We start from the raw sequence: 243,793 nt of genomic DNA, 5'->3' as shown, positions 1-243,793 counted from the left end.
ACACATCCATTATCTATACAAATGCACACATTAACACCATTTCTCCTACCTTTTCACACTCCTGGTGTGAGCAATGAATCAGATTTATTCTGGAGATCTTTGTTAATATCTTTATTTATGGGTATAGATGTTTCATCTGCATGAATGACTATGTACCATGTATATGTCACGGAAGTGAGAAAATGGCCAGTGTTCTTAACCACTAAGCTGTCTTTCCAGCCCCATTTGTCAATATCTCCAAGTATGATTTACTGCTAAATTTTCTTTTTTCACTTTTCTGGTTATGGTAAAGACACAAATATATCTTCTTCAAGACAATTAGACAGTTGTTAAATTAAATAAATATAGATGCATGTTAAAGATTTAATAATCCAGTTTTTATTGCAAATAAGAGTCATCCATGATAAGCTAACTGATTTAATAGATATTCATATGTGTAAGCCATGTCTAAGATCAAACACACACACACACACACACATGCACACACATATTGCATTATTGTTCTTTGAAAGTGATACTCCCAGGAGGAAATAATTAAAATTGTTCCTTCCATTTTTTTCCCATTCAACTTGTTTAAATACTCTTTGGTGTCAACGAAGAATCATTTTCTATCAGGAATGAAAAGAATGTAAAGAAATAATTATCAAAAAACCACATTATACAAATCATGCAGAATGGTTAAGACCATTGGCAAGAATTTTCCCCATCTACCATCTTATTATGAAAGCAAACCATCATGAATGAATTTACTTATTATTTAACAACTCTTAAGGTCATGATATCTGGAATAATGCACCATAAAAGAAATCACTATAATCTTTTACAGGCAACTCTCTTGCTTTTATATTGCTATTTTTTATCTCACTAGACACAATGCAAATGGTTGGTACTCAGTTAATGTATATGGATGGTTTCAGTCTGTATTTTATTTTGAATAATTTTTAAATTTGGTTGCTCAAACAACCTAACTAGGCATCCCTTAAATCAGTGGTTCTCAACCTGTGGGTCGCGACCCTTCAAAGGGGTCACCTGAGACCATCAAAAAACATGGATATTTGCATTATGGTTCGGAACAGTAGCAAAATTACAATTGTAAAATAGTAACAAAATAATTTTATGCTTGGGGGTCACCACAACACGAGGAACTGTCTTAAAGTGTCACAGCATTGGGAAGGTTGAGAACCACTGCCTTAAATGTTACAATTTTTTAAATAAGAAAAACTCAATCCTGTAGAAGGTCACAAATGTAAGTAACACATCCTAATGGTAAACCTATCTTTTCTTTCCTTATTAAAGAAGGAGGAGGAGGGAGGGCGAGAGGGAGAGAGATCATCATAGACAGACAGACAGACAGACACACACACACACACACACAGAGAGAGAGAGAGAGAGAGAGAGAGAGAGAGAGAGAGAGAATGAATGCTTCCCTGCTTTATAAATTTTACAGAACCACAGGAAAATAAATGTTACATAAGTATTGCTAACAAGGTCTATGTTTTATGTTTATGAGAGTTGAAATCATATTAGCCACATTTGCCTCCATTTCTGTGTATGTAATTTTTTATATAAGAGTTGTGAATTTTTTGATGAAATACTAAGATGCAGATATATACCAAAAGATATTGAGCTTCTGTATTAATTCAAGTGTTGCTTTATAATTTGAGTTGCTAGTGATCTATATCTTAATATGTTTTTTAAAAAAATGCAATTAAGTATATTGGCAGTTTGAAGCAAACACTGTGCTAGAATGTCTATACTTAAATCAGCACTTTATACATATCAAGAATCTAGATTATTAATATTTTTTGGTTTCAGACTGTCATTTAATAAAGCTTTGTAATGGCAGTCATAATGTGCTGTGTTTTGGAGTCAAAATTTTATATAAAGAGAAGTGAATACGATCCCTATAAAGTTAAAACATGTGATTTTTCTATTTTAATTCTAACTAACCATATGACGTTTCCGAAGGTCATTTAATTTCTCAATGTCTTACATTGGGGAAGGTATAACAATAACCTATATTTTCCCTTGCCCAGCTTCTAAAATTGTAGTGAGATTCAAACTGACAACATAGGTAAAAAACGCTTTGTGGTTTGCCCTTTAGCATGACATTGGCTATGACATGTGTTTAAGGCAATTATTATTTATTGACTGCACACAGTATCCTCTAATAAAAGAAATATTTGGACATCATTACAATTAATGAGGGCACCATGTCTACTCCCAAAAGAGGTGCATTCTGATTTATAGAGCAATAATTAAAAAAATTCAGCGAACTACCAAATGCAAATAAAGGAATTATCCAGCGGTGTTTGCCTTTCAGCTCCCATAGAAGGTTTAGAGTAATACCCGCATGTTTCTGTTACATAACGCTGGGTCTTCACCTACAGAACAGTTCTAAAATTTCTGTCCTACCAGACCCCAGATAACCCTGTATGCTCACAAGCTTTAGGTTCATGTGCAACGCTCTTAACAGAGTGATCACAACTTAATGAGTGAGGCTAGCTCAGGCCACATGCACTCAAAGGGCAGGACTCATGGCCCACTCGGTCCACAAGGATCTGCTGCATTATTTGGTTCTGCTTTTGGAGGAGGTGTCGTTTTAAACTTAGAAGCTCCTGAGCAGATAGAGAAGATGTTTCTGAAAGCCAGAAACTGTTGCCATAGCATTTTCCTTCTCTGTTCCTGCCTACCCCCTTTCTCCAAAGCAGGAACAGTCTGAGCTCTGTCGCTTTCTTTCAGGAGCAGACGTCTCTCCAGGATCCAGGGTTCCAGTGGTGTTATATCTACACTAAGTACTGACTGTACCTGGTGGGAGGGCTTAGTAAGTCCGAGGGTGGCATTAAGTTTCCTAGGACAGACTCATCTTTGCGGATACCACTGCAGAATAGAAAACAGACCTAGGGAGACATTTCCTCCCACACACCATCCCAATCCCATTGGCCCTCTAGACAGCCAAATTACAAGTCCTGGAACACAACCTCGTCATTTTCAGCACTCTAGGCGTGGACAGCTCCTGCATCTTGGGCGCTTCCTCTGCAGTGTTCCGCGCGAGAGCCACAGAGCCCGGTGCAGCACGCGACTGGACCTCTAGCGCTCCCTCCTCCCAGTCCGTACCCCTTCCCCCCTCCCTTAGCTCACTCTACCGGCCACTTTGAGGGATTTCCTCCTGGGGCGGCCTTTGCAGCAGCAACACGTCTGCCTGGTTGGCGGCAACTGCGAGCATGGATCTCCTAGGAAAAGCCCTTCTCAGCGGAGACAGACTTCGGATTCTCCTGATGTTCTTCCGTGAGTAGCGTCTGGGGACCAGGAGTGCGGGATGTACTCTGCGGAGAATCCAATCCACTGAGTAAAGCCAGTCGCTTTAGATTTAAAATTGGTCCTTATGTGTTGTGATTATTTGGGGGCTGACGGTGGGGATGGCCCCCATCGGTTTCAGAGAACTCCCCGCGAGCCACACACCTGTGTGGCATCACCCAGACAGAGCGCGCTAGACAGTCCATACTCATGATAGGAAGGGGGAGGGCACGGCACTGGCAAGAAAGGTTTAGCTTTTATCCCCCAAGTGTGTTTTTTAAAGCCCAGTCGTACTGTAAGTAAGGATTTAATTTTGTCTTAGATTCTGTTTTCATTATAAATCAGAGGCAGTGAATCTGGATTTGGTAGCGCTGAGTTGGAGAAATGGCTTGCGGGAGCACACAGCTTCGAGCTGGGAACTTTGCCACTCCAAAGCCTGCAGAGAACAGTCTCCAGTGTCCTAAAGCCGCGGGGCTACCTGAGCCTGAAATCGATGAGATTGCTTTGCTTGCTCCGCAGATGCAATGACCCAAACCGTGGCAGAACAAGAAGTGGAAAATCTTTCGGGCCTTTCCACGAGCCCTGGGAAAGACATATTTGTGGTGCGGGAAAATGGGACAACGTGTCTCATGGCAGAGTTTGCAGCCAAATTTATTGTACCTTATGATGTGTGGGCCAACAATTACGTGGATGTAAGGAACCTTTTTCCTCCCCGGCTTGTCCCTAGGGCTGCAGGGCCGAAGGGCACCCTCCCTTCGGGCCCTGCCAAGACCTCAGTTGCCCGCCTCTTCCCCCAAACCCCTGCAGGCTGTTCCCGAATGCTGCATGGGGGTTCCAGCTTGCAACGCCTTCTGCTCGCTCTGCCTGCTTTAAAAGTAACCCCCCTTTCTGCTCCCCTCCTGGAGGGGTGTGCACGTAAGAATCTACCTGCATGTTCCTGGACCCCCGGAGCGCGCGTGCACAGGAGCGCCCAAACCTGCAAGCTAGAGTTTGGAAGCGCAACCCTTCCCGATCTGCGCCAGGGCCCCACGCGCTGAGGGGGCGCGGGGCGTGTGTGTTCCCAGCTGATCACAGAGCAGGCTGAGATCGCCTTGACCCGGGGAGCTGAGGTGAATGGCCGCTGTGGCCACAACGAATCGGAGCTGCAGGTGTTCTGGGTAGATCGCGCCTACACACTCAAAATGCTATTTGTAAAGGTAATACGGTGCGTGGGAGGGGGAACTCAGAGGGATGGTGAAGTCCGCGTGGGTGAGCGCGGTAGTGGCCTCTGAGGTTGTCCATTATAAAGCAGTTGGAGCTGTCCACAGGAACCTTCCTATCTTGGCAGGAAAGTCACAACACTTCCAAAGGATCAGAGGCGACTTGGAGGCTGAGCAAGGTGCAGTTTGTCTATGACACCTTAGAGAAAACTCACTTTAAAGACCCAGTGAGCGGTAAGTAGTCCAATGTGGATGGAAGAGCTTGCGCTCGGGAGCAAGAGCAAGCCAGAATGGTCTCTGGGTCTTGGGAACAGCTCTGGGATTTGTGCTCTGAGATCAAACCTAACTGGGGCCTGCTTGCTCTCCGGGGTCAAAGAGGTGGGAGTGTCTAGGTGTCCTCAGGAAAGCCTGGGCCATAAAGCCTTCGGACACAGCTGAAAGGTGGCATTGTCATGGAAGGACCACCCATGAGTTTTGCGATTTCATTTCTACATCACAGACTGTTTTGCTCTAATGTATTTTTAAAAATGCAAGAAGACACGGTGACAGAGTTGAGTGGGCTGCAGGGTCTTCCTGTGCACAACGGCATAGCTCTCTGGGGCTTTAACCACAGCCACGTCAGGGCAGGTTTTGTATCCTATATCTTAATTCATTAGTTTTCTTCACCCAGTCTTACCCTGGTCTTCCAAAATCATCTGAAGGAGAAGAGCACCCACACCTTAAATAACAACGTGCCTATCTGCAAGCACTGTTAAAGACCAGAAATACATTTAAAGGTATTTTAAAACAAAAGCAAAATTCACTGTCTTGCTTGTCAGGCTCTATGTTGGAAAGAGGTTTTTTGTTTTTGTTTTTGTTTTTTCCTGAGGATGCAAAATAATGCTGGCAATGTCTCTTCCTTTTTATATTTTGATAATTGTGGCAAAACAATTATTTTTTTTTCCTTTTGCCAAAATGATCAAGTATTTTCCGTAGGATAAGAAGAGAAAGAGAAGGAAAGAGAAAGAACAGCAAGTGTGAGCCAGAGCCAGGGAAAAAATGGGATGCGAGCTGTGGAGAGCTGTGTGCACTCTTCTGTCTTTGGAATTGCCCATTGAGGCTTTAGTCAAAAGGGTTGTATTTTCAGGCAGCACACTCCTTCAAAATGAAATCCCAAATTACTACCTAATGAGGAAATTCTCAGAAGGAATGGGGGACTTGGTCCTTCCTCCCCACTTGGTGTCTTTGCTGGAGCTCCAGCCTGGGACTGCAGCACCAATAGAAAGCATAGGTTCTGGGCTTAGCAGAGATCTCCCTGGCCTAGAAGCAGCAAGGGCACATCCAGCCCAGTTGATGCTTTGGTTCTCCCGCAGCTGGAAAGCACACGGCCAACTCTCATCACCTCGCTGCCTTGGTAACCCCAGCTGGGATGTCCTATGAATGTCAGGCTCAGCAGTCCATTTCTCTGGCCTCCAGTGATCCTCAGAAAACGGTCACTATGATTCTGTCCGCAGTACACATCCAACCCTTTGACATCATCTCCGATTTCGTCTTCAGCGAAGGTAGGTTAGGTTGGTGCTAGGAAAGGGAGAGGGGGCTGGCTTTTAAGATGGGTGAGAAGAGGGACTTACGGGGCTCCCAGGATGTATTTGCTTGCATTCCTTCTAGGCTGTAAAGGCAATTTCCACAAGATTTAGAGGTTATAAAGTAAGTGGGGCAGCTTTCTACAACACACACCCCTGCCTACTCTCTCACTTCTTTATTCTTTCACTCCTAAGGGAGGAATTATTTCAAGGCAATTTGATACTCTTCTTATTACCCATAGGCAGATTCTAATTACTTTGTTTGTAATTTCCACTGGGTTGGGGGTTACCAAGTGAATACAATGAATTATTTAAATGTTCATAATATTGGAAGATCTCCATCTGAGTCACCCACTACCATTTCCCAAGTTGTTTCTCATTCACCCAATTGAGGCTTTCTCTCAACCTATATCCGACACTGCTGAATAATTCTTTCTTTAGCCTTCTGTCTTTCTGTGGTGCTCTTGGATAGAATTCAGGCCCTCATCTTAATGCTTTTCTATTGCGTTGCATTCTAGGTTCCAGACCAGTTATTCATTTTGGCATTGGCTATTATTCATTTTGGCTTTATTAACATCTAACACAGTACTAGATAATTAGATGTCCAGGTAATTGACTAAATAGATGTGCTGATATTCAGTTGACATAGACTTGCAGATGTGTGCATTTTAGAAGTGGAAATGAAGATTGGGAGGTCAGAATCCCAACATTTACTTATTATAGGAATATTTATAAAATGTAGCACTGTCTTTCTTAAGATGAAATAGTACATGTAATATGACATATTATGGTTGTTGATGACTCATGAACTCTTTATGAGAATACTAGGCCTTGTAGGGTTGTCACCACAAACACATTTGAGTTCAAGCGGTAACTTTTAGTGGCTTTTGCTATCTGCTGGTCAGCTGTTATTAGCTCTTTGTTTCTTGGCACTTCTGTGCTATAATTGTTGATTTGACTCGTCTCTCACCACTATCCCAGTTGCATCCATCCTGAGTTATTTTTAGATTGTTGATAGTCATCTATGGATGAGAAGTCACACCTGATGTATATTTAAATTTATTTGTATACAAAGAACAAAAAAATGACTGAATAAAGAATAGAACTATTCACTCTAAATAAGTAAAATTCATCACATAGAATTAGTTACATATTTTGTTTGAAAACAATTATTATCCATTTCAAGGTTGCAGATGGGAAAGATTATTAGAGACTTTAAGGACATATAACTTCCTAAATACAGACAGAATAGGCATAGGCAATTTGCAGTATTACCCAGGCATTTCAGGCTAGTAATTGGGATGTTTTTTCGCCTGTATAGTGCCCCAGGCTTTAGTGCTCCTGGGAGGAGGCAGGCATCAGAATCACTTACTGGATCATGCATCTTTGTGCAGACGACATTCTTTTGTTCCTGGCTCCCCCTGCCTATGCTTCTTTGCATCTGACCACCTTGGAAGAGATTGTTGTATTCCATTTAAGGGAATTGAAAAGATTCCTTTTGGATTGCCCTTTCAGGTTCAAGCACTGGACGTTTGTATATTGTATGTGTCTATGTATGTGTAATTGAATTGTATCTGCCAGAGGATATTTGGGCATATATCTACACAACCACCATGATGGTTGTTGTATGTATGCACTTTCAGGTGTGTGTGTGTGTGTGTGTGTGTGTGTGTGTGTGTGTGTGGCCAGAGGTTTGTTGTGAAAAGTCCATTCTTGTGTCAGGAGGTTTTTAGTTGATGGTCTTCACAGCTTCCTGTTTACCCTAGTATATGCGATAAGTAAAGAAGGATCAGGAAAATGGGTAAGTGGACAGTCACTGGGGCTGAGAGTAATCAGATGAGGGTTGACATCTTCATCACTCATGTCCCTTTAAGTGCACTGGACTTAGCTACAGAAACAATCTTAATTACCAACAGAGTCTAATTTTAATGCACAGTGGAATGAACATATTTGTATGCAGAATCTGCTTCCATAGGCCCTGGGGTAGGCTCCCACATGCCCAGCTCCTGATGATGTTGCTGATATATAGAATCCTGTAGAAAGTGGGGAAGAGAGGAGAGGGGAGGGGAGGAGAGGACAGAGGAGAAAAGGGGAGGGTGAGACTTCCTGGAGGAAGAAAACATACATGGTCGTGTGTCTAGTGACAGCAGTGTAGGAACAGGACCGTGCACCGCAGTGACTGGCCATATGAGGGGATATAGGCAAAAAAAAAAAAAAGCTTTAATTAAACCAGAAAAATTTGATGCATTGAAGTTCACAAGTACCTAAACCAGAGCCAACTTTTACTGCTATTTAAAGCAGTGGGATCAATTTTTATCCATTCCGGGTGGTAGATGTCACACTGTGAGACGCACTGGTAACATGGACTACAAAATGTTATCAGTAATATTGGTAATACATTAGAAATGATGTACAAAGCAAATTTTGATGGATAATTTTTTTGTAATTTAAAAAGTTTGGAATGTGAAGTTAGTTTCTGAACTTACTTTAATGATAGTGAAGTTGTAATGTTTAAACAGTTCCCAGGATATTTTCTGATTATATTGGAGCACATTGTAGTTTAGTAACATATTTTATTGCTGCTTATATATTTAATTACAATTTATTATGGTCCACTCATTTCAATGTACTATAGTTTTGCTACTCAAATTACTCAACTATTAACCAATAATATGTGATTAAATGCATATTTGCCTTCTAAAAAGGGATTGATCAGGCATTCATTGAAACAGCATTTCTGTGGGACTGAAGGAATAGTAACTTATGTGTCTTAATGAAAAAAATAGCAGTACACAACAAAAAGCAGGAGTGAGAAGAGTTTGGGGTGCCTCTGTGTGACATCCTGTAGAGGCTGCTGTGGCTTGGGGCTATATACGTACATGGCCCTCCCTTATCAATGGGTAGCAGCTGTGGGGTGAGGTTTCAATGACTATACAAAGCAAGCGGGCTCTAAATGGCTAAAAATTTGCCTACATGGGTTGTTTTAGAAAATAATTGGGTTTGTAAAAATTTGAGTTTGGTGCCAGCAGGCTTCTGAGCTAAAGAAGTAAACAGCCAATGGAGAGGGTACCTTTGGCTCATTTGTATACCAAACACACTTTGTATGGCACTGTTGCCTGCTGTTTAAAGCACCCCATGTTTTTCAGTTGGGGTTAATTAACTTGTCCTTCTGCAGTTAATTCATAGTAAATCCCTTGAGGGTGTGGGGTATTTCTGACTAATGGGATAGGAGATTCTTCACTGGGATGGAAGGAATAATCCTGAGTATTTTAATGGTTTGGATGAAAGGGAAATTGGACATGTAATGTAAGGAAAACATAGTAGAACATGAAATTTGTCTCTGGTCTCCTATAATAGAGACTCAAATTTGTAGATATTTAAAACAGACCACAAGTAATCTGGGTCCTATTTAATTTTCAGGGGTAAACAGTCAAACAAAAGACACTAATGTCTCTGTGTACACAGAGTATCAGAGGTCCAGAGAACCCTGAATCCACAAGCATTTACACTTTGGTTTTTGCTTGTTTCTTTATTTTCAAATTTGTGTGCTGACAATTGAGCCCAGAGACATGTTAGACAAATGCTCTGTCCTGGAACTCTGCGCCACTGATTCTCTGAGCTTTTTATCATTTCCCTAACTGCTAGATCAGGGTGCGCTGCCTGTGGGGGCTGTGGCTGTATTGGAAATGACACCTTTCTCTTTTCTCTGTATCACCCTCCTTAAAGAAAGCCTTGACAAGATGCCTTCGCACAAGCCCTCTGACAGTCTGCAGATTGCAGATGTTTTAGACTTGTGTTAGATGTATTATTTCCCAATGTGGCCTTGCTTTCATAGATTTGTCAGTACCTCCAGAGTAAGCAGTCAAAGACAGGTGATTCCAGAGTACACCAATGAGAACTGTGTTGAAGGCTTCTGTGTGGAGCCCGTGCATGGGGCCATACAATCTGTCATAGAGTTCTATGTTATAGGCATTGTCCTCTGGAGCTAAGATGGGGCATGCCATAGAGTCCTAAGGGGGTGGGGGAAATCTGTCATTTACCCACCAATGCCATCTATTACTGACAGCTACGTTAAGAACATCTATTCTCTGGGGTTTATGGCCTGCCTTGTAGTTAAAGCCCATTAGACGTGGTGAAGGCCAAGGGGAGAATGGATGGACCATGTGCATGCTTGCTCTTCTTAGGGATGGAATTTATGCACCTTCCCAGCCATGGGAGAGCACACAGTCTAGTGAGAGACAGAAATGTGCAGCACATGCCGTGTTCCCAGCACACAGATTCAGCTAATGATCAATTATACCTTTCACTATTCTTCATCTATAACACATACACCTTGATGAGCCTATGATTCAAGCTAGTAGTTCCTTAGTGAACAAAACTGGAGTGCAAAGGAAGCCCACACACAATGTGCAAAAGGATCAAGCCTTGTCTCTAACAACACCGTCAGACAACAAAGGGATACTCAGCTACCCAAAGTCAACCCTGCTACCTGTTCAGGAACAGTCTGGAAGTTAGGAGAACCCCAGGCAGACAGTTTGGCATTTTTACCTATCCTACTACTGCTCAACTGGGGAACGGTGAAGAATACCATGTTCTCAGGGAGTGGATATAGATTTAAAATGCAATGCAACAAGAGGCCATTGTTTTGTTGGGGGAAGTCTAGTAGACTGTTGCAGCTGGCATCTGATGGGCCCTGTGTTGTCTGATCTGTTTCCCAAGTTACTGAGCTGCTGTTCACCTTCCCCTGCCCTGTGCCACACACCCAGGCCTGCATTTTGTATGCTCTAAAAGCAAGTTCAGTCTGAGTATAAGGGATTCCAAATCCTGTGAGGTGGACAGAGATGCAGGGTACATGTGGAGTCAGATGTGATTTGGGCTAAGCCAAGGATGTTATCTTCCTTCGTGTGGGAGCTGGGGCCTATCTTGCTTTGTAATATTCTAGTTAATAATTAGATCATGGCACAGACTTTTAACTCAGCAGCTTACAGGGTTTGTGGATAGTGAGTATCTGCTTGTCTGTGTGTAAAATTCAATGGGAAAATTATATCTCTTTTATTAACCTATGATCAGTATCTAGAGGAATACACATTTCTTTTGGTTATAAATGAGGGTCATAAAAACAGTGCTATTTGCAGTAGTTGTGACTTGGTACAATGGAAACTATTGTTTTTCTGCTCATAGAAGTCTGTGTAGGTCTTGTAGAATAACACTGATAATTTTCACACCTTTATCATCACAGCCAGCATGCCCGTGCCCATCACAGCCAGCATGCATGTATCCATCACAGCCAATATGCATGCGTCAGTGAAGAAACACATTTGCTCCTGAATCTCAAATTAATAAAAAACTTTAACAGATGAATTTTGATTGTCTTCACAGCTTTCTATGATTTTTTTTGTTCTTAAGCACTGTTCTGAATAGGTTACCACAGTTTTATCAGACAGCCTTTAATGGGTCATAAGCACCATTGTTTTGAGTGATGAGAACAGCAGAGATTGTTATGTGTTAGCATTTCATTACTGAAACAAAATAGCTGAGATAATCTACCATTTCAAGACATGGTCTCACTATGTAGCACAGGCTGGCCCCAGACTTGCAGACATTCTTTTGCCTTTGCCTCCCAAGGGCTGGGATTGCTTATTTAAGCCACCATGCTGGCCCTTCCTTGATGTCTCTCTATAGTTTGATGTCTCACATTCCCCTTTCTTGTGGCTTTAGTTTAGGTTTTTCCTAAAGTATGAACCAAAAACCCCCAAGTTTTTAAGAATCTTTTTTTTCATGGTTTATTTTTTTATATTTAAAAATTTCCATCTCCTCCCCTCCTCCTCCCCATCCCCTCCCCTCCTCCTTCCCCTTCCCTCCCCTCCTTCTCCCCTTTCCCTCCCCTCCCCTCCACCCATACCTCCCCTCCCTCCCTCTCAAGGCCAAGGAGCCATCAGGGTTCCCTACTCTATGCTAAGACCAAGTAGCATTCCAGTCTCTCTCCTCTCCCTCTCCTCTAGATATGCTGCAGTTACACCGTGAGTCAGTCTATTTCTTCCAATGGGGCTTTCTTTATCCCTGGCCACTGTACTTGTCCCTTGGTGCCTCCATTGCTTCATGTATAGGAAGTACAATAATGTTATTTTCCTTGAGGAGTTGTGTCACTAATGAGAGAAAACCTTTTATAACCTGTTTAAAACAGAATGGTTATTTAAGGGTCATCATCTAGGCATGCCAATGCACACTTTTAATCCCAGGAGGCTGAGACAAGAGGATTATTGAGTTCAAGGACAGCCTGAGGCATCAAGGTATCAAATGAGACTGTCTAAAAAAAAAAAACAAAACAAAACAAAAAAAAAAACCTAGGAGTCAGGGCTAGTTGTTTTTTTTTTGTTGTTTTGTTTTTTTTTTTTTTTTTTTTGTGAGACAGGGTTTCTCTGTGGCTTTGTAGCCTGTCCTGGAACTAGCTCTTGTAGACCAGGCTGGCCTCAAACTCACAGAGATCCGTCTGCCTCTGCCTCCCGAGTGCTGGGATTAAAGGTGTGTGCCACCACTGCCCGGCAAGGCTAGTTTTTAAAAGCTGTATACTGGACTGTAAGTTCCCATTTATTCTTGTTAGAGAGAAATGATTTCTGGGGCTCAGGAGCCTTCTCTGCTCTTCTTGCTTATCCTGTGCACAGTGAAAAAAATTCCAGAAGAGCCTAGCACAGAGAAGAGACTCAGTAAATTCTTGCTGGCACATCTTGACTTGAAACCGCAGTTCTTTGAAAGAGTTATTAAAAGCAGAGTTTCTCCGCATGTGACTCATAAATATGGCGAAAGGATCCCTAGTTATCTACAAGGTGTGACCACCAGAGGGTCAAAACTTCCCATTCCCCTCCTTTCCTTTCCCTCCCTCTCTCCCTGCACCCCTCCCCTCCCCTGCTTCCTTCCCTTTGCTCTAGGTAGCATTGCCTACACAAGGCAATTGCCCTAGTTTGGATTTTAAAGACAGTGAAACATGACTAGCTGTGAAATATTCCTGACATCTCTCTCAGTCTAAATGCCAGCTACATGGTTTGTTCATGTGTAAATATTTATCAGATGTACTTCATTTACAATTATAGTCCAATATGAATATATTAAATATTCAACTTTTAAAATGTGTGTGCAGTTTCAAGTGTCATGTTTAAAGCGAAGAACAGTTGAAAGTACATAATTCAACACATTTATTTTTACATATACTTGAAACCCAGACACTGATTAAAGATACAAACTAATTCTCGTGAGAACTGGAAGTTCTCTTGCCTTCCTCTTCCTGTGTGTGAACATTTTTCTGGTTTCTAGGACCACGGACTTCATTTTCCCTGTTCAAGAACTTCATAGAAACAAGGATAATACAATCTGTACTTTTTTGTGTGTCCAATTTTATTCAAAATAAGAATTCTGGAATTCACTCATTTTGTAATTTTCAGCCATCTTTTATTCCTCTTTATTGTTGACTAGTATTCTACTTTATGACTTGCGGTTTATTCCATCTCGATGCACATTTTGGTTATAACCAGATTTAACCATTCTCCGTAGTTTCTACAGATACTTTCAGTTCCGTCTCAGCGTGTTCACCTCGTTTCATTTTCTGTGTTGGTCGAGGGAAGGTAACGCTGACTTCTAAGCCTTCATTTCCGTCTCGTCATGCCCATATGTTTTCACTTTTCGGGGCCGGTATAGGGAAGGGAGTGCTGGGGTCATTTGTCTTTGCTACAAATCACCAGACTGTCTAACATGTTAGCAGTTTCTCAGTTTAACCAGGTAGTTTAAGGCTTTGCCAGCTTACCAGTTTGTTTGCAGCAAGTGCTGAGCTCCAAATGTTCTAGTCATTGCCAGTGCTTGTTATTTGCAGTCTTCTCAAGCATTTTGTGTTTCTAAGTAACCCTGGGTGTGCTAGATTTTTAATTAGAAGTTAAACGTGGAAATTAAAATCATAGTCACTATATCTAATCTCCAAGCATTAGAAATTTTTTAAAAAAATTTCAAGTAAATTTTTAAATTAAATAAATTACCTGGATGTTTTGATGGCTGCCAGGAATCCAATAACTGAATATTGTCATGCTAAATTGATACATACTTAGCTTATATTATGTAGAAATTTTAAGACTAACTGAAGGAAAAAAATAAAAGACTTTCCTGAGAGACTGTTTCATCTCTGCTTCTATCCTCTGCAAGGAGGAACTAGGATTTGGACTATTTTCACTCCAGCTCATTGCTTTTCTTCTTTCTCATTTCAGAGCACAAATGTCCAGTGGATGAGCGAGAGCAGCTGGAAGAGACCTTGCCCCTGATTCTGGGTCTCATCTTGGGCCTTGTCATTGTGATAACCCTTGTGATTTACCACATCCACCATAAAATGACTGCCAACCAAGTGCAGATCCCCAGAGACCGATCCCAGTATAAGCACATGGGCTAAGGACCATTAGGCAGACAGCCTCTAGGTCCCGCCTCCAAACTGGATCAATTAGAACGACAATGGCACTTTTCACCTGTATACAGGACACACCAACATAGCTACACTCTAACAGGCCCGGGCACCTGAGTCTTGCCTGGCCTGTGTCCATGCTTAAACCCAGGGATTGCAGGCAGGTCTTGGGATTTGTGAATTGAATGGTGGCTGTTGTTTCCATATTGGGGAATAAGGGTGGGTGGGTAGGGTAATAGACAGCATCCATGCTCATGATGGCTTAGCTTTGACTCTCTGACTTTGTAAGTCTACAGCACTCAGAAAGGAAGATGTGGCTCTTACATTTAGAAACTGGAAAAAATTCCTTTGGGAGACTTCTCTTTGCTTCTTTGGCCTCAGCTTTCTTACTTACATGGTTTTCTTTTCTATCTTTTAAGCTATCTTTTTTATTTAATATGCTGAATATATTATATCGTTACTGCAGTTTTCCCTCCCTCCTCTCCTCTTATCCACTCCTCTACTGCTTCAGCTTTGCTTCATAAAAGGGCAGGCCTCCAGGAATATCAAAGAACATGGCGTATCCAGTTGCAATAAGACCAGGCACCCCTGCTCATATTAAAGCTAGACTAAGCAACCCAGTGGGAGGAAAGGGGTCGCAAAAGCAGGCAGAAATGTCAGAGCCAGCTCCCAACTCCCACTGTTAGGGGTTCCACAAGAAAACCAAGCTACACAACTATAACATATATACAGAGGACTTAGGTCAGACCCATACAGGCTCCCTGATTGTTGGTTCAAACTCTGTGAGCCCCTATGAGCCCAGGTTAGTCGTTTCTGTGGTTTTTCTTGTGGTGTCCTTGATCCCTCTGGCTCCTTCCTCCTCCTGTTCTGCAGGATTCCACAAGCCCCACCTAACGTTTGGCTCTGGTTCTCTGTACCTGTTCCTATCAGCTGCTGGACGAAGCCTCTCTAATAATGATTATGCTAGTCTCCTACCTATAAGTATAGCAGAATATTCTTTCATTAACTTTTTTTTGGCCTGTCATGTCTGGTTCTATCCTCGGTGTCTAGGCTACCCAGGCTCTTGTTCCTGGTCCTCCAGGCAATGTCAGGGGTGGGCTCCCTCTTCTGGCATGGGTCTAAAGCTGGAATGGACATTGCTGGCCTTTATCACAGCACTTTTTGTAGGCAGGACAAGTTGTAGGCCGAAGGTTTGTAGGCTGGTTTGGACTTACACGGTTTTCAATGCACACAAAATACAACCTCATGCTCCCTGCAGCAAGACCCCTGAAAGTGATTCATGCTTCTGGCTGGCATTTGCATGTCTAGTGATTGTTCTGGGAATGTTTCACTGCTACCTGTGCCCAGTGACTTTGCAGCACAAGAACCCGTTTAATGTCACTATGCACAGTTGTTTGGAATTCATAATATGTCAGGTCCAAGTGTGGGGACCTAAAGAATCAGTACATGTGAGTTTGCTTTTGAAAATGAATTAAAAAAACACTATATTCTGGCCTTTGGCTGTCTTCCTTTTTGAAACAAAACAATCCTACAGTTGTTTCTTTAGTAATCACAGAAGAAGATTGAATATATATTGGCTTTTCAAGGCAGGGTGTCTTTGGATAGCCCTTGCTGTCCTGGAACTCACTCTGTAGACCAGGCTGGCCTTGAACTCACAGAGATCCACCTGCCTCTGCCCCCAAGTGCTGGGATTAAAGGTGTTCACCACCAAGCCTGGCTCAAAATTCATATCATTTTTTTTTTGCAAGAGGAAAAATAAAGATGGATCAGGGAATCAGGGATGAAATGAGGAGAATGTTGGTTTTCTTTCTTTCTTTTTTTTTTTTTTTTTTGGTTTTTTGAGACAGGGTTTCTCTGTGGCTTTGTAGCCTGTCCTGGAACTAGCTCTTGTAGACCAGGCTGGTCTCGAACTCACAGAGATCCGCCTGCCTCTGCCTCCCGAGTGCTGGGATTAAAGGTGTGTGCCACCACCGCCCGGCAGAATGTTGGTTTTCTATAGCAGTCTTAGGGTTTCTATTCCTGTGAAGAGACACCATGATCATGGCAACTCTTATAAGAAAACATTTAATTGTGGCTGGCTTACAGTTAAGAGGTTTAGTCTATTGTATAGTTGGATTTTTTTCTTTGAGCCACCATCCAGCTCCCAAATAGAGACATGGAGACTTCTTATTAATTATGAATGCTCAACCTTAGCTTAGGCTTGTCCCACTAGCTATTTTAACTTAATTTAATCTGCTTCTATTCATCTACATTTTGCCTTGGGGCTTTTTACCTTTATTTTATTCTCTACTTGTCCATCTGACCAGCCCCTGGTGTCTCCCTGACATCTCTTTTTCTTTCTTCCCCAAGTCTAAATCTTCCTTCTACTTACTCTCATTGCCCAGAAGTCCCACCTATACCTATCCCTTTGCTATTGGCTTTTCAGCTTTCTATTATACCAGTCAAGTGTCTTAGGCAAGCAAAACAGAACAGCAACACATCTTTATATAATTAAACAAATGTAACGTATCTTTACATCATTAAACAACTGTAACAAATCTTTGCATAGTTAAAAAATATTCCATAATGTTCCCACCTTTTTGTCTAAATAAAAATAAAAGTTTTAGATTTAACATAGTAAGACTATATATAATAAGAACAATTATCAAGTAAGAAATACATTTATAATATCCAGTTCATTTGTATTTGGCAAATTCAGAAAAATATTCTGTTATCTATCCTGTCTTGGCGAGTACTACGTTGTATATCTAATTTACTTTCTATCCTAACTTGTATTACCAACCCCAAATTATCTTTTTAGACACAAAATCATTTTCTTAGATAAGCAATTTAAACTTTTATGTTCTTCAACCTTATAAACTTTATATCTCTTATATAAGTTTGTTTTCTGAATTTGGTAACGAGAAAAACTATAACTACAACGATCTCACCTTCAACTCAGATCCGAAGAAAACTAGCTCTAATATTTATTGTCTAGTCTCTGTGTAATGGGAAAGTACAAGACTTATCTGAAGTCCTGGCTGGAAGAGTCTGTAAGACTGAATCATCTCAGCTAGCATCCTTGAAGCTGTTCTGAATACATATCTCTGAGGAAACTGCAGCAGAGGCAGTCTGAAAGGCTGCATCACCTGTGGTGTCTGGTCTCTTTGCTCTGAAAACACACACACTTTCAAAAGTAATATACATATCTGCATTAACATGAATATGAACTATACATTGTACACAAGTCAGACAAAAATATATTTTTTTAATTTTTGGGCAGATCAAAGTCATCTGTCAACTTTATAAGTATATTTGGACTGTATAATCAAATCTCTATCCACGCCACATAAAAAGACAGCATGTAATAATAAGTCATGAAGACTCTGTAACCAGCAAGATTTCCCATGTCTTATTCAGTCTCACAGCTCTTCTCACGTCAAGAAATCAAGCATGTATGTCACCTGTCTTGCAGTTTTCCTAGGTTTTTTTTCTCTATGTATGTAGCCAAAATTTACAGAGGGTCTTCCCCAATCAAATCTGATCTCTATTAATTTTGAAGGAATCCACAGTCTTTCATTTCCTGTGGAAATAAAAGTACAACCTCTACTCCAATACAATAAATTTTCTGACTTCCATTTTAAAGTTAAGACATTCCTAAAGTATCTAGGCTTAATTCAGCAATTCTTTTTATAAGCCCATGCCTCTCAGCAGCTGTCATTCACTCATCAGCATTCAAAAACTCAAAGTCAACAAAGCGCCATACAAGATTCAGACTCCCTGTGCATTTCCCATATTTATGTGGCTTATTCTTTTTACATTACTTTACTCTATTTTTTTTAAAGACTCTACTTAATTATTTTAAAACCTTTTTTTTCCTATGACTCCCTATACCCATCTTTTTTCTTCCTTAAGGACCTATGTACACTGCAGTCTTTTTAATAGTTTTGTTAGCCTGGACTTATTTTACTGTGTACCTGTAGCATTCTCTGATCATGAGCCAAACCTTAAACAGCTAAGCAGCAGCTAGGCCCTCCACCATGGGGCTCTAGAACTTGGCTCTGCTCCCTCCTTGGGTCCATGAGAGCTGAGCCTTAAACTCAGAGGCCTGACCAAGAGCTGAGTTAACTGAGAATGCATTTGACCAAGAACTGTATTTAACTGGCCCAGCTCTACAAAGTTTATGTCTGCACCGTGGCAGGCATTTTTATTTAGCTTGCTGTTTTCTACTTAGTGTGCCAGCTGCTCAAATTGGCACATCAGCTGCACAGCAGCTCCTCTTAAAGGAACCATATCCATTTGTGTGTATTTTTGCTTTTGTTTTTCAGCTTTTTCAGGCCCTATGTGGAAATTTGGAGCCCAAGTTGGGTACCGTTTATAGTTGTAATTTTTTCTTTGGGCCACAAACTACCTCCCAAATAAAAACACATAGACTTACTGTTAATTATGAATGCTTGATCTTAAATTAGGCTTGTTCAAATAGCCTTTTTAATTTATTTTAGTGTGATTCCATTTACCTACATTTTACCTTGGGACTTTTTACCTTTCTTTCATTGTATATGTCTTACTTTTACTGCTTCCTCTGTGGCTGGCTGGATGGATCCCAGTGTCCCTTTTTCTTTCTTCCCAAAGTCTACATTCCTCTTCCTACTTATTCTTCCTGCCCCCAGCTATACCCCTCCCTCACTATTAGCCATTCAGCGTTTTGTTAGGTCAATCAGGTTTCGTAAAACATCAAGGTAAAACAACAACACAATTTTACATAATTAAAAAAATACAACACAACTTTAAATCGTTAAACAATTATAGTACATCATTGCATAGTTAAACAAATATTCTGCAACACCATTGTCATCAGGGTAGGAAGTCAACATGGTGCTGGAGAAGGAGCTGAGAGTTCTGGATCCATAGGTAGAAAGAAAAAAAAATGACACCAGGTCTGGCTTGACCATTCAAAACCTTAACACCTAGCCCCAGTGGCATACTTTCTCTAACAAGGCCACACCTACTCCAACAGGCTATACGTCCTAATCCTGCTCCCTAATCATTCATATATATGAGCCTATGTGGGCCAGTCTTGTTCAAATCTCCACAATAGCCTTGATAAATACTTAAGTACAAGCATGATTTAGGAAAGGTTTGTTTTGGCTCGGATGTGAAGGATTTCAGTTCTTGGTTACTATGGAACCATGATGGACCTAGAGCAGTATGAACCTAGAGCAGAGGATGTCTGTTCATCTCATATGGTTGGATAGCAAATAGAGGGGTACAGGCAGGGGTGTAGTTAGATGTAAGTTTCTTTGTTTTTTTTGTTCAAAAGCCTTTCCTAATTAAAGTAGTTTGAATGCTGAATATCCCCTGATTACCATTGATTTCCCTTAACAACCAGATCTGCATGGTGACTTCTATTGCTTTTCACCTTGCTCTCTCCTCCTTCATTGCTTCCTAAATTTTGGGGACATCAATACTCTTTATCTATTATACCCTGCCAGTGGAAGGAAATGGAAGCTTCCACCTTCATTTCATGCTTCTATTGTTCTTATTTTTTTCTGCCAAATCAGAACTTAAAGCAGACAGCAGCATCCACATGTATTTTTTTCTGTTGTAATTTTTTTCCTTGTATGTACAAGTTTTTCTTCCCCCTGGGGAGAGCCTTGGATGTATGACTTATTGCCCACAGCAAAGACATATAATGCATAATAATACATACATATGTATTTTCAAATGTTATTCTTTGACTAGACTCTACCTTTCTCTGGTTCTACCATCTCTCCATAGCACCATAGTCTAGGGCCATATCTTCAACTCATGGATCTTTGGGAAACTTTTAAGATACAGACCTATAATATCCAGAAAAAAGTAGCTTCTTTAGGTGAAAAAGTGAGGGTTTATCTTGGCAGACATAGACAGCTTTCACAATGACTCCTCTGCTGCTGCTGATCTTGCTCTTAGATTTCTCACTTGCTTTTGATGGAAATCTGGAGGGGGTAGAGTAGTCCATATTGAATTTTATTTGCCAAAAATTTAGTAAAATTTCTTAGAGAAATGTATGTATTTTGAATTATATGTATTTTACAAGTCATCATTTTTAAAACACAGCAGAGGCAGAAGAAACCCTTTTCTCTGGCTTTGCAGCAAGAATGCTTCCCCTCCATCATGAAAGCAGTTTATTAGTTTATGTCCTGTTTGACCTCTTATAGTCAAGCACCTCTCCCTACCTCAGAAACTCTTGCTAAATTAATAAGGCTTGCAGTTTTATTTGGGGAGGGAGGAAGACACTTAAACTATTCTTTTTGGTAGCCTCCTCAGAAATAACAAACACAAACAAACAAAATATTTGTACTTCTAAATATGCCATTTCAGTTTTTCCAACTGGTATTGGTCAAACATAATGATCACTATTAGTTTAGAATTGGCATATTTTCATGCATCAAAAAACAACGAATTTGAATACCTATAATCATTTTGAGCACCCACTGGGTCAAACAGTAATGCTGGGTAGAATGTATAATCTTGACAATTTAGACTTTGTAGGGAAAGGACTGTCAGGAACAAATGCATGCAAATGTGTTACTTGAAAGCCAAAGTTGAATCCCTGTGTCTGAACTGACTAAGTGCTTCTGGAATCTAAATTTTGAGTTCTCAAGATTAAGAGGTATCTTTCTTAAAAACTGGAACGCGTGAAATAAATACAAAGTCATTACTGCTATTCACTATTAGTGTTGCTATCACAGTCATGTTTTACCATGCCATTGTTACTAAACCATCCTATGATCATATCTTAAACTCAATGTAAGTTATTTTGAACATAGCCTTAGTCCCTATAGCTGTGTCCCCATCTTTATTATGAATTGAACAAAACAAAGAGGAGCCACAGGGTGCAGATCTGAGCATTTCTATCCTAAAGTCTCAGTGAGTTTATTGCTTGGACCAACTCTGAGCCACTTCCATTCTTGCTGTCATCATACATCCTGTAGATGCTATTGGAGCAGAAATAGAAGCAGTGGCTCATCTGTTCACATTTCTTAGAGAAAGGAAAGAAAAGAAAACAAACCGATAAACCACAGATGCTCAATTACCCATTTAACTGTCGACTTTCTTTTTTGCTGGGTATTGAAACTTAAATGCCTCTGGGCACAAAAGGATAATGGGTCTGCCTTTTTGAAAATGCCAGACAAGATAATATATACATAGATATAGGGTGATTTTTCTTTAAAAAGTTGTACACGTGTATGGAAATATACTTTACAATAGGCACTCACACAGAGGCCAGAGAAAGACATTAGATACCTTCGTATGTTGTTATCTACCCTATTTCCTTGAGGAAGGTTGTAGATTCTCACTAAAGTTGAAGTTTGCTATTTTTGCTAGACTGGCTAGCAAGGGAGTTCCTGAAATCTTCTGGTATCTGACTGCCCACCTCAACACTGGGGTTATACATGATTGTGGCCATATAGAATGTTTTAGAAAGCAGGCCCTGGGCATTAGAACTTGGTTCTTCATGTGTATACAACAAGTGCTCTTAACAAGTTATCTATCTTCACAGCCCTGAGAGTGACTTTGTTTTAAATTATGAACTTTTCTTTTGCAGAATTATCTTTCTTGCAACAAACAGTTTCCAGTGAAACTGTGCCAAAGGGTAGGAGACAGCTATTTTCCATCAATAGTCTGAGAAAGTTCTCCAAACCACGTATACTTATTGTCAAAGCTTAGAATAGCTTCATGGAGGTGGAACACCCCAGAGAAATATGTATGGAGAAATAAGAGGAAAGCTTCTAAGATGCCTATCTGTACTGGACACCTCTGGCAAGCAGCAGTGTACTTTTTGCATGGGGATGTTTATTACAGAGAGAGTACACATTATCATTAGACACAAACATTATACTGGAATTATCAACTGGAAAAGACAGTTTTTCTCCTCAAAAGCTCCTTTCTGATCATTGCAACTACTAAACAACCTCATCCAGACAAACAATTTTAATTCATCTCATAATGTAGATTGAAACCAAGAACACTGAAAAAAAATCAGCTCTAAGGAATCACCAAGGGAACCTCAACAAAACCCTCTTTGTGGCTTTGTGGCTTCCCAGGTAATTTTGATGCAGAAATGTGAAAATATTGAGTTAAAAAGATGTTACTGTTAATAAATATGCAAAATTATTCAAGCTATTGTGCCTGCATGTGTACATTTTCTCATTTGAAAATGGAGTTCACTCTTCTGTCCTAGCAAAGTTACTTTAGGATGCAGGAAGGTCCTCTAGTTCAGTACTGACACAATGGAGTTGTTCCATAAAGGGAGTGATTAATGACATTTATTTCTAGCACATTCCTTAACATCTTAACTGCAATACTATTTACCAAACAAGAATTCATGATCAAAAGGGACTAATGTGTATCAAGTCTTTCTCTTTCCCACCAGTTCCCAAATAATGACACAGAATGCAGAGAGTCAATGGGGGTATACAGCAGGTGACAACTAGTGTTCATCAGATGAACACACAAGACATCTGATTCTCTGGTGGGCAGCCCCACCTTGTAAGCCTGTGGAGTTACTATGGAAACCAGTTGTGCTTGTCTGTAATTTCTCTCATGAGTCACTTCATTTCTTCCCCAAGAACATCTTTGGGTGTGTTTCCACTGCTTGCATGCTTATCTCATTTAAATATCCCATCTATTGGGCACAGTGGATGCCATTGTGGATGGTCAGGAAGATGATTTCTGCTTAGGCTGTATAGCTTTCATGAATAGAAATAATACTAGAATATTTTGCATTACTCAGACTAAACTGGGGTTCTCAGTAACAAAGATTTTTATGTTGTAGGAACTCCTTCGGCTAGTAGCCTTTAAGATATGAGTCCACTTGGGTGTGGCCTCTTATACTATAAAAGTTGACATAAAGTGTGTGCTTGCTCTTTCTTCCTGCTGCTGGATTCAGTTCCTGTTCCCCATTTGTGCAGAGGACTGTGATCTGTGAGTGTACCCCTAAATACATAACCCTTTATCATACTCAATTCTGAGCTAGTATGGCATTATTTTGTAACTTCCATCATCACTTTTACACAGACGGCTGACTTTAGACTTCAGAACAAATTCAGAGCAGGCTGCTTGCCCTGAAAATGTATATCTGGTTGCCCCTAGATACAAATACATGAGGTTATTTTCCAAGGTGTTGTTTATTGCTTATTCAAGCCTTGAAGTTGCTTAAAGAAACTTTAGTCTGCATATATTCCCTACCACTCAAGGTACAGATAATTAATTGTTATTGTTAAATCTTGAATTCCAATGTACATTTTCCATCTGGGAACCCTAACCATCTGAGCTGTATGCATGGTCAGGCAATGCTCACTGGCTGGTCAGGATGACATCCCTAGTTTAAGAGAAACTTTGTATCTTACTTTGTGTTATGAGATTGGATAGGGTCCTGAAAATGTAACTTATAATTATCTGGAGTTTGGCTGTGACAGGAAAGGTGGTACAGAGAGAGAATATGTGAAGGATTAGCCATGAAGGGAGGAGCGGCAGTCATGAGAGATGTGGCAATGCAGAAGAGTGAGGTATAGTTAATGAGAAGCTGTTGGGTAGAGAAATAAGAGGAGAGATGTAGAGCTAATTAGGAAGCTGTATAGAGAATTAGGAGAGACTTTTCAGAGAGAAATTTTCAAGATAAATTAAAGAGAAAGTTGCCATCAGAAAGTGTCTATGTTTTTTTTATTTTTCCCCTCAGATGGAAAAGTCTAGCCCAAAGAAAGAGAAAAAATATTTCCTAAGAAGTCTAGCCCTCACCACCTTCATGTGTTTTTCTACATACCTTGGTTCTGACTGGGGAATGACCCCCAAGTCAGTTATAATGGAGACTTCTAAAAATTATGAAAGCATGGTTTTAGCTTAGACTTGTTTATAACTAGCTCTTATATCTTAAATTAACCCATTTTTTGTTGAGGACTGTGGAGGTATACAGCAGGTGAACTAGTGTTCAGATGTGAAGTGATTCTCGGATGGGGAGAATCTCATTTGGGCAATGCCTTTGGGACCACCAACTCTGGGAAACTGTTGCTCCTCTCTGTGGCTTCACATGTGAAAAAGCAGCTCTGGTGTCTCCCCAATACCTGCACTGTGGTGTGTAATCTTATTTGATATATATATATATATATATATATATTTATATATATATATATATTCTCATGATTATATCTCAATTTTTTAAAATTTTCATTCACTTTAATAAACTAATAGACATAAACTAAAAACTAGTAATAATTAAATAAACCTAGACTGAGTTTTTAATTATAACTCCTGGAAAATATCTATTTAAGTTTTTATGATCCTATCATAAAACTATAACAGTTTCTAACATAATATTTTTACTAATTCTTGACGATTTCATTTATACATACAATTTGATCATCTTCAATTCCCATTCCTCTCCCAATTCCTCCTGAATACAGCTCATTTTCCAACTTCCTTCCAAGTTATATTATCCTTACATGTTTTAATAACCCAAGGAAAACAATTTTATAATATAGCTTCAGTCTTTTCAAGGATGTTCTTCAGTTTTTAATATACATGTTACATTACATGTGTGTGTTATATATGCTATATAACATACATACGTACATATAAACATTGTGTTTCAGTGGTATATAACCACTACAGGAGTGCAGTCTTGCTCTGAAATAAGAACTTTTCTTATTTTAAAACTATAATCAGAATATATTAAATGAAAAATATCTTTTTTAACATTAGCAAGAAATAGAAGAAATAAAAAATCACCTAAACCTCATTTATTCAAAGACAATACAGTGAATTTTTTAAAGTCACCTGAAAATCTCTACTGAAAGTTCTTATAATTATTTCTTATCCAAGAAAATTGCATTGTACTTTTTCTGCTTTATTTTATTTTTTGCTGTCCTATCCTTAAGCAAAGATGAACATACTTGTTGATACAAATCCTTAAACTTTAGTTTTATAAAATTACATCTCAATCTTATGGGCACATATATCCATGGATGGTCAGGAAGATGACTTCTCATTAATCTGCATGATTTTGATATATAGAAAATATACTAGGATATGCTTTATGACTAGATCTATTGTCTCACGAAGAATGTAAGACACTTAAAAGCCTATTTTTTCTTTTACTCAAAGTACACAGAATTAGCTCATTTCACCTCAAACTAGACTAAATGTTTCTATAATGGATCATAAGTTAAAACCTTTACAGATATGCACAAGGTCAGAGTTGCAGATGTTTAACTAAGGTTATTAACACAAAGCGACCTAAAACTCAGGCCAATTCTCTGCTTGCCAAGTCTGCATGACAAGACCTGACTCTGTACAGATCTTCCTGCAGCTCGTTTCACTCAGGGACTGTGCTCACAGCCTTTGGTCACAGTCTTAAACCTGGAACCATTGAAACCTTGCATTCCCGTGGTAAATGGCTTGGCTTATCATCACTTACCCAAGAAATGTGCTATGACCAACGCGATGTAACTCTTGTAACTTTTTTCTTTTTTTGCCTTCAGCCTCCTGTAAAAAAAAAACTGTATTTAAGCTAGGTGAACAGAGAAGCAGGGGAGAACTCGAACAGAGAATTGAAATGAAGGAGAACTAGAAGCCATAGAGGTGGAATTAAAGTTAACAAAACAATAAAGAGCATGACCCTCAATTCGTGTATGTGAATCGTTACCCCCTCAGATAAAAAAGCCTTAAGCTCAGCTTCACTTTGTTGTGGACTCCTTCCTTGAACCCAGAAGGGGGCCCTGAAGAGCTGGACAGTCAGGCTACCCTTACAGTTCTTTCCATCTATGTCGTCATGTGGCTGGTGGCTCTTTACAAAACCTTTTATTAATGAGAATACTTTATTTAAAAATTGTACTCTTATTAGCAGTCAGGATGGACAGGGTTTCATATATTTCTTCAACAACTAATTTTATTTTCCACTATCTGTTTCAGCTCCATGCTAGTTCTCCTTTCTTTTTTATTAATTATTTTTTCATTTGTTTTACATATGAACCACAATTTCCCCCGGCACCAAGTTTCTCCCTAAGCCCCAAATGACACCCCCTCAAGACATCTCTTTCACTACACTCCTCCCCCATCCTGTTCCCAACCTGCCCAACCCAACCCCTCATATTCCAATTTCCACCCCTGTTGGCTATTTCCTTTTATATCTCCTCCAAGTGTCCTGTTTCCTTTGAATTCAGTTAATGACTCCCCCTTTCTTCTTCCCAAAACTCCCTGTGTCCAGAAGTCCTTCTTATATGTCCTGCCTAGCTATTGGTCATTTAGCTTTGTATTAAACATATTGACATATCTTTACACAGGGTAATCAAATATTTTGTAAAACTAACATAACTTTTAAAACAGGCACTCATACTTTTCCTCTGCCAGCTTATTCTGAATTCATATTATGTTCCTATGTAAAGATTTTCCTTAGCCAAGAAAACTGATCAGAGGGTTGTATTTTTTTCAGTGAGGGGAAATGTCCAAGCCTATAAATTTGGATAGTCTATAAATTGGATATTCTCCAATATTTACTAATCCCAAAGAGAGATATAATTCAGTTATGAATACAGATTTCAAACAACTGTAGGATTTATAATCTGTCATAAACAGAAATCATTATAAGTTGATGATACCTTAAAATACTTCTATTATTAATTAACTTATTAAAAATACTTATATTATTAATATATTAACTTATATTAATTACTTTGAAATTATGGTAGCTGGGACTAAAGAGATGGCTCAGAAGTTAAGAGTTAATACTGTTCTTGCAGAAGACCCAAGTTTGGTTCCTTGCAACAACATCAGACATCATACAATTGCCTGTAACTCCAGCTCCACGTGATTAACATGGATATGTAAACATTGTTTGTCTGACCAGTTTATCTACCACCCAGGCCAACAGAAATTTCCTCACATTTATTTTTAGCAACACAAAGAAAACTCATCATAAATTCTCCCCCAAATTTTTTCTTCCCCCCTTGAATACTTTGGCAACTAATTAACCCAATTTACACCCAAGCCTCTCCACCCCCCAAAGATCACATTCTACCATGGCACTCAGCTAAATCCCCATAGCATCCTCAAGGTCCTTGCTAACATTTGTTATGTGTTGTGGGATATTTGTACACCATGTGAGGATGTGTTGCTGTGATTGATGTAATAAAGAGCTGAATGGTCAATAGTTGTGCAAGAGAGAACAGGAAAGACTTCCAGGTAGAGAGGACTCTGGGAAGAAGAAAGGCAGATTCTCCAGCAAGATGCAGGGGGAAGCAGGATATGCACCTGGCAAAACGTAGTATAAAAAATCATGGGTTAACTTAAATTATAACAGCTAGTTGGAAATAAGCCTAAGCTAAATGTCAGGCTTTTATAATTCATAGTAAGTCTCCACATCATTATTTGTGGGCTAGTGGTCCTGATGAGAAAGTACTTCTATGGTTAAGTTCCCTGGGAACATCACGATCTTGTCAAACATGGTGCAATAAGTATCAATTACCATTCCCTGTGTGCCTGTTTCAGTAATGCTTGTCCCTTTTCTATCATTTTCCAGTACCTGATGTTCACAGGCTTCAGGTGGTGATAGCCAAGTATCCCCAATGGTTTGTTAAAAGCCAGTCTATAAGACTGACTCCTTGCATACTGCCTCAGATTGATAGTATTTATCATTTCAAAGAGCTTTATCACTAAGCATTTTTCTTTGTAGCACAACCTCACGAGCCAGCCTGGGAGAGGCTCTTTTATTTCTCATTCAAAAATCTTGCCTAATTAAAGCAGTTTGGATGCTGAGTATCCCCAGTATTCTGGTTATCATAGATTTTCCTTAAAAATCAGATATTCAGGGTGTTACTTCTAGCTCGCTCTCTCTTCTTTCACTAATTACTCGTATGTAACCTACATTTTTGGGTCCCAGGAAGGGCTCATCATCATAGCATAGGTCTCTTTAGTACTCTTTATTTCTTATATTCCACCAGCTGTAGGAAATGGAGAGCTTCCAACTTCCTCCTATTTATCCTTACTTTTCCTACCAAATCAGAACCTAAGGCAGAGGGCAGCATCCACATGTATTTTTCCTGTTGTAATTATTTTCCTTACTTGTGTGAATATTTTCTAGGGATATAGCTGAATGTCAGTTGTGTGACTTGCTGCCCACAGCTAAGGCCATGAAACTATCCCCATAGCCTGCTTTCAGTTCCATCCCATATGTTCTTTCAGGTATTGCAGTATATTCTCTAGTCTATCCACCATATTTAGAGAATCCCTAAAATCACATGACAGACCAAATTTACAAAGTCATGTACCTCTTATTATGCAGAAGAAATTTGCTATCCTTTTATCTCAAGGATGCTCCACTTTCACATAGTTTGGCCTTGGTGACATGTCTTATCACTCAGCAGAAACCACAGAATTGCGCAAAGATGTGACAGCATCCCATATCACACAGCGAAAGAGAGTCATGATGGGGTTACCCCTATGGATGTTTCATCCTTACTTGGATCAGCAGGCCTCCGTTGCATGTCTTACCACCCATTACATAAGTCATATAATTGCTCTTCTAATCCTGTTGGTCTTTGGGTTGCCTGACTTTTCCTTTTGAAAGGTGAAAAAAGTTCTATTTACCCTAGATAGGGCACTGACTACAAACAGAGAAAATTCCACTTAGGTGTTTCTTCAAGAAATGGCAAGTGTATTAGGGTGACTACCAAGAGCACAGGGGAGTGGCTACTTACAGGATTGTGGCTGGCTTTCAGACAAGGGCTGTATCACAAAGTTCCCCACAGCGTGGTTACTGATTCATAAGAGGTATATTTAAAATGTTCCTTGGCTAACCTGTGGGCAACAATGATTTCCTCTACCCCAGCAATTGTTTGCTGCTTTAATAGTAGTAGGGAGGAATCACCTGAGTCTTGTAAATCTTATGAGCTTCCTGTGTCTTAAGAACTTCCCTTTCTACTCCAGGAGAGACTGTTTCACTTTAAAGGAAATGGTTACACAGTATTTGTTCTCTCTCTTTCTTCATTCTGGTAGGAAGAGTCTTCCTTTCCCACCCATTCCACTTATGCCATATCATGTTAGTTTCATGAGAGTTTTCTGTTTATATATTTTATATCTGTTATAGATACAGTCTGTCTCTCTTTGAAATCTCATTGTCTATTTATTTGATTAAATTGACCAAGGAGTCTGACTCTGAGATGTTAACTTCATGAAATTATTTTATTTTATTAGTGATTGCTGGTGAATGTTCTTCCAGGTGTGTAATAGGAAGACAACCATAACTCAACTCAATTCCATTTAACTACTATGCCTTTCAAAGAGTCAAACTCATGTCAATTCAAAACCAACACATCTCCCTTTGAACTGGGTGACTTTGTACCATAGAAAAAGACAGCATCATGGAGCAATGGCAGGGTATATAATATGATATTCTAGTTCCTCTTTTTCATCATGGGGTCTTACACTGTGACATGGCCAAGTCTATGGGGCCTTATACAGCGACAAGCTTCTGGTCATATGACATCAACTGAGTCGAGATGCTATTGGAAGGAAGGAAGAAAGATTCTCAAAACTCTTTTTGGTTCTGTCTGAAGGCGACAGCCTCTGCTGTCCACAGGAGTCTGTGTAGATGATAACTTTTTCAGAGTTTAGTTTCAGTTGGGCTCTGACCTCTTTTCCTGAAGAAAGAAGCCACATCTTCCTAAGTTTCCCCCCAATGCACATTATGGTTGTGCATCTCATTACTTACAAAATTTCCTTACATTTGTGTGTGTTTGTGTGTGTGTGTATGTGTGTGTGTGTGTGTGTGTGTGTGTGCATGCACGTATGTGCACTCGCATGCACATATGCACCATGGCATACATGTGGTGGTCAGAAGACAAATTAATAGAATTTCTCTCGGTACCATTTGGCTCCGGGGATTGCACTTAGGTTACCAGATTGGTGGCAAGCGTTCTAGCATGGAGTCAATTCTCTGGCCCTCATTTCTTCTTAAAAGTAGTTTGTTCCTTGATTCTTCATCACAATCCATCAGCTATAGCCAAGAAAATTTAATGCCTACTTTCTTTGCAGCAAAGACCGAGGTCTTGTCTGTGGAAGGTTGCCTCCATTTTTCTCTTCCTTGTTACATGATGTACTAAGTCCTCACTCGTCCTTCTCTCTCAGGTTATTTCACGAAGTTAACCTAAAATGTCTAGACAAGGAATAGGCTCTTTGTCACAAACATTTCTTGTCAACTTCACAGGGTCAGTGTTAGTACTTCTCCTTGTCAGTCAAAAAGAATAAAGAGACTGAACACTATTCTAGGCCAAGAGAGCTCTAGCTAAGTCTTTTTTACTAAAATTTGTTGGTAAAAGGCCTCGAATCAGCACAGTATCCATGGGGTAGAGAGCTAAAGTGGAGGTCCTGAGCTCTACATCTGGTTTTCCTTGAACCTGGTTTCTCAGAATTTCATGATTTTTTTTTTCTAAGTAGGGTGTCTGTGTCACATTCTTACAGAACTGGTAACTACTGGGGATAAGGGTGTTTAGCTTCCATTTGAGACATCATGATGTAACATAGAAACCAAGTCATGTGCAGCCCCAAGAGCATAAACACACCACTCTTATTTACTCAATAAGACAAATTCAAAAAAGAAGTCTTTCCACTAGCACGGCGGGGAAAAGGCAAATACTTGCTTTATTTGTGGTGCAGTTTCTGCCAGTGCTCAGTTCTCACAGACCCCGTTAGCTACAGGAACATTTTGTAAACTTACCAAATACCGTAAAAAATGACCAATGATAAGAAAATTACAGAAAAAAGTTTCCATTACACTGTCAAAAGTTGTTTGAATTCAAAATCTGCTATTTCCTGCAATTAATTTTTAAATGTTGATTCTGGTTAAAAATGATTCTGTTTTGTTCTTCTTTCCTCTCCTACATAGTCCTGGTTGAATTATGACACTCTGTTTTTGTGACATTTTAGGATTGCCACTTTGGGGGTTAAGATTGCTTTTATTCATCCACATTTTTATTAAAACCTTAATAGTTTACATAAAACATCAATCTTCTGTGTTTTGTGAAGCAAAGTTACAGGTTCTATTTAGGGTAAAGCATTTCCAGTTTGGGGAAAAATTGAACAGCTAATTAGCAGAAGGTCATTTTATGCCTTTTTTCCTTTTAAACTATAATAAATAATTAACCTATTAATTACAAAAATTATTAATTATGCTTAGAGCAACCAGAGTTTCTTCACAAATTTATTTTCATATTTGTTACAGTATGTGAAGTCGTTAAGTAAAGTCTCTGGTTTTCCAGTTTGGTAACAAATGGCTTTTGTCTGATGCATAATTAATAGAAACTAATGATGACTATGTAGCGCTTTCCAGAGTTTTAAAGGCAAATCTATATTGGCCTACAGTTAACATGCAAATTCATCCAACAAGCAACACAAAATGTATTGTAGTAGTCATTCATTTTTATCAACATTCAGAAGATCTAGACAGCAGCACAACTCGCCTTACGTTGGAAACACATTATAACATGGTCACCACGGAAGTTAGACCATACCTGGTAAAGTACCCCCTTACTAATTCACCCCTATCATCCGTTCAGACGTCCAGCACAATACATGAATAACAGCGATTAATACTGCGGCATGAAGATAAATACAGACAAGAGTTTGGTGTGCTAGCATACAGAGTCCTAGAAACAGTGACAAACAAAACCAAACAACTTGCCTTGTTCTCTCTCCTCTTGTGAGCCTGGGATTTCCATGGTCTCACCAAAACATTCTACCTGGGGAACTGAGTCCAGTGATCCCAGTACTAAAATTTGACCACAGGGGATGCCACGCTTATTTAAAGGTGGGCATCAAGGGAGATACCTCGCTCTTCAAAGACTAGTGTGTCACCAGAGTCCTTGAAGGAAAATGATTTTTCGGAATATTTAGCATTCTCTCATGGAACTGTTTGGTGATTCTGTGGCTCAGAGTTTGTTTTATTGTATTTGGTTGGGGAAATGAAGTGTCCATGCCATTCACCATCACACTTGACTCTCCTTCCGGTACATAAGACACTTGTTAGGATAAGAAAGACTTTCCGCTAAAGCTGACGGTGACTGAGGGTCATTTAGTATCCAAAGGTCCTAAAGAACCGCTGGTTCTCTGAAAGGGATAAAAAAGTAGGAAAGGTTTTGTTCAAATGCCTGCCAGTAAGCAAGGATTACTTCAACCAAGACAATGGCTACGGGACATCAAAGTACTATAAATTATCAAAACTATCGTACAGAAAAGTTACAAATTCATTGCAAAATACATTACACTGCTACCATTAAGAAAAAAAGTGCTTTTTCTTTTTCTTTTCTTTTCTTTCTTTCTTTTTTTTTGCCAGAAAAGTATTCTTTCCATATAGAAAATCCTATGTGGTACCCTGCATGTGGCTAGGATATATCATAACGGAGTTTGTACTGAGTCCTTCTGGTTCGCTGGAAGAAGGGCTGAAAATGTATAATACTGACTTATTAAAGCCATGCTCCAAATGACCATGCCAGCTGTCAGTGGAGAGATGCCCATTTAAGACACTAGAAGATGCCCTGGTCTGTCAAACCCTGCCGGTCAGGTCATCACACTGTCCCACCAATCAGCTGGTTTAGAATGCACAGGCCTTTGCGTGTTCCGTGGGGTTTTCCTCATGTTCTCCTGAATTATCCTCATGTCTTTGCCTCTGCGAATCTGCTCAGTGATGCCGGTATTGTCTCATGAGGGGAACGATACAAGATGGTGGACCTGCCAGTTTTAAGAATGGATGTCCAAGAAGCTCTTGGGCCGTGGCTCTTTGAGAGGGCTCCCTCACCAACATCAGATCTAGGAATCCTCGGAGCATGGAAGAAACCTGGGGAAAGAAAGACACCACACTGAGGACCAGCACAGAAACCCATCAAATTATACCAAATAAAGGAGAAAAGTACAAAAGAAACACATATGCTACCACTATCATTGCTTCCAAAGTGCAAAGCAGTGGAGGTGAAACACAGAGTAACTTCATTAAATAAAAATGACGGTAGGCAGTGAAAGCACCTCTTGTGTTTGGGTTCTATAGGCATGGTGGTATGCATGAGAAATTCAGCTGAGACTGTGAAATAGTGCTTGGTGGACACCCCTCACCCCTGCACAGAGAGAAACTCATTTCCATCAGGTTAGTCCCCTCACCCCTGCACAGAGAGAAACCCGTTTCCATCAGGTTAGTCAACACAGACGTTTCCGTTTAGTTTTTGTAAAGCTGACTTTTCTGACATCTATCAGATGGTACTTGGAGATGAACACCATTGGATGAATGTCCTGATTGACTTGTCATACGTTGACATCTGTTCGCTTTCTACCTCTACTGAGATATAGGACATTTCTGCCATTCTAAGAGGGTGCGTCAGGCTTCTTGGCATTACCTACAGCCTTACCAAAGGTAATCAGTGTCCTTACTTCTAATAAGACACATTAGTTTTACTTGCTTTTAAGCCTTGTAAAAATTATATACATATATACATATATAAATACATACATAGTGCATATGCATACAATATATATGTATAAGTTATACACATATAATTCTGTACACAAATATATATATGTATATAACATGCAAAAATATTATATCACAAAATGCACACATAAAGTGTATTATACATATAAATATATATACAAGCACACATATATTTGTATACTGTTAACTTTCACTGGCTTATTTTCATTCAACATTGCATTTATGTGAGATACTTTCCTCATTTGTTTCAGTTTTATGTGAAACAAATATTTTATGTGAAACAAAATATTCCATAGATTATTTATTCACTTGAGAAACAAGCCTGGGATTTTTCTAGCTTTTAAACATTAGAAGTAAATATACCCTTGTGTGTTCATTAGCACTCAATTCTGTTTCGTATGGAGTTATTTTCACATGACAGGTTATTAGTTGATGTTCAGTGGTTAATCTTTATCTAATCTAGCCAAAATTTCAAACTCTTGTTGAGTTCTTGTGGTTTCCCTTTTGCTGAATCTCTGCAAAAGCTATCTCAATAGTTCTCGAATTATTTTCAGTAATAGAGGAGAGGAAATGGGGAGCTTCTCCCATTCCAAACACCTCTCCCCTAAAAGACAACCTCATGTTCTTTCTGTTATAAAAACAGCTAGAGGGAGGCATGGCTAGGCCGAGGTTGAACTTGAGATGGCAGGTCTTACAGACTCTAGCTAGCAGGGTAACTCTCGGAATAACCATGAGCCTTAGCTTAGTCCCAGTTGCTAAGTCTTGGAACATGTGAAAACCACATTCACTGGTTCTTGATATGAACAGTCCTTCCTTTCCCTGTGTGATCTAGCTCCTGCCTATGTCTCTGGAATGTTCTATCCTTGTCTTCTTTCTGTGCTGTTACAGTATAAGCCTTCTTCCTTGGCTTCAGGTCCTTGTCTCTGATGCTCCTTCTGTATGGGATATTTTTCTTCCAGATCTTTGCATGACTAGTGCCTTCTTTCCATTTGTTTCAGATGAATCTTTCCAGGAAGTGTATCCTTGGCTTTTTATACTAAAGCAGCTCCCAGTCTTCTGTATTGTACATTTTATCTCTTCACAGCACTTTGTGTTCTTCATAGCACTCGCTGACTATTTTTAATTTATTTGTTTAAATTGTACTACTTTCTTCTCTTCTTAGAAGGCAGGCTCTACAAGAATCAAATAATTGGAATACCCCTAATTAGAAATCCCCAGCAGGTACCAGCTACTTAGTGCGGACATACTGGAAGGAGAATCCAACTCACATCTCACCAGCCCTTTGAGAGAAGAGCTGATAACACCCCATTTACAAATGAAAAACTTTGTGGTTGGAGGTGTGGAGACACTTGCCCCATAAATGCACAGAAAAACATAGATTTGAATCTCAATGACTTAGTACAAAACCTTTATCCTCAAATCGGATCTACCAGATTTGTTACGCTGGCCTTTAAATGAACAAGTAACTATTCTGGACATTGCAGTATACAGCAATCCTCACCTTGTGTAGGTCCTTCACTCTTGGAGGTAAACTGTCCCGGATCCTCCGCATTGCCTGGAGAGGAGGCTCATTGAAATAGGGGGGCTCACCATCAATCATCTCTATCACCATGATCCCGAGGGACCAGATGTCCACCTGTTAAGCACAATCCGCTAGTTATGTCAGGAATGGAGAACATTCTGGAGTTCTGGTTGTGTTGTGAAGCCCAGCAGATCCATGCTCATTCACAAATTAATTAATTTCACAAATTAATTTCAAACCTTATGATACAAATTTACATACTGCATTGTTGTATTATCACCATTTTTGCTAATGTCATCTTTCTTTTTAAAAGGAGATTTAGGTTTTTTTTTTTTTTGTGTGTGTGTGTGTGTGTGTAGGGGTGTGGGTGTTCTCAAAGGCCAAAGAGGATGTCAGAGCCTCTGGAACTGGAGTTACAGGCAGTTTGTGAGCAGCCTGATGTAGGCTTTGCGAGCTGAAGCCAGGACTTCTTCAAAAACAGTATGCTCTCTTAACCACTGGGCAATAAGGTTGTCCTCTCAACTAAGCTTTGGGAGGGAACACATGGAATGGTGAGGGAGGAAAGGGACACCCGTCTAGCCAGCCAGATCAACCAGATCAACTTTGGTGACCAACGGCGTAAAAGCTGTTACAGTTAGAGGAGAGAGTTATATTTAAACCACAAGAAATTGAGACAATGCTTTGGCATGTTTAGAACAAATTTCAAGGACCTACTTTGTATCACACATGGTGTAGTCTTCATATTTATGTAAATCTGAGTTTTATAGGGTTATTTCCTCATTTATTTTGGGGTTTTCCACTTCAATTTTTATTATTTTAAATAACCCCTCAGGAAATCCTGCTTTATAAACTATTTTCAGGGAGTGAAGAAAAGGAGGAAGTGGCTAGCAGCTCTGAGTAAAAATGGGAAGGCTGGAGAAGGGAGGCGGGATAGCGGCTCTGCAAACCCCTCCTGTCCAGCTCCTCCTATGGCCTCATTGTGCTTCATCTGTTCTTTGCATCATTTTACCTTTTGCCACTGTCACTTAGGATTTATCTCTGGGATCCACAGTGGGAAAACCAAGTTGGGTTCTCATCCAAGGCCACAGAAAAAAAGAGGAGAGCCAAGCTTGCCTTCATTATTGGGTCGTTCTTCGCTTGTCAGTACAAAGCACTTGCCATTGCCACCTACACCACAGTGCATGGAAGCACTGTACTAAGTCTCTGAGCCTCCAAGCCTCTGCTCACACTGTTCCCTGCCTAGAAACCTCTGCCTCACCTTCTCTCATTTAAATTAGGCTGTATTGTGAATGTTACAATATACACACATGATTTTCTATTATATTTCTACTATATGCAAAGATCACTTCCTCGTCATATTTTCTATACTTCTTTCCCTTTTCTGAAGCTTTTCTGCATAACTGCTGTCACCATTCCAGTTATTTTGCTTTACAGCCTGCCACTGGGGGGTGGGACCAGTATTTAGTGACTCCATGATTCCCTTTCTACTTTCCTGTAGGACTCCAGGAAAAGCCACTGTGTGAATACTGGGATGATGTCCCCAATGGAAACAATGTTCACTCTGTCATAGCCAACTCCGAGTCAACAGATTCCCAGAGTTGGAGATCAATATGGAGTCAGAAGACCCTTACCTCCTGTACCCACCAACCAGGACCACTGTGCCCCTGAGAAGATCTCAGGGCCCACTGCCCCTAAACAATCGTTGTCACCTACTTACCTCTGTCCCATAAGGTAGCCTGGAAATCACCTCAGGTGCCATCCAGTATGGGGTACCCACCAGTGATTTCCTCTTTGGCACCTCTTTGGAAACTTGAGCGCAGAATCCAAAGTCGGATAACTTTATCTAAAAGGGGAAGGAAAGCAGTAAAGGAATAATTAGCAAACACTGCCCAGGAGAAGTAGACATACATGCACAGAGCTGAAAATAAGAAATAAGAAATTTGTTGAAATTTGTCACTGGGACTCAGAGCTAGCAAAGAAGTTGCCAGAAACTTTTTCATCAGTCTTGATTTGCAAATATCTAAACTCCTGTAAAGTTTTATCTTTCAAGAAATTATAGGATAAGCATAAGTAACCATTAAAAGTTAAATATACCTCCAATATAAATTTTTATAGGGGTCATGAGTTCCCATGAGCTTGATTCAGCTGTCTCTGTATGGAGTCTTCAAGGGACTGAACTAGGCCCTCTGCATGTAGGGGACAATTGTGTTGCTTTGTCTATCTAAGGGGCTCCTGGCAGTATGACCAGGACCTATCCCTGGTGCATGAGCTAGCTGGTTAGAGCCCATTCCCTATGGTAGGATGCCATGATCAGCCTTAATGCAGGTGGGAGAGTCTTTTTCCTGCTTCAACTTAATGGCCCAGGCATTGTTGACTCCCCATGGGAGCCCTTGCCCTTTGGGAGGTGTGGATGAGGGTGTGCTGTGGGAGAGGCAAGGTGGGAAGGAAGAGGGATGGAGCGGGGAGAACTGTGTAAAATGAAATTAAAAAGAGCAAAACAATATATTCCTCAAATTTGCAATGACACCATAGATGATGCTTTCATGTAATTGAGTTGATGTTCTACGTAGAAATGTGATTCATATTACTACAGCTCAGATTCTTGGGGTTGAGTACATTTAAATTCTTTTTTTCTTTTTCTTTTTATTATTATTATTATTACAAATTTTCACCTCCTCCCCACCTCCCATTTCCCTTCCCTGCCCCTATTCCCCCTTCCCCTTTCTCTCCAGTCCAAAGAGCAGTCAGGGTTCCCTGCCCTGTGGGAAGTCCAAGGTCCTCCCACCTCCATCCAGGATTCTTGTGCACCATGAGATGACTCAAACAGCCATCATCTTTTCTATATTTTTGATAGGGCAAGATATCCAATTATCTAGGTTGCCAAGATACCACTGCAGTACCAGCTTCCCTTTTCTTTGCTCTTAGCTCCTTTGCCCATGGTGATCAAAGCTGCCAACATGAATGTCTATGCAGGTGTAAGTTTAGGCATATAAACTAGGAATCAATACTTGGCTGCCAGGCATTTAAAGTGATTAGCCCAAAAACTCAGTATGTGCTTTATCTTATTTGTTTTTTGCATCATGAAGGGCTCTGAAAATCCTTACAAAGAACTCTGATGATCTTGAGAACATACTTTAGAACAAACTGCACTGTGAGGCACCTACTAGTATAGGGACTCTAAATGCTCAAAATTCTTTTTATTGCTGGAAGGCACAGATCCTAGTCATGGTGACCTGCTCCTAGTTACAAATGGTCTTATAGATAAAACATTAATGGGCGCTTAACGCTGTTAGTGACAATAGAATCCAAGTAAGTGGGAAGTTTCAGCACTGCTTAGAGATGGTTAAGAATGACTATCAGACTTTAAAATTATTATAAAGTATACTCTGTCTTTTAGGTATAAATTATCTCTTGCTGTTCTTCATATATTCTTCTGAGTTTTTCTTCACCTTTATCTGGGATCTCCTTCTGCTGCTGTTGCTGCACTAGTCTTAAGTATTTGGTATCCTCAGATTCCCAGTTCCAGCTATCACTTCTTTCTACCTACTCTTTCTAGATATTTTTTCCTCCTTCTTTATCCAAACTTGTACTTTTGACTAGGAGCTCAGCCAAGTAGTACAGTACTTATCTAGGACAACAGGAACCCCCCTGCATTTTCAGCTATGACATAACTCTATAGAAAATTTTATGATTAAAAATTGTGGTGTGTGTGTGTGTGTGTGTGTGTGTGTGTGTGTGTGTGTACATCTGTGTGGCCACACTCATGGAGACCAGAGGTTAATGGATGGTATCTTTTTCTTTTTCTATCATGTTCTACCTTCTTTTGAGACAGGGGATATCACTGAATTTGGAGCTCCCTAATTGGATTAAGGAAGGCCAGGATCCTCTTGTTTCTGTCACCCAATGTAAGGATTGTAGTCATGTACAGCATTGCCTGTTTTTTTTTTTCCTTTGGTGCTGGGGATCTGAACCCAGGACCTCATGCTTTAAAAGGCATGTTACCTATTAAGCAATCGCCTCATCCTCTAATACTTTTAAAATCTATTTAAAATTTTAATTCATTCATTAGTGTGTCTGTGTATGTGTGTGACCATACATGCTAGGGTGTGTGTGTGTGTGTGTGTGTGTGTGTGTGTATGTGTGTGTGTGTGTAAGACCTCAGAGTGCAATCTTATTTGTAAGTATGGGTACACAGTCATATGCTTCATATTGTAGTTATCTTTGTCAATTTGACACAGCCTACAATCACCTGAGAGGGTGGCTGGCCTCCAAAGAGGAGGAGTTGTCTAGATCAGATTGACCTGTTGGCACATCTGTTGGGAACTGTCTTGACTATTAATTGATTCAGGAGACCCCAGCCCACTGTGGTGGCATCATTCCTAAGCAGGTTGTCCTGGGCAATAGAAGAAAGCTAGCTAAACATGAGCCTGTGAGAGAGAGCAAACCAGATAGTAAACGGTAAGCAGTATTCCCCCACAATTAGTAACCCCACATACTTGCCTTGAGTTTTTGCCCTGGCTTTTCCCAATGATTAGCTCTAAACTCCAACTATAAGACAAATAAATCATTTCTTCCTCTAAGTTGCTTTCTGTTATGGTATTTATCACAGCAACAGAATATCTGGCACAGAAACTGAACTGATGCCAGCCATCCAGTATAGACTTAATACCTTGATTTTGAGGGGACTTAATACCTTTGGTACCAGGTGAGGACTGTCAAGCTTCCTGATTTTCATGCATGTAGAAGGCCATTGCTGAGAGATCCTATCTCCAACACATAGGCCAATGATAAGTTCCCTTGTAAAATATATACATTTATATAACCTAAAACAGATGTGTTTCTTGAAAGTGTCACCAATTATGTGATTCATGACTGAAATTAGCAAAACTGAGGTCATACCATATTATGGAAGGCCAGAGAACCACTGACTTAGACACTCATACAGAATAAGACCTACAGATGTGGAAAGAAGATGGAAAACCAGGCAGCTATAAGAGCATTTGACCCGTAAATCATGGAACATCGAGGACTTCAAGCAAAAATTAGGAGAGAGGATTGCAATATATATATAATTCTAGAAGAAATCATACATCGAATACTTTGGTTTTGGACTTCTAGCCTCCTAAACAAAAAAAGAACACATTCATATTAGGTAGAATAAGAATCCAGTTGACTTGCTTGGTGGTCATTTGTTACTGTTGTTCTAGGAAATTAGTACATTCTAGCTCAGTCTTCCTGTGTGCTTATACATGCCAGGAAACACTTCATATGCACATCTCATTCAACTCTTCACAAAACACCCCAGCACTTTGGTTCTCGACCTTCCTAGTACTGTAACCCTTTACTACAGTTCCTCATGCTGTGGTGACCCCAACCACAAAGTTATTTTCATTGCTACTTCATAACTAATTTTTCTACTGTTATGAATTGTAATGTAAATATCTGTGTTTTTCAACGGTCTTGGGCAACCCATGAGAAAAGATCATTCAACACCCCCCACAGGGTTGATAACCACTGCTCTAGCAAGATAGAAAGTATTATTATCTCCATCGTACAGATAAGTAAGCAAAGCCTAAAACAGCCTACTTGGGAAGAGTACAGTGGTAGTAGATTAGAGATCCAGGCTTCTGGCTTTTAACCAGCATCCTGTATTGAAGCACAAAGTTTATAGAGTGGAAGAGGCCATTACTGGAGAAACAAGTATTGAAGATGAAACAGCAAGAGAGGGCAGTTGATGACGGGGCCTCTGAAAAGATGGAGGGTTGGGATCTTGGATCTTGCTAATTAAAGTAGCAGCATACAGATTCTTGTAAATTCCACAGACTCTCAGTATCACTTTTCCCAGAACCACTTAAGCAGAGTGTCTAGTTCAACAAGACCCTTAGCCAACTGATGTGCACTTCAATGCTTAGACCACAGCCCATATAAGAAAAAAAGAATCTTGTGAAAGGCTGAAGAGTAAGGGGTTTGTTCCTTTGAAATAGGATTCATCATTTTACTTTGGAATCATGATGAAATCTATTTTATTAGTTGGACAAGTCTCATCTTTCTATGCTTACTTTAGCAAACTGAGAGAATCCACCTGAATGGTTTTCAAGACCCCATTCTTCCAGTCCTTGTTCTCGTGCCTTCTGCAGTGTCAACCTCATTCCCAACCTCATTCCTCCATGCAGATTTTTCAATGCTAACACCCGGGAATCTCCATGCAAAGCAGAAAGAGCTGGCTTCTGTTCCTATTTCTTCTTGGGCTTTCTTCTAATCTTTCTTCTTTCTTCTAATCTTTCTTCTAATCTTCTAAGTTTTGTCTAATCTTGGTGTGAGAATAGGAACATTCATTGCCCAAGAACATAACTCTCATCCAAAAGAAGAGGTTTAAACACTTGGGGACAAGAGGCTAGAGCCTTCATATCCTGCAGATGTACCATCCTGAACAGCCTTGCCCTTATGGACCAGTTAATCCCCAGTGGAAACCAGGTTTACCAAGGCAAGGACTAGAGAAAAATAAGAAGGTGGGTTTCACCTCCCTTACCCTGAGGTCCCACATATCATATTCTTCTTGTTCCCATGGGCCACTACAAGAAAGAGGAGAGGTAGGAGGCAAGAGGAAGGAGCTAGTGTTTAAATCTGAAAGACTGAATTTTAAAGGTATCAGTTACACTTTGCAATAATGTAGTTCAATTTTGACTGGCAATGTTTAAATTATTCAGACATTAATTTAACAGACTAAATTAAGATAGAGAATTTATTTTTTATGAAAGTTTCTATTTTAATTGAATTTTTAAATTCATTTTATATACTAACCACAGTTCCCCTTTGCCCATCCCCCCAACCCACCCCCATCCGTGCCTCAGAAAGGGTAAGGCCTCCCATGGGGAATCACCAAATCCTGGCATATTCAGTTGAGGCAGGACCAAGCCGCCCCCACCCCTCAAGCAAGGTATTCCACAATATGGAATGGGTTTCAAAAAGCCAACTCATGCTGTAGGGGTAGATTCTGGTGCCACTGCCAGGCGGCCCACAAGCAGACTAGGCTACAAAACTGTTGCTCACATGCAGAAGGCCTGTTTTGATCCTGTGCAGGATTGATGGAGGAGTGTCTATGTGTTACTTTCATTATTAATAAAGATACTGCCTTGGCCCTTTAAGAGAACAGAAAATTAGGTAGGCGGAGTAGACAGAACAGAATTCTGGGAAAGAGGGGGAGACGATTCAGGCAGTCTCCATAGTGAGTCTCCATGCTTCTCCTCTCCGAGATGGACACAGGTTAAGAATCTTCCTGGTAAGCGACCACCTCGTGGTGCTACCCAGATTACTAAATATGGGTTAAAGGAAGATGTGAGAATTAGCCAATAAGAGGCTGAAACTATGGGCCAGGCAGTGTTTAAATGAATACAGTTTCCGTGTAATTATTTCAGGTGTAAAGCTAGCCTGCGGCCGGGTGGCGGGACGCAGCCCCGCCGCTTCCTTCTACACAGGATCTCCAACATTTAGTCTAGGTCCTTGAGCTACTGTAAGTTTGGGTCAACTGTTTCTGTAGGTTTCCCTTGGGCCAACTATCTCTGTGGGTTTCCCTGTCATGATCTTGATCCCGCTTGCTCATATAATCACTCCTCCCTCTCCTTGATTGAACTCTGTAGCTCAGCGTGGTGCTTGGATGCAGATTTCTGCATCTCTTTCTGTCATTTATCTGAATGAAAATTCCAGCTTCTCTGGAGCTGTGGATTGTAGTCTGGTTATCTTTTGCTTTACATTTATCCAATTATGAGTGAGCACATGTTGTGTTTGTCTTTCTGGGTCTGGGTTACCTCACTTCAGAATGAATTTTTTTCTAGTTATATCCATTTGCCTGCAAATTTCATGATGCTATTACTTTTTTTACAGCTGAGTAATACTCCATTGTGTAAATGTACCACACTTTCTTTATCCATTCTTTGGTTGAGGGGCATCTAGGTTTTTTCCAGATTCTGGCTATTATGAATAATGCTGCTCTGAACAGTGAGAGGGAGTCTTGAATGCACTGGCACAGGAGACCACTTCCTGAATATAACACCAGCAGCTCAGACACTGAGAGCTACAATAAATAAATGCGACCTCCTGAAGCTGAAAAGTTTCTGTAAGGCAAAGGACAAGGTAAATAAAACAAAATGACAGCCTACAGAATGGGAAAAGATCTTCACCAACCCCATGTCTGGCAGAGGCCTGATATCCAAAATATTCAAAGAAATAAAAAACTAGATATTAAAATATTAAACAATCCAATTAAAAAATGGCATATAGATCTAAACAGAGAATTCTCAACAGAAGAATCCCAAATGGTTGAAAGAGATTTAAGGAATTGCTCAACATCCTTAGTCATCAGGGAAACACAAACAAAATGACTCTGAGATACCATCTTACTCTTGTCAGAATGACTAAGATCAAAAACACCCATGATTGCCTATGCTGAAGAGGATGCAGAGTAAGGGGAACACTCCTCCATTGTGGGTGCAGTATACATTTATACAGCTACTTTGGAAATCAGTGTGGTGGCTTCTCAGAAAGTTGGGAATCCATCTACCTCAAGACCCAGTGATACTCTCTTGGACATATACGCAAAAGATGCTCAATCATACCACAAGGATAGTTGCTAAAATAGAGAATTTAGGGCATCGGTGCTTTTTTATCTCAGTATCTTACTATGGGTTTCTCTCCGTTGACATAAAAAAGCTCATACCTTCCAAAATCTGGGATCCTAATAATTATTTCCCTGCCAAAATGTGTAAGTTAAGGAATTGAAACTAGATGCTTGGCATCTAGGCCTACTCTTCTTGTTCAGGAGTATAAGTGCTTTTGTATGATATTTTTTTAACTCATCCAAGTACATAAAAGAGACAGCTTTCTAAAAAAGTATAATTGTATGTAACATTTGTCCAAATAAATCTTCAAGTAGATAATGAGAACTCAAATAACAAGTGTAATAAAGCACTGTGGGCAGATCCTTAGAAGCAAATCACATGGCTCTAAGCTGAGCCTTGTTTTAGATGGAATTGTATTGTGTGGGTGCTTAGTACACTATCCTGTCTCCTTAATGCATTTATGCGCAGAGGAGAAAGACACTGCCCCAGCCAGAAGAGATGTGGCTTGTCACAGAAGAACATACTAAGGATCTCAGAGTTTCGAGTTCAGATAGAGGTGCTGCCTTGCTGCTATCCCTGCCATCTCCAATATGTCCTATCTAAGAAATGGGCTCCACAAAAGGACACAGGGTAGAGGTACCTGGAAAAGAAAGTCCATCCCAGTACAGCTGTAGATGTAAAGATGAATTATAGAAACTCTTGCTCTATGATTGGGTATCTAGAGAACTCTGCCTATCCTGCATGCTTGAAGAGACTGCCTTTGTGAATACTTCTTGTGATGTTTCTTACAAGGCCATAGCACCAAACACATGTAACTTCAGCATCATTTGGCAGCTTGTTAGTAAAAAACTTCCTGGGTACCACTTAGCCTGGCTAAATTACCATCCCGAGAGTCAGGACCTAGGAAAGTGGTTTTATGTTCTCTACTGTTTTCTAATGCTCAGTAAAGTCTGAGAACTTCTGCCTTAAAGAGAGCAACAGCAAGGGACAACAAAACTGAGATAAGGAATAGAAAACTCCAGCTTCAGAGACTCGCAGTGGTGCACTGGGCTGTGTTCCCAAAGTCCAAACTGAAGAGTGGAAGGAGTGAGAATATTAGCAAAGAGATCAAGACCATGATGGGGACACCCACTGAAACAGCTGACCTGAGCTAATGGGAGCTCACCAACTCCAGTGGGACAGAGAAGGAACCAGCATAGGACCAAACTAGTCCCTCTGAATGTGGGTAACAGTTGTAGGTTTGGGGCAGACTGCAGGGCCACTGGCAATGACACCAGGATTTAGCCCTACTGCTTTTACTGGCCTTTTGGAACCCATTCTCTTTGGATGGATATCTTGCTCAGCCTCAATATAGTAGGGAGGGCCTTGGTCCTTCCTCAAAGCAATGTGCCTTACCCTCTCTGAGGAGTGGATGAGGAATGGGGTGAGGGAGGAGGTGGAGGAGGATGGGAGGAGGTGAGGGAGTGAGAATTGAGATTGGTGTGTATGAAAAAGGATAGTTTTTATTTTCTTAAAAAATAAAATTAAATTAAAAAAGAAAGAGCCAGCTTGATGATGGCAAAAGCAATGCTGCTTAAGGTCTCCTTCATTAAACACCGACCCCAAGAGGAGAGGGAGGGGTCATAGACATTTGCTCAGAAAGGCAGGGTTTCATGTCCTCTACCATTGGGCAGAGCACAGAGACCTGGATGTTATTTTTCCAAAGCTTTATGGCATTGTTAAAGGAGATCTGAAACCTGATCCTAAGCCTTCCTGTGAAAACATCCTACACTGGGACACGCTCCTTCTGAGGACTAGCAGGAAGGGGACATAGTTGGAGATCAGTATAAGTTTCAGAGACAGCTTGTTATATGCACAAATCTCTGCTTATTTAAAAACTGCCTTTGCATCACTATCTTTAAGGCATCTTTTAATTGTAAAATGCTACCTTTACAGAGATAAAACAAAAAATGACAAAGGGAACGTGAATAATAATACCAATCCATTTAAAGAACAGTTGGAAACACCAGATACCAGGGGCACATTCTTGGTAGGGAGACAATGGATTCCTGCTGAGTGTTGATAACGTATTAGTGAGGGGATGGAGTGGTCAGAAGGCACTAGTTGACAGTCCTCCTTCAAGTTACATGGGCGACGAGCTTATACTCATTACATTTTCTGTAAGTACTGTAAGTACCCTATTAGTTGGTGTTTCCGTCCAGAAGCACATCCCAAGGCAAGAATTCAGGCAGAATATTTATTTAAGGGATGTAAGAAACCCTGGCAGTGAGATTAGGAAGTATAATGAGTAAGGAAAAACAGCTGATCAGGAATTAGCAACCAAGCAAGATATCACTGTGGTTAACTAAGACTATCTGGTGGAGGATGTCTGAGAGTCTGCACAGAACAAGTCCTTCAGTTATTCTGCAAAGCGAGAGGGGTTGTATACACCTGTGAGTGCAGGTGAGGGAGCTGGAGGTTCATCGCAGGTGTCTATCTCAGGTGTCTTACTTTGTTGGTCTCCATGCTATTTTGTAAAACTGGATCTTTCAACGAACCTGGGACTCACCACTTAGCTAGCCTGGCTGGCCAGCAAGCCCTTGGATCTTCCTGTCTCCATCTCCTAGTTCTGGGATTATAAATATGCATCTCTATGCCTGGTTTTCTATGTGGGTTCTAGAAATCTGTATTTATAGCTTTTTATTTTTGCAGGAAACACTTTACCCACTGAGCTACCTTTCCCAGCAAGGCAATACAATAGTCATTTTATTTATTATTTTATTTACATGTTTATTATTACATTTCTACACCTTAAAGGATGTAACTTAATAAGTGCTTTATTTTGTTCATCCTTAGGATCTATATTATCCTAGCACATAATAAGAATTCAGAAAATAAATGTATGAGCAAGATTAGTAGCATCCACAGTGCTTCTGTTCCTGTAGGCTCTGGTGGGTACACAGAGGTTCAGGTATGCTTGAGACACAGGTTCTGCCCTTCATAAAAGCAATTCAGTAGTTTAATAATCTTGTGTATTGAACAGAGGTAATTTTTTTTCACTATGTCAATTTTTCGATGTCCTGTTATTTTAGTTCCCCAACTGACTTCAAATCAGATGCTTCCAGCAAGAGAGTTTGGCCTAAAACTGCCCGGCTTGTTTTGCTTCTTCAGGTCCCATTCTCAGAGGCCATTCGCGGACTGCTTCAGTGCTGGATGTGATTTGTGTGCATGGGATCGTACTATGTGCTTTCTGAGCCAGATGGGGCTAATTCTTGCCCTTCTCCTGTAGCTCCTCCTGTATAGACATGCATTCTTCCTTACATCCCCTTGCAGTATGAGACTCCCCTACCAAGAGGAGCTGATTAAGGCTGGGTTGGAGGACTGAGAGCACTTGTTTTGCTACTCTAAGGATGGTAATTAAGGTCCACAGAACCCATATAAATGGTGGGTGAGCCTGATGGCCCTCCTATAATTCCAACATTGAAAGGTGAAGACACAGAATTCCCTGGGGCAAACTGGTTAGCTAGACTAGTCATATCAGCAACCTCTGGGTTCAGTTGAATGACCTTGCTTCAATGAAAGAGGGAAAGCAGTTAAGGAAGATTCCCAGTCATCCAAATCAGGCTGCCACATGCAAGCATACACATAACCACATGCAGCGCGCGTGCGCACACACACACACACATATGGGAGTACCCACAGACACATTACACTTACATTCAGAAAAAGCAGTTCATTCTCCATCCCTTAAATTTGAGCTTGGTTGAACCTGTGGTTTCCTTTAGCTAATATGATATAAGGTGAGGGTACCTGCATTGCATCTGTATGAGGGTTTGCCCCTCTTGATACTTTTTGGATTATTGTCACAAGAAACGTGAATTATTTTGGGCTGCTCTCCTGGGAGATGGGCAACACGTGGCCCCATTAGCACTCTACCACTGATGAAAGTCAGTCAACTACAAAAAGAAAAGACGGAGAGCATTGGCTTGTGATTGGCCTTCAGCCGGTGGTCTCCATCACTTCCTTATTGGCTGCCTTCAGCATGGGGTAGAGATAACATTGGCCAGATGGAAAATGTTCACGGCACATAAAAGTTTGCTGAAGATTCTGAGAGTCGATCTGGGAGAAATTGCACTCCATCCTGGTTGAAAGCCAGCAGCTACAAGAAGGATGGAGACCACCAATTGTAGGCAAATCACAGGTGTGAGGAAGCAAATTGGTGGCATATATGGTGCAGAGACCAATTGTCCTAGCTGATGAAAACCCCAACTATTGATCCATGCATTTTTGGAGAACTACATGATGAATGTTTTAAGCCATTTAGTCTTGAGTGATGTGTTGCATAACAGCGCTGACTTACATGTGTTCTTGAGCTGGTCCTTTAAAAATGTTTTAACTGGAGTTTTGTTAAAAGCAGTAATTAAAGTTGCTTATGCATAATCCTCAATTCACACATCATATATACATGTACATAGAAATATGGAAACTAGGTAATAGGATTATGAGTGATTTCTCTGTCCTCTGTAGTTTATGAAATTTACTAATATATCTACAATAAAACTTAAATTTATTTTGAAAATAGAACTTTATAAGCCAAAGTGAGTGGGCAGTTTCTCCCAGCTCATCTCTGATTTCTCTTTAGCAAATTGTGATGTGACCCAGACATTTTTCATCTCTTCTGAGGTTACGGCATTATAAAAGTCAGATACCTTGAAGAGATGCCAGTTACTTTCACCCCAAACTCATTTTCTCCAGTGAGAATGTCAGAGGCATGAGAAGGGCCTACATAATGACAATCTATGTGTCAAGACTCGATTCCCTAAAACATCACTCAAATGTGAGTTTGCTATATCTCTGGATTTTGCATAGTCCATATCCTGTTGACTTCTGTACTTCAACAGAAAGTATTGTTTAGATTATTTTGCTGAGAAATGCAGAAGTCTAGGCATGGGAATATAGTGTGATAAATGTTTTCTATTTGCCCCTTTAAACTAAACTTCATCATGAGGAAATAACAATGGTGGTTTATTTCAGTAGACTAACTCATCTTTGTGGCTTGTTTCTTAAGATTTTTCTATGTCTGCTCAAACATTGGGAAACTTTTCAGTAAAGTCTTCTCAAACTAGTTAAGAAGACTTGGTCATCTGTTTTTTTGCAGGGACTTGGAGATCTTGAAGCTAGGTACATTAAAAGGAAGAGAGTAGATACAGGCAAAGAAAAGTCAGCTTCTCTTATTTTTCAACAACAAAAAATGCAGTAGAAAGATAAAGGAAATTCCCTTAGTCTCCATTCCTGCCTACTCTCACTGTAGATGATACAAATTCTCCATCAATTTCAGGTCACCAGTAGTTCTGAGTAACAGGATGATACAGAGTAAAGGCAATTTCCTCTCTGCAAGTTCTGAGAAGTGGAGCGGGCGACGTGTGACTAACAAAAATGAGAATTGTGAGAAAGTGTTCTTAGGAGACTAATGCCCATGACAGGCAATCTGACAAACTAAACGGGGAGAGGAACCCAACAGGAAAACCTTACCCGGCCATCACTTGTCAGGAGGATGGAGTCACTCTTTATGTCCCTGTGAATCACTCCTTGGTTATGAAGGTAGGAGAGGGCTTTCAGGACGGATAGGCAGACAGTAGCTATCTGTTCTTCATTCATTCTAGAAAGGAAATAACATGTAAGGATCAAGACAGGTTCAGGTTCAGGTACAGCTTTCTAATGCTCAAGAGATGCCACTCTCTTGGGTTTCAGAGAATTAGGTTATGTCTCTAGTCCTTGTCTAGAAAACTCCAAATAAAGGAAATGATGTCTCTGGGATGTGATGATTCCAGAATAAATCCAGGCACTGAGCATTTTAGGGGCCCAATAAAAGTCAAAGGGAAGTGACCACACTTGTTAGCCACTGTGCAATTAGTGCAAATTAATGTCCTTGACCTTTCATACTGTAGGCAATCAAGCTGTATTCAACTAGAATTGAGCAATTTTTATTTCCTAACAAGTTCATTACAGTGGCATAAAATTTTGCTCCTCTGCTTGTCTCTTCTGTCCTCTGGTTAGCCTGGTGGAGCCAGCATATAGATATGATATTGCAACTCAGGAGGATAAAACTAGACTCTGCGTTAGTGTTGAGAAGTTCTATAGACTTCTCAGTAGACTTCTGAGATTGAATCATTGTCTACTGGTGACCTCCAGAGTGTGTGTGTTGGGGAGGGCATGTCAATTTAATGAATGACCTATGTATGCATGATTTTATAATGAGAACTCTGGGCTTGTATTTCCTGAGTGTGCAGTGTCATTAGTTTATGAGGAAATTATAGAGGAAGTTATTGAGGTAGTACTTTGAGTCATCTGTCTTACCTGGTATGAGTGACAATGTCTGTCAAGGCACCACCTTCTAGAAACTCCATGACCACCCAGAGCTCATCTCCAACAAGGTAGCTGTTATACATATCAACTACATTATCATGGTGGTAATCACGCATTATCACAACCTGGATGAATGAGAAAGATACATATTTACTTCTGGGACTGAAGTCTGCTGTGTTTTCTCTTGTGTCCTACATCGATATTTTGGAATGAAAGGGATTTGGTGCTGGGGAATTTCTTCAGGGATCTACTTACTGTAGATGAGAGGCATCAGCAGTTATCAATGGCAGTAAAAAAAGAATCAAGTGAGTATACTGTGAAAAAATGACGGGCCAAACAGACATTGCTAAGTTAAGAATGGGACGTGTGGGAGAAAAGGTGGTGGGGGGGTAAAGAAGGGAAAGCTTTAAGATACACAGCAAAATCTGTCAAAGAGGAGGCTCACTGTGGCACTGGGGAGATGCAGTCAGACAGGACAAAGGGGTTTTCATTCATGTTCACTATGCTTACTTTTCTGTGGGCCAATCCACCAAGGAGGCACTGTAAGCTGAGGAAGTGGGTGGTAAGTACACAAGCGGGTAGTAACTGATGTCCATGAAGTAAGCAATTAGAGGGGCTCTAAGACACCAGCCTGACTTAGGCTAGATCTCAGGGAGAATCGGTGTGAATACAAAGAACAAATTTAGATGGTAAAATTAGATAGGCTGTAGGTGTTTTTAAAGGTTTAAAGATCAAACTGAGTCTACTTGTTGGAAAAGTACCTGGGAATTTTTGCCTTATGGCTGCTTCTGGTTCGTTTTCAGTTTGTGCTAAGGAGTAAGTCAACCCAATCTGTACTAATAGTGCAATTTAGGAAAAAAAAATTCCAAGAACCAGAAACAGGAAATTGGGGAGATGTTCAAGCCAACTTATCTGTAGCTCTCAGCAGCTTCAGGAATACATAAGAAATGAGTATCTTGTGGGAACTAGAGATGTGGGAGGCCACTGGGCATCATGGAGCCTCCACTGGTAAGGTTTTTAATGTAGATGAGAGCATTGGTACAGTGTCCATGGATCAGTTCACTTCTGGATACTTTATGAGAATTGAGAATACTGCCAGAACGCCAAAGGTCTCAAGCCTCAAGCAGCCATGGATAATTCTGGAGATGTGGACTGTACATTCTTTGTCAGAGCCTACATCTCTATCAAATCATCTCTCCCCCATTGCTAAAAAGTTATTAAAGGGAAAATACTCCAAAACACTGTTCTTTTGTTACAGGTACTTATTTTAAAGCTCCTAATTGATATATATATATATATATATATATATATATATATACATGTGTGTGTGTATGTATGTATGTATATATATGACAAATATAATAAAATTGATGTGTATACATATAACATAAAATTGTTGTCTCAATTATTCTTAGCAATAAAGCAATGCTATAACTCTAATAGAAAAGCAAACAAAGGACATATGATTCAAAGAAGAGTTTAAATGGCACGTAAATATATATGTACATATATAAAATATATTTAAAAACTTACTCAACTATCAACAAAATTCCAATTAAAACAATGTTTGTCCATGTCTATCAGATCAGAATAGATAATGTAATATGTAATAATGTCAGCAAGTGTGACAGAGAAATGTAAAGGCCCAAATTGGTACTTTCTAAAAAACATTATATGTTAATTCCCTAAAAGCTACATATATTTAAGTGTCATTTGGCTTATTTGTCCTACTTTATGACTCAAATAAGATTACAAAATGTGAAGCCAAAAAGCATTCACTGAAAACAATATAAATTGGAGATTGGTTTAATGAGTATGATTTATATATATGATGGAAGAATTTGAGGCTATAGAAATGATATGGTTGATATATTCAACTATAACAATGTACTTTCTAAAACTTTATTAACATGAAATTAAATCTTAAATTAAACAAGTTAAAATAAGAAGCTATCAGGCTACATATATGATAGAAGTAAGTAAGAAAATATAAGAAAAATAATAACATATTAATGTAGGCCACCATTGCTTAGTTTTGGAGTTATGGTTATACATATATGTATATGATTGGAGGCCTTGTGTATTCATGAGTCACTTATCCCTTTATCAATAAACATGTATGGAAGGTAGTTTTTAAAATGAGTACTACAATACAGACTTCTTGTGATTCTATAAATGATGTAATATAACAAATATTTGCATAACATTTGCATTTTGTTAGATATTAGAAGCAATCTGGAAATGATATATCATGCATAAGGAGACCATGTGTAGAATAAATGTAAGCACTAAATACCCTTTATACAAAGGTCATGAGTAGGTATGGAGTTGAGGGTTGGCAGAGATTGGAGGACAGATTCTCCAGAAATCCTGAGAAGTCAGTACGCCCATGGAGAGAGACAGCACTGTATGAGTTTTGGAATTTTTTGTAAAGCCCTCAAAACCCTGGCTCCATAGTCAATTAGCCATATTATCTTGCACTAGTTATCTAGTTATTTAACCAATCTGAACAGCTTTGTCTCTCAAATAATAACAGCACCTTTATTGGTTATTGCTCAACTAGGCTTGTGCTTAGTGGGTGGCTGATACAATGGAGTACTTTATAAAGGGAATAAATAATAAATAATAAATAAATGCATGCATGGAATGAGACTGGAGGAAGGACAACAGGGGGATGCTGCTTTTGCCTTTCTATTTTTAGTGTCATTCCCTCCCCCAACTCTCTCCTTCTCTCCCCCCTCTCTCTGTGTGTGTAGTGGTGTGTTCATGGCTATGAGCAAGTATGTGGAGGATAAAGGACAACTTTGAGTGTCTTGCTCAGGCCTGTCATTGTGGGGTTTTTTTTAAAGACAGGGTCTCTCATTAGCCAGGGATTCAGCAATAGGGTAGGTTGCTTGGCCAGAAAGCACGAGAGTGGACCAAGTACAAAATTGGAGCTCTCCCAGCACTGGGATTATATGCACACATTACCATGTCAAATTTTCATTTGTTTGTTTTGCTGTTGTTACTTACCTTGAGTTTTCTGAATAGAACTGAGGTGCTTATGCTTGCTTATCGAGTACTTTACTGACTGAATTTTCTTTCCAGCCCCTACATGCAGTGCTTTGGAGATAGGAAGCAAATGTTGCAGCAACATGTGAAAGAGGCAATCCAAACACAGCATTTACCTCATTAAAAAGGAGTTCCCGCCTTTGTTGTTTTCGGAGGTCCATTTTCTTCACTGCCACTTGCTTTCCTGTGTGCTTCTCAGTCGCAATGCACACAATGCCTGTTGATCCCTCTCCAATTTTGATAAAGTTATCCAAATATTCCCTGGGGTCGCCTGGACTGACCACAAGTTGCAGGGCAGCCCGGAACTGTTCATGGGATACCCTAGAGGGCTGCTGGTCTGAGGAGGAGCCCCAGCTAGGTGGAGGGTAGGTGCTGGAGGAGATGCTGAGGGAGCTCAAGTAAGAAGCAGTGGAGATGTACTGAGAACTGGTTTGCAGGGAAGGATGGTGGTACAAGGTGGCTTTGTGGTACCCCGAAGGGTACTGGTGGCTGCTTGAAGAGTAGCCTGCTTTGCTTTGACTTTGAGGTAGTTTGGAGGGGCCTCTTGGATAGGTGTCGGACCCTGACAGTGGAGGACTGAAGACCATCTGTGCTCGATCGTAATCCACCTGAGAAGAAAGACACAGATGATCAGCATTTCCTAGATCTTAATCTGAATCTGAAGCCTATGATTGGCAGAAGAATGAGAAGAGGCAGTGCTAACAGGATCTGGCTGCACAGCCCCAATGCCAGCTACCCCCAGAAAAGACCCTTCCCACACCCATGCTCCCTACTCCTATCTCCAACCAAGAGCTGATTTGATTCACCTGGTCCTGATCCCAGACAGCCTTTTTTGTTTATGCCTGAAGAATGAAGGAAAGACCCCATGATGAAGGACATTGGTTCTCAGGATCTGGAGAGAAATTTCAAGGGTAGGAAGGAGACATTCCCCATGCTTCCAGACTTATTTCCTTGAAGGTGGCATGTGGTATTCATACACGCAACACAGGACCTATACCTCTAAAAGGGAAAACATGGCTCCTGGCACTAAATAGCTTTTGCTTCTGTGTGGAGTATAAAGTAAGACTGTAACAATTTTACTAAAGTAAGTTCAACTGTAGTTGAGAGTGAAAAAACAAACGTTCAGGTATTCAAGAGAAAAGAGTATTTGGCCTTGGCCAGCCTTCCATGAGATTCCAGGAAAGACCATTCCACTTTGACTTTGAAGAGTAGGGTTGAAGGAATGTGGCAGTGGAGAAATGAATGAGCAAATAGAATAAGGAAGGACAAGGAAATCAGCAAAGGGATCAATGTTGTGTCCATTCTAATGCCCCCAGGCTTGTGGTGCAGTTTCCCTGACAGAAATCACTTGCTCTACCCTTCTTCAACTGCTCTGTCGTGTGAGTACTTAAGAATCCTGCAGAGAAGACCATGCATCAAGAAGTAAGGCTTTCCCGAGTTGCTCTCTGTCACCATGCTGCTGATGATGTGAGGATGGGGACTGTCCCTGACTCAATGTTTGGCCTACAGAGGGGGATTTCTAGCTGGGTGAAGAATAAATACTTGAGTGGATGGTGACACCAAAGCCATAGGAATAGAGACATCTGCCATCTTATCTTCGGCCTAGCAACTGAAGACAGTTGTCACGAAATTTGAAAATCTGTTTGCAAACATGTTTGAATTGATTTTTATGGCCTTTTTATGAACTCAATAAAATGGTAACAACACAGCAACTTTAATAAAAAAAAGAACATGATGATGAAGAAGGAGGAGAAGGAAAAGAAGGAGGAGGAGGCGGAGGAGGAGAAGAAGAAACGGTTCCTGGCAAGATTAAACTAGAAACTGAAGCCCATGAGCTATTCGGAAGTTATCTCCTCCAGCTCGTGTCCAGTTCTCAGATGACAGTAGCCATGCATGGTGATTTGGTTGCAACCTAATAAGAGATGCCAAGACAGAACTGATCACCTAAACTCTCCAAATTACTGGCATCCAGAAATGGTAAAATATTAAATGCTTGTATTTTAGATCTAGGAGATAATGTGTTGAGCAAGGATATATTTTGTTTTGTGAGATGGTTTGTTACAGATCAATTGATAACCAATACAGTGAGAGATCCGACCAAAGAATTTGTGCACGATAATAAGTGTTTACTGTTTTAAACCATAAGATTCTGGGATAATTTGTTAAGTAGCAATAGATAACTTACTCATGGAGAAATTTCATGAACTCTTCTATGAGTACATTAAATTTGAGAGAGTTATTAGGTACCCATGTTGAGATGACACTTAAATGACTTAGACATTCTTTACATTCAAGGATGGGATGAAGGTAAAGATACGAATGTGAGAGCCATCAATGCTAACTTAGAATTAAAGCCAGGATGCTGAATTTATAATAAAAGGCCCAAGGATTCCAATCTATAGATCAAAAAGCGAAGAGTGACTCTTTAAAAATGAAAAGAGAAGTAGTCGCCAGTGATGTAGGAAGGAAAAATGAAGGCATCACAGAAATTTGGAGTCAAGGCAGGAAAGTATCTCATGAAGAGATAAAGGAGTGGTGTCAAACATTTATTGAAAACAAAATGGAATGGACCCTTCACCCTATGAACCAGGCAGGTGGCACAGCTTCCACCCACTGCATGTAAGGAAGTCCACTCCATCATGAAAGGGAGCAAAGACTGTAGATAGTGCTGTCTTGAAAACCATATCCTTTGCACCATTCTTAGCTGTTCTGTACTGATGGCAGTGACATCAGGACACATGCAAAAGTCAGCTGTCCTAACTTCAGGGATAACACACTACATTCAGATGGATTCACCACCCTGATGGGCCTGGTATCCCCTAAGCAATGGTCCTGTCTCATGTGCAGAGGAATCTAGTTAGTATATCCTGACTCTGATATCTTCAGTTAAAACACTCAGCATCTCTGAGCCTCAGTTTCCTCATTTGTAAAATGAAATAATGGTAAAAATATTAACATCTCATTCCTTAGAGTGTAGGAAACTCCAGAAGATTGTGTAGATAGGAAATGAACTGAATCTTGATGGGCCAATAAATTTTAATAATACTACTAGAGTTCTATGAAGTACTTAGAATAACAATGGCAATATAAAAGAAAATAAACAATAACCTCAAAAACAGCAAAACTAGCTAACATTTACAGAAGATGTACAGCACACTAGTGTTACATATGCTCCTGTACATTAAGTTCTTAAAACAATAAAACAGCACTTTCAGTTGTAAACCATTGAATGATGTGTTATAGTTAACCGACTCTATTAAACAATAAGCTGCTTTCTAAGGCCCTATGTCTATACCTGTGTGTGTGTGTGTGTGTGTGTGTGTGTGTGTGTGTAATGGGAGCAGGCTAGAGGAACATCAGTGTAAAAACAATTAGAATCTTGCTTTACATTAAACTTCTATTCACCAAGGGCAGGCTTATCAATAAGACCATCAGGAAGAGCCAAGTAAGGTCGAAAACTTTTATTTTTGAAAGCAGATCTTAGAGCCTCAAATGTCCTCACTATCCAGAGTCCTCATGAGAAGAATATTTTTTTCTCTCATACTTAAGACAAAGTTGCATTCACCTCCCATGAGTTTGTAGAACTGATCGTTAAATGTATATTACAGACAGCAAAACCATGGCCAGTAGGAGTTGTAAACACACTTCACACTACATTAGGGTCATTTTCTCCTTTATCATCTGTCAGCAGCATTAATAGGATCTACTCTGTGCAAATATCTTGTGGAATAAAACAGGACAGTCACGTCTGGATGAAGGGGACAATTTCCTCTTACAGACAAGACGGAATTGTTTTCTGAGAGCTAAATGTCTTTGAAATTAGGTGTTTTAGATAAGAATATGCAATTGTCTTTCATGGCTGCTGGAAAGAGGTGCAGACTCTTAAAAAAGCTCGAGGAACAACCACAATGGAAAGAAACATTTTTAGAACCAAACTAAGTGGTTCAGAAAAATTAACTGTCTGCTTCAGGCAAGTGAACATGTGGCCTCTCCTTGGGGCCTTTCTCCATTCAAGGGGATGATAGCAGACAATCAAGTTCCCCAAAGGAGAAGTGCAGGGGTGACCCCCTTGGGACCATACGGTCACCAAACTGTAGCCTTCACTTTGATCTTAACCAACTGCTATGGTAGAGCAATGTTACTGGCCCATGTCTTTGGGAAAGACCTCATTCCCTTTAGCTTGGCTTTGTTTTCAATAAAACTAAGGCTTGGGAAGATAAAATGTCCCACAAGCAACTCAGGCCAATGACCCCACCATCCCAAGAAGATCATAGGAACCTACCACTTCTGCGGAGGTCTAATCTGTATTCACAGTAAAAGGCATCTGAGTGGCCTGAATACTTAGCACATTGGTACCCAGATCTGATGTCTGGCCTGCTTTGATATACACACCTTAATTGTCGCCAACCTGATCTGTGCAATGAAAGCTGAGGTTCTTCTTGTGGCTAAAATGCTCTGACATTTCCCTGGGGCCAAAGCCAGGCTCCCTTCTTATGAACTACTTCATTAAGAATCTGTTCTTGCAGGAAAAGTAACACTAATGACAGCATTTGCTGAGTGCTTCCCAGGTGTCGAGGACTATTCTAAGTACTCCAAGTACGTCATGGCATTTCAGCCCTCGCTTTAAACAGTAAGACCCGCAATTGTCCTATTTTCATACGAGGGCTGGGGCATAGTATGTTGACGTAAGTCTGACAAAGCCTTAAAGCTACAAAGACAGCAGAACGAGAGTGCCAGCCTGCCTTGAGTCATTTGTCACTCAGGTACTACGTAAGTTCACTGAGACAGGTTTCAGTGATGGCGGACGTGGAGTGGACAGAGAAGGACAACATGCAAACTGACAATGACAGAGAAAAGGGATGGCATAGTGTTCCTTTGGAATCCTATGTACCTGATTAGCTCCGAGAAAACGATAAGATTTGGATCAGAAAATAATGGATGGTAAGGTCTATGGGAATGGGATGAAAGAAAAAAAATTGTTCTTAACAGTCTTGACTTCGTTAAGTCTAACTGTACACAAATTGGTTGTCTCCGAAACATGAATTGATCATTTATGTACACAACTCATTTCTTTTCAGTTTTGCTTTGGTCAAAATCATCTTTTTATCAGTGACACTGATGATCCAGCTTCCACCTCTAAGCTAGTTGCCTTTCTGTGACGTGGACCCCTCCCCCTCCCCCTCTTACGCTCCCTTGACGTCTGTACTCATCCCTCTGCCCCGTCTTTCTTAGGGTGGTCTATGATAGGGAGTGGCGAGGCACAGATGAATCTGCCTGTGTATGTGTTTGTGTGTGCATGTGCTCATGCAGCGACGTCAAACAAGCTGTGAAATCTTTTCTTCATGTCATTTTCAGACGTGTTCTAGAAGAGAATGGAACGGCCATGGCATTTCATATAAGCCTGTCTCTAGTGGTTGTGAAGGGACCCAAAGGCGAGTCATTTTGAAAAACCACAGGGCAGTGGAGTTACAGCTTCAAAACAGATGGTCATTAACTAAATGAATCAATGCGCCTGGAGAAGCAGGGCCTAAACCATTTCCAAAGGGAGTGTGTATGCAGTTTGCCCCCAGAGACCTCAGTGTGAGGGTCCAAAAAGGAGCAGAGAGCTGTAACTAAAAGTGTAAACGATAGAGACACCACAAAGACTTACTCGACCAGGGAAGCAGGCCTGTGCTTTGGGAACAAGGAATTCTGTAGGAATGACTTCTCATCCACATACTCCAAAGGGGATTCCCATATGGCGCAATGTAAGAAAAGAAGGCAAGGTGGATTGTTCTGCAAATTATCACCCAGGGCTGCCAAACTGCTTAGCTGCACTGTGAGGAGGACCACTAATGACAGCAGCCCATCGGCTATCTTTGGAGAGGAAATTCTCTCCACAGGAATCTTTAAAAATACAGGCATCATGCTTTCCTTCCGTTTGGGGTGGTTAATAACAGATGCTTGGCGTTTTAGCTTTCTGCAACCTTTTTGTGTCTCCCATAAATTAGTTCTTACAGAAATGGGCCTCTGCACATCTCCATTCATACTGTTAAAAAAAAAAAAGGCTTATTGTGTGGGGATAAATAATCCCCAGTCAACAGTCAGGCCAGAACGCCCTTCTACAGCAAGTGCACTGTCTCCAAGGATAGGGTTAGGTATTGGCTTGTGATGTATCAAGATTATAAGTAATTATAGCAATGAATTCATTTAATCAATCAATTTCAGCAGTGGTGCACTGCGGTGGACAGGGCATAAAACTCCTCACCGCTATCAATTGCCCCGATTACAGCTGGCTGTCAGCCAGAATTCCCTTGATCCATGTTAGTTAAATGCACATTAATCTGAATTTGGCAGTGTAATCAAGGACCTAACTGAACTGTGAAATTGAATTCTGCAGTAGAACATCATTTGACCATTTATTGCCAAGGCTGGAAAAAAAAAAAAAGGTAGACGGTGAGAGAAAGAACAGAGGGGGTAGGGGAAATCCCATTGCAGATTCTCTTTGTCACCAGGACCTTGTACACGGACATCAGGGGGAGTGTGGCTGGCTGGTGCTGGATGGTAGTGTGGGAGACAGCCGTGCCGGGCATCTGTCCTACAGAGTCGTGACTGAGGAATGTTCCGTGAAGGATGGCGATTACAGGGAAGGGAGACAGCTGCTTCCAGGGCTTAGTTGTGACGCTCCAATACACCTTTTTCGGAACACAATGGAACAAAGAGATTGCTCATCTCAAAAAAGGAAAAAGGCAAACTGGGTGTTGCTGGCTCTACTGAAATCAGAGTGGGATAAAAGCAAACCACGGCCCTCTGTTGTCTGAGCACGGAAAGTACATCTTAAATTTTCCTGACATGACTGAAAGGCAAATGTTAGCAAGACCAGCCTTGGCTTTGGAGGGGAAAATGAGCATCTGCAAGAGAGCCAGCGAGAGTCACTAGTGTCCTTCCCAACAGAGACATTTTAGGGACTGGGTAATTAGGAAAAGGCAAGTCATTCATTCTGGTGGCCCTCCGGCTGTGCTCTGCAATTCCAATGTCTTCCCTTTACAGGCAGGAAACACCACTGATGGGTGAGCTGATTCCCCCTTGCTCACATGCTCACTTCTGAGGCTGATGGACTCCTGCACCCTCATCCTTGAGTTCCCAGCCCAATGCTGTCTCCTGAACTATAGTCTGTATCATTGCAGGGCGTTAAAGAATCTGCTGTCTGACTCTGATAACATAGTTACTATTGCTTTTGTCAAAGGGAAAACTGGTTTTATTGCTATGGTGAGTTTTTTTCCTGGTGCTTACTTTCATCTGCAAGCTGGAGGGGTCAGTTTCATAGTGGGCGGCTCACATGTACTCTGAATGAATGGCAGAGGTACATACACAGGCTGCAAGCTGATGTCCAATTCTACAAAAGAGGCAAGTGCTGCTGCTGAATAGTGGTGATGAGCAGCCCTTGTGACACCAAAAGCATAGAGGCATCTCCTTAAGTTGCTGTGGTAGGAAATTTGGAAAGTAGGTTAAGTCCTGGATGCTTAGATACCCTTGCTGCACTTCAAAACCATGTGTGTTAACAAACTGTTCAGTCCATTAAACAAGCTGCCAGGGAATCTCCCCAAACCGTTGGGTTGGAATCTCACTTGTAATACATCTCATAACAAGGATCCTGAAGAGGCAAGGCTTTCCTGACTTACTAAACGAATGGAAGATACACATTGAGGACATTCAGATGAGTGGCTACTGACCTCTGCAAACAGGCAGAGAGGAGGTCTATGAAGAAATGATGACGTCCGTGACGAACAGACTCTAGCACGCTGGCATTTCTGGCTTTTCTTCTACTCCTGAGTTGGCATATGTAATTATCTGCAGTAATTGCTTTTCCTAACTTAGAGGAAGTATCCTCCATCCAAGCACAGATGCTCTGACTTTTCATCCCTCAGTGCCTGAGACAATGTGCAGGGACTCTAAGTCCACGGGGATTGGCCCTTTCTTTGCTTCAGAATATTGTTCATTTGTGTCAGGGTCCTGAGAAAATTAGGGATGGGCAATACCAGGTTAAAACACATTTTGTCTTTCAACTTAGAAATGGAGAAAAACACTCATAATGACCAAAATATGACCTGACTTTAAACCACAAGAGCACTCTTGGGAAGATGTGTATGTTCATATGTGAGCGATATCACACCTGCAGGACAGATACTAAATATGACAATGACATCACCCTTTTACATGCTTTATATACCTCAGTGAGGACCCTACAGGGACATGTACAGAAAGGACACAAAGGTAAAGGCAATGGCGCCCATCATTACGTGAAGTGATTAAGTAATCCTCTTTTTTTGCCATTTCTTTCCCCTCTCAGTTTCTTGGTGCAGGTCCTAGGGCCTCAGTAGCATTGCCCTTACACATAGCACAGGCCACTAATGGGTTCCTTGAAGGCGGCCCACAGGAAAAATTAAAAGAGAAAAAGTAGAGCAGGCATTGATGCTTTGTTACTGACTGAACCTGAGTGTGACAGTGTCACAAATAACAGTGAGTCACTGAACAATTGCTTTCCAAAGACTGGACACACAGGTCACAGTAATTTTCCTCCCTGAGAACACAAAGTGCCAGCCAAGCAGTGATAAGCATCACTCCGGTGGCTCCAGAGAAAGCTACAAGTAAGCTTGCACACTTTTCTATGTACCTACTGCTCTAGAGAAACTGTGACCGTCTGTCTTAAAGTGCCACCTGTTCGGGGCACCAAGAGCTACAACACTGGTCTCTCTTGCTGCCCTGCATATAGGAGATGGGGTGGTAAACTGGTTGAGATGTATAGACAGTTCTCACTTAGCCTGTGGTTTTCAGGAAGCATCTGATAATTTCACTTTCATTCTAGAGCGTTGTGACATATTTGATCAAACTGTGCAGATCTATCACTTGGATTGGTTTATTTATGAATTGAATGTCCAATAGCTAGGCAGGATTTCCAGAGCACAGAGGATGCTGGGAAGAAAAAGTGGAGACAGCAGGAGAGGCAGAGGAAGCAGGTCATGTAGGCAATAAGGTAACAAGCCACAAGCCATGTGGTAGCATGTAAATTAGTAGAAATGGGTTAATTTGAGTTATAAGAGCTAGTTAGAAACAAGTCTAAACTATCAGCTGAGCTTTCATAATTAATAAGAAGTCTCTGTGTCAGGCCGGGCAGTGGTGGCGCATGCCTTTAACCCCAGCACTCAGGAGGCAGAGGCAGGCGGATCTCTGAGTTCGAGGCCAGCCTGGTCTACAAGAGCTAGTTCCAGGACAGGCTCTAAAAAAGCTGTAGAGAAACCCTGTCTCGAAAAACCAAAAAAAAAAAAAAGTCTCTGTGTCATTATTTGGGAGATGGCAGGACAGAGAAAGACTCGCTATACTAGAGAGTTATGTAAGCATTGTGGTGGGATCAGAGATCCCAAGATGCTCATTAAGACTTTATATGCTATTGAGGTATATACCCAACTATACTGACCTTTTATGACACACATTTTCAAAATGAAGACAGTTATAGCCATGGGAAGTATATAAAGAGGGACTATGTAGGATGGTATAATTTGTTGTTATGGTTTAAAATTATACAAAAGATCACACACAGAGAGAACATTTATGACTGACTTTACCAGAGAGGGTAACATACTTTCTAACCAGAAATATTCCCAGGAATAAGGATTACTCTTTGCCATGTGCTAACTCTTTGATGTTTATTAATCTTATTTAATTCTCCTCACAAGTCCAAAGAACTAAAACACTTCACAGATGAGGAAATTGAGACACAGACAAGCTCATATAGCGCATAAAACTCAAATTCAGAAAATAAATATCCAACTCTTAAATGCTTCTAAATTGGGTGACAAAAATCTGGCTATTTTTAAGAAACTAAAAAAAGACAATTACCCAAGGTAGAATAAATTCATCAAAGAGTATTACAGATCTACTCACCTAAGTCTTTCTTTGCAGCTTGTGGTTTTAATATTTACCCACAATTCATATTTCTGAGTGAATAGAAGGCACATCTGGAGCACAGCATGAACAGAAGGCACAGAGAACTTTCCTTGTGTGCACAAACTTGCCCCCCAAGGTGAGGGTACCCAGCAGTGTGTGTCCTGACTGGAAAGCCTCACATCTACTTTTCTGCTCGTCAGCATTCCTCTAGGAAGTTAAGAATGTTCTGGAAGCATATACTACTGAGTCAGAGGGATGTAGTTTTGAACCCTGGCTCAGCCACTGCATTCACATTCCTGGACAAGCCCATAAAGACAGCTTTCTAGAACCTCAGCTTCCTCAACTGCCAAAGGAGCCTGGATTCTTCTGGATTTATAAGGACTAAATTGGACAATGTCTGCAAAAGGCTTCTCATTGTGCTTAGATCACAGTGACCCTCATATTATCGCCACTCTCTGTATGTCAAATATAGAGAGTGACATGCCAACTACATGTATATTAGCTCTCAGTTGACATGTTGAAGCAGGGACTTTATCTCCATTCTATAGTTAAATAGGAGCCATGGTTAAGCAGTCGCCTGGCTAGTAAATGGCAGTGTAATGAATCAAAGTTGAACAGCTTCTCTCCCTAAACTCTGTCCCTAACTGCTTGAAAGTGCTCGATCAAGGGCAGCTGTAGAAGGCACCTCCAGAGCTCATTTTCTATGGACTTATCTATGGTGAAGGGTGATATGTTTTGCTATTGCAGATATTTTATTATTATGAGTGAAGACTAGGATCCCTTACCATCTAACAAGGAGGACTCCAGGGATGTGGTTATATACTCTGCAATGCCAGAACAACCCCTCAGAGCAAAACAATTACGAGTGTAAGATGGTTGCCATGTCAAGGTCGAGAAACCCCACCTCTGAATAAACGAGGATGATGTAAATCCAGATATTAAAATAATTTCTGACACAACATCATTACATTAGTGCTAGAAAGAGTTGGCATAGGCTGACTGCAGGCTTGGTACCCTCAGAAGCTGTGTGCTATGGGGAATACATCTCAGGGATTAAAACTAAAGAGCTGGACTCCAGTTGGTACAAGAACTAAATGAGCATGCTGTTAATGTGACTTCCAGACCTTATTCCTTAACTTACAATGGGGGCAAGAAATCTTGCTGTAAGCAACATGAGTACCTGGCATGCAGCAAATGCCCGGGGAACCCTGATTTTGTCACTACGTCAGGAATTTCTCAGTGGTTTAACCCCAAGGTATTCTGGTGGCACCAAGACATATGAGCCACTCACTATCTATCTGCCTGACCCCTGGAGGGCACTGAATGAGCAAAATTAAACCCAAGATGATGGTATCTCCCACCAGGTTGCTGTATGGTAGATGTTTTCTGGGGAGAGTGGGAAGCTTTCGTTCTCTCTTCTTGCTGGTTTCTGTAGTTCTGTGGTAAATGTGGTTCTATATCTTGTTTGGCTATTCTTTCCCACCTCAAGGTTTTATCTGCTCAGTTTCAGTAAAGATTTTAAGGTAGAGAATTAACATTAGTATAAGCAGATTTTATTATATTTTCTATTCTTGTCATGCTAACAAAAAAGTGGAGTGCTTTTTCCCCTGTGGTTGTTGTTATTAGTCTACATTTTTCTTCACTGTGAGCTAGAATAAAAATTAAAAAGTTAAAGGTCACAATATCAAGCTGGTGTCACATATACACATACATCACCCTCCTCATTTTTGCTACATGGGATTTGTGCTTTTTCTTCTGATATGAACATCACCCACCCGCCTCTAGAAACTGTCATGAGGTAAAGCCAAATTATCTGAGTCGTGATAACTATTTCTTACCCCAGCTGGAAATCCAAATGCAATTGGCTGATTTTGCAGAGTACAGCCCTAAAGACAGAGGCACCTAACTGTTTTTAGAGAGATGTTATATTTTTAATCAAGTAAGCGTTTTAATTACCAACATGCTTCCCGCCTCCTGCCCTCCCACAAAACCTGCTCGTCAATTCTCGTGGGCTTTAGGGGACACAGGAGCAGCAGTTTGGAACCCTGGATTAAAAGTGCTGAAAACCTCAACAGTCTCCTGTGTGAATATGTTCATATTTTTCCTGAGCCACAGTTGCTGATACACTGGTTTGGCTTTAGAAATGCTGGAATTCAGTGCAGAAGGTCTGTTTTGGAAGTCTGCAGGAATGAAGCAAATACCCATTTTTGGCTCTGCCTCTTCCTTCTTCTTCCTCTGGAAAGCCCTGAAATTTATCATGGATTTTATTTGAAAATTCAGTTGAACCCCTGAAATAATATAGGCCTGCATAATGGGGAAGGGTTAGAGTGGGAGAAATTACAGGCTTGAACCCAGACCTCATGTGTAAACAACTAATTGAAGTTTTATGTGTGGTATGTGACTTTCTACACCACAGGACTCTCTTCTGGGAAATGAGTGGACAAGGTTTCCGCCCAGTGATGCTAAATCCCAAAATCTCTAGGGATGAGTGAAGTAGATGAGACAGGACCTGAGCCAAACTGCAGAGCCCATCTCCCTTCTAGTGAGGGCAGGATTTATCTCTAGCCAATTCGTTTTGAATCCTATATGAAAAGGTGGGTCCAGGGATACCAAGCCAACATGTCAATTTTCAAGAGAAGCTTTCAGTCTCATAATTTGAGACTTATAAGTAAAAAAGGACTAACTATGTTAATGGGTCAACAATGACCCCAGGGCTGAAAGGTGCTATGTTTCAACAGCATTTTCTTAAAGACTATGACCCAAACCAGCTCTTTCCCATTTGTTCAGATATACCACAAATTGATTTGGTAGTGCTGGGGACTGAATCTAGGGCCCTGCCTGGGTATTCATGCACTCTACTACTCAGCCACATCTTAGCCCCTCATTTTGAGATGGTCACTAGGCCTTGAGACTTATTCTGTTGCCCAGGCTGGTCTTGAACTTGTGATCTTTCTGCTACAGCTTACTGAGTAATGAGACTATAGGAGTGTACTCCATGCCTAGAACATTCTTTAACTGAATTATGAGTATGTGACCTGACTCAGCATTATAACATACTGATTTTCTTATTTTATTCTACAACTATGAGGCATCTTCCTTTGCATGGTACTTACAGAAAGCAATCTGTGTTAGAACTGTGCTAACTATGTCAAGTATCAGGATACATATACAGGTGCTGGGTGGGTGTGGCTGTTGGCTCTTAACTAGTAAGACCTAGATCCAGCAATTGCTATGGGAAGAATGAAATAAAAGTATTTATTATACCCTAACCATGGCTGTTCAAATACATTTAACATAATGAGATTAAAAACGTGCTCATTTAAATTCTAACTGGAGATAACTATTCCATGCCTTTTTTTCTTAGGATTCACTTCTAATTTCTTATCTTGGGAACTCAAATAACTGGTCCTTTGTGTCTTCTAAAGTGGAGCTTAAGTCACTTTCTGTTTACCCAAAGAACTTCTCTTTAACATCTTAGATAATATAAAGGAAGCTGACTGCAATTGATAAAGCAGAGGCCTGCAGGCAGGCTGGCCCAGCAGGGATGCTCAAGTTAATAGACAAGCTGCTGAGGAGAAAGCATTGGTACAGATGTAGGTGATGTTCCTGCTAGTCCTCATGTCCCACTCAGTCTGAATAGGGGACTCAAGGGAACCCACAATCCATCCTCAAATCCTTTTCTGCTTCAGCTGTTCAGGCGAGGTGCCAAGTTATTTGTATGTTGTCATGGACAAATCAAGCACTTGTACACTTCCTGGGCTATTGCTAAATATCTCACATGCTCATGAAAATGGTGTGATTTTAACCAGGAATCAGTACTCCTACCAGAGTCTTCTACAAAGTGTGGGATATGGTGAACATGCCAATTTTCACCAAATTTATACCATCCTTATTTAAAAGAGTGTACTTTGGGGGCATAGGATGATGCATAGGCACTGATGGAGTGCCTGCCTACCATACATGGGAATCTATGATTGACTCCTAGCACTATGAAAAAATGCACAAAAGTCCAGGAATTAGATGCTACCAGTTACTAAAAATATTCATACAAAAAGTGTTATTAAGAACTTAAAAAAATGAGTAAAAGAGCACACTCATATGAAAGGCTACCCCTTGAACTGAGTGTCCCCCCCCCCTTTTTTTTTAATATATCCACATGAACTTTAAAGAATTGGGAATATTGTTCCATTCCCTGTAATGACCTACAACTTTTTACCCTCAACACAGAACTTAGTAAATGTGATCAGACTACATTTATTGTTAGTAAATCAGAAACTTGTTCAATTAAGCATAAATTTCCTTGTGTTTTAATCAGAAATCTTGTAGTAGATATCAAAAGATAAAATTTGATTATAATGACATATGGGCCTTGTTTTAAAGCCTTTAATTATGGGACTCATGGGAAAATAAGGTAGGATTTGGATAATGAATTCTCACTGCAAAAGCAGCAAGCTTCCAAGACTCTGGCCGTCTAGAACCTTCTCGGTAGGGCCAGTCACTCACGGAGAAGAGGCAGTAGACCTTACCTTTGGAATGCACATTGTGGGCTCGGACAGGCGAGGGTAGGTGTAGGAGTTGTACGAGTGTCCTTGAGAATGAGTTTTAAATGCACTTGCTCCAAACGGCATCATGGGTTCCTGAAGCCCTGAGCCTGACTTGGACCTCTGCCGCATGGCCGGCTGAGGGCTTGTCTGATGCAGGTATGACGACTTTGGCCTTCTGTCATACTCATCAAAGCTGGGTCCCCAGTCACTTTCACTATAAGCCAGACTCTCCTTGGAGCACCTGCTGGTCCCTGCAGTTCTAGAAGGCGTCAGTTGGAATGAGTAATCCAGAGGGGAGCTACTGGAAGCTCGCTGATAACCCCACTTAAGGTCACTGTATTCACTTGGTTTGCTCAGGGAGTCCAAGTGTGTGTGATAGTCGACAGGGAATCTGGCAAGGTCAGCTTTCAAAGGCTTCATCTCGGGGTAGTAGGCATCTCCGTGTTTCATCTTCATGACATGCCCATTTTGCTTGGCTGCATGGCTGCCTTTGTAGTACAGATCCAGGTCGTCTCCGTAGAGACTCCTCTCTCTGTACTTTTCCGTTGTATAGTCGGCAGTAGTATCGGACTCACTGGAATACTGTGAGAAGGTGATGAAGCCATTTTCTTCTGAGTGCCCTTGAACACGGCCAGCGGCTCCTTGATCAGGGGTGGGTGGGCTTTCTTTCCTTAGGGAATTGGAGCGAGTCACAGAGATGTTGTCGAAATCCTCTAGCAGGCCATTAATAGAGGTTTCCTTGCAGGATTTATTTCCTCTGACGATTGTCTAGGAATAACAGGAGTAATATTGTTAAGAAAATATCTCTGGTTTTATAAATGCTGGAGGATGGTTGCGTCTACTTCACCCACTTTAAACCACAGAAGAAAACATGAGAGGAACATTTTAGTTAAAAAAAAAAAAAAAGTAAAGAAGCAATTGTTGACTGACTTCACTGGAAAAAATATCAAATATTCAACAGTAAGCTGGGCTTGCAAATTTATACTTAGTTATTGCATTAGACCATATCGTTTTGCAGATAAAAAATAAACATGCACCTTCTTTTAAAATTACTTTTAATTTAAATTTTGATAATTTCATAGATATGTACTGTAAATATGCTCACCCTGCTTCCCTCTCTTGTTCCCTCCCTCTCTTACAGACCCTTCTTCCTCATCAGCAGCCCTTCACCTCTTCATTCCTTATTTTTGTGCATGTTACCACAGCTGCTATGTATTCACTGTTGGGTTGGTCATGTCATTTCCAGAAGGCAGCATTCCACAGCAACCCTCCTTATCCTCCAGTCCTTACAATCGCTCCACTTTCTTTTCTGTGAGGTTCCCTGGGTCTTAGAGTGGGCGATGTAGATAGCCTGTTTAGGGCTGAGCAATCAACAGTCATATGTTCCCAGCATTTTGATCAGCATGACTCTGTATTAACCATTGCCAACTGCAGAAGTCTCTCTGATATAAACACTTGTCTAAGGGTGTAAATACAAACAGTTAGAAAGCAGTTTGGAGACATGTATATCTATACTCACATATACATATATATGTATATATATGCATATAATATTTGTAGTAATTTCAGCCTGAGGGCCTGTGTAAACCTTTCCCTTCTAACAATGAATTGATGGATATAAATTTTAACAGTCTATAACATTTGGTTATAAAAAGCATGTTTGTTATTTTAAAATCCACTATCCCGATGATTTATAAAACCAATAAGCATCACCACTTGAATATGAACACAGGTATAAAATTATGACTGATGTTATATGACTTCTATGGAATATTCTGGAAGACTCTGAAACTGTGGTTATTGGTTATGGAACAGCATGGGGACTAATTATGTGGTTTAGTTTGCCATCCAATATGATACTGTTAAACACTGAACTACAGTCCTTGCAGTGACCACACCTGGGTGCTACCATCTTTTAATCTGTGGTTTTGCTTGGTAATGATGTGTGCGTGTCTGGCTGTTGGTGACAGACTGTTCCCTTTAATAAACCTAAATAACACCAGAATATGAGGAACAGAAAGAAACAGCAAGCCACTTACAAAGCCAGTCATCTGTGCCTTGGCTTGTCACTACACAGTCTGCAGTGCAATATATGGGGGTAGATAAGAAAACAAAGAATAAAGGGTGGTTATCAAGATTTTAAGAGGATAAAGAGGAAAAAGCACTTTTGAGCAAGTAGCGAGGAGTTCAAAATCATCATGGTTAGTACTGGGAGAGCTCATGATGTAGGAAGAAGACCAAACTGTCCCAGAGGTTGCGAGGCACAGACTAGTTCCTCAAACTTCATGCTGAAAGACAAGGGTTTGTTTTTGATTTTTCTCTACCAAACTGTCTTAGATGAAATTCTTTTTATTTATGCCCTTTTAAATAAACTTATTTTAGAATAGTTTAGCAGTGACATTTCAGAGATTGGGTAGAATATTCCTAACTACCCCACACACGGTGTTTCACGTATTAACAGCCTGCATTATAATTAGTGAATTGCCACCTTTATCAGCTTTCTCCTAGGGCTCTGGAGTCTTACCCATGAGAAATAAATATTTATTGATTATGTCTCCTGAGTCTCTTTGACAGTTTCTGAGACTTCCCTTATTGCTATTGACCTTGGCAGTTTTGAGGAGCATGAGCAGGTATTTTCAGAATGTCCTTAAGTTGGATTTGTCTGATATTTTCCTTATATTTAACTTGTGTAATAAATTTTGGAGAGGGAGGCTGTAAAGTACCAGTTTCATCATATGGTATTTGGGGCACACTGTCAACATGGTTTAGTATGGATAATGTTACCTTGGTCACTTAGGTGATGTTGTATTTGCCAGATGTCTAAGATCTACTTTACAATTCCCTCCTTCCCTCCGCTAGCAAGACACAAAGCCTACCATAGCAGAGAGGAGTGGCAGGACTGGTGAAGCTCCATGTCTTTGCATAAGGTATTTCTGTAGAATGCATTTGGCGTTCTGTGTAGGAGGCTTATGTATTGCCCACAATTCTTTCTCTCTACTCTCTCTCCCTCCCTCTCTCTCTCTCTCTCCCTCCCTTCCTCTCTCCCTCCTTCCCTCCCTCCCTCCCTCCCTCTCCTTTTTCTTCTTCCTTCACTCTCCCTCATCTATGTCTGTTTCTCTATCTATCTATCTATCTATCTATCTATCTATCTATCTATCTATCTATCTATCTATCATCTATCTATCATCTATCTATCTATCTATCTATCTGTCTGTCTGTCTGTCTATCATCTATCTATCTATCTATCATCTATCTATCTATCTATCTATCTATCTATCTATCTATCTATCTATCTGTTTAATTCTGTGCCATTTTTTTTGTCACTCAAACATTGCTCTCTAGGCACAGACATATGTACATTACCTCCTTGAAGCCCAAGCAGTTGTGGTTACCCACTTGAGACCCTAGCACTGGGCCTATTTATGGAAAACTTGAAGTGCTGTGCCCAAGACAGCACAGGAGGCCTGGCCCCATCCCTGAAGATAGGCAGTTAACTGTTGCTAGGGTGCGGAATGTCTTTGGCTGCCTACTTTTGCCCCTGTACTTGCGTGTACACCTACAAGTAACCCTGTTAGACTCATTGATTCGCCAACCTAGATGTGGATGGAATGGTCTCTTTGATTTATAGTTGGTGCACTACCTGGACAGATGTTTACATCTCCCTATGCAAAGTTATATAACACTAAAAATGTGTGATTTTTTTTCTTTTTATTTTAAAACTTGGACTTGCACTTCTAAACTATGTGATATCAGGAAAATTGCTTAGACTTTTGTGGGCCTGGCTTCTTAATCTATAAAATAGTAAGAATCAATACTTTTAGGATTAAGATAGCAATTTATTTATATTTAATAATATGTATAAGTTGGTTGACATGATTCTTGGCATAGAAAGTACTAGTTAAGTACTTGTAAATTCTTTTTTTTTTTTTTTTTTTTGGTTTTTCGAGGCAGGGTTTCTCTGTAGCTTTGGAGCCTGTCCTGGAACTAGCTCTTGTAGACCAGGCTGGTCTCGAACTCACAGAGATCCGCCTGCCTCTGCCTCCCGAGTGCTGGGATTAAAGGCGTGCACCACCACCGCCCGGCTTACTTGTAAATTCTTATTTAACTATTTCCTCAGTAAAGTTTTAAGTTAAGCTGAAAATTTGGGAAAGAAGTTACAGATAATAGAATTTTAGCTGCAGCTGCATATATGGAATATAAGTAGAAAATAAAACTATTAATAACTTAAGATACAAACCCTAAATTTCTTAAATCTAAAGGGAAGATTAATATCAAATTAACTATAATTCCTACATAAAACAATTGCTCTTTATTAGAACAAAAATTCATGATCAGCATTCTACTGATCTTCTAAAAACTGTATGTATAAATCAGAAAATTAGCACAATTAGACTTTAAAGATTTAGACAGAATGACGGCCATGAAAATGAAAGGCTAGGAGAAGTACAGCAAACACTGACAGAGGCCTTTCCTCAGTAGGAGGATTCAGGCTCGGGCTTTCTCAGACAGTAAGGTTTACACAAGTCAGCCCAAGGTGCTGGGAAAGAAGATTCAGATGCAATGGACTTGGAGAGACCCTGAAAGGCTGAAATGTTCAGGTCAGGCAGGTGGCATGGCTGTTACCCTGTAGCTCACACTGCGCACAAAACACAATAACATACATTCTAGATTCTAGAGTTCCTGGATTCAGGGAAAATGAAAATATAGATGTATGCTTTTCAGTGTAATAGAATCCAGCATTTTGTGAACACAGACACAGACACACACTGTTCTTTTTATACGTTGTGTGTGTGTGTGTGTGTGTGTGTGTGTGTGTGTGTGTGTGCTACAGTTGTCTTGGGGAGCTGTACCGTTTAACACTTTACCATCCATTATGAAGCTGAAACACATTTTGTGCTTTAGCAAATGATGATCTCAAGGACTTGGACTTTCCCAGTCAGGTCAGCTTGCTGTCCAGGCTCTGCTCGCTTTGTTAGCACCATAGTCTTGCTATGCAGCTGTAGCAATCCTTAGTGTTACAGATTAGTAAAACCTAGGTACAACCCAAGTAAACGTGTAGTTGTTGATACTTGAAAGGAAAAAAATGATTTAGTCATGGGAAAAACACAGATTATAGCAAGCGATTAAAAAGCAAGAAAAGTAAAGCATGCTCTAACTAAGGGATTTTCTTTTCCTGGATATATTTTTTTCAGAATTTAAAAACGATTTTGACTAAGTATGCAAATCATTTAAACAGAAACACATGGTGTTTTTGTTTCAGTTGAACTCCTAATTTATTGTTAATAAGCAGGAGGCTCACAAAGTGTAAATGTTGGTTCCAAATAACTTTCCAACACACACACACACACACACACACATGCACACACACACACACACACACACACACATAAATAGAACAAAAGCCTTTTTGATCAGTACATCCAGTTAAACGAGAATGCAAACCATATTACTTTTGCTGACTTGCATTTCCTAATAGAATCACAACCATCAAAGCAACAATAATGAAATCCAAACACAGAGAATTGTTCAATGTGGCTTAACCAGGCATCACAGAGAGGAACTGTTATTTATTATACTCAGCATCTGATGTTTATTTTAAGTGAGATTTGTGTAATTTCAGAGAGATCAATAATAGAATAACTACAAGAGTATCAGTATCTCTTATGCTGTGGAACCTCCAAGCATTAAAGAAATCAATGCAAGGCAATCTATTTGCATCTGAAGCTGGAGTTCTCATTGTCTTTCCGCTGTAACCTGGACTGGCTGGCATCTGTTCTGGCTGCTGGTGACAGCGGCCATATTTCATGGTGCTGCTTGTGCAGGCTGGTGGCTGGTGATAAGAGCTAATGGATCTGTCCGGGGGAACAGCTGTCTCCCCCTTTTTCCCGGGGAACTGATGAAAAAGGGCCTCTGTTCTCACTGTCTGTATTAACCTTGACAGTAATGAAGTGTGTAATTAACAGCCTTGCCCTAATAAGACCTTACATTTCCTTTTCAAAAACAGCATCTCCTCTGCACCTCGAGAATGTGCTTTATATTGTCACTAAATATTTCTCAAGAGGCCAGAGAGCAAAAATTCCTGTGACTCAAGAAAAAACTAAGGTACTTTTAGGAAGTATCTACCTTTAAACTCTCTACCTGAGCTTGGATCCTGGGTGTGGAGCATCAGTTCCCCTGCCAGTCAAGTGGCTGGAAACATGTGGGTCCACAGTCAGAACAAAACCAGACAGACTTAACAGCTGTACCCTCCCAGAAAGATGTGAATTCTCTGTTGGATATTGAAGTATCATGACTATTTTCTACATTTTCCCACCGGACTAATTGGGCTGGGTCAATTTGATGAGACTTGAACATTATATTATTCCTGGAAAATATGACAGTTTGGGTAGAACATCTCAGAGTGGAGGTAGTGTGACGATTTCAAAGCTAACAATCCCCCCAAACAAAATCCAAAAGAACAACCAATAAGAAAAAAGCCTCAACAAATTGTATAGTGCTGGTAATCAGATGGGATCCAAAATAAACTAAACATTTATTAAGTAAATATAAAGTTATATTCTGAACAAATTCCAAGAAAGTAGAATATTTTAAAGGAAGTTTTGCAGAGTTGGTAGAAACAGATTTCATCATAGATTGAATAATGTTCTACTGGGCCGTCTTTTTGGGAGTGATGTGCTCCCAACATCACTGTGATACCAACACAGTCACTGAACAGTTTTACTCAAGAAATTAATCTTGAAGCAGATTTCCTACTCACTGTCAGTAAGTTTATAGAATTATTCTTCCTGTTTACCACACAAGGCAGCTGGGCCGAGGTCACCCAGACCAGCTTGAGGTTAAAGGTAGTTTGAAATAAGAAGTTGTTCTTGGACCTTAACTCTTATTGGCTTCAAGACTGCTCCTTTGTTTCCCAGGCATCATGGAGGACTGTGGAAATAGCTCAGTTCATTACTTTATTCATTCAGTGAAAAACTGTTTTTTTAGGGAAAAGGAGCACCGCATGATTCACAAGACAGATTCAACCATCTGATTAGCGGGTAGTAGATAGGATTTAAACATTGTACTTCAAATCCTTCACTTGCTATCTTTACATCATAGCCTGGGGTCCCCCACAGTAGAGTATTTTCTTTTGGTAACTATGGTTGTTTGAATAGGAATGGCTTCCATAAGCTCATATATTTGAACGCTTGGTCACCAGGGAGTGGCACTACTTAAGGAGGGTTGGGAAGTGTGGCCTTGTTGGAGCAGGTGTGGCTTTGCTGGTGGAAGTATGTCACTGGGGCTGGGCTTTGGATTTCAAAATCTCAAGCCAGGCCCAGTGTCTCTTTCTTGCTTACTATGGATCTAGATGTAGAATTCTCAGCTTATTTTCCAGTACCATGTCACCATGTCATGTATGCCCGTGTGCCATCATGCTTCCCGTCTTTGTGACAATGGACTAAACAACTGAAACTGTAAGCCAGCCCCAAATAAAAGCTTTCCTTAAGAAGAGCTGCTGTGGCCATGGTATCTCTGCACAGCAATAGGACACTGACTAAGATAGCAACTGAGATCACAAACGCTGGGGAGCATAGTAGAGAATTGAGAACTCACTCGAGGGTGGAACGCTACGGCGGCTGACTGTGGCCAACCATGGTTTTACTCTATGGAGTTGTAAGGACTGTTTCAGAATGGACCCTGCTGAATGAAGAAGGGTGCACAGGTCTATCTGCGCCTCTATCCTGACTTAGAATGGAAGAAGCCATTGAGTCCCCACGTGGGAAAGCAGGGGCAGTAGATTAACCGAAGTGAGCCTCTTACTTCAGAATAACAGGAGTAAAAAGACATACGACCGGCTATAAATGATCTAACGGAGCTTCTAGTTATTAACATGGACTAAACAGTTACTATATGTGAGATGATTAGTGATGGTTTCCCCCATGTTCAATCTTCACAGTTGAACTTGGAGATATAGGGCATCATTTCTTCTTTGTATGAAGGAGAGACATATTCAAGAGAGACCAAGCTTGCCCAATGTCACTCAGATGTTAGGTAAAAAAATTTGAAATCAAGGCCCATTCTTACATATTATAAAATCTGTCTTTCAATATAATACAAAAAGCGCATTATAGCACCTTCCATGTAAACCCCAATGGTTGGACAGACAGTAACAGCGGACACAGGTGACCTCCCCGCCCACCGGGTGTGCGATACAAGGAATGTGAGTGTGCGCTGCAGAAACATAACACTCAATGTTTTGTAAGCAAAATGCTTTAGGGAAAATATACCTCCAATTCAGACTTCATAGGACATGGGAAGAGCTAAATCAGCTGCCTTGAAAATAATTTGCCTTTTTTTTTGTCCTATCTGAGACAAAAGAAATACCTTGTTCCACCACATTTGCTCAGTTGTAACATTTGAAAAGTTAATAGCAACATGGGCAATATTCACCTATGTTATCATCCTATATCCAAAATCGAGCAATATTTATCCAAAATAAACAATGTGTGAATGACTGTTAATATGTAATCTCGAAGGCCCAAACTCTTTGCTTTCCTCTTAAAGACTACAAGACAAAGCACATTCATCTTAAATTCGGTCAACAAAATGTTACCTTTGAGTGTGGGAAACTTTAATTCCTGTTATTTCTTTTCTACCAATCTGGATTTTCAATAAATCTTCACAAGTAGGAGAATTATCTCTTGTAGGCACACTAAATGGTAAGAAATAGCCCTGCTCATGCGCATTCCTGAAGTCAGGACCCCTTCTCAGACAACTACATCCCTGTTGGTAGTACTAGGTCACTCATTTCTAATGCTCTCTGCCTGATTCCAATGCAGCCAAACGTGCGGCCATACTTCCGGTGTTTCTCTTCCTACCACTTTAAGTGAAATGACGAAACAGCAGCATCAGCAACACCCGGAAGTGTGAGAAACAACAGCAGCATCAGCAACACCCGGAAGTGTGAGAAACGCAGAATCTTAGTCTCCCAGGGCCTTCAGGGCCTCTGTTTGCATTTAATAAACATGTTGCATAACGCCTACCTATGCTGAAGTCTGTGCTCTGCGACCTCGTGCCCTTGGTTTACTCCTCATTCCCTTTCCCACCCCAAGCTACTTCTGAAAATCAATGAATCCTTTCTGTGCAGAATATATATATATAATTGATCAAAAGACCCAAATTTAAAGACATACACACACCCATTCTTCTTTTCTCTCTTAAACAAAAGAAACAGTAATACGTAATAAAGTTCGGAAAATGACTGACTTGCAGCATAAAGCACACTTCTGTGATGCTTCTTATGTTTCTGGATATGTTGTAGGGCAATAATGGAGCATGTTTATCCTGTGATTTAGTTCATGCATCTCAGAAAGCAAGCTCAAGCCCAACATGCTGGAGTCTGGAGCATTTACCTGATCACCCTTGTCAGTCACCCCATTCTTCCACAGTAACAGAACAACAGGAACCCAAGTAGAAACACGGAGACAAACTCACTTCTTTTTTTTCAGTTACCTTGTCATGTTTAAGAAGAGGATTAACAAGTCCACTTCCTCAAGCAATATCGTAGACAAACCTGGAACCCACATAGCACACATACCACAGAAGAGACTCAGACAATATAACCTTTCCTTCCACAAATGCACCACAACATCTGTGCTTTCTATTATGACTACACAGCTAATAAAAAAGACACCGAGAAACATGAGATGAAGTGTTGCTTTTGTCCTAGGAATGTTTGTGAGGCTATGGTTCACAGGCTATGCAAGGGCCACAAAAATAAACACCGTGGAGAATGAGAAAGCTCCCCTTGCTTGAAGGTTCTCCATTCTAGTCCAAAAAATCTGAGCACCACTCACCCAGACTCTGAAGAGCCTTTCATCACACAGCTTAGCCACCGTGTTTAGGTAAAAGGCTACTGTATTCATTTATCTTTCTAAAACTTACACTCTTCTTGAGTCTCACATTTAGTTATAATTTGTCACGATTTTATGTTGTAGGATTTCATTGTGCCGTGATGTCAATGATTTAAGTAACAGAGTTATATTTCTCTCTCTCTCTTTTTATTTTTTTCCATAGTGGGCATTGAACCCAGGATCTTCTACATGTTAGGTAAGTGGTAGACAATTAAGCCACATCGACAGCTCCAGAAACCTAAAACTTTCCTTTCCATTACAAATTCTATCACTGACTCTTTATCTCTTTAAAAAAACATGTTTAGAGGCCGAGTGGTGGTGGCACACGCCTTTATTCCCAGTACTTGGGAGGCAGAGGTAGGCAGATCTCTGAGAGTTCGAGGCCAGCCTGGTCTACAAAGTGAGTTCCAGGATAGTCAGAGCTGTTACACAAGATACCCTGTTTAGAAAAACCAAAAACCAAACAAACATAAAAAGCTAAACCCAAATAAACAAAACTAAAACAAAACCCAAAAATCCACATTTAGAATATTGCCAGGACTTCATTTTTCCCCTCACCCTGCTTCTCACACTGGGCATTGGCACGAGCTCATCAGCAAGGGTCTTCTGAAAGTTGTTCAGTCATAAAGAGAACGCTAGTGCATACCCTAAAAGCAAAACCTAATAAAAGGGCATCACCATCTTTAGTACCTCAGAAACAGATTGCAAAGATATGGCATCTTTGGGCACTTACAAGTCTTTATGCTCAGACTTACCCCAAAAGCAGCTTAGGAAGGATCCCTCAGGGGACCCCAGGCAGTGGCAGTTTTAAACCTCTCTCAGATGATTTGAATTAGCAGCCAAAGCCAAGGTTGAAAACCAATATTCCTATGTAGTGCCCATTAAAGTCTGCTCTGCACACAAAGCCCCTGGCATCTTGTAGCACACAGACTTCGCTTGAGCACGTTTGGTGTGGGACATGGGACTCTGGACTTCTAACAAGCTCACAGGCCAAGCTGGAGATGCTGCTATGCCCAGCAAACTCAGAGTTTCAAGGTCCTTCAGAACAGAGAACGGTTTTGTGATGTCAAGGTTGAGGATGCATAACGCAAAGAAAATGAGGTCATACTGCAGAGTTCGGTCATCTGGGTTCCACGCCAACTCTTATCAGCAACAAAGCAGCCTTCAGGTAAATGACCTTGCTGAGTCATTTACCTATGGATGTTGTCTGTAATGAGAGGGCCTGTCTGGCTTTCTTCTATCTCTACCATTCTGTTGTTTTGAGAGCTCTTGTTATGTCTTGGCTTCCCTAAATAGGTACCATTCCAAAAAGGGCTGACTTGTTGTTATCTGTATTAATTGAAAAACAATCTTACAAGTGCTAAGCTACTAAAAATAGAACTATATGTACTAACTGGGGTTTGAGTATACTCACTCTCTAGCATGTTTAAGCTTGGATGTGCCTGCCCTCAGGGATGGAAGCTGCCTTCCTGTCAACTGTGAGTTTAGTCACATGACTTGTTCTTACCAGAAGAACCAGAAGAAGTGAGACCACACCCAATTGAGCCTATGTTTTTAGACATTGTGCCACTTAGAAGTCTGTCTGGTTGCCACTTAAATAAGCCAGGATTAGTTCAGCAACAAATGGAAAACGCTTGGACCAGAAACTTGTACAATTTGAGGCTACCCTAGAGCAGGTGGTCTCAAGGACCTGCCTCACTGGTTGAGAGAAGATGAACATAGACCAAATTGCTGACTTGCAATACTGTGAGGAGCAATAGATAATCATTGCCTTGTACCCCTGGTTTTTTTTCCAATGTGCACGATCTGAGTGTGGAATTTTTGCATATGTGTATGCATAATCCCATCTGAGTAATATGATGTCTGTAGGTTTGTGCATAGTGCCTATGCATATGTTGTCTGTGGAGGCCAAGGTTTGCAGCATCTTCTTTAATCATTTTGTATCTTAGCTATTGAGGCAGGCTCTGTCATTTGAACTCAGAACTTGCTGACGCAGCTAGTCTAGTACCCCGCTTTCTCTGGGAGCCCACTAACTGCCTCCTGGCTACTGAGATCACAAGTAGGCAGGCTGCCACATACTCTTGTGGGTGATGGAGTCATGAACTGGTCATCACACTTGCACACTTTGCCCACCAAGACACTTTTCCAATCCCTAAACTCATCTTTTAAATTGTGGCAAAAATACACATAACAAAAACTTACCATTTAAGCATATAATCTGTTATCATTAAGTAGCACAACATTTTTATTCCCTTTAAAAAGAAGTAGTCTATTTTATGAGCACCATATTTTGGTTATCCATTCATCTATGATGGACATTTCAGTCTAGTGTTTGGCTATTGTGAATGTCGTTGTGATGAACATGGCATCGGAGACTCTGTTCAGGTTGGTGGCTTCAATCTTTTGGTTACAAATGTAGGGGCAGAGTTGGTGGATCATATGATAACAATTCTATGTTTAAACTTTCAAGAAACCTCTGAACTGTTTTCCATAAATGCTGCCCATTTGATATTTGGTATTTCTATTAGTGATCTGTGAGAATTCTAATGTCTCCACATCTTTGACAGGAGTAGTTGACCACATATAAGTAGACTCCACTGTGGTTTTTTTTTTTTGTGTGTGTGTGCTTTTATTTGGTTACAATTTGGTGTTGTAGTTTTTTACGGGGGAGGAAGAATGGTTTTATTTTTTTTCAGTTTTGTTGCTGTACTAGGTTTTTTTTTGCTTTGTGAGAAAGAACTTAAAGTTGTGTGGTAAGAAGGCGGAATAAATCAGGAAGAACTGGGCGAGGAGAATATAATCAAAAATATATTTAAATTTGAAATTTCTTTAAATAAGAAAAATATAATAATAAAAAGTTTAAAAACCTGAAATACTTATTTTTCTATTTTTTAAAAGTCATTCTAATGGTAGCATGTGTGTGTGTGTGTGTGTGTGTGTGTGTGTGTGTGTGTGTGTGCGTGCGTGCGTGCTGAGGATCAAACTCTTCATAGTAGACACGTGATGCACCACTGTCCAGCATCCTCAGTTTCTTTCCAAGGCTTTGCTTTGCAGTTCCTCACTGACAAGTTATGCTCAGCATTCTCCCCGTATTTGTTGGCCATTTTTATGTCTTCTTTGGGAAAATGTCTGTCCAAGTACTTTGCCTTCCTTTAAATTGGGTCACTTGTTTTCCTGATTCTTAGTTTAAATTCTTTTGATATTTTATCACAAGCATGATTTTCAAATATTAAAAGGCTATCTTTTACAATTGAGGTAGTATCTTTCTCACCCTTTATTATTTTTTTCTGGTGCTCATACTTTAGATTTCACATCCAAGAAGTCTTTGACAAACCCAATGTCATAAGTGTTCCTGTGCTTTTCTTCTAAGAGCTTCACAGTTGAGGCTCCTATGTTCAGGACATTGATGGATTTGAGTTAATTTCTACTTATGGCATAAATTAAGGGTCTATCTCAATCCTTTTGTATGTGGATATCCAGCCTTCTCATCCTATTGACGAGGCTGTTATTTTCAGTGAATAGTCTTGGCCCCTTTGCCAGTTTATTTCTGGGATGATTCTATTCTGCAGGCTTCAGTGTCTGTCCTTACATGAGCATGAGACTATTTTGGTTTTTATTATGTGGTATAGCAAATTTTGAGATTGAGAACTATTAGTCCTTCAACTTCGTTCTTAATTTCGAGAGCATTTCGGGGGAGTTGGAGTGATGGATCATTACAGAGTTAAGAGCTCTGACTGTTTTAGCCAAGGGCCTGGGTTCGATTCCTAACATTGACATGGCCATTCACGATCATCTGTAGCTCCAGTTCCAGGGGAACTGATGCCCTCTTCTGGACTCTTCAGACACCAGACACATGTGTAGCTCACAGACACAAGTGTAGGAAAACACTCATATGCATAACAATAAAATATATATTAAAGAGTATTTGTTTCTTTAGGACCCTTTGAGATTGCATGTGACTCTCTCTTTTTCTCTCTCTCTGTCCTTCCTTCTCTACTTTTTTCTCTCTTCCTTTCTTTTGCTCTTTTCGTTCACCTTTCTCTTTCTTTCTTCATTAGCATAGATGAAATTCAGGACCTTATGGATACTAGTTAGGTCATCTATCTCTGGGCCATAACCCAGTCAGGATTGTGGTTTTTTTTTTTTAAATCATCACTAATATTTTCATAAGATTCCACTGAGTAAGTAGGTAGTTTTGAATAGTTATATCCTTTTAATAATATTACATCCTTAAAACCTATGGAAATTAGACACCACAAGTTTGGCAGTAATGCTGTGTACTCAGGGATTTTTTTTTTTAATCAGGACTGCAACCAATATAAATGCTCAGCAGCCCTGATAGAAGGATAGAGCCTCGGGGTATTTTGTCAGTCAGTTTCTGAGAATTGAAAGGTTCTGTTTTATAGCTCAGTCTATTTTTTATCATATCACACTGCAGGACTTTCCCATGCTAGGATGCTTGGCTTACATGCAACATTTGACAGAGCTGACATCCGAGACTGCTCCAAACCACTCAAACATGACCACAGCAGCTGAGCAAAGTGAAGAAAGTGTTCTCTCTATCAATTCAAATTTGGCTCCTTTGTAGTGGGATATTTGAACTTTATTGGAAAAATTATCCATCTTGCCTGAATACACATGGAAAAGAGCATCCGTTTGCAAAAGTATGCATTTATTCGATTTGTTGTCTAAACAGGTAACAACAAAACAAAACAAAAGACAATGAAACAAATAAAAACATATAATCAAAGAAACACATTGTCTTCACCACTCATGTATCTGAGTACCTGGTCCTCAATAACAGATAGTAGAGATAGGTGGCTTGATGCGAGAACCAATATGATTTAGTTTTGCCAGGGACTACCCTCCATCCACAGGCACTGCAAGCTAGTGAGAGGAGTGACTTGGAGATCAGAGATGCTTCTAAGGAGAAAATGGTCAGGCGTCCTGTACACCCCCCCCCCTTTCAGTGACCCTATCTGTGGGCTTCTCTGTAGGTGGGTCTGCCAGTGAGAAATGCAACTGCAGTTGGCATCTGCTTGTAAATGCTTCTATGGGGAGGGAGTACATGTCACCGAAGTAGGCTTTATGTGGCTGGACGAAAGCAGCCACTCATTTTCTCCCTCTCTCTTAACTCCTCTGCCTTTCCCCTCTGACATCTGTGAAACCCTACACTCAGTCCACTTCATTTCCTCCAGGATTCAAATTTTGCCCTACTCGAACTAGAGGATCAGGACCTCTTAGAGCATGAAATGAAGGTCCCTTTCTCTCCACAACTAATCTCCAACTCACTGACAGCTTCTGCCCCACGAGAAACAACCAGCACTATCTTCACATCATTGTGGACTAGCTAATGTGCTTGTGTGTATTGTTCAAATGAAAACATATGGATTGGTACTCTAACTTAGATCTTTCTGTAATTATGGCTTGTGTTTCCAAGCTATTTCCCTAGATTTCCAGATAACACTGTAGTGTTTACAATGTGAGATAGTTCGTGTAGAGTGTCTATAGCCTCAGAATAGAATAGTCTTCATAGCCATCCTATGACACACACTATTAGTCATACCCAGGTTACCCATCTAAACCAGTAAGCAGGACAGCTATGCATTTGAACCCTAAATTCCAGCTACATAATCATGTCTTCATTCACAATATTGAAAAAATGTTTTTTGTTCTGAAAGGTATTAGGGACTTTATATGCATTTTTACATTTTGAAATATTAAATAAGTTTATTTACTTGTTTCGATGAAATTGATAAGTTTCCGTACCCTGATATTAAGTCTCTTTGTTGAGGTAATAAATCAGATCAGGCTGAATTAATAAGACCAGATTAAATCTGAGCAAGGGAACTTTGGAGTGATCTCAGGGTGGGGGTGGGGAGAAATTACATGGTAGGTCTAAGGGCTGGGTCATAAATACCCTGTAGGTGTGGTCTTAAACATCTCAGGTCTTGAACATCTTAGCAGGCTTTCTGAGAAGAAGCGGGGTTTGGAATGGGGGAGAGTGAGGCTGGAGTGGAGCTTCCAACTAAGCAAAGATGACATTACCAAACATCACAGATTTGCATCTAGTACAATTATGTGTGAACTATTTATAACTTAAAGTAGTAATTTTTCTCCTAAAAAAAAAACCTCAATACAAATGTCAGTGAAGTACTACCATTCGGGACTTACCATGCATCCTAGTTTTAAAAAATTAGTATTTAGCAAACATTTTAATGATCATGCTGGCTGAGCCAATTAAATTATCTAATTTAACTGGAGAAATTCACTAAGTTTCACCTAAAAATTGAAGTTCACAAGTCTATACAAAAGAGAAAAAAGAAGACTGATGTGGGAGAGGCTTCTGTTTGAGTTGATTTCATTGGCTAATAAAGAAACTGCCTGGCCCATTTGATAGACCGCCCCTTAGGTGGGTGGAGTAGACAGAACAGGAAGAGGAAGTGAGGTAGAAGGATCAGTAAGATGCCACACCTCTCCTAAGTGAGACAGACCACTGTGCCTCTCCTCAGAGAGAAGCCAGACGAGATGAAGCTCCAGCCCAAGATGGACGTATGCTAGAAACTAAACGGTAAGGCACCACTTCATGGTGCTACACAGATTATTAGATATGGGTTAAAGCAAGAGATGTGAGAATTAGACAATAAGAGGCTAGAAATAATGGGCCAGGCAGTGTTTAAAAGAATACAATTTGTGTGTTATTATTTCGGGGCATAAGCTAGCCGGCGATCAGGAGCAGGGCGGCAGGAAGCTGGCCCGCAGCCCCTCACTACAGAATGGCGCCCAATGTGGATAACTGAATCCACACAAAGCCTGAGAAAGTTTGGGAAAGACTAGAGTAAAGCATGTTTTCCTTGATAACAGCAATTTTTCGGGTCTGGCAAGCAAGCACTCTCATCTAAGAGAGGCTTCCTGACTCAGCTTCAGCTGCAAAACATTGCAGCTCTTTTAAGAGGTTCAGCTACGAAACACTTAAATGCTGTTGATGAAAATTAACTGCATGCTTTTCGGCTTTCAGCTGTAGCAGGAAAAAAGCTGTGTCGTTTTAAAATGCCAGCTTTCTGGGCTGTCCTGCCAGGGCAAACTCTGACTCTTTCAAGCAGGCGGTCCTGACTATGGAGCTTTTGAGTGTTGTTTAACACTGTTGCAGCTTGCTTGCTGGCAAGGACCTTGAACCGCCAAAGAGTTGTGGTACCTCTGCCATGAGGCAGGATAGCTAAGGAATGGGCTGGATCTAGCTGTCAAAGTCACGGCTTTAGTCCTACTGATATTGTTTAGTAAATTAAAGACTCATGTAGTCAGAAAAAGAGATATACAGTAAAAGAAAGATTCAAAGTCGAAGAAAATGTCAAAATGGTTTACAATGTGTTGAAAATATATGCAGGTTAAAGGTTAAAGTTCTTAAAAGTGAAAAAGAAAAGAGGAAGTAGTTTGTTGTGGTGGTACACACCTTTAATCTGAATGCCTGGGAGGCAGAGACAGAAAGATCTCTGTGACTTCAAGGTGTGGCAGGACACACCTTTAATCCGAATGCCTGGGAGGCAGAGACAGAAAGATCTCTGTGAGTTCAAGGTGTTGTAGCACACACCTTTAATCCCAGCACTTTGAGTACAAGGACAGCCTGGTTTATAGAGTTATTCCAGGACAAAGATATACAGAGAACCTGTCTCAAAAAAGTAAAAGGAAAAAAAAAAAAAAGGAATAGAGGTTAAAGTAAAGCCGCATAAAAATGGAAAATACAGAGAGAATCTTGATACTGTATGCTATTATGCTCTGTTTGAATTGTTTGAATGCTGAGGAAGAAGCAACAGCTGCTAAAAGATATTTGTTTATAAATGCTGCTGAACTAATCCAACATAGATATTTTGAAAATACCTTGACTTCAGAATTTGGATCTAAGGATATGATACTTTGGAAAAGAGATTCTTCTTTTGTTTTTACAGAAAATGAGAACCTATGGATTGCATCTATCCCAATATGGTATGATAGACCACGGCCTCCTGAAAGGTTGCTGTGAACAACTTCAGAAAATTACTTCACCCAACTGATGACTGAGATGAACCTGGCACACAGGTTACACCATGAAAGATCTGATTAACAGCATCCCCATTCAGCAGGAAGCAGTTTGGAGAGAAATAACTGCGCCCATATTCCCAAATATTGTTCATAAATGTTCTTTTACATTTAAAGGGGGAGATGATATAGATATGAATAATTTGCATTGGTATGGACTTTAAGGTCAATTTTGTTATATGTATATGTATTTCTGATCTTGATTAAGCTATTGTGATTGTGTAGTTCATTTTAAAATGTAATGTATAATTAGGAAATATAGGTTGTTAATGGATAATCATTGATAATAGTCAAGCTTATAGTCATGTTAGTTAGATTTTTCTAGATATATAGAGATATATTTTAGTTAAATAGGCATTCTTCATATCTTTCAAAGGCTACAGAATATGGCATTTTAAGTGTTTTAATAACTTAGGGTTTTTCATGACAATGAGACACATCTGCTCCTGGCAGCACCAATCTACTTCAAGAGGAAGATGGGGATAGAAGAGGCTCCTTATGGAGTTTGATAGCCATTTGGGCAAGAAACTGCTCTTGCCTGGACTGTTGCATAAACTGAACACAAAGAACCCTCAGAGAGAGGACTGCTGAACTTGTCTAAAAGTGAGATGATTTTTCGGGATCCCTGATTCATGAAAGAGTCTGCAAGACATTCTGCAGGACACAGCAGAAAGTGACTGAACTGTCTTTGAAATTTCTTGCTTTATGTAAATGTCTGCTGGAAACTATGGGCCTGAAGGCCGAAGATGGATGCCCCAACGGTACAGAGGAACTTTGGGTGACTGTCCAGGCAGCGAGATGTCTCTGTCATTTCTAGAGTTTTGTAAGTTGCTTACTTCTTATTTACTTAGGTAATATTATATCCTTCTGGAGTCTTTGATGGAGTTGAAGAATGGATAGATAGTTAAAGTTTTCCTTTGTTATGATAAAGATAAAATGGATATAAGTATTGTAACTAATTCTTACTTGATAACTATTTTGTTATATGTAATTTTACTATGTTAAAGTTAAAGCCTTTCTTTTATTGTTTAAACAGAAAAAGGGGAAATGATGTGGGAGAGGCTTCTGTTTGAGTTGATTTCATTGGCTAATAAAGAAACTGCCTGGCCCATTTGATAGACCGCCCCTTAGGTGGGTGGAGTAGACAGAACAGGAAGAGGAAGTGAGGTAGAAGGATCAGTAAGATGCCACACCTCTCCTAAGTGAGACAGACCACTGTGCCTCTCCTCAGAGAGAAGCCAGACGAGATGAAGCTCCAGCCCAAGATGGACGTATGCTAGAAACTAAACGGTAAGGCACCACTTCATGGTGCTACACAGATTATTAGATATGGGTTAAAGCAAGAGATGTGAGAATTAGACAATAAGAGGCTAGAAATAATGGGCCAGGCAGTGTTTAAAAGAATACAATTTGTGTGTTATTATTTCGGGGCATAAGCTAGCCGGCGATCAGGAGCAGGGCGGCAGGAAGCTGGCCCGCAGCCCCTCACTACAGAAGACTCCACTAAAATAAATAAGATAAGCGGTCCTTTAAAAAGCAAGAGAGTAGGAGAAAGCAGCACTGAGGCCATAAACCTGGGTAAAGTCCTCAGAATAGCATTTGAACTATGGAAAATTCTTCCCGAGAGAAAATTCAATGAAAAACAAGAAACAGTTATCACCATTTTTCTGCTAAGAAAAATCTGTTTCAAAAGCAGTCTGCAGTACGTCTGTTAGCTAATACAAGATTCTTATAGCTTTCTAGATACACACCCTAACCCTAAGTGCTATGTGCAAAAGCAAAGCACACACTGACAATTTTCTGGACAGCAGTTCTACAGCATCATTTCCCCCATTGCTTATAAAGGTCAACATCAGGATGCATGGGATCAAAGCACACAGGATAGTTGACTTTGAACACTGCGTGGGGGTGAAGTAAACACTGGATAATCATCTTTTTCCAAGTCTGCCCATCAGGAATTCCATGACAGAGGTAAACCTTTTCATGTGATATTTGTCTTGTGAACTCATAAATCAGTTCAAAGGTGAAATTGTCAGCATGGTAAAAATTGCCTCAGGAGCAGGAGTGGCTCAACAGAAGCAGCAGCATCCAAACATCCAACCCTGGGATGGGAACAGTCTCATGACAGTGATAACCAATGAGACTGTTTTTAAATTTATTATACACAGGAGACCACTGAGGTTGGAGGAGTTGCTATTTTGCATGACAAGAAGCAGGACATTAAGACTAACCTTCTTACTCAGGGTCACAAAATCAGTTATGGTGGAGGGATCAGGTTTTGACGTTAGATCTCTCTAACCCCAAAGCATTTACTCCTAAGCAGATGTAAATCCCCATTTTAAATTGTGGCATCCACGTGTGTGAGTGCCGCTGGATCCACGGCCCATGTGATGCCTCTCACCTGTGTTATCCACCACCTTGCCACCTAAGCACCAAATATCACCATTGTCTTCCCTTCTCAGACATTTGCTTGTGAGATAAGAGAAATATGCCTGGTGTCCAGATTCTTCTTTTATCATTTAGAGGGGTCATGAAATGCCACAGGTGAGGGAAAGAAACCTTTGGCCTAAAGAACTTCTGGTTGAGGTGCTACTTGGAATCCAAGGTCATTACGAGGCACTAGGTGTCTCTGGAGTGGGGGCAGCTGTCTGGAAAACGAGTGTCTTTGTTTGAGTTCTTTTGGAGCAGGCCCTAAGGGAGAACTCTGGTGCTCTTCCTTTGGTTAGAAAGAAGTTTCAGGAAGCCACACGAGCAGCAGAGGAGATGAGATAATTCTGAGAGAGATGTACCAGTAAGCACCCACTGTGAGTAAATGGACAGCCTTACTATAGACCCTCCAAGGTGCTACTTATTAATAGAATGTTTGTCTATCAATTGTCTGAGTAAGGGTTAGAGAAGCAGCGATATTGTCCAACAGGTTCTCTCTATTTTGGTCAAGGATTATCTGGGAAGTATTAATTATCAGGCATCTCTGGCAGACCTGTCATACCATAAAAGGATTGGACAAAAAGCAAGCTGTCCCCATTCATTAGTCATTCAAAGAAGCAGGTAAAGTCCTGTGTGTTCAAAGAGATGGGAAGTAGTGTCTTCATGAGACCTCTCTAGTGAGTTTTATATGTTAATAGATGCAAACTTAAATATGCTCTGCCATAGATGAAGTATTCATAGTATTCATAGATGAAGCTTTATGCATGTTGAAGAAAGCCTCTCTATAAATATAGTTCTTGTTTGCAGAGTTGAGATAAATATATATTAGGCTGACCGGAGGGAGAAGAGCGAGAAGCAGGGTAGGCGTTTGCTACCACCTGGTACAGAGCCAGGTACACAGTGTCCAATTATTACCACTTTCCTATTGGGTTTAAACAAAAGAAAATTTGGACAGACCAGAAGATCAAAGACTCCCAGCATTAACCTCCATTCTTAGTAAGTACTTGCTAAATGAATGAGTAAAATAATAAAAATCTAGATAGTGGCCTAGGAAGGACAATAACTATAAAAATTGAATTTTTAGTTGAATAAAGATTAATCTCATCATCATAACACCAATATAATAGAGCAGCTACTTTATAATTCCAATAGACTAAAGTTCAAAGATTGAGAAAATCTATGTCAGATAATGGTTACTCTTGAGAAAACTGAAAATGGAAGTGAGTATGAGATGGGAATAAAAGAGAGGGCAGGGAGTTATAACATTGTGATTCCTGACACACGTATAATCTTTCCAAAAATGTGCTGGGCAGTACGTAGTTTAACTAAAAGCAACTTTCATAGGCTCATATGTTTGAATACTTGTGCCCCAATTGGTGGAACTGTTTGAGAACACTAGGATGTATGGCCTCGTAGGAGGAACTGGAGCAGGACTTTGAGGTTTCAGAGGCCCACATGATTTTCAGTTAGCTTTCTCTCTGTATAGTGTTTATGGATCAGAGGCAAACTTGGATACACCTACAGTGTCATGACTGCCAGGTGCCATTCTACCCTCTGTGATGGCTATAGACTCACCCTTCAGAATTATAAACCTCAAAAAACTCTTTTTTGTTTATTGTTTCGTTGGTCATGGTATCTCTCCACAGTGATGGAAAAGTCACTAAGACAGTTGTTATACTTGCGACTTGTGCACTTCTCTTTCATATATATGTATGTATGTATGTATGTATTGCACATCAATGTCAATACAGTTTTTAGACAGTGAAGGAGCTTAGGCGTTGACTTTTTAACTATTTCCAGATCCTCTGTCTGTACCAGATAAGAAAGTCATCAAATGTTTATTTTCCTATCTGTAGCTTAGCCAAACAAAGAAACAAACAAACAAAAAGGAAAAAAACTTGAGCAAAAAAATCATTAAAAACAAAGCCAAGGGGCTGGAGAGATGGCTCAGAGGTTAAGAGCACTGGCTGCTCTTTCCGGAGGTCCTGAGTTCAATTCCCAGCAACCACATGGTGGCTCACAACAATCTGTACTGAGATCTGGTGCCCTCCTCTGGCATGTGGGCATACATGGAGACAGAATGTTGTATACATAATAAATAAATAAATCTTAAAAAAAGCCCAAATCAACCAACCAAACAAATGAACAAAAACCCTAACATTAAAGGCAAACTCTTTTCTTCACAGATATTTTAAAAAGGAATTTAGTATCCAAGACCCACAAAGACTAATGCTATGTATTTTTCTCTCATTTATGAACATTAATTTTGAATATTCGGGTATGTGTGTTTCATTTGGAATATCCTTAAAAGTCAGCAAATTAGTAATGTTTCTTGGTGTGATTTCCGTGGAGGGGAGCTAGAACTCAATGGTATAATGGGTTAAATGGAACTGGTGGATTAAGAAGAATTAAATTAGACTTGGGGATGGAAGAGCAGAGTAGAGTAGGAGTTCTGGGGCGGAATAAGTAACACTAAGGAACATTTAAAACAACGGTATGGGAAAATATTGCTGGAGAAACATCTTTAAATACATACATTGTCTTAGGTGCAATGAAAAGACTTAGCTTTGTTTTTCAGACATTGTTGCTAATGGTCTTTCTGCATACCACAATTATAAGGGCCATCCCAAGAGACTGTTAGCCTACACTCTTCAGAAGTGACAGCGTTGGAACAGACAAAGAAGGCAAAGGACACTGCCAGACACATTAAACAGCAAAAGCAGGATAGGTAAATACAGGGGACTCCCCCTCAATCGTCACCTTTGGCTCCGTTCCAGTTTCACTCTGTTGCTGTGTGATAAGATTCCCCCAACCAGAGCAACTCGAGGAGGAGAGAGTTTATCTAGCTTATACGTCCAGACAACAATCCATCATTGAGGAAATTCATGGCACGAACTCAAGGCAAGAACCATGAATAACAAACTCTACTTGTTGGCTCACTCAGTCAACTTTCTTACACAACCCAGCACCACCTGCAGAGGGATGGTGCTGCCCATGGTGGGCTGGGCCCTCCCACTTCAATCAATAATCAAGACATTTCCTCAGACATGCTTGATTAAGCCAATATGATTAAGGCAATTCTTCACTTAAAGTTCCCTTTTGCAAGGTGACTCTAGCTTGGGTCCAGTTAATAAATATAACTAACCAAATGAGCCCTAAAACATAAATGACAGTAAGTTCCAGCATTACTGTCCTGATTTGGTGCTGGTATATGGCAAAAGCACAAGATGCTTTGTTTTGGTAGTATCTCTTAGTCCATATTGGCCTTTTTAACACAACACTATAGAATGGGTGACTTTTGAGCTACAGAAATGGGTTCCTCACAATTACCAAGGCTAAGCTGTATATTCACTGCCAGGGAAGGGACTGTGCTTTGCCTCAGTGACAGCTGTCCTGCAATCTCATGTGGTGGCAGAGTGGTGGAAGCTCTCTGGGGTCTCTGTAATGATGGCACAGCTCTCATGGCTTACCAAGGTCCCACCTCCAAATAACACCACACAGGGGACCAGATGCTAATATATCAATTTTGGGGGAAACAGAAACATTCAATACTAAGAATATACTCTAAGCTATTCAAACATAATGGATCATCAGGTTGGCAATTCATTTTCAATGGATTCAGAACAAGAGATTCTTATATGATGCTTACCATCCTTGGTTGATTTTGAGATTATGTTATTTAAGAAATGAAAAGTAGATCCCATGACTTTAGCCAAGATCTAGAACCAGATCATTCCAAGAACAGGACGGAGTTAGAGACACTTCCCGCAGTGGATTCAGACAGATGGGAAGTCAGGGCTGTGTTTAGCTGTTATGGCATGGCTCGAGCTTCCTGAATCTCAATGTCTTTTAGTTGATTTTTTTAATCTCATTTTTTTAAATTAAAGGGCAAATAGTTTAACTACCAAAAATCTTCGCACAATCTGGTTGAGAGTTTTAAAGGAGAACTGTGTGTTCAATGTGCACATATATTAGAAGCAAGGTCCAAATGGGGGATTCTAAGATGAACACAAGCATAGGAAGCTGTGAAAACATTGTTTGAGTTACTTATAGTAAATTTGCTTTCCTTGGCAGCTCCCTTCCACCATGTTCTATTATCAGCGGGAGATTGGGCTTGACAACCTCAATAAATCAAACTGTCCAGTAGCAGCTCCTTTTCCTGATGCCACTGGAAGTGGAAATGGGAATGAGAGATAGGAGAGGAAGGGTGCAAGCGGTGAGCAACATTCAGCGGAGAGGAATCAAGCCAATGAATGATGGCCCGTCACCAAGTCTTACCACGCCTGAGAAAGAACAGATTCCAGTCCTGCTGGAAGTGCCCAGATGGAAGGAGGATGTGCCTTGGCAGTGGACAGTGAGGTTTTATGCCACATGGTAGAAGTGACCAGATGACTCTAGAGCGAGCATAGGACTGTGGTCCTGGTGGTCTTTTAACAAGAAGGAAGGACCAGACTTTGCTTCCCTAAACCCAGACTGTGGCTCTGATTTGAAAGCCTTCGCTGGCCTTCCTATTCAGTCTGAGCCATGATGATAAATCAAAAGAATTAGTCTCCAGCATCTGGAGGGCCAGGCATTCTCTGGAACATCTGTTCTCCTGACTGCTGGGCATCAGTGGCATCACTGTTTGACTTGAATGGATGCTCAGATAGCCAAACAAAGAACAAAGTGGGTGCAGTACAAACCATTATTTTTTTTCCAGTGGGGTCTATGTTGGTGGTGAGAATCATATGGTACCGAACAGTACATAAGAAGCACAGGTTGGGGACTTGGATGCCAACCCTTAGCCACCCAAAGTCATCAGAGGCAAGGATGTACAGGTTTCCTGTGCTTGACCATTGGACATACTGTCCTAAAAGATTTGGTGCTAGGATAAACGATACAGTAAATAATGGATTTTTGAAAACTTTCTACTCTAGGAATTTTAAAACTGGCACATTTGTTAGCTGGTATATCTTTCAGGCAAGTAGTACATCTTTGTGTTTAAAATTCAAATGGATCTCAAAAGATGTCCCAAGTGCAGTAGAAAATACAGACAGGACAGATGGACAGGTAATACTGTTAAACCCATTGGACAGAAGGCTGGTAATCAGCAAGTGACAGCCGAAGAAGTGAAATGCCAACTGGTAATTTTCTCCAGAGGTAACCGCGTGGAATAGGGAGTCTGTGTGTTCAATTAAACACAGCCCTTGTTTGGGGAGAACTACAGATTTTAAAAAAGACTCAAGGCTGCCCCCTCGTGTGAGTATAGATAAAAGCAGCTGCAAATGTTTAGTAGAGCTTTCTTTTAAGTTGAACTCACACTGTTCTGTAAAAAACAAAACAAAACAAACAAACTATTGTACAATCCAAATGATTCACTATTAGACCACCCATTTTGGAGAAAATTAACATCAAAGAAACTTATGAATTTTCCTATATCTTCCAGGTAATCAGATTGCTATTAAACAACTCTGCTATATCCTATTTGGAGATGAGGGTGAATGGTCTTATGCCACAGTCATTTATGGTTTCTCAAGCAACATTGCTGGCATTGGGAATGCATAATGTTATGTTCCTGGGCTTAGGGTAATCTTGAACTACATAGTCTGCATGCAGCCTTCCTTATTATCCCCTCTCAATTAAAATATGGTTTCAGGTAGCCCAGGCTAGCATTGAGCCTTTTTCCTCAATCTTCTGAATCTAGGATTACAAGTATGGGCCAGAATTGCAGAATTTCTACTTTAAAATCATATATTCAAAATGTTTAATGAACATCAGATAAGTGCCTGCCTTTAAAAATAATAAATATAAGATGCTGATATACTGATACTATTTTACAGAATTTCCTCTTTGGTCTTTGGAGCAGAGCCCGTGGACTGTTTATCTGGATTTGTTTGGATCCATTAACTTGCTGGCCTTCCCTTTCCTCCCTGGATGCTTGTTTCTCGCAAACTGTGTCTGAAAGTCGTTATCACTCCAGTTTGAATGCCTTTGCCCCTTCAAAAGCTCAAGTGCAGGCGCATAAACCCCAAGACTGGGATGATATGAAAATCTAGATGCTTTCAGAGATGACCTTATTCAAAGGATCTTACAAAAGGATAGATGCAACTAATCAGGCCCCTTTCTCCTGCTCTTCGTGCACATGGGGCCAACACTTAAGGCACCACACTGGAAGAGATCATGTCCTTCTAGGCATTAAACTCTCTGTCATCTGATCATGCGCTTCCCTCTCTCCAGAACCGTGTGAAATGAATTTCTTTTGTTTATTAGTTACCCAATCTTAGGGATGATTTTTAAGAAGCAGCAGTGAACCAAGCCACCCATCTGCAGGGGACTCTCCTTAGGCACCTAAGGTCACATTGATTGCATTAACAAAGAGCAAATGCCACCTGAGAACTTATTCCATTTATCCAAGCCCCTCCTGGGTTTTGGATCTGCTTGACAACTGCTGGATGCAGGGGCTAAGAGTTTGTCAATGAGAAAAAAAAGCACCTTTGTCCTGCATAGCAGTAGAGGCATCGCCCCTCTCTCCAGAGCAGAGATTAACGTGAAGAATGGTTCTTTTCCAGAGTGCCCGCCATGTAGTTGGAGGCTTGGAGCCTTGCTGTTCTTCTCAGCTCCCCTTTCCTGCTTGCTCTCCTCATGCCCTTGCCTGGTCTTGCCAGAGCACTTCCTTCATAAATCCTTTGTACCCGACTTACTGCCTTCAGCTGCTTAGGGGAGCCTGTACTATGTGTATGTATTCTCTTCTCTGGGTTCTTTAAGCAGGTGCACAGAATGTGATTTTGTCCCCAGGATGACTGGTTCATAACAGAAAATACTCCAGTGGTCGAGTCAATTGAACATGGAGACAGAATGGACTGGGACCTTCCCACTGAGGCCTCTGGTTCATTTCTAGGCTTCTACACTTGGCCACTCTTGTCCTCTCTGTTCTTGTTTGTGCACTTAATGCCTCTTCTCTTCTCTATCCAGACAGCAAAAGCACCAGTTCACATCTCTGCTGCAATCCATTTTGCCTTCTTCACCACCATCTACCTTCTGTGTATCCCCTAGTCTCTATCTTTCATGTTCTCTTGACATTTATCATACCACAAATGTATCACCTTTTACTATTAGAATATATTATGTATAATATATGACTATAATATGAATACTATAGATAAGAAGCAAGTTTTTATCTGACGTAGTAATGCATATCTGTCACCTAGAACATGTGACATTTTATGTGAGAGTTCAAAGATATTTTAGTGTCTACGGGCCAGACAGACTCTGTGGTAACTACTCAAAGTTGCCATCACAGGGATCATTTCAAAAGCTGTCAGAAAATACATAATGATTGAGAGAGCCACTGGGCTCAGATCAAACTCTCAACAAAAAGAGGTGGGACCCTTCATTTTTGACTTTGCTTGAAAGTCAAGACTTCAGAAGTAAAATTCTGAGCTGAAAAATTTCATGGTGTTTTCAAAGAAGTAATGCCACAGGGCAAACTGCTTCCCCTAAACCGAACAGACAGAGGCCATGGAGAACACTGCTATCTGTGGCAGAGCTCCATATGCAGAATCCGCTGCACCGAGTGGCTCTGGGGCAGGAGTATGATAGCTGAACAGGGCAGTCTCAGGGCTCACCTCTCTAGGAGGGCCAGGCTTGAGCAGAGAGCAGTGTCTCCACTTAGTTCTAAGTCTTCCCTCCAGGAGCCAATCGGTTTTAGGTCTCCGCCATGAGTGACAGACTAATCCACTCTCGCTTCTGTCCGGGTGAGGTTAAGGGAGCCATTTAAAACACCCTGCAGGCTTCTTTTCTTTGGTAGGAGGCTTTCCTTTAGAGAAACTACAGATCAGAGTCTGAGTCTGGGCGCTTTATTCCCCTGCACCCTATGAAGCTCTCAGGAGAGAAATACTAACTCTGATTAGTCCTTCTATAAAGTAAAAATGAAAGGGTACGTGAGGTTTTCACACCTGAGACCAGCATGGCCTGACCTAGGACCTAATCATCTCCCCACATAATTCCCCCATATCACCAAAACTTTATTTGCACAATTCCTTGTGCCTACTACTCACTACAACAAAAGGCAAAAAAAAAAAAATACATTTTGATGTGACAAAAAGAACATCAAGACCAGATGTGACACAGATGTTGGAATAATCAGGCCAGGAATTTTCAATAGATATGCTTAATATATCAAGATCTGTGATGGAGAAAGTAGACAACATGTCTGAGCACATGGGCAAAGTAAACCAGAGGAGGAGATTACAAGAAGAAACAATGGTGATCAAAATCAACCTCACAGACATGAAGAATCCCTTTAATGTGCTCATTGGCAGAGAGCTGAAGAATCTCAGTGCTTAGAACTATCTCAACAGAAACGTGACAACCCCAAAAAACACAGGGAAAAATGCTGATGTAAATACGTGGAAGAAAATAATGAGGAACGATGATGTCATTACACATGGCGGCATGTGCATGTGATGAGAACACAAAAGGAAGGAAGAAAGGGAAGAAAAAAAAAGAAAATGCTTGAAGCGATAATGACGGAACCCCCCCCCCCCAAATTCGCAACCAAGTATTATAACACCAAACAGGATAAACGTGAAGCTGAAAACAACAGCACCAGCAACAAACCTGTAACTAGTCCTTTAATTTCCAAGTCATAGAGAAAGCAAAGATAATGAAAACTTCTGAATGAAGTTGGAGTGGGGATTCCTTACCTGTGGGAGAATGAAGAATTGCATCTAGTTTTCCAGAAGTCAAGCAAGAAAGAGTGAGGTCAGAGAGATGCCTCACTGAGTAAGGCTTGCCACCTGGCTTGATGACCAGAATTGGATTCCCAAGACTCAAACCGTAAAAGAAAAGAACTGATGAGTGCAAGTTACCTTCTGATAGTCAGAAGTCACGGCACATACGCATTCATGTTTGTACACACACACACACACACACACACACACACACACACATATATATACATATATATATACAAGATTATACATAAATAAATGAAATTAGCCCTTTTAAAAAGAAAAAAATGAAGAAATGAATATTTAAACATAAGAGGGGAAAACCCCTCTCTATTAAACTAGAATTTTATACCCGATGAAATTATCTCCCCTCAAAGCAAAGCTCAGCCAGCAAGATAGCTCAGTGGGCAGAGTACATGCTGCCAAAGCTGATGACCCGGGAACCCACATAGTAGAAGGATAGAAGTGAATCCCACAAGCTGTCCTCTGACTTCCACACTCATGTGTGCAAACCTTCTGCTCCTACACAAAATAAATAATGTTTTAAAAAGGACATTTTTCTTTTAGATGAAAATAATTTTATGAAGTATACGGCCAGCGGATCTACCTTCTAAGAAGTGTTAAATTAGTTATTCATTTCTCCTTTTCCTTGTATGTCAGATGAGTCCTGGGAGGTAAAGCACTAAGCAAGGACGGGGACAAGGTTAGAAGAGGATAGTGGGTAGAATGACTAAAACTAAGGATTATGAAAGAAGCCCTATGAAAACCCACGCGATTCTAAGCTAATTTCAATATATAACTTAAGAGAAGGAGTTTGAAAGGAATCACCTAGCATGAATAGGAAACATGGCTCTCGGGAGACACAGGCTAGTAAACAGAAAACATACCACAGGAAATGGGATGTCTCTCTATGAATGCTGAGAATAAGAGCCCAAGAGCACAGCTCCAGTAGGGACAACTTTAACAGCTTCAGTGCCCAAGGCACAGGGAATAAATACCAGGGCAAAGGAGACAGAAAGAACTGTTGGTAGCTGACAGTTACTGGGGGGAGAGAGAATCATTCTTTCTCAAGGGGGCAGTCATTAGTAGATTTTCCATGCTTCAGTGAAGGCACCATTCCCAACTATGGGCTCCAATAATTAGGCTTTGTGTGTTATCAAAAGTTAACAAAAATAAGTTATGAAGTTGGGAAGGGGACAGGAAGGTGATGGAGATTTTTAGGAGGAGTTAGAGGGAGAAATGGGGGTAGAACGTTCATGTTTCATCTTACATGTGTTAAAATTCTCAAGAATAAAGGTTATTTAAATTAAGAGTTTCTTTAGAGAGAATACGTAATAAATGTCAGGATCAGGAGTCCGTGTAATATATGGAAGAGGACCAGAGAAGGAAAGAATGAAGATAAAATAAAAATCTTTAACACCTTAATCTAATTGATTAATAAATGAATACTATGGTAGGAATGTCATGGTTTTTAGAAGGGAAATGAATGACAGCGATGACAGTAATGACGTGATCATCACAGTCAGAAACAAAAGAAGGAACATCAGTACAGATAGCATAGACATTAAAATCTTAAAAGGCCAGGAGACAGATCCATAGTGGGCACCTGAGTTCAGCTACCAGGACTCCCGTAAGAAGAGGGCAGAGTGGTACCCAGCTGTAATGGTAGCATTGGCAGACTTTGTTCAGCGAGAGATCCTATTTCAAAACATCAGGAGGCGAGTAACTGCGGAAAACATCTGCATTTGATGTCTCATGGCCACAGGCGCGTAACTAGAACAGAGGTTTCTATTTTTGATTTTATTCCTCCAACGAAAGGCCTGCTCTAGGTAGAGTCAACAAAGTGTGGTTCACTAGCTAAATGCCATCAGTCATCTTTGAAGAATATTCTTGGGTGTAGTTAATTTTTGTAGAGCAATTTAAAGTTCACAGCAAATTTGCAACGTAAAAAAAATCCCATATACCGCTTGTCTCCACATGTCTCTCCTGATATCAAAAAATCCTTGCCAGACTGGTGGAGTTTGGGAAGGGATGAACCCATCACTGATGCTTCATATTCAGGCACAACCCACAGGTTACCTTAGGGGGTCACTCATTTGCATATACTGCAGGTTTCAAAAAACTCATAGATCGTATCTACCTTTGTATCGCATGCACGTGAATACACACACATATGGCACACACACAATTAAAAGGAACAATCAAGAAGTACTTGATTCAGCATCAATTTATCAAAGGATTTTTCAGAAAACAAAAATAAAGAAAATGGTTTCAGACCAGCACCACTCCATAGCAAACTTAGAGAAAGACAGCCCAGGAAAATAAATCTATAGAGAAATGTGGCTTGTGAACACAGCTTTAATAAAAATCCCCACCTGAAAACAAAGCAAATGCAGGATTATCAAGCATAACTATACACCACGAAGGGGCAAGATTTACTCTAGCTGTGCAATGCCAATCCAACATGAAAATCACATGATCATATTAATAGCAACAAGATCATATTAACACATCCAAGAGAACTTCCTGGACTTGATGAGGAACATTTACAAGAATCCATCATTTATAACATCTACCGCAACGAGAATCAAGAAGCTTCTCAAGGTAAAAAGAAATCTTACGATTCCTTTCAAGGTTGTACTAGAAGTTACAGTTAATAAAACTAAAACAAAGGGAAATAGGCTGCAAGTTGGGAAGGAAGAAATGAAGCTGTTTCTTCTTATAGATGACATATACTTTGTTACATAAAAATTGGAAAGAATCGACCCAAACCATTCTACAATAATAAGTAGTCAAAATGAGATGGAAGAGTTTAAAATTAGTATATAATATCTCACAGAGACGGAGAGCAAGGAAAGAGGTATCTTGATTGAGGGAACCATTATGGGGCTAGCAAGAAACCTGCTACTAGAGAAATTTCCAGGAATCCACAAGGATGACCCTAGCTAAGACCCTAAGCAATAGTGGAGAGGGTGTCCTGTAGTCAGATATTGATGAATATCTTAAATGTCACCATAGAATCTTCATCCAGAAACTGAGGTGATGGAGGACTCGCTGTACCTCCTAAATTTTCTGTCAACTAGAAATTGCTCTGCCAAAAGAACTCCACTAAAGCATGCCCTTCCCTCTCGAGATAGCTGACTGCATTAGGCCAGTGTCTCGTAGTTTGTGGAATCATGTAGAAGAGACACCCTGCAGAAGGGGTAAATGGAAGAAGCTGAATCCAGGTTCTAGTCACTGCCATTGCATTACAAACCCCCAACAAGCAACAGGTGTTTCGTTCAGTACTGAGCAGGCCAGGAGTTTGGCAAGAACACCACCTGGGAGGTTGTCCGCCACTGTAATTAGATGTTGGCTGGGTCTATGGTCACCAGAAGACACAGGAGCTGACTACATGTTCTTAGTTACGTATTTAAGATGTGCACTTTCACAGTGGCAGGTACTAGAGACTTTGGGGGTTTGGCCAGGCTGTCACTCACAGCATCTACACGTGTTTTTTTCCCCTAGAAGAGATGTTCTTACAGGAAATTAAATTTGTGTGTGATTCAAACACAACAGGGCTGAGAGGCACAACAGAATGCGGAAAAGGTCAAATTATAACTCAAAAGGCAAAGCTAACTAATTACTCCGAATGGGTTGACAGAATAACATTTGTTTATCTCAGTATGGGATCAGCTTTACTAATTAAAATGCAAATTCCTTTTCATTTGTAAGCGGAAGCACTGACAAATTAAATCTACAATGTATCCAGACCCAAAATGGCAGGGTAGGTTTTAACAGTGTCACCTGCAGGTCCCTTCAAAGCTAAGTGCAAAGGGGCGATACTGTTCTGGGCCACTAGGTGGCACCTTTGCATATTTTTGAGAAATCTAAATTGCAAATAGGAAAACAGGGTAGGACATTTCCGAAGTCCTACATGGAGGGCGCCTCAGCTTCCTTAGATGCCTGTGAACACAAAGGTTCTCAGAGATACCAAGGAGCTGGGGATGAGACCACGGGAAGTTATGTCTTAAGTAATTTTCCCTCTTATAACTTCATTATTCTATGCCTGTTGGTCAGTGTGCATGAGAATCAGGAATCGTTGCCCCTATTTGAAAAACAGGAAAATTGACAGAGAATGTTTTACTTGGTTTCAGAGACAATATGGGGATCCAAGTATTCAAACCTGTGGTATGATCGCTGTTATTGTTAATACCAAATTATCAAACACAAAAAAACTAAAAAAAAAATAAACTATGTTGTCGAGCATTAGGATATGTAAAAATGTTTAAATTGTGACTCTTAAATTGTATAAATACAATGGTAGAAAAAATTGGATATACAAAAAGAGATCACTTAGAATTTAGCATTAAATTGAACTTGCAAACAGAATGAAAAAAATTGTTATGTAGGCGTCTAATGTGGCACTTGTACCAGTAGAGGGCGACATAGTCCAAGGAATTTATTACATTTACTAAATTAAGGAATTTATTACACCTAATTGTAAATTAGGTCTGCAGACCAGGTTAGAGAATGCTGATGGCTGATGATAATATCATACTCAGTCTGAAACATGCGGTGAAAAGCCAAAAAATTAAGGTATGAAGAGGCTTGATGTATAAACTTACTTTGTGTACATCATAAAACACCATCGACTTCTGTAACATTATTGGGCTAATAAACTGTAAATTCAATTGAAAAACATAGCTCTACTTCAAGTGGCTCCCGCATTCCCTGTGCTAAGCACCTCTGCCCAGTGTTAAGGCTGAGGAGACCTTCATATGACGAGGCTCCACGGTCCGAGACATAAATTAGTTTAGTCACTGCATATTTATGGATCACCCCCAAGTAAAACACACAGTCCTTTAAAGGGAAGTGAAGAGAATGAACACAGTTGTTCAGGACTGGGTAGGGGAAGGAGACTGCGAAGACAGAAAGCGTGTAGTCCCAGAGTCTGTTCCTGGGGGTTCGGACCAACTACAGCAAACAGAAGCAATGGAGTTTAGAAGAGAAACAACCAAACCCCATGAAAGCATGTGATTCTCAGTCTTAGGAAACTTAACTGCCATCTAGGGTTTGGAAACCTCAAAAGCCATCCTTGGAGACAAAAAGTTGACAGTCCCTGGCCACATCCCTTTCAGATTCTTCAAGCATGGCTGATCCTCTCAGACACCACATCCTGGAAAACTTCCTAGAGTTCCCATCCTTCCTGGCTTCCTCTCCCTCCCTGTTTGCTGTGTTGAGTCCATTGTGAGCAGCTGGACCAATACTCGGCTTTCCTAATAACTGGGTGCTTTCTGCTTTCCCGGGTAGAGACCGGAAAGCACACACCACATCCAGCTTCTGCTTTGGAGAGTATGACATTGAATCTCTGTGATTTCTCTACTTAACTCTTCCTGTTTGTCCTCACAGGGGCTTTCTAGATAGCACTGAATTTTGCCGCTAAGGGGAGGTCCTTCAGGGGTAGAAGACTGCTGTCTCACACTCTTTTCTCAAGTCTGACAGATCCCCCCAGTGCCATTCACCAATCATCAAATTGCCAGTGTTTTGGATTATTTGTCACTGTGGTCATCTTCCCTCTGAGGCACTCAGTAAACACTGTCCAGAGATAAAACTGATGCCTTCAGAGGACAGATAACATGGCAGGAGATGGGCAGGGATGATGAGAACAGAGTGTGATTCTTCCTTCATTCCATGCTTTATTTTTCTGTCTCCTTACTCTGCATGTGTAATTGTGACCATGCCTGTATGCCCTTCTCGGCGGTGACTGCTTCTTTAAGGAAGAACTCACATCTGATTCACTCACTGCCACGTTCCTAGCACATAGGACTGATCTCAGGACACAGCAGCCATGTGTTCAACCAAAGTGACCTGAAGTACAAAAATGGGAATTTAAATTCAGACTTCTCCAGTGTGGCCATTGAAGGTGGAAAGGATTCTGGGATTATTATAACTCTAGTGTGGTGCACTTCTCCATGTTCGGTCTGGTGACTCTACCTCTCTTGACATGATCGAATGGCTTCCTGGACCCTGGAGAATTAGACAATGGCAGGAAGAACTCTGAGCACAGATCTGGCTGGGAAGGTGTCTGTGCTCCAGCTGTGCACAGGTCAGCCTGGGCAAACATGGTGAGAGCAACATGAAGACATGCGAAATGGATTTGGGCATTATAGTATATAATAGAGCTAGGCCAAGACTGAAAAGAGCATCTTCATCTTTGATGCTCAGGGATAGTAGAGGAAAGGAAATTCCCTGTGTCTGAAGGAGCAGGAGGTTGTCTGCTTGTGTTAACCCACTACTTCCTAGGCATGGATTCCATTTTGTTATCCTCTCATAATGGGAAAACTACCTTTCAGAGAGAGTAAAGGAGTAGACCCAGGCACCAGTAGTAGACCCAGGCACCAGTAGTAGACCCAGGCACCGGTAGCAGTGTGAGAATCATTACCCTACCACGCTGCGCAAACAGCATGTTTACACAACCTTAGATTGCATTGCCAAAGCCACACCTAGCTACACAACCTACACAGAGTTCATTGCTGACAGAAATGAATCAATGAGGTGTACAATTGCACATATTTTATCCCAATGAAATGAATTCAGCAGTAAGACAGAGAATAAACAATTACCCTAAGACGAATTAATTCTATACTCCACTTCAGAAAGAATGGAAAACAGAGAGTTAGCCACAGACTTGTGTGAAAGGCAGCTAGCGCATCTCTGAAGATTGATGAGGGTCCCAAGGGTGCAGGGTCCTGGGAGATTTTGTGAATAGTATGAGACGAAGGATGGACAGAGGCAGGGGTGAGACCAGAACCTGAGAAATAGAACAGATAAAATCTGAACAAAAATACAATGGATGGAAAGGATGAGGGTTGGGACTGGAGTCCTGGCCTCCAGCTGCTCTCCCCTGCTAGTGACCTTTACTTGGCCTTCTGATTTGAGCTACTGAAGGCTGTGTCCAAGTCGTTTACCAACCCTGCTTCCTGAGCATGTGTTGCCGTGGGCTTGATTGAGGATCAGATGAAGTTCTCACCTGTTGGCTCACCTGACTGTGTTGGGTATAAAAGCCTCCATGTTGCTATTCAATAAGGGGTTCTTTTGCAGTGACTAGATATGTGTGCGTGTGTTAATCCTAACGTCCTTTGGTTTCAGTTCCAGGTCATGCAGGCATGGCAGATGAGGAAGAAAAGGACCTCACACAAAATGCAGGAGTGCCAAGAGGACGAAAACAAGTGGGTGGGGACATAATAAATTCTCTGAGCTGAAAACTTAAATGCGTACCTTACAAAAACCTTTATTGAATTTAGGACAGAAATGATTTGGGAAGAAAAAAAAGATGGAGTTAAATATATCCTCAATAATTCCTTAACTCTAAGAAAAAAATTCTTACATACTTTCAGGAAACAAAACGTCAGTAGGCTATTATCTAAACAACACATCTACATGTTGAGTCTAGATGGACTGAAACCAGGTCTTTGTCTCCACTCCAGCATCTTTCCACATTGTTCTGCATCCCTCTCTGAGAAGACCGAGACTATTAATGGTACTGTCGTGTAAAATCCTGAAGCTTAAAAGAAGTTGAGTTCTGCAAGGAACACTGTTGGTACCTTCCACTTCCCTTTCTCTACTAGTTGAATCTTGGTTAGTAATAGCTCACGGCTATTGTCTTGGGCAATTTTCTTTTGATAGAATAGAATACCGAGCGTGCACACACACACACATACATACACACACACACACACACACACACAAGCGTTCATGCATGCGTGCATGCACCCACACACAAACCCACATATCAGTGGGCAGGTTATGATCCTGTGACTGGAGGTGCAAGTTTGGGGAGATATGTCTTTTGGGGGGTCTTCTTGCTAGGAGAGTCTCTACAGCATTCCCAAGGTGGCTAGCACGAAACCTTGGGTATTCAATTCCAATGAACATTTTGCTGGCATCATCGAAACGATTGTAGTCATCTTTTTCCTGAGTACCGTCTTGGTTATGGCAAAAGGACTCTCATCCTCAGCTAGCCTAAGAAGCCATGCTTGTGTTAAGTGGCTTTATACAATAATTGATAAATAACTTGGAGTATAAGGATGAACCTGCTATGTCAAGGTGAAGACAACCCCCTGTCAGCACGGTTTACACACAGGAGCTTGCTGAGGATCCGTCTGAGGCTAGATTCTAATGGAAGCCACATCTTTGTCTAGTCGAGAGCTTTCTTCCAACATCTCTTGCCTCCTTCTCCCTGTCATGATGTCTCTTGAGCGTGCTCTATGGGTGAAGGACACACATAAAAGTTCTCATTTCAGCCTCTGCCGCTAAGGAAATAAATTTGAGAGAATCTCTCTGTGTCTCTGTCTCTGTCTCTCTCTTTCTCTCTGTACTAGGGATTAAACCCAGGGCCTCTCACATGCTAGGCAAGTCTTCTACCACTGAACCACACCTACATCTCTCTCTTTCCTGTTCTATTGGACTCTCTGGAGCCCTAAATAAGTGACCCTTCCTGTTTCCACTTCCCGATTAGCTGGGATTATAAGCATGTGCTGCTAGGCCCAATGTTCTGGAATATCTCATGTCAGAAATGCTTGATATTGAAGTATTTCTGATGTCAGAGATCTTTTGGATTTTGGAATATATACATAGCCTTTCTGGATGAGCATCCCTAACCTAAATACACAAAGTATGAAATGCTTTGAAATACAAAATTTGGGAACTATACTATTAAGACGATAAACAGCAAACCATCCTGTTCTGCCCTGTTTAATGTGGGAGCCGTGGCTATTTAATTTCCACTTGTTACAGTAATAGAATACCCAGCACCTCAGTGGTCATCACCAGACTCCCAGAGCTCCTTATGTGATGTGTCTAGGAGTCGCCTATTGGACATCGCAGACAGGTTCTGTTGGGGGGCAGTGCTGATCTGGAACACTGCCTTCAGGACAAGGAACATCAAAGCGAGAGGAACGACTTCTCAGCAGAGTTCCTGGTGTGTAGCCTATCTGTGTGTACTCCATTCTCTGTCTGTCTGTCTCTCTCAACCTCTTTGTCTGGATTATTCGTTCTTAAGGTGGAATGCAGGGCCTATAAAAGCTAGTTTAGTGATATTGCCATAAACTATTTTATAAAAACTAGGAGTTGGAGGTGTAAGAATGTTATAAATGTTTCAGAAGTCTTGGCTGCAGGGTGGTCAGGGGGAAGAGGATGGCTGAAGGGTTTAAAGATTGTCTCCTCTTATTGGATTGGGGAATAGGGGCTGAATACAGTGTTTAGTAGAGAACATAGGTTATATTATTTGGAGAATTGGGAGGTTGTTTATGAAATATAAACAAGGAAGGAGATATTGACAAAAAAGAGCAGGATAGGAGAGACCACACCCATCAGTCCAAGGGTGAGTGGAACAGGAAGGTGGGGCAGGAAGGTGTCGGGAGCTACTGAGTACCAGCCTCAGCACTCTGTCAGGGTTCAGAACAGGACTTCTACAGCAACCCAAACTGGCTTGCACACAAGATCTGAGGGATAAAACAAGCTGACTGACTTAGGCATGTTTCTTTTTTCCTGAGAGGCAGAGGAGCAGAAGGACATAGGGCATAAGGGCAAAGCACAAGGCCAAGGGCAAGAGTAAAGCATAAGGCTAAGGCTAATGGTAAGGGTGTGATCTCAACCAGGTTTTCAGTTTCTATTGGCATACAGACAAGTTAGCCATCTCATAGGCGGTAACAATAGTATCAGGTGTGCATTTTCACAGAGTCACAAGAAACTGTGGATCTGGCAAGGAGACACCTGATGTCTCAGAAGGGGTATGAGTGTGAAGCTCCCCAGTGATTGGGAACACAGCTTGGTGGTTATACTGAGCTGTGGGCTTGATTTGCATTAGCATCTAGCTGGTTGAGATAAAAGGAATCTCTTCTGGGGGGGGACCCTGCTTCTGACTCCAGCAGGGTGCCCTGGTGAGAATTTTTCTTAGCAACTCATGCCTTTTTCCTGTATAAACCATTAATTTCCTGGGCTATGATCCTATGTTAGTTGAAACCAAGGTAAAGGGTAAATACAGAATATTTGTAGCCTATTAAGTCAGGAGATTACACCTGAGTCTGCTGTTAGTGCAGACCTACTACCTCCAGTATGAGGCACCTTTCTTATCAGTGTCAGTAAAGAAACTTTGTGGGGAACTATTTTTATGGAGATTTTGGCTATGAGAACAAAGGCTTGACTGAATCCTTTTTACACCAAGGCTTCATGGTGTGTGTGTGTGTTTCGCGGGGGCAGGAAGCTATCCAGTTGCCTTACAGGAAAATCCAAGTTTATACACTGCTAGGATACTATAGGAGGGAGAAATGCCTTGATTTCACAATATTTCTAAGAACTGACTGTGGCTTATCCAAAGGACAGATGTACCTCTGCAAACACGGGTTCTCCATGTGCAAGGGTACGTATATACTTCCTGCGCATGGTCCAATAGATCTGTCAGCTGTACACTTACTGCATAATACTTGTGGGCTCACCACTGGAAGGGGGAAAAGTGTCAAACCACTGATCAAACAAACAAGAGAAGGAAGCAAAGCAGGAAATAACCACATGAGCCATTAAGTAGAACAGAAGATGTAAAGTCAAGTAGCTGAGTCATGATACCAACTATAAATGTACTGAAGTCTTACAATGATTGACAGGTTGAGTGAACACAAAATGACACAGCACACAACCATATGCTGCTTATAGGATGAGCTCATAGGCCTGTCCCAGAAGGAAGAATATGGTTTTAGGCAAAAATAAATAGACAGAAGGAAATCAGTATGGGAAAGGGGGAAGATCCTACAAAGGCAAGAATCCTTGCAACAGAGATAGGAACTTAGAGATTTGAATTGTTGATCTATAGAATGAAGGGTCCAACAGTTAATGATCACATGAAGTTTGAGAAAGCTGGCAGACGTTAGCGATAGTATGGATCAGGGCAAGTGTATGGGATAAGCAGCCCAAGGTGATTGGAATAGTCCATGTGCTTTGTGCCCCAGAATTCCTCTCCAGGTGATGGCACTCGGCTGGTCAGCACAATTCCCAGTGCTGCACACAAAGCTCCAGTTCAGAGAAATAAATGTTCCAAGGGAAATCTGATGCTAAACATCTGATGCTAGAGGAGAGAATTGAACATCCTTCTCTTGGAATTTGGCAGAAATAGAAGTGTTTTTTTTTTTGCTATAGAAATAAGTAAAATATAGGAAAAATATATCAGGAAATTAAACTTTTGTCTAATCTTATAAAAATACTATCTTCTGCCACTTATCAGCTTCTGTCCTTGGCATTCTCCAAGTCATAACTTATCAAAGATTAGAACTACTGGCTGCATCTGTTGAGCTTCAAGCAACATGAATGAAATGTTGATGTTGTCCTTCCCAGCCTCCCCCACATAATAACCTGCCCAGGTAGCTGTATCTACTCTACGTTTGGGAAAATCATGATTCACCGAGGAGCCCTTCACTGAGCTAACTGCCATCTGAACTGCTGATTATAATACCAGGCCTCCAACCAAGACCCAGGCAGCAGCAGCATCTCCCCTTGCTAATTTGAGCTGTCCAGTGGGCAGAAGACGGTGCTGAGCCCAGGACTATGGTGTGAATTTACTCAGTCACACTTTTTAAAAATCTGGAATTGTTTTTCCCTTGCCATCAGCTTCCTCCCTCTGTTCACTCATTTCTAAAATAATCTCTGTCCGGCTGGTAGCGAATATGTAAAGCCTTTTCAATTACTGGACTTTGTTTTTACTTCTTAACTTGAAAATGTGAGGTGTCACTGATGAAATAAAAAAAAGTAGTTTCTCGTTTGAGGTTCTTTGTTCATAAAACTAAGTCTCTGACAAAACTATGAAGATGACAGGATTTGGAAACCCATAGCCATCAAGGCTGCAGGTGTGACCAGCTAATTGGACTAATTAGTGTCTGAAGCTGCCAGGTGAGGCTAGAAATAGGCCTAATAACTAAGGCTAGAAACTGCCTAAAAACTTCCAATATTATACTCAAAAATAAAGTGACATCTGCCTCCTTCTCTTCTTCCCTCTCCCTCCCCCTCCCCTTCCTCCCTTCTTTCTCTTTTCCTTTGTTGCTGTTTTTTCCCCCTGTAAACCATTAGAGCCTCATATGGCTCACCCACATAGCGTGGAAGAGGCAGAGACCTCAGATTTGTGACTTTCTTGGTTGCATCAGACTCACAACAATCCTGCTGGAATCACAGTTGTAAATCACCATGTCCTACAGTTTCCTCTTCTGAAGAGGAACATAATCTAATTGACCAACGCGGTCAGGGTTTTGTAACCACACAGTGGATGAAACCTGGAGAAATTTCGAGAAACATGCTAGAGAAACCCCAAATTACTAGGGATAGACTCTTAGCTGAAACTGGATTTTGAGGATATTCTTGACGGGGGTTCAGAAGGACGTTGTTGGAAGGAGGACCTCTGTTACGCAATGTGTGATGATGCTGTTCCCAAAGTTCTGTGGAAGGCAGCGCTTGTATGGTGAGATAAATGCAGTAATATTCAAGAGATTTCAAAACAAAAACAAAAACATTGAAAGAGTCATCGATCTCTTCTTTCCACTAGGAGAGACATACACTAAAGGAATGATTGTCTTCTTAAAATAAAATTTAAAAAGGGAATCAGAATCCATTGACCTCAAGCATCGGGATGTTCTCTAGATGATAAAGCCCAGATGCTAAAGCTGAGAGAATCCCTTTTAGGACAGCACATCCCGGAGGAAAGAGTGAACACACAGGAGTTCCGCTCCTGAATTCAGACCAAGACATCAGACAAGAGGCCCTGTCAAGAGTGTGTCCCATAGACATTGGCCAACCAGAGACTCAACAGGCAGACACAGCAGCAGGTAAAAGAGCAGAAAAGCTGTCTTTGGAATATCTGTGGGTATGGTTTCTGCTTAATAGAGCGAGCCACAGTGAGGTCCATAAAGTTCCATAGCTCTTACAAGACAGTTTAAAAAAAAACAAAAAACAAAACAAAACAAAAAAAAAAAAAAACACTGCTAAATTGACATAAAATGAACAGGGAGTGTGAAGTAAAGCCAGCTCCCAGACCCCAAGTGTGACCTCGGAGTAAAGCAGGCACATAAGACGACATTGGCTACAATGATTTGCTAAGCTTCATGAGAAAGGAATAAGGAAAATTAAGAGGGTGGAGCTGGAGCCACAGAAGAACATGTCCAAGCCCTATATTTTAATCAAAGCAATTCTAATATTTCCTGGCTGGACTTCAGGATAGACATTGACAGACTGATTCTTTTTACTTCCTGCCCCCCTGATCTCCTTCATTCCCTCTACTGTCTCATTTTGAGTCAATTTTTTATGTGTACTTTGCTTGCTCTTACCGTTGTATTTTGGGAATGTTGGGGCAGATAACACTAGTTTCACATGTCCACAGACGGAGAATTGTATCCAGTAGCTGTACCCAATAGGTCACACCTATATATTCCATTAAAACTAAATTCCAATTGAATGGGGAATTTGGGCTTTGAGATGATGGACTGAGGCTTTGGGACTATTGGCTTGGAATAACTGCATTTTGCATATGGTAATGAAATTAGGGGATAGAGGACGCTTCTTCTTTGTTCTATCCTTCCTTGATGAGTCCCACTTTTGGGTGACTTTCTAGTTTTTGTGGGCAAGAATTTGGGCTTATTTCTAAAAAATTTACTGGAGGGATATCCTGCTCAGCTTAGATAGAGTGGGGAGGGCTTGGTCCTGCCTCAGACAATGAGCTAGACTTTGTTGCCTCCCCATGGGAAACCTCACCCTCTCTGAAGAGTGGATGGGGATGAAATAGGGGGTGGGAAGGGGAGGAAGGTGAAAAAAGCTGGAGGAGGGGAGGGAGTGAAAACTGGATTTGCATGTAAAATGAAAAAAAGATATTTTTAGAAAAAAATAAAAAAGGATTAAGCTATGGGTGGAGAGTTCAGCATCAAAGGAGAATAAAGGAAGAATACTATTTTTTTAAAAAAAAATTTACTATGACAAAGATGACAGGCTGCCACTTCCACAGTGTGCCTTTTGCCACTCTCCTGGTTGTCTAGCATTATATTTTAGTGGATGTGGGCTTGCTGTTCTATGATTTTGTTTGTGCGCGCTCACACACGCACACACACACACACACACACACACACACACAGCTGTCTAGTTCTTAGTTTCATGACGGCTTTAATAAGCAGACTGAAAATTAGAAAGTAATTTTACTAATGCCCCAATAGGGATGGATATAGGTTCTTCCATTAGGCCTCCAGATGGGAACAGAGCCCCGCTGTCCCACTGACTACAACATGTGAGACACTGAGCAGAGACGTCTCATAAGCCATGCTTAGACTCTGAACTTTTAAAAAAAAAAAAAAAACGGTGCTTATCAAAACACTCTTTGAGACGGGTAATTTCAGGAGTCAGTTTGGCTGAAGAAACACCCAGGACATTAGTGAGACACACCTTTGGGCGTAGCTGTAACGGTATGCCAAGAGAGGTTTAAGGGAGGAGAAAGGCTTGCCCTAAAGGTGGATAGGATCATCTCTTGGGCTAGGGTCTCATGCAGAGTCAAAAGGGAACAGGAGGAGAGCTGGCTAGGTTCCTGGTTAGCCCCTCCGACCAAGCCACTCCCACGGCTCTGCCTTCCTGCCATGTGCACCGCATTCTTCCGGGCTCTTCCCCTCTGAAGTTGCCCTTAGCTGGCATTCTGTCACCGTGATGAAGAAAGCAGTGGCAGACTTTTCAGCCTTCAAGTTTGTTAATTGTCATGAAGCAGTGCAAGACTAACACAGTCTTTATACGTGGTGACTGAGCGAGTAGCAAACACTTAGAGCGGCACTAGCCAGGCGCGCTTTTATTCTTAATTGAACTGTTAATAGGAGTAGCACTGGATCAGTTGAGCGGTGATGTGCCGCTGGGAAACCATTGAAATAGTGGTTTTATCAGTAGTATAGAGTCACCAGTGTAGGGAATTTAAGGATAAAAATGAGGATTTGACAGTTCTCCCCAAACAGCCTATAGCTGATATCTTAGTGTCCCAATTTTCGTAAGATGCTTAATTAAATTAAAATTTTCAGGTTCCAATTGTGAGTAGGAGTCACAGAGAGGCAAGGCAGCTTTTTCCTTTGGATTTGGAAGGATTCTTTACAGTTAAGTCACCACTGTCAGGCGGGCAGAGCTGAGGCCAGTAAGTTTATCCTGAGGACAGTTCAGCTTTTAGGGACTTTCCAGCTATCAAAGCATAGCTATGGAGCCTTATTGTGGACAAGTTCCTCTGTTAGAGCTCAAGATGGGGGAGAGTCTTGTGATCAGGTGATCTGATGTACTGTTTAACAACAGCTAGTTCAGGGAGCAGGGAGGACATCGTGGAGAGTCAACAGCGTGCATTGGAAGGTTTAAGGTTTATACATTTGCTTCTTAGCAAGTGCTTGGAACTTTCTGTTTGAATATTTTGCTTGACTCACTTGAGAAGACTGTGGATTGCTTGAGTGGGAGGACCTCACATAAGGCCTTGTGCACACTGCATGAAGAAAGCTAAATCTTAATTGCAGTCAGGACAGGAGATGATAGTATTTAAAATCCTTATCATAGTCTTGGGTAGGTAGACATTCACAGGTTAAATACCTACCATCTAAATAGGAGAATCAAAGGCATTTTTTTTTTACCAGCAATCCAGCAATACCTTTGCAATAATGTTTTAATTATCTTGTGAAAAATTATGATACCTTGTCTGAGAACACAACAGTTTTTTGTTTTTTTTTTGTTTTTGTTTTTGTTTTGTTTTGTTTTGTTTTTTAGACGTAATGCATTCTTACCATCAGGAGTTAGGAAGTATGATGATTATAGGAATGAGTGTTAGAGTCAGATAGTTTTTAGGGCTTGAATTTGTTTTGTTGTTTGTTTTTGTTTTTTTAAGTTGCCAGATATGGAACTTTCACTATTTTGTTTGAGACAGGTTCTTACTTTATACTTTAGGTTAACCTTGAACTCATGGTTCCTCCTGCATAAGCCTCCCAAGTGTTGGAATGACAAGCATGGGCCATAAGGACTGCAGCATGAGAACTGAAGACTTCAGTTCGGTAACTCAGTCAGCCATTATTCTGTGAAGCAACTCTGGGGTCTACAATCACAGGCTCTGATAGACAAGGTCATCTTGATCACTAACGTTTCTAAATCATGCTCACCCCAACCTATTTTTTGCCATCTTCTCCAGGGCAACCAATCTTTCTTGTGCTATATGGAACAAGCTAGGAAATTTCCCCATGCTAAAATAGAGCCATCAGTTTACACATTTGTTCGATGTTACAATATGAAGTTCTATGCTTAGGGTTATAATTTTCTTTTTGATCATCTTCCTATCAAAAGCGAACTCTCTGAGGGATGAGCACACAAAGTAATCACCAACCCTTAAGATCACAGAAGAAAAGTGCAGAGCAACCAAAGGCAGTTGGTTTAGAGAGCAGAGTGTAACTCAAGTTAGAAACTGAGTTGGTTGGGCTCAGCCAAGGTTTCTGCCCCCTCATTACTGGCTCAGTACATCATTAGTCATTCTATTGATGCCACGGATAAAAAAATATTGACCATTTTGTGTTCTAAAAACATTATCTAGTGTTTGGCAACGGTATTCTTCATTTTTGTCAGGCCCGTTTTCTAGTACGATTCAACAGAATTTCAGATTACTATAAGCTCTGGTCTGGTTTTCCTCCATATCAGCCTCTGACCTCGGAGCAGAGCTGTAGAAAACATTTGCTCAAAGTGTTGTAAGACCCTGTGCGTGCTCTGTGTTGGGAGGTTGTCACCCCTTTCATTTCTTCTCTGGGGTTGCAATCGGAGCCTTTCAGTGCAGAGAAGCCGACAAAGGCATTTGTAACAGGGGTGCTCAGAAGCAGACTCAACCATCCTTGTCATAAATGACTTCCCAGTGTAACCTATGGCATAACTTCACTGAATGCCATGTTATATGTTTTCCTTGGTCCTAAGTGTGACAGGAGATGTTAACCTCTTGTGGTGAGATCACTGGTAAGCCGTTCTTCATGGGGCCTCTTTCAGTGGTACAGTGAAATTGTGAACTGGCACGCTGCTTTCCAAGTGCAGTGGTGAAATAAGAAAGACTAACTACCTTTACCAAGCTCCCCAGGGAGCTCCAAGGTGGAATAATCCATTTATAATCACAGACCTGTTATACCAATGCCAGGATGAGACTGTCAAGAGGCATACTGGAGATGTCTGGTCAACTTGTTTTGTTTCTCAACATGAAAGCACGGCCGTCACCTACAGTGATGTTTTTCCTGAACCACCAACCCCAAAATGGCAGCTTTTATTTACACATAATGACAAAGCCATTTGAGTTTGGCTGTTCAAACATAAAAAGGAAATTTTAAGGTGGCTTAAGTAAGAGACTGTAAAGGCTGAGGCAAAGAAAGACAGTGTTTATGAGTTCTTATGAGAACTTATATGGGGTTGAAGTTAGATTTCACTTTCTAACTTTAGATTCAGTGAGGGAGAGGAAAACAGGGAAGGTGGAAGAAGGGATGAAGAGGGAGACAGGGAGAGGAGAAAAGAGGGAAGGAGTGGGAGACTGATTTGTGGAAGAGAGGATATGTCAACATGGTATACACTTTGTTTTTTCTTTTTTAAAAAATATTCATTTATTTATTATGTATAATATGTATAATATTCTGCCTGCATGTTTGCCTGTATGAGAGAAGAGGGTGCCAGATCTCATTACAGATGGTTGTGAGTCACCATGTGATTGCTGGGAACGGAACTCAGGACCTCTGGAAGAGCAGACAGTGCTTTTAACCTCTGAGCCATCTCTCCAACCCCCAGGGTGTGCACTTTGAAGCCTAGATTAACTTTAGAGTCAAAAACTTGTCAGCAGCTCCAGCAGTGGGGGAGTCATATGCATGGAAAGGTTTTGCTTGTTCTCTTTTCCTCCCAGGTAAAAAGCAGTCTCTTTTACCCCGTTTCCTAGATTTGGAAGGTGAGATATAGTTTCCCAGTCCCGTGCTGGTGGGCTGGTTGCAAAGACATTTTCCATTTGTAGTGAGTTTTTAAAATAAAAGGCATGGGGAAGTGTTGGAGAGCCTGTTGTCTTCACTGGCTTCTGGAAGTGTAGCAATATGAGAAGCTTTGACAGAGGATCTGCCATCTGTCCTCCTGGTGGGAGCCTTGGTTCTGATCAACCAGACACACATGGATGCAGCTCTTTTGAAGTGGAATTTTTACAAATAGTTTTAAAATAAGGTTGAGCTTCCAGACAGGTTCCATCTTATAATTACATTCTGTTTCCACTGAAATCATCTCTACGAAAAGCTCACTATTTATTCTAAAAAAGCTTTGTGTTTCTTCTCAGCCCTCTTCTGGCAATCATACAGCTGGAAGGACTTCCTGGATCTTTCAATGATGACTCCCACCCCTAACCTGCAAGATTATAGATCAGCATGGCAGGTAAACTTTCAATTTGATCTGACCTTTAAATGAATCAATTAATTTCCTAAGAGAATAATTTCTGGATGCAAAACTTGGCGCTTTCACCTGTAGAGGATTATCAGGCATCACACTCTTAAGTACAGTTTCCAAATACTCTGCACTCTTTGCTCAGTCTCTGCTTCCCACCTGACATCTCCCTCCTCCTCCCCTGGCACTCTCTGCCCCATCCCTGTAGGTGTTCTATTTTTCCTTTATACCGACTAAACTTATTTTTGCCACAGGGTCTCTGAACTGTTTCTTCTTCCTGCCTGTGAATATTTCCCATTTTAAAGTCTGCCTAGTTGTTAGGTAAACTTTGGTGTTCCTTCACCAAGGCAGACACTGGGAAAGGGAAAGGGGAAGTCCAGCTGGGTAAACATTATGGCATCACGTTTCAAGAGCTAAAATAGAAGCTTCTATGCCCAACATGTATCACAGTAGAGATAGTTATAAAACAAGAAAGAGCTAAAACTACATTAAAGCAGAGGATAGGAAAGCTGTAGCGGATTGAATCTATAGCCTTTGAGAGGAGTCACATGGAAACTATCAGGATGACAATAAAGAGGACAGAGGTCACTGAGTTAATCTGAAAGGTGATGTGAGGACCACAGTGTAGGGCAAAAAGCAGGCTTGAAAGTCAAAAGAGTCTCTCTGGGTTACTCCTCACTGTCATGGTTTCTGGGAATCTCATTCAGTCAAAAGTGTGGCAAGTATCTGCTGTAGTTTGATTCCTTGATGACTATTCTCAGTAATTTGAGGGGACACTAAAATAAATAGCCCCTCTAATGCTAGAAAACATATAGTTGCCCTATAGTTTAGGAACATGCATTTAAAAACATATTAAAGGAATGAGAGACTGTCACAGACATTAGACTATATTGACAGAGTTAAAGATATTTAGGTTCTCAGTATGAAGCATGAGCAAAGAGAAAGAGAATTACAAAGCCATGAAGGAGGACTCATTCACTGAGGCACTTCTGACAGAAACTATAACAAAGGAGAAAATAAGGAGTGATCTCTCAGAATCCAACAGCTGAACTTGGAGATTCTCTTCTCTTGATTTTACCTGTTTTGTCTAACAAGGTTATTTTTTAACGCAGTTACCAGATGTAGAAGATAAAAAAGGAAGACAGAAAACCCCAACTTTAGAATGTTATAAAATATTGACAATGGCAGAGATGAAGATGACCTAGGAGAGCCAGCTAGGCAACCTTCAGCCTCCACAGGATAAAGAGAAGGCTGTTGGGAGGCTTTGAAGGGCAATCAGTGACGAACCAACACACACATGGTCAACTCTCAGTGGAAAAGCTTCTTCTTGAAGTAAATAATTGATATAGAGACCCACAGCCAGTCAAAGTAGCGAACGTGGAGTGGTGTGCCCTGAATGGGTCACTTAAATCACCCTATTCCTCTCTAAAAGGTTCAGGGGACACACGCTCACAGGAAAAATGTTTTCTGGACACAACAGAGCAGTTGCACCTATGAACTCACAGTCATTGTGACTGCATGCACAAGATCTGACACATGAACTCACTATCATTGTGACTGCATGCACAAAATCAGACACATGACTCACTGTCATTGTGACTGCATGCACAAGATCTGAGCAAATTCAAGCTAGATGGGAAGGGAAGTCCCACCCTTAACTGCGGAAATATTGGCAACTGATAGCTTCTAGGAGAGGGAGAGTCAATTTTCTTTAAGAATATGACTCTTGAGCCAAGGACAATGGCGATGGGCTTGGTCTCTACGACATGGACGGGCTCTGTGTGAGCCTTGTCAGTTTGGTTGCTCACCTTCCTGGACCTGGGGGGAGTTGGGAGGACCTTGGACTCAACATAGTGTAGAGAACCCTGATGGCTGTTTGGCCTCAAGAGGGAGGGAGTGGGGGTGTGGGTGGAGGGGAGGGGAGGGAAGGGGAAGAAGGATGGGAGGGAAGGGGGAGGAGGAGGGGAGGAGATGGAAATTTTTAAATATAAAAAAATAAACCATGAAAAAAAATAAAAAAAATATGACTCTTGGTAGCTCAATCACATTTCAAAACAGGCCCTAAACCCAAGAGTGCTTGAAAAAGACTAATTAGATTCCATGTACTAAAAAAAAAGATGAAGCTGTGTGGGTATGGAGGTGGAATGGGTCTTGGAAGAGTTGTGGGAAGGCAAATGTGATCAAAATACATTGTGTAAGATTCTCAAAGAATTAACATGCACACACACCTGGGATCTTTGAATTTAGGGTATCTATCTATCTATCTATCTATCTATCTATCTATCTATCTATCTATCTAATCTCTTTCTCTCTCATATATATCATATATCATATATATGATAGCTTTGTAAGTTAGGGGCTAGAGAGATGACTCAGAGGTTAAGAGCAGTTTCTACTCTTTTGGAAGACCTGAATTTTGTTCATGGCACCCATGTTGGATGTTTTGCAACTGCTTGCAACTTCAGTTCCAGGAAAAATGACAGCCTCCTAGCCTCCAAGGGCACCTACATGCAAGTATGCACATATATAAATACTTTCTCACACAGGTCCACATAATTAAATAATAGTTAATCTCAAAAAGAAAATTCCTCGAAGTTCTTTGAAGAGGATAAAACAGATAAGGGATGGTCTAAAAGGATATAAGCATTTACATAACTCCAAACTGTCAGGTTAGAGAAATTGTATTCAATTATAATAGGATATTATATTTAGTAATCTTTCTGGACTTGATGCTGACTTGACTACTAACAGTCAACTAGAGAAGACAAAAATCTCTTTTCATGAATATATAGAACAATTAAAATAATGAGTACAGTGTAAAGATTGAAGGGCAGCAATCACAGACTATCCCATTTGATATGAACACCAGATGATTATTCTTAAACTTATTGGTTTTAAGAACTCCCCAAATTTGTTCAGGATCCAAAAGACTTCTGTTTATGTGAGAATTAAAAACTATCTACTGTATAGTATATTAAAAAACAATACACTCTTTTAAACTTTGATTTTCACTACATCATCATCACTCTTCTTCCTTCTTCTTCTTCTTCTTCTTCTTCTTCTTCTTCTTCTTCTTCTTCTTCTTCTTCTTCTTCTTCTTCTTCTTTTCTTCTTCCTCCTCCTCCTCCTCCTTCTCCTCCTTCCCCTTCCCCTTCTCCTTCTTATTACTTTTTTAAAGGCAAAGTTTCTCTGTGTAGCTCTGGCTGTCCTGGATCTGTAAGCCATGCTGGCCTCGAATTTGAAGATCTGCCTGCCTCTGTCACCCAAGTGCTGGAATTAAAGGTACGGGCGCCCACCATCCAAATAAGAAGCTTGTAAAGTTAAAGAGTATAAAGTTCAGGGTCCTTTAGGTGTCAACGAAGGCAGCATGACACATGTTACTTTCTGGAAAAGCCTCCTGTTCCTCAGTAATTAACAAAAATGACAAATGACTTTCCATTACTATGAAAATAGTTGGATAACCTAAGGTTCTCAGACTGCACTATGAAAATCAAGTACTCATATTTTCATGATAATTTTATTTATTATAGCAATATTTTGTAGCATGCTTCTCTAGAAAAGAGTAAGTTATAAAAGTTACAATTTAAACTAAATTCAAGTACTTTGTGTGGATCAGAATTTTTGTCTCAATCTTAAGTTAAAAAAAGAAAATTCAAAGATCGTTATATAGTATGACATCATGATAGTTATATAAAATTTAAATATATCAAAATATTTAGAATTTTTGCTATTGTACTAATTCACAATTAAAAAGAAACAGAAATGAAACATTAAGATGTGTTGATGGCTCCTGTGAGGTAGAAGTCTTGATGACCTTTATTTATGTTTCTGCATTTTGTTGTATCAGTTAGAATGATTTCTGGGCTGTAAGAAAGGGAAAGGATTGACATGATGTGCTTGCTTTTGTTCAGTGAAAACAACGACGTCTTTATTTTGAGGCAGAATATTGTTAGGTAGCCCAGGCTGGCCTGGAACTCACACTCTTGTTATTTCTGTCTCCCAAGTGCTGGGTTTTTGGTCACATGACACTGTGTTCATCAGGAATATTCACATTAAAGGATGTTGCATTTATCAGAGCATCTAGAGTTTGTTATAAATGCAAACTGGTGGGGGACTCCAGACACACTGGCTCAGAATGTTCAGGGTGATGCTGAGAAGGAAGAGGGTGGTACTAAGTCCCTTCGGACAGAGTTTGAGACTCAGTAAGAGCAAAGAGATGCAACTATTCAACCTTCCCTTTTAATATAACACACCTAATTCAGAAACAAGTTGGGTAATATTGCTTGCGATGTTCTTATAAACAAGCAATTACGTATGGAAGACAGATTTGGTGGGAGAAGAATAGATGCTAAAAACTGAATCCATTAAACATATGCTAAGCACCTTTCCAACAGATGACAATGGACTAAACCTCTGAACTGCAAGTGCATCCCAACTCAGTGTTTTTCTTCATAAGAGTTTCTGTGGCCATGGTGCCTCTTTACAACAATAGAAATCCTGTTTGTTTAATCAAGCCTATCAAGTGATTCTGATCTGTAATATATCTCGAGAAGCACAGGCATAAATGAGTCTGCAAAGGACAGATGTATCTTTGCAAGTTGTAGGTAAAATAGTTAAGCTAGAGTTTCTGAATAACAGCAATGCAAGTCATGACCGCTGACTGTTGTAGATTCCTCCTCAGGTAAACCTTCCTGAAGCCTGTTAGCCAGGGCTGAAGCCACCACTCAACCACAAATATGGGAAGATACACTTTTTTCATGGGATGACAATTTTAATTCAGCCAGGTTAAGAGAAAAAAGAGACTTCTCTCACTTACCAGCTATGTCCCTTGTTTACACCCTTCAGACTCACTTTACATATAATTTAACACAATTTATACACTATTTAGGTTTTCACAGAGTAAGATCCTCACAGCACAGGCATGTACTGCTGTAATGAATGACAGAGGAACATGAATTTCAAGCTTTGTTGGGATTGGAAGACTCTGGAGTGATCTGTTGTGTAATATTCTGATAAGCATCTGTGATGTTTTACTCACACGGAGAGCTTATGGGCAACTGCTTGATGGATTATGGAATTCTTACCCCGAGGTAAAGAAGAAGCGGCAACCTCTGAATTGTCTTTGTAGAAACTGAGCATATCTGAAACTTAGTGAGTCTGCATTCTGCTTCTGTGCAGTTATTGGAGGGAACATTCTTTGTTAAAAACCTACCAGCTACTTGTTCAGGTCAATTATAGACTATTCAATGACTAAATTTATTTACTAATGTTTGAATTAGTTCTTTCTTGGCTGTGAAGGTAAATTTGAAGATACACATATTTATTATATAAATCGTATCTATGGATACATACATGTGAGTGAATGCATATATTTATAAATATGATTTATTGCTATTAAAATCTGTTATCATTACATCTTTTATAATAGAAAGTATAGATACTTTGAGAGTAAATAGAGGACAACAGAAATATGTCCTCCAGCAAAATATTGATTGGGGCTATTGTTGATATTATCAGAGGAAATGAATATTATTGACAAAAATAAAAATTCATTTTATAGCTTAATTTTATGCCTGACTTTTATAATAATCAGTATCTGAAGACTACATTTCCTTTTTATGCGCTCCAAAATGAAGACTACTATGGCTAATATATGAACTTTTTAAAAAGTTACACAGATTATAAAGAGGGTACACTAAATCAGGCAAGATCATGGCTCAGAAGTCAACCTGAAGAGAGAATCCTTGCATACCTTCATGGGAGCCAGCTGTATAGGTGTGATGCATGACGGATCCACCATGGGCTTCGGCCTGTTGGCCGTGTCTGCTAAGAGGCTGTGCCACTGCTGGGGAAGGCCAGTAAATTTCTGCTCCTGTGGGTCAAACCCAGTATGAACCCTGTGTTCGAAGTTGGATGGGCCAGATATTTCAATCTTTTTCTTTTTCTTCCCAAACATGATGTAAAAACCTGTGAAATGCAAAAAGAAAACAGGCATTTTATTATATTTTCCTACCAGAAGAAAAGCCATTTTTAAAAATTATTTAATTACATCATCTTAGTTATCTCTCACAATACTAATTTCAAAAGATAAAAGTTAGATTTTCAGATTGTATAGATTAGGTAATTTCACTCTAAATCTTTGTTCTTGTCTTGAATGATCCCTGTGGATTGCAGTTGCTTGTCCCATTGATATTGAATTTGGCCCATGTGACCTACACTAATTAATGATCTGGACAATAAACCAGTCTGGGGTGAGGGTGTTTGGAGGATCTGTGTGCTCTGACCCCAACATACTTGCCATGAAGGTTCCTTAGGTAGATTATACTTCCTAAGTCTCAGTTTTAGAAGAGGAGATATATGAAGCAGAAATAGCCCAACCTGGAGTCAAGACCAGGCAATCCCAACTGAACCATTGCTAGGTCACAGCTGACAGTTGTACGGATATAACACATGAAGGGTTATGTCTCCAACGTGTTTGTCATATAAACATCATTGAAGCAAAAGATTACCAATTCTCAAGCAGAAGCATCTCTAAGTCTGGTATGCAGTCAAAATCCAAAATACATATGTGACAAAGACGCATATATATCAACATGAAAAATGAGCTAATAATTACTTTGCACATAACTCAATTATTATAAGCAGAAATGATGTGGGAGAGTCTTCTGTTTGAGTTGATTTCATTGGCTAATAAAGAAACTGCCTGGCCCATTTGATAGACCGCCCCTTAGGTGGGTGGAGTAGACAGAACAGGAAGAGGAAGTGAGGTAGAAGGATCAGTCAGATGCTACGCCTCTCCTAAGTTAGACAGACCGCCGTGCCTCTCCTCAGGGAGAAGCCAGACGCGATGAAGCTCCAGCCCAAGGTGGACGTACACTAGAATCTACCTGGTAAGGCACCACTTTGTGGTGCTACACAGATTATTAGATATGGGTTAGTCAAGATGTGAGTAAGAGGCTGAAACTAAGGGCCAGGCAGTATTTAAAAGAATACAATTTGTGAGTTGTGATTTCAGGGCATAAGCTAGCTGGTGGCTGGGAGCCTCGCGGCGGGAAGCCGGCCCGCAGCCGCTCCACACTACACAGAAATAAATGTTAAATACTTAGAAAATAACCTGACCAAAGAAGGTCCTGTAAGCATTAAGTAAATGGTGATCCTGTGCTTCATGGTTCTGGTAGCCTGTGATGCTGCCCAGCTTTGAATACTGGGTCATCATGACCCAGTGACGGGTGAGTGCCATATTAAAGGTATTTGCTTTTTACCGGGAGTACTTGTCTGTGAGTAGGATAAACAATGCCACTTTGGGAATCCTTCCACACATTGCTGTGGGTTTATAAAAGGTGGTAATAATATTTTTTTAAACCATTTACTTTTCTTTCTTAGGGAATCCTTACCTCACTGTATAACCATTCTGGCAGGATTGAAGATATTTGTGCCCCAGAAATCCCATCCTGGGAGAAGAAAAAGGCTGACACCTGGTGATGACCAGAGGGGAGTTTGTGATTTCACAAAGTGCTGAGAACATGTGGGAGCACTTTGCAGGGGAGACTGGATAGTGGTGCACACAGTAGTGATAGCAGGACCACACCTTGGCCTGTATTTAAACCTGTGCCTTATACCAACCCTGGAAGGCAGACCTGGGGGGGGGGGTTCCACTGGATCTCTCAGTTCTTCCTTCTAATATGGCAATATAGACTAAATATTCCTTTTCTGCTTTTTCATCATTACTTGTTATTTTGATTGGTTTATTGGTGATGGGTAGCTCAACCTGGTTTTAGTAGGATGCTGTTATGTTTCAAGCACTAACTCAGATAATTCCAGTGATGACAGCTCAGGGAGGCCAGAGTGTTTTTAGTGTTACTATCATCTCTCACTTTCTTTTACTTTTCTTCTTCATTGATTAACCTCTCTCCCCTCTTGTCACTGTTTATTGTTGTATTTTAGGAAGTTTTTCTTCTGCCTTCCAGCTCTTTCAAGTCCCTACCCCATCTTCTGCTTGTATAAACATTCTGTTACAGACATCCAATTATGCAGTCACAATGCCCTCTCATCTGTGAAAGTTTGGCTCTGAAATGTTCCCAAAGGTTCAAGTATTGAAAACTTGGTTCCCAGAGGGTGGTCCTATTGAGAGGTGATTAGCTCATGTCGGTGCTGAACAGGGTTGTTTGGAAATGGGACCTGCTAAGTCATGCAAATCTTTGATGGGCTTATTTTGACTCTGACCCTGGTCCTTGCTTCCTGGCACACATGAAGAAGCTGTGCTCTCTGCCATGTTTCTTCTCATTCCAGGTTCAGTGGTGTGGGACTTTGTAAGCATGGACTGAACTCTCGCAACCCATGAGCCAAAATAAACCTTCCTTCTTTCAAAGGGATTTTCCCAGGTGTTTTATCACACGAAAAAGATGTGAAGAACATAGAAAAGAAGCCAGCTATCCTTTATGGGTTCTATTTTAGAGTAATCTGGATATCAATAAAAGATGGTAACAACTCAAATACTTTGCTGATTTTTTGACCTTGAAAACATTTAAAAGAAATTGTTTATCTGGGTCTCATTTTCATGCCTGTAACAACACACTTAGCAGGCTGAGGTAAAAAGAATACCTCAAATTTAAGGTTATTCTGGGCCATGTAGTAAGTTCTTGCTCATTCTGATCTACAGAGTAAGACCATGTCTAAAAAAACAAAGTGAAACAAAAAATAAGAAAGAGAAATTCTTTAAACACTTGAATATATAACATACAACACACACACACACACACACACACACACACACACACACACACACTATGGGGGTTAATAAACACAGTTCTGACAATCTTAAAACGTGGGCAACTAAACCAGAAGTTTGGGACTGATGGAACATGAGACCAAACCAGACTCTCTGAATGTGGCCGACAGTGGAGGCTGACAGAGAAGCCAAGGACAAAGGTGCTGATCTTTGACTCTTCTGCATGGACAGGCTTTGTGGGAGCCTTCTCAGCTTGGTTGATCACCTTCCTGGACCTGGGGGGAGTTGGGAGGACCTTGGTCTTAACATAGAGTAGGGAACCCCGATGGCTCCTTGGCCTGAAAAGGGAGGGACGGGGGGCCTTTGGGGGAGGGAAGGGGAAGGAAGGGGGAGGAAGAGGGGAGGAGATGGAAATTTTTAAATACAAAAAAATAAACCAAAAAAAGAAAGTGAAGGGACCACGAGAGAAAGTTTGTTGCAAGGACAGCAGAGCCTAAGGCCTCTCTTACACTGACTCCAGATGTTGATATATAATTTTCTGTCATCTGTACAACAACAACAAAAAGCAATAGAATGCAAGCATGTAACATGCTGAGCCATTGGTGCTTACCCTCTCAATACTCTCAGAACCTGAGGTCCACAAAAGGAAAAAAGTCGCTTTATCCTATTGTATCACATAGTCATTGTCATATTGGCCAACCCTAGCTAATCCTCAGCAGCAGAGCTGCTTATTGGATCTGTAGCTCTTTGTATGGAACAGACCAACAGCAGGAAAACTACTCAGATGAGCTGCATCCTCAGTTTCTGACCTATCAAATTAGGACACAAATACTTTGGACATTATTTCTGGAAGCCGATTGTTACATAGAGAAAAGCTATAAGAAACACCTATCACATCCTGCCTAGCATCTTCCTGCATTCATCACTTTTCAATTTTTTGTTGGTCTGAAGTTTCAAACAGCAAAGTCCAATCTGGGCAGCTACATCAGCCATCACACAACTGCCTCAATGCAAAAGAGTCTTAATTGTGATGTCATGACTGGGGCAGTTGACTCCTTGGAGCATTTTCAGTTGAAGAAAATTACAAATTAGCGACTCTCTAAACCACCTTTTGGCTTTATTTGCTGAACATAGAACACATACAGAATGTAATTTGATTATTCATTGGCTGAGTCACTTGACATTTTAATAGATTTTCGCTTTTATAATTTTTAAAAAGAAAATGTCATTTGGGAAGAGTTTGTTTGCACACGTTCATACCTGAACAAGCAATGAAAATGCTAGAACAAATATTTTTAGAATTAGAGCAGAAATGTCTTGTTATTTCCTTTTTATTTGTGAATTTTTCAGAGATCTCTATGCCATTCAAGTGAGTGCATATAAAAAGAAAATATAAATGAATTAACAATGTACCTAGAAATGGTGAAGAGCAAACCGAATTAATTTAAGTCTTCAGTATTGTGTGATCCTATATGCCATTATTTAAATGGAATTAAATCACAGATATGCTTGATTGTAAGGTAAGTTTTAAAAGGAAACAGTTGTGCATGATAGCATATGCCTGAAGTCTCAACACTCAGGGAGGTGGATTGTCACAAGCTTGAAAATATTGTGCTCTACATAGTGAGACCATGTTTCAAAATCAACCAACCAACCAATCAACCATTAAAACAAATCAAGAAAAGACAAAACAAACCAACAATAACAGTAAAGAGCCACAGAATAAGAAATGCAAAAGAAAGTTGAAAAAAATCAGTTCTAAATTCTAAAGCAGTATCTTAGTGAAATTCTCATTTTACTGAATCAGAAATAGAATCTTGGAGATGCATAGTGAACGTCTCACAGCAGTACCCATGGCTGCTTTCATCCAGGTGAAAGATGGAGACACTGTCCCAGTGTTCCTTAGTACCAGGCAACAGAGGGACATCCAGTAAGGACATGAAAATATGTCTGGTGGGTGTATTTGTTACTTTTCTTGTTGATCTAGAAAATACCCTGACAAAAGGAAGTTAAGAAAGGAAGGGTTTCTGTTGGCTGCCAGTTCCAGAGCATAGCATATCATAAAAGAAAACCATGCCAACAGCACCTGCATGCAGCTGCTCATTTTGTGTCTACAGTCAAAAAACAAAGAGAGTTGAATGCTGGTGCTTGGCTCACTGTTATTTTATTCAGTGTGGGACCCTCACTCATGGAATGGGGCTTTCATATCTAAGGTGGCTACTTCCATCTGAATTAACTCAGTCTGTGCTCCACAAAATTGGAAAATTTGAAAGAAATAAACAATTTTCTGGATAGGTACCACATGCTAAAATTAAATCAAGATCAGATTAAACAATTTAAATAGACCTATAACCCATAAGAAAATAGAAGCAGTCTTTAGAAGTCTCCTAATCAAAAAAGCCCAGGGCCAGATGACTTCAGCACAGAATTCTACCAATAATACCAATACCAATACTCCTAAAGTTGTTCCACACAATGGAAACAGAAGGAACATTGCCATACTCCTTTTATAAAGCTACAGTTACCCTAATACCCAAACCACACAAAGATGCAACAAAGATGCACAAATACCAATAAAATACTGGCAAAATGGATCTAAGAATACATCAAAAAATAATCATTCACCATAATCACGTAGGCTTCATTGCAGAGACGCACAGATGGTTCAACATATAAAAATTTGTTAATGTAATCCACTATATAAACAAACTGAAAGAAAAAACCCCAAATAATCACCTCATTAGATTCTAAAAAAATCTTTTGACAGAACCCCTTCATGATAGAAACTCCCTTATAGACATGCCCAGAGGCTTGTTTTCATGGTGACTCCAAATCACAACAATTTGAAAACCAAGATTAGCCATCATGAAAGACACTGTCTTTCTGATGTGTTCATGACTGCTTAGGGTACCGAATGTTCGGTGTATATAATGCCACATTCGCAATAACCCTGTGACAGCAGTTCTAAGAAGACATCCAGGGCTGGAGAGATGGCTCAGAGGTTAAAAGCACTGACTGCTCTCCCAGAGGTCCCGAGTTCAATTCCCAGCAATCACATGGTGGCTCACAGCCATCTGTAATGAGATCTTGTGCCCTTTGCTGGACAGCAAGCATACAGACAGACAGAACACTGTATACATAATAAATAAAAAAAATTTTAAAAGACATCCATACTTGATGACGCAATGAGAGGATTCTTGGATCAGTACGTAGTCACACCCATGGCTACGATTCAGTACAGGGAAAGGATAAAAAACAGTTAGGAAGGGGAAGAAGTACCCAGATGAAGTCCTAGGGGAACAAGGCACTGGGTTTCAAGGGCCCTTGCCCAGTGCACACATAGGGCATGATCAATTACTGTGACACTGGATAGTGATGTCACGTGTGAAAGACAGGATAGTAGGGAAGCATCAGGTGGTACTTGAGGGTTATACTCAGTGCTGTCACCTCTCTGCCCTCTGCCTAGTCTATAATACAGTTTAAGGTCCCAGAAGGAAAGCAGGGATTCAGGGAAAACCACAGTGTTTTTGTAAACAGTGACCAATTCATACCAAGGAATGGTGGGAACCTTTCTAAGATCCAAATCCCCAGATGAGAACCAAGGACCAACCGTATACACAGACTTTTCTAAAACATGCAGGTTAAAACTTCCTTTATTAACTCTTTCCTGCAGAGAAAAGGAAACGGAAGCTGAGAGCCCAGGTCAGAAAGAGGTTCAGCTAGAGACTCAGAGCCTCAAGGCAATGTTTGAAGTCAAGAAGTAAGAAACCACTGTCCAATACTTAGCTTCTCTGTCAGATATGCCATTTTCCCACCTAGGACCCTGTGAATGGGGATAGTGAGCTTTAGAGAAGGAACTGTGAGAGCCTTAAGGTGTCTGGGGCCTTCTTGTCAGGGTCAGAGTGGGACTCAGCCTAGTACTGCTGCCTGCAGCTTCAGAAGCTCCCCACTTAGGGCTCCCACTCCGGGAGATCTGAATCTTCAACTACATCACGAAAGATATTCAGGATAAGTCAGATTAAAGCAGAATTGGAGTTTATTCAGTTGAGACAAAAAACAGTAAACACTTTAGATGTACGCATTGGTCTTTAGAAAAAGGGACACCCTTAGGTGTCCTCACAATGGAACCCCCCACAGGAATTCTAGGCTTTTAACTTACATTGCTCAAAGGATACAGTTCATAACAAGGTTTTAAGCTGAAGTGAATTTTAAAGTTAAGGAACCAATATGAGTTGGTTGACTTGTTTCTCCTAAGAGATTTTCTTTTGCGAATGTGACCATATGGTACTTTTATGAGATGTATTGCTTAGACTTAGGGCTCAAAGGGGAGTGTTAACCCAGTAAAACTCAAGTTCACAAGCATTCTGGCCTCAAGCAGGCACAGTTCACCCATTGTTTTTCCTATCATTATTTGTGTTTAAGAGAGCAAGCCTTATCTCTGACTTCATGTCAAATTCTAGAGATGGGGCCTTTTTTCTCTTTCCATGTCAGCTTAATTTTTACTGTCCTTCTACCCTGCGTTATTCCCCAGTTTCTCAAGAAAGGGGCTCTTTCTGAAACTATGACTGCTGTCACTGAGCAGTCCAGACTGAAGAGGGTCCTGGACGGTTGTCACCTCTCATGCTCTGGAGAGTCAGCAGCCCTACTTTCAGAACAATCGGGTGGCCACACTTTATTAACAAAAAATTGCTCTAGTTTAAAAAATAACTACTCTTTCCTTATCTTTTTAATACCTACCAGTTGTCCTAACTGAGCATCAGCTAAAGTGGGTTCTGGAAACAGCAGCTGCATGGGAGGCACATCTGAGAGGGAGGTGGAGAAGGACAGTTTTCTCAGCCAAATAAAACTTCAGAAGAAAGTGTTAGAAATTTCCTATGTGGAGCATTCTTCATTATGTAGTTTAGTACTATGATGCCATATCAGTAAGGAGGATGATGTGGAATGGATCCCCAAATTCTTATATTTCATAAAGGCAAGAGCAAAGGATGTCTAAGTATTCAAAGCGTACTGACACCTTCGTGGATTTCTCAGTCTCCAATCTGCCTTCAAAGATAGACCAGCTCTGGGCTCTACTTCAGCGGGTTCTACTTTAAGCATGCATAGTCTAAGAGTAAGGGAAAATTTCATGCTTACGCGTGCAAGTGTATGATGGGATTTACATTTATGCAAAAATCTCAAGCATGTGTATAATGGGATTTATATATGCTTAAAATTAGAGAATATATTGCCTACGAACAGGAAAATCATCTAAAGTTGTATAACAGCTCATATATCAGTCAAAGCAAAGATCCATCCCATGGCTGCCCCTGGGAATTGACTCTTCTTTCTGTTTAGACATATAAGAAAACCCAAGAAAGAACTTGAGAATCCCGAGTCATGTGCTTTCTGAGTCATGTGCTACACTTTTGATCTCACTGCTAGTAAGTTTATATTTCACTAACACTACTTTGTATCTTGTCCAGTTTATTATTTGAGATGCAATGATCTGGGCCTTACATCATGGGTACCATGGAACTTCCTCTAACCATTTAAAGTTGTGTGTGTGTGTGTGTGTGTGTGTTTACAAAAACTTGGGAAAATAACCTGATGAAACCTGAAAGAAATGCCATGGTAAATCAGAAAGAACTACAAATTGTTGGAGAATGGGTCAGTAATGTTTATATTTCGTATACTTTGTGAACTATGTATTTTTTGTTGAAATATTTTAAAGTCAACTTAAAACAAATACTTAGGAATTTTACATTAGAGTATCGTAAAACCATTTAAAAATCTGTTCTTTGAGTTAATATTTATGAAAACAAGATTGATCTTCATGGTTACAAAGTAGAAAGAGTTAACCAGCACCGCTCTGAATGGTTCTGAGTTGTCGTGGACAGAGTTCAAAAGCTGCTGTCCATGAGAACTACTTCAGTTGAGAACTTGACCTCCTTGTTGGGACCAGAGCATGGGTTCAGAGCTTGCTAGTGGTGTGGCATGTTCACACAAGATGCAACCGATCTAGTAGCTGTTCAGTGTCCCCCACCCCTTGTGTGTATTACTCTACGACCATTTTAAACTATTTTCAGTTGTTTGGTACCTGGATTCCTGACTCTAGAGTGGGGCTTAAAGTTTGATGAGTTTAAAAAGCAAGATGCTATTTTATGCAACTTTTTTCTTCATGAAATTATCTAAAAAAGCAAACATTAAAACAAATTTATTGAATAATATCATTTCCCCCCAGATACCCCGATTACTCACTGAATGCTTGCTGTATCATTGAGGTTGAAAACTGGACCTGTTTGTCAGAACCTCATCCCATGTTCTTTAGCACCTGCCAATTCTGTAACTCAGGGCAAACTACTTTGTCTACATTTTTGAATGCGTGCTTGAAAAATCGAATGGCATAATAACCTCAGTTAGCTGCTGTCAGGCATCAAAAGAGACAAACAAGGAGACTGGATCAGGGCTGGACAGCTTCGTTTCTGACAAGCCTACAGTAACATTTTAAGATAACTATGGTAGTGATGGCTGTACACCAATGTTTAGGTACTAAATCTCAATGAACAGTATGTCTAAAAGCGATTAATGTGGTGAACTCCATGTTACACACATTTTATATTAATAGCAATAAGAGTAGAGAGGGGACAGATATGTGCTAGGAATTCAGACATGCATGGAATGAAGTAGTTATCTGACAAGAGCCATATTACAGATGAGGCTGGGCAAGACAAGATGGGGAGAGATGTGCTCAAGTTATTAGACAATCTTTTGTTCATGTCCCCATCAGCATCTCAGGGAATATTGGATGAGTAGAGTTGACCTTTAACTCTACCTCTGACAACTAATTAGTGATATGGTTTCAAGCCCTATGGCTAAAGTGAGAAGCTAATGACAAGAGTGGACCATTAAAATGTCTAACAACTTTTCAAAGGTCTTTAGTGTTAATTATCCCTTCCCTTATTCCCTTTTTTACCCTCTCATCCTTGACCCAATCTAACCTTTCCTGTCTCATTAATCCTATTTAATCCTCTATGCAACTGCAATTTACACCTCCTTAAAAGCTTCCCCCACAATGGGCACTTACTAATTTTCGGATCTCTATAGGTTTCCCAAATGAAGCACACATATATAAACATTCAAAGTTAACATCCATAAGTGAGAGGAAACATGCAAACATTTTATATACATAGAAAAAGAAAGAGTTTAAATAGCATTGTCCTATAATATGGTGGCAATGCTGCTACTAGAAACCACAGACTAATAAATAAAATCTAGTGCCAGGAATGGGTTACCTCTTCCAGAGTTGTTGATCAGTGAATTCCCATAGGCCTCCAAACACTGCAGGCTGTTGTCATGACTCTTGGTTATAGTTCTGCACTTGATGGGTAGACACTATTACTGAAGATACCACATATCTGAGTCATAGGATGTAGAAGAACAAAACTGGTACTATTCTGGAAGCTTCATCCCTACTAGATAGCCTTTAAAGTACTGAAAGATGTTATGCATGCTAATGGAAGAAAAAGGCAGTCATCAACCTTACCCAGCTGTGTACTCTGGGAAATACATTAATTTCTAGCATGGCAAGACATGCCCCTGGTACAGTAGTGTCATAGACTTCAGGGGAGTAACCAACTACTTTCTTCTTGTGGGCCTGTCCCCACAAGCTTGAAAACCATAACTGGCACTATTATTGAGGCCAAGAACCTGTGTCTAGACAGTTATAGGCCCTGGGAGGAAATCTATTGCATTTTTTTCTGCTAAATGGACATAGTTTAAAACTGACTCCTACTTAATTATCTTTGTATCCGTATATTAATGCACCTCTCATCCTATTGGGACTAATTGAGTCCTGGCCTTCAGCTGCTCTTCCCTGTCTAGAGCCTTCTAATTGGAGTTACTAAAAGCTGTGCTTTGCCTAGAGGATCAGAGGATGGGATTTTCACCTGTTGGCCATTGACTGTAGGGTATTTAAAGCCTCCATGGTGCTATTGAAGGGGGCTTTTGGTACCAGTGTTTGAAGGTCTGTGTGTTGGTCTGTCTCTGCGTGTGTATTCTCAACCTCCAGCCCCTCGCCTGAAGCTTGTGAACTGGGGTCTAGTGCATAGAGCGCAGATGGGGTCCACGGTGTGTTGCACCATCCCTCACCAGAGAAGCTTCTTTTTGAAGTAGATGGTAACTAACACAGATACCTACAAGATACACAGAAGTAACTGGAGAATATTCATCCATAAAGGGGACATCTAAATAACACTTCTCCTCCCAAAGCTCAGGGATCATAGAAGAAGAGAGAGGTAGAGGATTGTGAGAACCAGCAGTGCTGGATGACTGTAAGGGAATGTTATTTTCTGGAAACAACAGGGCAGTTGCACATAGGAACTCACAGCATTTGTGACAGTAGGCACAAGATCAGCACAGGACAGAGCCAGCCAAGAATTTGAGTGTGAAAAGAGGGGGTGGGCACAATGCCAGCTCACATGAGGAGCCACTGGCAATCGATGGCTGCCGGCAGAGAGGGAGCCAGGTTTCTTTAAGGGAGCCCTGGTAGGTTGACCACACTTTAGCGGATGGCCATATAACCTAGAAGATAAGGATAGTACAAATTGGACATATTAGGTTTTTGATTGTTTGTTTTTAAAGAGTCGCAACAATGAGTAAATAGAGAAGGGGGGTTAATCTAAGAAGAGTAGGATGTGTAGGTGAATATGACATTTTATGAAGCGCTCATAGGACCGATAAAAAAAGAAAAAAATCTAGCCATACAGACACTAGAGACATAGAAAAAATAGAGCACAAAATTTAAAATGTGTGCCTTTAATGCATTTCTTTGGAGACACTCATTTCTCACCAACTCTCCTCATCAAGAGAATTTTCTGTTCTTAGTCTCATATCTATCATGAAGAATGTGGTAAACGTAATAATGGGTATTTAAGTACTTTATAAATATCTACCTGTGTCCAGATAATGTGTGTTTAACGACTTGGCTTGCCACTGGTGGAAGAAAAATGTTTGATTCAAAAAATGTGTGGCAGAGGGGAAGGCGCCAAGCACAGACCTCCTTATAGTTATAGATTCATCAGAGAATTAGAACCACGGAAAAACATACACCCAAACATTAGCTATTCTACTTTTAGGGAAAATTTAACATGGGATTCAGTGGTTTAAAAGCTGGGATGAATTCATTTTATAATCTCAAAATTCGGTTGTTTTCTAAGGAGAATGTGTCTACATACAGGCTGTTAGTAAAACACTGTTTCTCTTCCTTCCTTCCTTTCCTTTTAAGCTTTGGTGTATACAGAACAGGTCATAGAACAGTTGCTATGCTTTATAAATACTTCTCCAGTGACAGAGAAAGAGAAACTGCTCAAATTCTGGTTGAGGAAAATAGTTATTCGTATATCTTATTTCCATTTCTATTACATAGCCTATACAGTTGCTTGGGATCCTGCCTGTTTTCTTGCTGCCACTTCTCAGACTTGAATCCTAATCCACCTAATACCCATGCTTTCAATAGCTAGAGACCCTTTCCTCTTTGTGGATGCAACTTGTTTCCAAGTTCATTCTTTTTTTTAAAATTATTTATTTATTATGTATACAATACTCTGCCTACACGTATGCCTGCAGGCCAGAAGAGGGCACCAGACCTCATTAGAGATGGTTGTGAGCCACCATGTGGTTGCTGGGAATTGAACTCAGGACCTTTGGAAGAACAGGCAATGCTCTTAACCGCTGAGCCATCTCTCCAGCCCCTCCAAGTTCATTCTTTAGATGTGAACTCAGCCTTCACAGACGATCCCTTGTATCTATCTCATTTGCCTTTTTCTGCTTCAGAGAACCCTTTTGACGTTTGCTCTGGTCACCAAATGGGGATCCTATTTGCTTATTCCTTCTCACTTAAGCTTTCTGAATCTCCCCCAGTTCTCTAATGTGCACACACAGTTGTGTTTAGCACATCCATTTGTCCAATTCTACATCATGTAGGTTCTCAACATTATAGAACTCTTCAGATTTAACTTAGTTACCCTCCCCGACTTTCATCCATCCATCTCATTTTCTCACTCTCCATGATCCAGGGCTGACAAAAGGCATGCTTTGAGGAAAATTCATTTAAATTCTGATCATTTCCATACTGCCATGGTGATACCACAATATTGAGACATGATTATCATGTGTTTCAAAGTAGGATCAACATAGTAGACATCCAAAATGTCTTTAGAATTATCTAGTCAATGTAAGGATTGAAAGCTGCTATTTCATCATGACCTTACTCTGAGTTTCTCTTCTCCTAACACTGAAGATCACAACTATGGAGCTAGCCTAGAATTTTCTTCTGAGTTTCAAGTGGGTGATTGCAGATCCCTTTTGGGATTCTTTGGCACTCAGCATCTCTGACACATAGCTCTTGGTCTTCCCACTGGCTCCATCTGCTCACTTTTTGTAGCTAGCTCTTCTGATACACTGTGCATCAAATTTCTGAAACCAGCTCTGAAAACACACCCAGCCTTTCCTTCTTCCTACTGTGCAATAAATAATTGCCAACTTCAGTCTGCACATCTTTTAGAACCACCACTGTACTAGTCTCTTCTTGCTGCTGTAACACATGAACACACTTAGCAGCTTAGTTGCTGTAACCTAACATCTCTGAATGTTAAAAGTTTGATATGAATCTTACTGGGTGAAATTAAGGTTTTGGTAATGCCATGTTCCTTCATGAACTTATAGGGATGAATCCATTTCTGCTCCATATCAAGTGTTTAGAAGTGACTTGGTTTCTTTAGCTTTTGGGTCTTAATTCAATATTCAAAGACAGCAGTATTGAACATCTCTCTGTCCTTCCATATTTCACATAACCGTCTTCTGTTCAACTTGCTAATCTTGGGAGTTTTGTGATTACATTGGGCTTATTGGGATGATCTATTTCATTATTTTCTGGTCTCAGCATGTTAATCACAGAAAAAGCAACTGCAATGCCCCTTTACAAGGGAACACTCCCCTTTGTGGGATGCCAGAAGCCTCAACTCCCATGCACAACATAGTCTATGACATTTACAGGCGACAGTGGGTTTACTTCACCCACTATACCCTCCACTCTCTCCCCACCACTCATGTTACCATCTTTGCATGGGTTGCTACAAACCGATCTAGCTAAGTTTCTCTTCAAATCAACGTGTATCCTTCCACGGGATGACTCCACTCTGCAGGGTGACCAGTCTTCCTAAAATATAAATCTCTGCCTGCTTCTTCTAACTTTTTCTGTTAGTTTTCATTGACCTTATGAACAAACCAAACTCTTGATTCAACACATTTCTATCCACAGAAATCCCCTCTTTCCTTCAGAAGTCTTCATTATCTTAAAGCTTTCCCACCCCTCAGTTTCTTCATCCTTCACCCAGTCCTTACCACATCATCTCCACTCTCAAAAGAGTACCTCTTCTGTTTTTAGACCAATTGCTACTTCCTCAGAGAAGCCTCTTTTAAACTAAGACTATCACCTGTGTTCCTCTAAAGTAGGGGTTCTCAACCTGAATGTTGTTATCTTTTAATGTGCTCCTCATGTTGTGGTGACTCCAACCATAAAATTATTTCCTTGATACTTCACAACTTTAATTTTGCTACTATTATGAGCCATAATGGAAATACCTTTTAGAGATAAAAGTTAACCAAAAGGATCATGACCCAAAGGTTGAGAACCACCACACTGTAGCAACTTCTATAGTTATTGTACTGCAGAAACATTGTTTCCAGTTACAGAAGTAACCCACACTGGCTGTGGATAGGATAAGCAATACACAAGCATGCAGAACAATTATTCAATATCTGTCACTACACTCTTCCTTCATAGCTCCCAGCCTGGACCGTTTTCTGTTTATTTTTGCTGTCCCTGCTGACAAATTTTATTTTCATATGTAAATGTAATTGTACTGTGTACACTATGTAGGGTTTGCTTGTGTGTGTGTGTGTGTGTGTTATTTAACTAAAATCTGGTAAATATTGTCTATGGCATATCACCAGTTCTTGTTTTATTAAATCTCTATGGTATTTCATGAAATGGAAGATACTGTAACCCATATATTGATTGTTTTATTAATATTTATGGTTTATTTTGCTCCAAAACTCAACATCCCAGTGGGACTTGTGCACAGTCCAGTGTATATATATATATATATATATATATATATATATATATGCAAACATTTCCTCTGACAAGCTCTGAAAACAGTGAGACAAGAAACGTGTTTAGTAGTTGGTAGAACCAACATCATAAAGCATACAGGCTGGGTTCTTCACACACAATGTTTGCTCTTCACAGGTGTGGGGGAACTGACAATCCATAATCAAAGTGTTAGCAGAGTCGATTTCTTCCAAGGCTTCTTTTCCTCTGTTTGTAGATGGCTGGCTTCCCTCTGTGCTGTCACCTCAGACTCCCTCTGCACACACTAGTGTCCTAGTTTCCTTTTCTTAGAGGGACACCGGGCAGCTTGGATTATGACCAACACTAATGGCTTCATTTAAAGCAGAGTATCATTTATAAACTTTGTTATACAAACAGAGTCTCATTTTGAGCTTTTCATGGCCAGGAATTCCTTAAATGTGAATTCTGGAAGGATACAAATCAGCCTATGATAACACATGGGTCACTGTTTTTTTTTTTTTAATGTTAGCAAATTGATTTTCAGGAAGCTTAGATAATTTTTCTTTCTGGCAGAAAGTAAAGCAATAACTGACAAGAAAGTAATAACTGACAAGTTATTAATCCGTTTAGTTGATTCCACCTTGTCTGGGCCTGGCACATGGCAGGTGATCAATAAATATCTGTTCAATATTTACTACAGCAAAATATTTGCTATTTTGATAAAGTCAACCTGTACTTTAACTAGATTTAACTAGCTATATATATATATAATATATATATATATTACACACATACACACACATATATAACTTGACAGGAATAAATCAGGCTAATTATCCATATCTCTTATCCTATATCTCTCATTTTTTTCATGGAAACATTTGAAATTTGATTTAGTGATTTTGGAACATATAGTGAGTTAAAAAAGTTTACTTTTGTCTTTGTGAAAGGGTCTTGCTATATAGCCCAGGATGACCTTGAACTTTCCTGTCTTCTGAGTGCCAATTAGCACTGTGTACCAATTAGTACACAGGCAGTGGCAAGTAGAGCTCTCTAGTATCTTATTATTGATTATAGTCAACTTACTGTGCACCTTGCTGTCCCCAAACCTATTTTAACTACATTTCTGCATGCTTTGAGGGTTTTAATGAGGTGGAGGTCCACAGGGTAAAGCCAGCAGCAGTGGACAGGCATGGACTGGAATCTGATTTTTAGGAACTTGCTGGATTATAAAGCTTGCGAGGGACAGAGAAGACAGAACCTAGGTCCTAAAAACTTCTCCTCATATGTTTTACCTAATCCGTATTGGTAACTTGTAGTGTGACAAATACGGCAAACAAAGCAGTGCCAAGTGGGACTTTGAAGAGTAAAGGGGACGAAGACATAAGCCACACTGGAACTAAAACTAGTTTTGTTTCTTTTGTTTAGTTTTGTCCCACCAAGTCTGCCACTCAGAAGGACAATTTAATCTCTTACCTTCTTAGAATCTTAATAATAAAATTGAAGTTAATAGTGTCTTTATCAAAAGATTGTTGAAACAGTTAACAAATCAATCATGGTTAAATGCTGCCTGGCATAGAATTACCATTCAGGAATTATTAGATTTTACTCCAAGAAAAAATAATAAAGTATTATGGAGGTGAAAGATTTACTGGATGTCTTTATACTATGATTCGGAGCACAGTTTGAACCTGTTATTGGTGGCTCTCCTGTTTTTGGCGGTGCTTAAGCATACATTCTGTAGTTAGAGGTTGAGTGGCCTGGAAGATCAGACAGATTCTCATTTGTATGATATCATCAGCTTGTTCTCACAGTGTGGTACAGCAATCACAGGGATCGGAAGTAAGGCCCTTTGGGACCTTGCATTGACAAAGGCATTCAACTTAGTTCCTTTAAATTTTAAATTCTATAACCAATGTATTCCCTAAATCTCACCAGACTCCCGATTCAGAGGATAAATAAATGAGCGCACTTCTAAAATGGAGGGACAACAAAAATACATGGTAAAAAGTGGAGCTCTCAGGACCATGGTGCCAATATCCAGCAATAAATGACACCCATTTGCTAGTGAACGTGTAACAGCTGGTTCTGGGCAGAAGACAAGCATATCTCCCTTATAACATCTGGCAATTTCTAGGATGCAAATATCGTGTGGCTGATTTCAAGCTATCAGTGTAACATTGCTGATCACGCCTTTCACGTTGGGCTAAAGAACCTTAGAAACACTGGCCTAATTTGTCTTTTTTTCCAACTGTAGGTCATGTGCTTGTTCCATCTCCTGCTGAGACTAAGGCCCTGTAGGGACAATGTCAATGATTCTGTGATGTTTCTAAAAATAATTAGAACTGCTACCATTTTTCTAAAAGACTTCACAGCATTGAGTACTTTCTTGAAGTTATTGCAAGTTCAGGAAGCTGCCTACTCCTAAAACCTCTGATTGTATATATTTAAAAGGCAGGTCATTTGGTATGAAAAACTTATTGAAGATTTGACAAAACAAGAATGGATTTTACTTCTATGACTATAAAGAAAGGAGCTTCTTGAGTGAAATACTACAAAGTTGTAATTCAAGGTCAGAAAAAGAATTTTCAGCCTTTTCAAAAATATGAATTTCGGCATCTGCTTCCATCAGATGCTGGATGAAGGTTCTACGACAATTAAGATAGTTATCAAGCTGATTGCAGGGGAAAGCCAGTTCAGATACCCTCTCCACTATTGCTTAGGGTCTTAGCTGGAGTCATTTTTGTGGACTCCTGGGAATTTTCCTAGTGCCAGGTTTCTTGCTAGTTTCGTAATGGCTCCCTTGATTAAGATATCTCTTTTCTTGCTCTCCCTCTCTGTCCTTGCCCCATCTTAACCTTCCTGTTTCCTCATGAGCACTGGACTGAGCTCCCAAAGTCTGGTCAAAGAGAGAGAGAGGAGTAATAATATGAGCAAAAGTGTCAATACCATGATGTGGATACCCTTGAAACAGCTGACCTGAGCTGATGGGAGCTCACTGACTCTGGACTAACAACAGGGGAGCCAGCATAGGGCCAAACTAGGCCCTCTGAATGTGGGTGACACTTGTATGGCCGGGACAGTCTGTGGGGCTACTGGTAGTGGGACCAGGATTTATCCCTATTATTTGACCTTTTTTTTTTTTTTTTTCTGAGCTCATTCTCTTCGGAGGGATACCTTGTTCAGCCTAGATATAGCGGGGAGGGCCTTGGTTCTGCCTCAAAGCAATGTGCTAGACTTTGTTGACTCTCCATGGCTCCATGAGAAGATGTATCCTCTCTAAGGAGTGGATGGGAGTAGAGTAGGAAGAAAGGTAGTGGGAGTGGGAGGAGGGGAGGGAGTGGAAACTGGGATTGATATGTAAATTTTCAATTAAACAACAACAACAACAACAATAGAGAAACTCCAAAAATTGAATCATTGGAATATTTCATTGTGTATCCATTTATCTGGACAAATAGAAACTGTAGTTCTGATGTGTTACCTGCAAAATTAAATTCTCAGACATGGGAAACCATGCCATAGTGTGGAATTCTCATCTGGTCCCACTCTTCCTATATGCATCTCACAATGGAAAGGTGTACTCAAAGGAAAGGGAAAGATAGGTATGACATGTGTACTCTAGTTCTGACTCGAACTCCCTGCTACACTCACAGACCATTTCTGTTGTAAAACTTTCATTTAATTTTTCAGATTTTCATTTAAAAACTGCCTTCTGAGACACTCAAACTGCAGAAGAACCCAGAATAGTGCTGCAGCAGGAGGACAAAGGTAACCAGATCATTAAAGCTTTTCAGACCCACATAACAAAACAGAGCAGTTGTGTGGGAATTATACAGCAGTCTGACTGTATGCAATTGAAATGTGATTTGCATTCTAAGATAAATTCTGCAGCAGATTATTTTAACCTCCTTTTCTTTTTTCCTTGTCTTTCCTCTGCCTTCTACCCATCCTTTCTTCCAAAGACTTTTTACTGGGTGCTACCTAAATTCTAAATTATAGGCACTCTCCAAGGTACTGAAGAAAAATATGGCAATGCAAGTATGTGCAGTAGATGAAAAATGCCCTCCTTTTCAAGTAAGGGGTGAAAAAAAAAACAGTCACTAAGTGAATTTCTGTGGATAATTGCTGTGAAAATGCCTGGAAAGAAAATAAAAGCTGGATGGGGGTCTAGTGAGTGCTAGGACAGGGCAATAGAGTAGAAAATTTAAGCTGTATATTAAGAAGAGATGATATCTCCAAGACATTAATCTGGGAAATATTTCAAGGCAGTAGGAATGAATAATGGAGAGTTTGGAGGAAGAGATCCATATGAAGGCCAGACATGAAGCCTACCAAAAAGCCAGAGAAAGATGAGGACAGAGATGGAACAGGAAGTCAGGTCACTGGAGTGAAGTTCTTCAGTCATGGATCCCATATCAGCAGGATTAGTGTCATGGGGCAGCTCAAAATGGAAGCTTTCTTGCCACCCTCAGTTTCACATATACCCTGGGATACTGTCACCCTTGAGAATAAGAGGAACTCTTGCATGCTCACTATGATTAGGCAATACAGAAAAGTCACAAAACAATTTAAGAGTCATAGTGAGAGGAACCAGTTTTCTCTGAGGCATTAGTGACAGAGGAGCATTCTCTCTTCCAGGGTTTCCCAGTGTCCAAACACTGGAATAACTTAGGGAGACCACAATGAGACTATGCCAAGTGGATGTCTAAAACCATGGTTAGTATAGAATGCTTTCATTTTAAGTGCCTTCCACCCCCCCCCCCCACCAACACATACACACTTTGATGTGGGAGTTCCCTCCATGTGCTGTGATTACCATTAATGAATAAAGAGACTGCCTTGGCCTGTTGATATGGCAGAACTTAGGTAGGTGGGGAGGACTGGATTGGATGCTGGGAAAAAGAAGGGTGGAGTCAGAGAAGCAATGGAGCCACTGCCAGAGTCAGACATGCTGAAACTTTGCTGGTAGGCCACAACTTCATGGTGATATACAGACTAATAAAAATGGGTTAAACTAATGGGTAAGAGTTAGCCAATAAGAAGCTAGAGCTAATGGGCCAAGCAGTGTTTTAATTAATACAGTTTCTCTGTGATTATTTTGATTATGGCCAGCCAGGACAAACAAGTGGTTCACTCCATGCAGCAACACTTATCACATATAATCACTGTATCTTGTATACCTTGAGGTGCATAATAAAAACCTTTAGGGATTTCTTTTTCTTCTCTCAGAATTTTATATATATGATTTGTTCTTACCATGGATTTGAGCACCTTCAGCGTGTGATTAGTTTCCTTTTTATTTTTACCATTTTAGCCAAAGGAAACACTATGGCTTCTTTTTGGCGTGTTTGAACTGACAAAATAGTACTCTTGTGTTTTGGGAACATTACAAAGTAAAATAGCATCATTTGAACACAAGTTCAATTAGCCTGGTAACGGAAAGGGATGCTGATTAGTGGGTGGGCAGTACATAGAGAGTGATAGGCAAAGGGATGATTTGTACTCAGGTGGGATGGAGCAGAACTGTGTATAAAATTCAATCATCATGATAATCAGAATGCTATATGGTTCAAAACTTATGAACTACTTTTTTTCTGGAAATTTTCTTTTAAGATTTTATAACTGTGACTTATAGCAGGTAGCTAGAATTTCAGGTCAAATGGGGATCTATTATGATTTGGGGGACTCAGAAAAAATATTGGCAGCGGTATAACCAAAATATTGGGCAGCAAGAGAAACTGAATTTCTAACTACGGTCACCTTTTCGTTTTCTCTAAGCTAACAGGTTGCCAGCCCTAATGCTCAATGTTAATTATGGGAGTGACTGTGTAGAATGACGATTCTCTCAAGAAGGGACCTGAAAATGAATTTCCCAAACTGCGTATAACTCACAAGGCACCCTTTCCGCAATGTGGAACACATTGTAGAAACTGTGTCTGGCTATTTCTAGCTCCCATCACACTCAAATATTGCCGTGAATGTGTTTGTATCAAAAGGCGTTGTTGTTCATTTCCACAGCGGGGATTTTGCATTGATCTGATGTAGAAAAAGAAGTAGGGGACACAATAAAATGTCAAAGTACAAGAAGCCTGCGTCTCTGAATTGTTGCATGGGAGAAACTCACCACTTAAAGCACTCGCTCTGAACTCTGTACAAGCAAGGTTTGCAGATCGATTGAGTAGAGCTAATACAAGTTTGAACTAATGAGATTGGAGGGAAACCCTGGGAGCTTAATACACATGCTAGCTTTCCTCCCTGATAGCGTGGTGCTAGAAAATAAAATTAGCCTGACAGGAAAAGAAGAAGCAGCCTATTATTAGCATGCAATCAGTGCCCAAGGTCACTCAGCTGGGTGGTGACAGACCTAGGACTTTTGTACAACTCCACTGACATTTAACATATGGTTTCTACATTCTGTTTAGTAAGCCAAGAAATAAAGTGCACGTATGAAGTGGAAGCAATGGTGATTATTAGGCATCGTGCAGATTTTCAGCGGTAGCACACAAAAGAAGACTCAATGAAGTTGATAATAAAATTATGATATAGTTTAGAAGATAAATTCTACCATGATATTTTACAGTATACCATTCTCCTTTAAATCTACACATTGCTGAATATCAACCCACTGCAATGACTAACTCCCCACTGGCTGGGACAGCAACGCCTCACTTCACACAGCTTAATTTTATTCTAGAAGCTGTATGTTCCTTGCAGAAACTACTACTGCAGCCAGCAGCTTCTTGGCTCTGATAAAATAACCTCAAGGAAAGAAATATTGCCAGAATAGCCAGAATAATAATTTGTAATTTCTGAATCTTAAAGCTGTGTCTGAAATGCATTTAATGTGATGTTTCTGGAAAGGTTAGGTAACCAGCATTTCCATTTTCATGTCTTTGTTATGCATAATAATATCTCCTTGAGGTTCAAATCTTTTGAAAAATCCCCAAATTTATTTTTTTCTTTCTGCCTTATTACTATCATTTAATTTTTGGAAGTTTCTAGAGAGTGATGGGGTATAGGCATCTGTGAAGTGGAAAGGGTCTATTATTCTACAACATTAGAATTCCAAAATGTGAAAGCCAAAAAGGTTGTCCTTCCTTTGAAAATACAAAAAAGAGACTTTGGAGGCCACATACATCAGCCTTTCCTTAGTTCTCAAGTAAATAAAGGGACCACTGAGAGGGTCACCTCAAAGATTTACTCCTGCAGTAGAAGGCATGGGTTTTCTGAATAAAAAGAGCATTTAAATTATTGCCAACTAGACCTACTTTTTTGTGTACTGGCTTTCCTTGTTCAATTGTAAGGATCCCAAACTCTTTGGCATTGAACAACCAATTGGTGTTTTCTTGGACTGGGCTACCTCTCCAGTTCCCAGATTAATTCAGTTGCTTGTTGTTCTTTTTGTAGGGTTGAGACCTTGTGGGCTTTTCCCCATGAAGGTTGGGATGTTCATTAGTGTCTTCCTTCTTCAGCTCATGTTTGGGTGGCCATGATAGTGAGATTTTACAGGAGTAACTGCTGGTGTTACTAGGAGACACAATATCAAAGCAAAGTATCTGATCCTGCTCTCACACTCTTTCCAACCTCTCTGCTACAGTGTTCTGAGTCTTAGGTGTGGGGGTTTGGTAGATATGCTCATTGGACTGGGCTCAGCCATGAAAACATACATATAAGTAACAATATATGGACTCAACAGGTTATATTTGGGAATATTTTGATAAATATACATATATATCAAAGTATATAATAACATTAATAAAACAGATGAAGGAGAATATGGAAGAACAAATGGGAAGGTTTGAAGGGAGGAAATGGAAGAAAGAAATATTGTAGCTAAAATACAATGTCAACAAACCAAAGAATTAAAAACATCATTATCCATATCCCTATAAGCAATAGAATGTACACCTAAGTTGTAATATACTATCACAATGGTAACCACACAGTAATCAGCAAGAACTATACAGAAATGACTAACAATGTCACAAACATAATGTAGACTAAAAGAAATCCAGGTAAAATGAATTCATTCTTTACCTTATACAGAGACTTTACAAATGTATCAGAAACAGATCTAGAAGTCACATGCATTAAAAAGGCCTTACAGTGAGAAGAATCTAAACTGGCTAATACAAAACAGTGGGTTTGAGTACCCCTCCTAGACAAGACTTAGAAAAGAGATAATCACATCAGTGAGATAGATGGCTCAGTATGCTTGGGTACTTGCTGCCAAGACTGACAATGTGAATTCAATTTCTAGTACCACTTGGTAGAGGAGAGAACCAAGTCCCTTAAGTTGTTCTCTGACTTCTAAATATGTTCAGTAGCAAGTTCATGTCCTCACTCACTGAGAAAATAAATGTAAAAAATAAAAAAAACACATACACATGTACACATCCAAGTCTACAAAGTTTGGGACCAAAGTAAAGTCTCAATACTTCTTTTATCTATCCAGATGGCTTAATGACTCTATAACATCTTCTCCACAGGAGTGAAGTGAGCACAAAGATGTCTCAGATCCCAAAGGTATCCTGTAGTCAATTGAACCCAAATATTTCTATCTATTCTGTATTTCTTCTGTGAATTATGATACTGAGAATCAACAAGTCGACCTTGACAGAAGGTATAAAATTGCAATAAAATACTATCTCTACTATATAGTCCTTACAAGAATGAACGTTTTGATTAGATAATGGAACCTTGTCAGATTTCTCCAATCTGATAGACCATTTCTTATTTTACAAAAGAACCAAGAGTTTTTCTGCTGCTATTTTAATTATTCTACCAATTTTCTTTTATAGCTATTATTTTGCACCAAAAGCAATAGTCTTGTATGGTTGATTGTCACAACTAAGGAAAAAAATGAAATAGCTACATGCTTTTAGCATATCTTTCTAAATATGGGGCTAAAGAACATTTAAAAATCAGAAAAATATGCACTGAGACATAGCTCTGACCCATAAATGTCAAATCACTTTATTAGAGAAGAGTTTCACAAATGGGATGGAAGGCCCATGCTGGCAGTGAATCCTGTTGTGTGTAGAAAAATGACAGGGAATGACACAACTAATAGTCACCATTGTGCAGCAGTTATTGTGACGACTATTGGACTAAACAGCCATGTAACACAAAACCAACTCTCGGATACCATATCCCTCTGTTCTTTAAATACCGTCTCAGTCACATACATGTTTGCCCAGAAACTAATTCCCAGATTCCCTTGTAGCTAGTGTTGACTATGTGAATGAGACAGATAGAAATTTTATACTCAGTTTCTAGGCATCTTCTTAAGGAGAATTGCTTGCTCTGGTCTTGGTACTAAGGCTTCTTTCCCAGTGCTTAGAAATGGGGACAATGCCAAGAGCCTTCCTAAGTCATATCTTAAGACTGTCAGAGAGTCTGGGGTAGCAACATCTCCAAATTGCATTGGTAAAGAACATCTACCTTATATTCCAAGGCATCAAGAATGAGAAATAAACATGTATCCTGTTTGATGGATTGTGCATTTTAAGATTCCTTATTAAAGTATCTTGGTTTTTTTAACCTTAATTAACCTGTTAAAACATTATTGCATATGTACATGTAAGAAACCTAAAAAATGGAAAGAAAAAGATTCAGTACTCTATTTAGGGTAAGTTGAGAAAAAAAAGCTAATATTACGCAATGAAGACTTACAAAACAGTCCATACCTGATTGGAGTAAGTAACTTGAACTTTTTTTTTTTTTTTTTTTTGGTTTTTTGAGACAGGGTTTCCCTGTAGTTTCTAGAGCCTGTCCTGGAACTAGCTCTTGTAGACCAGGCTGGCCTCGAACTCAGAGATCCGCCTGCCTCTGCCTCCCGAGTGCTGGGATTAAAGGCATGCGCCACCACCGCCCGGCTTAACTAGAACTTTTTAATTGAAGCCAGCTATCCATTTAATTTAGACAAATATGACACAATATTCTACTTTATCACAGGAAGTAAATAATTGCAGGGGTAACTCCAGTGAAAATATCAGAAAAAATCGAATTACAGTTCATCAATATTTTGGAGATCTTGGAAAAACAGATTCTTCATTAACGTTTACCCATTGAGACGGTGGGTCAGATCTAACGGGAGACCACCAAGTCCAGTTGGAATGGGACTCATGGAACAGGGGACCAAACCGGACTCTCTGAATGTGGCTGACGGTGGAGGAGGACTGAGAAACCAAGGACAAAGGCAATGAACATGAACTCTACAACATGGACGAGCTCACTGTGAGCCTTGTCAGTTTGGTTGCTCACCTTCCTGGACTTAGGGGGAGCTGGGAGGACCTTGAACTTAACATAGTGAAGGGAACCCTGATGGCTCTTTGTCTTGGAGAGGGGTGGAGTGGGGGTATGGGTGGAAGGGAGGGGAGGGAAGGGGGAAGAGGAGGGAAGGAGATGGAAATCAACAACAAACTGTTTCCAGGATTGATGGTTCATATTTATAATTCCAGCACTTAAGACACTGGGGGAAGAGGCCTGCCAAATGTTCAAGCTCAGCCTGGGTTAAAAAAAAATATGATTCTATCTTTAAAAAACAAAACAAAAAACAACCCAAAACTTAAATTAAACCAAACCAACCAACCAACAACCACCCACCCAACCAACCAACCAACCAACCAAACAAGCAAACAAACAAAAAACCCTCAAAACCCAAAAGAAAAAAACAAAATTAAATAAGCAATGGAACATTGCATTATAGTATTATGCTCGTGAATCAATGATTTCTGTTTTCCTGTCTCTCTCAAGGACGTCTCAGTCCTGGTTTATGTATGCTCCCGTTCCAACTCTTACCTGCAATGTCAGATTAACTTAAAAAATAAAATCCTGCAGTAGGGCTTGAGAGATGGCTCAGAAGTTCCACTTAAGAATAGCATATCTGGATTTGGGTCCCAGCACCAAAATAATAACTCACAACCATTAGTAACTCCAGTTCTCAATGGTCCAGGACTCTCTTCTGACCTCTGCTGGCCCTGCATACACATGGCGCACATAGATACATTCAGGCACACACACAGACACACTCTCTCTCTCTCTCTCTCTCTCTCTCTCTCTCTCTCTCTCTCTCTCTCTCTTTCTCTCTCTAAAATAAAGTAAATAACATGAAAATGTGTTCACTTCTTACACAAAAATGTGTATGTTTGTATTAGTGTATGGGAGGTAAGTTGCTGATCACAATAACTCTGTAAGATATGACTAAGTATTATCTTTTTCAGTTTTTAGCTGAGGTGAATGCCTCATGTATAATGAGTCATATGGTGAATAGCTTAATGCTTGTCATCATCCCTTCTTAGCCATGTTATTGTGAATGATATATTAATCATGGCTACAAAATTTAGTTCATTTCATCAAGATGCATAGTACAATTTTCCTATTCTTTTTTTTAAGGCATAAATTTTCCTATTCTTATGACTATGGCATTTATGACTATGTAGGATTTGTGCTTCCTTTATTTTTGGATTCATGACTTAAGAAATTAGTAGCTTCTGAGAAATTGTCACACTGAGATCCAAAGGGGCTATATCAATTTGCACTCCCACCAGCAATGCAGGAGTGTTCCCTTTACCCCACATCCTTTCCAGCATAAGTTGTCATCAGTGTTTTTGATCTTGGCCATTTTTCCAGGTGTAAGATGGAATCTCAGAGTTGTTTTGATTTGTATTTCTCTGATGGCTAAGGATGTTGAGCATTTCCTTAAGTGTCTTTCAGCCTTTTTAGATTCTTCTGTTGAGAGTTGTCTGTTTAAGTCTGTACTCCATTTATTTTTATTGGATTAGTTGTTCTTTTGATGACCAATTTCTTGAGTTCTTCATATATTTTGCAGATCAGTCCTCTAACAATTTCTCAGAAAATTAGGAAACAACCTTCCTCAAGAGTCAGCAATACTACTTTTGGGTATATATCCAAGAATGCTCAGTCATACCATAAGGACATGTACTCAACTATGTTGTTAGCAGCATTGTTTGTCACAGCCAGAAACTGTAAACAACCTAAATGCTCCTCAGCTGAAGAGTGGATAAAGAAAATGTGGTACATAAACACAATGGTACATAAAATGGTACATAAAATGTGGTACATAAACACAGCAGAAAAAATAATGACATTTTGAAATTTGTAGACAAATGGAAAGATCTAGAAAACATCATACTGAGTGAGGTCACCCAGACCCAGAAGGACAAATATCATATGTACTCACTCATAAGTTGCTTTTAGACATAAAGCAAAGAAAACCAGCCTACAATTCACAATCCCAGAGAATCTAGACAACAATGAGAACACCTAAGAGAGACGTAAATGTATCTAATCTACATGGGAAGTAGAAGAGGACAAGATCTCCTGAGTAAATTGGGAGCATGGGGACCATGGGAGAGGGTTGGAGGGGAGGGGAGAGGGAGGGAGGGCAGCAGAGAAAAATGTATAGCTCAATAAAATCAATTAAAAAAAACTTAGTAGCTTCTACCTTAATCTCCCATAACATGTTTTTGGAGTACTGAGTCCATCTACTTCCAGGTTATTATATGCATTGGACAGGTAGAGGCACTCAAGGCAACATTCCAAACTGAGTTCTATGTTCTAGTCATCCTCAGCAAATGAATACAGTTTCTGTGTGATAATTTCAGGTATAAGCTAGCCGGGAGGGACAGAACAAAGGGCCCACGCTCCCTGTAACACTCTGATACATTTCTAAGTCATTTATTTTTCTGCTTTACATGTTTAATAGCATCTCAAGTCATTTAAGACATAATAGCTGGTTAGTCTTAAGAACATTGGTATTGCAAACATATAATTCATCACTATACCAAATACACTAAAAATGAAGTGAAAATTTTAGTAGAATTTCCTTGGACAATTGAGTGGGCCATCACCATCACTTTAAAAAGGAGAGAGCAACTCTTTTATCATTTTTATTAATTCTTTGTGAATTTTGTGAATATATATAGTATGTTTTGATCATAGCATATGTTTTCTTAAGAGATGATTTCATATTTTGTCAATTTAATAGAATAAGGCTATTAAGTTATTGTCTAGAACTTAGGATTTATTTAGTCATAATTTCTTGTGCCGTATGTGGGATTGTGCGCCATATATGGTATATTTGTGCCCCATATGGGATTCAATTGTGGAGCAGACTTTAGTTTAATCACAAAATAGTTGATTACTGCCATGACTTTTGTGTCACTATTGTATCAGTGGGTCAGTTTGTCCAGGTTGGTTGTTGTTCTAGCTTACAGGATTCACAGCTGGGTAAAATATTAGTTTTCTCCTCAGTATCTTTCATAGAACTTTATAGCACTATGGAATCCAGACATTAGGGATGGCATGTCCAGGTTAAGTATCACCTTGATTTCTTAATGTTCTAGAACTAAACCATGTGTTGTTTTCATCAATCTGGTTTTACTATCAAGCTCCTCAGGGCAACCAAAAACGCTGGCAATATACCATAGTGTTAGAAGTCTATGGGACGTCATTGGCCAATAACTCCTGAAGAGGTGACCCACGTCCTTGTACTGAACTTTTTATTTGTTAGTCTGTGGTACCCTTATTGCCTCATTAAAAGTAACTCTCTTTAAACTTTTTAATATATTTTAATGTACATATTTAGGAAGCTTCTGTAATAGTGAGTTTCCATATAACTCTCTTGAAATGTCTTAGTGCTACCATCTTCTATCCCTCACCCCATAGAAACCTTCCTATTCCACCATTTATACCACTGAACTCTATCTCCTCTCCCTTGAAGTATATCATCTCAAGGCTGCTTACTAATTTCTTGAACTCTACAAGTATCCTAAATGTAAAACTCATATCTGAAGTATTAAAGCTAATATGCACCAAAAAGAGAAAATATGAGACATTTGTCTTTCTGTGTGTGGTCTACCACATCCAGAAAGACTGTTTTCAGCTTCATCCATTTACTTGTGGATTTTCTGAGGAGTTGGATGACAGCCCATTGTGAAAACTGAGCACATTTTCATCATCTCGTCATTAGCTGACGGGCATCTAGGCTATTCCCAATTGGCTGTTCTGAATAGAATAGCAATGAAGATTGATGAGCAGAAACCTCTACTGTAAGATATGGAGTCCTTTGGGTGGATGCCCAACAGTGGTATAGTTGGATCATGCAGTGCAGCTATTTCTAGCTTTATTTTTTAGGAATCTTCACACTGGCTTCCACAGAGGCTGCACAAATTTGCACTCCCACTAGCTGTGAACAACTCTCTCTTTCCCCACACCTGTCCCAGCATTTGTCATCATTTTTTATATTTTAGCCATCCTACTTGGCATAAGATGAAAACTTAAAGCAGTTTTATTTGCATTAACCTTAGAGATAAGGTTCTTGAACTTTTTCAAAACTGTTTTTTTTTCAGCCATTTGTATTTCATCTTTTGAGAACTTTTTGTTTAGTTTCTTGTCCTATTTGTAAATTAAGATGCTTTCTCTGCAAAATTGACACATTATTAAGATGACTGCTAATGATTTATTGTTATACCATAAATCTGTGGCTCTTTTGGCTCATCAGAGATACTTCTTTCTGAAATAGATGGTGATCCATGCAGAGACACATAATTGGTCAAGGTGCAGAGAATAAGAGACTTTGGAATGCTTAGCCCTAAACCGGATATCTATATTGCATCCCCTCCTCCCAAGATTCAGGATTATTGAGAGAAAAACACATGAAAAGATTGTAAGCACAAAGGGCAGTGGATATTTACAAGGAAGCAACATTTCCCAGACAGCAGGTCTGTTGCACATATGAATCCATAGTACGTGAGACAGTGTGCCTAAGACCAACAGAAGCTCAGACCAGACAAAAATCCCAGCATGAAGTTCCACCCTTTGGCAATGAATTAATGGCATATGATAGATTCTGAGGATGGGAGAATCAGTTTTCTTTAAGACGTTGTCCATTTTGGGCTGACTACAATCCCAGAGTTCACATATCCAAGAATATATGGGAAACACTAAATGACTTCAGGGTTAAATAACAAGAAAAAGAGAGGATACAAAGTTGGGTATGTAGGGAGAGGGAGGGGTATATCTGAGAGGAGAGAGGAAGGCAGTGAATATGATCAAAATTCATTATATCAAATTCTCAGAGACTTAACAAAAACTTAAGAAAAAGTTGCTTTTTAGTAAATTTTCCCCTTAAAAGAGTAGTCAAGTGACAAACCAATGACTAGCTCAACTTGAGGCTTATACCACAAGAAGGAACCCATGACTGGCACTGCCTGAATTGGACAGCCTATGGGCACTAGGATTGATCCAAACATAACTGACAAAAAAAGTCAATGAAATGATTAGTGCCTAGGCCAGTTGACAGAAGCAGATTCAGAAAGACCCATACCCAAACACCAGTCAGAACTAGGGGGACTCTGTAGAAGAAGGGGAGGAAGGATTGTAGGAGCCAGATGGCTCCATGATACACATGGACACACCCCATAGAATCAACTAAGCAGGAATCATAGGGGCTCACAGAAACTGAAGTGACAGTCTTGGACCCTGTATAGGTCTGAGTAAGGTCCTCTGCATAAATATTATGGTTGGGCAAATTGCTGATAGTGGGAGTGGAAGGTGTTTCTGACTTTTATTTGCCTTGTCTTGGGACCCTTTTCCTCCTACTGGGTTGTCTTGTCCTGCTTTGATATGAGGGTTTGTGCCAAGTTTTTCTGCAAATTCTTATGCCATGTTTGGTTGGAATCCCTTGGAGGTCTGCTCTTTCCTGCAGGAGGAGGAGTGGATATAAGGTAGAGGAGAGGTGTGGGGGCATTGGGAGTAGTGTAGGGAACGGAAACTATGGTTGGATGTAATGTATTAGGGAAGAATAAAAAAAAAGAATATAGTGTAGGGTATATGGGAGGGGTAGGAAGGAGGAGAGGGAGGGGGAAATGGTGCAATTACGCTTTACATAAATAGAAATTTAAGTAAATAAACAGAAAGCATAGTCAAAACACACAGTCCTGAACTCATACTTAGCAATGGAAACTAGTTTGAAGGGTGAGAGAAATCTAAAAAACAAAACAAAAACCAAACATAAACAGAAAAACAATGAAAACTTCTATGTCTGCCCCTTCACCCCAAAGGAAATTTTAGTTCATACATTTCTAGTCATTTTTCTTTGTTATCTGCTCACAGTACTATGGATACAAAGTAGTCAAATATCACCTGAACTAAACATGTCCATTGTTAGAAGAAAAACATAATGTTACATTTATATAAATAAAATAATTGCCTAGCTCCATCAAAATTCTGCATTCCTACTGGAGAAGGGAAGAGTCCTTGCCTTCCCCCCTTGTCCTTTCTTATAACTTGACACAAGTGTCAGAATCAGATCGGTATTGATGGGTGGGCTAGCCAGAGGTTTTTAGAAAGAGACTCATGAACTCTGTCAGAGCAAACCTTGAGTGCTAGAAGCACATTTTGTTTTATATATTGACATCCTTTTGCTCCAATCAATGTACAAGAATATCTTTTATTCCTGTTTCTGACATGAGGGTGCCACTGACTTAACCTATAATACAATAAACTCTGGGTACGTGGAAGGTTAAATGAGACACTTTTAGTTTTGTTAATTTGACACAGAAAAGCTATATCTACAAAAGAATCAGCCTAATACAGAAGTAACAGGCTCTCTTTACACTGGACACTGACCTTTTCTAGGGGGAAGGGTAATGGAGCCTGCACAATCAGAAGCATTGGCATTTGTAGCCACTAGTCAGTGCTCAGAATTCATGGCAGAATTAAGATGAGCTTTCATAGCTAAATATGGTAGTGCATGAATATAGTCTTAGCCCTGCCGATGCACTAAAAATCTACCTCAAAACCTATCCAAACCAAATAAAAAGACACCCCAAACCCAAAAAGCTTTGCTTTCCTTAGATTCATAGAACTAAAAATATTTTTAGTGCTTCATGAGATACAAAATCTACCTTGCACTATTTGTGGTCCCAGCAGACTGTCCTATGACACAAGACATTTTTTTTAGTATGGTTGCAATTATAATTACATGTGTTAAAATAGCACAGGATGTACAGCATGTACACCCACTATTCAAGGAAGACCACATCTATTTATTTGGGTATAATGTAGTTCAACAGTAATTTTACATTTAATAAGGAATGTTTAGAATGGTTTCTTTTGAATACAGATAGTTGTCATATTTACTTTCAAAGTATTGCTTCTTGTATATATCCACATGCATTGTTAAATATAGAGGAACCCTTCTAGAAATATCTTAAAGAAATGCAATTCTGTACTCAATTGCCTCACACATGTCTGTTCTTCTTTACTTAGGTGCAATCATGTTAAAAGTATTCTCAGGAAAGTAGAATTTCTTCTTGGGTTTAAATCTGAATAAATGTTTCCTAATATCATGTAGAAAGTAATTTAAAATGATCTTTTTTTTTTCCTCAAGGAAAGGAATGGGTTCTTAATGCAGAATTATCTAAACTGAGAGCATCCTCATTGGATTGGATCCTGAGAACCAGCCATAAAGTTATTTCTTTCTTATTTACCTACAAGAAACTTTCCTGGCAAGTATAAATGTTGTTGGCTAGCCACGAGGTTAGCACATGGTCTGCAGCCTCATGGAAACAACCATATCCCACCGCCAGTGTGATTAGAGAGAGCTTTGTACCTAGTCTTTGAACTTAGGATTTCTTGAAGTATAGAAGAAACAAATGAGAGAAGAGAGGGAGAACCAGTGATGAAAGAAGAATGAATGAATAAGATTTTCTTACAGAAATCATGTTGGAAATGAACATGCATGATTGATTAAATCAGAATTTAAAGGAACCTAAGATTGAATGTCCTCAATTTTAAAATGATTTCCACAGAAAATGTTCTTCTAAACCACCCTGAAACTCCTCGAGGATGTCACCTATGTATACATTTAATGTTTAACAGATATACAATGATGTTTATAGCTATTTCATTTAATACACGAGAAGTCCTGGCAAAGAACAGACAGTGAAAATTTAAAATCAGAGTATGAAAATCAGTATCTACTCAACCTCAAATTCAGAACAGTTAATTTTTGTCTTCACTTTGCTTCCAAACACAGGAAGGAACTACAGTGAGAACAGACAGCTTGTGGGCTGTAGTTCCTTTGGTGTGTCTGTACCAGAAACAGCTGCATCACAAAAGATGCAGACGACACAGTTGCTTCGTGAAATATAAAGGTGTTCAAAGTCTCAGGAGGTCCTTCCCACTTAAGGTGCAAAAACTCAAATAACAAATCGACCTTCTGTCCACATATTTGGTCACCTTTATGCATAACTATTGCCCATGCAAAGGAAGAACTGCATGGTCAAGAGATCTGAACACTAAGGGAAAGACATAGTGTTTTTCTTGTTTTGGCATCTTACTGCATTTAAAATAACTACAAAATACCAGGTGTCCTTCCTGTTATAACAGATGGAAGAAAACTGGCACCTCATTCTTCTGTGTTTCCAGGAAAGGAACATCATCATATTCATTAGGAAAAATAAAAGGAACTCAAACAGTAATGAATCCCTCAAACCTCTTCCCTTAAGTAAAAGCCGTAGTTAAAAACTCACAAGGCTACTCAATAGAATTTTCTTCAATCATATATACACTCTGACTTTATTTCAGTATCAATCAAGAGAGTAGCTATTAACTACTGAATTTTTGTTGTATTAAACTTTAGCTAATTTTATTAAATTTCATTCACAGCATGTGTCTAATACATTGAACAGTATATATTTGAAGCCCTGGATTTTGTTATATGAGATAATATTAAGTCATGTAAATGATTCCCTTATAATTTTTATTATTGATTTAATGCAACTTACATGCCTCTAATGTTTCCAGGAATCTGGTCCTATAATAATCAAATGAAAAGGTCCTGTTATATCAAAATACATTACATCAAAATAATGCATACCATGTTTTGTGGGGCATGGAAGAGTTATGACCACAAATCCCTTCTGGACAGTTTGCCCTGTGCCACAGACATCTGAATGGGAATCCAGTTGTATATCCCATGAATTCCTCTTTCAGCTTCTAACAGCTCAGTGTGCAGTCTGGGCCAATAATAACAATAAAGGGTCAATTAGTAACTTAAAATCTGTTGAGAAAAATAAAACTGGACTAATTAGTCATGTGGTTTAGGGAGGTTCTGCTAGGCTGTATACAAACAGCATCAAAGAAACATAAAATAATTTGTTTTCCTATAGAAGACTCTAGGCAGCATAATGGCCCCATATAAACTGAAATTATGAGGAAGAAAAGCTCCACAGAAAACACAAACCCAGCAGCAGAAGAACGAGAATGGCACAGCCTTGCAGAGTTGCCTCAGCAAGACAGCTAAGATTTAAGTTTCCAATGCCCATTGTTTTTAGTATTATTGAGGTCTATAGTTCTATCAGTAATTACTTGTCTCTTTTTTCTGTGTTGATGAGAAGTCTAAAAACTGTATCAATAATATATGTACATACAATAAACAATTTATAATTGAACTCCTTCCCTACTCTTTTATCAAGAATGGATTTGAGACGGCATGAGTCGGAGTTAGTGACATCAGAGGTCATTCTTAGAGTAAGAATAAGGTATATGTCTTCTTAGATGTGTTCCTCTAAGTCTTCCCTAAGTCTTATAATGGAACCATCATTGACCCTAGAATCTGAACTGATTGTGCCATATTGATGCATCACTTAAAAATGGGGATATATTTGAGGGAAGGCATCACTAATCACAGTGTACTTACACAGAACTAGAATACCAGGTCACTAGATATGGCCTCTTGATGGAATCAAGGGACCAGTTGGACACGGTATGCATGGAGCTGTTCTGCTATCATAGCATACGTTGCACAGTAAACTTTTTGTACAAGTGAAAAGAGTGGACTCTAAAATAATGATCAAAACTTTCTAGAACTATAATTCTATGGAAGTGTGTGCATGCGTGTTTGTGTATTTATGAGTTTTAATGGAGCTACCCTACAATGGGGGAACAATACCTCAACTATACAGCTCATGTTCACATAAAAACTTCAGAATCTGGAATGGGTTATCTCTTTTGGAGTTGTTGGATAATAGTGTCCCATAGACCCCAAGCATTACAGGTTATTGCCAGCACTCTTGGTTCCCCTCTAGGTCTCGGTGGTAAGACCTTAAGGCTGAAGGTACCACATATCTGAGTCACAGAATCTGGAGAAATCAAGCAGATACTCACCTGGGAGCTTTAATTTTACTGGCTAGATTTAATGGCACTGTAATATGCCATGCACACTACTTGAAGAGAGAAGTCATCATCAATCTCACCCAGTTTCATACTTTGTAAAAGATAACCATATGGTGCAAATGTTATAGAAGTAAACAACCACTCTCTGATTGAATCAACAGCCCATTCCTTAAGATGGAATCCATACCTGACACCGTTAAAGGGGACAAGAACTTGTGCATAGATAGGTCTTGCACCCTAAGGAAGAATTCAACATTATTACTCTGATAAACAGATAACATATTAAAATGATGTGTAATAACCCATTGATATAGATAGCCATTGATCAGAGGTTAATTTAACCCTCATCGATTTTTCCTTGCATTAGTTCGCAATTATGTAGGGCCCCTCAAGTGGTCAAGGTCAAGAATCTAAGGAACTGTGGAATATTTAGATCTAAATTGGACATATATATTACATCCTTTACCCCAAGTCCTAGGGATCTATAGAGAAGAGGGGGGAAGAAAGACTGTATGAGCCAGAGATGGTAGATAACATCAAGAAAACAGTGTTTCCCTGACACAGCAGAGCAGTTATATGTATGCAATCACAGTGCTCATGACAGCATGTACAAGACCTGCTCAAGCTCAGAAAAGATTAAATCCTATCACAGAGAGGGGAGGTGGGCATGGAACTCCACCACTTGTTGAGGGGCTATTGGAATTTTAGAGTGTCTGCAGAAGGGAGACTTAGTTTTCTTTAGTGATATGATTTTTGGTTGGTTGACTACATGCCATCACAGACTAATTGAACAACACAAATCTGGCTTTCTAGGGAGAAAAAAAACCCTCAAAATTGGGTTGATGGGAGGGAAAAGTGGAGATAAAGTTATGGAAGGAGATGGAAGGAGGAAGGTGAATAACATTGCATGAAATTCTCAAAGGTTCAATTAAAATATGTTTAAAATTTGTGCCCTGGGTTTTAGGCTATGGCCAGACTGAGCTCTCTGTCCTTACTGAAGGAATTAGAGTAACTAAAGGAAGATGTTAAATGTGGTTGATCCTCAGGGATACTTTCTTTATCTTTCATCTTCCTGTATGAGCGTTGACAGCTTTGACTTACAGCCCTTGCTGTAACCATCAGTCTTAGATGTGGGAATCCATTGTGTGACCATATTATAGTTCTAAAGTAAGATTGCCCACTGGTCATATATTGAAGGGGTGGTCAACCAATGAAGGCTCTATTGAAAGGGTTTGGGCCTAGGGCAAGTGAGTTAAGTCATTTTGGGGAAGATGTGCACTTAAAGGAGGTATTAAGAACCCAAGTCATCCATAGCCATTTTGTTTTCCTGCTACAATGAAGTTAATAAATCTCATGTCCTAAACATACCACAATTTATTGTGCCACTAAAGTGACAGGACCAAGTAATGATGCACTAAACCTCTGAAACAGTGACTTAAACAAGACTTTTTTTATTTAGAATTTATTTCATGCATTTTGTTACAAAAGTGGAAAGGTAGTACACCTATCTTGGAACTATTTACTAGTTCCCACTTGCTGATAGATACAATTCTGTATTGTTTTACACATAAGTTATTTTTCATATTTTTATATCATGGACAGTATAGTGGATTTCCTGAAATATTATTTATATTTATCATTAGTTAACATTATGGTACTTATTAAGGTAATATCTAGTTTTCGTTGCTTAATATACTAATAAATAAATGTTTAGCTCATACCACACATTTTCCAGTGTTCTGTCATCAGATTGCTATCCCAGGCAACAAAGATTAAGACTCTTTTCCAGCCTCAGTTTCTCTTGATTCTCTATACTCACTCTGTGTTTCTACAAAATTTGCTATTACAAGATATTTATCCACCCTCAAACCACTCTTGGTAAGTCATGACTTCTCATGTTGATCTATTAGCTTTTTACTTGATATTTTATTTCTGGAGAAAATGCACCCATTGGGACTGTTTTGAAACACACGAGCTAAAAGTGGCTTTAGCTGTTATTTCTTAGCAGATTTTAACTATTCTGTGCTATTAAGATTGGTGACATTTGCCGTTTTTGACCTCTATCATGCCTTACTTTGGAGTGTGTGCCTGTGTCTAACATTGCACTTTGTTTCTGGATGATAAGCATGATTTTTTTCACTTCCCAATTTTCGACATACTACTGCTTATTTTACAGACATTCAACAAGTCTTGAAAGTATCAAGCGAGGGCTATTTTCCTGGTGATAAACGATTAATAAAGCATCCTAATAATAAGGAAACAATGCCAGACGTATTAATATAGCGATGAGACAGAGAATTTTTATTTTCAATGACAATTGCTTGTTCGGGAAAATATCATGTTCTCTTTAAAGTCAAATCACTTATCATCTTCAAATAAATCTAGCACAATGCAGTATCTCTTTACAGTATAAGCAGGGTGGACTCCAGACAAAATCATGATGGACAAAATTCTATCTCAGAATGTTGACATTCCTTGTTGAACTTTTCTTCCCAGAAGGCTCCAGGCATTAGCCACAGCAGCCCTCAGGACTCTCAAGCGTCCTGTTGTATCTTGACGTTCCCTGTACCACTGCCTCCATGGCTGCCCTCTTAGGAATTCAGACTTGTCTGGGACACCTCAGAAGGCATGGTAAGAGAGAGTGAATGTGGTGAGATAGCAAGGGAAGGGCAGCGAGTGCAGGCTCTGTTTTCTAGCAGGTTACTGTAGAGAACAGCTGATTAGCATCTCCGAGGGGTGGAATACAATGTAGAGAGGTCCCAACCAGACACTGGGAAGTAGGGTATTTATGTAGAAATTCCCATTGTTCACTGGGTGGGAACTGTACCTACTATATTAGCTCTTTGGTGTTTCCATCCTGAAATGCACATGATCTCCACAAATTCCTGTGTCCAGAGAAAGTCTTCAAAAGAGACTCTAGGTCTATTTAATAAGAAATGAACATAGAGAGTGATAGTGAGCATTTATTTATTTATTTATTCATTCATTCATTCATTTATTTATTGAGACAGGATTTTTCTGTAGCTTTGGAGCCTGTCCTGGAACTAGCTCTGGTGGACCAGGCTTGCTTCAAACTCACAGAGATCAGCCTGCTTCTGCCTCCTGAGTGCTGATTAAAGGCGTGCATCACCACTGCCCAGTTATGAGTGAGATTGAGTGTTGAGAGCCATTAATAGTGTCTGCTTTCAACAAAGAGGCTGTGATAGAAGCTGTTTCCCAGAGACTGACTAGGAGGTGCTGTGAAAGACGGAGGCCCATAGCCGAGCATGTAACCAGTGCTGGGGAATATATCGTATCATAGCATACACTCAGCAACTGCTTGGTGAACTGTTTCATGAAAAGCAACTCATTCTACTTTGAAAATTAATTTACAGAAACTTCTGTTCCACTTGATTTATCAGTAACTGAGACCTATAGAATTGTCTCTTTCTTTTTGATTCTATCAATTTTTGCTACTATATATTGAAGTGATAATATTTGCTAAATAAATAATAATATTTTTATATCTTTCTGATGGAGTAATCTTTTAATTTTAAGAAGCATGATAGCCGGGCGGTGGTGGCTCACGCCTTTAATCCCAGCACTCGGGAGGCAGAGGCAGGCAGATCTCTGTGAGTTCGAGGCCAGCCTGGTCTACAAGAGCTAGTTCCAGGACAGGCTCTAAAAAAGCTGCAGAGAAACCCTGTCTTGAAAAAAAAAAACCAAAAAAAGGAAGCATGATATATTGTTACCTCTGATGATGATAACTACCTTAAAGTCCATTGTAGTTTTATATAAACATACTTTCTCCAACTATTTCCCCGTGTTTTAGGAAACTGACATTACTCCTTACCTCCTTGGTCAGTGTACTTAAGGAGCATCTTACAGCTTTTATTTCATATTCATTTAATTCAGTTGGACAAATTCTGGCTTTCACTGTTTATTCCTTTTGTATTAAGTACAGCTTGATCTGAATACGTTGACTTGCCCAAGAAAATGTCCTTCACATGTCCATCCTATGATCGTTCCTTTCTTCTTTCTGGTCACGTGGATGGACCAGCCACTTTCTGTCAGTCCTTCCTTCCCGTTTCTTTAAGGTATTTCATTACATACATTTTGTTATCCTTTGATTGCCCTTCAGCTAGCAACATGGTTCTCATCCCTCTGCAGTGTATATATACTGTATCTTAATAATTTCCCTACTCCCGCTTAATATATGAATTACAACACAATATTAATCTATTCATTTTATGTAATGTTTTATATTTCTATGCTTAAGTAATATATTTTCTGGAAATACCTCTTGTTTTTGAGACTGAATTTAAGCACTTTGCCCTGAGATCATATGTTCAATTTACTATCCTCATGTGTATTCAACCTGTTAAGTTTAACTTGTCTTTAAGAAAACAATGTTACTAAGCTTAGTATGCTGTGGGTTTTCCATGTAATCAGCCTTTTACCACTTAATCTAAAAGCATGGCTTTAACATTAAACTATATATTCTTCCACATACCTGCCCCAGAATATGTGTGTATGTATGTGTTGTGGTAATTGTAGTGATATTTTGTTTGTGTTTTAACAAATAAAGCTTGCCTGAAATCAGTATACAGCTAAACCACTAGAGGCCTTTTACTTCTACCAAATCATCAGACCAAAGGGGTGATGCTGTCCTCTAAAAGCATCCTCAGACTGCACCTCAGACTGCTGCCTCAGACTGCTTGCTCAGACTGACTGCTCCAGACTGCTGCCTCAGACTGTACAAAGCTCCTGCTTCCTCCCGCCTTATATTCCTCTTTCTGCTCAGCCCTATTACCCCTGTCCCCACCTCTGGGATTAAAGATGTGGGATCCCAAGTTCCATTTCTTTCATAGACTGAATCAATTTTGTGTAGCCCAGAGTGGCCTTAAACTAACAGAGTTCTGTCTGCCTCTGTCTCCTGAGTCCTGGGATTAAGGTGTGTACCACCACTGCCTGGCCACTAGTGGCTTAGCTTTTACACTCTGATCTTCAAGCAAGCTTCATGTGTTAGAACACAAACAAAATATTATTACAGGTAATCATTTGCAGAAAGCAGTCAACAGGTTGAAAACAATGTTAAGTAGCAAACATCCCATACATGCTCTAAGCCACATGTGGATGTGTGTCTGTGTGATGTTTCCAGTCCTGTTCTCCATCAACTGGGGTCAGTAAAATAACTTCTTCCCTTGGAAAACACTGCTAACAGTCTCTCTTTAACGGGGAAAAGGTGTCCCTTATTCCTTTCCAATACCATGTTTTCTGTGCTGTTCAATAGATACAGAACAAAGTTCTTTGTTAAGGAAAATGACACAGGCAACAAGGACAGAGTTCCTGCACACACAACAAACTACTGACAGGCCACGGACTACAAACTATAGACAGATAGAAGACAGGGAGGAAAGTAGAGAATTCAAATTTGGGTTCATTCTTGGTCTATGCTACTCTAAGAAAAAGACTTATTTTCCTTTTCTAGTATGACATGGAAGAGCTGTATGAATTGAAAACCCTTTAGGGTATTATATTATGTGGCTAATACTTCTAGTTACTCTTCTTGTACCATTTTTTATTTTTTATTTTTTGCTTAAAATTCCTTTATTCCAGATAAGAAGTAAAATGCCCTTAATTTAGTTTTTAATAGTTCTTGGAAACCTTTACTGTGCTTTAATTTTTAAAAGTCTCTCTAGCAAGTATAAAGTCTTAGTTTTCCTTTCAAATCTACCAAGGAGTCACTTTACAATCTGAAAGAGTAGGGGTGTATAATCACTCCATCTAAAACAATCAGAAGTGAAAAATATTCGTTTTTAAACTATCTCTCAGGTGCTGGAAAGCTAGCAGAACTTGACAAGTGATGGCTTTGGACCGAAGAGGAATGAGGCTGACATGTCCTTCTTCATTTCATCCCAAGGCGTTTACTGACTCAGAAATAGCAAGATGCAAAAGCCAAGAAGTTAAGCACACAACAGTGATCCAAAGGTTGCAACACTCAACTCAAGAGTTCAGTGGCTTTATTGGTCTTAGAAGGAAAATTTGAAAATTAAAACTCAAAAATCCAAGGATCCGAAGTTCTGGAGAAATCGAGAGAAAAGTCAGGTTCCCCAATTTATTGGGACTCAAACATACATACCCTACATTTTCCCTTTATAGGGTAAAGAAGTAAAGAGATGGTTGCCATCTTATATGTGGCTCCTCACTGTCTGAAATGACAACATTGTATAAATGACATGATTATAGATTAAGTAAAAAAATTCTAATTGTATTCAAATTTCAAGAGGTAGTCTTATGGATACTGTGAAAGAAGCAACACACTTAGTATTTACCTCAACTCCTCCCTGGGCATTAGGGTGATACCGTTAAAACTTAGTGCTTACATACTTTATCATCTCAGTATGTCAGGGAACTAACGATTGGTTTGATATTATTTTCTTTAGGGACTTAAGTAATTCGATACTGTTTGTTAGAAACTTCCAGAGGATATTGCACAAACCCACTGAGGAATGCTGTTCAAATATTCACACAAGCTGCCTACGATTTCTATTTAACTAAAAATATCTCATGCTGCAATTTAGTCTCCTGCCTCTGGTTCTGTTCTCAGAAGAAATGGATAAAACACATGTCCCCCAGTCTGCAAATAATTAGCTTTTAGCTACAGTGAGACTCAATTAGTGATTTCTTGGAAATGAAGTTCCTATGTAACTCATCTGTGCTGAAAATGATCGGTATTTCTCAGAATTGTGAAACTATGCTTGAACTTCAGTGATGAATCTGTAAATCCATGTTCAGAGTGATGTAAATTTCACCCCTTATGAGATTCTGGGAGGGAGTCCTGGGAGAACTACTTTCTCTTCCTCTTCCTTTTTCTAATTTTTCCTCGCTCTTTCTCTTCATTCTCATGACCAGATTGAGATATGAAGCTGTGATCAAAACTACTTATTTTCCTGGGTCCTTTCTAAAATGACTAGTTCCTAGTGGCTACTTGAGGTCATATGATTAAGTTCAGACTTTAAGCATGGACATTTTCTTTGGTTCCCTTTTTTCCTTAGCTCCAGAAGAACCCTAAAACGGAATGTGTTTATATTGCTGACAGAGCTTGGGGAAGGCCACCAGGCACAGTCATTCCTGCTACACTATGACAGGAAGGGAAGACACACCTTCCTTGTGTTTAGCCACCGGGGACTCAGTGTTTGCTCCACAAATCACCCACTTGTGATTTTAAGGAGGCTGGCTTAGCAGCTGCAGGTTCTTTAGTGCATGCTGATTTTCAGACCGAGACTGTTTGCCTGCAGGTTGCAGCTCTACCACTTAGACCACTGCTGTGGCTCTGTGAGGCTCCCCAAGGGTTCTGCTTTACGAATGAATGTGTACAAGGTTGCTGAGCTGGATTCCTGCATTGGATTAGAATATAAAGAAAAAAAAGAAATGGCGGTTGTTTTAAGCTGGTGTGATGAGTTCAATGAGGGTACCCCCATAGACTTAAATGTTTAAATGCTTGTTTCCCAGTTGGTGGTGCTGTTTGGGGGCTGCTTCATGTCTCCTTGGAAGATGTGAGCTCTCAGCTCCCTGGCCACTTGCTGGCAAGCTTCTCTGCTGTGATGTACTCTTATAACTCTGGACCCTTCTAGAGACATATAAGCCAAAATAAACTCCTTCTTCCATAAGTTGCCTTGGCAGGGCATTTTTATCACAGCAACAGAAAAGGAACTAACATGGTTAGTAAAGACTAAAAAAAATAACCAACAGATAAAAAGATTAAAACTATACGTGAAAGTGAAACAATACACAGTTACAGCTATCAACAGGATACACAATCTTATTATTTGCAAGAGGTAGTTGTAATCATTGGCAGTTACCCAGATCCCTCGAATAAGAAGCACAGATTCAGTCCTGCAGATAGAGCCCTACCATTACAGGTACAGGGCCCTTAAGATTGTAACCCATCATTGCAAAAAGGGTGCTCTGAATCATTAGGAGGTGGCTGACTCCTCAAACTAGCTCGTTCATTTACAGCAACGAAGGTGTTCCATGAACCACTGGCTCCCGTTACCTGTGTATCCTATAATTAGGGTCTGTAGTTGGAAATGTCTCTCCTCAGGTACTGCTTTATTTGTTTCTGAGTCAGGAGATGTCACTTCTCTGCAAACACCCTCCTCTCTGCAGAAGCAGGGAGAGTTCCTGTCTCTCACGGTCACAAACTGCTTCAGAAAGGCAACACAGGACAAATGTGACTTTGGCGTCCTTTCGTTCTGTGCCCAGGCTAATTATCTACTCAGTCAAATGCCAATTGCCTGCATTCAGTGTCACAGTGAAGCTCAAGAGCATACGGACATTCCATTGATTTCACATTCTCTTAATTATTTCTCCTTCCTTACCCCTTGTCTTCCTTTGTTTCTATATCTGGCTGCCTAACTCTCTCTTGGCTTCCCTAACCCCCCTTGCAACTTCACCAAGCTAGTAATTTACTCATTTCCCTCACTTTCATGCTTCAAGAGTTTAATGCTTTGGAGCCTTGTAATGTAACTTCAGATAAGCAAACAGCTTTCTGCACTGCGGTTTGAAGAAAACTATTTTGAAAAATTCAACTAGATAGTTTATTAATATTCTAAATATTTATCTAAAATGGCTTTTTGACTTTTTTTATTCCATAATTGTTTCTTTGGGGCTGGAAATGCCTTAGAATTTAGAGGATAGAGCAGCAGCAATATATCTTGGGTTTTTCAGTCAATATCAATGTATATGTATAAATATAAATATAAATGTTGTATGTGTATATTGGTAGTCATACATAGAGATAATCAGAACACATCAGAGATTCTGGGCCATTCTATGCCTATGCAAGTGCCAAGCTAGTCCACAAGCAGAAATTGCATACAGGAAGATTTGTACAGACCCTTTCACCTGAAAGTCATCTGGACTGTATGTTCCACACCACACCATTTTCACAGGAATAGACAATCTTTGTCTAGTGAGGAAGCCAAAAGTTGTACATACCAAGACTTGCCTCGCTTAGAGTCTATTAGTCAATAGAAACCTTGTCTGAAACTCTACCTCTCATCATATGTAGAGGAACCAAGATGATAGCCATGACCATTCAGAACTCAGGCTGACAGTGATACAGCAGATACAGGACTGCTACCTACAGTGTGTGGTAGCTGCTGATGTTTATATAAACACTAGGGATTTACAATTCTAAAAAGGCCCATACATTCAGAGGATGTTACTGTAAGGGAAAGGAGACTAATAGGAAGAAATGTCCTTGTGAGCATTAAGTAACATCTAAAACTCTTAGGCAGCAGCCACCAAATCATAGCTTCCATAAAAAATAAAACAACCTAAAACATTTTTTCAAATACTGAATAGTCTGTGGTTAGTTCAACAGCCTAATCTTGGTATAGTTTAAAGACAAATCAACCTGATTTTACATTCACTTCCAAATAACTTGTTAGTATGGGTGTTTGGCTACTTTTGGTTATAAAAATTACTAAATCTAATGATTAAGATTCATAAATTAAATCATAAAATGTATTATGTATATTATGTGTATAAAATGTATTATGTAAGTCCTTTCAGATTTTCTACTCCTCCCTACACACTCAACTTTAAGTTCTTTCTAAAAAAAACTAACAAAAACCCAACTGAACAACAAAACCAATAAAACCACCTCCCCCTAAAACACTCCCACCTTATTACCAAATAGAGGCACACAAAATACCTATGGGTTCCACTATAGCTGGAGAGATGGCTCAGTGGTTAAGAACATTGCCTGCTCTTTCAAAGGACCTGAGTTCAATTCCCAGCAACCACATGGTGGCTTACAACTATATGTAATGAGATCTGGTGCCCTTTTGGGGAAGAGACCTGGTCAGGTGTCCTCTTCAACTTAGACCATGAAACCCAATATGGAGAAGGTCAACAAAACCACCATATATGGGCTGCCCGTGCATGTTTCAGCATTGTGAAGGCATAAATTTCATTTTCCATTATATTTTGACCAACTACTTCTGAACACAAGGCTTGTTCTGGAGTAGTTGATATACATACACAGTGTGGTGTGTGTGTGTGTGTGTGTGTGTGTGTGTGTGTGTATGTGTGTGTGTATCTGTGAATGTTCTATTCTTTGATTCAAAAACAAGGTTGTGTTTCTAAAAAATTTGACAAGTACAAAACTCTTAATTATGCTTTGTACAGAGTTAGGACTGCTGATTCTTCCCCATGATTGCTGATCCTACCCTATTGTCTGGCATCATGCTTAAGTCTTGTACACCTACATCAGAGGTCATTATTGCAACATGTTTCTCTGTGTTCTGCGATTTGAGTTAAGGAACATTAAGAGAATGAAGGTAGTGCTTTTTTGTTTGTTTCATGCAGACAAGTACTTTATTCTGGTAGACTACAAGTGATCACTTGAGAAGGTAATTGATATTTTCTTGGTAATGGTTTAAATGTGAAATGTCCCCCATAGTTTCTTGTATTGAGCACTTGGTTCCTCACTGAAGCTGTTGGAGAAGGATGATGGAATCTTTAGGAGGCATGACATATGACCTAGCTTGAGGAAGTCGGTCCTCAGAAGACAAGCCTTCAGGGTCATTGGAATGCTCTGACTGTGACTTAGATCTTGCTACTGATGCGCTGAAATGTGAACAAGCAGTCCCATGTTCCTACCGTCATGGGCAGAAGTCGTTCCCACTGTCATACCTCCACTTCTATGATGGATTACATTCTATGAAAATAATGAGAAAAGTTACACAAAGGTTGGTACCAAAAGTAAAGTCCTTGGATCAATCTGACCATGTGGCTCATGGATCTTTGGGACTAACTTGAGAGAGAAATGGAGAAGAGTTTGGAATGATGAACTCCAAGTTTCTAGAGTGCTGCCAACAGAACTTAATGGGCCATCATAGCATAAGAGGAAAGATAAGATGTCCAGAAGATGAACAAGAGGTTTTGGAAGAGAAAAAAAGAAACTTTACCAGGAATTGTGCTAGACCTCAATTCTATTGTGTTCACAAAGAATATGGATATACATTGCCTGTGCCCTGAAAAACTATTTACAAAATCAAAAGTAATGGACTAAATTTTATTAATAGAGGAAATTTTATGAGAACATAGATTTTGGGCTGTAGAATTATTTGACAGGTCAGTGCCTTTAGTCAAATTTATAGTTAGAGACAGTAGAAAGTAGAGCAGAAAGGTGGGAAAAAACCTGGCCTATGAAGGAAAAAAGCAAGGCTGAATTTAAAGATGTTGACAAAGATGTTATGGGTAAAGAGACATCTTGTGAAAGATATGAGCAAAATTAAAGAGAAACTTGTCAGTTTGCATTGGTACAAGCTCCCTCAAGGACAACACCCCATTTACCAAAGGCTCCAGGGTATAAAATTCAAATCTGTTTATGAAAAACTTTATTTAGATAGAAGACTACACGAGAAAAGAACCCCTCTACAGAGTCCCAACGTAGTAAGACTCTTCTACAGGTCCATCAAGGAAAATGTTTTCCTAGGTTCATCTGTCCAGGACCAAAAAGACTGCTATAATTGTGCTTAAGATAGGCAAGCCACATCGCATCTCAAATTTTAAGTGAAACTTGTCATTGCCATATAGGACTTGATTTTCAGGCACACAAGATGCAAGAGTTAGGATGCCATGGTGACCTGCACCAAAATTCTAAAGCCAAGCAGTGTATTGAGTTCATATTGCCTCCGTGGATCCTTTGAGAGTGAAATGTATAAAATTTTAAATGTAAAACCTAAGTTGAAATGAACAAGGCTGAATGTTACAGAAACTAGAAATATGGATTGTCTAGTGCAGGTACAGAGTAGAGTCAGCCAAAGTTAGAGGCTAAATGTTCTGCAGGCAGCAGAACTGGAGAGAAATGGCAACCCAAGGCTGTTGGAAACCAAATGACGTCTCCATGAATCTCAGATGTTAGGCATAGAGTTGCAAAATATAGTGTTTGCCTTTCTGGGTTTCAGTCTTCTTTTAGACTAGTCTTTCCTGGCTATACCCCCAAAATCTCCCTCTTAGTATGTAGGTACTTAATCTGTATCATTGTATACTAGAAGTATTACCTTTCTTTTTACTGTACAGAGCTCAAAGGTGAGAAATTTTCTTGAGTCTCAGGAGAGAATTTGGATTTATGAATCTTATTGCAACTATAAAACTATGGAATATTTTGTGATTGGACTACATGAATGCAATTTGCATTATGAGATTGTCAAGATCAGATGGGGTCCTGAAATGAAAGTTATGGTTTGGAACTGATCTATCCTTTTTGAATTCATGTATCCCTGACAGTGATCCATGACAGTTCTACTAGGTTAGGGAATTGTGAAACTTCTTGCAGGCAGAACTAAGCTAGATATGTGAGTCATTGGGAAGGTTAGCACTGGGGATGATATTCTGGCTAAACTTTTCTCTAATCTACCAGTATGTGAGCAAACAGCCTTACACCCCTGCTACTGTAATAGGACTTGGTCCCACTGCCACACTGTATCCACTACAAAGTACTGTATCTACTGAGCCATACAGAATAAGTTCTTTCATGAAACTGCTTGTGCTAGGTATTATGTTATGCTGATGAGAAAAGTAACACAATTGGCTTTTTGTTTTCAGACAAAAATAGAAAGGCCACACTTCCTGTAAATCTGATATAGTCCTTATCTGAATGTGTGATAAGATTCTCCTTCTGGTACTCTGAAATGCAGTAAGGCAAACACAAACTGAATTGATTCTTTAACTGCTAAAATGAAAGAAGTTATGACATAACAGTTTGGTTTAGTGTTCCTCCCCCTCCTCCTCTCAACTGCTTCTTTTCTCTTTCCAGGATTTTTCTCTGTCACACAGAATGATCCTCAAGTGACTGTATAATTTTAAATCTAATGGCCTCAATTACAGTCAAGGAGTTATATAAAACATCGAAATCATGCAAATGTGTTAGTAATGTGGCACATTAGAGTAGTCATACATGGATACCATGTGATAATATAATCATACACTATTACAAAAAGTAAAAAAAAAAATGCAATTGACCAAGTGAGTTTTGAGTCTCATCATAAAACTAATAGGATTTTCATAATAAATAAAAGCTTTTTAATGATAAATAAAACACCCCATGCTCCTATAAATGCTTCAAATGCTGTGTTGATCCCTCCCACCAAGTCTCAGGGATTGCCTTGGAAGACAGCACAGAAAGAGTGAAAGACACAGACAGAGGAGATGTCTGCAGCAGAACAGAGTTTCTGGCACATGACAGGTCCATTGCACCCAAGAACTCACAAGGCTGTGACTGCATTCACAAGACCTGCACAAGGGAAAGACGGCCAAATCCAGCAGTGTGTTTGCTCACTAGCTAAGCTATTGGTAACTAGTGGCTGCTGGGCAAGGGGGAGTCAGTTTTCTTCTAGCATGTGACCCCTGACTGGCTACCATGTTCCAGATTATCTTACACCCATGTACATAGAGGAAACACTAAGTGGATTCAGTGTTTTATTTAAAAAAAGAAAAAATAGAAACTGGGATGGAAAAGTGGTTGCGGGGAATAGGAGGGTGCTGGAGGGGAGGGGATGGGAGTTAGATATGATCAAAACACTGTATAAGCCTTAAGAAATTCTCAAACAATAAAAAGTAGAAAGGTAGGACTGGGCCAGGACCTAGGCCAGAGCAGGCCTGAGACATCAACTCCACAAGAGTAGGACTGAACAAGGAACTCCCAAATAATGATATTCTAGGAGTTCTTTTAGGAACCATTCACTTGTTTCCTGTCAAGTCTGTGCTAACATTTCTCCAGAAAAATGAGACATTAAAAGTACTATATTGAATAGATATGGAGAGCGTGGACAACCTTGTCTTGTTCCTGATTTTGGTGGGATCACTGTGAGTTTATCTCCATTTAGTTTGATGTTGACTGTTGGCTTGCTGTATATTGTCTTTATAATGTTTAGGTATGTTCCTTGTATCCCTGCTCTCTTCAAGACCGTTATCATGAAGGGGTGTTGTATTTTTTTCAAAGGCGTTTTCAGCATCTAATGATATGATCATTTTATTTTTCAGTTTGTTTATATGGTGGATTATATTAATAGATTTTCCTATGTTGAACCATCCCTGTATCACTGGGATGAAGCCAACTTCATCATGGTGAATGATGTTTCTGATGTGTTATTGGATTTGGATTGCCAATATTTTGATGAGTATTTTTGCTTCAATATTCATGAGTGAGATTGGTCTGTAATTCTCTTTCTTAAATCTTTGAAGAAAAAAAATGAAGAAGACACCAGAAATGGAAAGATCTCCCATGCTCTTGGGTATGTAGAATTAACATAGTAAAAATGACAATCTTACCAAAAGCACTCTACAGATTCAATGCAATACCTATCAAAATCCCAGCAAAATTCTTCACAGACCTTGAAAGAATAATACTCAACTGCATATGGAAAAACAAAAAAATCAGAAGAGCCAAACAATCCTGTACAATAAAGGAACTTTGGGAGGCAGGAGGACCAATGTAACTGAATCAAAGACCCAGATATAAATCCACACACCTATAAACACCTGATTTTTGACAAAGAAACAAAAAATATCAAATGGAAAAAAGAAAGCATATTCAACGAATGGTGCTGGCGTAACTGGATATCAACATATAGAAAAATAAAAATAGATCTGCATCTGTTGCCATGCACAAAACTCAGGTTTAAATGGATCAAAGACCTCAACATAAAACCAACCACAATAAACCTCGTAGAAGAGAAAGTAGGAAGTACACTTGAAAACATTGGCACAGGAGACCACTTCCTCAATATAACTCCAGTAGCACAGACATTGATAGCAACAGTTAATAAATTGGATCTCCTGAAACTGAGAAGGTTCTGTAAAACAAAGGACATGATCAACAAGACAAATTGGCAGCCTACACAATGGGAAAAGACCTTCACCAACCGCACATCTGACAGAATAATGATCTCCAAAATATACAAAGAACTCAAGAAACTTGACATCAAAAAAAAAAAAAAAAAACCAAACAAATAATCCAATAAAAATGGGGTACAGACTTAAACAGAGGACTTTCAACAGAGGAATATAAAATGACTGAAAGACACTTAAGAAAATACACAACATCCTCAGCCATCAGGGAAATGAAAATCAAAACAACTTTGAGATTCCATCTTACACCTGTAAGAATAGCCAAAACCAAAAATACTGATGACAACTTATGCTGGAGAGGCTGTGGGGTAAAAGGAACACTCCTGCATTGCTGGTGGGAGTGCAAGCTGGTACAGCCCTTTTGGATATCAGTGTGGCAAGTTCTCAGAAAATTAGGAAACAACCTTCCTCAAGGCCCAGCAATACTACTGCTGGGCATATACAGAAAGAATGCTCAATTATACCACAATGACATGTGTGCAGCTATATTCATAGTATCATTATTCATTATAGCTAGAACCTGGAAACAACCTAATAATGCCCCTCGACTGAAGAATGGATAAGAAAAATGGGGAAGATTTACACAACGGAGTACAACATAGTAGAAAAAAATGACATCTTAAAATTTGCAGGCAAATGGATGGATCTAAAAAAAACATCATATTGAGTGAACTAACTCAGGTTCAAAAATACAAATATAATATATACTCACTCATAAGTGCTTTTTTGATATTAATCAAAGAAAAACTACAGTTCACAATCCCAGAGAATTTAGACAACAAAGAGGACCCTAAGAGAAACATACATGGATCTAATCTACATGGGACATAGAAAAAGACAAGGTCTCCTGAGTGAATTGGGAACAGGATCAGGGGAAAGGGTAGAAGAGGAAGGGGAAGAAGGGAGGGGAGCTGTGAAAAATATATAATTCAATAAAAACAATAATAAAAACGTTAGCTCACATAAGTTGCTGGTCATGCCCAGGAGTGAGGGGAATTATCTATAAAAACTGACCCTCAGTTTGCACAGGAACCCTCAGTTTGCAGAGAGCCACTTCCGCCTTTAAGACAGAACTATAAGTTGTAAAGCAAAGTAACCCACCATTAATAGTTAATCCTTAAGATACTAAAAAAAAGATGCTGAAAATCTGCTCTCATTCTCCTAGGATTACAACTTTATAATTCTGTATTTTTACATTCCTATTTTTGGAACCTACCTTTCTATATTCTTATTCTTATACTGTTTGATTTCCTTTTACCCTCAAACTAAGTTTTCTTTTGTCCATGAAACTGCTATGTTTACATAGTTTCAATCATTAGGTGTTTTTTTTTTTATATTGGCAAGTTTGCAGTGACTGTTGACTTAGACTGATTCTCATAATGTTTGTCTTACTTTATTTTTTTGGTTTTGTTTGGTTTTAAGGCACATGTCATAGCTAAGTTTGGAATGCAATGACTGCAGCTAAGCATGACTTGGAGTGTGTGTGTGTGTGTGTGTGTGCGTGTGTGTGTGTGTATGCATGTGTGCACGTGTTTTTGGCAGGGACAGAGAGACAGAGACATAGGGAGAAAGACTGACAGAGAAGGAGATTACCTGTCTTTGCTTTGTTTGCTTAGTTAACTCTTGGTTTGGTTTTCAGTTTTCAAATGCATTGGTTTTAGGTCTTCTGTTTCCCTGCCCTTCTTTTCCAGTCTTGTGTTCCAGGACTTACCATGTTGATTTCTTAACCTAATCTTTAAAACCTGACAAATGCTCCCAAGGCATTGCTTTTCCATGGGACTATTGATAAACCAGCCTGGCCCCATCTTGGGCATATAAGCAATTTTATTGTAAAGCCAAGTAGATTCATTCCTGTTTATGGTTAAATCTGTTTTTCAAAGATTGAGCTATGCCTACTTGTAACCCTAATTATAAATGATTCTGTATTGCCTTTTCCAGGAAATGACAACCATGACTTTGTTTCAAGAGGTTGTGACCACCTTGTTATGGCTGCCTTGTAACTATGCCTTTGTTTCAGGTTTTTATGGGTTTTATGGCCTACTTTCTACATTTATATTCTGCTTCTGTGAAACCCTACCTCCTGCCACTGCTTATTTGCCTGTCAAATTCCCCATTTGAAAAATCCCCTATCCCAGAGCTATAAAAACCTCATCATCCCTATGTCCAGGGATGATCTTTTGAACCCTGCATTAGGGGGAGAGAGCCCATGCACACAAATAAAAAAGCTTGCTTCGATCTGAAAAACGTAAAATGATCATAATAACACAAGGAACAGAACAACACCTTCTGATATTTATGTTTCATCCAATATTTTATTCAGCAAGGGAATAAAAGACACAAATTTAGGATAGAGATATTCTTAGAGTGAACCTTGAAAGATAGAATGGGAATGCTCTACTCCTCAAAGGAAAAATTAATTTAAACTAATTAATGTACTATGAATCAGAGTACTCACTGAACTTCATGTATTTGTTTTTCCTGTGTTACCCATTTTTTCTCTGAATATGTTATGCTAATTTGCTTCTTTTTTCTAAATTCTCACCTAACCTTTTAGAAATAGGATCAAAGAACTATCACAATGTTTGGATATGAAGAGTAAAGGCAATATGTTTCTAAGTCAGCAGGGTGAGGATTTGGATTCAGGTTTTTAATTCACAGTTCTTTCCAGCATTTATTTCCACAATCAAGTTCCCATTCTGTCTCTGTAAGGCTTAAGATGTTCACATTAGCTTGCTAAGTAACACACTAAAATTGGTCACACCTCCTGAATGGGAGAGCGCCAGTCTTAACACAGACCCTGGAGGACAACAGAAGCAGTTTTAAAAAATAACAGTAAAAAGGGGGACACTGTTGTTAATTTACAAAGTTTTGTTTCAGGGTAAAGAAATATAAGTTGTAGATTTTTATTTGACTATTCCTTCCATAGAGAGATCTCACTATAAACACACCCTAATGTCAGTGCACCTCTCGGAGGAGACTTGGACTTATGACCATTTATTGTCTCGGTACTGAGTGACTACTCAACAAATCAGAAATAAATGATAAGGTATAAATGAAGAGTCTGGTATATTACCTAGCTCCTGATGGTCACCGCCTTTGTTGTTCTCTCAGAACCAGACAGTGCTCCATCCTCAGCCCCAGAACACTCAAGTCTTCCGTGTGCAGATCTAATGATAGAGGCTGAGGGCGAATGTGTGGATTTGTGCCTGCGAGCTTCCTCTGGCTGTTCTTGTTGTTTTAGTTCAAGTACTTAGTAGGCCATAAATGCTAGAGAATTAACATTTTCACATTTTACCCTAGAAATTAGTCCTCATTATGCCAAGGCAGATGTGAGAAGCGGACTAAATACCCCAATTTAGTTTTCCATAGTGGGGTAAATCCAAAATATCCTCTATATTATGCACGGGAATTACCTAGAGGATTGTGTATGTCATGGTCACAACCGTTAGAGAGCACCTTCATTCTATCTTTCTTTTCCCTGTCTCATATCTTCACTTCCTTAAAACTGGACTGATACCATCTTCCTAAAGTATCAACACCTGTTTGGGGTAAACAAAGACACCATTACTTTTCTCTGCCTTATACTATTCTTATTGCTCCCAAATCCAACCACTTCTAGAAATGTTAGCCCCTTTTAAATATCACCAGGTAATTACAGTTGTAATTATCCCTAGAATCCATGTACAAGAGCTGGTGTGAATGCACACACTTGCAATCCAAGCACTGGGAGGACAGGTCAGAGTCCTGGGGATTACTGATAGTCTAAGACAGACAACAGAGCACACTGCATCATTACAGGATTTTTCTAATTGAATCTCTGAGATTCAGTTCTCTGAGATGTGGAGGTAGTCTTAATTTACAGTTCTTTATAGGTACCTCTGTACCTAGCTTGCTGATACCGAGAACCATGGTATTGAGTTCTGGCCAGGGTACAGGTAGCATGTTTTTATCAATCATTTATTATGTGCCGCTGAAAAAGTACCCCCAGAACTTGACTATATTGTACATAGAAGAATGGGATGGTGAGACACCTCAGTAAGATGCAATCATAAGGACCCAAGTTTAATGTGATTGCACATACTTACAATCCAAGCACTGGGGAGTCAGAGAAGTCAGATTCCTGGGGATTAATGACCATCCAGTTTAAACTACTTGGTGAGCTCCAGGATAATGAGCAACTCTGTTTCAAAAGCAAGGCAGATAGCACCTGAGGAATGACATCTGAGATGTCCCTTCACATGCACACATGACACATGTCAGATGTATGCACACCCACACATACATGTGCACCCACATCCTTTGTGATACAAAAAAAGATACTGGGTACCTTGACTGAAATCTCAGACTACTCGTGTTTTCCTGGGTTTGCTTTTTCCTTATCATTTATTTTTATTCTACCTTTACATGTGTATACTTTATAAAATTTCCAAGTCTTCAATTATTCAGTCCTATATAACCACTGGACTGAGACTACTTTACCACCAGAGGCTTTTGAAAGGAATCTGGAGTCGAGGAAGGAAAGTGGCCCATAACATCTGAGTTCAAAGCCACTGAAGAATCACGAGGTTTAGAAAATAGTAGTCTTTACATTTTTAAGACTTTAAAACATTAGTCAGGTGAGTTATTATGAGTTCTAAACACCCAATTTAATGTGGCACATGCCCCATTGATGGGTTTTCTTCCATTTTATATCTAAGAATAACCCAACATGGAAGTTTGAGTCATTAAGCCATTCTTTCTTTGAATTAAAATTGGATTTTTCATATAATGCATTCTGGTTATTCTTATATTTGCCTCTCCCCTATTAGATCTTTCCCAGCCCCTTCTTAGCTGACATAAGCCACCAGTCCTTAAAACTCCATATACTAGAGCACCATTTACACAGGCTAACCCTAAAACACAGTAGTTTCAGCAACAATGTGTCCAGTTGCCTTGAGTCATGCAGGAAGCAAGGAAGAGTTTGCAAGTAGTCTCTCATCCATGCTTTGCCTTTTACCAGACTGTATACCATGTTCATTAACACAATCAGTGACTACTATTTTTCCCACTCATTTACATACTTAACCCTTCCAACATTATACTGCCATTTACTTCAAGGCCACAGCTTTCATGTTTTAATTTATTACTGTATTCCTCTAATCCAGAACAGGTTGCAAACATGCAGATGTGAATCATTAAACACTTTATTTTTAATAATTCAACTTTTATGTTTTATTTAGTATTGTATAAATTAAACAAAAATGTAAAAGGGCAAAGTCATAATACATTTCCTTACTTTTTTAAAATGATGGCTGTGGATGAATTAAAGACTCCAGAAGAGTTTGGCTACTTCAGTTGTGCAACTTTTTGGCAGAATTCTTCGTTTTTCTTCATTTTTCTTCAGTGTTCATTTTGGCAACAGATAGAAGCATTTCATCACAGTGTTTTTCTGTAACAACATGGTACCAACATAACTCAAAACCCACCAACGTTGTGCTTTTTTATAAATAAGTACATATACCTTCATTTACATTCTTCTGTATAATTTTTCCAATTTTTATCACATTCTTAAGCAATATATCTATATTTTGCCACCCAGAGTACTGCCTATATGGTGTTTAACTTCCCTTAGTACTTTGCCCTCACCTGCACTTTAGATTTCCTTAATTCTGTATAATCATTCCCTTGTTAGTCCATCTTCACAATACATGGTGAACCATGTGGGAGCAGGGAATATGCCCTCCATGCCAGAATCTTGGGACTACTCTACTTACTAGATTGTTCGTCTGACTATTTATGTGTACATGTGTGTATATACATATCTGTACAAAATACAAACATATTGTACATGGCTAATAATTCATACAATGATATCTTTCACACAAATGTACAATATGCTTTGAGTTTGATTTTTCCTCATAAAGTCCCTTCTTTCCTCTGTCTCTAACTATTGTCTAATTCTGTTGTTAGCTTCCATTGTTCCCCCAGACAGTTAGTAAATATAATACATCACAAAAATTGACTCAAGATAAGATATCACAGGACCATATCAACTGATGCAGAAGTCTTTTGAGAAAATCTAATGTCCCATCATGATAAAATTCATGAAGAAACTAGGAATAAAAAATGTATCTCAACATAAAAACCATCTATGACAACCTTATAGCCAGAACTATAATCAGAACAAGACAACACTGGCTATTTGATCCATTTTTATTTAATAGAATGTTTTACCTCTAGATAGATTGATAAGACAAGAAACAAAAATAAAAGTGCTAATGGTATATATATATATATATATGTGTGTGTGTGTGTGTGTATACATATATGTTTGTGTATATATATACTGAAAGGCATATAAACACTTTTAAAATTCTTAAATCTGTCAAACACTTATAAAAAACTACCAGAAAATAAAATTAACTTGAAAATCATCAATAGTCTTCCTGTGTACAAAAACATTCTAAAAATAATAAAAAAATACCTCATTCATAATTACCTTGCAAATCTCTTGTAATAAACCTAACAAGAAAGTGAAGGATGTCTTATACTGCTTAGTTTTTTCTTAACTTGAAACAAACTAGAGTCTTGGGAAAGGGGAACATCAATGGATAAACTGCTCCAGAGTGCCCTGTGGGCAAGACTGTGAAACATTTTCTTGTTAATGATTTATATTGGAGGGCTCAGCACATTGTGTGTGATGCCACCCATGGGTTCTAAAAGAAAGCAGGTTAAACAAGCCTTGAGGAGCAAGCCAGTAGGCAGCATGAATCCACAGCTTTTGCTTCAGTTCCTGTCTTCAGTTTCCTCCCCTAACTTCCTTTGACGATGTACTGAGACATAGAGCAGAAAGATGAAATAAACCCTTTCCTCCCTGAGTTGATTTTCATCATGGTAGGTATTTTATCATAGCAATAGAAAAATAACTAAGACACCTCTACAACGATAACTTTTAAAATGCTAAACAAAGAAGTTGGGAAGACACTAGAAAATTGAAAGATATTACATAGTTATGGAATGGAAGAATTAATCTTGTTAAAATGAGCATACAGCTGAAAGCAATCAATACAGAGAGTCGATAAACTCTACATCAAAATTTCAATTCTATTATTCACAGAAATAAAGCACACAATCTTAAAATTCACATGGAAATATAAAAATCCTTGGATAGATAATGCAATACTGAACAGAAAGAATATTGCTGGAGGTATGTCCATACCTGATTTCAATATACTACAGAAACATAGTAAGAAAAATAGGATTGGACTGGCACAAAGACAAACACAAAGATCAGTGACACAGAAGAGAGAATCCAAATATAAACTGATACAGTTACAATGACCCAATTTTTGACAAAAATATACACTGAAGAAAATATAGCCTCTTGAGCAAATAGTGCTCTAAAACCAAGTTATTCATCCCCATGGAGAAAACTGAAACTAGTTCTCGACCTTTCCCCCTTATAAATACCAACTTCAATAGGTTGTTGACCTTTTTAAAGTAAGATCTGAATTTTAGGAAGTCTTTAATTTCTTTACTTCTTCCTTGACCCAGGGATGATTCATTTAAGCATTGTTCAGTTTCCATGAGTTTGTAAGCTTTCTGCAATTAATGTTGTTGAATTCTAACTTTAAGCTATGGGGATCTGATAAGATACAGGGAGTTACTCCATTTTCTTTTATCTGCTGAGGTTTGCTTTGTGACCAAATCTGTACTCAATTTTAGAGAAGGTTCCATGAGGTGCGAAGAAGAAGGTATATCTTTTTGTGTTTGGGTGGAATGTTCTATAGATGTCTGTTAAGTTCATTTGAATCATAACATCTGTTAGTTCCCCTGTTTCCCTGTTAAAATTTTGTCTGGCAGACTTTTCTGTTGGTAAGAGTGGGGTGTTGAAGTCTCCCACATTAATGTGTGGAGTTTGATGTGTGATGTAAAGATTAGTAATGTTTCTTTTACAAATGTGGGTACCCTTGTATTTAATGCATAAATATTCAGAAGTAAGACTTTATCTTGACAAATTTTTCCTGTGATGAAAATGCAATGTCCTTCTCTATTTCTTTCTTTTTTTTTTCATATACTATTTATTTATTAAGTTATTAATATGGACAGAATTATGCAACATTAGTCCACTTATTCAGCCCAGGAGAAAGACATTACAGAGCTCATTCCTACAATAAGTGCAGCACAAGCGCTCACAATAGTTCCCTTATTTGAACATCACAGGGAGTTGTCAGTCGGGTTTTTACTTACATTAAGTAAATCCTTCTTGAATTGAAAAGTGTGAAAACCAAAGTCTGATTTAGAGAATGCAGAGATAGGTGTATCTCCTGTTGGGGAGAAAAGAGTTGGCCCCCTCTTCAGCAGCCCTCCAGTCCTGTAAAGGAGCCCACCCTATTTTATTATTTATTAGGATAGTTAAACTCACATGTTTCTTAGGTCCATTGATTGGAAAATATTTTCCAAAACTTTTATTCTGAAGTAATGTCTGTCTTTGCGGTTGAGGTGTGTTTCTTGTATACAGCAGAAGGATGGGTCCTCTTTTCATACCCATTCTGTTAGCCTATGTCTTTTAGAGGCAAATGGAGTAATTAATATAAAGAGATATTAATGACCAATAATAGTTAAGTCCTCTTACTTTTGATTTTGTTACTGGTGGTGGTAGTGTTGGTATGTTTCCCTTCTTTAGGATTTGCTGGTGTGAGGTTATTAATTGCTTGTATTTTTGTGGGTATAGCTAACTTCCTTGGGCTGGAGTTTTCTTTCTAGTACTTTATATAGGACTGAATTTGTAGATAGGTATTGTTTAAATCTGTTTTGTCATGGAATATCTTTTTTTCTCCATCTGTGGTGATTGAAAGGTATGCTGGGTATAGTAGTCTCTGCTGGCATCTGTGATCTCTCAGTGTCTACAGAACATCTATCCAGGACCTTTTGGCTTTCAGAGTTTCCAATGAGAATTTGGGTATAATTCCAATAGGTCTAGCTTTATACGTTACTTGGCTTTTTTTCATTTGCAGTTTTTAATATTCTTTCTTTATTTTATATGTTTAGTGTTTTGATTATTATATGTTATAGAGTCATTTTATTAATTGAGGTTTCCTCCTCTCAGATGCTTTTAGCTTATGTCAAGTTGACATAAAACTATCCAGTATACCTATTTATCATAATTATGTACTTGTTAACAAACATCTATAGACTTTTCCATCCAAACACAAAGAGCATATCTTTTTCTCAGCACCTCATGGAACCATCTCTAAAATTCACCACATACTCAGTCACAAAGAAAAATCTCAATACATACAAAATAATTGGAATAATTCCCTGTATCTTATTGAATCACCATGACTTATAGTTAGAATGCAACAACAACACAAATTGTAGAAAGCCTAAATATTCATGGAAACTGAGTAACACTCAACTGAATCATCACTGGGTTAAATAAGAAATAAGGAAAGAAATAAAGACTTCCTAGAATTCAACAAAAATGAAAGTACAAAATACCCAAACTTATGGGACACTATGAAAGCAGTGTTAAGAGAAAATTTCATAGCACTAAATGCCTACATAAAGAACATGGAGAAAACTCACACTAGCAACTTAACAGCACACCTGAAAGCTCTAGAACAAAAAGAAGAAAGCTCATCCATGACGAGTAGAGGACAGGAAATAATCAAATTGAGGTCTGAAATGAATAAAATAAAAACGAGGAGAACAAAACAAAGGATCAATGAAACAAGATTTGGTCCTTCAAGAAATTCAACAAGATAGACAAATCCTTATCCAAACTAACCAAAAGACAGAGAGAAAATACCCAAATTAACAAAATCATAAATGAAAAAAGGGGCATAACAACAGATACTGACAAAATCCAGAGAATCATTAGATCATACTTTGAAAACAAGTATAGCACAAAATTGGAAAACTTAAAGGAAATGGACAAGTTCATAGCAGCATTGTTTACCATAGCCAGAACCTGGAAACAACCTAGATGCCCCTCAACTAAAGAACAGTTAAAGAAAATGTGGTACATGTACACAATGGAGTATTACTCAGCTGAATAAAGCAATGACATCTTGAAATTTGCAGGTATATGGAAGGGACTAGAAAAAAATCATCCTGACTGAGGTAACCCAGGCCCAGAAAGACAAACATGGTATGTACTCACTCATAAGTAGATATTAGGCATAAAGCAAAGGATAACCAAACTACAATCCACAACCCCAGAGAAGCTAGGTAAAAAGGAGAACCTTTAGAGGGGCATAAATGGAGGGAACCAGGAAAGGGAAATAGTTCGGATATCCTGTGTAAACTTGGAAGGAGCTAGAAAGAAGGGGATGGTGGATGGGAACATGAGGGGTTGAGATGGCTCAACTGCGGGATCAGGACGTATCCTTGGGGCATGAATTGACTTTTTGGAGCCCATTCCCTGTGGTGGGATATCTTGCTCACCATTGATACAGGGGGGGGGGGAGGGCTTGGTCCTGTCTCATGTTGGTATGCCAAATTTTGTTGATTTCCCAAGGGAGGCCATACCCTGCCCTCAGGAGTGGATAGGTGTGGGGTGGGGAGAGGCCCAGAGATAGAGGATGGGGAGAGAGGGGTACTGGGGTTGGTATGCAAAATGAAAAGAATTGCAAATAAATAAATAAATAAATAAATAAATAAATAAATAAATAAAATAATATAAGACCTGAAACTCTGAAAGTGCTAGAAGAAAAAGCCAGAGAAACATCTCTACGTATATAAGCATAAGTAGGGACTTCCTAAATAGGACTCCAGTTACTCTAGATATAATAGTAATAGCAACAAATGGGATCTCAAGGAGTTACAAGACTTCTGTGTGGCAGCCTTCAAATTGAAACAAAATTTTTGTCATCTATATACATCTGACAGAGAACTAATATCCAGTATATACAAAGAACCAATAAGGCTGTTGTACGCCTTAATATAGTCAGTTCCTGTTATTTGCAGTGCTGTTTTGTAATAGTCATCATGAACACTAAGTTGGAAATGAACTATTGTTTATAGGGGTAAATGGGGTTGGCGATCTGAAGACCATTAGTAGCAAGATCTCAACCAACATTTACTGCATAATCTTGTTTTCTTTCCACAGATATTGCTGAAAAACACTTTATTTGATCCATATTGTTGATTCATTTATACCAACAGCCAACAGCATCATAACTGGTACCTACATGAAACTTACCTAATACATATTTTCTCTATGGAGTGCACCAAAACCTTATCTTGCTTAAAGGCATCAAACTTCATCTCAGTATTACAGTGTTGATGTAGGTGGCTCTTCTATCTATCTGTTGCTTTCATTGGTTAATTAATAAAGAAAACTGCTTGGCCTGATAGGTCAGAACATAGGTAGGTGGGGAAGACAGAAAAGAACACTGGGAGGAAGAAGGCAGTGAGACAGACGCCATGGAGCTAGCCACCAGGTTAGACATGCTTAATCTTTCCCGGTAAGCCACCACCTCATGGTGCTACACAGATTATTAGAAATGGGTTAATCAAGATGTGAGAGCTAGCCAATAAGAGGCTAGAGCTAATGGGCCAAGTAGTGTTTAAATGAATACAGTTTCCATGTAATTATTTCAAGTGTAAAGCTAGCTGGGAGGTGGGAACGCAGCCCGCTGATCCTTCTACACAGTGTGGAGGGCAGCATTTCAAACAGTGAAGTTACCAAATGAAAGCATAAGAATGTGAAAAACCATGCGGTAGATTTGCAATTATGAAATATACAAATAATGATAATCATCTATAGCAGGAATTCTAATTGGCCTAAATAAATAAAATCCACCCAGAGTAAGATACTAGAGGGTGAAGGCTGAAGGATCAGAGAATCAGTGCAGCTAGACACTAGAGAGACCTTTTAACTCCACAAATGCTCCAACTGAAGGGTCAATCTTGTCCTCAGACTGTCTCCTCAGCCTGATTGTCATTAAAGCTTTGTTAAAACACAAACAAAATATCACTACAATCAACTGTGTATACATGGGCTGGACCTGAGCTGTACATCTTAAAGCTCTTTACCTTGCTATAGGTCAGCACAGTATTGCCAAGTAAATAAATATGACCAACAGTGTGTACTGGTGAGTTTTATGTCAATATGACAGGAGCTAAAGCCATCTGAGAGAAGGGAACCTCAATTAAGAAAATGCCTCTATAAGAGCTGTAAGCAAGCCTGGAGGGTATTTTGTAATTAGTGATTGATGGTAGAGGGGCAATCCATTGCCGGTAATGCCATCCCTGCCTGGGTTGGTCATTCTAGGTTGTATAAGAAAACAGGCTGTTTCCTGGTTCTGGCTATGACAAACAATGCCATATTGAACATAGTTGAGCATAAGCCCTTGTGGTACAATTGAGCATCCTTTGGGTATATACCCAAAAGTGATATTTCTGGATCTTGAGGAAGGTTGTTTCCTAATTTTCTGAGAAATAACCATACTGATATCCAAAGTGGCTGTAGCACTTTACACTCTCACTAGCAATGCAGGAGTGTTCCCTTTACCCCACATCCTCTCCAACATAACTTGTCATCAGTGTTTTTGATTTTGGCCATTCTTACAGGTATAAGATGGAATCTCAGAGTTGTTTTGATTTGCATTTCTCTGTTTACTAAGGATGTTGAACATTTCCTTAAGTGTCTTTCAGCCATTTTAGATTCCTCTGTTGAGAGTTCTCTGTTTAGATCTTTGACATTCTTACAGGTGTAAGATGGAATCTCAGAGTTGTTTTGATTTGCATTTTTCTGATGGCTAGAAAACATCATATTGAGTGAGGAAACCCAGATCCAGAAAGACAAATACCATAAGTACTCACTCATAAGTGGCTTTTAGCACAAAGCAAAGAAAACCAGCCTACCATTCACAATCCTAGAGAACCTAGACAACAATGAGGACCCTAAGAGAGATAAATATGAATCTAATCTACATGGGAAGTAGCAAAAGAAAAGAGCTCCTGAGTAAACTGGGAGCATATGGACCATGAGAGAGGGTAGAGGAGGGGAGCAGAGAAAATTTATAGCTCAATAAAATCAATAAACAAAGAAAAAAAAGAATTAAAAAAAAAGAAAAGAAAAGAGACTGAGCAAGCAATGGGGAGCAAGCCACTTAGCAACACTCCATGGCTTCTGCAAAAGCTCCTGCCTCCAGGTTCTAGCCTGCTTGAGTGTTCGTCTTGACGTCCTTCAGGGATGGACTAAGGTGTGGAAGCTTAATCCAAATCAGCCCTCTCCTCCCCTCGTTGCTTTTGGTGTGGTGTTTCATTACAGCAATGGTAAACCGAACTAAGACACAGGGTAAGAAGAAATCAAATCTGCCTTTGATATGCATCATGAAAGCTACAGGTATTAAAAACAGCTACTTTCTCCTATCACACTAGCAAGACAAATTCCAGACCATGCGTCTTTTCTTCTTGCTTGGTGTTGTTCATCCCTCAGTCAGTTTTCAGATGTGAACAAAGAAGTTTTCCTGATGTAATTTCAGAGTGACAGTTCATGCTATCCATTTCAGGCTGACATGGTGTTCCCACTGAATATTGCACCATGTTTTTCTTGAATAATACTCTTATCTTATTTGATCATATCCACCAATTAACCAGGGTAAATAGTGTGTGCATTTAGCAAAAATAATTCATTTTGCAAAACCTCTGACGTTCTGAGACATAATAAAAAAAATCACACTTTGCCTTTTCTATTTCAATTAAAATTGTTTACAACTCTTTTAAAATAAGAATTAGTATTCTAAAGCTGTTTCAGAAACTGTCCAGTTAAGTTTACTTCTTGATATTTTTTTAAACAGTTGAATTTTAACCTTGATTAATTTGTAGTTCATGGGAAATAATTGGCTGGTAAAGGTGCCCGCCCCAAAGCACATTATGGATGGCAAACTATCCTGGCCAAGAACAGCAGGATTTGCTATCAGTAACATCTTGGGTAAGCAAGACTTCCTAGGAATATAGTCTTAAAAGACCCATATGTGCTTTGAATGAATTCAAAATTGGCTAGAATACAAGTATAAATAATTACTTTTTGGTCTTGTAATATTTTCATGTATTTTAGGATATCAGAAAACAAGTCACCTTGTCTTGGAAGATAGTTTTATGGTTGACTGAATTGTGTAGACGTAACATACAGCAAAAGATAATTCAACATATTATACAAAAGCATAACTTGTGACCCAGAAAACAAAGCTCATGAAGCAAATTTCGTGGTTTATCATTACATTAAATTTTCTATATAACTAATCATCTTTTGCTTTATATTTCATCTCTAAGATTTAGTGTTACTTAACATGTTTAATTTATGTTGAAAATAGATTAGTCAAATAATAAAGAGATCAAAATTAATTTTGACACAAGCCAGATCACCGTTAAAATTCCTTTTTCAAAGAAACCTTTATTTATAGACCACTCATAACATCAATTTACCATTAAAATTTAAAATTTAAAACATGTAAATTTAAATTTAAAAATTTGAATTTTCAGTGGACTACATTCAGATTAATGTATGCCTCAATGCCGAACCTGTTTCTAGTGTCTGTCTTAATGGGAGGTCTTGATACCAACTAGCTTCAATGTTTGCATGTCTCACCTTCACTAAGGGATTAGCTTCAGTACAGACACAGTTTGTCTCTCTCTCTTTTACTACCTGCACTATTTGAGGTGTGGGTTGTTCCCTACCTCACTGACTTATTTCAATAATGAGGACAGATGTGACTTTCTGGAGTATGGGGTGGTTAATGGAAGTCACCACTGGCCTATGTAAACAGTAAAAGGGATTAGTTGATGTTTTCAGTAGTAAAAGTCAGGCCCCACAATCTTTTAATTGTTGAAATTAGATCCTAAGCCAAAACAAACAAACAAAAAAACCAGGGACCTGTCACTCAAGAAGAAAGTTTTTTTTTTTTTTTACAAGTCCTAGCTCTCAGGGGTAGAAATTTAAAGAAAGAACGAGAGAGAGAGAGAGAGAGAGAGAGAGAGAGAGAGAGAGAGAGAGAGAGAGAGAGAGAGAGAGAGAGAGAGAGAGAAGAGGGAGAGAGAGAAGAAGAAGAAGAAGAAGAAGAAGAAGAAGAAGAAGAAGAAGAAGAAGAAGAAGAAGAAGAAGAAGAAGAAATAATAATTCCCAGCTCAACTACATTTTGTCCAGTGAGGAAACAGATATCTCTGTAGTTGTAGTGTCTGTGTATGAAGAGAAGTTCCCACTCAAGTTACGCTCTCACGAACACTTTGTTTCCAGGGTTCTGTGGTAATTTGAGTTCTCAGTACTGAGCACACAGAGTATCATGTAGCATAATTTCAAAAGGTACAAAAACGTCAGTAAAATGGTGTTTGACTTTGAGATATGGGTATCTTGGCCAGTTACAAAAAAAAAAAAAATCAAGCTTCCCCATCAGCTCTACAGTCCACATTGTTATAGCCACCTCATTTGTCTCCCACATCACACAGAAGGGTGGCAAATATGCTTTAAGGGGTTCACAGAAAGGCCTGCATAGTCGCTTTTCTCCCTATCCCAGAATCTGATAGCGTCTGCTGCATCATGTACTTTTCACCCCATCCCTGCTGTATACAGAGATGCAGGGTTGCAGATGACAGATTTGATATGTGCCATCTGTGCTGTTTATGTGAGGAAAAACATGACTTAAAAGAGTTTTGTAATCACAAAAGATGTTAATTCTATCAACTTGAAGTCTTCTAATGGTCTTCAAGCTTTTTGTTTTGTTTGTTTTTGAATTTTTTCAAGATAAGTTTTCTTTGTAGATTTAGAACCTGTCCTGGAACTAGCTCTTGCAGACCAGGCTGGCCTTGAACTCAAGAGATCCGCCTGCCTCCGGAAGTGCTAGGATTAAAGGCGTGCGCTACCACTGCTTGGCATAATCTGCAAACTTTGGAGAGCAAGGAGAAAAAAAAAAAGTCGATTTCACTGAATAAGCCTAGCACCCAATTTATTTCTTCAACTGTTATTTTCATGAGGATACAGTCTTTCTAAGAAAATACTACAGACCATCTTTCTCAAAACACATATTCAGCGCCACCCACCGCGCAGCTGCTCTGACTGTGGTCCCTATTGTGATTTAGTTAGCGCTCTCAGATGGTGTGCTCTCCCTTTCACCAGCAAGCTAAGGGGCCACAAAACGACCTCGTGACCAAGTTTGACAGTGTAAAATCTGAGCAGACAGCAACTTGGCAGGAGCAGTTTTACACACTCCTCCTCTGAGGATTTGTAAGCAACGGTCCCATTTGTTTTCTCCTCCTCATCTGCCCGCTCTGTGATCTTTGCCTCTGCAAAAATGAAATATTTATAGCTGGAGCTCCGCATCCCATCCCCTCCTCTCTCTAACAGAAGGAGGTGTGCTCTGCTTCCACCGGAGAGAGGGCAACATAACAAAGACACTCAACATCTCAATAAAAATATGGGGATGGAGTTGAAAACAGTTCACTCAAATGGATCTTCTTTCATTCAAAGCGTGAAAACTGTGGCATATGGGACCACATTTTTGTAGTAATTATTTATGCACCTGCAGAGCAAAACCTCTCCGGGGAAACGTCTCAGAGCTCACAGATCTGCATGCTGCACCTGGATTTCCTCAAATTTGCACTGAGCACTATTTTGGTTTTCTTTTCACACAAAAATGAAGCTCATTTTTTTTGAAGCTCATTTTTAAAAAGGCATGTTCACCTTTCCTCCAGAATAAAGCCATGCCTGGAAATATGGCCCCTTCACTCTTCTGGGACAGTGGAAGGATTGTGCCTTTCAAGGACTGAAAACTGAATTCTCAGGTAAATGCTCCTGTTCCCTGGTAGACCACAGATAACGGGTTACTTTGATTTTTGGATTAACTATTCTTTATACAGAAAATCAAAGCGAAAATCAGGTTTGGATAGACTGATTTTCTGATCTGGTAGAAGAGCAATTATGATTTTATATCCTGGTTGCACCAGGTTCCAGGTCCATTGAGATGAACTTGATATATTTTTTTAACTTATCTGACTGAACTGTTCTGCATGTGAACTTCTTCGATGTGAATCCAAGGTAATGGCAGCCCTCACACAATTACCAGAGAGCTAACTGAAATCATGTACATGTAGAATCATTCAGAGTTTCATACACTACTAGTTATTTTAATTTACATAATGCTATTTTAATTCATAAGTGCTTGGATTTGAGTAATTTAAATTTAATCTGATATAGGAAATGAAAATAGGTCCCCTCAAAACCTGGTGACGTTTCAGGAGTCTGAGGACTCTTGCCTCTTTCTGAATGGGAGAGCACCTATCATCTGGACCTGGGCTTGGATTTCCTATGGCTTTGGACACATGGCAGAATGTGACACACTGGACTTGAGAGAATGATGGTGAGGAGAAGTACAAAGAGGGAGAGCTATGCAGAGCGGAGGGCTACCACCCATGCATAGCCATGATATTCCCCAGCCAGGGTCGTGTTTATGAATGGGGCTTCAACAGGAGACCCTGAAATTATTTAGATAGATTGTGTGTGTATGTGTGTGAAATTGGATATGATTAAAATCACATCTTACACAACCCCCCACATACACTCTGATAAGCAACCAGCCCTGGCAATATTAGAAGTATCTGTGTGGTAGGTAGGAATGTCTCCCCAAGGCCAAATGAGAGCCAAGATGGGGGAAATCTATGCTATGAAATAAGGCAAAAAAAAAAACTTCAGGAGTTCTGTGGACACCAGCATTTGATAAAAATCTCAGGTGGACACAACTTTTCCAAGAAGCTACGGCTTTATTCAGCAACAGATTTTTGTGGAACTTGTCTCTTTAATGAACTCTAGGTACTATACGTGAAGGGCACTATCTAATAGACAGACAGGGAGTCATGAATGTGAACCACAGAACTAAAAATATCATGACTTTTTAAGAATGAATTTTATTTTCCCACTGTGACAAAAACGTAATGATTTTCATACCCTTTGGTCAGGTATTTACATCATGGTCACACGCACAATAAACACATTTGATTTGGATGGCATCTGCACCAGCAGTTCTCAGTATCCATGTGTGATAACTAGTCTTCATTGTCAACTTGACTCCATCTGGAATTAGCTAAAATCCTAGCAACTGGGCACACCTGTGAGGGACTGTTCTAACTAAATCACTCGAAGTGGAAAGAACTATTTTCAATGCCAATCTTAGGAAGTGGAAAGATCCATCTTTAATCTGGGCCACACCTTCTGTTGGTCACCTGTGTAAAGGACATGAAAGAAAGAGAATGTTGCTATTTGCCTGGTTGCTCTTGCGTTCACTGGCAAATCCATTCCTTACTGGCAGTAGAGCCTATTTCTTTGGGAACCTGTTGTATATTGAAGACCAACTGAGGCATCCAGGTTTGTGGGCTGAATTACTGGATTCTTGGATGTTTTGCTTGTATACTGCCATTGTTGGACTAGCTGGATCACAGTCCATAAGTTATTCTAATAAATTCTGTTTATACACATATGCAAATTCTCTTTATAACCTATATGCATATCTAGTATATATATATGTTCATATATATGTATGAAGGGAATTATACATATTTATATGTGTATGCACTATTAATATATATATAATGAATAGTCATTAATATATATTAATTAGACCACATGTGATTACTTCGTCTGGAATTTGACACCACAATTCCCAATAAATCTATGATTTATTGTGATTATTTAGAAACCTTTGTAATGACAGTGCTAACAGGAAATTGGTGAAATTTCAAATACCATTTTAAGGAATTTTTCCAAGTAAAAATTAATAGGAATTTATGTTAGTACAAAAGCTGACATCAGCTAATTGACTTTTGTTTCAACATTTAAATATGTATGATTTAGAGCAGATACTTTGCAATGGAGATGAAGTATATTACTGACAACTGGCTCATTTGCAGTTATACTATTTAGCATAAAGGAATATTGTAGTCTGTAAGTATGACAGAGTACAACCCCTTGAGGTTTTGTTAAACATCCCAAGCAAATAACAAAAACACAATTATGTATATTCTGTAACATGAATAATAAAACAATATAGGAAGTTTAAAGAGAATATAAAATATCAAAAATTAATGTCACAACTTTATAATAAGATTTTGATGCTAAATAATCTTTAGAAAATTCATTTGAATTAAAGATTGACATGCAAAAATTTTCTCTAGGTTCAACTGAATCATTAAAATGATCTGTAGGCTTAATAGGTTGAATAGAAGGTACAGAGATTAGGATGAATACTAATAAGTCATAAAATCTCTAGACAAAAATTAATGCTGTCCACAAAAATACAAAGGTATGAACTAAAGTTGTTTGTAAGTCTAAAATTCTTTTAGAGCAGCATGTGTGCACTAACATCAATAAAGCATTTTAAGCATTTAAGCTGCTGCCAAATTATCTGTTCACCCAATAATACTTGGTATGTGTACCTCTTAGGGTAGATTTTCATTTGTATTCCCTGCAATTATAGCACCAATAACTTATACCTAACATAAGTGGAAAATGTGACATATTTAAAAACTCTGATTACAAGTTGTTCACATTTTCACTACAAAAAAAACTGAAAAACAAAACAAAACACAAACAAAAATCAAAGCCCAAGCAGAAACACAATCCCAGAATAAAACAGAGGATACTGTTGTCCATCCACATCACTGCAGGATCAAACTACCATCGTTGTTGTCGCCAGATCTTTGTGTACAGTCACCTGGGTTCTCCTGAGAATGGGATTCCACCAATAGCACTGACGATCCTACTTGTTACGTGGGCCCCACCTACTCTCCTCTCCTACACTGCATTCCATGCAAGGGTGGTAGAGAATTCAGGATACTCTTATGGGGGTTATTCTGTCAGTATCTTCCCTCTGGTTCTACCTCCCCTCTCATCCGCTTCTGATACTACCTAAACTCATATCCAGAATAACAATTTTTGGATTGTAAATAATAAAATGAAGTAATCTAGATATGCTATGCTGCAGTTAGCTTAAAGGTTTGTGAAATCCTTCCTTAAGAAAACATGATCCAATAAACAAATAAATAAATAGATAAATAATAAATAAATTTAAAAGAGAAAGAAAACATGATCATTGTGTAAAGATAGCAATTACCAGATTTTATTATTTATAACCCTAGATTAGCAGAATAATCTGGGAGAGACAATATGTATCTCCTAAAAGTGTATCTTTTGCTTTGCTTTACTGGACTCTTGTACTTACTCTCTTAGAAGGATTTCGAACAAGTATTAAAGTATTACCAGATCTTAAATGGACAGACACTGCTAGGAACTGGAGCGTGAACTGTGCATGAATCAGACATGGCCCTTTAGCATCACAGAAATAATAGCTTAGTAAAGAAAATAATTCAAATGAATTTAAACCATTAAGTACATAATTATATATTTTGGTGGATGAATGTTACTAAGGCATTAGATGTTGATGCTGAGATTGTGAACATATGTAATTAACAAGCCAATATTGTGTATATTATGATGTATAACTTGTTTTGACATGCATATACACTATGATGTATTCATTACAATAAATATATCACATAGTTACCAACTTTTCTTTTTTTAACCCTGATTAAACAATTGTACGAATGGGATTTCACCAAGTCTGATCTTCTGCTATGAATTAAACTAATGTGTGAAGAGGCCACTGATATGAAGCAACAATTCTTACATGGTTTTAACAAACACACTTTAAATAGTGTCACATGGCTTTCATGTAACTTAATTGTGGTCCAGAACAAAGCTTAAGGATATTAACGAATTGGGACCTATGTGTATCTCAGTAGTAGAACATGTGCTTAGCAATATGTGAGCCCTTGGGCTCAATATCCAGTTTGAAAAACAGTTGCATGAATACAAGATTCTAATATCCCTAAGTCCAACATCCTTCAATCTGGCATCTATTCTTAACCTGTAAGAATGCCAGGAAAAGTGACCAATAAAAAGAAAATATATCTTTAATCAAAATCAGTTCATAACTAGCACAGATATAATAATTAGCAATCCAGGACTTTAAAGCTGTGATTATAATGGTATTTCATATGTTTGGAAAAGAGTCAAATCATCGGTCTAAAGAATATAATAGAGACAGCCCCTATTCCCACTGTTAGGAGTCCCACAAGAAAACCAAGCTACATAGCTGTAACACATATGCAGAGTATATAGGTCAGTCCCATATAGGCTAGCTGATTGTTCGTTCAGTCTCTGACTCTTTTCTTGGCTTTTGGGATCCTACTCCTCATACTGTGTCACCTTGCCCTGATGTAATACATACATTCATACATACATACATACATACATACACACATGGCAAAGTTAATAAAAAATTGCAGACAGCATGAAATAAATATCTGTGACACTGGCGACATAACAATAAAAGCTATTTAACACAACACATAGAACAGGATATAAAGTAAATAGCATATCAGTGACCTGTGGAATAATTTCACGTGACCTAATATAGATGTAATGAATTCTCTGATGAGAATATATAGAAGAAAAAAAATTGAGTGGGCTTAGGTGATGGCACAGACAGTGAAGTGATTGCTTTGCAAGCTCAAGGACCTGCCTGATTTTGGATTCTAAGCACCCACCTAAAAAACTATCCAGGAATATCCAGGCATGATAGTACATTCGTGCAATCTCATCACTGATCAGGAAGAGACAGGAGGCTCCCTGGGGCTTGTTAGCCAGCCAGCCTTGCCAAACCAGTGAGCACCAGGTTCAGCATAAAATTCTCTCAAAACTAAGGTGGAAGCACTCGAGGAAGACAAACACTATCTTCCGACGTCCACATGCACCAGTACACACGCACGTCTACATGCACAGGCTGACATTCACACATGAACACATACTGATCTATGTACTACACACATGTACACACTTAGACATTTTAAAAATTAAAAATATGATCCCAGCACTCGGGAGGCAGAGGCAGGCGGATCTCTGTGAGTTCAAGACCAGCTTGGTCTACAAGAGCTAGTTCCAGGACAGGCTCCAAAGCTACAGAGAAACCCTGTCTCGAAAAAACCAAAAAAAAAAAAAAAAAAATTAAAAATATGGCTGAGAAAATTACTAAACTTGGTGAAAATTATATGGACAAAGATGAAATACATCCCCACTGAATCTCCTCAAAAAATAAAGTCATGTCAAAATTTAAAAACTTAATGTACACTTTGCAAAGAAACTAACTACTTATTAACCAAATCTCTCACGACATAAGTGGTAAGAGCCATCTCTGAGGTGTGTTATCAATAGCCTTGCCGTCTCTGCATCTGCATGGAGTATCTGTTCACGCACATTTCCAAACTCTTTTGCCCACCTTCAGCTGGGTTCATTCTTGTATGTAGTCATTACTGAAATTAACACTGACTTTCTGTCTGCACCTTTAGCCACTGAACAGCACTGCCTCTCCCCTGATGCTCTGATTTTGTTTCCCCTTACTCTTGCAACATCATTGACTTTGTATGTTTTGGATCTCTGTTGTCAGAAAGAGATATAATTCGGATTGTTCTATTTTCATGATGAATTTCCTCCTTTATTGTTGTAAAATGGTCTGCTTTACTCTTGTTCATATTCTTTGCTCCAAAGTACAGCATCCAAACTTTTGTTTGTTTAAATTAACATACATATTCCATTTTTTTTCATTAGATTTACTCTAGTTTTTATTTTAAAAGGTTTTAAATGGGCAACACATGGGCATTGCTATTTTTTGTTCCAAACTGATATCTCTGCCTTTTAATAAGATATTTAATCTTTTTGTATTTAATTTGATTACTGATAACATTAAGTTAATGATTATCATTTGCTAGCTCTTTCTTTTTATTGTTTCTATCAAGGTTGTTTTGTTTTGTCTCAAAATATTTTTTTTACTTTATCTTCAATTTTGTAAATATATTTGGTTACACAATTTTAGACTGATAATTTTTTGTTTCAGTACTTCAGAGGTTCTACTCTTTTGTATTAATGGTGTATCTAATTAGAGTTATGGTGTTATACTTAGTTTTGCTTTTTTGAATGCAATGATGCAATGTTTTTCTTTGATGTCTTCTTTCCATATTTTTCTTCTCCTTACTTTCCAAGATTTATCTTTGATGTATTTTCATGGTAGTTCTCATTCTTGGGGTTATTAGTGCATAATAGCGACCAGGCTGTAGTACGGGGAGCAGATGAAGCCCTGCGGGAATATGTTGATAGCATGAGCACTGTCATATTAAGAAACCCAGGGAAGTGGCAAAGCCTTCCCTGGGTGAGTCTCAAAGAAGATGGAAAGTCTTTGTTAGGTCCCAGTGTAAGCGCTGACAATATATGCAGAAATTATCTACCACTGCTTCCTTTTTCTTGATGACTGCATTTATTCATCATTATTTATTCAGAGACCCCCTACTGAGATCAACTAATACTACTCCTCATTTAGCTGTTTATCATGCACTCAGCTCTTTAGTTGTATACAACAAACTCACTTCCTCAATTCAGATGGAAACGCTGGGTTTCCAGGTTGCTGTTGTGGCAGGTGCCACTCATCAAGTGAGTCATTAGAGTGATCCTGTCCCACCCGAGCCCAGCTTTTCTGTACCCGTGTTGATGTGTCTGTCCTTTCATTCATTCATTGTCCTTGTTAGGTCAATCCCCGAAGCCATGCAGAACATGGCTCTTGCGAATTCTCTGAGTAAGAAATGCCAGGTAGGACACACAAATTAAATGGGTTATTCCTTGCAGGTGCCTCTGATAACCTTAATGAAATTTTAAGCTGTCTCCTAAATATGGTGTTTAGTGAGCACTTTCAACCATTCTTCTGCAGTGTTGAAACCCCATTGTACTCAATCACTGCAAAGATTAGGTAGGTCTTTTTATTGCATATCTTAGTTTTTAAAAAAAATTATCTTGTAGTCTCTCCATGCCTTTTCTCTTTAACCAGCTAGACAAATTTATCTCATTATTTAATCTCTCATGTGGTAGTGACAGACTGAAAAGAGGAATCCTGCATGTATCGGAACACTGTTTATTATTTATAATCAGAAAAACACTATTAAATGAAAGCTGCGAGAATTTCAAGTACCATCCTTACATTGTGTGCAAGCTGAGTTTTAAATGACAAAGGTTCAGAAGCAGGTAAATTACATTTGCCCAAGACTAAGTACTATTTTTAATTTATTTCAAAAACTAAATGGCATCCGTTTCTAAAATGAGCCAGTAAATTTGCTGTACTCCAATCCATTGTAGGGGTCTGTGTCAAAGCCATTACGAGTATGAGAAAATCACCAACTTTGGGAATAGTCAGTAAGTGTGCAAGTTTGATTGACAGGAGACTCCTGCCTGCTAGAAGAAAAGACTTTTACTGCACAGGAGAGTTCTTGTATATGATAGAAGCTTGCCTTATCACTGTGCCTCAGTCTGGATTCAGGGAAGACAGAGACGGGAGCAAAGACCTGATCAAACTTGGGTACTTCTCTATGAAAGTCACAGCTTCTGCTTCTGCTCATCTTTTGTTGTTTTGGTATCTCAAGCCAATTTAGAGCTTTTGTCCACATTTTATAGTTGAAGGGTAAAATAATTATTAACAACTCTAAGAATCTAAGCAGTAGTGAAAGGGGTACCTTAACTACCCTTCTCCTGTGATCAGATTAATGACTTCCTTAATTGTCATCATAGAACCTTCACCCAGTAACTGATGGAAGTAGATGCACTTAGCACAGCTAAGCACTGGGTTGAACTAGAGTCCAGTCATCGTGATGGAAGAGCAATATTATGAGCAAAGGGGCTAAGACCATGATAGGGAAACCCACAGAAACAACTGATCCTAGCTAGTGGGAGTCTACTGACTCTGAACTGACAGCTGGGGAACCTGCATAAGACTGAACTAGGTCCTCTGAATGTTGGTAAAAGTTGTGTGGCTTCAGCATTTTCTGGGGCCACTAGCAGTGGAACCAGTATTTAGCCCTAATGTACAAACTGGCTCTTTGGAGCCCATTCCCTACGGAGCGATACCTTGCTCCTTTTAAATACGGGGATGGAGGAGGCTTAGTCTTGCCCAACTGAGACTCTTCAGAAATAATGTGAAGAACATCTGTGGGAGTTAGATGAAAGACCTGACTCTATCCTTCTTTAAGCCCCTAAGTTGTAGGTAAACAAGAGATTTAATAATCTTTCCATCAGTCATCCTCCTTCAAAGCCATGGGGTGTGTTCAACTCAACAGACTGGAAAGTAGCTTCCTATTCCACGTCTAGAGAGACACGTGTCTTTGCTTTTACACTCTTGCACTACTGGTTTCACCTTGAGGACATGCCTCATCATGTTGGAAAATGAAAGCCAAGTGGAGCAGATGACGGTCATCCCAGTATTCCCATCTGAGACTGTCCTAAGCATCCAAATGCCAGCCAAGTGTAGACAGATGAGTATACTCAGCCAAGTCAAGACAACAAAAGCTGACCACCAAAGTCTTTAACTTAATGAAGACCCAGAAGCAATAATTGCTTCCAACAGGAAGCTACCGAGACTTTGATGTTGTCATGGAACATTATCATGGCAGCAAGTAATTGATGTGTTCCCCACATGCCCAACTGTTTGAAAATAGAAGATTCTCTTTAGATGGTTTCCGGGGTTCTATACCACTAAGCCTTCTTCAATTGAAACCCAAAATGTCTTGGACTGATGTATCAAAATCTAGATCCATTTAGACTTATTTGTCACAGACTAAACTACCAAATCCCGACTCACTATTGCCCTCCAGTTAATGTTTTTAAAGATGAAATGTCATGGGCAGTCATAGTTGCCATTGCTAGTTTTAAATTGTCAACTTGACACAATCTAGATTCACCAGAGAAGACAATCTCAGTGAGGTATTATCTAGTTCAGCCTGTTCTGAGGGCATGTCGGGGGGGGGGGGATTATCTTCATTACATTAACTGACATGAAAAAAATGCCTGCTGTGGGTAGGCCCCTTTCCCTGAACTTTGAGTCCTGGAGTATAGAGAAGAGGAGGAGGACAATGATGATGTGATGAGAACTAGGAGGAGGAGGAAGATGAGCAGGATGAGGAGGAAGATGAGCAGGGCTAGGAGGAGGAGAGGGGGAAGAATGATGCACTAAACATACATGTATTCCCTCTTTTTTTTTTTTGTTCTTGACTAAGAATTTCAAATTCCTAATGCCTTGACTTTTGACAGTGCTTTGAAACTAGGAACTAAAATCAACCCTGTCTCCTATAAGTTGCCTTTGTCAGGCTGTTTTGAGACTGCAGCTGGAAATAGAACTAAGACAGAAATTGGTACAGAGTAATATGGGATGCCCTTCTGTATGCTGTGAATATGTCTTCTTATCATTGGTTAATAAAGAAGCGGATTTGGCCAATAGCCAGGCAAAATAATCCCAGGCAACAAATCCAAGCAGAGATATAAGGAAAGAAAGGCAGAGTCAGAGGGGTGCCATCCAGTCGCCAAAAGAGAAAGATGACTGAGCATCACTGGTAAGCCACAGCCATGTGGCAATACACAAATTAATAAAAATGGGTTCATTTAATTTGTAATAGCTTGTTAGTAAAAGACCAAACAGATTGTAATTAAAATTAAGCCTCAGAGTGGTTATTCGGGAACTGGAGGGCAGGAGAGAAACCTCCAGTTACAATAGAGGACTGAAGTTACTGTGATAAGCCTAACTAAGTGCTTCTCATGCCACTTGAACTGTATTGTGGATGAAATGTGGAAGAGTTAGGTATATTGCCTAGAAAGACTATGGCTATTCTAGTGGAAGAGAGGAAGGCTGTGAGAAACGTGTATGATGAAGGCCCAGCTCATAAAGCTTCAGAGGATAAGTACTCTAACAGTAACTGGACTGGGGCCATTTGTTTGATACTTTGGCCAAGAACCTAGCTGCATTCTGAGAGTCTGAGTGGGGCTAAGTTTGAAGCAGACATACTGAGTTGTTTGGCAGGGGAAAATTCAAAACAATGTAGTAGTCAGGGTGGCGCTTAAAAGGCAGCTGTAATTAATAATATTATCCATGCCGTAGTAGCAAAGAACCATGGCTTTCACTGTGGTAGAAGAGAGGGTGTCTTAAGAAGACTCTCCCCATTACAGGCATCATCTTGTGAGGATCTAAGTTCATTTAAATGCAGAAAACTTATGCTGAAGGAGTTCCCCAATCCTTGAAAGCAACTGCCTTGAAAAGAGTTTCCTTAGGGCCAGCATACAGAAGTGGATACAGCTGTGGTCCAAGGAATCTTGGTTACATCTCATGTTAACAAAGCTCTGCGGCCTTTTAATAGTTGTCCATGTAGTGCTAGTTTTGAAGGCAGAGATGCAAGACTGAGAGATTCATGAAAAGCTTCTGGGACCAGTTACTGTGTGCAGCAAGGTTGGGATACCCATAGAGAGGTCCTGAGTAACCATTTCAATAGAGAAGCCAGAATATTAGAGATGCCAGAGTCATGGGACATTTGCCACAGAGTTCCACATGTGGAGGGGTGTTGTAGTAAGCATGAGAAAGAAGCCAACCCCACTTAAGTGTTATCCCTATAATCGCTGTAGGACTGTGAGCATGTCTATCATGGTTTCATGGTTAGCAATATGACTTTTGGATTAATTTCTTGGAGAAATGATCTCCAATCTTGTGGTATGAGTTGAGCAAATTGCTCAACATCTCTCTTTTTTTTTTTTTGTTTTTGTTTTTGTTTTTCGAGACAGGGTTTCCCTGTAGTTTCTAGAGCCTGTCCTGGAACTAGCTCTTGTAGACCAGGCTGGCCTCGAACTCAGAGATCCGTCTGCCTCTGCCTCCCGAGTGCTGGGATTAAAGGCGTGCGCCACCACCGCCCGGCTGCTCAACATCTCTTAATTTTATTTTTTTCACATATAAACTACTTGAGATATTTAATCCAGAGAGAAAATGTGAAAATATCTCTAAAATTGCTTTAAAATCTTTAAGGTACTTTAAAATATTAGGCTTCATGGCAAAGACAGTTGCTGAGGGTGCAGGTCTACAGGAGCACAATAAGGCAACTACTTAAGACTTTGGGGGCTTTACACACAATCTCTTCTTTACCCATTTCTATTAGCAACTGAATAGGACCTCAGTGTTCAAGCAGAGAAAATCTCCTTTTCTTTCCTGAATGTAGGACTTTGCAAACCACCGACAAGTTTCCTGCATGTTTGTTCTCACTTCAAATCTTACCTTAGGAAGACCTAAAGAGGCTGGAGATCAGCAATGATCCTACCATATGTACAATTTCTTAAAGCATAGAGAATTGAAAGCCGGATAAAGCAATGTATTATCTATCCCTATCACAGGCATTCAGTGCACACAGGGTTGACCTTCTTAGGAAAGATTCTAATAAGGATCCTCCCCCACCCACATGCTACTGTGAATCTGCTCACAGCTTGGGAAGCAACAGACAGATGGCATTACAAATATCAGGAGCCAAGTGTACACTATTTCTTTCATGGACAAGCCAAATAAAATAAAGAAAAAATCATCTTACTCTTATTATTGCCTCTACAGCCAAGGTTACCATTCAAACTCAGGCAGCTGCATCCATAAATAAACACAAAAGTGATGTTAGTTTATCAAGTCACTCTCATTCATCAGATGGCAGTAGATTTTAACTGTTTTAATCTTGTGTGATAAAGGCATCTAAATATACCATAAATAAATTACACACACTGATGATCATTCTACTTATTAAATTGATTAAAGTCCCTGAGGCATCTTCATTTTAAGCAAATAGACCAAGTTCTGCTCAAACAGAAGACATTATTCCCATGGTACTTGCTGTTATACAAGTTGCCTCTCATTCCTGCTATTTGCTTTAGAGTGATACTCTTTAAAACACAAGACACACATGTGCACACACATGCATACACATGTGCTCACATAGCATTTCATGTGGGTCTATTGCAAAATGGTATTTCTTATGATTTATTTGCATACTTTGACTCTGAATGGTATATCTTGAAAAGTGCCCCAATCTCGGGGTATAATCATTATACAGAAACATTTTTTCAAATGTAAAGCACCATCTACATGTGGGAAAAGGAGAATTTACAGTGTGGTTGCCACTGAATCCCTCCTTGCTAGGCTGTCACAGTGGGAGTTCTAGTATTGCCAAGAACAGACTTCATTATAAACTCTGTACTGAGATTCATCAGCAGGAAATGACCCAGAAACTTTTTATCTAAGGCTCATACACCTGATCTCTCTTAATTTTTATATGCAATTAACCTGGAAATTATGTATTTATGGCATGTACTCTGTTGGGGAATTAGCTTCAGTTAAGTAAGTGCTCTAATATATATGATGAGGTATATAGTCTCAGAAGCATAAGTCTAGCTGACTTATTAGGCAAGCAAACATAGGAGATAGCTTAGCACCACGTACTTTGGCAAACTGAGATCCCCAACTACCACCTATATTGAGGTCCATGTATACCGCTCTTCAAACAATAAAGTGAGTTAATCTCCTTGGTAACTCTTTGTTAATAGTTCATCTTCATTTAAACATACTTAAGAACTACGTACAATCAGCCCATCTGGCCTGGTTTGGACATGAGCAGTAAGGTGAACTGTGTACTTTTCAGTAAACCAAGCCTGTTTACCATATTAAGCTTATGCGTGTTTGGGCATGGATATGATTAAAATCAGAAGCAGCATGGGAAGGGAGGTGAATAATAAAAAAATAAAATCATATACTCTTCAAATATGTCAATTAAAGTAGAAGACTGCCTGTATTCTTCCCCACCAGCAATGAAACTCCTTCTTGTCTTAGACTCACAAGGCTGTAGACAGTACCTTGGGGACCTGAACTTGGGATTCTTAATTCAAGCAGTCCATCGTCACTCTTGACAGAATATCTGGTCTCTACTGTCACTTTACTTTTGAACAGAACCTTCTTACTAATTTACAATGCTTGTTGCCTCTATTATAACTCTTTGAGCAAGACAAGAAGAACCAAGAAACATCCAGACTAGTCATCAGCCACTACCAGTAACAGTTTCATCTGAACCAACTCTAGTGCCACTTGTAGATAGTGCATGCTGGCTTTTCCTAAACCAAAATGCGTCCCAGTACAGAAGAAAAAGAGTTTTAGCAGGCTACCCTGGAGGTTCTAGGACCTCCCAGGGATGCAGCTAGGTTAGTTTGATTGTGCTGATGTCTTATTCAGATTCCTTGTTGGATAAGGTTTTTGTAGAGACCCAGTATTCTTCATAAATATTTTTCAGTGAGTGAAAACTTACAGAGAAATTTCTTGCAGTCTATGTCAAGCTGAAACAAGGTAACTCCAAAGATAGCCAAACCCTACTTCTGAGAACCTAGGAATATTACATATTATGTCAAAGGCTTTGTAGGTGAAAACAAGAACTGGAGCCCAGATGGTTAATTTGGATTATCCAGGTATACCCATGAATGCTTTGAAAGAGACAGTGAGAAGATACGTAATTAGAATTTTGAAGATGCTAACCTAGAATACTGAATTATGACCACAAGCTAATGCTTCAAACTACCAGAAGCTGAAAGAGCAAGGGGCAGACCTCCTTACAGAAGTTTTGGATGGAGTGGCCCCTGGTGGTGCCTTAATTTCTGCCCATTGATGCCAGCTTCAGACTTGTGGCTTTCGGGCTGTAAGAATGAACTAGTGTTTGAAATCATTACAAATAAAGTAACTGGTCAGAGTAGCCACAGTAATTCAAAACCTATAGGTGCCCTAAGACCTCATTAAATGGAGACAAAAGTCCAAGAAAACCATATGCCTTCTAGAACAAATGCCTTCAGCTTCTAATAGCTTACTCAACAGACAAACTGGCTTGTGCTCCCATGTCCCAGCTAGATCATTTCAGCTCATTAACAGGGAGGACTTTTCTGATTAAATTGGCATCCTCTTTAGAGAGCAATGTGCCAAATACATCTAATAGATGAATAAATAAATTTAGATACTAAGGAAAGAAAGGGTCTGAAACAAAACAGAACAGGGTGACTACGCAGGGAAAGTATGGATTCAGAAGCCTCAGCAAACACTGTGGGTGTGTCTCTCTGTTGAATGGCAATATTGTGGGAGAAATCCATCACATGTATGAAGTATGTGCAGTAGAATCATCATCTTCTATTCTAATTTTTGTTCACTAAAGGTCTGTGGTGTGGTGGGACTTCAGCCTGCCTCAGCTTGGCGTTTGCAGGTATGGTTGGTACCTCCATGGTGCTTAGGCTAGGCTCTTACTTTACTTTCCTCTTAATCACAATTTAAAGTTTTGTTTTCTGTGCTGCTAGAAGTCGGTTCCTGCTTTGTGAGAGGCCTCTTAGGGAATGAGCTGTTGGGTTTCCCTGTGGACAAGCAGCTGCGGAAGTTTCAAGAGAGGTAAACATGGTTGGAAGAGAAATCAGCCCTTTCCTCTTTCCAAGCCAGGTTTTCAGAGTCTTTTTTTCAGTGTTCAATTTGAGCTGAAGCAATTCCTGAGGGAAAGTGAGAAGCCCATACAGTACAAAGCCAATGATGAGACATCGTTAATTATATGACACTTGTGCATATTCACGCTAATGCATTCTCTTAGTTTCATCACTTAATTGAAAGCTGTCGGTACCAAGTTATTTTTTATTAAATGGCTATCCGTTAGTCAGAGGCATCAAGTGATGCATTTGTCGCTTTGCGTGTCATCTTTAACTCAGAGTGATGGCACATCAAAAAGCAATATTTAGTTTTAACATATGGAGCTAATCTGACATACGATTTTGAGAAGATGGACTTTACTCTCGGTGACTCAGTTCCTGTGAAGGGAGGAAACATTCTCTGAGAGCTGTTCCACTCAGCCAACGCTAGATGGTCAGCTCCGTATCTATAGTTTCTTGGAGAAAGAGATACAAAAGAGGCTACCTAATTTATCATTGCAGTTACGTAGTATTCTAAATACTCTGTGTTTTCTTCAGTCATAGCCATTAGACTTCTACACAGATACCTACCGGTACTGAGTACATGGAGCTTTTGTTAGACATACATCTTGGCTTGGGAGGTTTCAGGTTGCATGTAATTATCTCCATTTTAGCAACCTTCGGGTAACGCTCCTTGCCCTTCAGGTTATATAGTAAAATGTTACATGACTGAAGAACAGTAAAATGAGTAAAATGAGTAAAACAGTAAAATCCTCAAGATCTACAAAGAAAACTAAGAAACAAAAGGGGATATGTCAATGTCAAGACCCCTCAAATGTGAATATGTGTATACTGTTTAGTCAAACATATTCTATTAAGTAATTCTTTTCTCGGTCATGTCGTGTCCCTGGAAATCAGGAACAAAGGAAGGGCCTGGTTTATGTCATAGCCAGTTTTTGAGGAGATTTTTTAAAAATTTGTTTAATTGATTTTATTGAGCTATATATTTTTCTCTGCTCCCCTTCCTTCCTTTTCCCTCCCCTTCAACTCTCTCCCATGGTCTCCATGCTCCCAGTTTACTCAGGAGATCTTGTCTTTTTCTCCATCCCATGTAGATTAGATCCATGAATGTCTCTCTTAGGGTCCTCATTGTTGTCCAGGTTCTCTGGGATTGTGAATTGTAGGCTGATTTTCTTTATATCTAAAAGCCACTTATGAGTGAGTATATATAATATTTGTACTTCTGGGTCTGTGTTACCTCACTCATTAATGGTATTTTCTAGCTCCATCCATTTGCCTGCAAATTTCAAGACATCATTATTTTTTCTGCTGTGTAGCTCCATTGTGTAAATGTACCATATTTTCTCTATCCATTCTTTGGTCAAGGGGCATTTAGGTTATTTCCAGGTTCTGACTATGACAAACAATGCTGCTATGAACATAGTTGAGCACATGTCCTTATGCTATGATTGAGCATCCTTCGGGTATATACCCCAAAGTGGTATTGCTGGGTCTTGAAGAAGGTTGTTTTTTAATTTTCTGAGAACTTGCTATACATATATCCAAAGGGGCTGTACCAGCTTTCACTCCTACCAGCAATGCAGAAGTGTTCCCTTTACCCCACAACCTCTCTAGCATGAGTTGTTATCAGTGTTTTTGATCTTGGCCATTCTTACAGGTGTAAGATGGAATCTTTTGAGGAGATCTTATCTCTTATCCAGAAACTGAAGTAATTTAATCTTGGAATTGTATGAATTGGAAAACTAGTATGGACTTTAATGTTTAAGCATCTATAGACTGGAATTTAGAAATGCTACCAATTCTGAGGGGTCTGAACATCATGCTGGTGCTATCACGTGTGGCCACTGTGATGGAAAGTTGGCTTTCTAACTTTTGTTAGTTTGATTAATTTCAATATAAATAAGTACGATAGTTCCTGGTCACTGTAGTAGACAGCACAGGCGGGTTTGAGATGCTTGTACTAGATACCCCATTACTACATTACCCATACTATAGATTGCTCCATTCCTACAGCTTAGTTTTGACTATCTTCCCTAGTTTAGATTCATTATGATCAAAACTGTACCAGCTGCAGCTGAGTTCTGAAGGAGAAATTAAAGACTGACAACATCCTGGCCTATCAATATATTGATTTATCAAATATTTTCATTAAATGGATGTTGAGACGCATAGGGAATTAATCTTGAACACACTGACGTTTATCAATTACTACTCAACCTATCTCCCAGAAAGGAAGTTATTCTTATTTGTAGATGCAAGTGTTTGTCTCTTTAACCTCTGAAAACATACCAGTAATAGGAAAAAAACTAAAAAGACGTATTATTGAAGAAACCAAGTTTATTTAACTCTTTTTTAACAGAGCATAAAATAACTAAATCAGTTATAATTTTAATTTGTGATCTAAAAAGTATTAAAAAAACAAGTGCTGGGAAGCCAATATAATGAGAATTTGATCCCTGCTAAAGATATTTTTCAATGTTTAAGTGACACTGAGTAGTATACTCACAGAAGATTGTATGCATTTATAGAACTGTCATTGCCTACTGTAAGAGACTCACAAGATGCTTCCCAATTTCCACTGGAGGGAGTTAGACATGGGTTCTAATGCATAAACAAAACTGAGGACCTTGCTTTTGGGGAAGATTAAAAGAAATTATTGAAAGGAAAAGATGGGACTCACAATGTTTTCTAAAAACCATTCGTGAACAATTAAAGAGGTGAAGCAACAGATAGATACTGTCTAGAATACCTGCTCCCCCAAACCTGCCTAGTGAGGACAGAGATCCACTGACACAGACCACTACAGCTTACACTGTCACTTCAGACAGCATATGTCACAGCGCCTGCTGGCCCCTTGGACCTGCATGCCATTGCTTCTGACAACAAAACGAATTCTTTCTTGCCCCCACTCTTCATATTATACAGTAGTATGTGTCTGATTGTTCATGCCCAGGTCACATGCCTATGTCCTAGGTGCAAAGGAAATTGAGAAACTCGGAATGCAGCTCTTTTCTCGTGGGGAGGAGGAGCGTGATTCTGTAAGACTCCCAAAAGTGGGAATTTTGCCTGCTAGAAAAAGGAATTCAGGTATTTGGAAATCTCTGAAGCTAGAAACACACATTACAATATGCTTCCAAACTATTTGTGCTAAGAGGTGATCTAAATAATTGCTCACACATAGATCTGAATCATTACTAATGCATGGAGGGTCAGTAAATTTGAAAGGTTGTCCAGGATCTCTCAAACACCAGCTGTCTCACATTCGAAATGTTAGTTCTCAAATGACTCACAACATTTGAGCACAAACACGAATTTCAATGCTATCCACCTAGGGAGAAGCTTTGCAATATCTTGCTTCCTCCTCCATTTCTCACCCTTGCAGAGTATTTCCCAAGGCCAGCACCTAATTAGCAATCACAAAGCTCCTATACTACAGCTGCCTTCACAACGGCTGCTTTCTTCATTAGCTTCTTCGGCTCCTCTCATCTCTCCCGATTAACAGCTGATAAAAGAAAATCAAAAGCACCTGATGCCCATTTTTCATGATGGGGAAATTTTATTTCTCGGGGAAACATGAATACAATTTACTACTCATGAGCTCTCTTCCATTTGGGAAGCACAGCTCTGAGCATGGGCCTTCATCTGGCCAAGACCTCTTTCTGACTCTATATTAATGCAGCAATGCATTAGTCCACGTATTTTATAAACTTTGCCTCTAGGTATAAAGTATACGCATCTACTTTTCATTCCTTGGACTATTTGATTTTACTTCTATAATGAAAGATCATTTGTAATGATGAAGACTTGGGATGGACAACCATGCATATTGCCATAGAAATAATGAAATAAAACATATTTGAAAAAGAAAAGTTTACAAAGTTTCCTCTATTTTTTTTAGTTAAATTGACATTTTTAGTAAAATGTTTCACTGTAATACATCAAAAACATTTATGAAGTGACTATTATGTATAGAGACGCACATTATTAGTGCTGCCCTATGAAACACATATCGGGTAGCAGAGACAGGCAGCAGACATTCAATTATCACTTCTAATAATATAAAGGATGTACTCATAGCACAGGATGGAAAAGTACTTGGGGGAGCAAGAAAGGAATGGTCAGGAGTAGGGTGATAAACCAAGGGATTATTGTGGTCAAATACGTCGGTGACAGTGGTGCTTGGGATTAGAAGAAGTGATGGGCCGAGGAATTGTTTTAAAATATTGATGGTAGAACAGACAAGAATTATTGATTTAGTACAGTAATCCCTGTGTGGCAGGTGGCAAAATGGTCTCATCGGATCCCTTCCTATATCAAAGATCCATGTTGTGTGATGTTGGGGATTCTGTCACCAAGGGATGGAGTCCTCCTCATTCCTTGAGTCTGGGCTTTTACTGTGTGACTTGCTTTGGCCAGCTGAAGAAAGCAGAGGTGACTATGCCCATTCTGAGGCTGGGTTCAGGAAGCCTGTGGCCCAGATTTCTCTAGGGACCCTGTGTTCACCGTGGGACTGAGCTTAACATGTTTTCTGGAATGAAAGGGCATTACAGGAAAAGAAACTCCAGGCATCCCAGCAGAGAGCATCTGAAATCAGATACCCCAGCCTCCCTCTGTCTATAAACAGCAGGGCCAAGTAGCTCAGAGCAAACAGAAAGCAAATCTTCACATTACTTTAAACCGTTCAATTTTGAGGTTGCGTGTGACTCATAACAATAGCCTATACAGTATTGTTACATTATCTAATTTATTAAATTGCAATACCTTGTTCACGAAAATGTGCATTTTTCTTGTTCTATGGGTATCTCTGGGAAAATAATATTTATTATAAGAGAAAGGACCTGTTACTATAATGCATCATTTGAAGGTGAATATCTATTAAGATATATGGCAATTATTTTATCAATTCTATTTCTTTAAGTTTGTACTGACAATGCCAACTAAGAATGTAATATATTAGATATGACCAAATAAGGCAATTTAACAAAATTCACATTCTTCTTAATATTGCCATTATGTAATAAGAAATCTTATTGAAACATAGTTGTGCAGGTGCTAGAGAGACCGTTCAGTGCTTAAGAGCATTTATTGTTCTTCAGAGGACCTGATCACTCACAGTCATCCACAATGCCAGTTATAGGGAATCAGTACTCTCTCTGACCTCTGAAGGAACCAGTCATGCATACAGAGCACATACATATACATATACACAGACAAAACAATTGTACATTTAAAATAAGAGTAAAAAAGTCTTAAAACAATAAACATAAAAATGATTATATAACATAATACACTTTTTAATATTTTGTTGTTTACCGAAAACATGGTCTCAGATAGGTGTAAGGCTTTTGTAGGAAAAATAACAATGGAGAAAGACCAAGAGATGAGCAATTGTGCCACAATATGTCCTTAGAGAGGTCATTTATCTCCTTGTGTCACGTTTAACTTTTCTACAAAAGGCGTGTAGTGTTATGACAATCTTAGGACAGATATGGAATAAGCTACGATGAAAGGAGCCTGTGTTTTCTAGTTCCCCTCTTCAGTGTCCTGGACTCCAGTGTCAAGAAAGAAAGTCTTTTACCATTTCACCTCTCAATCCTCTATATAGGAGAAAACACGAAGGCATCAATGAAAAAATCTCAAATTAAATATTAAGGTCTTAGTGTGGCTTAAGTCACTTGCTACTTAATGCTATGACAGACTCAAGCAAATGAACAAAACAGGATTGGGGAGCAGCCTCTCTTCTTCCTGGTGTGGTGGGAGAGTAGATACCAGAGCCATACCTTCCGGGAAGACTGCCACCATGAGCGTCAGGCTCTAGCCATGATCTCATTCACATGCTGGGGTATGTTTTCTCTAGTGTATTTGTGTATTTTCATATTAACAGCAGTCATACTATGGATGTTATTAATAAGCTGTAGTTAATGCTACATTTGGGTATTACTTAGAGGGCCTAACCTCCTTTTTTTCTATTTAAATAATTCAGACATAAATAAAACAGTGGGAATAACCAAAAGCAAAGCTTCATATTTATTTTATTCTATTGTCAAACATGTTTTCTGGCTAATGGGAACTGACCTTTAGCATAACAGTGCTACAGGACTGACTTAAGAATAACTCAGTTCTGCTGATGTATGGAGATGTCAGTGGGGGAAGAGGAGTCAGCAGAGGACTGTAAAAAGAACAGTGGGAAGAATTATTTACACTATGAAAGGAGTTCAGCAGATAGTGTGGAGATAGATAGGCAGAAGTAGGAATTTTGTTATACTCCAGTCAAGTCATTTAAGAATTGTCTTCTTCTTACCTTATGTGAAGTGAATATGAAAATCTTTCTCATACAAGCCATTATAAAAATAAATGACATAGAGAAAATAATCAAACAAAGGAATACTCAAATCAAAGCAAGTCATAAAAGGCTTAAGATTTCAGACAACAATAACATCAAAGACCGTGGCTTCAGCGCTAAGTCAACTAACACTACAAGGTCATAGCTGTGAATCTGCTTTTCTTGGATTTCTTTGGCTTTTTTTTTCATCATCACAAGATAGCAGCCATAGCAACAAGCAAATATCACAGTCAACAGTTGTGTCAAGTGTCTCTTCTCTATGTACAGTAGGTGTTGGGAGAGTCAGTATATGACATTTTTAAACTCTTACTATTAACAGAGTTCCCCATCAAAGAGGGAGTTGGGGAGAAAAGTGTAAACAGACATCTAATAATTTTTTATGTACTTAAGGAGTAGTTAGAACAGATGCTAACAAACAAGAAAAATCGGTATCTTGATAAAACATTTATTTAAAACACTACCTCATTTTTCCTTAAACAATCTTGCCGACAACTCTTTATATCTGCCAGAAATTCTATGCAGTCTCCACTCATCAGGAAAAGTTCCTATCACCTTTGTGTAGTTTTGGTGAGAGATAGCTTTTCCTTTTGTCCAATGAATAACAGTGTCCAATGAATAACAAGCGGTTCCTTAAAGTTTCCTGCTACAACTAGAGAGTAGTATGAGCTCTATACAGGATCATTTTTGAAACATGGGTTCACTGCTTGAACGTTGAATGAGTGGTACATGGACTCATGCTACACAAGCAGTGAGGTGATGGGGAGTATTTACTCCATGGAGATTGAGAAATGGTGCAAGCCTAGTCACTGGCCCCTCCTTGTCCAGAGTTCACCATCTCCTAAATGTTACCCTTCACCCATGGGCAGTCCATTGCCAGTTACTGACCGGTATAGGAACACAGTCAGGATGGTCCTTTGCTTCATTTGGAAAGAAATTCTCTTAAGTTCCTGAGCTTGCCCTAAAATCTAGTTGATGCTAAATATCACATGGAACTTTCAATAAAACAATATCTTAAGATGTTATTTACACAAGACTCTCCATTACAGTCTCTATTTCTGGGGTTCTGCAACACAAGATGACTCTATGGTACCTTTGGGATATGTCTATTTGTAAAATCAAATATTTAAGACTCCAGGCAATTTAATTTTATTATTCTCAAATTTTTGAAGTTAGTTTCTTTTTGCTTAACAGAATCAATTGCAGCTTCTGTTTTTTTTGTTGTTGTTGTTTTACCATTAGAAATGATGAAATAATATGTAAAAGAAAGAATTCTGCCACAAATATAATTGGGACATGGCTCTAAAAGTCTCAAGAAACAACAGATCCTGGAAAATTAGATCTGTGAGAACAAATCTTTTTGAAAAATTTTTATGAAAACTTTATTTTGGTACATTTGTAACAAATCCCTATGGTGTTTAATATTTTTGTTTATTAAAGTACATTTTGATAGATAGAGCTATTTTCTAATCTCCAGAATATTTTACATCTGATTATCTGAAGTCTGATAGATTAGGTAAGTAAATATCTCAAGTACTATTCAATAATATGATCCAGTCCCATAAATACAATAATTTCTAGTCTAATTAGTTTCAGAATACACATTTGAACACTGTATATCTAAAACTTACCTGCACAATTATGGTTCAGTGTAGTAATTATAAAATTCTTGACAAACTTTAAATTTTTATTTCTAACGTGTGTGTGTGTGTGTGTGTGTGTGTGTGTGTGTGGTGTGTGTGTGTACAGACATGAATGCAGGTGATTGCCAAGGCCAGAAGAAGAAGTCGGATCTCCTAGAGCTGGAGTTGCAAGTGGTTGTAAAAATACCTGACGTGGATGCTAGAGCAGAGCCCAGTCCCTTAGAAGAGCAGGACCCCTCTTAATATCTGAGTCATTTCTCCAGGCCCTAAAATAAAATTTAAATATTCTGTAACATGGAATCAGTAGCAGGGATAATAAAACGTGAAATCAGCATGCTAAATGAAAACAACTTGCTTATCATTACAGGCATTTTGTGTTTTCTTTCAGATATGGGATAAGGATAGAGGGCATGCCAGTAAAAGGGAGACTATTAAGAATGTAATGAATAAAGCTGTTTTGGCTAATAGATTAGCAGAATAGGGCAAAGAGGGAGTGCAAAGCAGATAGAGGAAGAGAGAGTAGGCAGAGTCAAGGAGAAGCCAAGTAGCCACTGCCAGAGATAGACTCCTTGCTGGAGCCTGCTGAAACTTTGCCCATAGGTGACAACCCCGAGGTGACATACAGATTAATGGAGATGGGTTAGCTTAGGATATAAGAATTAGCCAGAAATACGCTTAAGTTATTGGCCAAACAGTATTGCAATTAAAAAAAATGTCATATCACATAACTAATCTCAAATTATTAGTTATTGATGTGGTAATAGGGGTTGACATGGCTATCTGTCCTTTTTCATTGCTGCTAGATATGCAAAATGTTTAAAATGGATCTAAAAAAGAAAACTTCCTCTTTTTTGTCACTAAAATAAAAGAATATAGAAGGGGAAAAAGTAACAGAGGTGGGTGTAATCAAGTGCATTACTGCACACAATTAGTTATAAAGTAACCAAAATTGAAAAGAAAAAAATAGAAAGAGGCACTTTGCCAGTTGATAAATATAATTCACATTAGTCATATTCATTAGTTAAAGAACATTTATATTTGTGGATCCTGTTTTTCTTCTCAAAGAACCAGCTCTCAGAGTTGTTGATTCTTTGTGGGTTTTTTCTGTTTCTATATATGCAGAAAATATCTGTGGCAAATTCCAACATACCTCCATGATAAGCATCCTATGAAGTAGGGCTAGATGAAACAAACTTCACATAATAAAGGCTATATATATATATATATATATATATATATATATATATATATATATATATATATATTAATCCATAGCTAACATTATCCTAATTGAAGACAAACTTGAAGCAATCCTATTTAAAATTAGGAATGAGACAGGGATGTCTAGTATCCCCACTTCTTTCCAATGTTGTGCTTGAAGTACTGACCAGAAAAATTAAATGAGAGAAGAAATATGAGTACAAAAGGAGGAACTTTAGTGCCTCTGTTTCTAAATGCTGTAATATTGTACATGGGCAATCCCAATCCTCAAGGAAAATTCTAGAAAGGATCAATAATTTCAGCAAAGAAAAAGCATATAAAATCAATTTTCAAAAATCAGTATATTTTCTATATACAAACAACAAAGGAACTAAAACAGTTACTGTGAAAACACTCCTACTCACAATATCATCAGAAAAATACCTTGTAAGATTTCCCAAGGTTGTGAAAGCCCCATACAATGAAAACTTTAAATCTATGGCAAGGTAGATTGAGGAAGACACTAAGGAATGAAAAGAGCCCCCTGCTGCCATGAGTTGACAGAATTAATCTTATGAAAATACTATCTTACAGAAAGCATTTTAAAGATTCAGTGCAATCCCAATAGAGATCCATATCTTAAACTGACATGATCTGATGTGTTACATAGATATTCAAAAGTAAATGCTATTATTGAATTACAGTGATAGTATCATGATTCCAACAGCCAGATGAAATACACCTAGTAAAAGCAATTATTAAGCAATATAACATTCTATTTATTTTTCTCAGCCAGTTAAATCCTACAGGGAGGAACTTTCCGGCATGATGGATAACTCCAAGTAATATTGTACCTATGCAAGCAGTAGCAGAAAAATCTGCAAGTGCCATTGCTTTAAGTTAATATTGTTTTTAGTGTCTCAATCTCAAAAGTCAATTATACTTTGAAAATACCAAATCGTTAAATTATTAAATGCTTTCACATGCTACCTGATGAATAGAAAACCTCATTAATAAAAAGATCACAGCCCTGTTCACATTAATAACTAAAATAAAAACTTCATGGAGTCCAGCTGGAGGTATGGAAACAGAGTCTTTGACCTGCCCTTCTGGCAGCAGCTGTTCAAATGTCTTTTAAGTTTACACAAAATGATGTTGTGAACAGTTCAGTCATGCATCCAACAGCCTGTGGGGATCAAGCAGGAACTCCATACATAAGGTACCCAAAGATACAAAATAGGCAGAGAACACAACACTGCTAATCAGATGTAGAATGACTCATTTTGCACTACAGGGAAGCTTTCTTTCTAGAAAAAAAAATTCTAGAAAGAAAATTGACTGAATACTAGTTCAAAAAAAAAAAAGAAATTTAAAATCAAAATCAAAGTTCTCCATAATTAAAAAAATCCTGAGGTAAAAATTAAGAAATCCTCTTTAAAAAATGATTTTTTAACATTTATCTTATTTTTTTTGTATATATGAGTGCATTTGTGGGTATGTTCACATGTGAATGCACATACCACAGACTCCAAAAGAGGGTGTTAAATCCCTGGAACTGGAGCTACAGGCAGTTGTGAGCCACCTAACATGGGTTCTGTGAACCAGACTTGGGTCCTATGGAAGGACAATATTTACTCTTAACTCTTGAGCCATCTCTCAACCCAGAAATACTCTTTAAAGGCCAATAATTGATGTGAGAGTCCCCTCTGTATACTGTTAATAAAGAAGCTGCTTTGGGCCTGTTAATAGGGCAGAACTTAGGTAGGCAGGGAAAACTAAACTGAATGCTGGAAGAAAGGAGGGAGCACCAGAGAGAAGCCATGTAGCCCCACCAGAGACAGAAGCTAGAACTTTATTTGGTACACCACAACCACATGGCGATACGCAGATTAATAGAAATAGGTTAAATTAATATATGAGTTAGCCAATAAAAAGCTAGAGCTAATGGGTCAAGCAGTGATTTAAATAATATGGTTTCTGTGGGATTATTTTGGTTCTGGGCTGCCAGGATGAACAAGCAGGTCCCTCTAACAAATTGGCACACCAATGTGGTTGACTAAAATACACTTAATACCTGAGAGGGCTTGAAAAGGAATTCTAGATACAAAAATACAGAGTTTAACACAGCTTCTTGCTGTTTGATGGTGGCATGCCCACAGCTCCATTAAGGGAGGTTTTTCCTGACTCAGTAGCAGCAGGAAAAAAGCCACGCCATTTTGAAATGCCAGCTTTCTCGGCTGTGCTGCCAGCATGACCTCTGGCTCTTTCAGGAGGAAAAAAAAATGGGGTTTGTAAACAGTGTGTTACAAACTGCTTAATGGCTGAACTGGGGTAGTGTGTGCAACTCAGAGGCAGTGAACGGACTTCCTCTGCCATGTCTGACTGGGTGGAACAAGCAGGCAGGCTGTGTATACCCTACTAATGCCACAGCTTAAGTTTTTAAGAAGTGTTTAGCATTTTAAGAAGCACTCCTGGACAGTAAGGATTTACAGATACACAATAGGACAGATTCAGATATAAAAGACCTGTAAATGAGTCACAGTGTTGGATAAATGTATGTAGGCTTGGGAGAGAGAAGAAAAAAGAGTATAGAGTGTTATAAAAAAAAATAAATGGTTTAAAAAATAAAGCAAAGTCTTTAAAGAGACAGGATACAGTCAGTCACAGATTAAATAAGTAAAGATAATAAAATAAATAGTAAAAAGTAATAGAGTTAAAAATAAGCCACATAAAGATGGAATATACACAGAAAGTCTGGATTATGTATATTATTGTGTCTTCTTTGAAATTTTTGACTGTGAAGGAGCTAAGTACAGAAAGACATTTCTTTTTTTTTTTTTTTTTTTGTTTTTTCGAGACAGGGTTTCCCTGTAGTTTCTAGAGCCTGTCCTAGAACTAGCTCTTGTAGACCAGGCTGGCCTCGAACTCAGAGATCCTCCTGCCTCTGCCTCCCGAGTGCTGGGATTAAAGGCGTGCGCCACCACCGCCTGGCCAGAAAGACATTTCTTTTATGGGCTGCTAAGCTAAACCAGCATGTACATTATAAAGGTATCTTGACTTCAGAATTTAGGTCTAAGCATATGTTGCTTTGGAAAATAGATTCTTCTTTTGTTTCCTCAGAAGATGAGAACTTGTGGAATCCTTCCAGACTGATGTCGTTTGATGGACCAAGACCTCCTGAATGGTTGCCTTGAACACCCCCCAAAAATTATTTCGCCCAACTGCTGACTGAGATGAATCTAGCACACAGAATACACCATGAAAGACCTGATTAACAGTGCCCCCAATCAGCAGGAAGTGTTTTAGAGAACTACACCCAATTCCCAAATATTGTTTATAAACATTTTCTTTACATTTAAAGGGGGATACGCTATAGAGATATTGCATTGGTATGGATCTTGGTTTATTGGCACAAATTTAAAGTCAATTTTATTGTATGTATATTTCTACTCTTTATTAAGGTATTATGTTGTACAGCTCATTTAATAATGTAATGTATAATTAAGAAATATAGGTTAATAGATATTCATCTATAATAGTCAAGCTTATAGTCATGTTAGTTAAATTTTTTAGATATACAGAGATGTATTTTAGATGGATAGGTATTCTTCAAACCTTTCAAAGACTACAGAATATGACATTTAAAATGTTTGAGAACTTAGGACTTTTCATGAAAATGAGACAAATCTGCTCCTGGCAGCACCAATTACTTCAAGAAGAAGATGGGCATCCAAGCGACTTCTTATGGAGTTGGTTATCCATTGAGGCAAGAAACTGCTCTTGCCTGGACTGCTTGATGAACTGGACATGCAGGACCCACAGAGCAATGACTGCTGAACTTGCCTAAAGGTGAGATTGTCCTTTAGGGTTCCTGCTACATGAAAGAGTATGCCAGACAGTCTGCAGAACATAGAAAAAAAGTGAATGACAAACTGTTAATATAGGTGGAACTGTCTTTGAAGTTTCCTGCTTTGTGGAAAAGTCTTAGATACTATGTACCTGTAGATTGAAGATGGATGCCCCAACAATACAGAATTTTGGTTGATTGTCTAGGCAGCAAGATGTCTCTGTCAATTCTAGAGTTCTGGAAGTTGCTTACAATGCATTTCCCATTTACTTAGGTAATATTTTATGCTTCTGGAGTTGAAGAATTTATAGTTATAGTTTTCCTTAGTTATGATAAATGATAAAGTAGATATAAATATTGTAACTGTAATTATTGTTTGATACCTGTTTTGTTATTTGTAATTTTACTATGTTAATGTTAAAACTTTCCTTTTATTTAAACAGAAAAGGGAAGGTGATGTGGGATTCCCGTCTGTATGCTGTGAATACCATTGGTTAATAAAGAAGCTGCTTTGGGATTGTTGATAGGGCAGAACTTAGGTAGGCAGGGGGAAAACTAAACTGAATGCTGGAAGAAAGGAGACAGAGTCAGAGAGAAGCCATGTAGCTCCACCAGTGACCGATGCCAGAACTTTATCTGGTAAGCCACAGCCACGTAGTGATACACAGATTAATTGAAATGGGTTAAATTAATATGTGAAAGTTAGCCAATAAGAAGCTAGAGCTAATGGCCCAAGCAGTGGCTTAAATAATATGGTTTCTGTGTGATTACTTTGGTTCTGTGTGGCCAGGATGAACAAACAGCCCCCTCCAGCAAATAATGAAATCCAAATATCTTATTTTCACATGTGGTATTTGAGTAAGAAAAACAGAAAGCCTAGTAGCTTACTGATAATTGTGCTTGCCCAGACCTGTTTGTCCATACCTTTCTTCATGAAAATTTTATATGTATATGGCATTAGTTTTTATTTCCTGTCCCACCTCCTGAAAGGTACCAGCCATTTTCACTGAAATAAAACATCCAGGAAGACAGGCCTGTATCTTCACTGAGGCATCTTGGGGTCTATGACAATGCCAAACCCATAGAGACTATCCAAAAAACTTTTATGGCTAAGGCAGAAGTAAAGAGTATAAATGAAAGCCCAGCCTAATCTACACTAATAAAACTCGCAGCTCACATACAGAGACAGTGGAGATGAATTTGTAAGGATGACCAAAAAATGTTAGTTTCCTACATAAATATTGTCAACATAATCATGTAGAGTAAGCTTCTGATAGCATTTCTTAAGCCTTTATCTTAAGAAATCAGAGGAGCTGGGCATGGTATCTCATGCCTATAATCCCAGTACAGGAATATTTGAGGTGTGAGTATTGCTGTGATTTAGGAGGAAGCCTGGGTTCTGTAGTGAGATTCTGTCTCAAACATCTAAAACCAAAACTGAAGTCAGAGAGGTGGAGTGACAGCTCAGACGTTAAGTGTATGTCCTACTCTTGCAGAAGACCTGAGGTCAGTTCCCAGTTCCCAGTTCCTGTTTTGTAACTTTCTGCATTTCTAGTTTCAGGGATGGAATCAATACCCCCTTCTGACCTCTGGCAGCATTAGACACACACAAAGTGCACATGTATGTACAAAGGTAACACACACACACACACACACACACACACACACACACTTGTGTTGGGGGATAGGAGGCAAAATTAAACTAAAACAAAAGAAAGAAAGCAGAAAAGCATAAACTTGTTGAAAAAGTAAATCATCAGGAAATCATGGTGAATGACTCACGTCAGTAACATATTTCCAGGATCCATATTAAAAATAAAAGCAATGCAAGTTGGCATTCCCAGGGCTGAATGGAAAAGATAGGCAAATTAGTTGTTCTTAATGATACCTCATTTGAAAACTTGTGCTTCTGGCTGGTGAGGCATCTTAACTGGTAAAGGTACTTGCTGAGTAAGCCCAGGAAACACAAGTTCAATTCCCCAAAACCACATAAAAATAGAAGGAGAAAACCAACTCTACAAAATCATCTTCTGCCATTCACATGCATGCTTGGCATGTATACAAGAGCACATACACACACTATTGACACAGAAAAAGAATTAAAATCCACACTTCCTGAACTCTGGTTTTCCTATGTAACTTTCCTTCTTTGGGGAACTTCCAATAACTGCTCACCCAGGAAACTGTGTTTGTGTTAGAATCCTCTAGCTGCCTTAAAGCCATAATTGATACAATAAGAAAGAAAAACACCTACAAGCCATGTATTTTAACCTGTCAAGAAGTGTCAATACAGATCTTCATATACCTAATGGTTTCTTAAAGCTGAAATACTGCGACAGTCCTATGATTTCCAAACCTACTGCTCTGTATTATCCAAGACAAGTTGAAAATAAAGTGTGAATAGGAAAATAAAATAGAAAATTTAAATATCATCCAATCTCAAAAGCACCCCCTCACCAGATATCTTACTGGATTAAATTCATCACAGTTGAGAAAGTTTTACACTTCTTCCACATTTGAAAATTATTCTCAGCTTTTAAAAGAAACCTTTAAGATTCTGCAGTCCAAAAAAAAATGGCTTTGTTGCCCTTCAACTTGGGGTAGAAACTTCAGGTTGGGGGTACAGCATTTTCCCCTTCATACACTTACCTGACTTCAATATCTAAGTATTTTAATGCATATACCAACAAATTCAGCTTTTCACACTTGAGGTTTAGAGCACTTAATCCAGTCTCACTGACCTCCTTCTTGCTGCTCCATTTTAAACCTCTACCTGATTTTTTTCTACTTTGCTTCAAATACACAATGGTAATAATAGACTACTTCCTCAGGTAGAATGTACCTAATTCTTGCCATCAAATAGTAATTCATCATTGCAGGACTTTAGTACCATATAGTATGCCATCATTATAGTCCTTCAGACTTCAGACCCATGTTGACAAAGACAATCTAGCATTGACTCTGGTAGAAAAAAAAATGGGTGTTTGTTGCTCTTAGTGCATAAATAACAGGATTCTCCACAGGGTAAGTTTCCTTCCAACATTATGCTGCCTGTGATGCTACTTCACAGTCTTTGTTAGATTGCAGTCTCTTTTATATTCTCCCACAAGAGCAACTGTATACAAAAGCTTTCCAAGGGGAAAAAAAATACCTGTGTGCATGTGCGCTGTTCCCTCTTGGGACAGGCTTAGCTGGAATTAGAGTGTCACTAAATCCTTTATTTAAAATATGAGGAAGAGATGTTCTTTCTAAATCTGAGCATTGTGGTTAACTCCTCATGCTGTTAATAGGAACAACTAAACAACCACAGACATCTCCCTGGGATAGTAATAGATGCAACACCCATTGCATCAGCATCCAAATAAATAGAATCAAATCGGAATAATTTTTCATTTACTGAACACCATAGACATGCATCACTCCTTCCAAGGTGTGTTACAAAAATGGTTCCTCTTTCCTCTTGATGCCCCTATGGGCTAATTCCATTTTCACTTTTCCCAGTCACACGAGAGTGCCTGGAACGAAATCCCATGAACCAGATAGGGTAGTGGCAATCCATCACTGAATACTTCTTATCTCAGTTCCACTAAGGTAGCATCTTTAGGTATCTTGAAACTGCCCATTATATTTACACATTGAAACTATCTAGTGCTAAAATTCAAGGCTTTCCCATTCCTGGATAATAGGTGGTTAGACATTTACCAGCAGAACCCCAAATGCAAGGAAAAGAAAAATAGGCACACATCAAAATAACATATTGCATGTTCCAACATATTCACAAAGAAAGAACCCTCTTTCACTGCAAGTTTAAGGAATGCCACTCTCTGTTCCATAGACTCGCTGCTCCAGTAACTATCTGCATATTCTTTCGCCCAAGTTCAGGTCTAAGACAATAACAAGCAGGCAAGGTTTTCACATCACAGAACAAGTTGAGGGCTCCAGTTTACTTTTTAAAAAGAAACAAGTCCCTCGCGGCTTCAGTCACAACTCGGTCCCTTAAAGAATTACAGACAAATGTAGTCTTTCTTTTGTTCAAGAGTTTTTGAAAATTGTTGAGAGAATAAACACCCAATTTGAAAATAAATTTGGTTACAAAAGTGTTCCCTGAGAACTCTGTTCTATAAGACAACCAGATAATACAGAGGAAGTAACTGAAAAAACTAACTAAACAACTAAATAACTAACCAACTAAATAAATGGTGTGGTTATTATACAGGATTCTGTAGACTCTAGGTCCAATTTTAGTGTCCTAGCTCTTTTCACTGCTAAAGATGGGATAATGGTATCATATTTTAAGGAAATTACTTTGGAGTACATTGAATATTTAAGAATCTGGTTTTCTTAAAAAGTTCCATCTCATAGATAAGTGTTCCTATGGTTGCATTTGGGAAACTGGCAGGTAAACAGCTATCATGATTGTCTTTTGCTAATGTTCAGTTATACGTGATTGTTGTCTCATGTCTATTTGAATGCTGAAGTTGTTTATTTCACAGAATTAATCAGGGAACTCTAAGATAGGGACTCATAGTGATTACGTGGGAGTCTTGTTCTGCTATTTTCCCTAAGCTCCCGGGTGAAGATGAGGCTGCTGTACTTTGCCTTGTGATGTCCTGCCATACACCACATAAAGAATACCTTAAGAAATGTAAAGATAGATGATATCAACTATAAAAACTCCAGATGAGAGCTATCAGGTGCATATATACACGGGCATTCTGACAAGTCCACAAGCAGTGCTATTAGAATGCTTTATCAGCCACAGCTGAGCAACCGCTCCCTTTGGGAGCATTGTCGGTGATGCGAATGTCAGTCTTGGTAAGAGAAATTTATAAGACACAGAGAGATTATTTAAAGCTATGTATATAAGGCTCCACTTGGGATATTTTATCTCCTGAATCCATAATTCTCCTTTTAATATATGTATATGAAATATTTAATCAAACGAAAGCTTCAGTGTTCAGGATACTGATTCACATTGCAGTAAGATATTACCCTACTGGCAGGTGTCCCTGCTCTCCTTTGGCCTCAAGTGATGTGGGAGAGTCTTCTGTTTGAGTTGATTTCATTGGCTAATAAAGAAACTGCCTGGCCCATTTGATAGACCGCCCCTAAGGTGGGTGGAGTAGACAGAACAGGAAGAGGAAGTGAGGTAGAAGGATCAGTAAGATGCCACGCCTCTCCTAAATTAGTCAGACTGCTGTGCCTCTCCTCAGAGAGAAAGAAGCCAGACGCGATGAAGCTCCAGCCCAAGATGGACGTACGCTAGAATCTACCTGGTAAGGCACCACTTTGTGGTGCTACACAGATTATTAGATATGGGTTAATCAAGATGTGAGTAAGAGGCAGAAAATAATAGGCCAGGCAGTGTTTAAAAGAATACAATTTGTGTGTTGTTATTTCGGGTGTAAAGCTAACCATGCAGGAGCCGGGTGGGATGAAAAGCAGGCCTGCCCGCAGCTCCACACTACAGAATGGCGCCCACGTGGATAACTGAATCCACAGAAAGCTTGAGAAAGCTGGGGAAATACTAGAGTAAAGCATGTTTTTTCGGTAACAGCAATTTCTCGGGTCTGAGCAAGCGCTCTCATCTAAGAGAGGCTTCCTGACTCAGCTTCAGCTGCAAAACCCTGCAGCTCATTAAGAGGTCCTGCCACAAAACACTTAAACGGTGTTGATGAAAAGCTTTTTAGTTTTCAGCCGTAGCAGGAAAAAAGCTGTGTCGTTTTAAAATCCCGGCTTTCTGGGCTGTCCTGCCAGGGCAAACTCTGACTCTTTCAAGCAGGCGGTCCTGACTATGGAGCTTTTGAGTGTTGTTTAACACTGTTGCAGCTTGCTTGCTGGCAGGGACCTTGAACCGCCAAAGAGTTGTGGTACCTCTGCCATGAGGCTGGAAAGCTAGGGAATGGGCTGGATCTAGCCGCCAAAGTCACGGCTTTAGTCCTACTGATATTGTTTGGTAAAGTAAAGACTCATGTAGTCAGAAAGAGAGATATACAGTAAAAGAAAAATTCAAAGTCGAAGAAAATGTCTAAGTGGTTTACACTGTGTTAAAAATATATGCAGGCTAAAGGTTAAAGTTCTTAAAAGTAAAAAAAAAAAAGAAAAAGAAAAAAAAGGAAGTAGTTTGTTGTGGTGGTACACACCTTTAATCCCAACACTTGGGAGGCAGAGGTAGATTGACCTCTGTGACTTCAAGGTGTGGCAGCACACACCTTTAATCCCAATGCCTGGGAGGCAGAGACAGACAGATCTCTGTGAGTTCTAGGTGTGGTAGCATATGCCTTTAATCCCAGCACTTGGGTTGCAAAGGCAAGTGGATCTCTGAGAGTTCAAGAACAACCTGGTCTACAGAGTTATTCCAGGACAAAGATATACAGAGAACCTGTCTCAAAAAGTAAAAGTAAAAATAAAAATAAACGAAATAGAGGTTAAAACAAAGCTGCACAAAGATGGAAAATATACGGAGAACCTTGATACTGTATGCTATTCTGCTCTCCTTGGATTGTTTGAATGCTGAGGAAGGAGCAACAGCTGCTAAAAGATATGTGTTTATAAATGCTGCTGAACTAATACAACATAGATATTTTGAAAATACCTTGACTTCAGAATTTGGATCTAAGGATATGTTACTTTGGAAAAGAGATTCTTCTTTTATTTTTACAGAAAATGAGACTCTGTGGATTGCTTCTATCCCAATATGGTATGATAGACCACGCCCTCCTGAAAGGTTGCTGTAAACACCTTCAGAAAATTACTTTACCCAACTGATGACTGAAATGAACCAGGCACACAGGTTACACCATGAAAGATCTGATTAACCGCGTCCCCATTCAGCAGGAAGCAGTTTGGAGAGAAATAACTGCGCCCATATTCCCAAATATTGTTTATAAATGTTCTTTTACATTTAAAGGGGGAGATGATATAGATATAAATAAGTTGGATTGTTGTGAATCTTGGTTAATGATATTAAGGTCAATCTTCTTATATGTATTTCTGATCTTGATTAAGGTATTGTGATTGTGTAGTTCTTTTAAAAATGTAATGTATAATTAGGAAATATAGGTTGTTAATGAATAATCATCAATAATAGTAAAGCTTATAGTCATGTTAGTTAGATTTTCTAGATATATAGAGATATATTTCAGTAAGATAGACATTCTTCATATCTTTCAAAGACTACAGAATCTTCCACCTAAATGTCTTAATAACTTAGGACTTTTCATGACAATGAGATACATCTGCTCCTGGCAGCACAAGCTACTTTAAGAGAAAGATGGGCATTGAAGAGGCTACTTATGGAGTTTGATAGCCATTGGGCAAGAAACTGCTCTTGCTTGGACTGTTGCATAAACTGGACACAGAGAACCCACAGAGAGGACTGCTGAACTTGCCTAAATGTGAGATGATTCTTTGGGGTTCCTGACTCATGAAAGAGTCTGCGAGACATTCTGCAGGACACAGCAGATACTGACTGAACTGCCTTTGAAATTTCCTGCTTCATGGAAACGTCTGCTGGAAACTATGGGCCTGTAGGCTGAAGATGGATGCCCCAACGGTACAGAGGAACTTTGGGTGACTGTCCAGGCAGCAAGTTGTCTCTGTTATTTCTAGAGTTTGGAAGTTGCTTGTTTCTTGTTCACCTAGGTAATATTGTGTTCTTCTGAAGTCTTTGATGGAGTTGAAGAATAGATAGATAGTTATAGTTTTCCTTTGTTATGATAAAAGATAAAGTAGATATAAATACTGTAACTGTAATTCTTACTTGATAACTGTTTTGTTATATGTAATTTTGCTATGTTAAAGTTAAAGCCTTCTTTTTATTGTTTAAACAGAAAAAGGGGAAGTGATGTGGGAGAGTCTTCTGTTTGAGTTGATTTCATTGGCTAATAAAGAAACTGCCTGGCCCATTTGATAGACTGCCCCTTAGGTGGGTGGAGTAGATAGAACAGGAAGAAGGAAGTGAGGTAGATGGCTCAGTCAGATGCCACACCTCTCCTAAATTAGGCAGACTGCCTTGCCTCTCCTCAGAGAGAGAGACGCAATGAAGCTCCAGCCCAAGATGGATGTACGCTAGAAACTTCCTGGTAAGGCACCACTTTGTGGTGCTACACAGATTATTAGATATGGGTTAGTCAAGACGTGAGTAAGAGGCTGGAATTAATGGGCCAGGCAGTGTTTAAAAGAATACAATTTGTGTGTTGTTATTTTGGGGCATAAGCTAGTCAGGAGGCCGGGAACTGGGCTGCAGGAACGCAACCTGAGGCTCCTCACTACACTCAAGTATTGGATGACACCGAGAAAAAGCATAATTATTTGTGTTTAGGTTCCTGTTGACGCTCATTATTTGTGTCCCAACTTTTTTTGGGAGTTGTGCTGAAAAATATTTAAATATTAATAATTAAGTCAAACATTGTAGATGCTGTTCCACACAGTTTTATTGAGTAGCTTGGGCAGCCAAGCTGTTAGAGCTATATAATACATTATCCTGCTTGGAAAGGTATCAAGGGATAGAATTTAAAAAAAGATGGGGATAGAGGGGAGTCTTAAAAGGTTCATCCCCAACTTTTAGATCTATGACAACATGATGAAAACATCTTAAAATTTTACCAATTGTTTTTTTTTTTTCAAGCTATTCACAAGGAGATCCAGTGTGCAGACTTGAATAATTAGTTTGATCAATAATCCATTCTAGTAACAATGAAAAGCCAACAGCTCTTGTTTTCATTTTGGGCAAACTATCCCATACAGGATCTATTGTTTTTTCATTAAGCTGGGAACTTTTATAAAAGACAAGTTTATCACCTATGGTTCTACAACCCATCAATCTGCTTCTAACAGAATGGTCAGAAATGATGGAGCAGCTCCCAACCAAGAATTTCAAGTATAGAGAAAATGCACATTCATCTGAGAGCAGTTTCTTTGTGAAACCAGTTGATTCTACACTGGGACTTTTGTCACAGAATTCCAGGGCCTGTTCTAGAAAGACAGCTCGACCCTTTAGCCCCACAGATTATGCTATTTCCCTCTGCAGCCCAGACATATAAAATATCACTTCTGACATTTCAGAATAATTAAAATGTCCGCTTACTCTTAATTTTGCCACTATATTAGACCAGTGTCGGCTGGAGAATGATGATAAATGGGGGTATGTGTTGTTTTTGCAAAAAGAATCTAAAAACAAATAACCTATAAATTAAAATCTTACAATTAGAACCTAGGAGATAACACAATAAGTGAAGTACTTGCTGCTTAAGCTTATTACTGGAGTTTATGTCTATAGCATCCATGTATAATCTGGGTGGGCATGGTGACTTTCCTGAAATCCTGGCACAAGCAGCAAGCTAACTAGCTTGACTGATTAACTCACTAAATTCAGGGTCAAATAAGAGAAACTTTCCTTGGTATATAAGGTAGAGAATAAACAAAGAAAAACCCAATGCTAACCTCAGGCTGCCACATTCTATGTAAACACATACACTCATGTACACACAGTCCTTACACAGGCAACCGTGCACATATACACTACACACAAAACAATAATATAAACAGAAATGAAAAACATATAAAAATAAAGTTTTGACATTATTAATCATTGGAGAAATGCAAGTGACAAGCACAATAGTGTTACATGTTTATAGTTCCAGTTGTCCAAAAGGCTGAAGTAGGTAATTGCTTGAGTACACGTATTCAGTAACAGGATCATTCCCCGCACTCCATCAACATTGCAGGAAAATAATTATGTTGAAATATTATGTTACATGCAGACAAGAACATAGATAAAGGGAACATTGGACAGTGTTGGAGGAATGTAAATTATTTCAGCTGTCCTAAGAAACAATCTGGAGGCTCTCGAGAAAATTAAAAATACTACCACCATATGGCGCAACATTCCTGCCTCTAAGTATTTATCCAAAGGAATTTAAATCAGGAACTCAAAGCAATGTCTGTTCTCCCATATTGACCACGGCATTATACATAAGAAACTAATGCCCACTGGTGCTTGAGGGGATGAAGAAAATGCAATGTAGACTTACAGAGAAATTTTATTCAGCTTTTGCTTAGTGAAACCAGCCTGACTGAACATCAAATGCTATGTGATCTCACTTACATGTAGAGTTCTTGTTCTCACAGAAGCAGACAGTAGAATGTTGGCTTTCAGAGGCTGCTAGAGGGGAGATGGGAGGTACTGTGGTTTCAGGACAAAATCTCTCCTAAGGGTTCAATTGCGCACTGTTTCCCATATGATGGTACTAGAGGGTTCCAGAAATTCACACGGCAAGGTAGAACTAGAGAAAGAAAACCCTTGAGGTCATGTTATCCCTGGCAGTGTGTCCTGTATATTTCTCCGCCACCATGGTGTGAAGAGTTATCCCCCTGCTGTCCCCTGTCACCATGATGCTCTGTTCAAGTTAATGGGAGCAAGCAAACCATGTGCCAAAGCTTCTGAAAATAAATATTTTTCCTGAAGTTGTTTTTGTTACAGTAACACAGAGCTGGTTAGTACAGGAGGAGATGGTTGAAAGGGATGAACAGGTCCAACTATGATGATGCTCTCCAGGCTACAGTACCTAGCCAACAGCATTGTGTTTCATGCTTAGAATGTGCTGAGTGTACACCTTACAACAAGCATTCATTCCTTATGCACATAACACAATAGTAGGACAGTAGACATTCTGAAAGATGACGGATGTGACTATGGCCTTGATAGTAGTAACATTTTTGGAAGACATAGGCATATCCCTATTGAGTTCCATAAATCTTGCATGCAGCTTTTCTATCCCAATTATACTTCAGCAAATTAATTGAATATAACCTATGTTTACTCGTATGAACACCAACAAAACAAAACAAACTAGTAAGCTGTTAAATGCAAAAGGAAGACAAAATCCTTTTTGAAACTTTCTTATTTGATTACCAGATAAATACAGAACTGTGACAAAAGGTAATTTAACAAAGCTAATTCCAGTAAGGTCGACATTTTCTAAAAGGCAGTTTTCAAAAACATTACAGAAGAATCTGAATTTTGAAAGTATAGTACAATTGGAATGAGCAATGTTTTTCTAACTTCTATGTACCTATGTCTCCCAAAGGCTCATGTTTTACCACAGTTGCTTTCTCTCTGACTGACCCTCTGGTATTGTATGGTATGCAGGTATGAGTGTGTGTGTGTGTGTGTGTGTGTGTGTGTGTGTGTGTGTGAGAGAGAGAGAGAGAGAGAGAGAGAGAGAGAGAGAGAGAGAGAGAGAGAGAACATGTAGAGGTCAGAGGTCAATATCAGGGGTTTTCTTAATTACTCTGTCTTATTTTTTGAGACAGGTTCTCTTACTGAACCTTGAGATTACTGATTTGGCTAAGATGGCGACCTGGCAATCCTCAGGGATCCTTCTAATTTGTCTCAACGTCCCCACAGCTTGGGTTGGTGCATGCCATGGTCCCTGGCATTTTAAAGGGGGCGCTGGTGATCATAATCAAGTTCTCATGCTTGCGTAACAAAAGTGATCCCTTAGCCCATCTTACTCTTTCTGTTCATATGTTCTGTGCCTGTTAGGACACATAATTACCCACATTCATAATCCCATATGTACATACATGTATATGTTTTCTTCTGAATTTCTTCATATATACACATATATACCATAGAAATATTCCACTAAGTATTGATATTATTTCTCATGAGACAAAGTCATTTACCCCACATAATCACACTATCTTAATTCTTATTGAGCAATTTAAAATGATAAAATGTTACTATTGAGTATACAGTCTATAATGAAGCCTTCACTGCATCCTAAATTCTTTCATGGCTTCTTTCCTCCACGCTTAGATCCAGGCTCACACACTCATCTTATCATCATTATTCCTGATCCCCCTTTTATCCAGGCACCATGATGATGGGACATGCCATTTTAAAATCTCTCCTTTGTGTGGAATGGACATCAACTTGGATTTGGCTAATTATTTTTCTGGTTATGTTCATATTTAATATTTGGGGTGTAAGAAGTACATAGATGACGACACATCTATTCGTCCACATGTTTTCCCTATTGTTGCAGTATCACAGTTGATTAGTTGGAAAAGGCAACGGCTTCTTAAGCCTTCCATTTTAATGTAGTAGGCAATTTGAGCTCCACTTTTAAGGCCCTGGGAATACTTTCCTGTCCAGAATCTTTAGGAATCTATTGATGGCTCTTCCTGGACCAAGTATCACTGTGGCGGTGGAATGATCTGCATTCCTAAGGCACTGCAGGAGCTAGAGTGACATTCCAGTATAAGAACCTGCTAACAAGCCACAGAAAACATTCCTGGTTAAGGCTGTCCTTGTCATTGCTTAGTGGCAAGTTTCTGAGGTGACACATTACCAGTGGATAGTTATATGCTTGGAGGGACCAGTTATTTTTCTACAACAATCAGATTTATTTAAATGTGAAACAGATAACATATGGCTCAAAGTGATGGTCTCTGTGATGGAAGCATTTGCATTATATAAAATCTCCATATGTTTTTCCTTACACCAGTCATCCTTGGAGCTGGGGAAGACAAGGATCTAGTCCCAGCCAGTAACCCAAGAATAGAACTGATAAATCACCACTATTAGGAACTTGAACAAGCTCTGCATGACCCTCAGCCTCTCCTTTGACTTTGTCATGGCTAGAGATACTGAAAGCTGGAATCAAGAGCCACAAGACAGATGCTGTCCAGGCTGCTGAATCACTGTGGCACCCGCTATGCTAGAGGGCTGTTTGATCTGCCAAGGACTTGGCATGAGTGAAATAAACTCTTCTGAGCTGTTGTGTTCTGAGGTCATTACCACTGTAAGTCTGCCAACACCAGGTTTTTTTTTTTTTTTTTTTAACCTTCATCAATGAATTCTATAAGAACCATCTTTGGCTTACTATGGTGAGTTATTAACTGTATTATGCTACTAAGTTGTAAAATGATGGAGAAATAATGGCTACAAACTGTTTAGTATACCCCCATCTACAAATATACACCCTCATTTTCTAGGTTGGCTGTCTTTGGTTTACGTTGGAATTCAGGGTGCTAGCTCAGAGGATGTTGTAAGCTAGCTAGTAACTGACCATCATGGAGTGTTTACTCCAAGGAAGTTTCACATCTATAGCCCAATCCTCTTGTCCATCTGCCCGGTCTCTTGCCATCCACAGAGCTGGTTGGGAATACTCAACAGTGGATACCTAGCTATCTTCTGTATCCAGTTTCTGCTGCTACCCAGGAGGCAAGCATGTGACCCAAGACTGATAGAGGGAAACTGAAAAGAAATTAGAAGCAAGAGCTAAAAAAAGCTTCTTGTTCTTAAAACTATATACGTTCCAAAATAAATATGTACATATGATCGATAAAAGATAAAATAATATGTATTGTAGCATTATTCACTGTTCTTGCATGTCCACAGGAGAATTGACAGAGTAGTACTATATGCCAAGGAAAACAATTTCAAAATAATACATAGTGGGTATCACTAATATAATGAGTAAAAGAAACAGAAAAGTGACATATGAGAAACATCTTGGGTACTAATTACATCCTGCTTTTTCCATATGCTGGGAATATTCATTGTGAACAAATATATCATGAACACACACACACATATATATGTATATATGGCTACATACATGTATGTATATATACATACATACACACACACACACACACACACACACACACACACACACACGGTGTTTCAAGACAGGATTTCTTTGTAGCTTTGGAGCCTGCCCTGAAACTAGCTCTTGTAGACCAGGCTGGCCTTGAACTCACGGAGATCTGCCTGATTGTGCCTCCCAAGTGTTGGGATGAAAGGTATGTGCCACCACTGCCTGGCTCATGAATATATATTTTAAGATATATGTTATGGTTTTCCTTGCTAAAAATTTATTAAAGAAATTGTTTTAAATTTTAAAATGTATGTGTTTGTGTGTGTGTGTCTGAAACTAGTTGTGGCAGAGTAGAATCCATGCACAGTTTTAAAGTAGAAGAACAAAGAATGTGTGTACCTTGGCAGGCAATGTTGGGGTTCCGTTAGCTACCTGCTGGGTTGTTTTTGATCTTCTTCTCTGGTACTCCCATCACCCTGTTTCTTGCCTTTACTTCTTGCTAATGTACTCAGACCACAAAGGTTTATCCTGTTGGAAGTTTCCCCTTTCTAATTTTAATTTGACATTGAAGGGGATAACTCTTACCCAGTTGTGTCCTCAAAGTTACCTATAGTTCTCAGTTCTATTGTTTTTTCATCTTTTGAGATGGTGTTTCTCTGTAGCTTTGGAGCTTGTCCTGGAACTAGCTCTTGTAGACCAGGCTGGCCTCGAACTCATAGAGATATGCCTGCTTCTGCCTCCTGAGTGCTGGAATTAAAGGCATGCACCAGCACCACCCAGCTCAGCTCTACATTTTAATTGTACTGTCTGTTTCTATAAAAGGATTGTAAGGGGTCAGAAACTATGCACCATTTACAACTGGTGCATATATTCAACCCCTAGTCATAACATATGAATAATAGCAAAATAACACATTGGGAAGTATTCCATTTATATAACGAGGCTAAAGACTTACGAGGTTTGAACGTCTGACTGAACACCAGTACAGTACAGCACATCCACTTCAATTAATGTGAGCAGGGAAGTGTCAACACAGGTGTACGGAGGCACAGCTTAACCTGTAAGGAGGCTGACGAGTCAATGCTGCGGCAGGGCACATTTCAAAGTATGGAGATGGAGCTGTCATTCATCCTAATCAGGACAATGAGCATTTTCTGTAGTCTGTCTGTGAAGAAAAACATGCCATGGAAACAGACGGTAGGATTTTAACAGCCCCTTTCCAACCCTGTCAGTCTGCATAAACACACAGGTGTCCCTGTGACATGTTCGCCACTTAAGCCATCACAACTAAAAATACTTCCCCGCAAAACTGCCACAGGGTGAAGACTTTGAGTTTAGCATCACGTATCAGCTCTGGCTGTAGCTTTCTCCCGTTTTTTTTTCTCCCCCCAATGGTGCTTTGAACTCATCCCCTGAAAATTGAAACTGACAACCTTTAAGCCCAGTTAGGCTTCATGTACCTGTAGCTCAGCTGCGGACTAGTGAGTGCATCTTAGGTATCGAGTAAATTGCAACACTTCAGCGAAAATGATAGACTGGAATGGCTTCACCTGTTCTCCAAATATTTGACCACTTTTCCCTCATATCTTAATTTGCTTTAAACCAGCAACTGGGCATTTGCCATCTGATGTGACTTTTGATACTGAGATGAAACGTAGAGCGAGGAGCTCTTCAAAACCAGAAGGGGTGAAAGAAATCATTAAGTGGCCAAGGGAGAAAATAGAACCAGGAGGCTGTGGACTGATGTGATCCCGAAAACCTGTATACATGTGTCTTTTGAATTTTTTCTACAGGGTAGGAGGAAACTGGGGTGGTAGCTACAGAGGGCTGAAGTTGTGAAGAGAATTTCTTTCTTAGGAAAACTAAGAGTGTCTGGTAAAAAAAAATAGCAGTGCAAGAGGCAGAGAGAAGCATAGAGTTATTCCATGCAGAAAATGGGCAGCATAAGAGGGATTGGAGTCACAAGGAGTGGAGATGGCGCATTCTGCATAAAAGGAATGAAGGCTGAGAGCAGGGGTACAGATGAGGATGGTCCTATGGTGGTCATGGCTGTATTCCTTTCTGCTTGCTTCGTTTTTCTTAGTGAAGCAAAAGATTTTCCTGAGAGTGGGAATGAGAGAAAAAGAGAAGGTATACAGTAACTAATTATAGATCATCAGGGGGAGTGGATGAGGGAAACACAATCAGCTCTGCGGCAGCTGTGAGGACTGGAAGTGGTTTGTGGCCCTGAATGTAAAGCATTTCTCCATCTGCCCTTAGCAGGGGGAGTGTAGGCAAGTGTGGGTGAAGGGGACTGAACAAAATCAAGATTAGAGTTTCGCCGGGTGAAGGCAAGCATGAAGAGAGAAAATGCATAGAGAAGAGGACCAGCTATAATGGAGACAAGAGTCTGAGTTGAGAGCGGTGGTGAAAGCAATGGGAGATAAGAAAAAGTAGGAAGGTCTATGGGCATCAAGTCCCAGAGGATGGGAGAAATGTTGAAGTTAAAGAAGTACTTACAGGACTAAAAAATAAGGGTTTCCACAAGAAATGGTTCCCATCTCCACAGGGCCCCATGTATATGTATGGTGACCAAGGACAAGTGAGCAGCAGAGATGGTCACCTCATTGTTATGGCTGCCGTGGACACAGTGAACATACACCAGAGCTGAAGGTAAGTTGTCTAATGAGGCAAAGATAAGAAAACACAGCACCATGGTAGAATGCCTAAATGATATGCCCAAGGTTCTGGATTCAGTTCAAGCAGTGCAAAGAAGCATGAAACAAGAAAAGGATTATTAAAAGGCCAGGTGTGCAGATATACTTCTTTAATCCCAGCATGTGGGAGGAAGAGATATACAGATCTCTCTGAGTTCAAAGCTAACTTAGTATACATAGTGAGTTTGAAGTCAGCTAGGAATATATATTGAGACCCTACTCCATTTTAAAAGACATAAAACCCCTGGGAAAAAAATACCCAAAGGAGTTTTCTCATGTATGTCTTTGCAACAACAGGCTGTAGAAAAGACATTAACAGTTCAAGACTGTTACTTGTTAGGAAGTTCTAGAATTTTCCTAGTCAAGCTCATTTTATAGGTGAATAGCTGAGACTCAAAAAGATGAAAGATGTGCTTAACAGTCACTTTTTAATGGGGAAAGTTATTATCTTTCTAGTGGTTGAGTCACATGAAATTGATATTGAAAGGTATAAAACTGGTCAAGTGTTGCCAACTTTGTATAGATCAACTTATGTACTCCAGTTTCCTTTCTTTCACAGTAATTTGCTAAGGAATAGCAGACATCAAAGAATTCTAAAAATAAACTATTGCCTACGCATTCCTCCTTAAATTTCTAAATTTTATCTAGGAAAAGTGTGCAAGAAGCTAAGTTGAATAACAACAAATAATCTATTGAAACTGGATTCTCCTTTAAGGAGTTGATGATAAAGAATCCAAAGGAACAGATAGTTGAGAGCATCTGTCACAACGGTAGGGCAGGATTATTGCCAGCCCTCAAAGTAAGGTGACCCAGGAGGCTATAAGTAGATTACAATTATAAACACAATGCTTAAGGATAAGGAATTACACTTCTTAAAGGAAGCAAGAGAATGGCCAGCAAGGTGTCTATAAAAACAAACCGAAACAAAACCCAGTCCCACAGATGACTTTAAGTCTCTACCCCTTTCCTACAGGAGAATATCCCCACCATCTTTATGCTGGACGCTATTGGATCACAATGACACTTGCAGGGAAGCACACGTCACTACCACTTTGTTGCTTCAGATCTCTTGCTAATGAAACCTGGCTTCCTGTAGGATATGATCAGAAAGAAAGGCTGTCCTCGACAAAGGACACATACATGAAATTCCTAGAGGTCATGCTTCTTTCATACATTAATACATCAGCACCACTGCCTTCTGTACATCATTGTCTGTAGCTTATGGGCATAATTAATGAGTTCTTGTTTGAAAGATGATAAGTTAAATGCTTCCAGGGACGTGAATATCCTCTGCCCTGCCCAGAGACTTTTATCACTTGGCCCAAAAGTCAGGGGAGCTGCTAAGCCTGCAAACAGGAAAGGATGGAAGTACCAGAGTTAGGAACACAGAAGCAGCCCTTAACCAAAGAGGAGCCTTTGAAAATATCCCGATTTCCTCACTTCACAGTGGGTAAACCGAGGCATAATCTGCATTGCGTTTCCGAAAGTCAACTGCGATTCGATTGACATGAATGAATCAATCAAAAATATCAGAGAAAGAAAAGAAGATAAACATAAAAGTACATGAAAGCAGGGAGCAAATGTGTAAGAGCCCAAGAGGGTACCAGAAGGGATGGGAATGTAATAGACTGCGAGTCAGAGCCCTCAGTTACATGTGATTGCCATCACAGTAGCACTACAAGCTTAATGTCCCATATTACAGCTGGAGAAAGTAGAATTTAGGTTAAGTCTAATGTGAAGATTGATAGGAATAGGGGTGTGTGTGTGTGTGTCAAGCAGTATGAGCGCAAAATGCACACCCTGCCTCAAATCTGTTCTCTTGCTATTGTCTCTGTATAATACACAGACACTGGGGAAAGCTATTTCAGTTATGTATAGTTGAAAACAAAACCAGCATGAAGTTATGGAAGATGCACACACATAAAGTAGGAGTGACCATCAGACATGCTGAGGCTGTAGCAAGGCTATGAAAACGCCAATGGAAGTGCTGAGCAGGCCACAGATCTGGCCTGGAGTAGAACTCGTTCTTTACTGTAACATCTCAGTTAGTGGACTAGAAGCGATCGGGAAGAAGGAAAAACAGAGGGGGTCTGAGTATTTCCCTTATAAAGTTAAAGAGTAATAGTAATAGCTGCAATTAGAGAAAATGGGAACATGCATGCAAGTGTTAGAGCCGTCACCTCACACCACTCACATACTAAATGGGAAAAGACAATTCCACATCTTGCAGATGATGTACAATAACCCAAAGCTCACGGAACAGACTGGGGTTGCATCTGTCCTATTTCTCAACAGTGTTACGCAAAGGCAACAAAAAGTACAGGTTGAATTATTTGAGCATCATTTATATATTCAAAAACTTCATAGAGGTTTTCTTTTAGCACATTCATTTTACTCCTTTTATTAATTTTTAAAGTTAGAATATAAATTAATGGTGTTTTATGTACTTGGGTCATTATGTTTTGTGTAACTTCATCCTCTCCTCATCCTCTTTCCCCTTTGTCTTCCATGGTGCCTTCTGCTCCCTCTGACTGGCTCATGGCCTTGCACCACCTCCACTTTCTGCTTTCATGTCACATATCATTACTCTTCTGTTTCCCTCCTTTCCTTTAAAATCTCTTCTTCCTCTCATCCTTTCTTCTCTAGTTCCTTATCACACATGTGCCTACACACACACACACACACACACACACACACACACAGAGAGAGAGAGAGAGAGAGAGAGAGAGAGAGAGAGAGAGAGAGAGAGAGAGAGAGAGAGAGAGAGTGAGAGAGAGAGAGAGAGAGAGAGAGAGAGAGAGAGAGAGAGAGAGAGAGAGAGAGAGAGGGGGGTACCTTCAGGTAAGGACTCAGACCTTAAATAAGCACATTTATGTATGTACATTATCTGAAGGTAATCTTACTTCAGAGCTTCAGTGTGCCTGCGTCTTGACTATGACACAATGTCTGTGTTTTCACCTTGCAATAGCATATTGTAAGTATAAGAGTTTTGGATTTAGAAGCATTATGAGTTTCAGGTTTTCACATTAGGGATGCCCAAGCTCTATAATTCATACAATTACACTCTAATATACTACTAACAAGCAACAGAGAAAAACATTTGCTGATACCCAACAAGGAATCTCTGTGATATTTCAATAACTACAGTAGTACATATTCTCCATAATAGAATGAATAAATTAGTAATGGCAGAAGTCATATCAGTGACTTGTGGGTGATAATGCATGTTTGAAAAAGCCATAGGATGTTTTAGGGTTACATAGATGTTTTGTTTTTAAAAGTGTGTGTGGTTATACATATATACAATTTGCAGAAACAAATGTAACTATATAATTTAAAGTTGAGCTTTTAACATTATGTAAATTATACTTAATTTTATTTAAAAAATAATTTCATTAGAGGATTTATAATGAGATGAGAATAGATGGGTAAATTTTTTGTTGTAGCTTCTTGTTTAGCTAAAGTTGCTGAGCAGTGCTATTTCATGGACAAAATCAACATGGCTCTATCTTCTCAGTACTGAATAATTTCTCAAATCTATAGCACTGTAATTTCTCTTGGTGACAAATGAAACCACAGCAAAACTTATTTATTTAGACAGAATCTAAGTAGCATTTCTTTAGCCTACTGAAAGTTATTTCCATCTGGCACGTTTGTTGATTTATCATCAATGGTTCATACCAGAATTAGCTTGGGAGATCTAATAGTTAGAGACTATATAGCTACCTCAAAATGTTTTAGGAATACTGTAAGTTGAGTTTTGTTCAAAATAAATTGTGAACATACATAGTTTACTGTAATAAGGGTTGAATTTAAGTGTTTCACAATACCTAGTAAGAAAATGCAGTTTGTAGAGATCAACTGGGGAGAACAGAGTGAAAATAATTAGCTAGATTTACCATTTGAGTTGCTTCAGATAGGCAATCACACTGAACTCTCACAGCACTGGTAAAGGAGGTAATTATTGTATCACAGGTGGTAGACGAAGACACTGAGGCTCATATAAATGAACAAATCCAAAGTTCAAAGCTAGTGCATCAGAATCCCATCCTATGGCCAGTTAACTCCATCATCTGTATCTTCACTGCCTAAAAGAAACATCAACTTATTTGCTCACTCAACAGTTTTTATAAGGTGCCTTCTCCTTCATGTACTAATGACATGATTTTCCCCGTAGTTGGTGGTTTTAAAGAATTCCTACAAAGAATTATTTGATGATTATCTTTTCAGTAAGTAGAGCTTAATATCCTTGCCTCTAGAAACATAGTGGAGTTAGTGATTTAAGGTAGAACATAGAATAAAGAAAAGACAGTATGCCACTTCTGGGACTAGGTCACAGCACACTGCATCTTTTCCTTGACTCACCCTCCTGGATGATTATAATAGGAGGAAATTACCTGACATTTGGAGAGCACTTATGTAGCCCTATGAAGGGACCTAGTAAACTTCCTGCCAACAGTCAGCCATGTGAATGAGTTTGAAAATGGTTTCTCTTCCACAGCCCTCATCAAGACTTCAGCAATGCTCAATCTCCTGATGACATACTCATGAGAGAACTTGAATGAGAGATGTACAGCTTAGATGTTTTTGAATGCCTGATTCAGCATAATGATGGGATCAAAAACTGCTTGCTATTTTAAGCCAATAGGTTTGGGAGTCATTTACATTATATCATTAAATAGGCAAGGATATGTTTAGCATAGACTAATAGTATAAGATATATTAAGAAACAAAGGGCTAAAAGGAAACAGGTGATACAATTTGAGGCGAGCTGTTAGGGAGGACATCTCTAAGGCACTTCAGTAAAGACACAAAGGAAAAAGTGTTCATGAGAATTGGAAACATTGACATAGCTGGTTCCCTGATCAAATCAAGTGCAGTAGAGTGTTAGAAACCAAAGCCCAATAAGAATAAAAAAAGAATAAGTGACTAGAATATCGGATCATACCCATACACTTTCATAAAAATTTCAGCTATAAAAAAAGGACAGAGCTGTTGGAGAAATTAGCATAGGCAGGACAGGACCATTGATAGTAGTGGTGCACTTTTGAGAAAGGAGGTGTTCATTTATACATGCAGGAGCATGGGAAAAGTACTACGAAGAGGAGGGAAAACAAGATACTTAGTTCAAACAGGGATGGAAAACAAGAAATCAGACAGGAATGGGAATTTTTACAACAGGACAATAGAAGATGTGGTTGGCTGAACACTAGGATAGGTGTGTTTGAAGTTCTGCAGCCCTAAGAATGCGGGAATTAATGACCAGTGTTTATTGATAGACACTCCTCATAGACACATTTGCATTCTAATTTCTAATTATGCAACTGTTAATTAAAATATTGACAAAAGTACTCCAATTGGGCTAATATTTATTTTTAATGTAGTGATTCGGGATTTGAGTAATTACAAAGAAAGATTTGTATATTCTTCCTTATGTATATGTGAGAGGGAGCACACATATGTGCACATGAGTGTGGGTGCCACAGAGGCCATCCTTTGGAGCTGGAGTTAAAAGCAGTTGTCACAGAGCATGATGAACTTATAATTGCCGAGCCACCTCTTCATCTCCCCAGTAATGCCTTAAATGTTGCCAAGAATTGAACCCAGAACTTTGCCAGTGCAAGGAAAACCCTTTCCCACTGGTATCAGTTCCATGGCCAAGTTCGTAACGTTTAGTTTGAGACAGTATTTTACAAAGTTTCTCAAACTAGTTTCACTATATATATGCAAACCCATTACATAACCCAAAACTCACCTTAGACTTGTGTTCAGATGCCTCAAACTCCCGAGGAGGAAGCATTTTAAACATGGGCCAAGGTTTAAGACTTACTAAATATCTCCCATCCCCATATTCATATCTAATGTCACGTGGTTATGAATAAAAGTCTCCAGTGCTGCTGTACTGCTAGATGGATATATGGATGGTCAGATAGGTAGGTGATAGATAGATGATACATAGTTAGATAGATAGATAGATAGATAGATAGATAGATAGATAGATAGATAGATACAAAGTGACAGGTATAAATAAATACCTGGGTAAATTTTAGTTGCTTAGCCTGACTTTTCATTTGTTATATGGAATAAGGCACAGGCATGGGTAGTATAAAGTTGTCTCAGTTAATCTGATTATTTCTCCTTCTCAGCATTTGGAAGCCCCACTCATACTAAATATTTCCAGTGATATATTGGTTTATCTCTGTGGCTAGACTACAGTCTCTTTCTATTTTGAAGTATAAAATACACATAGAGAAGAACATCCAACACACATGTGTAATTAAGTGAATAATTTTTAGTGAATTCTCTGGTAACCGCCACTTATATTGACTCAGGGAACATCAAAGCACCCTCTAAGTACCCATCCAGTTGTTATTTGTCCTGCTTTCTTGTTTGCAGCATGCTGCTGGCTCACAGAATTAGATAGCCACATGCAGACAAACACAATATATTTTGAGTGCATGTTTTCTTCTTAAAATTTTCATGAAATATTCTGATACTTTTCTGGGCTATTCTTTACACTATTATTCCCTTGTAGTATTTTTTTTTCAAGACTCATTCTGGAATCAGGCTTAATAGTTCATAAATTATATTAGCATGTTAGTTGGTATTAGTAGATTCTAATATTGTCCTAAGAACATAGCACCAGTTGGTTGGCTTTGGAGTTCACTATGTTCCATAATATTTTTTCCTCTAAGTATGTTTCTACTATGTGTTATGTGGTTTTAATTTTAATATTTAAAATTTAATATTTAATATTTTAGTAGCTCCTTAAAGTCATTTTCATTACAAGCCAAGGATAGTGTCTAGTGTTATCAGTAGAAGGTTCTACACTAAAGTACTCTATTTTTAATGAGCATCAAAGGGTGAACATATCAATGCATATAACCAAAATAATTACAAAACATTTTTACTAATAGCTTGAAGCACAGAAACAGAAGGAATTCTGAGTCAATATGTTCATAACTATGCACTGTGAAACAGAAGATAGAGTTATATGGGAAAATCAAGGAAAGAAACTCAGACACATACGAACACACCACTTTAATAGATTTCAGGCTTCATTACCTAAGCTCTGTTCTCTGTATATTTATATAAATAAATAGGTTAACTCAATGTATCAAATTGAAACACATATAATTTACTTTCAAAGAAAGATATTTTCTTCATTTTAATATAGTGTTTTTACAGTCATCAAACAAGTCTTGGTATTATTGAAGACTGAGGACATCTTTTCTTCTGGTTTTTGAAATACACATATTAAGTTAATGCTTTACTCAAATATTGCAGTCATTAGCTATGCTTATAGTCTGCATCTCATAAATATCATAGGAATTACTGACATTAATTATCAAAGAAAAGTTGAAAATTATTGGATAATTATTAAACAAATTGAATTAATTTTCCTCTTCAATACTGGACAAGTCATGACTATATGCCATTGTTTGAATTACCACTATGCATTCTTCCATTCACACATGTCAAATATGTTTATATCAAAATGTAAACAGAATGAAAGTTGGTAACAAGTGCCACAAAGCAAAGAATTATAATCTTACACTTTGGAGATGGCTATGATAAAATGTGCTAATGACTGAAAGAATTGCAGAATTTATTTTGTCAGTACTGCAACGGAATCAAATTCCTTCCAGTTTCTCTATTACCCTGTGTGGAGCTGTTGAAAAGTTATAAAGAATTCAAGTGAAGATAAAGTACTGTCTCCAGATATGGGCGTGTTAAAAATGGTTCACTTTATACAGACGTTCTCAGGCTAGAAGGATAATCATTACTATCTCAAGGGCAGAAAAAAGCCCAAAAGTGAAAGGGTAAAAAAAAAAAAAAACCATGAAACTTTGACAAAGTTATCAATCAACACAATTTTGGCATATTGAATCATGTGCTGTTCCTTGTAATGGTGCACCTAGCAAACCAAAATTAACACCTAGGCAATTCTTGAAGTAATGGATCTGTAGATGATGGTGTCAAAAAGACTATGAGGTAACTTTTGTGGAAAGCATTTAAACCAAAGGGGGTGTCCTGTAATAGACTGGTGTGTTGTAGCTATTAACCAGTGATCCACCGACAAGTGAGAAGCATTAAGCTAGAAGACCTCACTCTTCCTATTCATCCATGCTCCATTCTTACTCCACAGGCCTTTGCCTGATGATTATTGTGTCATGATTGAAAAATTCTCTCACCTGCTTCCAGGAACCATAACCTGTTCCAGGAAGAAGAAATAAATTAAAAAACTAAATGGATCAGTAGATGTGGACAATAAGGATGCTATTCTAAGATATGCAATCAGTTAACATGTATTTCCATGGAGAACTTGATTAAAAATGTGGTGTATATACATAAAACAAAATATCATTCATCCATAAAACAGTGAAGCCCTTAATAGAACTGGAGGACAATATACTAGGAGAAAGTCATTCAGGGACAAATACTACATGTTCTCATTTATCCATGAAAATTTTAAAAAGTGAGCTAACAGGAGAGGAGAGTGGGAATAATAATCCCTGGGTTGGGAAGGGTAGGGGGAAAGGGGAAGAAGTTAGGTTACAGGTACCCAAAACAGGGAAACAGGAGCTATGGCATCTGGGATGGCTATTCTTGGTTGACTACAGCTGGATGAGCTACAGCCTAGAAAGGGAGGGCACACCAGTGAGATTTTCTACTTGGTTTGAAATGGGTGAATCCATTTGTAGTTTGGACGTTTGAGGTAGGAAGACATGTCTTTGATCCAGATCTTGAGGTGGGAAGACACACTTTTAAGCCAGCTCAACCTCTTCTAGAAGTCTTTACCATATAAGGGTATGGAAGAAGGAAGGTTTTTCTCTTTGACAGTTTGCCTTCACTTTGCTAGCAAGTCCATTTCTTCACTGGCATTGGATCCTGTATCTTCAGGATTTCAGTGTATATAAAAGACCAGCTGAGATACCCAAACTTGTGGGACTAAACAACTATTAGATTCTCAGACTTTCCATTCACAGCTAGTCATTGTTGGATTGGACTGAATCATATAATCATTCAAATAATTCCCTCATATATATGTACGTATATATTCATTCTGTAAGTTCAGTGACTCTAGAGAACTTTGACTAATATGGTATCCTATAGTACCTCCAGCAATTTATGACACATTTCAAAATGGCTAGAAGAGTCGAATGGTTCCTAACACAGAAAAATGAAAGATTTCAGGGAAATTTAAAATGCCAGGTGTTAGCGATGTTAGAGGAGCTTAGCTTGTCTCACACTGTGGATTTTAAATAGGTTAGATATTTGCATGGGTGTATGCAAACATTTTACATTCATTCATACATCTTAGGTAAGGAGGGCAAGAAAAATTCTTCCACTTTAAAGCTCCATTTAAGTTAAAAGAAGAGACCCCCAGTAGAGACAAATGATGGTTTAACTTTAGCTGCAATACTTAATTAAAACACAGTGAATTTGCACACAGTTTTAGGATGAACATGAAATGAAACAGCCTATACATGACAGAAAATATAGCACAGAAAGGTGACATCTATTGTCTTGTTTCACAAAACTAGTGTTTAGGCCTGCCTTCCTCCACTCTTTAAACATTCTGTTTTGATTTATTGGGCAAGATTTTTGTTTGTTTGTTTGTTCTTGCTTTTGTCTGCTTGTTGGCTTACTTTGGTGTGTTTTGTGGGGGATTCAACAGGGATAATGGGGGATATGGGGGGACAGGGAGGTGAATAGAAGTAGGGTGCATGATGTGAAACCCTTAAAAATTCAATAAAGAAGTTTAAAAAGGTGCTCTTCTTCCCTATACTGAGTCCAAAGGAACCTTGATGGGAGCATGGCCCCAACTCTGGGCCTTCTCGCTGTCGGAACCCTCTGCCTGGGACACTTGTCCTCTTGATTTTCACAGTGCCGCCTTCTTTCATGTTTTTCAAATCTCTGCTATGGAATCCTATTCTGTTACAGACGGCGATTTCCTGATCACTGTCATTGTCTCAGTTTTTGAGATTATGATTACATTTCCCCTTTCTTTTCCTTTCTTCAACCCTTCCCATGGACCTTTCCTGCTCTCTTTAAAATTCAGGGCCTCTCTTTTCACTACTTGTATGTATGTAAACATAATATATTCACACACACACACACACACACACACACAGAGAGAGAGAGAGAGAGAGAGAGAGAGAGAGAGAGAGAGAGAGAGAGAGAGGGAGAGACCCTTCTTAGTCTGCACAGTGTACTCTTATTTATATTTTCAGGGCTGATCCTCTGACTTTAGAAAGTCAGTTGGCAAGCTCTTCTCAATGCTTTCTTTGTAAACCAAGAGATTAGGAAAACTAAAGCATGAAGCACTAGGTGGAGGAGCTAAGTTTCTTGAACTCTTTCAGCATTTCCTGCATGACCTGGAAGGATTTGCTACATGTATGCACCAGGACACATTCTCTTAGTGACCTGGAAGGATTTATCACAGATATGCACTGGTGTGTTTACATTTATATTTATATGCTTAAATGTTTGGCTAGCTTTACAGAAGAAAAGTAAAGAAAATAAAAATCCCTGGTATCACCAATGCAGACTTGGGACTAGCTCTTCATCCACACATTTTTCTTCCATAAAGATATGGCAGATGTAAACATCAACAACAATAAAATGAATGAGGTAATAGTGAGTTTTGATTGCTCATTATTTATTGTCTAGCAAAACTTAGTTAAATATTTTTACAATTTAATTTTAATACCGGCTACAAATAGTGATCTCTACCCTGTGTTTGTACATGTAATATATATATTGAAGTTAGTCTTTGTAGGAAACAAAAATCAGAACATTTGCTTATTTTCTCAAAACATACAGAGATTAAAGAAAGGATCACCTTTGCTGAGTTTGATCTTGTAGCGGTGGATGCTAACAGCAGGTTTAATCACAGCCATGGCAACAGCTTTTGTGCTAATGCACAGAAAATTTAAGCCATTAAACTAAAAATTATGAAAGCATCTCAACCTGTACATCATCAAAATGTGTGTCCTCTAGAAATGCCAGACTCTCTTGTTGACATCACAGTAGATCCACGGACACCCCACCCTGACAGATTTCTGAAAGTTCCATCACATCCTCCAGGCAATACAGCCCCAGACAAGCTCTAAATTGGGGTCAGGATGACCTCCTTCTGCATCATCACCCAAATCCCAAGCTGCTGACCGCCTTTGGCTGAACAAAACTGAGAAGCGAGAACCTATAGTGCTAGCTCCTACAGAACTGTGGGGATGAGAAGGAGCCTATACAAGCCATTGTTCAGTGCATAGATAGAGAAAGCTGATTGCTACCCTGTTAAAACCTCCATGGAAGCTTTTTCATTTGCTTGCCTAGTCTCTGTTTACAGCCTGTCCGCTGTCAGTCCTCCTGGCATGGCCTTAGGGAAGCCTAGCTGAGCTATATCACTTCTCAGTCCCTCTTACACTAACTGATTCAAACAGTGTGCTGTCTTGTTTCCTTTGAGGCACACTGTATGCAACAAAGGTTATGCCTAAGTCACAACTCCTTTGTCCAAGAAGCTAACATTCTTGCTTCATTTTTGCTGCCAGGGTATGTTCTTGTGGACAGATAATTATCAAGATTCTCTTCCTTCCCAAATA

At 39.4% G+C, this 243,793-nt stretch overlaps 2 protein-coding genes across 3 annotated transcripts; one reads left to right on the top strand and one right to left on the bottom strand.

The window, feature by feature from the left end:
- The first annotated feature begins 3,224 nt into the window (after nucleotides 1-3,224).
- Nucleotides 3,225-14,483, top strand: Lamp5 (lysosomal associated membrane protein family member 5). Of its 2 annotated transcripts, XM_038332234.1 has the most exons (6): nucleotides 3,225-3,288; nucleotides 3,817-3,989; nucleotides 4,362-4,493; nucleotides 4,625-4,730; nucleotides 5,849-6,037; nucleotides 14,305-14,483. In XM_038332234.1, exons 1-6 carry the CDS (start codon nucleotides 3,225-3,227, stop codon nucleotides 14,481-14,483), a joined length of 843 nt encoding a protein of 280 aa, XP_038188162.1. The 2 variants fall into 2 exon arrangements, with proteins under 2 accessions (XP_038188162.1, XP_038188163.1); XM_038332235.1 differs by lacking the exon at nucleotides 4,362-4,493.
- Nucleotides 14,484-33,183: 18,700 nt separating this feature from the next.
- On the bottom strand, nucleotides 33,184-121,486 carry Pak5 (p21 (RAC1) activated kinase 5). Its single transcript, XM_038331286.1, has 8 exons — nucleotides 121,283-121,486; nucleotides 67,968-68,753; nucleotides 53,634-54,125; nucleotides 50,458-50,591; nucleotides 49,633-49,759; nucleotides 37,224-37,349; nucleotides 35,486-35,620; nucleotides 33,184-33,339 (listed from the first exon to the last, which is right to left on the bottom strand). The coding sequence occupies exons 1-8, from the start codon at nucleotides 121,484-121,486 to the stop codon at nucleotides 33,184-33,186; spliced, it is 2,160 nt and encodes a 719-aa protein (XP_038187214.1).
- Between the last annotated feature and the right edge of the window lie 122,307 nt (nucleotides 121,487-243,793).

The sequence above is a fragment of the Arvicola amphibius genome, chromosome 5 (assembly GCF_903992535.2).
Source record: "Arvicola amphibius chromosome 5, mArvAmp1.2, whole genome shotgun sequence".
Lineage (NCBI taxonomy): Eukaryota > Metazoa > Chordata > Mammalia > Rodentia > Cricetidae > Arvicola > Arvicola amphibius.
The sequence above is the reverse complement of the archived record's forward strand: the minus strand, read 5'-3'. Positions and strand labels throughout refer to the sequence as shown.

Bases quoted from the DNA above. Each gene is read 5' to 3' on its own strand.
- Lamp5 (XM_038332234.1), top strand. From the start codon at position 3,225: ATGGATCTCCTAGGAAAAGCCCTTCTCAGCGGAGACAGACTTCGGATT. The intron at 3,990-4,361 runs GTAAGGAACCTT...GTGTGTTCCCAG, and splicing joins GGGCCAACAATTACGTGGAT to CTGATCACAGAGCAGGCTGA. The intron at 6,038-14,304 runs GTAGGTTAGGTT...TTCTCATTTCAG, and splicing joins CGATTTCGTCTTCAGCGAAG to AGCACAAATGTCCAGTGGAT.
- Pak5 (XM_038331286.1), bottom strand. From the start codon at position 121,486: ATGTTTGGGAAGAAAAAGAAAAAGATTGAAATATCTGGCCCATCCAAC. The intron at 68,754-121,282 runs GTATGCAAGGAT...TGTTATTCCTAG, and splicing joins TACAGCTGGCTCCCATGAAG to ACAATCGTCAGAGGAAATAA. The intron at 33,340-35,485 runs GTGAGGATTGCT...TTCTTTCCCCAG, and splicing joins GAGTGAAGGACCTACACAAG to GTTTCTTCCATGCTCCGAGG.